Source organism: Seriola aureovittata, chromosome 23 (genome assembly GCF_021018895.1).
Source record: "Seriola aureovittata isolate HTS-2021-v1 ecotype China chromosome 23, ASM2101889v1, whole genome shotgun sequence".
In the NCBI taxonomy this organism is placed as follows: domain Eukaryota; kingdom Metazoa; phylum Chordata; class Actinopteri; order Carangiformes; family Carangidae; genus Seriola; species Seriola aureovittata.
In genome coordinates this window covers 18,153,164-18,437,161 of record NC_079386.1, presented here as the reverse complement: position 1 = coordinate 18,437,161, position 283,998 = coordinate 18,153,164, and the positions used below count along the sequence as shown (strand labels likewise).

At 39.7% G+C, this 283,998-nt stretch overlaps 20 protein-coding genes, 2 long non-coding RNA genes and 5 other non-coding genes across 41 annotated transcripts; 8 read left to right on the top strand and 19 right to left on the bottom strand.

Annotated features, from left to right (window-relative positions):
* Nucleotides 1–53,193: 53,193 nt before the first annotated feature.
* On the top strand, nt 53,194–74,044 carry npy2rl (neuropeptide Y receptor Y2, like). Its single transcript, XM_056368334.1, has 5 exons — nt 53,194–53,483; nt 54,161–54,293; nt 63,645–63,810; nt 69,247–69,400; nt 70,778–74,044. The coding sequence occupies exons 1-5, from the start codon at nt 53,301–53,303 to the stop codon at nt 71,351–71,353; spliced, it is 1,212 nt and encodes a 403-aa protein (XP_056224309.1). The 5' UTR covers nt 53,194–53,300; the 3' UTR covers nt 71,354–74,044.
* A 39,592-nt stretch (nt 74,045–113,636) lies between these two features.
* LOC130164622 (zinc finger protein 883-like) lies at nt 113,637–118,566 on the top strand. 3 transcript variants are annotated; one of them, XM_056369474.1, is made up of 4 exons: nt 113,637–113,866; nt 114,138–114,300; nt 115,123–115,725; nt 115,891–118,566. In XM_056369474.1, the coding sequence occupies exons 2-4, from the start codon at nt 114,183–114,185 to the stop codon at nt 117,249–117,251; spliced, it is 2,082 nt and encodes a 693-aa protein (XP_056225449.1). In that variant the 5' UTR covers nt 113,637–113,866; nt 114,138–114,182; the 3' UTR covers nt 117,252–118,566. The 3 variants fall into 3 exon arrangements, with proteins under 3 accessions (XP_056225449.1, XP_056225450.1, XP_056225451.1); XM_056369475.1 differs by having other exon boundaries at nt 115,927–117,889; XM_056369476.1 differs by lacking the exon at nt 113,637–113,866 and having other exon boundaries at nt 114,248–114,378; nt 115,891–117,889.
* A 1,025-nt stretch (nt 118,567–119,591) lies between these two features.
* Nucleotides 119,592–125,991, top strand: fga (fibrinogen alpha chain). The gene is made up of 8 exons (XM_056369478.1): nt 119,592–119,747; nt 120,910–121,011; nt 121,158–121,341; nt 121,708–121,853; nt 122,312–122,410; nt 122,574–122,732; nt 123,621–124,290; nt 124,927–125,991. The coding sequence occupies exons 1-8, from the start codon at nt 119,691–119,693 to the stop codon at nt 125,634–125,636; spliced, it is 2,127 nt and encodes a 708-aa protein (XP_056225453.1). The 5' UTR covers nt 119,592–119,690; the 3' UTR covers nt 125,637–125,991.
* Nucleotides 125,992–126,136: 145 nt separating this feature from the next.
* LOC130164623 (fibrinogen alpha chain) lies at nt 126,137–129,735 on the top strand. The gene is made up of 4 exons (XM_056369477.1): nt 126,137–127,268; nt 127,558–127,741; nt 127,842–127,987; nt 128,757–129,735. The coding sequence occupies exons 2-4, from the start codon at nt 127,606–127,608 to the stop codon at nt 129,102–129,104; spliced, it is 630 nt and encodes a 209-aa protein (XP_056225452.1). The 5' UTR covers nt 126,137–127,268; nt 127,558–127,605; the 3' UTR covers nt 129,105–129,735.
* Nucleotides 129,736–148,518: 18,783 nt separating this feature from the next.
* On the bottom strand, nt 148,519–154,711 carry fgb (fibrinogen beta chain). The gene is made up of 13 exons (XM_056369980.1): nt 154,558–154,711; nt 153,849–153,878; nt 153,656–153,756; nt 153,284–153,383; nt 152,642–152,710; nt 152,335–152,449; nt 151,731–151,837; nt 151,422–151,536; nt 151,083–151,202; nt 150,856–150,978; nt 150,582–150,676; nt 149,950–150,140; nt 148,519–149,315 (listed from the first exon to the last, which is right to left on the bottom strand). Exons 1-13 carry the CDS (start codon nt 154,633–154,635, stop codon nt 149,084–149,086), a joined length of 1,476 nt encoding a protein of 491 aa, XP_056225955.1. The 5' UTR covers nt 154,636–154,711; the 3' UTR covers nt 148,519–149,083.
* A 1,105-nt stretch (nt 154,712–155,816) lies between these two features.
* Nucleotides 155,817–159,377, bottom strand: si:dkeyp-75b4.10 (ladderlectin). Its single transcript, XM_056369981.1, has 6 exons — nt 158,485–159,377; nt 157,952–158,289; nt 156,963–157,054; nt 156,741–156,875; nt 156,410–156,518; nt 155,817–156,143 (listed from the first exon to the last, which is right to left on the bottom strand). The coding sequence occupies exons 2-6, from the start codon at nt 158,238–158,240 to the stop codon at nt 156,076–156,078; spliced, it is 693 nt and encodes a 230-aa protein (XP_056225956.1). The 5' UTR covers nt 158,241–158,289; nt 158,485–159,377; the 3' UTR covers nt 155,817–156,075.
* A 907-nt stretch (nt 159,378–160,284) lies between these two features.
* On the top strand, nt 160,285–168,463 carry LOC130164952 (toll-like receptor 2 type-2). Of its 2 annotated transcripts, XM_056369968.1 has the most exons (12): nt 160,285–160,612; nt 162,772–163,081; nt 163,854–164,010; nt 164,100–164,249; nt 164,373–164,579; nt 164,704–164,826; nt 165,320–165,470; nt 165,697–165,861; nt 165,990–166,169; nt 166,265–166,405; nt 166,487–166,992; nt 167,535–168,463. In XM_056369968.1, exons 2-12 carry the CDS (start codon nt 162,796–162,798, stop codon nt 167,947–167,949), a joined length of 2,481 nt encoding a protein of 826 aa, XP_056225943.1. In that variant the 5' UTR covers nt 160,285–160,612; nt 162,772–162,795; the 3' UTR covers nt 167,950–168,463. The 2 variants fall into 2 exon arrangements, with proteins under 2 accessions (XP_056225943.1, XP_056225942.1); XM_056369967.1 differs by lacking the exon at nt 160,285–160,612 and having other exon boundaries at nt 160,643–163,081.
* LOC130164953 (uncharacterized) lies at nt 162,983–167,647 on the bottom strand. Of its 3 annotated transcripts, XR_008826677.1 has the most exons (4): nt 167,509–167,640; nt 164,785–164,843; nt 163,502–163,639; nt 162,983–163,121 (listed from the first exon to the last, which is right to left on the bottom strand). It is a non-coding gene; the product is annotated as an uncharacterized LOC130164953 (long non-coding RNA). The 3 variants fall into 3 exon arrangements; XR_008826679.1 differs by lacking the exon at nt 164,785–164,843 and having other exon boundaries at nt 167,509–167,647; XR_008826678.1 differs by lacking the exon at nt 164,785–164,843 and having other exon boundaries at nt 167,486–167,608.
* A 3,345-nt stretch (nt 168,464–171,808) lies between the features above and the next one.
* On the bottom strand, nt 171,809–176,984 carry LOC130164921 (serine protease FAM111A-like). The gene is made up of 4 exons (XM_056369918.1): nt 176,949–176,984; nt 174,600–174,659; nt 173,978–174,025; nt 171,809–173,891 (listed from the first exon to the last, which is right to left on the bottom strand). Exons 1-4 carry the CDS (start codon nt 176,982–176,984, stop codon nt 172,350–172,352), a joined length of 1,686 nt encoding a protein of 561 aa, XP_056225893.1. The 3' UTR covers nt 171,809–172,349.
* A 52-nt stretch (nt 176,985–177,036) lies between these two features.
* LOC130164527 (serine protease FAM111A-like) lies at nt 177,037–181,486 on the bottom strand. Its single transcript, XM_056369318.1, has 5 exons — nt 181,370–181,486; nt 180,147–180,224; nt 179,908–179,967; nt 179,297–179,344; nt 177,037–179,210 (listed from the first exon to the last, which is right to left on the bottom strand). Exons 2-5 carry the CDS (start codon nt 180,216–180,218, stop codon nt 177,432–177,434), a joined length of 1,959 nt encoding a protein of 652 aa, XP_056225293.1. The 5' UTR covers nt 180,219–180,224; nt 181,370–181,486; the 3' UTR covers nt 177,037–177,431.
* A 1,420-nt stretch (nt 181,487–182,906) lies between these two features.
* On the bottom strand, nt 182,907–188,347 carry rnf175 (ring finger protein 175). Its single transcript, XM_056369763.1, has 9 exons — nt 188,232–188,347; nt 187,797–187,834; nt 187,464–187,605; nt 186,732–186,886; nt 185,988–186,095; nt 185,457–185,577; nt 184,645–184,778; nt 184,348–184,449; nt 182,907–184,090 (listed from the first exon to the last, which is right to left on the bottom strand). Exons 1-9 carry the CDS (start codon nt 188,250–188,252, stop codon nt 183,970–183,972), a joined length of 942 nt encoding a protein of 313 aa, XP_056225738.1. The 5' UTR covers nt 188,253–188,347; the 3' UTR covers nt 182,907–183,969.
* A 445-nt stretch (nt 188,348–188,792) lies between these two features.
* On the bottom strand, nt 188,793–192,268 carry LOC130164796 (uncharacterized). Of its 2 annotated transcripts, none has more exons than XR_008826662.1 (6): nt 192,138–192,268; nt 190,697–190,814; nt 190,061–190,151; nt 189,744–189,852; nt 189,314–189,385; nt 188,793–189,111 (listed from the first exon to the last, which is right to left on the bottom strand). It is a non-coding gene; the product is annotated as an uncharacterized LOC130164796 (long non-coding RNA). The 2 variants fall into 2 exon arrangements; XR_008826661.1 differs by having other exon boundaries at nt 188,793–189,108.
* Nucleotides 189,179–189,272, bottom strand: LOC130165007 (small nucleolar RNA SNORD14). The gene has a single exon (XR_008826699.1). It is a non-coding gene; the product is annotated as a small nucleolar RNA SNORD14 (small nucleolar RNA).
* LOC130165005 (small nucleolar RNA SNORD14) lies at nt 189,464–189,556 on the bottom strand. Its single transcript, XR_008826697.1, has one exon. It is a non-coding gene; the product is annotated as a small nucleolar RNA SNORD14 (small nucleolar RNA).
* On the bottom strand, nt 189,922–190,014 carry LOC130164990 (small nucleolar RNA SNORD14). Its single transcript, XR_008826682.1, has one exon. It is a non-coding gene; the product is annotated as a small nucleolar RNA SNORD14 (small nucleolar RNA).
* LOC130165006 (small nucleolar RNA SNORD14) lies at nt 190,230–190,322 on the bottom strand. The gene has a single exon (XR_008826698.1). It is a non-coding gene; the product is annotated as a small nucleolar RNA SNORD14 (small nucleolar RNA).
* LOC130164991 (small nucleolar RNA SNORD14) lies at nt 191,161–191,253 on the bottom strand. Its single transcript, XR_008826683.1, has one exon. It is a non-coding gene; the product is annotated as a small nucleolar RNA SNORD14 (small nucleolar RNA).
* Nucleotides 192,269–193,048: 780 nt separating the features above from the next.
* Nucleotides 193,049–207,902, top strand: LOC130164774 (tripartite motif-containing protein 2-like). Of its 2 annotated transcripts, none has more exons than XM_056369733.1 (14): nt 193,049–193,213; nt 199,211–200,042; nt 200,281–200,429; nt 200,810–200,990; nt 201,079–201,338; nt 201,434–201,572; nt 201,655–201,840; nt 201,951–202,146; nt 202,723–202,826; nt 202,932–203,099; nt 203,314–203,482; nt 203,814–203,884; nt 204,031–204,171; nt 204,281–207,902. In XM_056369733.1, exons 2-14 carry the CDS (start codon nt 199,944–199,946, stop codon nt 204,431–204,433), a joined length of 2,016 nt encoding a protein of 671 aa, XP_056225708.1. In that variant the 5' UTR covers nt 193,049–193,213; nt 199,211–199,943; the 3' UTR covers nt 204,434–207,902. The 2 variants fall into 2 exon arrangements, with proteins under 2 accessions (XP_056225708.1, XP_056225707.1); XM_056369732.1 differs by having other exon boundaries at nt 201,936–202,146.
* A 2,410-nt stretch (nt 207,903–210,312) lies between these two features.
* On the bottom strand, nt 210,313–224,031 carry LOC130164519 (butyrophilin-like protein 2). Of its 4 annotated transcripts, none has more exons than XM_056369301.1 (10): nt 223,874–224,031; nt 222,077–222,418; nt 220,442–220,783; nt 215,155–215,496; nt 214,898–215,005; nt 214,444–214,779; nt 213,878–213,965; nt 212,339–212,703; nt 212,111–212,158; nt 210,313–211,635 (listed from the first exon to the last, which is right to left on the bottom strand). In XM_056369301.1, the coding sequence occupies exons 1-10, from the start codon at nt 223,908–223,910 to the stop codon at nt 211,604–211,606; spliced, it is 2,040 nt and encodes a 679-aa protein (XP_056225276.1). In that variant the 5' UTR covers nt 223,911–224,031; the 3' UTR covers nt 210,313–211,603. The 4 variants fall into 4 exon arrangements, with proteins under 4 accessions (XP_056225276.1, XP_056225277.1, XP_056225279.1 ...); XM_056369302.1 differs by having other exon boundaries at nt 212,111–212,155; XM_056369304.1 differs by lacking the exon at nt 213,878–213,965 and having other exon boundaries at nt 212,339–212,680.
* A 970-nt stretch (nt 224,032–225,001) lies between these two features.
* LOC130164920 (uncharacterized) lies at nt 225,002–230,672 on the top strand. Its single transcript, XM_056369917.1, has 8 exons — nt 225,002–225,263; nt 227,943–227,984; nt 228,063–228,338; nt 228,742–228,978; nt 229,072–229,365; nt 230,088–230,129; nt 230,254–230,370; nt 230,575–230,672. Exons 1-8 carry the CDS (start codon nt 225,233–225,235, stop codon nt 230,670–230,672), a joined length of 1,137 nt encoding a protein of 378 aa, XP_056225892.1. The 5' UTR covers nt 225,002–225,232.
* Nucleotides 230,673–242,513: 11,841 nt separating this feature from the next.
* Nucleotides 242,514–243,497, bottom strand: LOC130164919 (uncharacterized). Its single transcript, XM_056369916.1, has 2 exons — nt 243,436–243,497; nt 242,514–243,310 (listed from the first exon to the last, which is right to left on the bottom strand). The coding sequence occupies exons 1-2, from the start codon at nt 243,495–243,497 to the stop codon at nt 242,596–242,598; spliced, it is 777 nt and encodes a 258-aa protein (XP_056225891.1). The 3' UTR covers nt 242,514–242,595.
* A 1,888-nt stretch (nt 243,498–245,385) lies between these two features.
* Nucleotides 245,386–252,892, bottom strand: LOC130164083 (L-amino-acid oxidase-like). Its single transcript, XM_056368511.1, has 8 exons — nt 252,871–252,892; nt 252,484–252,525; nt 251,605–251,828; nt 250,529–250,641; nt 249,944–250,145; nt 249,476–249,544; nt 249,179–249,315; nt 245,386–248,484 (listed from the first exon to the last, which is right to left on the bottom strand). The coding sequence occupies exons 2-8, from the start codon at nt 252,512–252,514 to the stop codon at nt 247,677–247,679; spliced, it is 1,584 nt and encodes a 527-aa protein (XP_056224486.1). The 5' UTR covers nt 252,515–252,525; nt 252,871–252,892; the 3' UTR covers nt 245,386–247,676.
* Nucleotides 252,893–253,812: 920 nt separating this feature from the next.
* LOC130164621 (L-amino-acid oxidase-like) lies at nt 253,813–259,238 on the bottom strand. The gene is made up of 8 exons (XM_056369473.1): nt 258,898–259,238; nt 258,535–258,585; nt 257,363–257,586; nt 256,943–257,055; nt 256,664–256,865; nt 255,960–256,028; nt 255,361–255,497; nt 253,813–254,891 (listed from the first exon to the last, which is right to left on the bottom strand). The coding sequence occupies exons 2-8, from the start codon at nt 258,554–258,556 to the stop codon at nt 254,084–254,086; spliced, it is 1,575 nt and encodes a 524-aa protein (XP_056225448.1). The 5' UTR covers nt 258,557–258,585; nt 258,898–259,238; the 3' UTR covers nt 253,813–254,083.
* A 290-nt stretch (nt 259,239–259,528) lies between these two features.
* LOC130164669 (low affinity immunoglobulin gamma Fc region receptor II-b-like) lies at nt 259,529–263,886 on the bottom strand. 2 transcript variants are annotated; one of them, XM_056369551.1, is made up of 10 exons: nt 263,807–263,886; nt 263,575–263,619; nt 263,240–263,467; nt 262,911–263,156; nt 262,583–262,714; nt 262,149–262,205; nt 261,720–261,794; nt 260,835–260,900; nt 260,644–260,741; nt 259,529–260,286 (listed from the first exon to the last, which is right to left on the bottom strand). In XM_056369551.1, exons 1-10 carry the CDS (start codon nt 263,835–263,837, stop codon nt 260,269–260,271), a joined length of 996 nt encoding a protein of 331 aa, XP_056225526.1. In that variant the 5' UTR covers nt 263,838–263,886; the 3' UTR covers nt 259,529–260,268. The 2 variants fall into 2 exon arrangements, with proteins under 2 accessions (XP_056225526.1, XP_056225527.1); XM_056369552.1 differs by having other exon boundaries at nt 260,644–260,738.
* Nucleotides 263,887–266,645: 2,759 nt separating this feature from the next.
* Nucleotides 266,646–273,339, bottom strand: LOC130164664 (low affinity immunoglobulin gamma Fc region receptor II-like). Of its 4 annotated transcripts, XR_008826639.1 has the most exons (9): nt 271,035–271,155; nt 270,803–270,847; nt 270,468–270,695; nt 270,139–270,384; nt 269,811–269,942; nt 268,810–268,875; nt 268,583–268,680; nt 267,996–268,111; nt 266,646–267,786 (listed from the first exon to the last, which is right to left on the bottom strand). XR_008826639.1 is itself a non-coding variant. In XM_056369545.1 (8 exons), the coding sequence occupies exons 2-8, from the start codon at nt 270,843–270,845 to the stop codon at nt 268,094–268,096; spliced, it is 831 nt and encodes a 276-aa protein (XP_056225520.1). In that variant the 5' UTR covers nt 270,846–270,847; nt 273,080–273,339; the 3' UTR covers nt 267,925–268,093. The 4 variants fall into 4 exon arrangements, 3 of the variants coding, with proteins under 3 accessions (XP_056225520.1, XP_056225518.1, XP_056225519.1); XM_056369545.1 differs by lacking the exons at nt 266,646–267,786; nt 271,035–271,155 and adding an exon at nt 273,080–273,339 and having other exon boundaries at nt 267,925–268,111; XM_056369543.1 differs by lacking the exon at nt 266,646–267,786 and having other exon boundaries at nt 267,925–268,111.
* Nucleotides 273,340–273,937: 598 nt separating this feature from the next.
* Nucleotides 273,938–278,052, top strand: LOC130164636 (butyrophilin subfamily 3 member A2-like). The gene is made up of 5 exons (XM_056369493.1): nt 273,938–274,877; nt 275,073–275,414; nt 275,657–275,938; nt 276,252–276,371; nt 276,624–278,052. The coding sequence occupies exons 1-5, from the start codon at nt 274,790–274,792 to the stop codon at nt 277,166–277,168; spliced, it is 1,377 nt and encodes a 458-aa protein (XP_056225468.1). The 5' UTR covers nt 273,938–274,789; the 3' UTR covers nt 277,169–278,052.
* Nucleotides 278,053–278,115: 63 nt separating this feature from the next.
* LOC130164918 (uncharacterized) lies at nt 278,116–283,098 on the bottom strand. The gene is made up of 7 exons (XM_056369915.1): nt 282,856–283,098; nt 282,508–282,762; nt 281,661–281,798; nt 281,467–281,514; nt 281,110–281,184; nt 280,488–280,562; nt 278,116–278,123 (listed from the first exon to the last, which is right to left on the bottom strand). Exons 1-7 carry the CDS (start codon nt 282,899–282,901, stop codon nt 278,116–278,118), a joined length of 645 nt encoding a protein of 214 aa, XP_056225890.1. The 5' UTR covers nt 282,902–283,098.
* Between the last annotated feature and the right edge of the window lie 900 nt (nt 283,099–283,998).

The window sequence follows — 283,998 nt, the reverse complement described above, 5'->3', positions numbered from 1 at the left end:
CTGCTCCACACAGATATAGATTATTTCCTCTCATGAATCGGAGCTTTTCCCCTCCGGGATTCTCCGAACAGCGAATCTAACAGGATAAGAACTTTTATCTCCTTTGCTATTAACTTTACATATCAAAAAAAAAAAAAAGAAATCCAAACCTTAACACCTCAACACAGTGTCTCGTTGAGTTGGACGACAGCCCGAGCGAACTGTCGATCATTAGCAGTGTATTTTTAGTCCTGGTCAAACTTTTAGCCAGCTTTCTGGCTCTGGCCTCCTGCTATCACCACCACCTCCATCCCTCTCTCTCCGCCCACACTCGCAGCTCACAGACGAATACGAGTTCAAGCCCATCGGGACGCCGAAAGGCACTCTGGGTATCCTCGGAAAACAACTCATGAGAAGCAGAAAGTTGAAAAAGTAAACTGTGGAAGTAAATTACAATATATTATCAATTTAAGACAATTGAGTGGCAGGTTCTTCAAACAGAGATTTTCTTTTTAATTAAATTTACAGTATTGAATCTACTGAAGGATACTCTCTAGCCATTTATTCATCTGACTGCCAAGAAAATTTCCCCTCAGGTTCCATTGTGTTGAATTGAAGAGCTTACTGAATGTTAAATGTATAGAGAGCACTTGCAATAACGAGTAATAGAGTATCACGAGGGTCAAAGGTCACACAGCTCGTTTCATAATTATGATGTTAACAAATATTCAAGGCTTGGACTTGGTCACACATGCTAGAAAAGAGCGTATAAAGACAAATGTTTTGTGAGAAACATCCAATCAGAGAGCTTCAGATCCTGTTGCCGTGCAGCCGATGGTGGGGTGAACGATCAGTTCAGTTATTTGAATCAATCAGTCGAACAGCTCCTAAACTCTCCATTGCAACAGTCAGTTACTGCTGTACTCATGGACACACAAACATTGATGTGTAGTGTTGTTAAATTATTCAGGAGGCTTTAGAGTTTCTGCTTAAGTGGGAATTTGAGAACAAGTAGTTCTGTCTGCTGCTCCACTATATTTCAACAAAACATGAATTTTCCATGATAAAAATATTAGATATTAATATAATATTAGCAGTTTCTGGCAAGCAGTGATGAGACTCAGCAGAAAGCCGCATAAAGAGCCTCATCTGTTGCCATTGCAACTGAGGGGCTTGTTAGCGATAGTTCTTGTCCTGTGTTGTTGTTAGTACGTACACATGCCACAACACCCTAGAGGACGTCTTTGAGCTTTCATTGTCGGTGCTGTAGAGGAGCATTTGGCTGCACCTTCTGTTCATCATCAGTCACAGCGGGACTGTTAGCTTGTTAGCTTGCGTCGTACAGTATGTTCCACCTGCTGTCCCGCCGCACACACTGTACGGTGGATTCCTGCAGGAGAAACCAAAGGGAAAAATGCCAAACTGACCCAGACGTTGTATCCATTCTGTGGAAATAAGGAGTCACAAAACGTCCCCACAGTGCTGCGCTTTTACAGGTGTTTTTATCCTTGTGAGGACCTTTGCTGTTCATCGGCAGGTTATCAATGAACGGTCATCAGTTCGCTGTTTGACGTCGTTTAAAGTGCCGTAACTTGGGTTTTATAGACTTTATTGTTATTGTTTTTAAGTGTTAAGTCACTGTGAACATGGACTACAAGCTGGGAAGACTCTAACTCTGAGGTTCTTCTTTGAAAATAAAAGTAGTAAACCCTAAAAATATATGCATATATATGAATATATATTTCCTGCATTTATATATTTATGCCAATGTAGCAAATACATTATCATGAATTATTATCAACAAAATGGAAACGCTACAAATTATAATATTTTATTATAGAGCAATTATATGTGCAACTTTACTAAGCATATTCTTTTATCAGAATATAGACTGTAAATAAAAACAGCAGTTTTTCTAATGGCTGCAGTCTCCACCAATCAGAGAGGAAGACAACCCTTAACGTATTGTCTTCTGACGTACTGTTTCTGTTTTGTTTTCATCAACTTATTGTGCTTTATCTTTGGTCTTTGTGTTGTATTTATGTGCCCTGTGTTTTTATGTTTTTATTTTTGCTGAATGCAATATATCCCACTGCTGCATACCCAACTGCCCCACTAGGGTCAAATAAAGACAAAATGAAGAAAGCCTGCTAATCTGCTTCTAGCAAAACTTCATCGCTCAGCAACTGAAAATGATTTAGGTAATTGGTTTATTTGAATGATTTGTAGTTATCTAAAGATGTAGCATTTTCCATTAATTCGTGTAAAATAAAAATGAGGGAAAAGGCCAAAAAACATCTTCGAACCCCTGCTGTTTCAAAAACTATTTCTTGTTGTCAGATTAGTTAAACTCTCAAATGCTGTTATTGGATTCTTGAAAGTTTCAATTATAAACTCGCAAATATAATTTCTTTTAATTCTCTCAAATTTAAATATCATTTTTTTTTAAACTCAAATATCATTAGTGCCCTTTAAAATCCAGTAAGGCTCCATTTTGTAGATACATGATTAAATTAAACCACAGTGTACATGTACAAACGCAAATGAACGTACAACATCTCCTAGTTATGGTCGTACTACTTGTTTTCTCCGCAGCTCAAGGCCAGATCGGAAGTTGTTTTCTCTCACAGCCACAAAAGCCATTATGTAAGTGAACCAAGTGTGCCAATATGTACAAGTAGGACACACAACAGCGCTTTCAAATGGAAATTAAAGCCCCCACACATGTATAAACACACACACACACACACAGAAAATAAACAGCATACGCAGCATTAAAAACAAGCCAGTGGCATTTTACCAGCTTATTTATTATAATGGAGAAAACTTGCCCACAACACACCGACGTGCTGTGACACTGACTGATGCAGAACGTGACAGGAAATAAAGTGAAATGAATGTGTTGCATTATAAAGTATAAATACATGCTCCAGTGTACGTCTGACAGCTCTGCCTCTTCACTGTGAGATATCAGCAGAAAATACACAAATACACACACACACACTTGTTTCTCAGTGATGGATGTTTGTGCAGCGATCGTGTGTCTTGGCCATTACTTTAGCTTGATGAAGACGCTCTCCTCTTCCTCTCTTCTTTATAATTCTCAGCACCGAGTTTCTCCAGATATTGTGTTGAACCGTCTTTTTTCTTTTTTCGGCCTCCTGCAATCACTCTTCATCTCAGTCGTCTTCGTCTCGTTCTCTTTGTTCTGCTGCCTCTTGTTTAGTCTGATCGAGAGAGCGAGAGTCCAGCAGAACAATATAGTCCTAGAAAAGCTCCTTTTAAACTCTAATTTATTATAACGTCGACGTGTTCGACCCCGAACGCACAAAAGAGAGAAAACAAAGATGGAAAAAAAAGGAGCTGCTGTTTTATAAATGTCAATAGTGAAAATACTGAACTTCTTTTCCTGCGTTTGAAACTGAGAGCCAAATAAATTTTCCATTTCACTTCACACTGTAAACTGTTTTGTCTTGTGTGTTTTTTCCTCTGGGGATTGACTGAGCTGCCCTCAAGTTGCCCTTTTTATTTAGGGTAAGTAGATATATGGTGGTGACATATGTATAAATGATGTAGTGAAGACTTTGAGGGAATCTGACAACAGGTTGAGAATGAATTCTTGAGTGATGGCCAGCAATAAGTCTCGTGAGGTCACAGTGAACTTTGACCTTTGACCGCCAAATTCTAATCAGTTCTTCTTTGAGTCCAGGTGAACATTTGTGCCAAATTTGAAGAAATCCCCTCAAGGCGTTACGGAGCTTTCACGTTCACGAGAAGCGAACAGACGGACAAGCTGAAAACATCATTTGAAAAAGCGGCGTTGTGTGTGATGTTTCAGTTGGCAGAGCTAAAGAGACGACAGGACGGCGTTTCAAATAGGCTCTTTGAAAAAGTCCTTCTGAAAGAATCACAAAATGAAGTGGTAACAGATCAGTTCTCCTCCAGTCTCTTACCGACTTTCTTGTGTTTCCAGAAGCTTTAATCAAATTAAAGGAGGCTTTGGTTTTGAATCTGTTCACAGATTTTTCCTTTTACTCACAGTCAGTTTTTTCTCCAGGAAATGGAACACACTCAACTGACGTGTAATATTGTTTTATATGACTGTAGATGCTTTAGCTCTCCTTTTCTTTAAGTAAGCTTCGATATGAAGTATCACAACTTTATGGAATAGCAGTATTGGAGGATTGGTGGGTCGGTGGGTCGGTTGGTGGGTTGGTGGGTTGGTGGGTTGGTGGGTTGCTTGGTTGGTTGGTTGGTGGGTCGGTGGGTCGTTGGGTCGGTTGGTGGGTGGTTGGTGGGTTGGTGGGTTGGTTGGTTGGTGGGTTGGTGGGTTGGTGGGTTGGTTGGTTGCTTGGTTTTAAATGTGCAAAATGTTCGGTCCAGCTTTTACTGAAAGAACAGTATTTTCCTGTTTTCCTTTCTCGTCTTTATTCCTTTAATTGCCTTCTCCAGAGAAGACTCTCTTAAAGCTGTAAGCTTTGCAGACCATCCTCCATCACTGAATCCTAACCGAGCCGCTTTGAGTCATCAGAGCATAAATCCAGCTGTGCGCTCAACCATATGTTCACATTTAATCTACATTTTCAGATGACGCACTCACTCAGAAGAAGAATAACCTTAACCTCCTTCATCAGGATTGTTAGCATTACTCCAGAGTGACGACAACTTCCATCACATTTCACAATTTTTTTTATTTGCAAGTCGTCGTAGAGAAATGTTTGACTCAGCCGTCGTATAACAGTCAAATGAAATGAGCTGCTCGGGCTGAAATATGCCAGGTATTCATCTCAGCACCTCGTCAGCTACAGCGGCTCAGAAATATGTCACTTATTTCCATCATGCCACCTTCAGAGTGATGAACAAAAAGCCTCAAGCAGCACAAGCTTACTAAATCATCTGACGGCGAGGCCCTGAGCTGCAGACTCATCCATCCGTGCAATCGTTCATCAACAGACGCTCGTGAGCAGCTGAAGAGTGAGCTGACAAACATGCATCATGTATTCAGGAGGCAGATCAGGTGAAAAGCCCGTACAACCCTGCGCCATATGGTCGGATTGGTGCAGGGAGGGAAAAGCAAATGTGCACCGTCTCACATATACATGCACATGTCATCAATCTGTTACACTCAACGATAGCTGCACAGGTGTCCCAGTGTTCGCCAGGGAAGTTGTTTACTGTGTATTTTGTGAGCGGCTTGCAGGAAATTTCTAGTATTTTTTTTTTTAATCTGGCGTGTTTCCCATAAATCTGCTCTATGGATCTACGCTAACGTGGAACTTGTCACTTATGTGACATTTACATTTACTCATTTAACAGACACTTCAGTGCAGCAGGAGACCCCAACTGAACCGAGAGTAATTTCAACTTTACATGACCCCAAATCTTCACAGTAATCATCCCAATAATCATATATTACCGTCATTATTATTATTAGTAGTAGTTATAGCAGTAATAATATCCATCCATCTGACCCTCACCACAGAACATTCAGGATCCCAAGACTCATTCAGACCCCTTGACTCTCCCGTACAAAGAGTTGAAAAAGAAAAACGCTGTGACTCTGTTAATCCGCTGGAACAATCGGTTTCCCAACACACTCAGCAGGCAGCTGGAGACGGAGAGCTGCAGCTCGCCTGATCGCAGCTGACGGGTGAGAAGTCAAAATGCAAACCTCACTTCACAAGAGGAACAGTCAGCTTCCCGCCGATTAAGGGGAAAATGCCTTTTGTGTCGGAGTTGATGCCCACGCATCAAAATTACCCTCGACTGGATCTGAGGAGATGAAAGGTCCTCCGGGTTAATGCAGGTTACTCAGCGTGAAGAAGAACATGAGAGAGTGAGGGAAAGAAAAAAGAAGAGAGAAAAGGGAAGAAAGACAGAAAGAGTGAGGGGGAAGATTTTTAAACTGACCCCAGCAGTTGGGAAGTCAACACCATCATGAAATACAACCAAGCTTGTTGGCTTGAGTAGATAGATAGATAGATAGATAGATAGATAGATAGATAGATAGATAGATGATAGATAGATAGATAGATAGATAGATAGATAGATTGATAGATAGATAGATAGATAGATAGATGATAGATAGATAGATGATAGATAGATAGATAGATAGATAGATGATAGATAGATAGATAGATAGATAGATAGATAGATAGATAGATAGATGATAGATAGATAGATGATAGATAGATAGATGATAGATAGATAGATAGATGATAGATAGATAGATAGATAGATAGATAGATAGATAGATAGATAGATGATAGATTAGATAGATAGATAGATAGATAGATAGATAGATGATAGATAGATAGATAGATAGATAGATAGATGATAGATAGATAGATAGATAGATAGATAGATGATAGATAGATAGATAGATAGATAGATAGATAGATAGATAGATAGATAGATAGATAGATAGATGATAGATAGATAGATGATAGATAGATAGATGATAGATAGATAGATAGATAGATAGATAGATAGATAGATGATAGATAGATAGATAGATAGATAGATAGATAGATAGATAGATAGATGATAGATAGATAGATAGATAGATAGATAGATAGATGATAGATAGATAGATAGATAGATAGATAGATAGATAGATAGATAGATAGATAGATAGATGATAGATAGATAGATAGATAGATAGATGATAGATTAGATAGATAGATAGATATAGATAGATAGATAGATGATAGATAGATAGATAGATAGATAGATAGATAGATGATAGATAGATAGATAGATAGATGATAGATAGATAGATAGATAGATAGATAGATAGATAGATGATAGATAGATAGATAGATAGATAGATAGATAGATAGATAGATGATAGATAGATAGATAGATAGATGATAGATAGATAGATAGATAGATAGATAGATAGATAGATAGATAGATAGATAGATGATAGATAGATAGATAGATAGATAGATAGATAGATAGATAGATAGATAGATGATAGATAGATAGATAGATAGATAGATAGATAGATGATAGATAGATAGATAGATAGATAGATAGATAGATGATAGATTAGATAGATAGATAGATAGATAGATAGATAGATAGATAGATAGATGATAGATAGATAGATAGATAGATAGATAGATAGATAGATAGATAGATAGATAGATAGATGATAGATAGTAAGATAGATAGATGATAGATAGATAGATAGATAGATAGATAGATAGGCCGGCTCGTCTCTCCTGCTGCCCGGTGACAACCTGTAAAGACCACAGAGCGTGTTATCCACCATCACTCCTTCAACAGGTAAACAACATCGTCTTTATCTACCTATCCTGTGTGGAAGAGTTGGATCTGTCACAGACCTGAACACATCTCCATTCCCCGCCATCGGTGCCTCTTCTCTGGCGCCTGCTGATCTACTGTGAGTCCAAATATAAATCCCAAAGCTGTTGCCGCTGAAACATGAAGCATCAGGACTGAAGAACCAGAAGCTGCAGTTCCTCTAACGACCACTAGAGTCTGGCTGCGACAGTGAGTCAGTCCCCATAGACTCCCATGTTAAAACGTCCAACATAACTCACCTGTTTACGTTTTAGTCAGACACTAGCCAATGATGGTGTGGCAGCTCACTCTGAGCTTCAAAACCGCTCTTCAGAAAAACAGTGGCTGACGCCACGGAGGCTACGACCATCTTTATTTACAGCCTGTGGTCAAAAGAAGGAACGTGGATATAAATATATAATAATGTAATGACTTTATTGTAAAATACTAAATTATACGGTAACAGTATTGACTTTATTCTCATGGTTTAAATGTGTGAAAATCCCACTAACAGGTTCAAACACCACTGGAAAGAAACAGAGGGATAGAGTGAAAGAAATGAAATGACACACACACACAAACACACACACACACACACACACACACACACACACACACACACACTTTAATGTGACATATTAGCCGTGAGTCACAGTTTTGCTTTTTCCCAGGAACGGCGTCCACGCCTGCTATTTCCACAAACATGACATGTCTACTACATTTCTGACACACACACACACACACACACACACACACACACACCTTCGCTGACAGCCGTGTGATTGAGGTAATGTATAATTTTATATGTCGGTTGTGGTTTCAGTGGCAAACAACCATGAAGGGAGCATGGGGTGGATCCATGGATGGAAAGAGTGAAAATATTAACATATTGATGGAGGGAAAGAATGGAGGGGGGGGGGGTGAGGATGGATGGAGGTGTGTCTCTTCATGAAGACAACAAGGGCAGAGGTGGGAAAATGACACAAAATGACAGCTGAAGGAGACATGACAGTAATCAAAAGCAAATCTGAAAAAGCAGAGGGAAGGGAGAGTGATATACGTTGGGGGGAGGGTTGCTCAGAGGGGGTGGGGGGGTGGGTGGGGTCGGGGGGGCGCTTGATAGACAGGAGGATAATAAAAGAAGCAGCCGTGGTCCTTCATATTATCCCTATGATTATTAGATGAGAGAAAGAGCGGAAGAAAGGTGAGGGGAATTGTAATTACGAGAGATATAATAATTCTCAGGCGACACACTCTTGACTTTGGAAAAAAATCAATCTAATATATATATATATGTATGTAAGCTGCAAAATCCCCCATAATGCTCAGCTGTAATGCAGCGACCAGAGACGGAGATGAAACTTTGATGCTCCCACTGGTAACTCAGCTCCCTCGACATACACCTCCACTTCCATGCATTCGCCCCGGCATCAGTGTAATCTCTTCTTTCAGTGCAACAGAAAACAGCACAACATTAAACTTTGCTTTTATTGTACGATTCTTCTTTCCCTTAACCTTTGCAACCCGGAGAGCGCCAAATTAACAAACTGAAACGCTCTTCTTGGACAAGGAATTAAAGGAAGAAAGCATTATATAAAGATATGAAAAAAGGAGATTCGGCATTATGTAACATTTATTCTTAACTTTTATTTCTTGACGGTTGTGAAAGGTCACGCCTTCCAAGACAAATGGGCTCACTCTGTTTGCTGATCAAGACGGTGAGGTGCAGTCTAACGCTCCGGGAAAAGGCAGTAAATAGGGGGCAGGAAAGGAAATATATTGGAATCACATTAACCAAGAAAGTATTCTGTTATTCTCCGAGAATCAAAATTTAACACAATCAATGCTAACAAGGTGTTTTTTTATTTATTCATGTCGTCTTATTTCTTCAAAGTGCAGCACAAGGAGAAACTGATTCATTTAGTATTTATTCATTCATTCATTCATTCATTCAATCTTTTGCATTTTTGGCTCCTGATGTTTTTTAACGACTGAGAGAACCATGTTCATCTTTCAGCTAAATGTACGCATGGTAACTCCGGCAAAGTTAATGCGATTGAACGATCATGTTCCAATGAAAAACTGGAAAACTACATAAAAGATTACAAACAAAGACACAAATTAAATTTCAAGCAGTTGATTTGAACATTTTTACATGACATGACAGCCACAGAAAGGTGCTGAATTTCAATTAAAGGCGAGGAGTTTTACTTTGGGTACGTGCGACATGAACAATAGTCATAATTATTTATTCCACTTCACAGAAGAGCTGACCTTGACTGCTGATAACGGAGCGAATGACTGACATTAGTTGAGTATTGTATAGAAAGTATTTCCACTGTTTGGGGACTTGGGTATAAAAATTTGATTTCGTTTTTGCTTTATTGGTTTAGATAGGAAAATCTTGGTGGCGCAACTCGTTTATATTCATACACTCGTTTGTAGCATGTGACAGAAATCTGTTTACCTGCATAGTATGTTTTCTGTTATCTGTATCTGATCTATCTCATTATCTTAATACCTGAAAATAATCTTAGAAGTCAAATTTCCCAGAACGGGTAAAACTGACAAATGAGAAATTGCTATTAAATTTTAAAAAACCCAGTATGTGTGTGTGTGTGTGTGTGTTCCCATCTGCTGCTTTAAACACCCATAAGTCCTCAGTACGACTCATGCAAGATGGCTCTATTTCAGATCACAGACAGACGCTGTGATGATCACACTTGTAAACAGCACAACTGCGAAGCATCCTCACCTATAATTAATTGTTGTGTAACTGTCCTAGAGTGAACCACAGCTCGTAAGACATCAGCAGAGGCATTTGTAATGTATGCAAATCCGTTTAAACCGGAGTCAAACCAGGCAAATATTTGATTAGTCTGAAGTGTCTGAGGACATGATTGGTTTTCCTCACTGAGCGTCAAGGGGATGAAGATGATTACATTCCACTAACGCTGCCAGGAAACCCGCTTTAACAAAAAAAGAAATCATATATTTATATATACATACACGTATTGAATGAGACTTGTATGTAATTTTAGTCCGTAATAGTTGACGAAATGATTGATTAGAAGCCATTTTCTCTTATATTACAATATATATTCTTTTTTACTTTTTGATTATCATACCTTCAGAAACCAGCTGCTGTTGGTGGGTAATTTATGAAACCTAATATTCACATATTAGTAATATGAAAGCATGACCTTGCCTTTTGTTTCCGGAAGAATTCGTCAATGATTGATTCGTCAATTGTCCCCTCCCCCGCCCTGCTAGATTTCACACTTTCCCGATCAAGTTTTCATGGGCGCTGTTCTGAGTTCTGTAGCTGTAGACAGTTGGCGAGTGTCAACCTCATTGATTGGCTCATAATGTGGCTGTAACGCAGCTGTTTGATACTGTCACTGTGATTAATGGCTCCACAAATAAAGATTGACGTCGAGAAACGAGACGAGAACACAACCCCAAGGACAGTAAGAAAAATACTGAATCCTCATTCCTAAATGCATTTCCAACACAATCAGACTTTGGGGAAGGAAAATTACTACGTGATTGGCTGACAGGTGACGAATCTGTGTCAGAGAATGTGAATTCAAATATTGATCAAACACCATGTTGATGCTGTGATTGTTTTGTTTTCTCATTGTGAATAGGTCTAGCAGTTAATTCTAACTTAGCAAATTAAAAGCCTCATGATTTTTTGTGAATATGTCCCTACACATATAACTTACTCAGTTTCACATTTAGCAGTCTAAATATTCACCACAAGGTGGAGCTGTAGCTGTCGAATAGTTTTTTTTTTTTATCGAAAGATTTGGGGTGTTGTATGTTGTTGGGGTTAGAATAATTGGTTTTATACAAACAGTTTGTGTTTTACCGAGACATTGGGAAATAAAATCTCTATTAAAGGTCAGAACTGGTGCTATTCTATAATTAATTTAATGTAAATAAACCTCATGAAAATGGAAAAGCAAAACAATGTTTTATTCATTAGGCTACTGCTTAACTATAAGTAAAAAAAGTATTAAGCTAACTTGTATGTTCTAGTAGGGTATATTACAGTGTTTATGTAATTTCCATAATATAAATACTGTATAGAGATAATATAGAAAATATATTGGAACAGTGTTTTACCATTTATATTGTTGTTGTCATGTCAGTAACATCTTTGAAATCTGAAACTGTAGCGTCCTGCTGTTCAATCATGAAGTGAGAGGGAGGTTGTTACAGATGTACTGCTGCCTCCGAAAAAAACAAAGCCAGTGACCTTGCAGCATCAGAAAGAAAATAATCTTTTCATTTCAAAGTGCCATCAGTTGTGTCCTTTGTTTCCTCCTCATTTCATTTCTCAACAGGTCAGAGTTGACATGTCGCAGCCGAACACAAGATGTGTCGGGATCAGACTCAATAGCCTTCTGCTTGAGAAAAACAGCGATTACTACGTCGTGACCTTCTCTCTTCACAATACAAAGCTAATGTTTTCATCAGTGAGCTTTTCGAGGTGCTGGTAGGTGGATTTCGTCACCTTTGCCAGGTTGGTTGTTTCCCCCCTGTTTCCAGTGTTTATGCAAAGCTAACTTAGCTAGCAGCTGGTTGCAGCTTCATATTTAGCATAGTATCAATCTGACTATTGCATTACTTGGTCAGTAGCAGCACGGAGTTAGCTAACTTAACACATAAAGATGTTCTTATTTACTCAGTTTTCCAGTTCCATGAGCAACCATTTGATCTTTTGTTACCTTATGTACCTTTCAAAATAAGGCAGTGTTTTTGTCATCTGCACACAGCATTTGCTGAGTAATTTTAGCTTATGGTGACCAGATGTCCTTGTTTGTCCCGAGTCCTAACAAATAAGTGTAAAAGTTTTGGATCTGCTAACATGGCTAATGCTACAGAATGGAAAAACAAAGGTATTAAAAAAGCAGGTGAAAAACCTGACTGGTGAAATATAAATCATTGAATTATTTATTAAGATAGGAGATCTTATATCTTTTCTCCGTATTTCATACATCATTTATCATAGTTTAAGAGCCACTGACAAGTTAGTTGATGACTTTAAAGGTGATTTGTTTTAAAACCTGTATTTCATTCATCATTGGAGCTACAAAAGAAAAAAACCCTCTGATGTATTTTTTTTATCATTTAATGTGATTTACTACGATCCCTCACAGAGACTCTCCCCTCGTTCCTTCACATCTACATTATAAACCGAGCCACGTCTTCTCCCAGCTGTCCTCTGTGGTTATTATCCACACGGATCCTGCACAACCTTCAACATTCACTGCCACGCCTACGACAGACTGTATTCCCTCTCAGTATCCCTCCTGAATCCTCCTGTGACAAATGGAGACTAGAAAACAAATGATCCACCTGAGCCAGGAACATAATTTCTCTTTGAATATGACATGTAATGAGAAAACCATCACCAAACATTTGGAGAGCTACCATTATACTCTACATTTATATTGCTTCTCATCATCTATTTCTCTTTCTTTCGTGTTGGAACAAGTTAAAAGGCTTTACTGAAGTGTTAAGAAACCAACAGATTGAATAAAACTGGAACATTTGATTGAATTAAATCTTAATCACATTGAAGTGAAATACAGAATATTGCTTGAAAATGTTCAGTTTGTCTTTGGGTTAAAATTTGCCTTTTAAATGAGGTTAGAAATACCTGCCACATCTAATCTGAAAGTTGAAACTGTTTCAGGATTTTACAAAGTAAAAGGTGGGCTGCCAAATCAGGGTATTAATATAGAGGTGAAGCCTGGCAGCCAAGAACACTTAGCTCACTCTAAAGGTGTCACTACTGGGAGGCAGTAATGTTGTTGGCAGACATGTTAGCAGCTGTCATTTAATAAAAAAGTACTAGTCTAAAAGTTGATGATATGGAGCTTTTATAAGGTTTGATGACATCTGCAGGTGTTCTGCAGAGGTTATACGGGGAGAAATGAGCAGGATACAGTCAAATCAGCTCTGAGAGTCTATGGCTACATCCACACCGATATGTTTTATTTTCAAAATGGATCACTCTACTTTGGAGATTTCGGGCATGTAAAACTGAGTTTTTGAAAGAGGAAGAACTCAAAATACTTTCACATTGCAAAAACTCTCCATATCCATTTGTTTAAAGGATTTTAAGTGTAATTTTTCTTGTTTCCAAAGCAGTGAGCTGCTTCAGTTTTGCTGCCTGCTCAATCAGATCCAGCTCTGCCTTTCTAAGGTCCTGTTTGTTTGTTTTTAGTCTTTTCAGTTGTTTCCTGTTTTGTTTTGAAAGGATTTCCCTCTTGTCTCCCTTCAGATAACTTCACTTCCTGCCCTCATGTGTTTCATGCTTGTTTACCTGATGTGATTCACCTGTGTCTCAGAATACCATGTCTGTTCATTTTCTCCTCCTGTTTTCTTTGTGGTAATGATTTCTTGTATTTTTTAACCCTCATCTAGTTTTTGAGACGTCTGCCTGATCTTTTTGGACTGATTATCCCTACAGGACCCTTATTTGTGAAGTAAATATAGAGTCTCCCAGTTTACAACAAGTTGGACGAGCATGCAGCTTAGACAGGTAAGTTCCCAAAACTAACAAGATAAAGTGAAAACAATGAAATTAGAGGCAAACACTTTAAATTTCATTTTAAAATGCACTTGTTTACAAAAGTTATTGAAACAAGTTGGCTTTTATTGGAAAAAAAGTTAATATTTTTCTTTTTTGTCAGCTATCGCATTTTTGTCTCTTGTGATGAAGACATTGTATTGATTTTCATTCATTCCCTTGAGGCTTAACCAGACTTCAGTCATACCCATCACATGTGTAACCACAACACTTTCCCTAAATTCATCATGAGCATAATTTTGATTTTAAAAGGAAGTTTGGCAAACGCACTTTGTGTTGGAGAGTTAGATGAGAGAATGCATATCAACCTCATGTCTGAGGTTCAGAGCTGGGGGTGGGAACCGTTCACATATGGGATCTTGTTTGTTTCATCTGCTCACAAACATTGTGTAAATGTGTTGGAAATATTTATTTAGTCTTGTCATTCCTGTCAGACGCTGACCTACATTATAGCCTGATACTGTGTACAGGAAGTACTGGGTGGGCAGAGAACTGCTTCGCCATGTGACTTCCCTGAACAACAAATTAGGAACAGTCATGCTGCTAGTCTTCACCTTAAGCTAAGCTAAGCTAACATATACTTAACACAGTAACACGTTTGAACAGTTTGAACCATAAAACAAAGTTTTTATCCTAAAATAAATATCTAACCTTGTGGGCACTTGCATTACATCCTGTGATCAGAGTCCCCATAAACCACCATCTGTAAAAACCGAGTTGTGATTTTCTGTAATATTGATTGACAAAGCTGCTTGGAAGTCAGTTCTACTCGCCTCTGCCATCATTAGGACGGTGATTTGCTGTCACTGAACACAACACACACAATGTGAAACGCACCACTTTTTTTTCACTTTGAGGCTTTGTGGTGAAGCGAAGGCTTCGCTATCAGCGAGCTAATCCTCAGTCGACAGCAGCCGTAGCGGAGACGGAGAAGCTCTGGCGTTCAGTTGTATGTAGATTTCTCATGTTTTAAGTATGTGTATAATCTCACCAACATAAGCGCTTTAATTCCATGATGCATAGATCTGCTTCACTTTGTTTATTGCTATAGAAAACATGAGTGTGGGCTGCCTCACGCTCATTGATGCTGTTGGGAGGCAACACATTGGACATCAGTATTAACTTACTGCCTTGTGATTTTGATTGTTAAGGGAGAGTGTGTGTGTGTGTGTTTGTGTGTGTGTGTGTGTGTGGTGTGTGTGTGTATATGTGTGTGTGTGTGTGTGTGTGTGTGTGTGTGTATATGTGTGTGTGTGTGTGTGTGTGTCCAACCCTGGGAAGGTGTTTGATCTTAAACTCTTCCATCAGCTGTGATTGAACACCAACACAAAACAGCCAGGGTTTCAGCTTTCACTAATTTCCAAAGGAAACATCTTGTTTAAAGGCTCAGAGACTGAGCGGAGCTTTGAAGCTTAATGACAGCACCGGTGATGAGTGGGATGTTTGTCAGTTTCAACTGTGCAGTTATTTTATTATTTAAAATCTCACTTTTAAAGGAAAGACTGAGGAAGTTCATTTGCACCACACTGTTTAACTTCCAGATACCGCAGCGTTATTACGTAACCTGAAGGAAATGGCATTTTAAATGACAAATAATTACTTGCATACATTATAGGAACTGTTCATCTTTCACTGTAAAGATGCTTCTACTGCTGAAATATCAACTTTAACCTCGAGCCACATTTTTGTTTCTTTTGTATTATGCACATTTATCTGCATCAGTGGAAATGTGCCATTGTTAGTCAAACATCTAATTTTCCTCTGTTCCCCCAGGGCCACATGTTAAATTAGCCGTTAAAACAACACTGCACACTGCTGGATATGCACAGGTTAACACGTGTAGATTTTTATACAGTAATATGGAGGACCAGAGCTAGAACCCAAGCAGCTTCATAAAGGACATAAGAGATACAGAGAAACACAATGGGTGTCCAAACAATATTTAGCTACTGCTAGCACCTTTTTACTTTTCACAGACTTTGGTGTGTTGATATGCAGAATAAGTCGGTCATTAATAATATTCCGGTGGTGTTCTTTCCTCTTCACCACCTGGATGCTACTGGCCAAGCATTTAAAGACCTCCGATTGCTTTTAATCCCAATCGTGACAACCAGGGAAACCCTGTTAACGGTTGTGTGACAACAGTAAAGACAGTGGTTTCGCTGTGCAGCAGCGACAAGGACGAACTGTGTAAAAATAGAAAATGCGAAGCGGTGGAACATTTTCATATCTCGGGAACATACAACTCCGCTTATTTTCAGCTTTATGTAAATGAAAGCATCTGTTTCACAGGCGTCTTTATGATGGTAAATTTACAGCTGACAAGCATTGGTTTGGTTCTGCTCAGCTCTGACACGTCCTCCTCTGCTTGTTCTCAAGGAGAGAAAAAATGCTGCACATTGTGAAAGAGCAAAAACTCTCAGCAAAACAGCTGCTGGATGAATGAAAGTCAAACTGCCTCAGGCTGGTGTGTTTGTGAAATAACATCCATCTTAGGCTGAATTAGGAAGTAGGTGTTGCAGGTGAACTCACTGAAGGTCTTAAGAAGCTCAGTGATGCTGGAGCAGCTCATGGGGAAGTGTAGCACAGAAACAGCATTTATTGATACAGCTGTCAGTCCACAAAACTCAGACTTGCTAATAAATAATGAAAACAGCAATTTCTTAGATGCATTGATCGAACGGATCGAGTCTGGCTGCCGTTCAAACCCGAACGTGGTTCAAACGTAGATGGATAGATGATATAAGATACTTGTACGGGGCAGCAATGAATTATTTTCATTATCCACTTGTGGATGTTCTGATTATTTGTATTGATTAAGTGATTCGTTGATTTTTTTGTTGTGAAATGTGAGAAAATAGTGGAAATGTAAGTTGCATACAGTTTATACTTTCACATACGACAAAGAAAACATAAAAATCATCATTTGGGAAGCTGAACTTTTCCTGCACTTTGAAAATAGTTGCTTATTTTCTGTCAGTCCACTAATTGATTGATGGAGCATTTCACCATTTCAAATTTACCTGATTTGTCTGCTGATTGTCAAAACAGTCAGAGAAGCGATTTCTTTCAGAGTTACCTCCGAATGTTTCACCTGTGTCTGTCGGTTTGTCAGCAGAATTAAACAAAGACTAGTGAACCCATTAGATTTTTGGGGCAGATCTGGATCGTTTACTATGAATTAAAATGTAATTTGACATTGACCTTGTACATTGAAATGTACAGGAGGGGAAGAAGTAAGTGAAAATGTTAAATCCTACATGTTTGAATGTTAGCATTCTTACAGTTAGCATGTGATGATGCTAAAAGTAAATGTATGGTGTCCATGGTTGGATGAAATGCAGGAAGTATAGTCGTTAATGTAGCGAGGTGAAATGGTGGATACGGTAGTTTCAGTCGCTGATCTGTCTCTCTCCCACCTAAACCACACCGGAGCCGCCAGATACTGAACATAATCCTGGCTTTTCCAAACGTAGCCACATTTTTCCCAGGCGGGTCTTGAATGCAAAGTGCTTGATCTTCGCAGGTGGTGGCGTTCCCTGCATCAACTTATTGGAGGTAAGATACAGTTTATTTTATTTGGCTTCATCAATATTAATGACACATGCAAATGAGTTGCATGTTGAGTTTGACATGAAGCGTTTTAACCCTTTGATCACACGTACAACGATTTGTTTTGCCTTTAAGTTGTTTTGCATGATTTCCACAACTTAAACTAAAGTGTGGTGATTTGTAGCAGGCTATAAGATATATTTTTTCTCTTTTTTGGATTTGCCAACACTCACTTTGACAAGGAACATGTTTAACATTAAGCTCAAAGCACAGGTAAAGTTGACGAAGTCCAGCTTTGATGAAAGTTGATTAAAGTCTGACGAGTGTAAAGTAAAGTCCGACCAGCTGAGTGTCATTAGAAACCAGAGCTGAAGTGAACTTAAGTCTATCCTGTGGTTCGTGTGCTACAGGAAGGAGGATGCTCTCACAGCTGAGTGGGAGTCAGGACTCACCGCCTGCAGGCAAGAAGTTTCATATTGTCGCCCTTGAAAAAGAAAAGAGTCTTTTCCTCTTTCTCCCCGCGTCTTTCTTCCCTCTCCGCTCTCTGATGCAGCTGTCATCATCGTGTGCAGTGCGTCTTGTGTGTGTGTTTTTTAATCCCAGACTCAGTGACTGGCAGACTCATTACAGCGAGGCTTCACACGCTGACGAGAAAAGAGAATCAGCCGCGTTGCTGCGGTGACAAATTTAGACAGTGGACACATTACAGAGTTTCAGCAGCGCTACCAGAGAGGGTTTTCTGTTAAGATGTGTGTGTGTGTGTGTGTGTGTGTGTGTGTGTGTGGACACAGAGGAGTGTGTTTGAGACAGGGTGTTAGTGTGTGTGAGTGTGTCTAAGGCAGAGTTTTGTGACAACCGTGGGAAATGAAATTCCCTCGGACTGACTGGTGGATTTTAAAGCATCCAAAAAACTCTCAGTTTGATGGAAAGTGAGCCCGAACATGACCTGTTACATAACTGTGTGTGAGTGAGTGTGTGTTGGATAGATGAGGCATTAAATCTGCTATTTACACTCTGCTGGTGGTCCTGCCAAATGTAATCTGTCTCCTGACAGGATGATGCAGTCCGCCGGAAAGGCCTGCAACTTTCTGCAGCATCAGGAACCAAACTCGAACCAAAAGCAGCAGCAGTGATTTGAAGGTGAAGATGTCTACGACTTTTAAATGTCTAGTTGCAACAAATTTTTGAAGCTCCGTATTTTCCTCTTCTCGTGTGTTTTTATTTGAAGTGTTGATCCATAAGATACATTCAAAGCATCTCAGTGTAGTTTCACATCTCCTCTCTCAGGCTTCTCTCTGGAGCTCCAGTAACAACAGGTCGGTGAGCCAATCAGAAGAGAGGAGGCTCTGAGCCGTGGATAATGCCCCACCCAGGTGTGTGACAAGATAGACACAAATCACATGATGGAAAGACACTCGCATGAGAGAATAACTGTCACACACCTGGGCACGAGACGGGTCGAGCGTTACCTATTTAAGATCACGGCTGTTTAAACCCGAGAGAGACCGAAACGTCTTTTCATCTACTGAGACGAAGAGGCGCAGCCGGGTTGAACCAGGAAGTAGCACAGATCAGTTCATCCACACGTCCCGGCGAAGCGGTCGGTGTTGGAGGCCTGGTGGCGACTCTCAGGGCTCGTCCACTAACGACTGTTGTTTGCATGAACGTGCTGCACAGCACCATCATTAATGAAACTCAGCGGCTGCGCTCGTCTCTCTAACGGCAGAGTCGAGTGCTCTTTATAGGCTGCTTAATGAGGTTAACACACAAGCTTTTTAAATAATCTATTACACCGCAATGAACATGACAGACGTCTTGTGCGACCATGCTGGAGGAACGAAGACGAGGAAGGACGTTGAAGATGAATAATGTATTTTTGTGGTCCGTCTCATTGTGGAGGTCCGCTGGTGGGTTGTTGACGATTGTGCAGTGGATGGAAGTTCGAAACTAATTTGAAAGATTAATGACGCCACATCAATCCACTGTGCCGGGACATTTTATATATATTATATTTTCTATCTATAATATTATCTGATCATGTTAAACGTGAACAGCATGTACTGACGGATTAAATTGTGCATGCTGATAATAGTTTATTACATATTGTTATCATTATCATGAGATCACAGAACACGACATATTAAAAAGCAAAGATAATTACACCAGCGTGGATCTGCGGCCGCCGTACGTCAGCTACACTAACCTCTGCAGATCTGCGTGGTGTTGCAGTCTGGGAAATGAAGATGCAGGAGATAAAGCTGGTTCAAATAATTAATCATTTGCATTTCTGTCGAATGATACACGAAATTCATTATCCTTCCTTCATCGATAAGTTTAAGTTTCATTCCCATCCCGAGCCTGCAGTGATCGTTTCTAAGAAACCGTGTCGCCATTGTTTTTCTGCTTCACTTTCCACTGAACATAAGAAAGTAGAAATAAGTCAGCAATTCATGTAATACGTCACAGCGTGGGTTTGGTTTTCTTTTGGAGCCGCCAGGCGCCGCTGACGGGAGTCTGAGTCCGTGACGTGATGCTCTGGAGCTGCAGCGCGGCTGAACGCTCCGCTGACTCCATCCTCACAGCAACTCTTCAAATGGATAGTCACACACAACTCTGGCATGCCAACACCACCCTGCACACTTCATTTCACTTTGAATTAGTGCCCTGCGAACACACACACACACACACACACACACACACACACACACATTCTACACCCAACCCAACTCCTCAAATCATCCTCGTCCCAACACGCAATATACAGTATTTAGTCTCCTGCAAACACACTCTCTCTCTCTCTCTCTCTCTCTCTCTCTCTCTCTCTCTCTCTCTCTCTCTCTCTCTCCTCTCTCTCTCTCTCTCTCTCACTCTCTCTCTCTCTCTCACACACACTCACACACACACACACACACACACACACACACACACACACACACACACACACACAGAGCAGTGGAGATGAACCAGGCTTCCTGACGACACTCACACATGACTGGTTGATGTAAATTGTGACCCACAGCTGCTGGTGGACTCCAGATTCTTCAAATTCCTCTTCAAGTGTTGCTGTGACTTTCATCGCGGCTCTTCAGGGCACTTGTATTGTGAAAGTGCAGGATTGACTCACCGTAAACCAGTTTGACTTTATAGACAGTTTTCTTTTAAACCAGGTACTTTATTCATCCACTGTGTTTTTATTGGTTTTTTACTGAACCTCTTTTTCTCGTATCGCAATCTTCTTTTTTTTTTTATCAATTTTTTATTGTTCTTTTGTCACAGGCAGATATTTACCTACCACAAAAGATAACACAACCCGCGGCGACCCCTCCCTCCCCACCCCACAGGTCTCCAGTCACAGTAATACGTGCAGGATAAAAGGATCTAGAGTTTAGCAGAGAGTGTAAACGGTGATTACAGCAGTTCCTTTATTTTATCTGCCATCGTCTGCAACAGTCCCAGCTCCATTAGAGGCAGAGATAGCTTAAAGTTTGAGGCTCATTTTCAGACCTAACATCAGGAAGATGGATACAAGACAAAAATCGGGCCTCAATGTGGAACCCATTGTCCATTCCCATTTTTTTTTTTCTATGCAGAATCGATTTTCATCATAGAGAAGAGAAACCGCAGAAATCATTCTGTTCCCATCTTCCAACAACAGTGTGACGTTAACTGGCTGTGGTTACAATGATGAAAAGAGGAGCATGTTCTGGAGTTATTCACATACATGTGGTGAAGTAATCAACGGAGAATGGAAAAAAGAAATCATGAAAACATACTCAGTCCATCGATGAAGCATTTGCCTCATAAATCACGACACACTGCTGCTTTTAAATCATAAAAAGTTTCTTGGTGAGCAAAAGGAACTGTGGTATGTTACTTTAAATTCTGTCTTAAAGCTGCTCCAGTGTAAAGGTCTGTGTCCATGTGTAGTGTGATTATAGATCAGCTCTAGCTTCTATATTAATACTGTGAAAGTATCAAAGCCTCAGTCCACAGAGAAATGCACACAGCCTGTATTCAGAAACTGAGCCTTAAAACCAGCCGTCAGGACTTCTGGAACTTTGTGATGTCACAACAAAGCAGTCACCAAGCCCCGCCCACCTGGACCCACCATCCAAACCTTGCAGGATTTGGTTTCTCTGAGTATTTTTACCTGAAATCTGCTATATTTTTATTGGATCACTCAGAAAACAGTCAGCCAATCAGCAGAGAGGCTCAGAGCCTCCTCTCTTCTGATTGGCTGACTGACCTGTTGTTACTAGAGCTGCAGAGAGAAGCCTGAGAGAGGAGATGTAAAACTACACTGAGATGGTTTTTATATCTTCTTGGATCAACACTTCAAATAAAACACAGAAGAAGAAGAACATATGGAGCTTTAAGAGTTTAGAGAAGCAGCTCATGGCTTCTGCTTGATGTGGTGAAAAAAACTGCTGTTCTGTACAATGCAAATTGTTTAACCTGCACTTGAGTTTGGCCATGGCTGACAGGACTGCTGGGAATCTCCATGGGTGAATGTGTGGAATAAAAATGTGAAAAGGAAGTCTTGCTGAAAAACAGCACTGCAGTTCCTTTAAAACAACATGTTTCCTGTGCAGTTCCTCCTGCTGTTGGAGCTCTGGAGCGTGGACCTGCAGACTTATTAAACATGATTGACAGCTCGTCGTTAGTTGACTTGATACTCAGCGCTTCATCCTGTCTGTCTGTCTGTCAGGGAAATGACTTTGTTCACTGCAGCTTCCAAATCCTCCGTTTTCTGTGTGACGAGTGAAGATGTCTTACCTTTATGCACGACTGGCAGTTGTTTTACTGCACAGAATAATTTAACCGGTCGGGCAGAAAATGTTTTTATTTTGTCTCCATGAGCTGTATCAACAGGAGTGTACTGTCCTGTCCTGCTGCCGAGGTCAACAACCGGGGCATAAATCACAGCGTAAATGCCCTTCTGCTATTATATTAGTTTTATTTCGCTTCGATTATTTACTCAAAAACATGTATTAAGCAGACTCCAGTGATCCCAACTCTCTCATTTACATTGTTGGCTGTGGGGTCGGTCATGCAGAAACAACAGATTTCAGTCAGTCAGTTCAAAGCTTCGGTCCAACCTGAACTGAAAATGAAATCTGCTGCAGACGTTCATTGTTTCCAGAGGATGAATCCAAATGCCCTCGATGATCCTCGGACTTCTCATGTGGCGCCACCTGCAGGTAAAAATGTCCACTAAAACTGATGACTGATCTCCTCTCAGCATCAGCTTTCCGTCGATTTCACCTAAACACAATGTGAAAATCTTGTTTCTGCTGCCCCCTAGTGGTTTAAATTCTCACCTCGCTCCAGTGAGGGCACAGGTGTACTCCAGGACACTGTGACATCACCACTGGGTGTGGTTACAGGTTCAATAGACCACACCAAGAGGTGAAACAGGCCTGATGCTTTCAACCACAGGGGGCAGCAAACTACTGCTTTCAAGATGGTATTAAATTATGCTATTATGCTAAAGTGAGTATGCTAACATGCTAAAAGAAGTGCAATACATTTGAAAGTCTCATCATGTCTCACTATGACCTCCTAGCATCATTACCATGCATTAGCATTAGCATGTCCAGTGATGACAAACTTCAACTTTGATCCAATCTGTCCCAGGTAATTTTCTCTATCTCCCGTAAGCAACATGTCAGAAGGACGTGCACCTGCTCAGGTGTAAATTTAAAGTTGTATTTTAACTCTGCTCTGCTCTTGTTTGTCAGCAGGATTACGCGAAAAAGTCCTAAACTGATTTGCACTAAACTTGGTGGAGGGGTGGGGGAGGGGCTACAGACAAACCAATTCAATTTTGGTGCTGATCCGGTTAAAGGGGCCTTTCCTAAACATTGCGAGACAGACAAATTGATGATGTTGAAATCTATTAGTTTGTACAATTTGGTGCAGATCCCGATAATAATCTGGGTCTGACAGACATGTTGGATTGTTTGGCCTTGGCAGGAGTATGTGCTCTACTGAATGTCATTCTGTTGATTTATTTATTGCACTCAGCCACAGAAAAAACTCTAAGTGCAAACCATCAGTCCAACAGTTTCTATGTGCGTTTTCACTCTTTGCGTTAAAAAAAAACTCAAGGATGTCACAAATAAGGTTTTACACTTGACTCGGGTGGAAGAGTTGGAGAATCAATAAATGCAGAAAGCAACAAAGTAAATTGGAAAACAAGCTTGGGAAATAAACATGAGACCTGTAACCTTCCTCAAATAAACATAAATATCACATTTCAAACACATTTCTACAGGTTTCTGTTTGTTTGTTTTTTTTTACCTTTGAGTTTAGACTGTTGCTCTTTTAATTACACCATCCTGTTGCAGGCTCTTCTTCTGCGGTGGTTTCATATCACTGACTGGAGAATTTGTTTATCTACCGCTTATCTAATATCTGAATAAATACTGGATGGATATATATATATATATATATATATTTTGTTTCTGTAAATTGTGTGTAAAATGTGTGAGACATTTGGATGGAAACCTGGTCATCCTGAGGACGGGCTTTACAAGCTTTTTCCCCGCTAGTGCTAAAGATCTAAGAATAGAAAAGTTTTTTTGCTCGTGTGTAATCTGCATCACAGTGTCACACGGCGGCTTGCGTGGCTGCAGACTACTAGCATGTTTACAAGGCAGCAGGCAGGCAATGAGTGCAAATCCCTGTTTTTTTACATGAAAATTGCTCTGCACTGTTTGATGGTGGCAGAAACACTTCCTTCCTCGCTGTCCTGAAAGCAGCCGAGTCATTACTTATCATATTTTATCATATGTTCACATTTACTGGACCTGAAAAAACAGCTGCTGAAGTGAAGAACAGGAGAGAAGAGACGTCACAAAAGGGCGTCTTTAGCTGCTAACACACAAACACATTTGTCTTCGTATGCTTGTGAGGACCGTCATTGACTTGATGCCTTCCCTAGCCCCTCATCCTAACCTCAACCATCACAGTTAATCCCCCCAGTTACTCATTTAAGGTGCTATTTGTACATTTTCTTTGCCGCCAAATGTGGTCGCTTGCCAAGAGCTTCAGCCATTGTTGCGTTTACAACACAAGAGGTTACGATACATCCCCTGAGCAGCAGACTGGACACTACAGTGACTCGGTATCGGAAAGTGATGAGACAAAGTTAGAATGCTAACTTCAGCGTAACAACATAAAAGATGGGAAAATAGCAAAGCAAGAGTTAACTTGGTAAAGGAATGAAGCTTGATGCTGAACTCATGTTTCTTTTAGCTGTTAATGCTAACTTTAGGTGTAAGTGGCTAGCTGGTTAGCATGCTAACTTCATGATAGACAATAGAACAAAAACAAGAGGGTTGCTTTCCACCTCTGGCGACGGCTGTCAGTGAGTAAAAGAATTAAGTTTGATGCTGAACTCGCAACGTTTCTTCTGGACTGTTGATGCTAACATTAGCTATGTAGCATTAGCAAAACTTACAACCGTCTCCTTCAATTCAACTGAATACCTTTAGGTATCTGTCCGAGACCTCATTTGGAAACAACCAATCAAATATTATGTAAAACCACCCCCCTTTAATATCTGTGACTTGCTCTGAAGGATTTTGGCGCTACATGGAGCTAACCTCTCACAGGTGAGTGTGACATGAGGTGTTGATTTGTTTTTTTGGCAACAAGTAAAGACTGAATGTGACTTCAGTGGTGACATAAGTCCTCACAAGAAGCTATATACACACACACACACACACACACAGTCACAGACTCATTAAAAAGTTGATGCTAAGCTCGTGTTTGCAGGTGAGGAGGAGGTGTGTGTGTGTGTGTGTGTGTGTGAGTGTGTGTGTGTGTGTGTGTGTGAGTGTGTGTGTGTGTGTGTGTGTGAGAGTGTGTGTGTGTGTGTGTGTGTGTGTGTGGTGTGTGTGTGTGTGTGTGTGTGTGTGTGTGTGAGAGTGTGTGTGTGTGTGTGTGTGTGAGAGTGTGTGTGTGTGTGTGTGTGAGTGTGTAAAAATGAAGAAAAGTGTGTGATGCTCATGTATTGAATCCACGTCTCTCTCTCTCTCTCTCAGGAGGATTTACAGCAGCTTTACTTTCGGAGGACTTTATGGTGAGAAGTGAGGACGCCAACATTTGAATAAACATTTTCCCTCCTTCCCCTCGTCCGCTGCTCGGATTTATCACATTTTTCTCCCCCTCCTCTCTTATCCCTTCATCCCTCACTTTCATTTCTCCTTCCTCCTTTTTTTCCTCCTTTTCCTCCTTCATCCTCTTCCCTCATTCCTTTCCTTCTCACATGCTCAGCTGCTGCATTTTAACCCGTTCTTCCTCCCTTCCTCTTTACCTCCTTTTCTCCTTCTTTCTTCTTTCTCACCACTCCTTTTTCCACCTTCTGTCCTCCTCTCTCTTCCCTTTTGACTTCCTTTCTCTCTTTCTTCCTTCTCTTATTTCCTCCCCTTTTCTCCTACTGTATACATCTACTCCTCCTTTTCCTCCTATTCATCTGCCTCTCTTTTCCTTTTATGACTTTCTCCCTTGCTTCCGTATTGCGCTCCTTTTCCTCCTCCTTTCTCTCTTCCTCTCTCAACAACCACTTACTCCCTTTTTCCTCATCTCTCATCTTTCTCCCCGTTTTGTTTTTCCACCTTCTCTTTTCTTCCTCCTCCTATAACCCACCACCATCAGCAGCTCCTCTTCTTCCCTTCCTCCTCCTCCTCATCCTCCTCCTCCCTCAGTTCGCCTCCACCCCTGATCCTCCACTAGGCTTTTACGCGCCGTGCGTAAAACGCCTCACTCCTGTGTCCATGTCCAGAGCGCACGGACGGAGACACCGACAACAGAGAGAGAGCAGAGAGAGAGAGAGAGCAGAGAGGAGGAGAAGAAGAGGAGAGGAACTAAACCTCCGCGTTCTGTCTGTCCCGCGCAGAGGACGGTTTGTCTGTCTTTAAAGCTTCGGACATTCTCGGTTCCTCGGCGCGCTTCGTTCGCAGGACACATGCCCGAATTCACCGGCGCGTTCCGCTGATCCGCAGTGACAGCGGCTCCGAAGCGGAACTCTTTGATTTGTTTCCTAAAACCGTGAAAACGCAAAGGAAGAACCGGCACCGCGCGCAGGTCTGAGAGACAGAGGAGGCTCCGGCGGGACGGACGCGCAGAGGATTCAGAGGATGGGGATGTAAACTCGCAACCATCTCCTGACACACGGCTTGTTTTTTGAATTTTTATTTTTTTTATGAATTCTTTCTTCAAATGGCACGCGAGAGCCGCGTGACTGTCCCCGTGGTTTCCGTCCGGTCCGAGGGGGAGACGGAGAGCGAGGAGTCGGGATCAGTGAGCGCCTCCGGGACCCGAGCTCCGTGCTAACCAGGACCCGGACCACTCCGAGACAGACGGTCAGAGAGGTCAGTGTGTCAGTCACACACACACACACACACGCGCGCACACACACACACACACACACACACACAACTGCACAGACACGCGCGAGCACACAGGCAGACTACACGTGCGCAAACAGACCTATACGGGCACGTGGAGGAAAAAGTGTCAGAGTCATCACTCACACGCGCGCGCTTATATCTGCCTGTATCAAACGTGCATGTGTGGACGCGTGCACACGCATAGTAGAGGACATGTAATCATCATATGATGGATAGATAGACGGCTCTATGCTGCACGAGCGTGCACATGTACACACAAGCACCTGCGACGTCAGTGTCCGATGAAAACCACGTATCTCAAAGATTGGTTCATTTAAAATGTTTTCTCATTTAGTTTTACTTTTCCAGAGAAGTTTATGATTGATTGATTGATTGATTGATTGATTGATAGAGCATAAAGCATAAAGGCTCAAAGAGACAGAAAATAAAATAATGAAATGTTTTTATTTTAATCGCTTTGTTATTGTCTCCGTTTTTAATTGGGTTTCTTTTTACTGTTGAATTTGTGAACATGAGGTTTAATGTGTGAATGACTGTGAAGCTGCTGGTGGTGTGAGTGGAGATGAATCCTCTCTGATGATGATGATGATGATGATGATGAGCCCAAGAAAAAGTTTCTCCAAGATGAAAAGTTAATTACTATATATGTTAATGACTATATTCAGACTGTCTGTACACAGCTGTGGTGCATGCTGGAATTCTGTAGTGTTATAAACCACACGATCATTTCAGATTTGATGGAAATGATGGTGGAACATTATTTTAAATGCAATATTGTCAACAAGCTCAGGATACGGACATGTCGGAGATACGTGGTTTCTACGTGCAGTGCTAATATGCTGTTTAATGAGGGCTGGAGTGCCACAGACACAAACACACTTCTCCTCTGCAAGATAAGCAGAGGACGCTGTTTGAATATAAAACCATCATCTCCAGCAGAAACACTCGTTCTGCAAACTTCTCCTGACACTCGCAGCAGCAGCAGCAGCAGCAGCAGCGTTAACGTGGGTCTGATGTTACAGATGAGCAAATGAGTTTTACCTGCGGAGGTTTGTCTGAATCACTGATCAGAGGCAAACTTTCCAGATTTTATCCTGCACTGTGGAACAAAGAGAAAATATCCAACAGGAAATGTCCTGAATTCAATTTCATTGCAGATTTCTTATCTTGTAAAAAAAGAAATATTAAAAAAATCATATCGGAGGCTTAATGAGGCGCAGCGTTTTCCCTCCGAGCTGACAGCTGGTGACCCACTTCTAATAATTTATCACTCTGGCCAAATTTTAATATCAGCACTCGTCAAATGCTGCAGTGTTCTTTGTTCCCAGAAATTGAGAACCATGACTCAGAGGTTTTGGAAGATGATTTGTCGGATGATGTTCCAGTAAATCGTCGTGTCATACTTTCCCTGATCTTCTCTGGTTTGAGTTTGATTTCAGAAACTTCATGTACAAAAACAGTCGATTTCATGCAGGGAGTTTGGTGCAAAAACAGCTTTTTAATGAGGCTTTCATATGGAAAAAATACATGTTTACTGCTGAGTATTGATCACAAATTCCTGTGAGTGTCAGTTCTTGTTCAATTTGTTGTTCCCCAGCAACCCACATGACCTTTATCCTCAGTCTGTTCATCTCCTCGCACAGTGTGTTTACCAACAACTAACCTATACACACATTGCTCTTCTATTACCTCCAGAATAAACACATTAGATGGAAGAGAACTACATTTAGTTGAAGAGTCCTGATTGAAAGCTCTGGAAAACCATGAACTTTGGCACTCAGTCCTGGCTCTGTTTTCCACACTGGTGTGTGTGTGTGTTTGTGTGTGTGTGTGTGTGTGTGGATGGATATATGTAGGTATCGAAGCTGAGGTCGGCTGAACGTGTTAACTGAGTGTTCGCAGTAATAAGTCCGATGTCAGAGGTGGGAGCAGTACTCAGAACCTTTACTGTGGTTCCATACAACAATGTAAAAGTTGAAGTCCTGCATTGAAAATCCTGCTTAAGTAGAAGGATTATCAGCTAAATATTGGTTCTTAAAACCACAAATATATCTTCTTATGGATCAACACTTCAAATAAAACACAAGAGAAGAGGAAAATATGGAGCCTTAAATGATTTTCTTACCACCTACAATGTGGAGTTTCTGAGAGCGAGCTTTGTTTCTTAATCGTCGCAGCCTCACTGTTTGTGGACGTGGCTCTGCAAAAGCATTTGACATGTACATTTCCTCATTTGTCAGTCGCTTTGGATAAAAGCGTCCGACAAATGAGGGAAAACACTAAAGCTTAAGTGCAGCAGTAAGAACTGAGTACTGCATCTTTTTTTTGAAGTTCTCCTGTTCAAACTGTGAAACCTGGCGTCTGCTGTGTTGTTGTTTTCCGTCAGGAAGGTCGCATCGCTCCCATTAAAGCTGGGTCAAGGCGTCGGTCAAACCGTCGCCTTAGGTAAACGAGGATACTCTCCAACTAAAAAGAGAATGTAGAAGAGCAGGACGTATATGTTAGAGGAAAACAAACCTACAAGTCCACCTCCTTCATATGAAAGTTATTATCTGCTTGTAATTTATTCATCAAAAAAGTGAGACTTAAATATTTTACAAACCTGAGAAGTCGAGAGTTCTGTTTGATACCCTGCTACTTCAAACGGTTCGGCCTCCTCTGTTGAAGCTTGTGAGAAGTTTTTAACTTACTTTGTTGAACAGTTTGAGGACATCAAAGCCTCTACAACTCCTCCTATCTCCTTTAAACCCTCTTCCTTACATTACTGAGTGAATTTACTTCCATCTACCTGCTGGATATCGTCACGTGACCTTATCTGAGGTATTAGAAGTAACTTCCCCTTTTCTTCTCTCCATTGTAAATGAGTCTCAGACCTCTGACCTGGTTTCTGCCCCTTTTTTTTGTTTCAAAAATCATTGAAAAAGTTGATGAAATTAATTGATGAATTAAAGTAGTGGAAGCTTATAACATTCTTGATCCATTTCACCGATGATATTCTGATGAAAGCAGACTCTTTCAATCATTTTATTTCAGTGTTGTTAGACGCCTTTGATACCATCGATCGTACCTTCGTACTGAACAGACTGAAGCACTGGGTCGGCATAGATGGAACTTCCTACAGTTGGTTTTCTTCGTATCTTACAGGGAGATCTTTCAGGGGGACCATTTATGATTTTGTCTCATATCTTGTGTGGGGTTCCACAGGGCTCTATCCTTGGTCCCATATTGTTTAGCTTGTATATTTATGCTCCCCCTCTGTAACATTTCTCCTGCCATTATTAAGATTGTTGCCTACATCGTTACGCAGACGACACCCAGCTCTATGTGTCGATTCAATCTGGATACGCTGCACTGCTATCAAAGACCAGATGTCACTACATTTATTACAGTTGAATTCGCACAAAACAGAAATCATCATCATTGGCCCAGACAACAAACAACATGAGTCCGTACTTCAGTCACTTGGCAGGGAATATAAAACCATCTCTGAGCAAAGTGAGGCTGTATAATAGTTTTATTTTCTTACATTTTCATGCAGTATTTTTGTGTATAAACAGCGAAATAATAATCTTACAACTTTGAACCCTATCCTTGAATTCTATGATAATATTTTGAGTGATTAGCAGATTGGTACATTGGTAAATCTTTAGACTCCTGTTTCATTATTCTTGTTCTTCCTGGTGGCTTTGAACTTAAATACATACTTAAATACTACGCTATAACCCAACAGCGATCGTTAAAAAAAAGACCAGAAATAATAATAATAAAGAAATAATAATTAGAAATAAATACAAATGAATCAAACCAAATGGAGTCTACCCTGACGGTTTGTATATCTCCTGCTTGTGTAGCGACTGCCTGCCCCCCTCCCCCTCGCCCTGACACCGAAATGCTGCTCTGATTGTGTAATTGATTACAGTGAAGTGGACTTCATCAGTCCGATCGATGTGTCGGTCACTGTCAGCCGCTGAGCTCAGTCTGACAGACCCTGATGGCGGCTCGTCTTCTGTCAGCTGAAGCTTCAGCTGCTCTGCTGTGTGACACTTCTGTTAGCTTTGGTCTTTGGTCTGATTTCATCAACACTCTCTCTTAGTTATTAAACTGGATTATAAGAAACTTTTATAACTTTTATAATTTTATATTTTTCAGCAGTTATAATGGTGCATTGTCGCTGGTCTATTTTTCTTCCTGTCCTAGGAATTATGTTTATATACAACTAATTTGTTTTACTAATTATCTTTTGAGGGAAATGTAATTACTGCCTGGATTATGTTCAGAGGCAACGTTTTCTTTCTAGTGAAGGCATTACTACATTTTCGAACCACATGCAAGTCGCACAAAGAACAGGAGCCCGGGCTCCTCATGATCGTGGCTTTGGTTAAATATTAATAAAGTAAACACGTCCCGTCTCATGCTGGAGGTCATTGTTGACTTTTATAAATGTATTTAAGACAACAGTCTGTGCTGTAAGTGCCTTCGGTACAGTAGGGATATTGTAGGGAAAAATAAATATGGTGACACTGAACGTTCAGTATGAATATTTTATGTCATGAAAACCAAAAAATCCCACACACTATTCCATCACCTGAACTAAACATTTTAGTCCTCAGGCTATAATCAGACAGAATCCATACAGACAAAACCTTCATTATGATCTATTATATAGATAAAACTAAATAAACGTTGGTGGCATTTTGTTTCTCTGAAAACATATTTGCTGTTTAAATTAGTTGTTTACAAACATGAAGTGACTGTTCAACCTGCCTGTGTTTTTACAAACAGAAGAAAACATCAAAGCTGCTCCAGTGTAAAGGTCTGTGTCCATGTGTTGTTTGATTATAGATCAGCTCTAGGTTCCATATTAATACTGTGAAAGTATCAAAGCCTCCTCTCTTCTGATTGGCTCACCGACCTGTTGTTACTAGATCTCCAGGGAGAAGAGATGTGAAACTTCACTGAGATGAACCAAAAATATATATCTTCTTATTGATCAACACTTCAAAATAAATGAGTCTAATTTATCACTAATATTATCATCAAACTAAATTGCCTGAATATTTAATCTGTAAAAAGATTTAATGACTCCAAAATGTGACCAATCAGAAAGCAGCACAGAGTGTGACCAGTTTAGCGGACGGCGTCCCTCACTCAGCAGACGCCTGAGAGCGACAAGTGTATCTATTTACATGCTCGCACATGATCACATGATCAGAAGCCTGAAGCTCCCCCCGCTGTGCTGGAGTGTCGCCGCCAATCGCCGTTTAATGGCCCCCCACTGCGGAGTGTGTGTCCTCTAATACCCGCACAAACCCACATCTGCATACATGGAAACACACACACACACACGCACACGCACACACACACACACACACGCACACACACACACACACACACACACACACACACACACACACACACACACACACACACACACAGCAGCACAGAGGACGAGAAAACAACATCAGGAGAAGAATCGCCTATTCTTTCTCTTTTCTCCATTCTATCTCTACCTCTCTCTCCCTTCTAATGAGTGTACAGATGTTGGGCAATTAAAGTCACAGGACGCAGTGTGAGCGTTTTATCTCCAGCCACACACACACACACACACACACACACACACACACACACACACACACACACACACACACACACACACATACACACACACACACACACACACACAGGGTGATCTAATGGCTGCTGGCAGCTGAGCTACATCACGCAACTTTTTCGCCTTGAGGCAATAAGCGTTCTGTTTCATGCACATCCTTCATCATATTTCATCACTTGTCAATCAACTTTAAGGCCCGCCCCCTTTCCTCCCATTGTTTCATGTCACATGTATGTTAAAGAGACAGGCGGTGAAACGAGGCTGACGCTCCTCATGTTTCCTCAGTCGCCTCCTTTATAAATCAAATCATCATAAATATGGAAAGGGAGATGATTCAAGCAGCATTTTTAGGTTTTCATGGTGTTCATGGCGCCAAAATAAGACGGGGAGGAAGGAAAAGAAAGGAGCATTTAGGGAAGGAGATATGGGGAAGAAAGGGGAGAGGAGGGAAAAGGTAGGGACACAGAAAAAGGAAACTAAGGAGAGGAGAGGAGAGGAGGAGGTTAGAGGAGGTAGGGAAGGAGAAGAGGGGGCACGGAAGGAAATGAAGATGTAGGTAAAATATAGGAGGGATGAAAGCAGAGGAGGAAGTAGGACAGGAGGAGGTAGGGAAGGAAATGAGGATGAGGGGAAAAAGCAAACAGGGGTATGATGAGTAGGAAGGGAGGAAACGAGGAGATAAGGAAAGGAAAAGAGGAAGTCATCTTTCACTGCTTCATCAGTTCAGTTTCAATTATGAATCTGCATCTTTTCTTTCTCCATCTGTCTCTGCTCCCTCTCTCCATCTTTCTGTCTTATATCTGTCCATCACTACGCCTCTCTCTCTCTCTCTCTCTCTGTCGGCCTGCCAGTCTGTTGTCATGTCTCTCGCCCGCCTCCCCATCCTCCACCACCATCTCTCTCTTTTCCTCTCTCTGTTTTACTGCCCTCCAACTGTCGACAACACGTGTCCTCCATGTCCCTGTTTCCTCTGTTTCCTGTGAGCGCACACACACGCACACACACACGCACACACACACACACACACACACACACACACACACACACACACACGCACACACACACACACACACACACTGGCAGGCATGTACGACTGATTTCCATTCTGGTTTGGATCTTCTGGGGACTGCAAAGGTTTCATGGGAGGAAGTGCGAGTCCTGCTGTCATCTAAGGGAAAATGTTACGGACAAAACTCAGGGAAACACGATTTCAAAAAGATGCTGAATGTTGCATTTTTAAACACTAATAATAGGAAATACTAATACGCTATGAAATACCATGAAAGTGTAAATCACTTTCATGTAAATCACTTTCATGGGGGGGGGGGGGGGGTCGCCAGAGACACAAAATGATATAAAACATTCACTAAGACACACGAAGCTGAGCTAAATGCTAATGCAACATGCTCACAGTGACAATGCTAACATGCTAATCCTAAGCAGGTAGACTGATACCGTCTTAGTTCAACGTGTTAGCATGCTAACCTTTGTTGATTAGCACTAAACACAAAGTACAGCTGAGAGCTGTTAACAGCTTGACCCTGATGATGGCGCCAGGTTTTTCAGACTCTGAGGATCCTTAAATCCTGACCAACAGACTTTGGTTCATTTGTTTTAGATTTACATACTCGCTTGTCCCTCCGTTTTATTTACGATTTGCTTTCTGCACGTTGTGTTAGCTTACACTGACAATACGCTGACGACGTGTCGGACCACGCTGACAGAGAACAGGAGAGTCCGTCTGTTTACACTGTGCGTCTTTATGTGTACTATTTAAAACCTATATCCAGTGTGTAGTAGATGTGAATGTGCTGCTCTTTGTACATTATGAGACAAAGCAGCAGTAGAATCAGAGAGTAAACATGTAAGTGCTGCTGCTTATAGAATCAAGCTCCCGACGACTGACGGTTATTCATGCTAACAATGAACAGACGAAGAAGAAAGGTCGTTCTGATCTCTTTGGCTTCAAGCTGCCGTAAATATCAGACTCTTCCTCTGAAGTTTGTTTCTATTTGAATCCTATTTTCACTTGTCACTTTTGTTTTTTTGTTGGTTTCGTTTTTCATCAGGTAACAAGTTGAATTTTTCTCTGATGCACCAGTTCTGTGGTGGATGTTTTGTGTCGCCTTCATAGGCAGGACGAGGTCGTCAGGTGGTACAGCCGAGTGTTTGTGATGTCACAGGACGATCTTAGCCAACACCGTGACAGAGGGGACGTTTCTTAAACTGCAGACCTTTTTAGGACATGAGACAGAATCTGCATGAGCAAAAAACAGTGAAGATATTTTGGAAAGTGAGAACATTTAGTGTTGAGTGTTGACCCTGGAGACAGGAAATGGAGACAGGAAATGAGGACATTTGAGAGAAAGAGAGGACATTGGAAAAGTTGGGACATTTGAGAAAAGTCAGGACAAAATTATGATGTCGGGATAATAAGACAATTTTTTGAAAAGTCAAGACATCTGTGAAAAAGTGAGGACACGTTTGGAAAGTGAGGACATTTTAGGATTGAGAGGACAACCGTGAAAATGTGTTGACCTTTAGAAAAGTTTTATGATGTTGAGGACATTTCATGTGAGGACCTCTTTTTCCGGGAGGATGGGGACATTTGAAAACTGAGGACAAGCTTAGAAAGTGAGGACATAATCGGATAATAAGTACATTTTGGGATTGTGAGGACCACCTTGGAAAAGTTTTGACCTTTTAAAAAGTTGGTTTATTTTTGGAAAATGAGGATATTTTGTGATATTTGGGACATTTTCATGGAGCTGGGGGAGTGAGGACATTTGTGAGGACAGTGGACACACTGATGAAAAGTGTGAATGTATTTGAATAAAAAGGACAATTGTCACCAGATAAACGTATTTCCTGTGTTGTATAATCCGTTTTACATAACGCCGCGTTTTATTCATCGTCCAGTTCTATTTATTCATATTTCCTTCATTACGCCGTGTACAGTTTAATTCATGTTGTCTGCGTGTTGCTCTGTGGCGTTTGACATGATGTAACGCCGCGCTCGCCGCGACAGCGAGGATGAAACGAGGTTTGCAGTTTAATTAAGAGGTCAGTTTCATACTGTACGACTTGTCAGCTCGTTATCACAGCGCACACCTTTCACTCGCTCGCCAGCTTCTGTCCTCCCTCTCTCCACTTCTCTTCCTCCTCTCTGCTTTTGTTCCATTTCTGATTCTCCTCTTCTTCTTACTTCTTTACTTTCCTTTCCTCCCGCGCTGCACTTCATGGCCAAAAGTATGTGGACACCTGGTTAGAGTAATTCTAAGGCACTGTAAAACAATGATATGCCGTTATAACAGCCTCCACTCGCCTGGTGTTTTCAACCCGCTGCAGGGAGGGGGTGGGGGTGGCGGAGGGGTGGGGTGGGGGGGTGGGGGGGAAACGCACATTAACTCCAGTTACTCAATCGCTGCTACTTTCTGTGTTGCCCTTTAATTAACTCTTGAACACAGTACAACGCAAAGTCCCCAATTCATTTTTAATCCATATCACATATTCATCACTGTGGCTTTGGAAGGAGAGCGTCTGCTACATGAATGTAATGTGACACGTCATGTTATCGTTCTGCGTTTATTCATGACATTTACTTGCACTTGAACTTAACGATGAAGTAAGTGGCAGCCTCGTCTCTTCCCGCTGCTTCACGTCCATGTTGGACCTGTGGACGCACAGTGACCCTCTCCACAGGGATCCAGCTGCAGCGCTCACACCTGGCTTCCTTTCAGCTCAGCACCACAGGTAGACTAAAGCATGTGCACAGGGTTGTCCACATACTTTTGGCCATTTCATGTATGTTTTCTCTCTCTCTCTCTCTCTCTCTATCAGGGGAATTAATTAAAGCTGACATTATTGTTGAAGTTGCAAACGACTTGGTCAGAACATTCAGCCGTAACATAATGTGTTCATCTGCCTAACACACGCACGCACGCACGCACACACACACACACACACACACACACACACACACACACAGGCTGCTATCAGTGCTCTATTAGCCATATGGCCACTGGCTCTGCTTCAGTGTTTAATAAGTCCAAATATATCGACTCATTATGGAGAGAAAGCAAACACACACACACACACACACACACACACACACACACACACACACACACACACACACACACACATGTAAATACACACTCGTCATTATTTTTTCATAACACGACATACATTCTAACAGGCAGAGGTCAGAGGTGAAGGTTTAATGAGTTCTGGAGATGAGAGGTGTGTGTGTGTGTGTGTGTGTGTGTGTGTGTGTGTGTGTGTGTTTACTCTCTCGCTGTTTGCGCTCCTGCATCATAACCCCCCCCCGCTCTCTCTCCCTCTCAGCAGTTGCACTTGTCGAGCTCTTCCTCTCTAAACTGCTGCTTGTAAAACATCCGTCTTCTCTTGTTCGTTTTCCCTCCTTCTCTTTCTTGTCGTCTCTTTTTCTGTCCCCCTCTTTGATCCCTCTCTCTTTCCCTGACGCTCCTCCATTTCTTCCTGCTGCTTCATCCAAATTCATTTTCCCCAGAAAACCTTCTTTATTTTTACAATGTTGCTTTTTTGTCTCGTTCTCTTTTAGTTTTATTTGTAGTTTGAACGTTTTCCCTCCGGGCTGCTGTTTTCTCTTTTCTTTTGTTTATTTATTTGTTTTGTACAAAGATTTGAAGTCCAGAATTAGCATCTGTAGTATATTAACATTTCATGCAACGCTGAGCAGAAGACAGAGACCACGTTCACCTGATTGTTATCACAGTCCACCCACACAGGTGTTCTCCGCTCACCTGATCACAGCTCTCCTGCCCCACTTTTGACTGACGTTTGATTTGCTGTCCATGTGTAGTGTGATTATAGATCAGCTCTAGCTTCTATATTAATACTGTGAAAGTATCAAAGCCTCAGTCCACAGAGAAATGCACACAGCCTGTATTCAGAAACTGAGCCTTAAAACCAGCCGTGCTTTTAAAACACGTACACTGAGTTTCCTGAGAGGACAAAACTGTCTGCATCAAAAAACTGCAGTAAAAATATCACATATTAATATTATTTTCCACTTTCACAGAGTTACATCTTTTAACCAACATCAGTCCTGATCATAACGACCAAATATTCGATCCTTTTCAGGATTTTAACCCTTTAAATGCCAGTTTGTTTACCCAGTGTATGTATGAGCCTCCTCTCTTCTGATTGGCTCACAGACCTGCTGTTACTAGAGCTCCAGAGAGAAGCCTGAGAGAGGAGATGTAAAACTACACTGATCAAAACTTCAAATAAAACACAGAAGAAGAAGAAAATATGGAACTTTTAATCAAATTTTGAGAAAATCTGCAGAAGAAAATGTGAATTACTTCGTCTTCTCATCCACTTTATGCACATGTGGTGAGACTGATCAGACACAGCAGCTGATGTGAACTTGTAGTTTTGTTCTTCATGTTTGAGCTCAGTTTGTGGGAGTTTAGTTTGTGAGTTTATTTGACGGCTCCGTCTCCCAGAGGGATCGCGGCGCCCTCACATCGAGCATCTCTCCGCCTGTTTTCTCTCTCTGCACATTAGACCTTCAGTTGTGTGTCGGAGTGTGTGTGGATTCACTCACTGGAAAGCAAAGTTATACTTGAGCCTATTAGTCACTGAGGGAAGACTCATCAAGTCGAGCCCAAAACATCCCAAACTTCATCCCGGAGGGCTCAATCTGCACAACACAACAGTATCCCAGAATGCATTTCACAACAATCGATGCTGAGCCAAACGCTCAGCTGTTAACGTTTCAGGTCAGGCGTTTCTGTAGACTTTTGATTTTCAACAATTAACGAATCAAACATATTGTTTATATTTATCAAAATGAATTAGAAAATTAGCTGTGAAGTTTTGGGAGACGTGAGAACCGCCTCTTCTGCTTCTGCTCTAAAGTGTTTCTCAGACCTTAACCAAAGACCACTGATCCACTAAACTACAACTGACGGACCACTAAACTCTGCATTCCCAAAGCCAATAGGACGTACCACTTCAGTCGTATTGTGGCGAGCTTGAACGGAGGAACGTCAGCTGGGACGGATAGTGACGAGGGACAGGAAACAAAGAGGGAACATGTTCCATACAGGCCAAATATAGATGATTTCATGTAGTTCTAAAGTATTGTATGTAGTCGACATGTAGTTTTGATCTTCTAATGAATCCCAAAATGTCAGATTATTATAATTCCATTAAAATAACTGCAGCTCTTGGGTTTTTATTGCCTGTATCTCGTGTTCAGGAGCATTCGAGGTCGTCGACCTGTTCTGCACAACAGTAACTCTACCTGACAACACAGGACGACACTGCTGTGTTTATTTTTTTAGCCAAAAAAAAAAAAAGAAAAAACCCCAAAGGTCCTCGTCGGTTTGACTCAGTGTCGAGTAAATCCCAGAGATGTAAGACATGCTCGTGTATTTACAGGAATCCACAGATCCTCCGTCACTCTTTCTCTGCAGCTCTCTCTCTCTCTCTCTCTCTCTCTCTCTGTCTCCCTTTAGCCTCACATCACCATCATCTGATTTATTCAGAACTCCATTATCTCACGTCCCCGTCAGTTGCGGCACCTCTATTTTCGTCCTCGTCCCGCGGAGCGCGAGCAGAAGGAGGCCGAGCCCGTTTCTCTGAATGTTCTGCATCAGACGCCACTTTTCAGTTCTTGTTCATATGCGTCATTTCATTCACAGTCTGTCACTGAGACTCTTCAAGGACTGAATGAGAAACTAAAACTGGAGCTGTTTCTCTCCTCGTATCAATGGAAATAATCGTCTTTACGAGCTGCAGATATCCGAGGCGACAGGAAGCCAAAGAGTCCGACAGAAAGGACGCTGTTAAATGAAACGAGAGAGACGCAGAATGTGAAGACAGGAGCTGATGCTACAAATACAAAGCTCATGAACGTTTTGTCCAGTTTGAAGTAACAGACAGAGCTAGCTTAGCGTGTGCACAAACTAGCCTCGTCTGTTAGTGGACTTTTGACTTGAGGTTATTTTGACAGGAAGTTGTGTTGAAGTGTTGAAGCTGAGCTGGTGGCGTCAGCAGGAGAGCTGCTGTCCCGCCTCGTCCCAGAGTCGCAGTGCACCCACCTGACCTCTGGAGTTTAAAAGCCATTGTTTGAACTTGTATTGCCACGATCACCCGACTGAGACAGAGGCCCACTGTGTCTGTCTAACAACATCCTGCAAAATAACTGCTCAGATTTTTTGTTGCTAGTTTTTTATCTTATCAAAAACCAGGAAGTCCAGTTTGAAGGATCAAATAGAAATGTGTGCGGTCATGTGATAACGATCCTTCTATAACATTCGATGCCTTCAGGGTGGCGACGGGTGGATTTATGCTCTCTGCGTTATATCTGTATGTACTTCTGAACGGGATCTTGATGTGTCTTGATGATCTTTCTTAAAAAAGTTGCTGTATAAATAAATGTTTCACATGCAATGATTTTATCCTTTAAACTGACAGTCAGAGGTAAATTATAGAATTAGCACAATGCCACGAGCTGCTGTAGCTGGCGCTCATTGTGGTTCCCGATGCTCCGGGTCTGTCGGGCCGTTTTCAGGCTGGTATCACGTAGTCTGCTTCCTGCTCTTATTGAGCATTGATTTTCAATGCATGCTTAAGACCTAGAGAGGTTTTGGCTGTTAATCCTAAAAATCAGATGAACGGAGATGAGCTGTTTGATAAGCAGCTGTTTGAATGAAAGTGTCAAACCACCTGGAATCACCTCACAGGGAGATTCTTTTGTTTGTCTCCGTCGAGCCCAGTTTTCACAGTTGATGCTTGTTAAAATGAATTTCGGTGCTTGGAGAGAGACAGGACAGATCAAAGAGGCTCTGGGTTGCCAGACAGCAGCTTGTCTGTCCATCTGTAATCATCAGTCTGACACTAATCCTCACACTGTGAGCCTCAGAGTGTCGAGCAGAGATTTGCGGTCCCACAACCTGAAGAGCCAAAGCTGCCGCCTTTCATTCGCTCCGTCTCATCAGGAAGTGATGTACACCTGGACGAAAAGGTGAACGCGGTTGAACTGAAGATAGTGTTCAGAGCTGCGTCTCACAAAAGCCATTTAAAGCGATAATCTGCGGTGTTTAGGTTTGTTGTCGTCGTGTTTCTGCATCATTTCCTCAGATGAGCAGCCGTCAGTCAAACAACATGGATGCGACTGACGCCTGTTCTTTCTTAGGTTTCTCTTTTCAGCCAGTTTGTGCGTCATTCAATGATTCATAAACAGTCATGTCAAAATACAATCTGTAATAAGATAAGACGCCTTCCGTGACCTGAAGGAGCAAAGAAAGGCAAAACCCGTATCATCTGACCCTTTCTCACAATAATAAGAAGACGTTAACGAACACGTCTTCGTAAGGTTTGGGTTAAAATAAATCCTCAGTTAAGGTCATTAAAAACATCTCAGTTTTTGAGGAAGAGTTATTATTTCATAGAGGTTTAGAGACCCTTGTTGTCACGGTTACAATACGAACAATCACATGTTGACCGTCTCCCTCATTAAAAGTGCAATGTTTTGTTTTCGGGCGATTTGCTGAAACCACTGACGCTGTGCTTTTCTCTTGGGAGGACGCTCCTGATCCAACATGTTCTTTACTTTATTCAGAGCTGTGACACTTCAGAACGACTTTTGTCTTAATTAAGGTTTCAGGCTTTTTTCTTTTTTTTTTACTGAAAAACACAGTTATTTACTGAAATTTAATGAGCTATTAGAAATGAACTTCATCCAAGTATTTTAAAAATCTTCTCGAGCAGAAAATAGTGTCGATGTTCAAAGAGGACTTCAAACTTATATGACCTTTGTGAGACTCTTAACCAGGTAACTAGTTAACAGTATGTTGACTATTCCTCTAATACCACCTACCTCTAACCTACCACCTAATCTAATCTGAGTATTGTCATGATCTATGTTATCACCTGCTTTTTACCTGTTTACGCAACAAGTACTGATACGATTTGCACCAAACATGGCGGCCGGATGGTTCACGGGCCAATGACGAACCCGTTACACGTTGGTGCAGATCCACTTAAAGGGGCAGATGCAAGAGGTTTTCTTGTGAGAAGGTATTTTTTCGCCACTTTCGTCAATTAGACATATTTATGGTGTTGAGGTCGTTCCACAGTTTGGTGCAGATCCAGGTAATAATCTGGATCTGGTGGGATCAAAATGTGTTGGTGTTGTCGGAGGTAGGCGCTCTGCTGAAAGCCGTTCTAGTTTAAATCTGTAAATCCTCCTGCTCAGTACTTCTTATCTATCGCTGCAGTGATTTCCTCCATCCTAAAATAAAACAATCCAAACAGTTCTTCTTCCTCTGTGGTTTATCCTGAACAAACCCCCGTAAATAAATTGTCACATTCTTTTTTGGGAAAGAGCTGCCAGGCGCCGAGTGTTAAAATCTTTCAGTCTCGAGGGAAAAATATGTTATTTATGAATCGACGTGAAAATGTCACAGATAATTACTTTAATTTCACTGTTAGCTGATTAGATTTTTTCTCACCAACCCGCAGCTTCTCTCTGACATTTAAATAATTTGTGTTTTGAAACCATTGATACTCTGAAGATGAAATAAAAATCCATTAATCCGGAGCTGCGTCCACAGGTTGTCAAGCAACAGAAATCCTTTTAGTCACAAATCAGAAATTAGTTTTTCAGCCGCACAGTGTTTTTGGAATTAAATCATCCCTTTGCCTTTTGCTTGTTATGGCAGAAGGTTTCCAGCGAGGCGATGTGACTCCTGCTGACAAGGTAATGAATAATGTGACGTCTCGTTCGCGATCAATTCTTAATCAGCAGAGTTATGTCTCTTCTCAAAGTTTAATGAGCTGCTGGGATTTGCTGGGAAAGCTGCTGCTCCACTTCCCTCTACTCTCCTCTCTCTGTTTCTTTGTCTCTTGCTTCCCTGCTGTTCTCTGTTTAACTGGAGCAGAACAGTTGTGAAGAATGTGACTCGACATGTTTAGTAATCATTCATCTGACCATAGGTTTCTCTCTCTCTCTCTCTCTCTCTCTCTCTCATCCACACAGAGCTCAGAGTTTCAGCAACAATACGCCGTGTGCTTTACACTGGCAGTCAACAGGTTAACTGACTTTTGTATGTTCAGTCCTGAAACAGGAAGCTGTGAATTCAGACTCAACGCAAACTGAAACTCTGCGTGTTTTTCCCTTGAATTGAACAGTTTTTGAAGTGATTTTAATCTTAAAACTCAGTTATTTTCTTCCTCTTGTCTCGGCACGTTCATGAGTCACAGTTAAAGAGTCTCAGTTGATACCAGTCCTCTTCTTCGTGGCTTTTGTTTTGACCATTGATCAGTGGAACAGTGTGAAAACAACAGCGAGATGTGATTGGCGCCGACTGCACTCGACAACACAACGGAGACTCAGAACCTCAGCAATGATGTTTTAGCTGCTTATACTAAAACAGACCTGGTTTGGTTCGGTTGTAAAGAAATCCAGAAACCTTATCGTCCAATCATGTCAGTATTTCCTCTCCTTCTGCCCAGCAGGTTGCGGACAGTCGGTTCATCAGAGCTTGTTGTCTGAACCAGCCAATAAGAGTGCAGGAAACTGAAACAAACCTATGAGCTAAAAGAGGCTGTTGCTGTTGAGGTGTGTGGATTTGACGAGATCTCCTGGAGGTTTTTCTGGCGCTCCCAACACCGACGTGGAGGCGCTGCTGTTCCACCGTGTTGCTGTGGAGCTGCAGACTTCAGCGTCTCGACTGACAGGACGATGATTAAAAGGAGCCACGGTGTTGGTGAATTTCACAGTGGATCGTCCGGCCCCAGAGGATGAACTCCTCACAGAGTTGTAAATATTTAATCTGTTTTATTCTCTCCACACTCTGATTTGTCTTAATAATTGAAGCACTGAAGGTGAGTGAGCTGCTTACAAAAGGAGTTTTTTTTTGCTTCTTTGTCATATTTTTGTTTTGTTTACCAAAATAACAGAATCGATCAAATTAAATAATTCATATTTTTCTTCGAATCTTGAGGTCAGAGGTCAGTTTTTCTCACATTTAGAACCAATGTCTCCATCAGTTATTCGGGTAGAAATGTAATTCAGACTCTTGGCGTGCTGCATTCAGGGCCCCTGCTTCCCCGTCTGATTAAATTTGCAGCACCTCTTCCCCCTTTAGTTCTCATGTACTGTAGGTCATAAAAAAGACTTAACAACATTAATCCTGAGACGGCGCCGTGGATGTTGACTCGCTCTGTGTTCTGTCGTGTCGCTCCGAGACTGAGGGGTCAGAGGTCAGCTTCTTCCTCAAGGTGATGGAGTGATGTGGTTACATCATCACACATGTAAGAGTAGATTTACACAGGATTTACACTTCCACAAGGACACAATGTTCCAGATCTTTAAAGCAACAGAAATCATCAGAAATTGAACATTTTTGCCAAATCACAAGATTTTTCTGCAAAGTCTGGAAAATATTATAAATGTCTTTAAACTTTAGTTGATGAAATCTGCCTCTGAACATCAGCGTCAAAACCCACACGGAGATGGACAGTCACCATGTTGACTTGTATCAACATCTTCTTTAAACATGTCCATGTAAAAACTTCTTGTGCATCATCAAGTCTTCGTCATCATTAGTCTCGCTCATAATTGAACAAAGACAAAATACAAGCGACCGATTGGGCGCAGGATTTCTATTTGCGTTTAAGACCCTGACGTGTTACACCTGTGTCTTGTTTCCTGCTGCCCTTGTGTTAAAGTCAGAAAGAAAAACACAAAATGACTGAAGCAGTAGCTTTTCATGGCAAAATCCTGCAACATTCACAAGAAGTTTTCATGTGGTTTACAGCTTTGTACGGTTCGTCCTTTATATTCTGACCATGTGATCGTCACCTGTTATTGTCTGGTGACGGTGATGAGGAGAGTCTGGAGCATGAACTCTGTTGGTACAGTCAGTGTGAAATAGTTAACCCCGGTCACACAGAGATCATGATCATTCTTTCAGGAGACAACATAAAAGAAAACAGAGAAATGTATAAAGTTGAATATATTCATATTTTCAAATGTAATATGAAAATAGTCCAAGTGATGAAACGGCTTGTATCTCTGTCATCTCTACGTTCTCTGCTCCTTTCATCTCTTCCTCCTGTGAACTTCGCGTCTGAACTAAAGTGCAGTGAAGTGGACATGTGGCCTCGGGTCGAGCGCAGTGAAGCGTTAGCAAAGCCACGTTTAACGAGCTAAAGGCTCAGCTGTCACTCGTGGTGCAGCAGTGATTGATTGCCATTTGCAGATTGGGGACGACTAAACGTGAATCGGAGACACTCGCTCGACCCTGGACGAGCTGCTCTGGCCCTGATTGGTCCGCTGAGACGTCTCGGTGTTAAACAGCAGAGGTGTGCGGTGTCACCAGGCGGATCCCTGCTGTCTTTTTTACCACATCAAGTTCAAACAGCTGCTCTGTCATCTTTCCCCCCGGACACATTACTTTAAAAAAACAAAAAAAAAAAACTGACCTTTAATGTGATGTTGACCTGGATTTCCGTTCGGCTTGGGCAGTTTCATTTTCCGCTCCACAGTAGAAGTAAATGGCTCTTCGCGGCGTGGTGCGACTCGTTGTGTTAAAGCGCCGCAGGCCGCAGGTTGACAGAGCTGTTGTCGCCTCTGTCTGACTCTTTTCTCCTTGCTCCACTTCCTGTTGCACCAGGCTGCAAACAGGTCAGGCATGTCGGATGCCAACGCTTCCTGCTGACGTGCACAGCTGAGATAGACCATGACTGGAAACCTAACCGTAGAAAACCAAGCAGGTGCTCTACAAGATAAAGGAAAGTAAAATTACACAGGAACCCCCGGGATAAACAACCTCACAGCATTTATCACTTTTTTATTTGCTGAATTTACAGAACGTTTTTCCAAATGAATCCCATCCACTTAAAATCAGTGAAAAAAGAACGTCATCACTCATATTGAGAACCTGACTGAGAAAAATAAGGTTTTCAGGGTTTTAATGTCTTTGTCTAAAGCTTATTAAAGTATTAAAACGTTTTTTTTTTTTGCATAGAACTTGTAGCAGCCTCAGCTTTTCATGAAACATTTAAGTTTCAGAAGCTTTTGATGCTCTGCACTTTAACCAGGGAGAAACCACTTTCACACTGCTGTTTCTTTAGACGGCGTTCCAGCAATCGCTCCATGTGTCTGCCCATATGTTTTGTGTTTAAGTGACAAATATCTGTGGCTTACTCACAAAACTCTGATTAATTACCTCAATGAGATACAATGAGTATGATGCAATCGATTCGATGATTATGATGCAATAATCATGTAATGTTGCATCACTTGAATCCATCATCGGGTCGTTTGTTATTGACTTTCTCAGTTAGACGATGCTGATTCAGGAGTCTGTGCAGAAACAGTTTACTACGACCATTTCAGCAGAAATCAATAGAAATCTTGCTCTTGGCTCCATTAGCTTGAACTGTGGTTGTTGAAACCACGTCAGGTTCAAGTGAGTTAGCTGTGTGTGAACCTGTGTGGACGTACTTCCCTCTTTAATTGCAACAGCTTGAGTCAATAAGGCGGTTAATTAGACAATCAATTATGCATTGAATTAGCGAGTTGGACGCTTAATTTGTTGTCAAACCACGGCCTTGTCATGTTTCCACAGTAGAGCGGAGGTTTGCGAGCTGTGACGGCGGCTGAAGGGCGGGGGGATGAAATGAGCAGGTGCATGTTTGGCTGCTGATATGAACGCAGCTCACAGATGTAGTTAAGGCAACTTAAAACCTTGGCAATCAATCGCTGCAGGTTGCATCAAAAACCAAACTCCTCGTCATAGCTGTGTCAAATCTGAACACGCAGATACGATGCACGTTTATACTTTCAAAGGATGATGAAACCTCTGATGTCCGTCTTGAATAAACGTCCGTAAATCCTCTTAGAAAATCATAAAAACCGAAGCCAGATCCTGTCTGAGGATCCTCACTTTTTTAAGTTGTCTTCAGTATCACAGTAATCCAGTGATAACTATCCTTACATCCATGGGTACAACGCAGACAGGAACTGCTAATAGCAACTAGCATACTTGTAAAATATGAACAGATATAATGTACAAAGCACAAGTTGCATCCCTGAGCTAGCTGACTCCATGATAGTGTGGGCCAAGTGTTAGACTTCAGAAACCCTTGCATTAGTGGTTGAATGAGGAAAGTTGACATTACTATTAAACCTACAGGATTAACCAGAGTAGAGAAGGATTCCTGACTCGCCTCAGCTCCTCTTATCGCCGCCGCACTCGGCTCCGCGGCGCCGCTTTGTTCTGAAAAACACTCCAAAGTGCAGCGCGGCTTGATCCCGGAGAGCAGGGTTTCTGCTGCTCAGAGGGAAACTGAGAATAATGGCCGCTGAGCCAGGAGAGCGTTATTAACCTTGGTTTATGTTTGGGTCACTCAGTTTTATGCAAACACCTTTGAGACCACTGTGTGATTTCAAAAAAAGAGAGTGGATGCATCATCCTGTGTGTGTTTCCGTCGCGGGCCTCTTGATGTTTCCTAACGACTGCGTCTCTTTGATTCGTCCCAGCTAATCACTGGGGCCAGCTTGTACAAATAAATAATGAACGGTCGTCCTCTGAGGGAGATTCAGTAAGATTTGAGTCGTCCGCTGAATTCCAATGAAGCCACTCGGCAAGAATGATGTGAAATCAATGTGTTCCTGCAGAAGAGTTGCTGGGTGTGTGTTTGCTTAGTTGGAATTAGCAAATGAGTCCTTAAACTCAGAGAAAACACATCCACCATTAAATTTAGACAAGTTTGAGTGTGCGTTTGGTGAGACCTGATTTTCATATAATGTAAAAATACTGCACAGCGTGTGAGCAGAAGATTAGAGGGAAGTAAATTAAGAGGATTTGTTCTGTTTCTGTCAGGAAAGTCAGAATAGGAAAAGAAAACAAAAGATTAAAGTCACAAAAGCTCGTTAACAGCTGTTCTGATTCATTTTCAGTCTGTAGCGTGTGAATATGCTCTATCTTCCAAACAGGAACTCTTTCTACTGGCTTAAAATCAAACCACACTGGCATGAAAACAACTGTGTAGACACTCAAAGCCAAAGCAGCCTGTGTTAGCTAGCTACAGTCGCCTGTTGATGCCCCATGGCTGATTCCAGGCCTGTGAAAATCGTACCCACACCTCTGATTTGTTCAGGAAACTGAAATACGTCTGGTGCTGTGATGGCAGTTTTCCCGGTCAGACACACAACAGAACCTGTCAGAGCTTTGTAGGCAGGACGACAAGTGGTGCCATCATCTTCCTACGTAGCTGGCTAGCACCATACACCACCACGACTCGGGATGGATCTTCATCACTGTGGAAAAACAAGAGTCTTTCCCTGTGTGTGCAGTATTTCCCGCTCCAGAACTACGCCGATTGACAAGTGTGCAGGCTGGTTATCGTACAGCTCTGGAAAATCAGAAGCACAAGTAGGTTCATTTGTTGTGTTTCACTCTGCTAAATTATTATTTTTATTAACACATGTACAAGAAGTGATGAATTATAAACTGATTGCTACTGTGTAATCTGATTTACAGTCAGATGCTGGTTCTTGTGGCGAGGTGTTAATTGGGGAGTGTTTCTTTAAAAAGTAGTGGATGTGTATTTTTAGGTCAGCAGTCTTTATGTGCAGCGAGGAGCAGGTGTCAGCTTTTTACAAATGATGCCGATCATCAAAACATTTAGTGAGAGAAGCTGGAGGTCTGGCAGCAGTTTGAAGGTACACTTCTCTTTGCTCTTCTGTCTCTGCGCTTTAACGATTCATTTGTCACTTTAAACCAGGAACTTAAACATCTGCCCAGATGCTTGTTTGATGGAAACCAGGCAGCCATGATGCCTCTGACAGATAATACTTTCTAAATGTCTTATATTTGCTGCACCTAATTTATGATATGTGTTTTTCTGAACGTCAAATGTGGAGACCATTGATTAATATCAGCTAATGCTAACCGATGTGTGATCGATTGGTAGATTCATAAGGATTTTACTGAAGTAAAGTGATAAGCTTTGGAGTTTTCATCTCTTCCTGTCTCACTCATCCAATCAGTGCTCTTACTTCTCCGTCGTCCAACTCATAAACTTGAGTTAACCCCTTTGTTTTCATTGTTGTTACATGAAATATCGCAGTTTGACTCAGCTACGTTGCCGTTAGCTTTAAACAAAGATCAGCATTTGTTTGGCCCGGCGACAGACATGGAGCAAAGTTCGCCCGTATTCGCTCAGCGTGACTTTTATGACCTCTGTCGAGAAGGTCATGTTTGTCAGCAGGATTTCACAAAAAAGAGCTGAACCAATTTGCGCCGACGCTGGTGGAGGGATGGGGGATGGGCCAGGGACGAATCCATTTAATCTGGGGTCGGATCCGGATCATATACTATGAATTTCAGTTTACTCCAAATGTAACATAGGTACATACATGTATATTGATTTTCCATATATGAAAGATATATAAATATATAATAGTCGTATATGTCGTATATATACAAACTTATTAAATATTTATTCTTAACAAATATGGTTCAGCCTGCAGCCGTCTTCAAGTGGCAGAGAAGTAGTCGAGGAAAAATTATTACGACTGCCACTAATAATTTCCCCCAATTTTCCGTTATATTTCTTATTCATTGTTTAATCTGTGAAATGTCAGGTAATAGTGAAAAATGCCCCCCTGCAATTTCCCAGAGCGCAAAGTGATTCCTTCAAATGTCAGACAAACTACTTGACAACATGTTTTAATGTCATGTTGAAGAGGTTTTTTCTCTTTGAGTGAAAAATTGTTGGTGATGTAAATTGAAAACATAAAATGACGAGCAGAACGAGTCTGAGACCGTCCTCTTCCTCACCCGTCACCTCTCTGTTTATAGAGAGGTGACGGTGGGAAAGATGGTGCGGTGTTAAAACCTCAGACCTTTTTTGGAAGGTGGGTTTGCAACACACCGTCTCGCTGTGTCGGTTTCTCTTGGCGAGCTCGAGTTGGCACCATCACTGATCCTGTCAGCGCCGAGCGGGAGGGAGCTGAACGCCCTCAGGCAACTTGCTCAGTGAATCAGCGCACTGGAGTGTGTTCGTGTGTGTGTGAGTGTGTGTTCATTCCTACGTGAGTTTATGGTACTGAAAGGTTGCAGTTGTGTTTGGATTGTTTGTGAGAGTGTGTGTGGGAGAGAGTGTGTTTCTGTGTCAGTATTCCTGTGCTAATATCTTAGTGTGTTAGTGTTGAAATATCCCCTGAGGCCGGATGACTGGCTTACATCGCAGAGCTGTGAAACGGAGAGGCCACAGCTGTGTGTGTGTGTGTGTGTGTGTGTGTGTGTGTGTGTGTGTGAAGAAGCTATGACACAGCTGGTGTGACGTTCTCCCACCTGTGAATCACAGAGTTCAAGTGCGAGTGTCGACGATCAGCTGGAACTATGGACGTACTGTGAAAACTGGACACTGTGTTCACACTGACTTCAGTCACTACGACATTTTACATTCCTATAAGATCTTACGTGGATTTAGCTGAGGCTTTTATTGTGAAGGGTGTAGGATTTAGCTAAGGCTTTTATTGTGAAGGGTGCAGGTTTATACCTTTTTAATGTAATATTTCCTACTTTCTTACTTTCTTTCCTATCTGCTTTTAAAATTGTTGTTATGTTTTGTGTTTTAAGAGGAAGTAAAGCAATTGTTTTATTTGATGCACAGTTGCACTCTCGCTAGTCACTAGTTCACTTATTTTCGGGCTTCACTTTTCCCTTCATCTAAACATGTGATGTGTGAATATTTGTATGTTTTGGAGCTTTTTGAGAAGCTGCTGGTTAGAAGAGAAGTTTGAAGAGCTGTGTTTGTGGCATCAGACATGTTTGGCTTGAGTGCACTTTTGTGAGACCGTGTTCTTGGTTTTATATTAAGCTTTGTATTTTGATGGTAGCAGCTGTGTGGGCTTACACATGCCTCTTTGTACATGGTCATTTTTTCCTTGAAGAAAATATTTCATGAGAAGTGTATTGTATGTAATATTTTTGCATTATTACTGTGTTATGTGGGAGCGATGCGTTGTTCCTGCATGAAGGTTATGTTGTTGCCTCGCAATGAATTGTTGAAGGACATAACACAAAGTTTGATCCTTGTCCACAACACAACACGAGGCAGGGGAAGTTTTACAAACACAAATACAGAAAAGGCATAATACTGAGAGTTTGCAGTTAGATGTGTATTTTAAAATTCACCACAAAAGTAACATCAAAGCATTGTTATCACAAGTAAGAATAAATGAATAAAAAATACATGTGCATAAAATAAAGGAAAAAATGAAGAAAAATAGCAACAAAGAAAAACCCCCCTTTGTTTATAGTCAAAAGCAAAATCAGGGCAACTGTTCTGGAAAAACTAAAAGTAAATTCACATTAACGCTGTCAAGATATTGTTCATATTTCCATGTCGACAGAAATCAGTTCTTATAACCATCTTTGGAAACAAGGTGGGATTGATGGCAGCTGATCTCTCTGCAGGGAAGGATAGTTTGTTGATTCATAGCAGAAACGGGTTTTCCAATATTACAGAAATCTCATTCATAATGTCAGTCTTTGCTTTTGTGGCCACAGAGGATTTTAGTTGTAGTACCACAGTTGGCCACTGGGGGAAAATAAGCTGTATGACTGACTCTGCCGGTCACTGTCGGGTCACTTTCAGGTGTCGAGTCACCACGAGGTAGTTACATCACACTTCCTGTTGTCGCTTCCCATCAAGATATAAAAACCTGGTCCCAAACTGAATGTGTATAAAACTGATCTGGTGTAAATGTTCTGTCAAGAGCAAAGTTTACTCAGACTGAGTAGTTTCAGATTCCTTGGTAAAAACTCGGAAGCAAAACTACAAAAACAAAAAAAACAAGAAACTAATAGGTCATTTTGTTCTGGAAGAAAATGTACTTTCAGTGTCACTTTTTTTTTTAAATGAACCTTGATGATGAACGACTACTTCTGTATTAGACCGTTCCTGAAACTACTTTATCTATTTGTTGTTGTTTTGGGTTTTTCTTCTTGATTAGATGAAAGTTTCTTTCTGCTGGTGTGGTGAACAGTTTATGGTCACAATGATTAAAAAGACAGAAAGTACAGGAATCGTTTTGGCAGCTGAGAAACTCTTAATTCTGCTCAATCTCAGACTTTCACTTCGCCCGGGGAAACTTGCAAACTTCTTTTTCTGAGTTTCTTTCTTTCTGAGTATTTGCAGCCCTGAAGGAATGAGGCCACTGGGAGCTGCCCAGTACAACCACCATCTGCTGCTCTGCTTCACCAGGCTCAACCATATACTGCGCACCTTCAGGGCACCTTGATAAAACACCGTTTTTTAAGATGGTGACTAGAGTTTTCTGAGTCTCCTGGTAAACTATAGAGCAGATCACATCATCACGTCGAGGTCATTACCTTAAAGACTTTTAATGACATGGGAAACTGGACAGATTTAATTAGACATCGATCAGCTGCAATGTCTTTTTATATACATATGTATACAGTATATATTTATATATTGTAAACCGTAATCACAAACTCTGTTAAGCAGAGAACGAATACAAGACTGGAATTTACATTATATAAGTTAAATAATAATAATAATAATAATAATAATAATAATAATAATAAAGAGGAAAACCAGGAAAAATTCCTCAAATCGCTAAACCTTGAAAATAATAGCTCCTTTATTTGCCAGAGACATGTTGTCCAGTGTTATTTGGCGTGTTTACATGTACTACAGATTATCTGATGATTTTCTTTTGGAAATAATCTGATCTGTCTTCTTTTTAAACTCATAATCCAGGTTACTTTCCAGGTTAAGGGATTTAAGGATAACCCAGTAAAACGAGTAGATTTCTATTTCTGATGGAGTGACCTGATTACTGCAACAAAAACCCTCTGCCGTTAAACATAAAGTGTTTTAGGTGGTTCTGAAAAAGACCAATGAAAGAGGAAGTAAAGACATGCTGAGGAGAAGGTTATAGTATATAATGACATCAGTCAGCTCCCACTTCTCATTGGTTATTATTTAGTAGGAGTTGTGTGTCCTTGTGAGTTGAAGTGCAGCAGCGGAGCCTGGAGGCTCCACCAGTGTCTGACCCCGCTCATTATGCTTCGTTTCACACATTTATTGTGTTTAGCCACTTCTTTGTATTTCTTTCTCTTCAGTAAAACAGCTGGAACATACAACATGGACCACAGGGTTTTTGTTGTATACGTCGACCTCGTGCTCGCCAGCTCAGAGCGTAGCATCAGGAACACGCTGCTGCTGTGGGTGAAAGAATCGTAGAGAGAATAACAACTTCACCACATGTTGTGCATCTTCACAGCCGTATGGACGTGCTTTAGTCCCATAACTTCTATTTGCCTGCTGTTTGTCCCAGACAGGTTTAATAAAGTTCTGAAACAAGTGACATGGTTCATAGTTTTTTAAATCTTCTCCTGTGTGGGAAAATAAAACAAATTTAGTTATAGCCGGCCGGAGAAGAGAGCGCAACGTTTCATCAGCTAAAGCTAAGCTAAGCTAAAAGGAGCATGTATGTTAGACAGCACATGAACGACTGTTAGCTAATATTAAACACAAAAACTCAAGGTGTTCAACTGTCTGTTATTCTGCCCCCTGGTGGCAAAGAAATGGGGCAATGTTTCTCTATGTCTCACCTGTTATTTACCTTTGTCTATCTGTTCCTCTGTCATCCCGCAGGCTGTGTGTGTGTGTGTGTGTGTGTGTGTGTGTGTGTGTGTGTGTGTGTGTGTGTGTGTGTGTGTGTGAGAGTGTTTGTAAAATGCCGCTGCCAGCTGAACACGTGTGATCGAACATGGAGGCCGTTAGCGCAGTCAACGACACACAGGACCAGCTCCGCCTCCTGCCCCCGCCTGGCGACGACCTCAGCTACCATGACTACGACCCGAATGGCGGCGCTGTCCCCCCAGCGCTGCCGACGCTGGTGTTCGAGGGAGTGAATTTTCCAGAGGACCCCATCAGACTGCTGAGTGTACAGGTAGAGTTATATATATATATATATATATATATATATATATATATATATTAGACTCTCTTTTATAATAAAAGTGTGATACCTTCAATGTCTGGCACTTCAGCAAAGTAATAAAAACTCATGTCAATATCTCAAATTGATTGCACAGGTCTAAGAAGGAAAAGTTAATTAAGTCTCCTTGACTGTACCTTCTCAGTGATAATCAATATTTCCCTCACACTCTTTCACAATAAAAGTCTTTTCAAAACTACGACTAGGACCCGTGCCCGACCCAATCCTGAATAAATCACAGCTGTCATTGATTAAAACCAAACTTATCCACTTACTTGTCCATCTCTATATACAGTCAATCGTTGTCTGAGGCTGATGGGAATGTCATTATTTTTATAGGTTTTTGTTCACAAACAAAAGAATTGAAATTTTGACCTGATTCTGTCACTTGATGAAAAGTCACCCGGCAACAGCTGTACAGGTGGAGACAGAGAGGAAACATACAGGTGCACACATGACCTTCAGTGGCCGTGATCAGAGCTTCTGCATCATCAATACTTGTGTCAGTATTTCCTGGAGAGTCAGCTCATACATCCTGCAAGGCAGCTCCTCTGAGCTTCTAGTGGAGGCAGCTGCAGATAACAGTGTCTGCCAGATGTTTACAGCTGCTGCTGTTTGTTTGTTCGCAGGTGGTGTTGATCCTGGCCTACAGCACCATCATTGTGCTGGGGGTTCTGGGTAATTCGCTGGTTATCTACGTCATCTACCGCTTCAAGACGCTCCGCACCGTCACCAACTTCTTCATCGCTAACCTGGCTGTGGGTATGTTTACACACACACACACACACACACACACACACACACACACACACACACACACATGCTGTGCTGTTTCTAATTCAATGCTCTCAGAGTCATTACAGCAGGGAAATGCCCCCGACATCCCAAGACAGCCTGTTTGTGTATCTATTTGTTTCTGTGTGTGTGTGTGTGTGTGTGTGTGTGTGTGTGTGTGTGTGTGTGCCCTCTGTAGGTCGTCAGCACTGATGACTCAAACATCTGTCAGCTGTTATATGCTGCTCTCTGTGTGATGTGTGCGGTTTGTCTGCTGCTGTGTGGGAGAGCGACAGACATGTTCATGAGTTTGACATTCACACGTCTTAAAGGAGAAACCAAACGTGAAACTCGTGATCGTATAAATAGATTTGTGACTGAGGACAGAGAAGAAACACAAAAGAAGAATTCCCAGAGGCATGTTGGTGTCTGTATGATGTGCACACATTAACCCCTTCTTTTCCATCTTTATCTGATAACAATGATAAACGCTCTGTTGCTGTTCACTCAGGTCATTCCCAGGGTGAATTTGTACGGAGGACCAGGAGTTTCACAAGAAAAGTAATAAAGAATTCCCTTAATTTCATATTTTAATAAGCATTAAAAATAGGAATTATAAAATAATTTAAAAGTAAAGGATAATTCCATCATTAAATACTTTAATAATTTAACTATGCATTTATAAAAACAGCATAAAACACTCATTAAATAAACCATTTACAATACATTTATTAATTCATGAATAGATAATAGAATTTTAACTATTTGAAAAGAGAACACATACCTGGCCTGAGTGTCACGTAAAGGTGAAATGGAGAGGCTAAATGACTAAGCTAATTGATTAGCCAATAGGAAAAGGAAAAGCAGCTGGAGAGAGGAAATTGAAGAGGGAATCCAGGTATGTGTTCCCATTTTATAAAATGTAATCAAACGATTAAACCATCAATAAACACTTCAGATTTAAAAATGGATTTACAAAATCAGTTTTAAACCATTTAGAAATAGATCGATTAATGTTGTCATTTAGTCTCTCTGCGACACTTAGTGCTGGTAAAACCTGACTCATCAATCCCAATTGGCCATGGGACGTAACAAGCTCTCTGATTGGCTGGAGAGCTAACCAGTCGTATCGTATGGGTTTTGTCATGGAGAGGTAATAAATGGTTTATTTAATGAGTGTTTCATGCTGTTTTTGTAAATCCAGTTTTAAATCTTAGGTATTTATTGATGGATTAATCATTGATTTATTAAATTCTTTTCACAATTCCTATTTTCAATGCCTATGAAAATATTTATTATATTTAAAATTGTTTTCCTGGTCCTCCATAAGTTTGTACCATTGACTCAAGCTACAGTAGCGTCCTGTGTTTCCGCGGTGCAGTAACAGATCCACTGACTGTGACGATTCTGATGGAGTGAATTGATTTTGCTGCAGAGTTTTGAAATAAAACGCAGCTGTGACTGAACATTAAGGCTGAAACTCGTTACCTGAACTCATCCAGGGCATTAACGTGTCACAGCTCGGGCTCAGCGAGGAAGACGAAGAGGGTGAGCTCGTAGGATTTACAGTTTGGTTCTGTGGAGGCAAAACAAAGGAAAACCAAACCTGAGGGGTCGATTCCACCCGTTCCAACCTGCAGAGGGAAAAGCAGCTGGAGGAAAGCTTCAAGTGATATATGAACTTACATTGACCTTTACAACTGTGAATCCTGGGTTTGCTTTTTGCTCCAGGTTGTGTGAGGATGTAAAACCATGACGCTCTGCACAGAGACAGCTGTTGGTGGCGAATCAGAGGGCGGAATAACAAAAGGATAAAGAAGAATCCAGTAACTTCACATATATTGTAATAACATCAAAATTGATTGATTTAAGATCCTGTCTTTATTTGATAGAAAGCACCATTTCCATCCCATCGCATCATCGCCTGAAAGAACCACATTCTTATTGCGCTTGTTGTGTTTATATGTATGAGGTGACCACCTGGGTTTATTCAAATGCAAATCACATGCAGTTACTACAGCTTGTTCCTCTATGAGCATCTAAAATGTTTTATTCAGTGACATAAAGAAAACCTACAGAATCCAACTCAGAAAAAACAAAACCTTGAGAAACCAAGATACTGACAAACCCAGTTCAGCCTTTGAATCCCTGAAGACCTTCGCAAACCTTGTCGACCATGAAGAACAAACTGAAACAAGATGTTTTGGTCTACGAAGGATTTCTTATTTATTCTGCCACTGATTTATTTGCAGAGTCCGACATATTCTCATAGACTCCCATGTTAAAATGTCCAACTTTACAGCAGAAATAAACATGTTTACAGCCTGGTACAAAAACAGTTTTGGTGTCTAGAGCTAATTTCCTCCTTCATGACACCTGTTTATATAACTCACCGGTTTACATTTTATTGAGGACTAAAGTTATATGTAATTGAGGCCCACCTGTTTGCCCACTTTTGGATTAGCTGGGAGTTAGGGGCAGAGTCAGGCACTGCCAAGATAGCAATGGTGGAGCAGCTCACTCTGAGCTTCAAAACCGCTCCTCAGAAACCTGTGGGTGACGTCTCGGAGCTTGTCCTCAGTCCCATTGTCCTCTACTGCTGGATGTAATTTTGAAATTTGTAAAATTCCATATATCCAGTTTTTTGTTGTAAACTCTTACGAAGTATGTGTGGCGGGATGACCCACGGAGAACAGGTTCCAGTGCACATCATGATAGGACAAAATGAGTTCATCATATCTGATCCAGCTAACAGCCACGAGGCCTGAGCAGCAACGTGTTTTTTTCTCTGCACTTTCAGCAGAGAGGATTAAACTGTACCAAGTTTTTAATGAGCTGGAGCCCATCTCAACTTTGACCTCAAATATCACACAGGATTCCAATAATAACAGAAGCCACGACCGACACTTCACCAGTCATCTGTTTGGTGCGGAGGCCTGAAGAAGGTTTTCTCAGACTAACAGCATGGAACGCACAGCGGGCGTTGTCACCTCAGCTCTGTTCATTTCTAACGAGACGAGGGCGAAGAGGCGAGATTCACAAGTGCCTCTGTGAAGTGGCACGCGATGGTCGATTGTTTAAAATTCACACTAGTGCAAGATTATTGCTACCTTTAGTGCCTGGATCATCTTTGCTTTAGAGACACTGTAGGCGTTCAAACAAAGTCAAGTGTAAACTCAAAGCACTGAAAGCACAAGAGTGAAAAGCTCAATTAAAACATGCAGAACACAGCGATGTAGAATAAATACATAAATGAGTAAACACATTATAATAAATGCATGAATTAACATGAAAACAACTAAACAAATAAATCGGGGAATTATTAAACAGCACTTCAGCAGACAAGCTAATAACTAAGACACATAAACAGTGAGAAGTAATGGGGTGTGAAGTGGTGCAGGGCTGTGTGGGAGGAGGGGGAAATTACCTCTGCTGTCTGAGAGCTTTTCAGGCCTGAAGAAGCACAGTGATACATTTTCTTCTCAATACACACTCCAGAGAAAGCAAATGGAACAGTAAAGCTGTGTAAACAAGCATGGGTGGATGGGTAAAATGTGTCTCCACATGCAGCAGCAAGAGGTTTCAGCACCACGGACAGCGATGATCTCAGAGAGGACCACGGACAGCGATGAGCTCAGCGACAGACTCAAGGACCATGGACTGAGACAACCTCAGCGAGAGAGACTCCAGGACCACGGACAGAGACGAGCTCAGAGAGAGACTCCAGGACCACGGACAGAGACGAGCTCAGCACATAGCCAACAATAGCATTAGCAGCTGTTTCCTTACCAGACAGGAAGGAGTTGTCTCCAGTCATGCCTTAACTCTTGTTTCTATCATGTCTTTTCTTTTACTGTTAGCATGCTAACCAGTTAGCTCGGGTCCCAAAAACAAAACTGGGAACACAACGCTGGCTCTCAACAAGAAACCACATTTGGCGGCGGAGAAAACGTACATATCGCTCCTTTAATTCACAGCTATAAATCAAAATTACTGTTTAAAATTTACTTTTTCCTCTGTCCATAACTTCTGGCACATGACCCCTTAAAGTAAAGTAGGCTGAATATGCCCGTGAGCTGTGAGTCATACCCCTAAAGAAATGAACCTTTAAGACCATTAATCATCTTGCAACATGTGAGATTCATCTTCTGACCCTTGGAGAAATCTTGACCTAGACTCCTTTAATCCTTCTCTACATATATTTCTACCAGGCTGTAAGACCCTTTAATATCAGGGAATCAATTGATCAAATGACCCTTTAATAAAAGTGGACTCCACTGTGCCAATCACCTATTTAGTACAGTTCTGTTAATATTCTCTGGCAGTTTATTCTCCACTTTTCTTCTTCAACAACAACTGAATCTAAGATGAATTTGTGTTTTTGTTGTCTGCATGTATTGACTAAAATATGAAGAGAAACTATCCCCTGTACTAAAATCTCTTTAACCGTGACTCACTGACCTACATGTCCTCCAGTGTAATCTGAGCGGCGGAGTGTGAGGAGTGCCAATCGCTCCGTCCAGGAGGAATTTCAAATTAAAACTTCACCCTCCTGGTTAATTTGTTCCCTCGCGTCTACCTCTCCAGCTGTTAGGAAATAAGAAAACACGAGGAAAGAGTGTAAAGCGGCGATCCCCCCGGTGTGTGTTTAAGTAGTATAGTGTGTGTTCAGCTGTGTGTGATATGCACTGTGAACGTCTTGGTGTAGCCCCGAGTGTCGGTTGTTCTGAAAAGTATGAAGAAAAAAAAAGCTGGATGCAGCGTAAAACTTAACCGCTGGCTATCATTAATAAATACACACACACACACACACACACACACACACACACACACACTTGTATATACATAGAGATTGCCTGTGTCCTAGAAAAATATTATTAACTTCTTTTTTGCCTTTTGAGTTTTACAAGTTTTGTACGTTAAATTCAGAGAGCTTCATTAATTATAATGTGTGTGTGTGTGTGTTCACATCCACCTGCATTAAAACTGTGTGTGTTAATTGTACTAAGTCACATGCAGTGTACTGCAGTAATAACGTCCTTGGCTCTGCTGCCAATACTTTGATGAGAATATCACCGGAACGACACTCCATAACTTTTTTTTCTCCAAGTGATGAAATAAAACATCAATAGTTCCTCAATTATTTATATTCCTTTAGTTCATAAGGGTCCACAGATATCAAAAGCATTTCTCATAAACGGTTGTGAATATTCGACAAGGACAGGACGGCTCCAGACGGGACTGTCCCGTAGCCAGATCACAACATCTGCAAAACACCAGACCGCCTTCATCATTATTTATCTATCTATGGTTTTCTTTGATGTGGACAGATACAATACACAAAGACAAACTCTGATGCATACATCTGAGTTTTTACACAGAGAGACATGACATGGACAGACGCCACAGTTTCCATTTAAATTCTAGTTCATCTCCTGCTGGAGGTCGTCACTTTGAAGTCGCTTTCCTCTGTCTCTGCTCTTTGTTCTGCATTTTCCTTTTTCAGAGTCGTCTGAAGAAGCCGGGCGGCCATGTTTTCCTGCTGAATAAACACACAGTAATGGAGAAAGTGGCAGACGTCCACATTTTATATTGAAACAAGAATCTGAATCATTTTAACCCGAGAAGAGACGCTGAATAATGTGGACTTGGTCGAAGGAGAACACCACACTGGGAACTATCAATGTGTGAAATGACATGTAATATCGATCAGTAAAATTTCATGGCCAGTCAACCTGCTCCTGTTGAGACAAATGTTTAACTGTTTTATATTCATGAAAGAAAAACACAGTCCAGAGAAAATGAACAGTGATGGAGGGGGGTGGGGGGGTGTATTTAGACTGAAGAAGACGAGAGGAAAGAAATAAAAAACTGAACTAAACCCAGAGAAATTCATTCATCTGCCATGAAACTGCTTTTCTTTACTTGTGCAGTGTAACTTAAATAAGTCACTAAATCAAACAGGGGAAGTGACAAAGTCAAATGAAGACAAAAAGACGACACTGAAAGTAATAAAAGAATATAGTTTAGTAGTACAATCCTCCTCCCTTTAGCAGCCGACAGAGGAGAGAGCGCAAAGTGCAGACTCATGTTCACGCCATTTTAATGACCGTCTTTTGTTGTTGTCTCTAGGCAGAGAAAAGGTTGGCTGGCTCACTCATCGGTTAGGAGTTCATAACAAGGCAGTAAACCAACGGAAACAAACATACCCAAAGCCCCCTGGCTGGAACTTGAAAAATATGTCAGAGGAAGTGAAGCAGAAGTTTCCCGACTTCTTCTTCACAACAGTTGGGAAACGCTTTTGATTCTTTTGTCTTTTGATCTATGGACCCTTATGAACTAAAGGAATATAAATAATTGAGGAATAGATAGACAGTAGGACTTCACGACTGCTTTAAAGGTAGGGAGTCATCATTTTATCGGCCTTCACCATAGCTTATTACAGTACAACAGCTACCGTGGTCAAAATGCATGAAACCAGGATTGTAGGTGAAAACATTGGATATTTTAATGATATATTGATCGTCACCTGGTCATCTTCATTTATCTAGTCCTGATGCGATGAATATTCTCCTTGACATTTGTCAGGAGCATGTGTGTTTAAATACCAGGTTTCCTGCATATTTGAAGTTTTGCCTGCGTCATGGAAACGACTCTCCCGCCGGTGACGCTGCGATTGAATTAAAAGATGGAGAGGAGCAGCCGAGCGACGCTGAGAGAGGAAGAGAGAGAGGAGTGATTGATGTGATGTGAAATGTGCAGAACGGTAGAACGACGGGGGGCCAGAGAGTTGTCGGTTCAATTCCCCCCGAATTCAAACAGGAGTGAGCCGACAAGCAGACAGTTGGTGATAAACAAACAGAAGAAGTCAGCGCTCCGCTGCCTCGCCAACGGGCTCCACGCTCCCTCACTCTTTTATTATTTCTTTCACTCTCTTTTTGTCTGTGGCTGCAACCACTGAGGTTTCTTTACTTCTGAAACCCAGAGGTTCCAGTCTCACGTCGCGTCTCCACAGATGACCCACAATGACCTTTGATGCCACAATTTTTCATGCCATTTATTCGTGACTCTGAAAAACAACCTTATCTCTCAGTATTACTCTCCCAGTTTATCTTCCTCATTTTCTCCCTCCTTGTTTGTTCCGTTCTCTCTCTCTCTCTCTCTCTCTGTCTCTCTCTCTCTGCCCTGAAGCATCACAGGAAGCCAAAATTTGGGAAACCAAAAGAGAGGAGGAGGAGGGTTGGAGGAGGGCGGAGGGGGTCGTCGGGCTCGATGAGACTCCTGCACGGCTTTTTATTTTTGTCTAACATGATTTGGCACGCTGCCTTCTCACAGATCCACATGACAAACTGATGTGGTGCAGACGGTTACAGACTGGCCCCCATCCTCCCCCATCCTCCCGCCCCCAGGGACACCGGTTCAGTCCCAACCGGGTCGATTAAAACGCTCACAGCTGCTGTGCAACATTCACTGACAGCTGATCGTCCAATCAGAGCAGGAGTAAGAACCCTGACGTCGTCAAACCATGACTCGGCACCTTCTCCACCTCTGAACTCATCCGTCCACAGGAATTTACATTTACTGATTCCTCACAGACCTGAAATACAGAACACCATGAAAAATGAACCATTTCTGAAAAGGGAAAGAGAAGAAATCCATTTATATTGTATATTGTGTGGCACATGTTCGGGTTTCTTTTTTCAAACATCATTTGCATAAAAATTTGAGTTTTTTTTCTGCTGTAATCTGAACGTACTCTTTAAAATACACAGCAGCAGCAGCGGTGTTGTTGACACCAGACCACAGGCGCAGATATTGCCGCTCACACTTACAGATGTGGATGTGATTGTGCTGATCATGTGACCCGCCGTCTCTCTCGGAGCAGATGTTGTCTCTCTCTCTGTGACGCTCACCAGTTGTTTTCTCTGACTGTGTGTCAGTCCTCAGACGACTCGGCCGATCCCCGGCAGCTCAGTCACTCATCACTTGTAAATACTTTTCATTTTGCCTGAGCAGATTAAGGAAAATTGAAAAAGGAGGAGTTATGAATAGTGAAACATCAACAGACAATAATTCTGCTTCGTGAATCCATTTAAAAAAACGTCTTTTTGTCATTCAGACACAGAAAAAGCTCCGATGCTCGTGTGATATTGCGCTCATGGCGGGATCACTGAACAGGTCTGCGGCGCTGCAGGTTCAGGGAGACAGAGACAGAGACGGATGTGTGACCAGAGTGGTTCATTACAAAGAGACAAAACGACCAGGAAGAGACGGGGAACAGCTCCAGAAATGCAAATGAGTACAGAGGTAAAAAAAACTAACTACAAAGGGATACAAAACTAGAGAGGGACACAGAATGAGACATAAAATCACCTCAAAGAGTCAAACTGACCATAAAAAGACAAAAAAAAACAACTGAGAGATTCAAAGCAACTACAAATAAATATAAAACAGCTGCACAGGTGTGGGGGGCGTTTTACATGTGAGAATGTCAGCAGGTGAATTTAACCCTCTGACTGCTGGTGTGTGACCAGGCTGATTTACAGAGTGTGACGTGAGTTGGGGGGTTGATGTAGTTGCAGGTTTGTTGTTATCAGTCTGTATCATCTGCAGCAGAAAACAGACTGAGCTGTGTGACCTCCGGGGTTTCCATCTTCCCCGGCGAGATTTCCATCACCAAGAACTTTGATACCGTTTATCTGAAGGTTCAATATTTTGCCGTCTCTGTTTGGATGCGGCGGCGGCGGCGGCTGCAGATATGTTTCCCCTGACATAATCAATTGGATCAGGGAGACGCTCAAACTCTGAGCGCTGTCACTTTTCTTCAGTTTGTCACTTGAGCACTTGTTAACAGCAGCATGAAAGTGACTCCCGCTGAACATCACACAAACAGCTGACACAGTCACGACCGGTTGCCTGTTCAATTATCTGTGATAGAGGAGAAGAGGAAAAGGGTTTGAAACACTATTGATGTTAATGTTGATAATTCATGTTGAGCTTCATTTCGGGTAGAAAACTTTTCTCTGGAAGAACACAACAGAAATACTAAGAGGAGAGTGAAGCAGCTGGTCGGCAGGTGAGACCGCCGGTGTGAGTGAGGTTTTTTTGTGTGGGAAAGTGGATGTGGTGATAAAGAGGAGATATGATGAAAAGCTCCTGGTCCTTCCTCCCTCTGACTGTGTGGAAACGCCTCAGCGGAGCAGGCCGTGCGCTCTGTGCTTCCAGAGGAGGGAAGTCGATTCATAAAGTTGGATTTGGTGGGAAACAGCGATGCTAAACACCATCTGAGCGAGCAGCTGTTAAGATCTGTTGTTTGAACCTGTCTCCTCTCGTCTGCAGCCGACCTCCTGGTCAACACGCTGTGCCTCCCCTTCACCCTCGTCTACACGCTGCAGGGAGAGTGGAAGTTCGGCAGCACCCTCTGTTTCCTGCTGCCCTACGCCCAGGGGCTCGCCGTGCACGTCTCCACGGTGACGCTCAACGTCATCGCACTGGACCGCCACAGGTGAGCGGGGTGTCATGGCGGGGGGGTGGTAGGGGCTGTTCGGTGCTTTTTAAAGTCCAACACACAGCGGCTGGTTAATTTACTGTTCACTAAGACACATTCATGAACATTCAGGAAGTTTTTCTGTCAAATGAAAAGAGGAAAAACAAGAACCTGAAAATGGTCCAATTTTGGTGTTTGCAAATTCCTTCTTTTATTTTTCATTTTTCCTTGCTGAATTGAAGAATGAAGAAAGGTAGTCAGGTGGCATGGAAGTAAAGGTAAATATTTCACAATAAAAGCCAAGAGGATAGGGTTGGTGTAGTTGTTTAAAAGTACATGGACCAACTCTCTAAAATCTCACAGTCGGCTTCAAAATATCACACACAATCGTTTGTCTCTGTCTTCTAGGTTTTATTTTCCACAATGTAACTTGTCAAGACAACGATGGTCACCAGCTGACTCTTTAAACCTTTATTTATAGTTTTTATGTTCACAACAGTAAACAACATATTGGACAACATACATAAAACAGGAAAACATATTGGAACATCACAATCGATATAGCTTGAACAAAACCATGAGCACATCCCAAGCAGCAACATCCGGGGCTGAAACATTAATCCAACACTGATGAACTGAAAACTGCAGTTCCTCTAACGACCACTAGAGTCTTGCTCTGACAGTGAGTCAATCCCCATAGACTCCCATGTTAAAATGTCCATATGTATGTATGCAATAACTCACCTGTTTACATTTCATTAAGGCTTAAAGTTATGTATCATTTAGGGCGTGGCCTCTTTCACCTTTTTTGGATTAGGCTGAAGTTAGGGGTGGAGTCAGCTACTGCCAAGATGGCAACGGTGGAGAAACTCACTCTGAGCTTCAAAACAGCTCTTCAGAAACCTGTGGGTGACGTCACAGAGGCTACGTCCATCTTTATTTACAGTCATAACACTCACTTTCCACACTCATGACTGTTTCTGTCCCTTACGTCAAAGTATCCTCTCGATACGTCCATCATCTGTTTGTAATTAGCTCCGGAAGCCAGCATCAGCTAGCTCGGCTAAAATGTGTCGTGTCAATGTCAAATTTTAGCTAAACTTTTTAGTGCATCCAGTTTTGACAGAAGTTGAACAGTGAGACATGCAAATACAGCAGCAGAACTCTGAACCTCTGCCTGCTCACTCACCATGTGCTGCTGTCCTGTAAATGACAGAAATGTAGAATCGAAAAGTAATTTTGACCTAGATACGGCTGCTTTCAGGACAAGAGAATTACTGTGGAGATTCACATGCAAATGAAGCCCACTCTGATGGCCCCCTGCATCACTAATGGCACAAATTAGGCGTTGGAAGGCCGCTGTTACGGCGGTTGGAACGTAGGTGTTAAGAGTAGAAGTGCAATGACGTTTCGGATGAACATGTGCCTCATTTGAATAATTCCAACCTGTGTGACCCTGTGGAGATGATTTCTTTTTCAAAAGCTGCTGGACGTGTGCAGCGCCACAGGAAACTCAAACTCACCAGCTCATCAGTGTGGAATTCAAACGACTTCCAAACACAGAACTTTAATGAGCCACACCGAGAGTTTGTGCTCGTACATGAAAAGTTTACTTCCGAGATGAAATATTCACCATTTATATAAAGTTCTTACAAAGTGCAGACCTTTAAACACATTTTTTTTAAAAAACATATTTGGTCCTTTGAGACGTTCCTGGCGCTCTCACCAGCTCTTACAATCTGTTATCATTATTTCCGTCTTTTGTCTCCACCACCTGTCCAGGGACTTCAGATGGAAACCAAAGAGTTTCCTTTCAGTGTTTGAAATGTTTTTGTTTTTTGTTTTTTTGGCAGATGGTTAAATAAATTCAAAAATGAAAACATTTAACCCGAGCATCTGCGTTCTGTGTCTCACTGTGGGACAACGGAGCCCATTAGACACTCAATCAATTAAGCTAATTATAGCTAAAAATAGTTCAGCATTACTGACTTTCTTACAGTACTGGTTAGCTTTAATATGTATTTGTATTAATGGCTCTGTGACCCAACTACTGGGTGAGTTTAAATTGGAATGAAAATAAAAAATTTGCCAAAACAATGGGTTGAAAGATGCTAACATGCCAACTGAGGAGATAAGCATGGTTGATATTAATTCTCTGTGGCTTCATCACTATGGGAAACAGCTTTTTATATCACACACAGTCATTTAAATGATATTTAATACGAAAACGTTAATTGTGCAGCTTTAAAAATACATGATAATACATTAACAAGAGCATAATTGGATGTACTTTCATTAGTGTTGAGTTTGGTGAGTAGTTTGGTGAAGACGAACTGCTGTTACTTAATCAGCAGCTGACATTAACATAACGAGCTTCATTAAGGCAATTTTTCCTCCTCTGGCTTTGTCTGTTCATGCAGCATGATGACTAACTGCACAGCCACCAGCAGAATAATCACCCACTGTATGAAAAGCAGAATAAACATACAAGTAAATTGGCTGAAATGTAAATGAGTCTGGTGGGCTTTTGCAAATCAAACAGAAACACCATGTAGATCAAGGCATGTACATACATACAGACATGCACCCAAACACATAAACAACACAAAGTGAGTCAAAGAAACTTTTTCCCAAGACTCGGGAGGAAAGAAAAGTGACAATCCTTTCTTTTAAAGAGGTTACACTCTGGGCACAGCAAAGGTTTTCTCTCAGGTTTCTGTATCAGCAGGGACGGTGGGAGCTAAAAGCAGCTTTGCCAGCTTCTGATCCTATCTGCACAACAACCAACAGACGGCTGCCAGAAGACCACAGAGACCCACTTGGCTCGTATCTGAGCAGGCAAAGCCAGAGCCGACGTGCTGCCAGGCCATTTACAGCGCCGCAGCTGAATCTTACAGTCGCCTTTAATGCTTACTGGAGACCACAACAAGAAACCCGAGAACCAGTGTAATGAGTTCTCTTTTTCTTCTGCTTGTCACCACTGTTGTTGTGCTGAATAAGACTGTTGTTGTTGTACTTTGGGAAGGCGGAGTAGGTGATTACTGAAGTTTGGTTCTAGTTGTAATGAATACTTTTTCTTTCAGTTAGAAAACTTGAGCGTAAATTTTGTTTTTATTAGTAGCAGTGTGCAACCAGGGGCAGCCATGTTGGTCTGTTGGTCAGTCAGTCCAGATTGAAGATAAAAGATAACATATGGTTTAAATTACTTCTAATCTTCAGTGGTTTCACCCTTTGTCCAGCTCACTGAGGCCAGGCTTCGACATGACGGGGGCTCATATTGCTTTTGGACTGGAAGGCTCAATACTTGGTAGTAGTTATACCAGTACCTCTGTGATGGTTTAACTGGGACCTTGGGTTGGTAGTCAGATTCCCTCTCTGACTTGTCACTGGTGCAGTTCTTTGGGAGATTCAGAAAGATGCTTTCTTGTTTGGGAGAGTTTTGGTGATTTGTTTTAGGGAGTTCTACTTTGACTTGTTTGTTAAGTAATTTTTAGATATATCACTGAGTAAACTGGGAGGGAGAGTGTGTAGTTATTGTTGTGTGGAATCCTGTTGAGCTTGTTTGCTGGTGGTGAACGTTAGCTCAGCATATGCGGTGGTGGCTGTGGCTCAGGAAGTAGAGCGGGTCGTTCACTAATCGAAAAGATCTGTGGTTCGATCCCCAGCTCCTCCAGTCGTACATTTCCTACATATGTAAATATGTAAATTTTTTCAGGTCTGAGGTTTTGATGACGGCTTCTGTGGTGGAGCTTCTTCACTCTTCTTACCATCACTTCGTGTCATCAGCGCACTCTTGAAAACAGCCGAACATTATGATAATTGAGGTCAAGTTTGAAACAAGACTTTAAAGCCAATTTGGAAGAAAACTTGTTGGAAGCTGTTGGAGTCTTTAAAAAGGTGAAGGGATTCAGCCTGGTTCTGTTGATTGGGGAAAATGAAAAAACCAAACTGGGAACAGTACAAATTGCACCTGATTAAGGAGGGAGGCTTGTCTGAAGTAGGGAAAGTGTGGGCTCCAGTGAATTTTATTCCAAATCTGACGAACAAATTTAAGGTTATTGCCAAAATCAAATGAGAAAGAGCTCGACCTGAGGCAGATACATGTAATTGGCCGAACACTGAGTGCACTCTGATGTCTCCGTGCTTTTTCTTTTTATACTGGTAAAGCTCATGAAGCGTGTTCTGCTTTAAGCCCATTGGAGGGTAAAGACTATGGCAGAGTAAAAGAAGCTGTGAGCTGAAGCCTTTCAGAAAACTAATCGTCAAACCTGGGTTGAGTTTATGAGCAAGCTCAACTGTCATTTTAATAGCTGGTGTTTTACTTTTGACAAGCTGTGTAACCTTTCAACTGAAAACTTCTTTGTTCCCTTGCTTTGTATAGAAGCATCAGGTTAAAAGTCCCAGTAAAGTGGCAGAGTGCAGTTTGTTTTGAAACACAAAAATGATTTTGCTGAGAGGTTTTGAGATGGATGCAGGCTTTGTGTCAGGATTGGTGGATTCGACCTGTAACAACCTGCTGTCCTCAGAAAACTCCAGCTCCGAGGAAAGTGGGGCTTAAGCAGCTTTCACTTTAATGGGTCTGGTCTCTCCTTTAACAAGAAGAAAATTCAAGTGAATGATTCAGATAGTGGGGAAACAGTCCTTGTAACCTTGCACAGAGTGGAGTTTGTTTCAGACTTGGTTCAAGGGGAAGTCTGTGAATGGGCTGGATGGCTGATGGGAAACCCTCCTGGTCTTCTTCCCCAGTTGCCGTCTGTCTTGCAGGGTGTCCGGAAGTGGTTCTGGTCTGTCCTAACATGAGTGTAATGAGTCTTCCTGACTTTCCCAGACCTCTCAGAAAGATGCTGTGGGTCACCTCATGAGGAGGGGGATGAGGATGATGATGATGACGTTGCTACGTTGAGGGTTTGTCTATAAAATGCTGCATGTTGTCTCGATACACACCTGTACAGCAGCGACTTCATAAGGCTCTTTGTGCAGAAGCTCAACTTGCACCGACTTGTTATTGAGGAAGAAGAGCTGGTTCCCAGTTGGACCTGACAATAAAATCTAGGTAATGTGAGCAGTTTCTTGTTTCGTCGCTTTTCTTTTGACGTCAATTTACAGAAAAATATTTAAACGACCTTAAGTCCTGTGTGGCCTCCCTCTCTGTGGAGCTCACTGAGCCTGAGCTGTGACATCATCAGCACCCACACCTCCACCTCCCTCTCCTCTGGATGATACATCCAGAAAAAACACACACACCTACAGGTTCAACACATTCATTTGTTGGAGCTTCAATCCAGGAAAAAAAGCACCTGTTAGTCATGGATTGAATGTTTCCCACCACTGCAGACCGGTGCAGTTCATCAGTTCATGTTTGCCCTGCTGGACTATGAGCGTTGTGTAACAGCGATGTGGTGTGTGTGTGTGTGTGTGTGTGTGTGTGTGTGTGTGTGTGTGTGTGTGTTGCAGGTGCATCGTGTACCACCTGGAGACCAGGATGCGTAAGGACGTGTGTTTTGGGGTGATCGCGTTGACCTGGGTGCTGAGCGCCGTGCTGGCCAGCCCCCTGGCCATCTTCAGAGAGTACGGTTCCTTCACTCTGGAGCCTGGACACTCCATACAGGTACACACACACACACACACACACACACACACACACACACACACACACACACACACACACACACACACACACACACACACACACACACACACGCACACACACACACACGCACACACTTGTAGCACCATGTCCCAGAATCAAACACTTGTGAACGTCAGTCCCCTCGCCTCCGTCCTCATCCATCCCTTTGATCTTCATCTCGCTCCCCGCTGCCTCACTTTCCCTCCTCTTCATCTCTTTCATCTTTCTTTCTCTCCTTCCATCCCTTTCTCCACTCACTCCTTTCATCACTCACTTCCTCTTCCTCCCCTAGTCTTCCTCTCTTTCTTCACCCCCATGTATCCTCGCCTCGCTCGTCTTTCCTTAAACTTCTTTCTCCTCCCTCCTTTTACCGCTGGTAAATATTTCAACACCATTGTCTTATTTTACTCATTTGTTGCATATTTCACTCACATTTTTGCACATTCTGCTTTCATTTCCTCCTAAGCGCTGCTCACGTCATACTTTTTTTCACATTTCCTTGTTGCATTTTCTTATTGAGAATGCTGTTGGAATTAATGGTTTATTATATTTGGTTAATTTGCCCTTTTCTTCTTCAGGTCCTTTTATTCAGTTAATCCTCTGTTGCAGAAATCACTTCCTCCACAGAAATCTCTCACTCAATCTAATCTACTGTCATCCAAATCAAATATAAATAAATCCAATAGAATAATGAACATGAAATAATCCTATAAAACTAAATGAGACTTATATCCTAATGTAATTTGTTCTCTAGTTTAAGATTGTATGTAAAATCTAAGAAAAAACAAATCTAATACAACTAATGTAAAAACTAAGAAAAAGAAAGTAAAAGAAACTAAATCAAACTAAAATAAAAGCTAAACTATTCTAATTTCATCTACAAATGATATAAAATACACTGAGACAAACTAAACTCATCAATCCAAATGAAAATAATTTACTTATTAAATTTATTGAACTAATTAATGCAAATAATTCTGATCTAGTCGACAAAACTATCTCATCTCAAGGTCCATTTAGTTGATGTTCATCAGAAACTTTCACTGATATCATGTGACCTTCATCACCCGATGGTTTGACCAGTTCCTGCGGAAATGAAATGTCCGTTGTTCTCTTCTAATCTGATCTAATCTAAATGCAAAAAGAGGAATCTGCCGCAAACTGACCACATCCTGGATCAGCTGCATATCCTGCAGAAACAACATCAGCGTTCATTTAAAGAAACCTGAAGAAATCTAATTTAATCCCATATAAACCAAATTAAGACGAAGTAATCTCGTTTGATTTAATCCAATCAAACATATTCTGTAAAGTTTTCCAAACTGAACCGTCCTCTGCTTCCCTGTGGTGTCCCAGGTCTGTACGGAGAAGTGGCCCGGTAAAAGCACGGACGGCACCGTCTACAGCATCTCCATGTTGATCCTGCAGTACTTCCTGCCGCTGTCCATCATCTCCTTCGCCTACGCCCGCATCTGGTCCAAACTGCGCGGCCACGTCAGCCCGGCGGAGAGCAGCGGCAACAGCAGCGCCGGCTCCGAGCGCCACCGCCGGCGCCGCAAGACCACCAAGATGCTGGTGACCATGGTGGTGGTGTTCGCCGTCAGCTGGCTGCCCTTCCACGCCTTCCAGCTGGCCACCGACATCGACAGCACGGTGCTGGACATGCGCGACTTCCGCCTGCTCTACACCGTCTTCCACGTGGTCGCCATGTGCTCCACCTTCGCCAACCCGCTGCTGTACGGCTGGATGAACCGCAACTACCGCGCCGCCTTCCTCGCCGTCTTCAAGTGTCGCAGGGGCGGGGAGAGGGGGAGGGGCGGCCGGCTGGACAGCATTCACCCCGTCGGGGGAGGAGGCGGAGGGAGGGCGAAGAAGATAGTTCTTGAAACCCAGGATGTGGTGTCCACGCGCCTGAACGCCACCGACGTGTGAGAGCCTGAGGGAGGGGGGGGGAGGAAGAGGGCGACGGAGGAGAGGAAGGGGGAGGTGACAAAACAATGATGGAGAGACGACAGATGCAGAGGCAGGAACGAAAAGAAAATCATTGTCAGGGAATCGTTTGTTCCCCTGAAGACAAGAGGCGCAGGAAGAGAAACGAGATTCAACATGGAGAGAGAGAAACAGAGGGGAGATAAAAGATGTGAGAAAAAATAGAAACGACAGAGTGAGAGGAAGCCGACGGGGGATTAAAGAGTTTTGGAAGCCCAAAAATAGAGGAGAAGGCGTAGATGAGCAGGGATTAGAAGAAGAAGAAGAATGACAGGAGAAGAGAAGCAGAAGAGCTGCTTAACGACTGAATGATGGCGAGTTCTCCGCGACCAATCAAAGCGAGGTCGCTTTGAGGATGTGACCTCATCGAGACAGACGACTCACGCACTTACAGGACGAAAAAAAGGGAAATGGTTTGTTTTTGAACGTCTCACTTCGATTGTTTTAGGAAAACGATTCGTTTCCTCGACGATGACGATAAAGACTGATTCTAAACAACCTTGGACTTTGATGCAAATCTTGTCAACATAGGGCTTTACTCCATCTTCATTCAACTTGTGAAGCATTTAGCTCGTACATTTAACCCAGAGTGGCTTACAAAGGCGGTGGGGGGGGTACAGAGGTTTGAACATGCGACTGTCCTGCGAGGATTTAAGGAGCAGCATGGATCAGAGCTGATTGTCCACGATTTTAAAAGCGAACAAAACTAGAGGCCAGGAAATGAAAAAAGATCACATATTCGGATGGAGCCGAGGAAGACGAGGACGCATGATGCAAGCGTTGTGAATCTCAGACACTGTTACATAATGAAAATGTGTGTTTAATGTGGATTATCCTCCAAAGAAAGCCGGATGTAGGAGTGTAAATTAAAAACGACTGAGGTGGACAAACGGGAGATGTGAGACATGATGAATGAAAGGGAGATGAAGGGAAGAGAGAGAGAGAAAGACAAAGTGATCAAAATACAACTGATTGAGATCAAAGGGAGCTGCTTTGTTTTTCTTTTTTTTGTTTTAGTAGATGAAGGACGGAGAGCGAAGGAAGAAGACCAGGCAGGGTGGAAAAGGCAACGAGAGGCTCAGTGGGAGGCGGGAAAAGAGAGAAATGTGGGATAATGAGGCAAAAGAAAAAGATCTTCAATCTAGTGTGAAAGAACAGAGGAACGATATGCTACAGACGAATGTTTGAAAAAAAACAAAGGCTTGTGATTTATTTCATCACTTTTTTTTGTATTATTCTGGCAGGTGTAATTTTCCCAGCTGTCAGTCAGGCTCACAGCAGAACCAAATGAAATCTTGCAGATGAGATTTCACACTCCTTCACTGACTTCAGATCAGCTCGTCTGAGCCGGGGCGACGACACCGGACGTCATTTTAAACTTCTGGTTCTAATCTGGTGTTTCGTCACGGAGGGATGACTGTTCGCATTTCGTGCCACATTTTAAGATTCATTACACAAGTTAATCAGCAAAAAAAAAGACACAAAAGAGATTATAGGAAGAGATCATTAACATATAATTGCTCATATTGAAATAAAGCTCATTTAAGAGATTAATTTTTCAAGGTATTTCAATGTTTTTCAATTATATTCATTTCAAATTTGCACTTCAAATAGTCAGTATTATTATTTATGAGCAAAGGGCTTGAACTAAGCCTTTCAGGCAGCTCTTAATTTCTCATCAGATAGAAGGAAAGGCTGAAGCAGATTCAATAAATGATCAATTTATTCACCATGATCAGCACTTAAAAGACGCTACACTGATTTATATTTGCTCTCCCATAACATGGAGAGCAAATACATCATTATGATGTCACAGTTGACCTTTGACCTTTTGGATATGAACTGTCATCACTTCATCACTGAAACACATTTCAGTTAAATTGTATCATAATTGGTGTATGAATTTGTGAGTTATGGCCAAAAAAGTTTGTTGTGAGGTCATAGTGATCTTTGAGCTTTTGACCTTCCACCACTAAATTCTAATCAGTTCATCCTTGAGTCCAAATGAATGTTTTTGCCAAAATTCCCTCAAGTTCGTCATTGAGATATGACGTTCACGAGAATGGCATGAAAATCTTCTACCCCGTGAGAATCTGATGCCTACGTTACCCACAATGCAACTTCTGCACCAACAGTTGGATAGGATATTGAGGTGCTAATAGCAGCTAATGTAGCCTTGAGTCTCTCAGAGCTGAGGAGGTTGCAGAGGTAAGAGGTAAGCTAATTTATTTGTATATTTTCAAACTTGTACTCTTCAGCCGACGCTGACTCAAGTGACATCACTTGAGGTTAATTATCAGACTCCATGCAGCTTTACTCGACAGCTTCTGTGTTGCATCAGTGGATTTCCTCTTGAGATGGTTGAATCAAAGCTGTGAATTCCTTCGTGTCTGTGTACGACACCAGAAAACCTCCGATATTTTTAAAAGGCTGACTGGAGGTGACGGGTTCAGGTGTGTCAGTGAAGGAGGTGAGATCCGTGAGCAGCCGAGAGCAGGAACACACGAAAAACCTGGCTGAGAACCAGATGGACTGCATTTCTACTGGCGCTTGTATCCAACACACTTTTTCAATTTGCTTTCGCAGGCGATGTCAGTGAGCTAAATGCACTGCACTGTCAGCATGCCCACCCCCCACCCCTTAGTCCACTGTTGTCTTGGCTCATTCACATCGGGGGAGGGGATGAAAGTGTGACATAACGACCCAAGGTTGTTCTTATTAATGTATCAGAAATGATTTATTAACCGTTATAAAAGCCATTAGCTACAGCTGATACGGGGAGTTAGAGTTCCTCAGCCTCTGCTCAGGAGGTGATACTACATCCACGACCTTGGTGCTCTCGGGCGAAAACTCATTCCCAGAGATGCAGTACAGTCTGGAGTCGGTTTCGTTCACTGTCTTCCCCCCCTCGCTGATGGGCCGTAAAAATGTTTGTCCCAGTTTCATTAATGTAACAACAAATTGTTCTGAACATCCAGGTCTCAGGTCATTAAGTTCCCATTGATTAAAACAGCTAATTATTAAGAAGTGGTTCCCTGATAACATTTATTCACAATTATATGCACAATGTCTACCGTTTCCAGGTCACATTCATTTACCTGAACTTTGTCTTCGACCCTACCTGCAACATCATTTCCCATCATGCTCTGTGCAAGCTTCTGGTAGAAAACGAAAGGTGTGTTCGGTGTGTCTCCACCTGGGCTTTTAAATTGAACTCACCACCCTGTAGGTGTATTTCCAGGCAGTGACGGTATCAACACTCCACCATCAGCTAATGTGAAGGAAAACTGTCTCCATTAGCTCCACGTTTCTCTCTCAGATGATTGAGTTTTCATACATACACAGAAAAAAAAAAATCCTGCAGCAAGCTTTTCACTTTGCAAATGAAATTCATTGTTCAAAATGCCATTACCAAAGGTCGTTTTTTTTATGTGTTTACAATTTAATTGCCATATCGTAATTGCAACTCTGTGTCTCTCTGGCAGGAGCTTTGTCAACAAATTAATTTAGTGTAAACACAGTGTCACAATGTGAACCAGCAGTAGAGCGGGAATTAGTTTCAACTGGTAAATAAACTGAGGATGAAAGAGGAAATCCGTCATTTTTCTGGACTTAGCCTGTGTCCCTGTCTTGTCATCTTTAAATCCTTCGATCAGTGTACCCTCTCCCTCTCTGTCTCTCTCTCTCTGAGCTGCGTCACCGCCTCGCCCAACCTGCAATCCCACAATCCCCGTGTTCCCTCCCACCAAACCTTACCAGCTGTTTATCTCCGTCCTCGTTTCAGCTCCTCGTCTGTCTCCTCTCCGCTCTCTTTCCTTATTAATGCATGCCTCAAAAAAGCTAGAAATGGTGTCTCTCTCTCTCCAAGGACAAACATAAAATAACTATGAGAAGTTTCTGCTTTGTTTTGGTATGACTAGGTGCAGAGTCACAAACATTCCCCACAAAAACTACAGTTTCCTATGAAGGATTTTGATCCAGAACAGCTGAGAACAGTTGTTCTCACTTTATATTTTAAACATGCACTCGACTGCATCCACCTGAAACATCACCATGTTAAAGGCCAGTCATTTTACAAGTAAACCATAATGTGCTTTAGTTCAATGACAGAGTTAAAATCCCTGGATTTAAGTTGGATGTTTTAACAGTTCAGTTTTGAACAGCATTACACTCACATGGAAGCAGGTCAAAGGTTCAGAAAAGACACTTTGACGTCATCTGGTTTTGCTCTGAATCCCCAAAGCTATCCCACAATGCAGTGCATGGACAGGTCATTGTCCACTCTTGTCAGGAGAGTTGGGAATTGGGAGTTATTTTGGGGCGTACAAGGTCTTGAAAGTAAAAGTCCAATTCACTGAAGCGCTTCAAGGTTTGGATGGACATAAAACTCTCCTGTTTGAATAGAAAAGATGAACTGTGCTAGAAAAGATCACAAAGGGTAATGCCACTTCAGGTGTTAGAGTAATTACCGGTTTCAAACTTGCAGTTACCCAACATAATTAAATGGCACTTTCTTTTACATCTGGAACAATGAACACCTAAAATAAATTCTCCTGATTTCCCATCTCTTTGGAGGCAACTCAACAAACCACCTTGAAAAAAGCGAATAAACGAGTTGCACTACAGAAAGGAGAAGTCATGACGTCGCCTCCACTTTTGTGAACAAAACTACACATCGCTAGAAAATTTAACAGCGTGGCAGCTCTCGTCATTGTAACTTTGTTTCATCCACAATCAAAAATTTCAAAGCTCATTTTTTACGTATTTTTTTATTTTTATTTTTCAGCTGTAATCTCTGCTGTCTAAGAGCATCTAAACCCTTTTATCAAACTATGATGTTTAACCTCTGCATTGGTCAAGGACTTATGGCAAATGGTCGCAAAAAAAAAACAAAACATGTTGAATAAACATTAAATAATTTTTCAAAAAAAGACTTTTCATATATAAGCACATGAAGCGATTCAATTTTCTTACTTTCCTACCTCACTAACTTGCTAATAGGCTCCTTAGTGACTACTAGCAAGTTACTTAGCTTCAAACCAACCAAGTAGTAACCAACAAGCTAACCCAATGATAAATGTCAATGGGTTAGGTTACTATTTCATCAATGTCAACTTTTCTTACATCTGGAAGCTTTGGTTTCACTTTGGATCTCTACAGAAAGGGGGGGGGTGCAAGCTAACTAACTTGCTAATCTGCTTACTAACCTGCAAATAAGCTCATTACTATCTATACTAGCAGGTTACCCAGCTTCAAACCAACCTAATTAGATCACAAGTTAAGGAAGCTAATCCAGCAAACTAGCAAGCTAACCAGCTAGCAAACTAGTGAGGTACAGTGTGACCATGCTTACCTGTGCTGAAGCATTGGTGATAATCAAATTAGTCACATTGACAAATTAATAAACATGGTTTATGTTACATGGGCCAAGTTTGTGGCACAAGCTAGCAACGCTAATTTTTTAATTAACATTCACTAACTGTGCACGGGTTATAGCACTCTGGGATAAATTTCAAGGACAGAAAGTAAACAAGATGGCGTCAAACATTTTATGAACCTCTCCTTTATAAATGCTCCTTGTCTGATTTTTTTGTTTGTTTTCATTTATTTGAGGAAAAGGTTTTAACAAATATTTAGTTCATCACTGATAATGTTCTGATGTGTTTCTGCTGACGTTTGTGACGAGAGGACACAGATGCTGCTCAACCTTTATTAAACATGAATGTAAACTGCTTTGTAACATGGCTGTAATGTTCTACATTGTGTAAGTCTGTGTAAATATTGACCATGTGAACGACTGTAACCAAGCACAAACTGTTGGCCTTTACCTGTGTCCAACAACCGATGTACTATTCTCAAGCACAAATATGCCTCTGGGCTCTTTCTTATACTGTATATGTGTGTGTGTGTGTGTGTGTGTGTATATTTGTGTGTGTGTGGCCTTGTTTTACTATATTCACTTATATATCACACTTCTGGTGTCCGACTGCTGTTTGAAAGTTACGACTTTGGCATTAAGTTGTAATGGTTGAGGTTTGGGTAAGGGTCCAGGGAATGCATTATCTACGTGATGGTCCCCATAAATATAGCAAAAGAAGTACGTGTGTGTGTACGTGTATGTGTGTGTGCGTATGTGAGAGCATTTCGGGGGTTTATTTGCATGTCCGCTGTTCAGATCTCATTTCACTCTCAGCAGATCCTAATTAGCTGTAAGTATGAGTACGCAGGTCTCCATGGCGACCAGAAGTTGGAGAACTTTCCATCTTGATATGCATTGTGCAAACTGCTCAAGTTTAGCTTGTTATCCAATTGCAGCGCAACATGAATACAGATTCAGCATATATGTCTTTGGATTTAAAACTCAAATTCTGTTCCATTATAATTTGATTTTCTTATACACAAAATGAAAATCCCGTAGGAGCTTCTGCAGCTGTGACAATTCTTTTTACTAAACCAACAGCAATTATGAGCCCTGCTGTTTATAATTGATGATCTACTTTATGTTTGTAATGTATCACGCAGTTTGGTTCAGCACTAGGTGGGTGTATGTATAATGATTTTGCATTGCATAGAGATCCTCCATAAAGTACAATTTCCCATGGGTTTTTGCAAGAAATTTAGCAAACTATACTTCAATTTAAAATTATTTCGACACCAAACCCTCCAAAAAACGTTTGTTTTATAATTATGTATAGATATATATTGTGTATGTATGTAATATGAAGTCAAATAGGGACTACAATGTGGTGTTTACCAGTGTAAAAAAGCTTCCATTCATCTCCAATATCAACTGTAAGCCGGGTCACAGCTGCAGGACCGTTCTTCAGTATCTAGTCTTTTTTTGTTGTTGTGTTTTTCTTCTTTTTACCACACATGGTAAAGCACCTCTGACTTCAATGAACAGCTCTTTACAATTTAACACACACTGTCCAGAAACAACCGTATAACATGTGTACTGGATCCCATCTGCTAGCTCCAGGTGTGATGCACTTCAGCAGAAATATCATCAGCGTTGTTTTCTCTTTAGAGGTGACTGATGTTCAGTCACAATTAGTTTGCCTCACTGTGCAGTAAAGGACAATACAACCCCCCCCCCCACAGTTTATAAATGTGAGAGCAGGGAGTTCTAATTTTGTCATTCATTCCCAGAAAGGGAATCAGCTCTCAGAGCAGTCATTACCATCAGGAGACTATTGACATGAGGGAGATAACACTCATCTCCCCTAGTATCTATTACCAATAATTATTACCAATGAGAGAATTGACTTTAAATTATTAAATGCCCCCTTTTCATATGTAAGTATGTATGTTCATTTTAGTTTTCATGCTTGAAATTTAATAATCAGCTGTTCAAATTCAAATTGAATGGAAACTTAAAATATCCTTCAGAAAAGAAACCGATTTATACAACACCTAATTTGAGCTTATCGTAGATATATACCAGTATCAGGATACATGCCAGCTTAATGGCCCGTTGACTTTCCCTTCATTTCCCTATTATCTTAAATCCGTTCCGCTAAATACATAATCTTGTTTATCTGTGAAATTCTAAAGTGTTGTGTAACAGTAGCATAAGTAGAAAAAAAAAGTCATAACTCACTCATTAATGTGACTTACACACTATTTAACTTAAATTTGCTAACAATAGTTAATTAGTATTCAGTATAGGCTAGCAGAAGAGCAGTAAAAACCCTTCAGTGTGTTGAGCTGGTTTCTATTCTGCCACTAAATTCAGCTTTTAATTGTGTTTTTCTTCACATACTCGTGTTTTAAAGTATATTTGTAACCTTTTTTTTTTTTAGCCTTTATTTTGACAGAGGTCAAAATAGTCCACTTCTTTAATCCCAGTTCCACCACAACACCAATTTGTTTTTTTTCACCTCGACTCAGGTTCTGAAATCTGTAAGTCATCCATGAAATGTTGCAGTGAGTACAACACGTCATTGATAGCTGATGTCCCGTCCCCAGATTGAATTAAATTTGAATAAGATTAATTAGTCAAGAGTTTAATATCATCACTTCGGGACCTTTGTATGTCAAATAGTTATTAATTGACATTCATGGAAAAATGATCAGGGAAAGTGAATGAGCAACTACACAGTTAGTCAGAAACTGCTTTGCCCTTCAGCAAGTTGCTTTCCCTGCTCTGATGGAGCCTCTGAAGGCTGACGGTGCAAAACACGTTCCACTAGCAGTTTAACTGATGAGTCTGCGAGTGAGGTAAGGCCGCTCAGTGCTCAGGAAGACGTCATCCAGATACTTAAAGGTCACTCTAAAAGTCTACAAAGCTAAAAGAGCAAATTAAATAGTGGGAATTCAGCCGTCATGCCTGCAGATTATTTCTGATGAAGCAGCTTGATTTGCAACATCAGGATGAACATCTGTAGAACAAATGCAGACTCATTCTTCAATTTAATAAACACTAAAAGAGCCTGCAAATGACTCACCAGATCAGCCTTTAACCAGCCGGATGACTCACTTACATGCCTATATGCACAAACACACACGAGGTGACTCATCCACCAACACTTTTTCTTCACCCAGACAAAACACCTGATCGAACCTGAATGTGTCCTCGTCTCCACAGAGGAACTCAGATCTCCATCGGAGCGAAGAATTAAGCCAGGGAGCATTCAGGCGAGACAGGAAATTACATCACGTAGGATTTGTAATAAGAAATATTACAAATCCTGCATAGGACATATCCTGCAGAGGATATTTAAAACTAGAAATGTATGAGCTTTCATGCACAAAAAAAATCTTTATCAACAGTTGTAAAACCAAATTTTCAGAAAAAATGTGAAAAGAGAAGAAAAGAAAATGTGAATTATAATCTATTAATGTTTCCACGCACTACTGTTATGTGAATATCAGGAGTTGGGTGCATCAAGATGAACAGTTAGTGCTTCGAAATATCCAGTCGCTGCCATTAAACCACTGAAGAAGAGGACACAATGAGATGAGACCATTAAAAGAGCTCCAGTCAAAGCTCGAACGATGGACGCCGATGAACTGAAGTCAGGCTAAAGAGGAGTGAGTTGTTTTGTGGGTGTATCATAAGTAGATTTCAAGTAGCTGCAATTAATATGTTTTAGATATTTTACAGTAGTAAGTTTAACCACCAGCATAACACACCTGAAACAAAGGTGTTTCTATTCAAATGTGCATGATCAGGATCCCAATGATGTTGGATCAGTTGATCGTTATGTCAGCATGAGCCTGGAAACTCTGACCAGGGTGTAATTGTCACATCAGTGGTTATTGACGGATGTAAGAGATAAAGAAAGACAGAAGATTGCAGGGACAGAGTTTAATGAGCGATAGAACCAAATAGAGAAAGACGGGCACATCAGGGAAGAGGAAAATAAAGACATAGGGAGCAAGTTATTGACGGAAAAAACACTGGGAGTAAACAGGGGAGACAGATAGTAATAGCTTATTTCAGTCCATATATTCCCAGTTGACGTGAGTTGATGGGATAATGGTGTGTATTAGGGGACAGAATCAATGGCTTTGACCTTTACGACAGAACACTGGATTCCAATTTTATTTTAAACCGTAATGACTCAGCCCGGCAGCTGGTGAGAGTGAATTACAGGCTACAGAGATGGATTGGTTTGACTCAGACGTATAAAAGGTGTACATAACGATAATGTAGAATGATTTCCCATGAGTGCATCTTCAACTTGGCGAGAGAAGAAATGAAAGAATCGATGGATTGAGAGAACTGGTCTTTACGTTGTGGCAAAGGGTATGAAAAAGAAATCTAATCAGATCTTTTGTCTGTGGAAAAGCATGTCTGGTTTCTTGTTTCTATTGTGGCAGAGAGAAGATAGCTCTGTAAGCACATATATTCAAGAAGAAGTGATTATCAAATCTGAGGATGCACTTTTGTTCTTCGCAAGTTCCTCATGAAGACAAATTAAAAACTGAAGAACAGAAGAAGGAGTAGGCATCTCCTTACATCTGGATCTCTCTCCATATTGAGTTTACTATCCAAGGAAGCTAAAATCTTTGTTTCTAAGACTTAGACGAGAACGTTCTCCAAAACTTAAGGAGCAAATCCTGTTAAAACATCTACAAAGTTCATCTAGTGCTTGGAGGTTCAAGTGTTGTATTACCTCCTTATACCAATATCTTGTCTTCCAAATGCATCAAGGATTTTGAGTTTTAAAGTATTGGTTGATGCGCATCTTTCTGGCCTCTAAAGCAGAAGACAAATCTAGATGATATGCGGATATGTAGGCTACATGAAGTTCATAACTTAAGAAACCAAGAAGTGTTTTTCAAGAAGAAGAAATGACATGGAGACAATGAAATATTTCAATCAAAATACAAACTGCTATGGGAACTGAAAGTTTTCCAACTACTGCCGGCATCACCTGAGTGAACAGTCCCATAGAAGGTGACATTGGGCCAATTAGAGCACCTTCATGACCCCATGATATGTTTTCAATTGCGTTGACGGTCTGTTGGACAATGAGTCCTCAACTTTGGCAGAACTGAAATATATATGTCTCTGGATGATCTCCACTTTTTATTTTCATTAAATTCTACGGCCTTCTTTATCTTCATTGCAACTTTTCCCTCCACAATGAAATTATGTATAAAATATTCTAATACAGCAAGTTCTATGTGAGTTCAAGCTTGAATCAGTACGAGTAAAGTTGAGAGTATTGAAGTCTATCTGTAAAAATTGAGTAAAGAAAAGGTCTAGATGCTTTGCCAACGTACTACACACTGTAATAATGTCGACTTCAAAAAACCCATTTACATTCCTGGCACAAGAACACTCCAGTGCTCAGAGTGGTTTATTACTGTTCTCCAGCTGCAGCGTAAGCTCCCGACTTCAGAGATTTGTCCTGCAATTCTGTTCATGTCACATCTGGTTTAAAGAAAGAAGAAATCTTGAGAACTATATATATATAAAAGAATGTGATAAGCCGCCTGCACAGGAGAGAAGGTCCTTGGATTGAGTGATTCACTGGACATTTTCCGAAGCTTTTAGACACATCTCTTGTTCTTCATTAGCACATGGAGCTTGCTCAGTTTTTATAGAGATAATTCAACTGTCATCACTTGTGATGAGTGAAAAAATTTCAGTCATGTGAAGACAACTTGACCATCTCTAAACCATACCTCACTTTTCAAGATTTACCATTGCAAGGTGAACAGAAATTGTAAAGACTCGATTTGTTAAGGACAGTTATACAATACACAGAAATGTCACTTAAGGTGGCAGTGTGCATTAAAAGGACACACCTTATATACAGGGACAAATTTTTCTACATAACACGCAGTACAATGCCGCTGTGCTTTGCAAAGACATACGGGATCTGTGAGGACATATATTAGCCCACAGTGCAGGGTGAATGAAGGGCCCCAGCCTTTTGAGGACGTGGGCTCGATCCTTGTTAGGCTCACTGAATTTTGCTTCAATGCCCCTCTTGACCTATTTTAAAGAAAATTACAAAAGCAGTTGTGCACTAATGAAAAAAGTATTTGGATTTTTTTTGTTTTTTCTTTGTTCACTAGAGGTAGTGGTCCCCTTTATCAGAAAATTTCTCTATTGTATAAATATATCCAAATATTTCCAAAATTTCTCCTATGAATAACGTCCCCACTTTCTACAATTGTCTTCACTTCCCAAAATGTGAAATGTGAAAATTATTTTTCCGCAGATTTATCACTTTCCAAAAAAAAACTGTCTTTCAATATGTCCCCTTAAGGTTTCCATTGGTCTTCACAAAGATAGAAATACAGGAACACACTAACAAAACCAAATAACTGTCCGCGCTTTGGCAGTACTTCAAAACAAATGGCTTTCATAATTACTGAATGTTGACAGCACAGAAATAACAGCATCAGTTGGCTGCCTGAGCCACAGCCAAGACCAAAACCTGAGTCAATACCTGGAATAAAAAAAAAGGACAAACACAGAAAAACTGGCAAACAAAAGAGTCGAGGGAACAAATCAGTGACAGAGACAAAAGTCAATCAGACCTAAAAATCATGTAAAACACTACGAGTCAAAGCATTAAAACTAAGTGGTTACAATAACACGGTGAAGCTCATAATCTATTAATGTGAAACCTGGTTATGATGCTCGGTTTAATGCCATGGCAAACAGGAAACATCTCCTCGCTCAGTGGGAGTTTATTCACAGCCCAGAACCTGATATCACATATGTAGTTTTACCGGTTAAATTTGATCTCTGGACGTCAAGGTCACGGACGCCTTTCGTTGTAAACCACTTTTTTATTGTATTTAGATTATATGGAATATCCCTTGTCTGTAAAACAGATCATACTGCGTTGGCGGGGGTCTTTGTCTGCAGATGTGAAATGAGAACATTGCCTGGAGAAGAGCGATGTACATGTTTGAGTAAATATCTTAAAAAGACCACATCATTTTAAAATCGAGGTTTACTGTGTAAAAACAAATGCCCCAAAAATGTATTTAATTATTACATTTTGGAAATTTGTCTTTTTAACAAACTAAAAATTATCTTTTAAAATTTTCAACCTTATTTATCAGAAGTCTTTTCGTTAATTTTCTATTTTCAAAATTTTCTTTCCAGTGTCTTTTCAGTGACTGAAATATCAATCATTACTCGACTTTACAGAAAAATGTAAACAGCATACACAAGGCCATCTACTAGCAACTATCATCATCTTGAAACATGCTATATGCTGTAGTTAAAATACATTACTTGCTTTTTTGTTCCTTTATAATGTAAATCAAGAGTCTCAGACTTGTTTACAAGACCTTTAGAGACGGTAATGTTTGAATTACCTTTCACCAACAAAGCAATAAGATACTATTCAGAGTCTTCTCACTGAAATATAGAGTATATTCAGTGTACTATTTAATCACAGCTGCTGCAGCATTTCAAAATGTCCTACGTTCACCCAGACAGGAAATTATTGTTGGCACTCCCTAATCCCTGCTCTGATGAGTTTGGTGTTTATTTGTGGGGAGTAACGAAGTCAGAGCTAAATATTAATACTCAACATATTCTACATTCAGGTGGTAACAACAGCTTAAATGCTGGGGTCAGACTACACGTTATCAGCCTGATAATGGCCTGACCAGACGGAACAGAATGAGCATCAGGCACAACAGTAGCTCATTTTCAGACTTTTTTTTTTACCAGGCTACAACTCCAAACCCTGCTCATGCAAGGAGGTGGAACAAAGGAAGTTTGATGATAACACAGTTAAATAAAAGCGTTCAACTGAACCCATCCAGTTGTACAGTACAGTAGATGTGAGGAGCTGTCCGTGGTGCTGAAACGTCTTGAGGAGTTGGACCTCTGCTCAGTGGCGCTGCTGTAAAAACAGTTTTTCTTCTGGTTCCCGTTTTGTTTATCGTGTGTGTGCAGGTGGACACACAATGGTTTCCCACAATTCCACTGATCTACAAGCGACTGCAAGCTAGTAAACACGCATTCAACACTTTAAGGACACACACATTGCATTTTGATGAGTGTCACTGAAGGTAAACAGAACCTGTGTTTGTTCACTAGAAAACTCTACAGGTGGCGACGCTTTAAAGTACTGGAGTGTTGCTTTATTGGGTGATAAAACAATATGTAATTGATTGTTTTTTGACCAAGAAGAAGCAATAGATGCAGCTTCAAAATGCTAAAGTCATTTCAGAAACAACAAACTTGTCTTTCTAGAAACAGTTGCAGTTGTTATTGTTATTTTAGAAAAATGTGATTGAGAGATCAAAGAAATTAGTTGTTTTTTTGTGGCTGCAGTGTTGAACAGCAGGCTGCTTCTGCTGAACTCCAAACTGACCCATAATGGTTGCAGTTACATATTGATTTATTTAATGGTGTTTGGAGATGTAGGTCACACACTCTCACCGCTACATCTCTCTTTTGCTCATTTGGCTGCCGTCATATAAAAAGAATGGATGGTCGAAACTTCAGATAATTCACTTTTCAGTGTCCCAGTTGGAATTAATGGAGGGCAGAAGCAGGACGGATGATTTCTAGCTCTCACCTCCCCCAGCACCGATGGACCACAGTAACAACCCCGTCCCTGCTTGTTGGTTTTCCATGTTTTAGCCTTCAGCTGTCACTCATCTGTTCCCTGCGATCCATCACCACGCTGGAACATGTAACGCTTGTCTCCCGCGGCTGCACATGGATGGATGCCACTTCTATCCAACGCTGCTGAGCACAGACACGTCCGACCTCTATGACCTCGACTTCTCTGCAGTCCGCCTTCACTTCCACTGTGCAGTGTATAAACTGGAACAAATACTATTTACACCAATCCATTCTACCCATAATGCTATTATGTCGTCGGGTACTGCCGGTATTTTTACGGCAACACGTGATTTTGCCTGTTTTCAAAAATGAACAAGATAAACTGGCAGTTACATGAAAACAAAGGGGGAGAGGAGGTGTTGTAGGATTTAGGAAACTGTTTATATAAAACCTGAAACAAATTAACCCTTGAAAACATTCCTGAAGTCAAACTGTGAAGTTATGTCCGCCTCAGATAGAAATAATCCAGCATTTTTTCTCGTTGTCAAAAAGCTCCTATAATTTTTCCTCTTTTTTCTTTTTTCCTTCATTTTCTTTTTTCCCTCTTCTCTTAGATTTTTCCATTGTCTTCTTTTTTCTGTTTTCCCTTTTCTACCTTGTTTTCCCTCTTCACCAAAAAAAACAAAAAAACAGCTGCTATCATTTATCATTTAGAATTTACTTTGCCTCACTACAACTACTACTCCTGTTACTCCTGTTACTGCTGCTACTGCCGTTACTACAGCTGCCCCCCCCCCCCCCCCCCCTCCCCCCCCAATGCTGCTGCTGCTGTTCGCACCAGAGTCCCGTCAGTTTCCTCCGGCAAGTGTTTTTCTGCTGGTGTGAGTCTGTCAGATCTGAGGCCTAACGACTGTCCCCTCCGGCTCAGCTCTGTGTGAAACTTGTCAGACAGTCCCACACTGGGGCAGCCAAGAAAACATCAATAATTTGTCACCCCACACACACACACACACACACACACACACACACACACACACACACACACACACACACACACACATAAACACAGAAATATGCAGAAGCATGCACATTCTGTCAGTCTCCACATAATAGGGGCAGAAAGCACATTTCACCAGCTCTCTACAAACACCAATCAGCACTCTGTGAACCGTGTCCTGATCAGTTTAACAGTGACCGACCCGAACACAGTGTGTGTTTGTGTGTCACATGGCGAACACTCAGCTTCCCTTAGAAAAACAAGTTCCCATAATGTAGATTATTCAATTTTAGGTGGAAGATTGGTTTGAGGTTCGGGCAAAGCTGGACAGACACTGAGATTCTTTGGGGGACAAAAGTCGTCAATTCTGGTAGTTTATTAAAGTTTATTCAAACAAGATGGCTGTCATCAGTTTTGACCAGTAGACAGAAAGGCAGCAGCTTGTCCTTTAGTGGTTATAGATTTTCTACGCTGAACACAGCATCATTTATGTATTTAATTCTAGTTTATCATTTCAAAATATTCTAACCCTCTTTCTGCTGTTTTTTTTTCTTTCTGCTGACATATGGGAAAAACGCAGTCGAGAGTACGAGCCGTGACAAACAACTAATTGATATTAAATCTCTGACACGACGCATCTTGTCACAGGCGTCTTCCCGCAGTTTAAGCTGCTCACCACGAGTCCTTCATGCAGAAAATATACAAGTTTCATCTGTCGGATTCACAAGCTGGAAGCTTGAAGGAATCCCCGACATGTTTAGATCAGGAGGCTTTTCCCCGGTGCTGCGTGTGAACACTGTGCAGTCTGTACTGACAGGACTCCACCGGTCAGTTCCCTTCATACATCTGCGTCCAGATCCTCGTGCTGTTCTGAGTCGTGGAGAAGGAGTAAAAAAAAGAAATGAAAGAATGATAGAAATAATGAACTACAACCGTAAAGGATATAAACCACAACAGATCATTGCAGATCCAGGTCTGTGGAGGACTTGATTAATACTGATCCAGTTTCAGATTCAGCTGCAGTTTCATCAATCTGAGTGTAATATAGTTTTCTCTCTTTCTCTGCTCAGGAACCAGCTGACCTTGAGATCCTTTAAAAGTGTTTACTTCCTGTTCTGTGGATGTGATGTAAGATACGTTACTGTATATAGGTTGTTTTGCTTTATAAATATATAAAGTGAAGAATGAAACAGAAAGGACTCAGACAGCGACAGTCGTCGTACACAAAGGTACACGACTCAGCGACGTGCTCTCAAACTGTCAGCAGCTACGACTCTCCGAGCGCCTGAGAGAAATGATGTGACTGTTGTACAGCACTGATGACGCTTCACACACAACCACACTGAACAGGTAGATTTGCATTTTGCTTTCATTTATAATGTGTGTGAGCGGAAGCTTAAAAAAATAAATAAATGAATAAAATATTGGCTCTAATTTCTAGTTTTAATGACATATTTTCTTTGTCTTACTAAAAAACTAATTACATTATTAATATTCCATCTTTACACAAAACGTTTCTTGTCATAATAACAGATCACAAAACGTATTATTTCAGAAAATATTATAACATTAAAGATTTGTTAAAAAAAATGAGGAAAGTTTGTTGTTATAACATGAAACATGAATGTAACAATAAACTCTAACCATGTGTCTTGTAATCTGCATGTGTGAAACTTAAGATTCCTCCTTTATTCATTTTGACAAATTTCACTTGGTAAAACAAACGTGACGGTTCCATCGTTTCCAACCCGGATGTAATCAGCGTCTGCTAATCTCCTGAATGTGGCCCCCAGACTCACAGATCATCTCTCCCAGGTTTCCTCCAGCATCCTGAGTTAGTAATAACCATTTCTTTCAGCCTGTCTTTAATTGGTCAAGGACACTCTCCAGCTGTGCCGATAATAGCCATAAAGCTCAGCTGCCGGCACTTTATTAGAAATATAATTGCTTGTTATGCTAAATAATATGGAAGCCACAGGGGGTGAAGTGCCGCATTTCTTCTTTTCTCCTGTTCCATTTCCTCCATATATTCCCAGGGTTAAAGAAAACTTACAGCTGTGACATTAAAGACTTTCTTAACAGCAAATATTCCACATTTACATTATTTCCATATTCAGATTAAAACAGAAAACACTGCGTCCTCATTGTCTTTTAAAATGAACCAGTCACACGTTGGATGTCTTGTCTGTTTATCATTATTATTCATGAATAGTTCTTTTGAAGGCAGAACGTCTCCCTCCAGGGTTCTTATCCATTAGGACTTTTATTAATAAACATGTTGGTGAGATCTATCCAGTCTGTTCCTCTCCTCTGATTGTTTCCCATCACCGTGAAATTCCCTCCAGTTACACACACACCACCGATTGGCTGGGAAGTGCAGGCACAGTACGGCATATATTTACCTTCTGTCGAGATCCTGTGCCGTTCACACACATTCAAAACATCAGGAATGTTAGATCCCAGAGGGCCGACCTGAAGCCAACGTCTTCTTTCAGCTCGGTGTGAAGGAGTTTGTGCAGCGAGAGTCGTGTTTCACGATGCCAATAAAGTCTATCTGCCAACATGAAGGTGGAAGACACACGTGTAAAAACAGCTGCCACTGAAACAGGGTCAGGAGAGTGAGAATAGACACGGTTCAGTTCTCCACTGTCACGTTTTATCGGCTTAGTTTTTCTTCTTTAACTGTAACTGTACGTTTCCTCGCCTGCAGCAGCACTGACCCGCAGTGTGGAGAGTAGAGCAAGTTAATATCATATTAAGCTGTGGCAATAAGAGTCGAGCGTAGACCCAGACCTGGAAAAACAGACCCGGACGACAAGTCCACCAAAGGATGAGGAGCGTCCACATAAAACCAGTATATTTAACATGTGTTTAAACATGAGTCTTGATTTTGCCTCTAAGATTTACAGCTGAATAATTTGTATCTGCATCTGTGCAGGAAAGTCTAATTGATTTGCAAGTTACCATGGAAACAACTTCCTCTCACTATCTTGCTCAAATCTTTTGTCTTTGAGATGGGTGTGTGTGTGTGTGTGTGCGTGTGTGTGTGTGTGTGTGTGTGTGTGTGTGTGTGTGTGTGTTTCCTGCTGATGTCTGTCGACGACTTCCTCATCAGAAGTGTGCGTCTGATCTTGTCTGAGAAGCGGTGGGAGGCTGAGGCAGCTGATTGTAGACATCAACATTTTCAACCAATTTAGCAAAGTGCAGGAAATTATGCAAATTACACGGGCAATGATCACACTGATCGGTTAATTACTGGTGACTGCCTGTAATTATGTTCAATCATTTCTCAAGAGAATCTAATGAAATGTTAATTTTTTCTCCATAAAAAGAACTTCAGATTGTTTCCTCTTTGAGAGGCTGTTGGCTGCTGCAGACTTGTTGCTGGGAGGTCGCTGCTTATATTAGTTCATCCAGTTGGAAATACTGACGAATACGGACAGGTAGAGGTTTGACCGTGAACAGTTCAGCGTTTGTCTCATTAGTGTGAAGTTATCTTCGGTTTGTGACGTCGTTATTGAAGCAACTTCTTTGAAACAAGTGCAGCAGCGTGAAAGTGCTACGGAAGGTTGTATTTTGTTTTCAAAAGGTTTTTCCATCACATAGTACCGATTCAACTTCAACCAGCTAGTATCCACAACCTATGCCCGACGGAAACCCCCCCAAAAAATGTGTCTGGAGTCAAGTGGAGTTGAGCAGCTGTTTCCAGAAGCTGAACTCTCTGCAGGTCGAGAAGGTATAAAACTTTTTGGTAAAAGATCAGTGCAACAAAAGTTTGTTTTCATTGTTAGATACTGTACGACACCTTAGTTTAGTTTAGATCTATTGATTTCAGGAAGTGGTCCTATATAATAATCCCATCTGCACAATGTTGTTTAAATATCATTAAATAGCTCCTGCTAGCATAGCAATTAGCGTGACTTCTAGGTGCTAGTTCTGTTAGTTTCACAGTAGCAATGTAGAAATCCCATAGGGAAACTGTCAATTTAAGGCAATTAGCGATATAATTAGAGTTGGATGTTGGATGATGTGATGTATCCATGTATTGAAACTTACATAAGACTTTTAGCCTTGTATGTGTTTCTGTTTCTGTTTTTGTGGCTGAATGATTAGTTCTATCATCTGTTGTTGTGTAAACCTTGACTACAGATCATGTTATACTTACACTTAGAAGCTTATAAACACATACAACGAAGAGACAAACTGACAGCATTCATTATTGAGTCATCTAATAACAAACCAATGTGTCACGTCTTCAGAATATTTTGTCAGAACAACAGTTATCGACTCATGAAGTGAGCAGGTTTTATGTTTGAGCTTTTGAGGGTTTTGTGTATCGGTCCTCAGCTCGCTGAACATTACACCATGAGTCAGGCCTGGACTCTCTTGTATTTTGTTGTTTAATGCGTTTGAACCGTGGAGAAGTTGCAATTTGACAAAGTATTAAAGTCCATCATCCTCAGTTGAAGCGCCTGGAACTGCTGGTGTTCTGTTTTCACTCTAACAAAAGGAGACGGCGTCCCAGTGTTGTTGGTTTGAGGCTTCATGTGTCTCTGAGATCTGCCAAGTCCCACTCAGTCCCCAGCTCCAGCCCCCTGCTGTTCGGCTGATTACTTAATTAGAGGATTTCGTTGGCCGTCGCTTTGTTGGGGACGTTCTCTCCCCCCACAAGGCCCAGGCGACATTTGGCACTGACGTCACTTGGACTCGCTTTTACCCATTTACTCTGTAAGTGCTGTCAACACCATGATACACACTCTTCTCTCTGCAGCTTTCAGACGCACATTCAGGCTTCACTTTCCCTCCTGTGCAGTTTGCTGACTTCAACCTTTTCACCACGCTGGAAAAACAGTGCTCGAGGAAATCGTTTCCTACAAATCAAATCTGACTTTCAGAAAATATTGCCAGTTTTAGCTCATGAACCACAAATGATGTTATTTGCTGACCATTTCCACAAAGCATTTCTCATGTTTGTGGATTCCAGGCTGCCACTGGTTTCACCTCAATTCAGTTCGAAATGAAAATCAAGGCTCGATCCAAGACAGAAAATGGTTTTGCAGTGATAAAAAGAGAAAGAAAGAGAGCATTTTTAGAGTCGCAGCACAAGCATGTCGATGCTTTTCCGGGTTGATTTGACAGAGATCCAGTTGAAACAGGATGCTGGCGCAGGACAACAGTTCTGTGGTGGGTGTTTAGGATTAGAAGAAAATGAAAAATGCTCAGTGTTCACTGTGAAGGCTTTGTTCATCTGCTCGAGCTGCCAGAAACTGGGTTTTAAAAACAGGCTGCAGACAGAGGAATGTAACCTCTGCAAATGTTTTTACACGAGTTTCTTGATGTCACTGGTGTCACCTGGACATCGTTAAAATACCATGTTTTAAATGGCAGCATGTGTATGTGTGGTGGTGGGCGGTTAGAGATCTGTGTTGGTTAACTCAACAACAGTTTGGGGGGTTGGAACATTTATATATCCTACTTACCTGTAATTGTAAATATAGGAATATATTTCCCATATTCATGCCTGGAAGAATCCAGACACTGCAGCTAAATGTGAGTTGCAATAGCTACATTAGCTTGTTTAATGCACTTTACTTTCTTACTTTCAGAGTTTCTATTAGAGTGTGTCAAGTGTCTACGGATTTATGCTATTTTTATTGGTTAGCTAGTTTCAAACTTTTGCCTTAAGTTTCAGTTTAGCTAATAATGTAAGCTAGCTGATAGCGCACCCTTGCATTTCATTACCAATATAAAATGTCATATATGATCAGTCATGAGCAGTGAGACAATGGAGGATTAGATGTTGTAGAGAAACGTTTTCACATCAGTGTAGAGTTTATTATTTCATGTTCATAGTCTTTGTGTGTCTGTGGTGGTTTAGTTGGTCTTTTACCTTTTTGATATTAACTTCTATAACACACACCTTCTTTGTTTTCACTCAGGAATTCAGGGGTTTTAAGTGGCTGGGTATTTGAACAATATTAAAGATCCATGTGTGCTGAAGTAATTGTATCAGCAGTGTTTAGTCTTAAGTAATGTCCTTCAGGATTCACCTTGTCTAAGTGCAGCGAGCCGTGTGTCGGGATATTGCTGCCAAATAAAAAATCAAACCAGCTGCTGAATGAGATTTTTGGGTTTAGTTTATAGCTGATTTGTCACTGTGTGTGTGTGTGTGTTTGTGTGTGTGTGTGTGTGTGTGTGTGAGAAGGAGAAATTAAATATTAGTTACTGAGTGAAATATTCTCTGCAATAGTAATGGACGGAGCGGATACTCCGCTTTACTCACAGGCGCTGCTGCACTGAATGTGCTGACAGGTGGAGCGCTCCATCGCCAACAATGCACAGACACTCATTGAAAATCTGTCACTGCAGCCAATCACCATAATTACACATGGGCAGACAAAACAAAACATGAAGCAGAGCCACGACACATAAAAATCAGCCACACCGACTGGGACGGCTCTACACACACACACACACACACACACACACACACACATTTAAAATAACCAATGACAGGACATTAGGTTTTCACACCTCGCTTCATGCTGCATTAGAAACGCTGATGGTTATTCATGAGTTCGGTGAGATCCCCTCAGTTTGAAGTTGTGATGTTTTGGGAGGAGCTCGGGTCACTTGTGGGGGCTCCCTATGTCTCCTCCTCCTCCTCACATTGATTCATGGTTTTGCGCAGAAGGAGTGACAGGAGTAGATGTGTGAAGAATTAAAAACACTTCTCTTCAGCTGAAAGGAGGTTTCAGAAGCACCTTAAACATCAGCATTCCCACTTTCCTTGTGAGCATGACAAACTTTTATGTTTGCTAGTGATAAAAACCTTGAAACTCACTTTTATTTGTCAAGAAATCTTATCAAAAAAATGTAATTCAAATGACATCAACAGTCAAAAAGAAGTAGTATATGATTTCTATAGAGCATTACAGTCAGTCACTCTTATATCATCTGTTATTGCCAAGCAGGACTCCTTGTCTTGTTGTGCATTTATTCACAGCCAATGAAGTGAGAGTATTTTCATTTTTCATTTCAGTGGTTTTAATGAAAGAAAATAAAACTTTTGTTTAACTGACTCTTGAGTTCCACTCTGCGTCTTCACACTTCAGCAATACAGTTTCAAAGAACACTCTTTTCCTTTCCATTTAGACCGAGCCGCTGTGTCTTGAGTGCTCCCTAATTTATCTGCTCATTATCTGCATCCGCACATTCTCATAAAGAAGGAAACTTGTTGAAGCGAAACGCTGTTTTCTGTGTTTGGCATCTCAAGTGGAGGAAGTCTTTGTGTCACCAGGTGGTTCTGAGCCACAGACGAATCATTCCTCAGGCTCAACGCTGCTGCTTTTGTCACACAAACAATACTTCAGCGAATTTCTGCTGAATGTCAACAGGACAAAGTTTCTACAAGTGTCCTGAGTTCATCCAGTTCTCAAGTTTTAATATTAATTCTATATAAGAATGTTAGTATTATCTGACTGATGCACAGAAATGTCAGCTCAAAGTCTTTTGATTATAGATCAGCTCTAGCTTCTATATTAATACTGTGAAAGTATCAAAGCCTCAGTCCACAGAGAAATGCACACAGCCTGTATTCAGAAACTGAGCCTTAAAACCAGCCGTCAGGACTTCTGGAACTTTGTGATGTCACAACGAAGCAGCCACCAAGCCCCGCCCACCTGGACCCACCATCCAAACCTTGCAGGATTTGGTTTCTCTGAGTGTTTTTACCTGAAATCTGCTTTATTTTTATTGGATCACTCAGAAAACAGTCAGCCAATCAGAAGAGAGGCTCAGAGCCTCCTCTCTTTTGTTGTCATTTTTCTCGTGGCTCACATCTCTGACAAAAATAAAACATCTACACAGAAGGATTGTGTTCCCAAGCTTACTCTTGTTTCCTTCGCCACTCAGCTGTGGAGTCGAGTGAACCAAGAGGAAAAAGTAAAAAACAAACCAGATTTCATCCGTCACATCTTTGCCTCTGTTTGACTTTAAAGTTTCCCTCTGCGCTGGAAGTTTGTGGACAGTCGGATGTGAGTCACCCTGAGAGTTTCTGGCTCCTCATTCAGCCACAAACTAAACCCCCCCGACATTGACTGATTAGAGTTTAATGTTTGTTAGCTTGGGTTAAAACCAAGCATGGAGCAGCTAATGAAACCTCAGCGGGCTCGTTGTTAACTGTTGTATGAATGTATGAACATGCTGTGCTGTACTGGTGAAATGTATTCTGGGAAGCAGAGGGGTGCAGCTTCAATGTCAGTACATGTCAAACACACACCACCCGAGCCTTTCTGCGTGTGTGTGCGCTAAATAAAAACTTGCGGTGACCTCCGTACTTGGACTTTGAAGGGTCATTTTGAGCTTTTTAAAACTTAAATGGATTTTCAATCTGCAAATCAATTTCCTGAACTTAATGGCTTGTCAACGTCAGCGAGTGTTTCAGAGATGATTGTTAAAGGCCTGTGGTCTCATCTGACGACTGCACATGCTGCTTATAGAGCGGCTGTCAGTGATGGCGCTGGGTGAGGGTGGAGAGGAGAGATGGAGCGAGCGAAGGCAGAAATGTTAGAAAACAAATGAGATCCGAGTGATTGAGTTTCAGGGGAGTTAACTCAGGACAGTTTACCGGGAAATGTTTTGGCATCTTATATGTTTTACTGGAGGGCAGATGAAACGCACTGATAAACAAAATAACAAGCATAGAAGATGATGGACTCTGTGTGTGTGTGTGTGTGTGTGTGTGTGTGTGTGTGTGTGTGTGTGTGTGTGTGCTGCTGGAGTAATATATACATGCTGTGTGATGCATCTGAGATTCATGGTCCTCCATCATTCAGTTCATTTCAAACAGCTGCAGCAGTGAGTCCAAGCAAAGCAACACAGACAGTCTGATAACAACAAATCAAACGCTCAGTTTACCTTCCAGTGGGGGAAAAAAGTCATTTATATTCTCATTTTCTTTTCTTCTCTTTTTGTTTTTGTTGAAATACAACGCAGAGAGTGAAACAGATATTCCAACAGAAAATGAGGAAGAGGAAGAGAAATATGATGAATGAAAAAAAACGTCAGCATTAGTGACGGGAAAACATTAGGTCCAAAACCTCTTCATTCCACTTGACTCACAGGGATCAATGGATCCCTGATAGAAGAATTGTTTACATCAGTCTCTCTCTCTCTCTCTCTCTCTCTCTCTCTTTTCACTCAGTTCCCTTCAAAACGACCCCAAACTCTTTCATCACTTTCTCTATTTCCTTTCTTGCCCTCATCTCTTCTCTTCTCTCCTCTCGTCTTTCATGTTTAACTCATTCCTCCCTTCCTCTCCGCCCTCAGTGTGCGAGTTGAAAAGTTCAGACATATTTCTTTCTCAGCGAGCAATCTGCAGTTTAAAGTGAGGAAGGAACCCACGGACCCACAGAGACGCCGCTCGCAGCACTTTATCATAATCAACGTTAACAAATTAATTAATCTTAATTTCACACTTGCTAATCGAGTGTGACTGTTTTGTGTCTCTGTGTTTTTCTCTTGCTGGTGACTCACTGCTGCTTATCGCGTCACCATTATTAAAACAGGAGAACTCATTGTTTGTTTATTGAGGCTCATTATTTTCAGATAAAAGTGGAAGTTTCATTTCTTCCACTGTTGAGAACCGATGCACTAAACTGCTCGTAAAAGATACGAGAACACGTTATGACGTTAACAACAGAGTCACAGCAACAGTTTTAACACATGCAGCTGTTAAATTTATATCATCCTTTACATCTCGATGGCTTTGTTATCATATTGTCATTCCATAACTTGTTCCACCAGACGATTAATACGCCACAAAATTCAAACTTTTTTCTCTTGAGTGATGTTCACATCTTTGCAAATTGATTTTCATGTTGTCGCCTCTGAAAGAAAACTCTTCAGAAAACAGCTTCATAAAACGTTCTGCAGTAATGAATTAGTCTTTCCATTTTCAGAGTTTACTTTTTAATATTCACCAGTTGTTTTGTTTTGTTTTTTTAATTTGTTGAAACACAAAAAACTGAAAATATTGAATGTTACGTACGAGCTCCTGTTTGTCTTCTTACTGATTACATTCATTCAGCAAATGTTTTTGTTCAAAGCGAATTGCAAAAGGTGCATTCGATCTGTGTTTATGTACGTCTCAGGCTGAAGGTTAGAACTAGGTTTAAACTAAGGTCAGGGTTTAGGACTTGGGGATGTGTAGGAATCATGAATTTGAACGAACAAGTTACAATGTTAGATTCTGATTTTCTACACACTCAAGATGCAAGAGTTTTTTTGTTCAAAGACTTCCAATCAGCCGCCACAGGAACATGATGAAACCGGCGAGAGAGAGAGAGAGAGAGAGAGAGAGAGAGAGAGAGAAAACAAAACAGGATACAGTGCAGTCGACTCACTTCAGATTCTCTCTGTTACTCTGACTGTTGTTCTCCATCTCCTCCCCCTCTCCTCCCTTTTCTATTTTTCCATTGGACATCGTTCTGTCAGCTGTCTGTAAACACTAATCATCTTTTCCTCTCCCCCGTCCTCATTTCTCTTTTCGCCGTCTGACATTTATCTCCGTCAGTCTGTCCGCCTTCTGATGTGACTCATTGTTCCGCCTCGGCCCTGAAACGAATACATGTAAACTTTTCTCGTGCTTTCATTCTAACTGTTGATCCCTTGAGCAGCAACTTTCATTGAATAATTGAATGACTTAACATCCTGTGCTGCTGTCGGACATTCAGACTGTGAGTTCAGGTGAAACTTAAAGGACTGACTTTAGCTACAGACACAGTCAGTTGGTGAAAGAAGCTTTTTGAGGAACTCTTAAACTGAACCAACATGACATCTGTGGGGGAGGAGCTCTTGTGGGACTTGGCCTTCCTCTTCTCCCTGGCAGAGGTCACTGAGGCTGTCAAAAAGCTCTGCACTCGGGGCAGATAAGTGGGCTTGAGCTGCTTGCTTGAAGGCTCTGAATGTCTTGGATGATACACCTTCTCAGTGTTGTATGTCGGTATGGGGACAGTGCCTGGGGAGCGGTGGAAGAGGAAAGGAACAATACTTCATTCAGACACGCAAACCTGTTTGAATGACGCCCACAGGAATCCAGATTGTGTAACGATCCTATAGCTTTTTGTTATGACTACCAGTTTTAATTATTTCATCTTCTTTTCTGACAAATCAAGGAACCTTTGATGTTGATTCTGTGTAGAAGAAGATGACGTTACTGAATTCATCCAAAATTGACGCAAATTTAAAAGTAGTTTGATTTAAGACGTATCTTTTCTTGTCTGGTTTCTAAAGATTATAATCTTTAGCTTCCAACCACCGTTTGAGGAGATGTAAAACTACTTTGAGATGGTTTTTGGTTCTTAAAACCTTCTTGTCAAATAAAACACAGGAGGAGAGGAAAATATGGAGCTTTAAAGGTTAGTAATTGGATGTTTCTTGCCAAAATGCGCCATGGGAGCCACGATTAACCTTTCCATCAAAGGTTTCTCTGTTCACAGAATTAAGAATTTCACCTGTTATCAAAGAAGACATCACATATTCATCTTGTCTGGACGTTTGTTGTAGAAGTACTCCAAAGGTGAGTTACTTCTTACTTGTCTATGGGACTTTACTTCCTATGTGGGAAGCAGGGGTGTCCCACAGAGCTCCCCCCAATTTGCAAGACTGCTAATAAATTTAAACTCAAGGATTACATCACTAATGAATTTAACTGTGATGTATTAAACACAAGTGTCACAGGAGCAGTTGCAGTTAATCCTTAATAAGGTGACCTTATGTCACAGCGGGAAGCTAAACTCTTCTGCTCAGTTAATCTCACAGACTCACACATCATTATCAGTGTTTGGTTGATTTCTCATATAATATACATGCTGACCTTCTGGTCTTATTGTGGAACTAATTACCTCCCAGCGGAAGAAGCAATCTTCACACCTTCAAAGGCCAAGACGAAGACAATGACCGGACACGCGCGTTCTCCCGGCCAATTAGAAACCTCACAGCCGGCCCGTCGGCCTCCGCGGGTCACAGCTTTCTTAACAGGCAGCAAACAGACATTTAGGAAGTTTTCCAAGATGAAAAATGTCGTCGTTGTTTTCTGAATCTCAGTATGTCGCCTAATATAATATTACCAATACTCATTCAAATGGTCCATTCTCATTATCTACATGACCTTAATGAAGGATATTCAAAACCAATATGAACTGGCAGCTGTGACGATGAAACACAAACATATGCAAACAAAGAAAACACACACACGTCTCTGGCTTTTCTCCAGCGCGTTTCAGTTCCAGTTTGAGACGTCGTTCTGACTGAAATGAGGCGTCTCAGCGAATGAGCCACTAAAGGAGTCGCCAAAGAAATTCTCCCTTGAGCGAGCGCGGTGAGATTTACATATTAGAAAGTCAGATTTAGCTGCACGCCAGATTTTATCACATAAATTCATGTAAATGTTCGGCTCTTCACAAAACATCAGATCAGTGTAAAGTTGTTTTTTTTTTGTTTAGGGTTTTTATCTGCAGTGTGAAGAGTTCACTCTGCAGGTGAGAGCAGGGCGTCGCCCAGCTCCGGGCTGCAGCGGGTTGTTTACAGCAAAACACACAACAACAACAACAACAACGCAATTATTTGCTAACAGTGATGAAAAATTCAGTATTTGCCAAACACACTCAGGCAGGAGGCAGCAGACACACACACACTCCCTTTTTCCTGGTATTTCCACATGAATTATTAACAGCACATTTTCATTCTTTCCTCCTCATTTGGCACATTATCTCCCCCTACACACACACACACACACACACACACACACACACACGCATTAATGCTTAAAGTTTATAACCAGGTTGTGAGCTGCAACATTTTCCCGTTCCGTGGTTCATGCAAAACATTTTAATGCTGCTTTCACGGCGGCGGTGAGGTTCATTAGTCCAGACAGACGACAGTTTTGTTTCCACTGGGGGCTCACACCTGCGCTCTCAGCTGATTTTCAGGTGCGGCCGTCCATTAAAGGATAAGACTGATGGACTCTGTGTTTGTCTCGTTGTTAAAATCCCACGAAAAGAGCGAAAACAACGTGTTTTAGTCCGTCTCTGAATACTGTCTCACTTCCCTAATCTACCTGTGGCTCTCAGCTCCAAGACCACATGCTTCGTTTTTCATGGTAGAGGTGAAAGCCAGAAGCAGACGACACAGGGCAAAAAAACTCCCTAACATCTGCTAACATGAAAGGATCCAATCTGCATATACTCCCCGGTAAAATGTATCAGCTCCAGCTCATACCTGTTCATTTTGGTGTAGAAACGGTGTAACTCTGGCTTTCTTTCCTCCGGTGGCCGTCCCAGCATGACCTGGAGGCCTGAGAGGGGATTTGGTATGGGACAGGCTTAGAGGGACCTAAGGCATGAATGACCTTCAGTGGGTTCAGTGATAAGAAAATCAAAACCAAATCATTCTCAACAGCTGAAAGAAAACCGACTCACATCGTCTCTCAGTCTTCTTCAGGACAGCGAGGCTGATTCAACACAGTTTTAATGAAAGAATCCTTGAGTTTGTTTGTGCTTCATTCTCGACTTAATACAAACTTTTGTCCGACGTAAATCTCGTCTAAAGGCAAAAACAACCTGAGGTCAGACGGCAGAGCAAAAGAAGAGAAGTTTAAACTGCATCTTAAATGACATTAGCTTAGTTTAGCATGAAGACTGGAAGCACTAGCAGACAGCTACATCTCTGTCCAGAGTCAATTTCCCTCTACTTCCATTTTCTATGCTAGGATAAGCTAATTAGCTGCTAGTTTTACTTGAGATCTAGCAGAACCAGGACACAAACAAGTAGCTTGAACAGATCCAGGCTAGTTGTTTCCATCTATTTACACTCTTTATGCTAATTGCCTGCATGAGGACAGCAGTAGTGATCTAGACAGATATATAAAACCTGAACCTTCTGCATGGATAGATACTCCATGATGTCAGTGATAAAATATGTTGTTTAAACGGGGGTGAACTGATCCATTATTCAGACTGAAACGATCAAATATTAAAAGCAAAGCATCAGAAATGTTCTTAACACCAAACACCAAACTCCAGAAGCAGCAGTCCCCCTGCTGCGCTGCACGCTGGGTTCTGTAAACCATGAAGGCACCAGGCTGGAAATACAAAGTAACCAGAAGCTTAATGCTTACAGTGGCATCAGTTATTCAAATACAGTTTAACAGCAAGACGAGGAAGCTTTGCTTTGTGAACTTTTTAGCTTCAGGCGGGAGGTGGGGGGTGGAGGGTGGAGGGTGGGGGGTTGTCAAAACGTCAGCACCGTTTGATTTCTGTCCAATTAATCAAGAAAACTGCAAATTACATCACATTTACTACATTCATCAGTTGACACATATTCCACTCAACATCTTAAAAAGCAAAACATACATCTTCACTTCAAATTGTGCCGCCTTGAGCGACTTTGCATCTGCTCGCATCCACTCATGACTTTCTAGTTTCCTGAACTGGGAAAAACACCAGAACTATTTGGATCACTGAACACACTGGAGATGTGGGTGATGAGGTCTGAATACAAAGTTAATACAATCACAATGCCACTAAATTGCCTTGCGTTCAATCTGAGACCAAATACAAAAGACTGCTTTATCTGTTATATTTGATTCAACAGGTTTAATAAAAAGGTTGAGTCTGGTCACATTTTACTGTAGAGTTTAATTTGTTTTATCCATCTGAAGTTTGGTTCACAGTTACAGTCGATCTGCAGACGTCCCGCAGATCATGAGATCATTAACATTCTCCTTTCATCCTGCCTTTATCTCCCTGCAGCTACTGCTGATTCTTTCTCTAAATTACTTTGAGATGTTGGGAGAGACAACATTGTGTGTGTATGTGTCTGCTGAGTTGTTTTGATTAGCGAGTATTTAGAGCTACTTCAAGTGGGTGAGACACATTTCCTGTCCCAATATTATCTGGTCTGTCAAGTAACTGCAAGAATCATTAAAAGTTTCTTTATTCTGTTGCTTTATTCAACTCAAGACACTCCACACTAAAAAGAACAGTTATGATAAAGTACGTTTGTACCTGATAATAATCAGAGGAAACAAGGTCCTGGTGAGCATCCGACCTTCTGAGGTGTCCTTGAAAACTACAGGTGTTCCTGCTGACTCGGGGAAAACTTTAAAGGTCTGCTGACATGGTGTAACTCCCTTAAAGTGATGTATTACCTGTTGAAACCAGATACTTGGGAAGGACGCAACACGGCGAGGGTTCAATCTTCAGTCTAGAAGAAACTTTGCGAGTTCAGCATCAAACTTAATTCTTTTACTTGCCAAGAGCTCTGTCTATTTCTATCACTTTCTACTGAAGTTAACATGCTAACCAGCTAGCTTCAGTAAAGCCAGCTTGTCTTGTCACTGTCCGATACTGAGTCACTGTTGTATCGTCCGTCTAGCTGCTCGCAGGGCGTATTTCAACCTCTTGTCCTATAAAGGTTGACTGAATCTTTTTGCAAGACTGGTAAGTAGCTGTTAATGCTAACACTGGCTATGAACCATTAGCAAAACTTACAAATAGCTCCTTTAATTGGTTGGACTTTTCAGTAAAATTTACTAACGCAGTGCATGATTATATTGAACTGTCAATTCCTTTGTGTGTTTGGTTGTTTGCTTATATAGATCCCTATTAGCTCCCATAGCAACAGCACTACCTAATCATAGTAAAGGTGAGGGGAGCTGTAGATTTAACTTATAATAATCATCACTATGAGCCTGTTCTTTCACATTGCCACATTGTTTTTGCATTATCATAAAAATATCAATCATAACTGTTTTAAAGGGCGACTTAATACCTCTTTGCTGGTCTCTGGGGGTTCCATTTCTCACATAGCTGCAGTGTCGTAGGCTAAAGTTCCTACGTTATGTTGTTGTAATTGCAGGAAACTGCACCCAATCACATCCATCGACAACGCTGTAGTCAGAGGGGAAACAGAGCTTGTAGGTTAACAGCATAGAATTTTATTTATCAAATTTGAAACTCTCTCTCTTTTTAACCTGTTTATGTCTCAGCGATGATGTCCTTAGAGTCAAAGGGCAGCACATTTCCACAGGCCATGCTTGTGAGACAGAAGCTTGTCAAGGCAGAATATTAGCTGAGGAAAGCAGGGGGACGTTCCAGACGGAGCTGAGGCCGTGGCCTGGTGAAACCTCACGACTCTGGGATAATGTAAAGAGACAGGCTGTGTTGTTCCCGCTGAACTCAGGACCTCTGTTCTCCTTGGGGACGCTGTTCTAGTTATTAAATACACAACAACAGAACAAGTGAGGCATGATGTTCAGACATTTAGAGGCCCCATGAAATGAAAAATGTATTTTTCATGTCGTAGTCTTGTATATGAGCTAGATAAAAGTGACAACTTCCCTCCATTTCCATTTTATAGTTGGAAATAATAGTTGGTCGACCAATCCGCTGCTTTAGTCCAGACAAAAATATCTCAACAATTTGTTGGATCGATTGCTATGAAATTCATGACATTCTTGGTCCCCAGAGGATGACTCCTCATGACTTTTGTGATCCCTGGACTTTTACTCTATTGGTACCTTGAGACTGAAGGCAACATTTGTGATTGTGAGTGAAATGTCTAAAGCACTTGTCGGATGGATTGAACCATGAAATTTGGTTCAGACATTCATGGTCCCAGAGGGCAAAGCCTAATAACTTTGGTGATCTTCAGCCTCAGCTCTACTTTGTGTTTCATGCTAAATGTTAGCACGTTGACGAGTTTGTTGTGGGTGTTGTCCTACTTTAAAATACTGTAAAATAGTCGTAAAATGGTGTATCATTGTTGCTGTGTTTTTTTCTCCTTATTGAAACGTTTGACTGATATCGAACTCCATCGCAGCCACCAACCCCTAAAAATACCTGAAACTCGTACTTAGTATCACCTTCGAAGCCACGCCCAGATTCTTTTGCACAAACTTAGTTCCCGACACTGGTGCAGAACAGTGGAAATAGACGCACAACATGTAGCGATGGTTATATTTTGCCGAGCTCTTGCAGTGGAGAAAGTTTTAAAAATGAAGAACGGGAACAAATTGAATTTTCTCTTTTTTTTCAGGCTGACGAGCTTCAAAGATCTTCAATAATGCAAAGATTTTATTGAGCTTGTTTGAAGCTTTTGGGATTTTATTGAACCTGTTTGATCAAAGCTTTTGGGATTTCTCACTCTGCCCGGTTTCAGGTTGTGGTTTCTGTTCATACGACCTTCATGAAAAGTAGCGTCACGCTTTGAATCTAATGTTTTTGAGTCAATAAATGGTGAAACGCTGAAAAGATGTGATGTCAAAAGATTATATTTTTCGTCTGCCGAGCTCTTCCCTTCAGGCCATTCATAATTGATGAGCTCAAGCAAATTCTGAGTCTGTATCCAAATCCCACAGTACCCTGTGAAATCATTAAATCTTCCAGAGACTGTAACCACCACCTGTGTCATAATGATGTAGGATGCAGCATACTTTTTAAAAATGTTTCTTTTTATTGGCACTGGACTTTCAACCTTGGCGCCGCTCTGTGGGGAATTAACCCGTCTCCCTGGACGAATGTTCAGGCCCAAATCTCGCTCAGCATATTACAGCACAGTAGGTTTCATGTGAATAAAAGAAAGGCTCATAGATTATTCAGGAGAAGTCTTTGAACTTTGACCATGCTCGCTGTCTTCCTGGAACCTTTTTGAGTTTAGAATTTCTATTATTTATTCATTTCTTCATCGGAGCTTCATTTTTTCTGTCAGCTTGGCTCCACTTTTTCACAACATTACCCAAGATACTTCACACAAAGCTGCTTTAATACAATTTCAAGTATTATATGTTATAGATGCCAAGGTGAGAAAATAGTTTTTTTTTTTACAGTTGGTGTGAACTGATCCTTTAAATTGTCTTGCCTTTTAATAGTGACATCAAATAAAACTAATGGCTAAAAGAACAGCCACAGTAATGTAAGATCCCACTTTTAGTTAATGTTTCCAGCATAAAGAAACACTGGTGTGGTTCTGTTATTTTAAGGTCTCCCTACTTTATGAGAGGGAGGACTTTTTTCAAAAGCAAGGACATTTTGGAAAGTGAAAATATTTTTAAATAGTTGGGGACATTTTTTTAGAAAGTGAAGACACTTCTTGAAAATTGAATTTAAGAGAAAGTGTGGAGGGTTTTGGAAATCAGGGACATTTTCTTTTCTAATTGAAAGTCATTTGTGAAAAATGAGAACGTTTTGGAAAGTGAAAAAACATTTCTATAAAGTGTGGATGTTTTTATTGGTAAGAAGCATTTTGGAGAATGAGAATTTTAAAAGGTGAGAACATGTTTTGATAATTAAGACATTTCTACAGAGTAAGAGCACTGAGGACAGTTGGGAGGTAAGATTTAGTCAGTTATAGACAGTGACTGTTTAAAAGTGGGAAGATTTTTGAAAGAAAAATTCATGATGGTGCAAATATTTTAAAGATGTAAGAGGTTTTATTAAACGTGGACATTTTTTAAAAAAGGAAGGAAATTGAGGAGAATTGGGAAATTAGGGCGTTTTTCCTGGAACACGTAGACAATAGTAGATTTGTGTAACATTTGTTTGTAGTGTGGAAAGTTGTTAAATGTGAGACAGTTTATGGAACATGAGAGTATTTTTTTGTACAATGGGGATATTTTTATACAGGTTGAATATTTTGGAGATTGAGGACATTTTGTCGGACTGAGGTCTGTTAAGACTTAGTTTTAGCTAAAGGTTAGCATTAATGGCTAGCGAATGCATTGTGTCAGTGAGGGTCCTCACAAGTACAGAAGTGCAGATGTGTGTGTGTGTGTGTGTGTGTGTGTGTGTGTGTGTGTGTATGAGCCGTCTCATCTCTGCCTGCTGCTTCACATCAAGCGAAGCCATGTGTGAAATCAGGGAACGTTACCTTATACCTGAAATATAAAAACCTGCTCGATCAGCACGGTTATCTCAGAAATCCCTGATCTCATTACACGCACACTTAGACACACACACGCACACTTAGACACACACACACACACACACACACACACACACACACACATATTTAAATACAAACACACCCATGTGTATAGAGAAAGGATTAAAAATGGTAGTCGTGAAAAAACAAATGGTAAAACTATTTCTGAAAGGCCTCCAGGTAACAAAAGTGTCTCTCTCTCTCTCTCGCACACACACACACACACACACACAATGTAGGAAACTAAAACCATTTTACTATTAATACTGTAATTAACTGTGCAATGTACCTGTCTATCTCTTTTCTTGTTCCACTCGCACCAATCATTACACACACACACACACAGACACACACACACACACACACACACACACACACACACACACACACACACACACACACACTCCAGACACCTGTTTTGTTCTGAGTGTGCAGTTCGGTTGTGTGTGACCAGCAGAAGTCAGATTCATATTCACACACAACAGTTTCCTTCTGAACTTCATCCATTTCTTTCTTTAACGAGCCTGTAATTTATTTATTTTACTTTATTTCTTTATTTTTCTAGGGCTGAAAAGTTGCTGTAAATTTTTCTGCATATATCCTGTAAGTGTAAGCTTGAATATGTGGGAGGATCTGCAGCTGGTTAATGAACTGTGTGTGTGTGTGTGTGTGTGTGTGTGTGTGTGTGTGTGTGTGTGTGTGTGTGTGTGTGTGTGTGTGTGTGTGTGTGTGTGTGTGTGGCATCAGATGTATAAAACCTTTTGAAAGCAGGGCGGTTTGTACGTACAGTTCCAAAAAGAAGGAAATTAATTAGTCTTGCAAACTGTGTATGTGACAGAGGGAAGATGAATGAGGCAGGAAGATGCTCCCATTAATTATTCTTGAATATTTCTCACACTGATTTTTATGATATTAATGTGTGTGTGTGTGTGTGTGTGTGTGTGTGTGTGTGTGTGTGTGTGTGTGTGTGTGAGAAATCTTACATTGAGGCTTTATTGTGTTGCTCTTACATATTTTTTACACTTGAACAACTCTTGTGTTTAATATTAAAAATTGCTTTTCTCTGTTTAATTTCCTGGGAAACAAAAACCTGTACAGCATAATCATCAGAACCATTATCCAGTGAGCAGCCTTTTAATCATCATTAATAAATTCAATAGTTGATATAAAAGTTATTATTCTTGCCTGGGACATGAATGTACTTTCCTTCTACCTATATTCTGTTTTCTTCCTGATTATGTCCAATCCTGTGTCTCTAAACAAACAGTGACGATTGGCCAATGGCCATGCCTTTACTTTTATTTGATTGGTAGCAGAAATATGAATCTTAACCTTATTACCTAGCAACTGCCATGTGCATCCACATCCATGACCACACTTTGAATTCAGGCAGAGAGGAATGAGACAGTAAATGAAGATGGACGTAGCCTTCATGACATCACCCACGGGTTTCTGAAGAGCGGTGTTGAAGCTCACAGCGAGCTGCTCCACCGTCGCCATCTTGGCAGTGCCAGACTCCGCCCCTCACTCTCACGAAGAGGTGGGACATGTGTAGAGCTGAGACTTTGTGGAGAGCATATGCTCACCCACCTTTAACTCAAAGAGGCCACACCCACAATCCTCCATAACTTTAGTCCTTAATAAAATGTAAACAGGTGAGTTATATAAACAGGTGTCATGAAGGAGGAAATCAGCTGTAGAGACCAAAACTGTTTTTGTACCAGGCTGTAAACATGTTTATTTCTGCTGTAAAGTTGAATATTTTATTCTAATGCTAACGTTAACGATGTAGCAATAGGAAAACTCACATATAGCTCCTTTAAAGTTGAACATTTTTCGGACCCGTCCATCCACACGGACCTCGACGACATCAGCTGACTTCGCTTCTTCTTGTCATTTTGTGCACTGTCACACAAACATTGTAATTTTTAGAGACTGATTCTGACTATGGAGGATTTACTTCATGTTTCTCCCCCTTTAAGGACAATTTGGTATGAAAACACACACACACACACACACACACAAACACACACACACACACACACACACGAGTGACCCAGTTTGCTGGCAGCAACAGGAACGCTGCGAGTTGATTTTAATGAAGCTCAAGCTAAAATCAAACAGTTTGGGGAAAAGCTGCTCGCCACAAAAATATCAACTGTGGACAAGAAACTCTCCTGTCTCACTTCCTGTTAGCCAGCTCGCTCGGTTTGCCATTAAGGCGTCCTCCGGGAGCGTGGAACGACGCAAGAAAGGAAGAGTACAAATTGACTTCCTGTGACAAAATTACGCATGAAAACATGCAAACAGCCGCACAGACGCACATCCACCTGCGTGCTCACACAGCGGTACAAATACAAACACAAAAACATGATTATTGCACATTTGACATTGTACAAACAGTGACACAAGCGATTCACAAATTCAATTTATCTGCCACACACACATTGGCAGGCAGGCCGCGGGCTCAGTGGCTGGACATTAAAAATGCATCAGAAGCCAATTAGCATCCGAGGGGCGGAGGAAATGGAGGGGGGAAGGGAGGGGGGGGGGGGCAAGTCGGCGAAGAAAGATAGAAACAGATGGAGTGAGGAGGAAATGAAAAAGAGGAAAGGGAGGAGGGAACAGAGATAAAGGGAGGGGATACTGAGATGGAGGGAGGACTAACATAAGAAATATGAATTTTAAATAAGAATTTCAGTTCGGAAATCTGGCAGTTTTGGGGCCCCTGGGTGACTGGCGGGCTTTTCTGGCCCCTCCTTCTCTAACTTGATCATTTTTTAAACAGTCTTTTACTTAAAAATTGTAAATACTTAATGAGATTCCCGAAGAGATTTGACAAGATTCGGCTTTGATAAGATACTTTCCTCCCCGATTCATATTAGATAAAATGCTGTCGGACCCAAACCTGCAGGATGACATCACCAAACCGACCAATCACTGAGTTACCTTTCAGTCCACATAAGCTCATGTTCACTCCTCCTTGCTTGTAATAATAAATACTGAATATTACTGCAGGAAACTGAAAACAATGAATACTGAAGTATTGATCGACCTGCTCGACGCTGCACGCCTCTACCTTCCTCTACTTCCTCTCTACAGCGACAGAACCGCGACAGAAGGTGAGAACGACGGGGATTGAAGAGGACAACCTGAGACTCTCTCAAGTGTGTTCTTCACATGATCGGGAGGCAGAAGAGATTTCCCCGTTGCGACTTTCTCTCCCTGCAAACATGTCGCCGTTCCTCCAAATGAAACCTCGGCCGACCGGAATCCTCCTGGGCTTCACCAAACCACACAAATCGACCAGGCAATTTGTGTGCAAATGCTGACCTGCCAGTTGTGTGTGTTTGTGCATGTGTGTTGAAGCTTGTGTGCACCTGAGGTATTAACTTGTAAAAGGGTTTTGATGGTGGAGGATGGGGATGTAAACCTCTGTAATCTTGCATTGCACCGGGGGCGAGGAAGGCCTGTGTGTATTTGTGTGTGTGCGCTCTAAACGTTCGCTGGGGAATATGTGAAATTGAGGTCAAAATGTTGAGCCACTGCAGACGCAGCTTACAGAGTGAATACTAAAAAGTGAGTTCAAACATTTCTATTTTAAAAGGAAGAATATCTCTTCTCTTGGTGGTTTGTGTGATCGAGTCGGACGACAATAATGAACTGTTTTCATCGAAAACTCTCCCATCTCCAGGGACCACACACTGATTTAATCAGATTACTCATTTGTTTTCTTGATTTTCACATCATACTGTTTATTTTACCTCCAGCTTTCTGATAGAGAGCATCAAATGCCTTTGGAGTTAGCCTGAAGTTTGAGAAGGACGACGAAGACGACCTTTACGAGGCTCCCGACCCTGAGGCACATAACAGCCAAAACCAAAGGATATGCACATACCTGAGTCTGTGAACCAATCAATAATAAGCATGGGGAGCAAACATGCTGAGACTAACGGCACAAAAAGTTATCAAAACTCAAGGGCACTAATTATTATTTATAGTGCATGAAATTAAAAAAATCTATGACACCTCCTGGGCTCCAAAGTATCACAGACTGCAAGTAAATGAAAGAAAACTTTTCGTACATCTCAAAGTAAAAGTTAAGGAAAAGTACATGAGACAACTTTTATTGAGTGACCTTTAAGTTTTCAAGCGTATCCTCTAGAGAAAATATGTTTATATTCTGGCCAGTTTATAGTTTTATCATTTTGGTTCTGAAACGTTAGTATCAGAAAATTAGATAAAAAATATTCATAATTTGAAGTTTGGAAGTCAGAACGCAACAATGAGCTGAACTGGAGCTTCCTTGTGTTTTACATCAACGTGTTCCAAGAGTTTTCTATAAAAGTTTTCTCAGCAGCTGGGGCTGCGACTAAAACATCATCCTCTCTAATTGAGACGCAGGAGAGCCGCTCTGTTTGCCAAAGAGATTTAGGTGTGTGGTGTTTACGCCGATGGGAAATCTGCTCCACGCAGGAAGTGATGAATGCAGATTTTAGAGTGAAATGCAGAACTGGATCAGCGTCCCAGGGAGAGTCTTACAGAAAGTTTTACCCCTGTCCTTTACACGTGCTCCCAAACTCGCCCAGTGGTGTTTGTTTGATGACTGTGGAGAAAAAGGCAACGAGCTTAGCTTAGCTGCTGCTAACAACCAGCTCTTCTTCAGCTATGCTAGCAACATAGCTCTACGGATGGAAAGGCCATTGATGAGTCACTTTGGTCCATATTGAATTGGAAGGATTGTCATGAATTCTGGCTCAGACATTCATGGTCCCCAGAGGTTGAATCCCGGTGAGTTTGGTGATGCCCTGGCCTTTTCCTCTTGCGCCACATCACCAGGCTCAGACTGAAATATCTTGACAATCACTGGAAGAATTGTCATGAAATTTGCTCCTGACATTCACGGCCCCTAGAAGATAAATTATGGATGGATGTACACAAACTTTGGCATAAGCATTCACTGTTCCAAGAGGATGAATACTACCGACTTTGTTGATTCCCTGACTGTTTCTCTAGCGCCATCATGAGGTTGACGTTTTGGGTTCTGAGTGAAAACAACTATCGGATGATTTGGTTCATTTGTTCATGTCCTTATAAGATGAATAATAAAGTGCCACCATCAGCACAAAATCTTATCTCTGTCCAATACTGCTGCATTAATTTTGCTCCGCTGCCTGTCAAAGAAATGAATCAGAAACTCTACAAAGCAAATAAAGGCGTTGTGTTTACTGTGATTGATTGTGGTAGCTTAAAGAAAATGAAAGAGTGCAGTGCACTGATACCACAAGGCAGGATTCTCTATGTCCCATAACAGAAATCTGCTCCAGAGGACAGGACTGAAATGAAAAATAAAAATTAGATGTAGATATGAATCATTTGAAGAAGATGTTTTCTTTTCTCAGAAGCCATAAATGCAGCAGAACTATATATAAGGTGAATTGATTTACCTCAGTGTTCAGGAGAAACTATCAACGCAACATCAAGTCCTTCATCAAACCTTTCAAAAACACGAGGAAGCTGTCGCAGTCATTTGGGCGACTTCAATCATTTCATTTTCAGGTTTTCTTTTTTAGCCCTGCTGCTGCTTTGGTGACACGTTCTGAATACGGCGCGCTGCGTTCATGTCATGTGGGAGTTACAATAATTACTAGTTTTCTGAAGTGTAAATACCGTCCACATCAACATCAAAAACATCATAATTTCTAAAGGGCCTGATGAGGAAAATAAATATGGAACGCTTCACATCTCCAACATTCAACAATCTTAAAGCCAGATTTAAAGCAAATGGTGCTACAGTATATTTTAACCCTTACACAACCAGCTCTCCAGCCCGACCAGTGGTTTCACAACAGGGACGACCCACGACCACAGCTGCCACCGAGGAAACCACGCTCATATCCTCAATAGTATTTCTGAGAATTTGGGGGTTTAAAGACACAAGGACATGTTTATGTTTCAGACAAATGGTTAATGTTTTATATGACTCTTGGTAAACAGGGATGTAACCTGAAACTAGTGGCGGAGGGATACAAGCACAAGGAGATAATTTTAGTTTTAATGATGATTCAGATCGTTTTAGACAAATTATGCATTCTCCTGTGGAAGAATAGTTCCACAGGTGTAGCCTGTAGTGTATGACAAAAAAATTGGCGTTTCTGTAAAAGTAGATCTGAGAATATGCATCAATTTTTTGTAATGTAATGTTTTTAATGTAATTTAATATTTGACTGCTTCAAGCAAAAAACCAAAATAATTCAAAAGAAAAGATAATGAACCTCCCCCACCTGGATTACATACTGTACTGTGATTACGATTGGACCAGGTCTTAGGAGCTTTTCTGCACCAACACACTCATTTGAAATGTGACTTGATGTGTTGTTGAAGTGCAAACCAACCGGAAAACAGGAAGTGAGCACTCAAGCTGCCTCGGAGGTCGTTGTAACTGTAACAGCAGCTCAGAGGATTAAAGACACACTGATATGGCTCTTCACTCGCCGTGCCCGGGCCGATTCCACATTTCTACATCATGTGTTCATCTGTTATATACAAAGAAAAGGGGGAAACTTTGAATTTGAAATAACTGAGTCGATTAACTGAGGCTCACAAACCAACAACATCAGGAAAACTCACTTCAAAGGCATTTGAAAAAATGTCCATCTTCAAAAGAGCAAATTATCCAGTCTGTGGATTTGTGTGTTCGTGGGCGTATGTATCTATAGGTATATGTGTGTGTGTGTGTTTGTGCTCAAGTGTGTGTGTCATTGGTCTTGCAGTTTTATAACGATTGTTTGAGTCTTTATCCGCTATCAGCCTGAGGACATCAGGATGTCTTTTCTCTTTGAGGCTCAGAATCTATTTCAGGCTTCTTCTTTTTTTTTTCTTTTTTTATCTCAGCAGAGAAATATTTGTGTCACGCTGAGCTGTTAACACTGATGGACAGATGCTTTGTTTCCGTGTGAACACTGACATGTACGTTGTGTTAATGCTTCACCACAGGCAGTTCCTGTGCATTTACAAATCCAAACACGCAGCTTTTCTCATTGTATTTTTTTAAACAGTATGTCCTGAAGCTAAACTTTCCTTTTTTTAACGATCACATCAGTTCAATGAAACCAAGTGTGAAGATGACGACAGCCGCAGAGGACACAAACTTATCATGTGGCTCCATCTAGTGGCGAATACAGACAAGATACACAGAGGACAGAGATGTATAGTACATAAGTTTAAATAACTTTTACTTTGTTTTTTTCACTGTATAATTTTATGCACATCTTTCTTGCAGTTTGTTTTATTTTCTTTCATTTCTTATTTTTGTCTTTGCACATCCAAGTTGTATTGAATCTGTTTTTGTTCTTCTCAGTTTCCTGTGTGTCTATTTTTCTACAGGTTTAATATTTTTCTACACTTTATGCTACATATAGTAGTTGTACATGTATATAATATTCTGGTTATTTATGGTGTCTGACATTCATATACAATACTTCGGTTATTGTTTTACTTTTCCTGCTGTGTCATAAAATTCCAGCGTGATATCAATATGAAGTTTCTCTTATCTCATTTTACTCTAAACAAGTAGACTATACCAATTGTAGGTCAATTTTCAAAATCATAAATCTTCTTTACATAAAACTGAGGAAGAGCAGAAGAAGAATTAAGACTTTTTTGACACTGAAGTAAAAGTACCAAATGTATATAGTGTTGGGCAATTTGAATTATAACAAAACCTCTTACTATATAAATGTATCGTATGTTTTGTGTGTAAAATCTTAATGTAAAATGTAACTATAAATGTAGTGGAATTAAAAAGTACAATATTCTCTTCTCAAATGTTGTAGATGTAAATTATAGAATGAATACATAAATAGAATACACAGAAAAAAGTACCATGGAATTAGGATAATCAAATAAAGTTCAAGTAGCTAAGAAATTTACTTGTACATGAGGAAAAGAACAAAAAACATCACACTACTCAAAAGTTATCATAGAAAAAACATAAAATTAATGATAGACAAGTTAATAAATGTAATTTTAAGCGGACATTAATAAACGTGAAATTAAACAAATAAAACCGGGAGGTTTTAGGAAAACGCGGTTTCTTATGTTTTTGTCCTACATGGGCTGCCGTCTACTTGCGATCAGGCGGCAACATGATTGGCGCTAAATCTTCAAATCATCCCGCCTCTTCTCCTTTCTCTCGTTTGCCCATTGGTTAACCGGAACACGTCCGTCAACGAAACCCGGAAAGAAAAACAAACAAATCAGGAGTTTTCTCTCCTCTCGTACAATTAACTATTCGTAGCTTCGCTTTCAAATGTACCGCCATGAAAGGAAAAGAAGCTGGTTTTATAACTAAAAAAAACACGAAACAAACAAGTGGAATTTATTTATTACGTTTAAACGAGCCGGGGTTCGTCTTCAGCAGCAGCTTAGCTCAAACGTTAGCCCGGGAACAGACATGATTGGACTCCGTTTGGTAAGTAATGGAGATATTTCACTTAAGCGTTGCTACAATTTGCTTTAACCCCAAAAGATAAGAGATTAAAGTGGGGCAGGAGCTGGGTGGAGCTAATGTTAGCATCTAGGACACACCGAAGGCATGTTATCAAAACACAGAGCTTCACAAAATAGCGTATTCATAACAGAAATCACATTATTTCGATGTGGGAAAACTCGCCACAGTCTGTCACTCTGTGATTTTTTTATTGTTATTTATACGTTTCAATGTTAAATCTGATGTGTTTCAGTTTCGTTGGTTTGTCCATTGACCGACTGAAGCGACTGAGAGCATCATGGCGGCGTCCACCAGCAGCCTGTCTCTGCTGGGCTCCAAGCAGCCGTCGGTCCACCTGATGGACTTTATGAAGACACTGGCTGACCCGAGACCAGCCGTGAAGGAAGATCCAGAAGGTGAGCAGCTGCCAAGACCGAACCGTCTCAAACTAAACATCACATGTTCCCTTTCTGCAGCTGACGGAGGCAGATGAGGTTTGTTTGTTTTTTTTCTGGCCTTCATTGCTCTGGATGGATGATCAGGTTGCGTTTCTGAAAAGCAGCAAATTAGAGTCTTTTCTTTAACTTTACCTGGTGTCTGCAATGTCAGCAATTTCTACCAGCATCAGAAACCTGTAGGAGAAAACAGAAGTGGCCTAAACTGACCAATCACTGTTGTTGTTGTTGAATATAGTTTACCAACATGTTGAATATATGTTGGTGCAGTGCACTACAACATGTTTGATCTCATTTATCTTGGTCTCATTTATTATTTTTATATACTGAATATATGTTGAGTACTTTTCAGTAGGTTGTGGAAGTACACTAATGTTACAACATAGTTCATCTTCTTTATTTTGATCTAATTTATTGTTATATTATACATTTAATTGTATAAATTAAGTTATTATATTTTATTTTTTATTTATCTAATTTTTAAAATAAATTTTTTTACTAATTTCCCCATTGAATTGTATTTAAATTTGAAGAAAGACCACTGTTAAAAAGACCAAGTTTTTTTCAGTTCAATAAATCTGTGGTGTCAATGAGAAATCATGTTATAATAAAAATAATAATCATGATCTCAATATTGATCAAAAATAACCTCGATTATGATTTTTGCAACAACTGAGCAGCCCTAGTGCTTCCATTTTACGTAAGCTGTGAAACTCTTTGAAACTGCGACAGTGTGTGAATTGTGTTTTGCAAATGAACACGTTTTGCCTCCTGTGTCCTCAGACGAGCCATCGGTCCTCGCTCTGAGGGAGGTCTCTGTCCGCCTGGTGGACTGTATGAAAACTCCAGGACCAAACGGTCACATCGTCCGTCAGGCAGCAGAGCAGAGTTACACCAGCATCGAGGTCGTGTTAAAAGAGGAGGATGAGCCGCCGGAGGCAGACAGCGACTCTGATGATTCGTGGCAGATAAACTCGGAGCTGGATCAGCACCAGGAGTGGCGCCACACTGACCTCGGAGCAGATATCAATTTATATAAAGAAGAAAAAGTGCCGGAGTGTGACGACAGCGACCTCAGCTCTGAGGAAGCTAAAGGTAAAGAACTTCAGCCAAGTCACGCAGGGGCTGATGGGACACTGTTAGAGTTTCAGGAGGATGGCGGCAGCTCAGATGGAGTGACGTGGCTCATACAGGACTACAAACTACCAGAATCCCTCAAATCAGCCATGCTGAGTGATGCCAGCAGTGATTCAGAGGTGTGTCAGGAGGAAGGAGAGGGCACCAACGCAAAGTCACAACGTAGACGGAAACGCATCTCCACACCGGAGCAACGTGGCACTGAGGCAGAGGAAGAGACTGAAGATGGAGGAATGACTGAACCTAGAGGTAAATGTTTCTGTAAAATTAAAGATCTAAACTCAAAACTACTTGTTCTAACTAAAAACTATAAATATTCAAGCTATTTCTTTCCACTTTCTCTTTCCATCTGTCCTCCCTGGGGGAAAAAAAGTATTTTAACTGTGTGTTTCCCCCTTTTCTCTTTTTTTAAAGCTACCATCCCTTCTCCTGTGTCTGTGACAAATGAAGGTGGAGCAGAGAACCTGCAGGAAAGTGTGTCCGAGCCCCGATCTCTCCACTGCGAGCACTGTGGGAAATCCTTCGTGAGGAGGAGCAACTTGGTCAGACACCAGCGGCATCACTGCAGCATGACGGGAGGTAAACTTAGCCAGACGGAGTCCGAACAGACAGAGCAGGAGACCTTTTCATGCAGGAGATGCAGCCTGACGTTTCGCACTAAACGGCACTTGAAGCTGCATGTACGCGTTCACAAGGAGAACACAGAGAACAGCGAGGGCAAAGAAACAGTTGACGAGGCTCCACGGAAAAGATGTCACACCTGCACACAGTGCAATAAGAGCTTCTACTTGTTGCACACCCTCCGACAGCACATACTCACCCACACTGGGGAGAAAGCTTTCAGCTGCAAGGTGTGTGGAAAGCAGTTTGGGAGGGAAGGAACTCTGAAGGAGCACCAGCTGATCCACACCAAGGAGAAACAGTTTACATGTGAGAAATGTGGCAAGACCTGCGCCAGGAGGGGAGACCTCAAAATCCACATGATCAGTCACTCTGAGGAGAGACCGCACAGCTGCAGCCACTGCGCCAAAAGCTTCAAGCAGCTGGTGAAGCTGAAGCAGCACGAACGCATCCACACGGGGGAGAAACCGTACCAGTGCACGCTGTGCTCGAAGCGGTTTCGAATCCGGGTGTCGCTGGCGGCGCACCAGTACACCCACACCGGAGAGAAGCCCTTCAAATGCACGCTGTGCCACAAGGCCTTCAGTGACAAGAACAACCTGAAGAAGCACCAGATCATACACACCGGGGAGAAACCGTACAGCTGCTCTTACTGCGGCAAGGGCTGCCGCCTCCTGCAGCATCTCGTCATCCACGAGCGCGGCCACACGGGGGAGAAACCGTACACCTGCGACTTGTGCGGGAAAGGCTACTCCCACCTGTCCACGCTGAAAGCTCACCAGGTCAGCCACAAGGTGAAACCGCCGCGCTGCTCCCTGTGCGGGCAGGAGTTCGCCGAGCTGGCGGAGCTGACCAATCACGACTGCGAAGAGACGTCGGAGAAACCGCACCGCTGCTCCCAGTGCGGCAAGTGCTTCTCCCAGGCGTCGAACTTGAAGAAGCACCAGCTGATCCACTCCGGGGAGAAACCCTTTCACTGTAAAGACTGCGGGAAGCAATTTAACCACAAGAGCAACCTCACCAAACACACGCGCATCCACACAGACGAGAGGCCGTTTGCGTGTGAACACTGCCAGAGGAGCTTCAGGCTCCTGCAGCACCTCACAAACCACCGACTAACACACAAGAAAGACTCTGTGGATCAGAGCTGTTGAAGCTGCCACTAACGGCAGGGCTGCCAGTTCAATTCCCGGCTCTTTTGCCCTTGGGCAAGACACTGAACCCCACATCTATCTTATATTAGAGTGACCAGACGTTTAACTTATGCTTGTTTTGGCCAACAGGGGGGGCTAGCTGCTAGCTATAGCAGTTTCAGAAGTGAAGCTAAAACCATCAAAACAGAGCTATCCAGATTTTTCTTTTATTTATTTTGTTGTCTCTACAGGCAGAGAAGAGGTTAGCTGGCTCATTGGTGAGGAGTTCATAACCGGGCAGTGAGCAAACAGAAACAAACATACCTAACGTAAATTAGTTTTAATGTTGGAAATGAAGAAGAAGTTGTCCAGCAGTTTGCAATGGACTCCACATGTTCCTGTTTATCATTGCTCCATTTCTGCTCACAAACACAAACCATGTTAAATGGCTCCTCAGTAATATTATGTGTGAAGCAAGTGCCTTTGATTTACATATTATTGCCAATTAGTGTGTGAATTTAATTAATGTGACGATATTTAGAAAGTCTAACAAACGTCAAAATGAAATAACAAACAATATATTTAATATTACTCGATTGTAACTAGTTTTGAGTGTAAACTGAATAACAGATTAAACTGGTTCTTTTTGTCATAAAAGGTTAATCAGAGTCCATTTAATCTTTTCATAAATTCTTGTTTTAAGTGTGACTGTTGCTTAATTGTGATAAATAGAAGTTTGCTACTGGTAAGTGAACGATTACTCATCTGCCAATAGAAATGATTGTTATAATATTCACTGATTATAAACAACTGTATGGTAAATGTTTAACATACAAGCTGCTAATGGAAATGTAGTCGTTTGGATTTCACATCAAGTAAATTAACACTGACAGACTGCAGCTTTATACTGAAGATGACTCACATGTGATCAGTTATTTTACCACCAGGTGGCGCTGCTGCTTCCTCCCCAGCCGCCTCCACCTCCTCACATGTGACCCATCCACAGCCTTCAATGTTGGGGGTGGGAAAAAAAACCCAGAGTCCACAAATCCCGACCGGAAGTCCTCACAAGGTTGGTGTGATTACCTGGAAATTACATTTTGTCCCAAACCCACCAGAAAAAACTAGAATTGCTTCACAGCTTGGCTTAAAGTTGCTGTTGGATTAATGTCAAGATCAAATTTGAAATGTAAGAAATAAGACTGGATATCTGTCACACTGTTTTTACGATTCACCTTAATTTACATTTATATCGATTCACTGCTGCTCCTCAGCCACGTTTACAACCTACAAGTTTTATTAGTAGAGACCTAATACATGTTTGTATTGATGATAACTGCTGTATTGGATTTATGCTTTTTCATTAGAGTATTTTTAATGTTTTTATTTGAATGATTCATGTGTAAGTGTAAACAGAAAAACACAAGCTAGCAAATTGTGGGTGGAAGATAAACCTGTTTATATTAAATAGCATTTAGGGAAATATGTTGTTTCTTGTAGAGAGTCTAATAATTATGAAGCTACAGCCATAAACCGCTTCATAAAACCACAACTATTATTATTATTATTGTTATTATTATTAATGTTATCATCATTAACAATTTGGCTTTTGTAAGGATTAAACAAACAGTACAACATGTTCATTTTTGAGCTGTAGTTTCTCTGTAATGTTAAGTAAACTCCCCGTACCTTTTCCAGTTTAAACAGCAATAAAGAATATTTCATTTAATGGCAAAATGTACAAAAATAAAAAAGTTGTTGATTTTACAGTAGTAAGATATAATGTGTAAATTAATGAGACTTTGTTCAGACAAAACCAGGCTGGTTCATCTGATTTCCAGTCTTTGTGCTCAGCATCTCCTGTTTTGTTATTGTTTTGATTATTGTTATTTTATCAATTTATTTGCCATTTTTCCTTTAAATGACAGTCGGCAGGTGAGAGAGAGAGAGACAGGAAATAAGGGCAAAGAGGGATATCACATGAAAATTAAAACAGTTCCATCTGTTTTCATACAAATGTTTTTACATTTTCTGAGTTAAAACATCACAAATAGTGACTAAGAATAATTGAGTCATTATTATTTACTATTGCATTGATTCATTTGAGTAATTACTCAATTACTCATAATAATTTTTACTGTCAGCGTCACTGTTTAACCTGAGAAAACATTCTGTAGCAAATGCCAGTAAATCCTGCAGCAACTGAACTGATCTGACAGTCGGAGTTCAGTGAGTGTGTTTACTCTGTCACACACAGTACGACAAACAGCCTCCACATCGATCGGCTGTCCGCAGCAGAAGTTACTCAACTCTGATTTGACCCGACGGATGTTGTTACCAAACGCTGATGAGTCACCGGTTTGTCAGACTGAACCAGGAGCCTTCAAATGATCCGACAGCAGCGTCGGAGAAGCATTCGAAAAGCAGCGTTCACTCAGAGGAAGGACAGCAGAGACAAAGATGGAACGACTCAACGCCCTCGTCTGTCTGGGTTTCATTTGTGTGGCTTCAATTCAGGTGAGTTTCACATCAGATCACAGTTACATTTTTTATCCATTAAAACATTTTATATTCCATTTTATTTCAACGATATCCGACCTAACTTGTGGAAACAATGGAAACTTTATTCACAGAACTATGTTTCCAAATTTATTTTAACGATTCATTTTTTGTAAGCAAGGATTGGAAGGAAAGTCTTTTATGGACGTTTTTATGCTAAAACATAAAAAATTTTCCATTTTTATTCTAAAACTAAAGAAATTTTATGCTAAAACATAGAAATTAGCCAATAAAAATGGCCATTAAGTAATCTAATCTAATCATTATCTGCCCTGTTTAGCTGCTTTTATTAATAACAACGATTATTATAATAAAGAATTATAATAATAAAATTTTTAGTAGTTTGATACAGCATCATACTTTCATAATTTTGGTTATTCTTACTATAAGCCATGCTTACTTCTCTCACAACACAATATGGAGTAGACTTAATTCCAATAGAGTGACTGTACGAAATAAAAATACAAATGAAAATTTAAAAATTTAGAAAAATATAGTAACCAATAGACTTTACCATATTCTCAGAGAACACACCAGCAAATATGGCTTGTCTGAAAAGGAGCGGGGAGAAGTTAATCTTTATAATCTCCTCCCTCTCTTCTTTTATCTTACAGCTTTTATGAATGTTTGATATGTTGTGTTTTATTCTCCCATTATATAAATATGATGTTTGTTTTTCTTTTGTTTTAATTGCTGTTTGTTAATTCCCCCTTTTCTGTGCTTTATAAGTGCTATACAAATAAACTTTATTATTATAATAATAATTATTATTATTAATGATCAGTTTATAAACTTAAATAATACACAGCCTTCTAATAACATTTGTCTAAATTTATGTCAAAATAGTACTTATTTTATAGAATTCACCCAAACTCACATGGTCTTAGAAAATGGAATTGTTTCAGTCCAGCTTATATGTGTTTGAATCACAATTTCCACTTATGAAAAACAATTTTTTTTAAATTACATTAATTATTTTAATTATTAATTATTTAATTATTAATTAAAGGTGTCAATGTTTTTGCATTTGGCCCATAAGAACTGCACTTTTGCAGCGACCCATGTTCAACAAGGCCCTGGACCTCTGCACCGGCACTGATTTCTGTCCCTCTCACTTTAGGCCGCAATTGACCCCAGAGGAGCTCGTCCGGTGGAGCACGGCACCAGGTCCGAGAAATGTGCCTCTCAGAGGGAGTGGCCTTTCTGCACGACCGATGAATGGGTAAACAGCTTCTTTTTCTTATCTTGTCCTGCGTCTTCTACAAATCAACAAAGTTCCCCACATTTTACCAGAGCTCCAATCTTAATGATTTAAAAGTCCGGCCTCTAAACGCAGCCTCTCCCTCTCTCTCTTCTGTCCTCCATCAGGGCTCTAAATGCCCGTCAGGCTGCAGGATCCAGGGTCTGATGGATAAATACGACCACAACATGCTCAAGAGGATCGAGAAGATCCGTAACCTCCTGGATCAGTACAAGGCCAAGCACCGCTCTGCCGACACGGTGTCCAAACAGACCTACGACTACCTGAAGGACAAACTCACCATTGAGTCTGGTCAGTGTGTGCGAGCGGGAGGTTCAACTTAAACCCGAATACAATACCTGAAGTCTAAAAAACATTTTCATGAGTCATTTATGCAATGTTGTTGATTTATACTGAAATACATAGTATTTTAAAAGGATGTTTACATTTAGTGTTTCTCTTAAAAACACAGTTTGTGTATGGTCCATCGTATACAATAATAGTAATGATGAAAACAACAACAATCATAATAATAATTATATTTTAATAGCGTTCATGTGAGAAACTTTGTTTTTTATAATAAAACAAAATATATATTTACATATTTACATGTATTTACACAGACAGTACCATAATAATAATCAATATTATAATATATATATATATATATTCCACCAGGTGGCGACAACAGCTACTACGACCTGGCCCAGAATCTGCGTCAGAGAATCACTGACTTGAAAATCAAGATCGACAGACAGCTGAGGATCCTGGCCGCCCTGAAGGATCGAGTCAAAGACCAGGTCGTGGAGATGCAGAGGCTGGAGGTACGGACACGCAACTGTGACGAAAACCAACATTTACACGTTCACATTTACAAGTTGAGATTGTAAAAAAAAAAAAATGTTGATTATTTAAAGGAAGGCAGATTATACAAATTAATTGTATCTTTGTAAACCAAGAAATAATGATTTCTTTTACAATTTAATGCATTTAATATGTAATTTAATAGTAGTTTTTTACTGTTGATCTGCTCAGCTAGTTAGCTTAGCTTTAGCAGGGGTTTAGCTGGGTTTTTTATGGTCCATCATCATAGCATTTTATTACACTCACATGTGAAATAAACCGAATTTATTTATATTACATTTAAATATAATTAGCTTTAGCTAAAGTTAGCCATTGCTATATCACCAACTAGCTTCCACCTCGTCTCGCTGTGATTTGGTTTACTCCTGAGTGTAAACACACAGGAAGCACATGTCTGACTCTGTGTCTCCTCCGTCAGGTGGACATCGACATTAAGCTCCGTTCCTGCAAAGGATCCTGCAGCACTTACACCGAGTACCAGGTGGACCAGGAGAGCTACGTGACATTGGAGAAACAGGTAAAGACCTAACGCTGTGGTTCCACCGCACTGGAGGAACCAGGAGTCAGAGTCCAGATTTAAGAAATCTTTTTGTTACACCAGCTCCTGATCCTTACTGAAGGTTTTGAATTATTTTGTAAGAAGCCACTCCATCCACTTCCTCTTTCCGTCCATTTCCCAGGTCAGCCAGCTGGACTCCCACTCACCTCAGCGCATCGAGTCCGTGGGGACGCTGTACGTGATGAAGAGCCGCCCGCTAAAGGAAGCCATCGTGGACAGCATCTACAAGTCCAGCCACGGCTCTGTGGCAGCGCAGAAGAGAGAAGACGTGTTCCCTGAGGTGAGCAACACGTTCACGTTTCGACAGCATTCATGAATTTTCCCAAGTGAAGGTCGGTCATTGTTTAAGGATGAGCCCAATGTTTTCACACTGTTCACATGTTTTTAAGGCCAAACATATTCCTGCACCTCAGTGTCTCTCTGACTTGACTTTTTAGCTGCGCTTCCTAATAGTCTGGTTTTATTGTCAGCTTGTCTTATTTTCTGAAAGTTTTAATTCACATATTTTATAATTTTTTACTGATTACTTAATTAATCAATTTCCTTTATTGTTTTTAATTCATACAAATCACTTATGTGTTTATACGGAAGCCAAGAAAGGCCATACTCGCAAATATTTTCTTTATCCCGCTATCTCGGGATTACAAGCTTCTTTATTTTGCGATATCGGATATATTGTACGTTATGGGTGTGACTTCCAGTCTGACATCTGTAGGAGTTGACTGTGTTTTCCTTTTCTAAAGATGTTTTAGGAACAATTTGAAAAGCTTGAAGGCTTATTAATACTTCCAGAGTCATAAAGCTGGACATGTTTCATGTTAAAGAACGTGGGAACGAACCATGTCTACCTTAAAGCAGACACACAGCCAAGCCAGGGCCTCAAACTCTAGTTTGTTACTGCTATCCAGGCCACTTCTCCGGGTCGTCCTCCTGTACCTCAGTTGTAGAGGGCAGAAGTACGATCACGTTAGAAGAACCTCTAAGAACAGCATAAACCAATACAGTGTGAACTCAGACAAAGGAATGAGCGGGAAATGCACCCGTAATTCATGCAAGGTATCCTGGGGCAAGGACTGACGAAGACGTCATCACTTCTTTTTATTTCCTTAATTATTCCACCTTTTCTAGAGCCACGCAAACTAATACTAAAGTTTTTCGTGTTTCTCAGGTGGAGACCGTCCAGCTGATCCTGGAGCAGGAAGGATCTGTGACATCCCCAGCAACCATCTCCAAGGACCCAGGTACTTCCTATTCTGCAGCTACATCTTCAACATCATCATCCGCCTTTGGTGGTTCCTCCTCCTCTTCCACTTCCTCCTCCACGTCATCAAAATCCATCACTGAGCTTGGAGGACGCGGCGATGGTGATTTGTTTAGCGGAGGATTTGATGGCTTCGGCCAGCCCAGTACACACCACGTGTCCTCCAAAACCCTCACCTGCACCAAAAGCACCAGAAGAGTCATTGTCCACACAAAGGAAGGGCCAGTGGAGCGGACGGAGGAAGTGATGGAGGGAGGCCCCGAGTGCCAGGCTATGGCAGACAACAGCAGGGGAGGGATGAGCTCCCTCTTCCCTAGCCTTGGCCACGCATCCTCCTCCTCCTCCACCTCCTCTTCCTCCTCTTCAACTTTGACCAGCAAGACGGTCCACACTGGCGGCACCAAGGGAAGCATCACGGGAGTTTCCAAAGGAGGATTCGGGGATCCATTTGGCGCTGGTTTTGGGTTCGACCTCGGTCCATTCCACACAGCCGCTGCAGAGGACGACATTCCTGATTTCCACGCCCGGAGTGTGAAGAGCACACGCTTCGAGCGGCAGGCCGATTATGTAGGAAAAGGTACCGAAACATCAGACCGGGAGTAAAATCTACAAGCTCTTCATTTAGACAGCATGCTTAAGCATCAGCTAGCTTGCTAGTCAGCCCTAATGCTAAAAGTATGAGGTGAACACAGTATTTATTGTTTGTGGCTAGAGCATAAAGATTTTTACATTCATAGTCAGTGCGATGTGTTTAATGGTTAAGATCTACAATTATTGCGATGTTTTTGCTCAATGTGTAATCAGACAAACTGTGTGGGAACTGAAGACAAAAGGGTTTTTGTATGCAGATAGACAGACATCTTCTGTTTTATCTGTATGTCCAGACTCTTGAGGATTTTTGGTTGATTAAAAAAACATTTAATGGGTTCTTTTAACCAAAGTAAAGTTTTCTTTATCTCGTTAACCCCCCAAATTCCCAGAAATATCAGAGGACCTGACTTCAGTGTCCTCATTAGTAGCTTTGGCCTTGTTTGTAACAAAAAACGGAAAATGCTGGAGACTGACAAAAACAGATTAGAGAAAGAGCAGATGTTAATCATTTTGTCGGAAAAATTTCGGTTTTACCACTGCAGTGAGTTTCAGCTAGCCCAACCAAAGAACCAGCCGGTCCAAGCTAACTCGCGGTCTGCGGTGTGCCCCTCTCTGTTCGCAGATTGTGTTGAAGCCCACCAGAACCACCTCAAAGGGGAAACGAATGGACTGTTTAAGATCAAACCCGGCGGCACCGATTCCAAGAGGGTAGTGGAGGTTTACTGCCAGCAGGAGGGGCTAATGGGCGGGTGGTTATTAGTCCAGCAGAGAGAGAGTGGCGCGCTCAGCTTCAACCGCACCTGGGCCGAATACCGCAATGGGTTCGGCTCAGTTAACGCGCAGGGCAAGGGGGACTTTTGGCTAGGCAACCAGAATCTCCACCTGTTGACTAATCAGAGTGACATCATGCTGAAGGTAGAGCTTGAGGATTGGGAAGGAGGTGTAGCAAGTGCTGAGTACACAATCAGGGTTGGTTCCGAGGAGGAGGGCTACGCGCTGCATGTGTCCGGGTACATTGGCGATGCCGGCGACGCTCTGGTGATGCCTAAGTCTGACATGGCGTCTTTTTTGTCCCACAACGGTATGAAATTCAGCACCTTTGACAAAGACAACGATAAGTGGGAGGAGAATTGCGCAGAGATGTACGGGGGCGGGTGGTGGTACAACAACTGCCAGTCAGCTAACTTAAATGGGATTTATTACAAAGGCTCCTACGACCCGGAGAAAAACACACCGTATGAGATTGAAAATGGAGTTGTCTGGGTGACGTTCAAACCGGCCAATTACAGCCTCAAAACTGTTAGGATGTTTATCCGACCAAATACTTTTTAATGGGATACGGAGCAGGGGAACGTAAAGGAAACTCGTCGAATAACACCGAATATACACTTTTATACGCATTTAGAATATGGTCGCAAAATATGAAAGCAAAGGATGCAAACCAGGAGAGGTAACGGTAAAGAGGGTAAATAAATATTTGAGGACAAAAAGCAAAGGGGGTTTCAGACACTGTAAATCATTCTGGGATTTCAAAATCAAGTCAAACAGTGTTGGTGTATATTTGTGTAAACGGCATTGACCTGTGTGTTAGGATTACCAAACCAGTGTTCTTGGAATAACCTGATGTTCTCCCCTTTTTTTTTTTGTTGAACTCTGCTCGATCAATAAAGATTCAATGTTCACTTCAGCTTCAGTGGCTTGTGGCGTTATTTCAGCCAACATTACAAATCACAAAAACACAGATAATGTGTTTTGTTTTTTCATTTTGTTGTAAAGTAGTAATCCATTGGGATACAAAAAAAACTTAGGAAAAATGTAAATTATCTTAAAACCTGTGCCTACAAGTGTGTGGAAGGTCTCATTTATTGTTTTACAACAGTGAAAAAATAATTAATGTAAAAAAAAAAAAATAGACACTGCAAAGGTACCTAATTAAAAGAGAGATCACCTGTGTGTAGTTACAGGGCTTCAAATGACAATGTATTTTGTCCCGTGTTTATTTTTTGTTGTGAAACAGTTTAAATCATCTGCTCTAAAAATAATTACATATACAGTTTTAAATAATTTAGATAATAATAAAATAAAGGTAAAGTTTGACCCTTTAAGCCAATTATAGCTAAAGGTTTACATTATGTTGCTACATAAATTCTACTGTATGCTGTGTCACATATATTTACCAAATACCTGTTACTTTCTGAAAAGTAAATTATAAATTAGGACAGTATTACAATTTGATTTGTATTTACTCTTAGGGAATTTAACAATGTGGTTCAACCAGTGACTGAAATCTTCCTGTGAAGAAGTAAAAAAACATCACATAAAAATAAAAACATTTAATGACCATTAACTGTGAGTTATCATAAGACTCTTGTGTACATGTTTGTCTGTCACTGTAGAATCATTTACATTATGTTAAGACACATTTTCCACATTTATGTTTTTTATTATTTTCACTGTTGCACCAAATGCAGTATTTGTATTATTCTGACAGATATTGCAAAAATATTTATGGTACACTGTAATAAATGGTGGGTTTTATTCAGGTAAATTAACCAACTTAAAGTGACAATGTCCCTTATGTAATGTGTCATTAAATAACAAATAATGAAAAGAAATCAAAACCAAAGGAAAGATGCATCAAACTCTGATGAAAGCAAGTTTTTTAAAAATGGTTTGTCAGTAATGGTGTAACGCTTTTAAAGTCTATGTCAACTTTTACAAAAAAATAAATAAAAGAAGATTAAAGTCCAACGACACAAAACAAATATGTGCACAAAAATCCCATTTCATGTTTGTGTAGAGGTCGGTTGAAGGTGAACTGACTTGTTTTGTTTTTTCTCTGCAGTGTGTGTGAGGCTGAAGCAGCAACATCAGGATGGCCGACAGTCCCTCAGTCACACCCGGACACACAGAAAGCAGTGTCGAGCGAAATCAGACGTCCCTCTGTGTTCAGATGATGACTGGGTAAGAAATATTATCAGCAGCTATTGATTAGCTTATAATCCTGTTCCCTCAGGTTAGGAAAGTAATTTTAGAATATGTGTAAGGGACATTTTCAACCTACAATATGGAGTTTTCAGTTTTCCCATTCATTACATTTCTGTGTGCTTTTCAACAGCTGGGACCAACTTATCACAAATGGCAAACATTTAATACATATATTATTTAATACGATATCTCTGCAAATGCAGATTGTTCTCCAACTGTGGTAACAGCCTCTCAGGAACATCTGATCACCTGGTGTCCTCCATAGGTTTCGAAATGCCCCTCTGGCTGCAGACTCCAAGGTCTGATCTCGCAGATGGAGAGCGAAGTGGAGGGAAAACTGTGGAAGGTGTGTAAGACGGCAAAGATATATGAAGATGCAGCTGACAAGTCCATGACAGTGATGACACACATCTACAACTCCAACCGGAGAGTCATAGTCAACAGATACAGTAAGACTCACTGACTGTGTTTGTTTTCGGTGTTTTGGACAAAATAAAGACAGACTTACTAAACTAACACCGACTAAATAATGCCGTATTTTGTCTCAAGTGTCAGAGCTGAAGTTTGTGGAACGCGCAGAAGGATTGGCCGGGAATCTCACCTCGCTACGGAAACGATCGTCCAGTCTGTCGCAGCGACTTAAGGAGCTGCACGGCAACATCCAGGAACAGATTGATGACTTGTATCGAGCTGAGGTGAGGCATATTAGGAAGTTGTTTCAATTAAATGCAGTAAGTAAATATAAGTGCCCTCATTTTATCATCATCATGACATAGGTATTGAAAATGATCAAAATCCAAACCGGAGCGTAAGAGGACTTAAACAAGGTTTCACAAATGAGATACAAAGAAAGATTTATTGCTCAATCCATGCACTGTTTGACATCACATATGACAATATTCTGATGCATTGTTTTGAGAATAATGTTGGCATCATTGTTATTGCAATTGTTTAAATGGTTTTGTTAATCCTTTCATTGAAGCAAAACGAAAAACAAACATGAACACTGCTTTTTTCTTGTACATGCTTGGCAACATTCACCATGAACAGAATTTAACATAAGGGTCAATGTTTATGCTGATGACATCAAGCTTTATATTCCCTTCCTGCCTGACTGTAATTTTGTCCTCAAATGTAATCATTATTTATCTAAAATCTTCCTGAATCTAAATAAGGTTTGATCCTGATCCTTGTGTGAAAGATATTCAGCTAATTTGTCAAATACCACAAATTCAACAAGTCAAAAATAAGAAGCTATAGAAGCATTTAAAGAAACACATCAATTCTTGGCTCTGGTTTACTTCTCTACTGGTTATTCAGTAAAACTGCTTCATATCTTAGCTGGTACATTGCAGTTCTTTGTACTATTTTGTTTTGGGGTTCCTGATTCTTTACGGATAGTTTGTATTTTTGTTATATTTGTTGTGGCATTACCAGTCCTCACGATATTGCTTATGTTACCAGGTGGACATTGACATGAAGCTGCGAGCCTGCCATGGGTCCTGCCGGTCAGCGCTACCATTCACTGTCAATCATCCCAGTTATGAGATGCTTCAAATTGACATGGACAAGATAAATAACAATCTCAACCAGAGAAGCAAGGGTACTACGCATCCTAAAGACATCCCCCGTGTCACGCTGCAGCCTGTAGATGTAGGCCCGGCACCATCTGCTGAATATAAGACCATCCCAACAGTCCAGCGAGAGCTGTTGACCCAGTTTGAGGACATTGGACAGAATCAGCTAGTTCTGGAGGAACTGCTGGAGGACTCTGCAGATGTGGACGTAGATAATTACGTAGATCTGGAATGAAACGATTTGACTAGGGGTTGACAGTTTACAGAGGAAGTAAGAGAAGATTGGCACTTTGAAACTTGGCAATTTCACAATGTATAACACTTTACTCTTTACGCTATGCAACACATTTCAATATCTTCTGTTTTTTTGCTGTACTGGAAACTAGTACTGTAATGTTTTCAAGGTAAAATATGAAATGTTGACTGTTTATGTAAGAAACAAACCTCAAACACCATTGTTCCAGTGTTTTAATGACTTTTTGGTGATGTGAACATAATGTTAGATTTAACATAGTAACCATGTACTTTCCTGCATGTTGGTAAAGGCTCTTATTACCTCTGTTCAATAGCTACACACTTTTGAATACTAAAACACACTCCTCATTATTCCTCTGTTATTTATTTGTGTCTCCCATAATAAGGCACTTAAAAATACCTTTCAGCACATTATACAGTAATTTCTGTATATCCAACCAACTGCAGGCTTTTCTTCACGCATTGTGTAGATCGGGCAATTGTTGCACACAATTTTGCACAATTCTGTTACTTGTGTAAATTCTAATCCCATTTGGTTGTGACTACTGGAATGAAATATTTTCTTATCACCAGGTTAATAAATGAAAATTGATGCATCCAAAACCTTACAACTGACAATTTCATTGTGTTAAAGTTAATAATTTATTTTATTGACACACAACACCATCGCGAGCTCCAGAGCTCAAGACTAAGCAAGACTATGATGTTTTTTTGACATTTTATGCCAAGCTGTACTATGACGTTTTTATGCCTTACTACACTATGACTTTTTATGCGTTACTATACTATGACTTTTTATGACATTTTATTCCTCGTTATACTATGACTTTTTATGCTTTTTCTATGCTATAACTATTTATGACTTTTTATACCTTACTATACAATGACTTTTTATGCCATACTATACTATGACTTTTTTATGACTATTTTTTTGCCATGCTATACATGACTTTTTTTTGCCATGCTATACTATGACTTTTTATGCCATGCTATACTATGACTTTTTTATGACTTTTTTTGCCATGCTATACATGACTTTTTTTTGCCATGCTATACTATGACTTTTTATGCCATGCTATACTATGACTTTTTTTTGCCATGCTATACTATAACTTTTTTATGACTTTTTATGCCATGTTATACTATGACTTTTTTATGACTTTTTATGCCATGCTATACTATGACTTTTTTTGCCATGCTATTCTGACTTTTTTTTGCCATGCTATACTATGACTTTTTTATGACTTTTTATGCCATGCTATACTATGACTTTTTTATGACTTTTTATGCCATGCTATACTATGACTTTTTTATGACTTTTTATGCCATGCTATACTGACTTTTTTATGACTTTTTATGCCATGCTATACTATGACTTTTTTATGACTTTTTATGCCATGCTATAGTATGACTTTTTATGCCGTGCTATACTATGACTTTTTTTATGACTTTTTATGCCATGCTATACTATGACTTTTTTATGACTATTTATGCCAAGCTATACTATGACTTTTTTATGACTTTTTATGCCATGCTATACTATGACTTTTTTTTGCCATACTATACTATGACTTTTTCATGACTTTTTATGCCATGCTATACTATGACTTTTTTTGCCATGCTATACTATGACTTTTTTTGCCATACTATACTATGACTTTTTCATGACTTTTTATGCCATGCTATACTATGACTTTTTTTGCCATGCTATACTATGACTTTTTTTGCCATGCTATACTATGACTTTTTTTGCCATGCTATACTATGACTTTTTTATGACTTTTTATGCCATGCTATACTATGACTTTTTTTGCCATGCTATACTATGACTTTTTTTTGCCATGCTATACTATTACTTTTTTATTGCTTTTTATGCCATGCTATACTATGACTTTTTTTGCCATGCTATACTATGACTTTTTTTTGCCATGCTATACTATGACTTTTTTTGCCATGCTATACTATGACTTTTTTATGACTTTTTATGCCATGCTATACTATGACTTTTTATGCCATGCTATACTATGACTTTTTTTTGCCATACTATACTATGACTTTTTCATGACTTTTTATGCCATGCTATACTATGACTTTTTTTGCCATGCTATACTATGACTTTTTTTGCCATACTATACTATGACTTTTTCATGACTTTTTATGCCATGCTATACTATGACTTTTTTTGCCATGCTATACTATGACTTTTTTTGCCATGCTATACTATGACATTTTTTTGCCTTTTTATGCCATGCTATACTATGACTTTTTTATGACTTTTTATGCCATGCTATACTATGACTTTTTTTGCCATGCTATACTATTACTTTTTTATTGCTTTTTATGCCATGCTATACTATGACTTTTTTTGCCATGCTATACTATGACTTTTTTATGACTTTTTATGCCATGCTATACTATGACTTTTTTATGACTTTTTATGCCATGCTATACTATGACTTTTTTATGACTTTTTATGCCATGCTATACTATGACTTTTTTATGACTTTTTATGCCATGCTATACTATGACTTTTTTTGCCATGCTATACTATGACTTTTTTATGACTTTTTATGCCATGCTATACTATGACTTTTTTTGCCATGCTATACTATTACTTTTTTATTGCTTTTTATGCCATGCTATACTATGACTTTTTAATGATTTTTTATGCCTTGCTATACTATGACTTTTTTTGCCATGCTATACTATGACTTTTTTATGACTTTTTATGCCATGCTATACTATGACTTTTTTTGCCATGCTATACTATGACTTTTTTTGCCATGCTATACTATGACTTTTTATGCCATGCTATACTATGACTTTTTTTTGCCATGCTATACTATGACTTTTTTATGACTTTTTTTGCCATGCTATACTATGACTTTTTTATGACTTTTTATGCCATGCTATACTATGACTTTTTTTGCCATACTATACTATGACTTTTTCATGACTTTTTTTGCCATGCTATACTATGACTTTTTTATGACTTTTTATGCCATGCTATACTATGACTTTTTTATGATTTTTTATGCCATGCTATACTATGACTTTTTTATGACTTTTTTTGCCATGCTATACTATGACTTTTTATGCCATGCTATACTATGACTTTTTATGCCATGCTATACTATGACATTTTTATGACTTTTTATGCCATGCTACACTATGACTTTTTTTGCCATGCTATACTATGACTTTTTTTGCCATGCTATACTATGACTTTTTTATGACTTTTTATGCCATGCTATACTATGACTTTTTTATGACTTTTTATGCCATGCTATACTATGACTTTTTTATGACTTTTTATGCCATGCTATACTATGACTTTTTTATGACTTTTTATGCCATGCTATACTATGACTTTTTTATGACTTTTTATGCCATGCTATACTATGACTTTTTTTGCCATGCTATACTATGACTTTTTTATGACTTTTTATGCCATGCTATACTATGACTTTTTTATGACTTTTTATGCCATGCTATACTATGACTTTTTTTTGCCATGCTATACTATGACTTTTTATGCCATTCTATACTATGACTTTTTTGTGACTTTTTATGCCATGCTATACTATGACTTTTTTTGCCATGCTATACTATGACTTTTTTTGCCATGCTATACTATGACTTTTTTATGACTTTTTATGCCATGCTATACTATGACTTTTTTATGACTTTTTATGCCATGCTATACTATGACTTTTTTATGACTTTTTATGCCATGCTATACTATGACTTTTTTATGACTTTTTATGCCATGCTATACTATGACTTTTTATGCCATGCTATACTATGACTTTTTTTGCCATGCTATACTATGACTTTTTTATGACTTTTTATGCCATGCTATACTATGACTTTTTATGCCATGCTATACTATGACTTTTTTATGACTTTTTTTTGCCATGCTATACTATGACTTTTTATGCCATGCTATACTATGACTTTTTTATGACTTTTTTTGCCATGCTATACTATGACTTTTTTATGACTTTTTATGCCATGCTATACTATGACTTTTTTTTGCCATGCTATACTATGACTTTTTTTGCCATGCTATACTATGACTTTTTTATGACTTTTTATGCCATGCTATACTATGACTTTTTTATGACTTTTTATGCCATGCTATACTATGACTTTTTTATGACTTTTTATGCCATGCTATACTATGACTTTTTATGCCATGCTATACTATGACTTTTTATGCCATGCTATACTATGACTTTTTTATGACTTTTTATGCCATGCTATACTATGACTTTTTTATGACTTTTTATGCCATGCTATACTATGACTTTTTTTTGCCATGCTATACTATGACTTTTTTATGACTTTTTTTGCCATGCTATACTATGACTTTTTTATGACTTTTTTTGCCATGCTATACTATGACTTTTTTATGACTTTTTATGCCATGCTATACTATGACTTTTTTTGCCATGCTATACTATGACTTTTTAATGACTTTTTTATGACTTTTTATGACTTTTTTATGACTTTTTTTGCCATGCTATATACTATGACTTTTTTATGACTTTTTATGCCATGCTATACTATGACTTTTTTTGCCATGCTATACTATGACTTTTTTATGACTTTTTATGCCATGCTATACTATGACTTTTTTTGCCATGCTATACTATGACTTTTTTTGCCATGCTATACTATGACTTTTTTATGACTTTTTATGCCATGCTATACTATGACTTTTTTATGACTTTTTATGCCATGCTATACTATGACTTTTTTATGACTTTTTATGCCATGCTATACTATGACTTTTTTTGCCATGCTATACTATGACTTTTTTATGACTTTTTATGCCATGCTATACTATGACTTTTTTATGATTTTTTATGCCATGCTATACTATGACTTTTTTATGACTTTTTTTGCCATGCTATACTATGACTTTTTTTGCCATGCTATACTATGACTTTTTTTGCCATGCTATACTATGACTTTTTTGTGACTTTTTATGCCATGCTATACTATGACTTTTTATGCCATGCTATACTATGACATTTTTATGACTTTTTATGCCATGCTACACTATGACTTTTTTATGACTATTTATGCCATGCTATACTATGACTTTTTTTGCCATGCTATACTATGACTTTTTTTGCCATGCTATACTATGACTTTTTTATGACTTTTTATGCCATGCTATACTATGACTTTTTTTGCCATGCTATACTATGACTTTTTTTGCCATGCTATACTATGACTTTTTTTGCCATGCTATACTATGACTTTTTTTTGCCTTTTTATGCCATGCTATACTATGACTTTTTTTGCCATGCTATACTATGACTTTTTTTGCCATGCTATACTATGACTTTTTTATGACTTTTTATGCCATGCTATACTATGACTTTTTTATGACTTTTTATGCCATGCTATACTATGACTTTTTTTGCCATGCTATACTATGACTTTTTTATGACTTTTTATGCCATGCTATACTATGACTTTTTTATGACTTTTTATGCCATGCTATACTATGACTTTTTTTGCCATGCTATACTATGACTTTTTTTGCCATGCTATACTATGACTTTTTTATGACTTTTTATGCCATGCTATACTATGACTTTTTTATGACTTTTTATGCCATGCTATACTATGACTTTTTTGTGACTTTTTATGCCATGCTATACTATGACTTTTTTTTGCCATGCTATACTATGACTTTTTTATGACTTTTTATGCCATGCTATACTATGACTTTTTTATGACTTTTTATGCCATGCTATACTATGACTTTTTTTGCCATGCTATACTATGACTTTTTTATGACTTTTTATGCCATGCTATACTATGACTTTTTATGCCATGCTATACTATGACTTTTTATGCCATTCTATACTATGACTTTTTTTGACTTTTTATGCATGCTATACTATGACTTTTTTTGCCATGCTATACTATGACTTTTTTTGCCATGCTATACTATGACTTTTTTATGACTTTTTATGCCATGCTATACTATGACTTTTTAATGACTTTTTATGCCATGCTATACTATGACTTTTTTATGACTTTTTATGCCATGCTATACTATGACTTTTTTTGACTTTTTATGCCATGCTATACTATGACTTTTTTATGACTTTTTATGCCATGCTATACTATGACTTTTTTTGCCATGCTATACTATGACTTTTTTTGCCATGCTATACTATGACTTTTTTATGACTTTTTATGCCATGCTATACTATGACTTTTTTATGACTTTTTATGCCATGCTTACTATGACTTTTTTTGCCATGCTATACTATGACTTTTTTTGCCATGCTATACTATGACTTTTTTATGACTTTTTATGCCATGCTATACTATGACTTTTTTTGCCATACTATACTATGACTTTTTCATGACTTTTTTTGCCATGCTATACTATGACTTTTTTATGACTTTTTATGCCATGCTATACTATGACTTTTTTATGACTTTTTATGCCATGCTATACTATGACTTTTTTTGCCATGCTATACTATGACTTTTTTATGACTTTTTATGCCATGCTATACTATGACTTTTTATGCCATGCTATACTATGACTTTTTTATGACTTTTTTATGACTTTTTATGCCATGCTATACTATGACTTTTTTATGACTTTTTATGCCATGCTATACTATGACTTTTTTTGCCATGCTATACTATGACTTTTTTGTGACTTTTTATGCCATGCTATACTATGACTTTTTTTGCCATACTATACTATGACTTTTTTATGACTTTTTATGCCATGCTATACTATGACTTTTTTTGCCATGCTATACTATGACTTTTTTATGACTTTTTATGCCATGCTATACTATGACTTTTTTTGCCATGCTATACTATGACTTTTTTATGACTTTTTATGCCATGCTACACTATGACTTTTTATGCCATGCTATACTATGACTTTTTTTGCCATGCTATACTATGACTTTTTTTGCCATGCTATACTATGACTTTTTTATGACTTTTTATGCCATGCTATACTATGACTTTTTTATGACTTTTTATGCCATGCTATACTATGACTTTTTATGCCATGCTATACTATGACTTTTTTTGCCATGCTATACTATGACTTTTTTTGCCATGCTATACTATGACTTTTTTATGACTTTTTATGCCATGCTATACTATGACTTTTTTATGACTTTTTATGCCATGCTATACTATGACTTTTTTATGACTTTTTATGCCATGCTATACTATGACTTTTTTATGACTTTTTATGCCATGCTATACTATGACTTTTTTTGCCATGCTATACTATGACTTTTTTTGCCATGCTATACTATGACTTTTTTATGACTTTTTATGCCATGCTATACTATGACTTTTTTATGACTTTTTATGCCATGCTATACTATGACTTTTTTTGCCATGCTATACTATGACTTTTTTTGCCATGCTATACTATGACTTTTTTATGACTTTTTATGCCATGCTATACTATGACTTTTTTTGCCATACTATACTATGACTTTTTCATGACTTTTTTTGCCATGCTATACTATGACTTTTTTATGACTTTTTATGCCATGCTATACTATGACTTTTTTATGACTTTTTATGCCATGCTATACTATGACTTTTTTTGCCATGCTATACTATGACTTTTTTATGACTTTTTATGCCATGCTATACTATGACTTTTTTTGCCATGCTATACTATGACTTTTTTATGACTTTTTATGCCATGCTATACTATGACTTTTTATGCCATGCTATACTATGACTTTTTTATGACTTTTTATGCCATGCTATACTATGACTTTTTTATGACTTTTTATGCCATGCTATACTATGACTTTTTTTGCCATGCTATACTATGACTTTTTTGTGACTTTTTATGCCATGCTATACTATGACTTTTTTATGACTTTTTATGCCATGCTATACTATGACTTTTTTTGCCATGCTATACTATGACTTTTTTATGACTTTTTATGCCATGCTATACTATGACTATTTATGCCATGCTATACTATGACTTTTTATGCCATTCTATACTATGACTTTTTTGTGACTTTTTATGCCATGCTATACTATGACTTTTTTTGCCATGCTATACTATGACTTTTTTTGCCATGCTATACTATGACTTTTTTATGACTTTTTATGCCATGCTATACTATGACTTTTTTATGACTTTTTATGCCATGCTATACTATGACTTTTTTATGACTTTTTATGCCATGCTATACTATGACTTTTTTATGACTTTTTATGCCATGCTATACTATGACTTTTTTATGACTTTTTATGCCATGCTATACTATGACTTTTTTTGCCATGCTATACTATGACTTTTTTTGCCATGCTATACTATGACTTTTTATGACTTTTTTATGACTTTTTATGCCATGCTATACTATGACTTTTTTTGACTTTTTATGCCATGCTATACTATGACTTTTTTTGCCATGCTATACTATGACTTTTTTTGCCATGCTATACTATGACTTTTTTATGACTTTTTATGCCATGCTATACTATGACTTTTTTTGCCATGCTATACTATGACTTTTTCATGACTTTTTTTGCCATGCTATACTATGACTTTTTTATGACTTTTTATGCCATGCTATACTATGACTTTTTTATGACTTTTTATGCCATGCTATACTATGACTTTTTTTGCCATGCTATACTATGACTTTTTTTGACTTTTTATGCCATGCTATACTATGACTTTTTATGCCATGCTATACTATGACTTTTTTATGACTTTTTATGCCATGCTATACTATGACTTTTTTATGACTTTTTATGCCATGCTATACTATGACTTTTTTTGCCATGCTATACTATGACTTTTTTGTGACTTTTTATGCCATGCTATACTATGACTTTTTTTGCCATGCTATACTATGACTTTTTTATGACTTTTTATGCCATGCTATACTATGACTTTTTTTGCCATGCTATACTATGACTTTTTTATGACTTTTTATGCCATGCTATACTATGACTTTTTTTGCCATGCTATACTATGACTTTTTTATGACTTTCTATGCCATGCTACACTATGACTTTTTATGCCATGCTATACTATGACTTTTTTTGCCATGCTATACTATGACTTTTTTTGCCATGCTATACTATGACTTTTTTATGACTTTTTATGCCATGCTATACTATGACTTTTTTATGACTTTTTATGCCATGCTATACTATGACTTTTTATGCCATGCTATACTATGACTTTTTTTGCCATGCTATACTATGACTTTTTTTGCCATGCTATACTATGACTTTTTTATGACTTTTTATGCCATGCTATACTATGACTTTTTTATGACTTTTTATGCCATGCTATACTATGACTTTTTTATGACTTTTTATGCCATGCTATACTATGACTTTTTTATGACTTTTTATGCCATGCTATACTATGACTTTTTTTGCCATGCTATACTATGACTTTTTTTGCCATGCTATACTATGACTTTTTTATGACTTTTTATGCCATGCTATACTATGACTTTTTTATGACTTTTTATGCCATGCTATACTATGACTTTTTTTGCCATGCTATACTATGACTTTTTTTGCCATGCTATACTATGACTTTTTTATGACTTTTTATGCCATGCTATACTATGACTTTTTTTGCCATACTATACTATGACTTTTTCATGACTTTTTTTGCCATGCTATACTATGACTTTTTTATGACTTTTTATGCCATGCTATACTATGACTTTTTTATGACTTTTTATGCCATGCTATACTATGACTTTTTTTGCCATGCTATACTATGACTTTTTTATGACTTTTTATGCCATGCTATACTATGACTTTTTTTGCCATGCTATACTATGACTTTTTTATGACTTTTTATGCCATGCTATACTATGACTTTTTATGCCATGCTATACTATGACTTTTTTATGACTTTTTATGCCATGCTATACTATGACTTTTTTATGACTTTTTATGCCATGCTATACTATGACTTTTTTTGCCATGCTATACTATGACTTTTTTGTGACTTTTTATGCCATGCTATACTATGACTTTTTTATGACTTTTTATGCCATGCTATACTATGACTTTTTTTGCCATGCTATACTATGACTTTTTTATGACTTTTTATGCCATGCTATACTATGACTTTTTATGCCATGCTATACTATGACTTTTTATGCCATTCTATACTATGACTTTTTTGTGACTTTTTATGCCATGCTATACTATGACTTTTTTTGCCATGCTATACTATGACTTTTTTTGCCATGCTATACTATGACTTTTTTATGACTTTTTATGCCATGCTATACTATGACTTTTTTATGACTTTTTATGCCATGCTATACTATGACTTTTTTATGACTTTTTATGCCATGCTATACTATGACTTTTTTATGACTTTTTATGCCATGCTATACTATGACTTTTTTATGACTTTTTATGCCATGCTATACTATGACTTTTTTATGACTTTTTATGCCATGCTATACTATGACTTTTTTTGCCATGCTATACTATGACTTTTTTTGCCATGCTATACTATGACTTTTTTATGACTTTTTATGCCATGCTATACTATGACTTTTTTATGACTTTTTATGCCATGCTATACTATGACTTTTTTTGCCATGCTATACTATGACTTTTTTTGCCATGCTATACTATGACTTTTTTTGCCATGCTATACTATGACTTTTTTATGACTTTTTTTGCCATGCTATACTATGACTATTTATGACTTTTTTTGCCATACTATACTATGACTTTTTCATGACTTTTTTTGCCATGCTATACTATGACTATTTATGACTTTTTATGCCATGCTATACTATGACTTTTTTATGACTTTTTATGCCATGCTATACTATGACTTTTTTTGCCATGCTATACTATGACTTTATGACTTTTTATGCCATGCTATACTATGACTTTTTATGCCATGCTATACTATGACTTTTTTATGACTTTTTATGCCATGCTATACTATGACTTTTTTATGACTTTTTATGCCATGCTATACTATGACTTTTTTTTGCCATGCTATACTATGACTTTTTTGTGACTTTTTATGCCATGCTATACTATGACTTTTTTTGCCATGCTATACTATGACTTTTTTATGACTTTTTATGCCATGCTATACTATGACTTTTTTTGCCATGCTATACTATGACTTTTTTATGACTTTTTATGCCATGCTATACTATGACTTTTTTATGACTTTTTATGCCATGCTATACTATGACTTTTTTTGCCATGCTATACTATGACTTTTTTGTGACTTTTTATGCCATGCTATACTATGACTTTTTTTGCCATGCTATACTATGACTTTTTTATGACTTTTTATGCCATGCTATACTATGACTTTTTTTGCCATGCTATACTATGACTTTTTTTGACTTTTTATGCATGCTATACTATGACTTTTTATGCCATGCTATACTATGACTTTTTTATGACTTTTTATGCCATGCTATACTATGACTTTTTTTGCCATGCTATACTATGACTTTTTTATGACTTTTTATGCCATGCTATACTATGACTTTTTTATGACTTTTTATGCCATGCTATACTATGACTTTTTTTGCCATGCTATACTATGACTTTTTTATGACTTTTTATGCCATGCTATACTATGACTTTTTATGCCATGCTATACTATGACTTTTTTTGCCATGCTATACTATGACTTTTTTTGCCACGCTATACTATGACTTTTTTATGACTTTTTATGCCATGCTATACTATGACTTTTTTATGACTTTTTATGCCATGCTATACTATGACTTTTTTATGACTTTTTATGCCATGCTATACTATGACTTTTTTCTGACTTTTTATGCCATGCTATACTATGACTTTTTATGCCATGCTATACTATGACTTTTTTTGCCATGCTATACTATGACTTTTTTATGACTTTTTATGCCATGCTATACTATGACTTTTTTATGACTTTTTATGCCATGCTATACTATGACTTTTTTATGACTTTTTATGCCATGCTATACTATGACTTTTTTTGCCATGCTATACTATGACTTTTTTATGACTTTTTATGCCATGCTATACTATGACTTTTTTTGCCATGCTATACTATGACTTTTTTTGCCATGCTATACTATGACTTTTTTTGCCATGCTATACTATGACTTTTTTTGCCACGCTATACTATGACTTTTTTATGACTTTTTATGCCATGCTATACTATGACTTTTTTATGACTTTTTATGCCATGCTATACTATGACTTTTTTATGACTTTTTATGCCATGCTATACTATGACTTTTTTTGCCATGCTATACTATGACTTTTTTATGACTTTTTATGCCATGCTATACTATGACTTTTTTTGCCATGCTATACTATGACTTTTTTATGACTTTTTTTGCCATGCTATACTATGACTTTTTTATGACTTTTTATGCCATGCTATACTATGACTTTTTTTGCCATGCTATACTATGACTTTTTTTGCCACGCTATACTATGACTTTTTTATGACTTTTTATGCCATGCTATACTATGACTTTTTTATGACTTTTTATGCCATGCTATACTATGACTTTTTTTGCCATGCTATACTATGACTTCTTTTGCCATGCTATACTATGACTTTTTTTGCCATGCTATACTATGACTTTTTTTGCCACGCTATACTATGACTTTTTTATGACTTTTTATGCCATGCTATACTATGACTTTTTTCTGACTTTTTATGCCATGCTATACTATGACTTTTTTGTGACTTTTTATGCCATGCTATACTATGACTTTTTTTGCCATGCTATACTATGACTTTTTTATGACTTTTTTTGCCATGCTATACTATGACTTTTTTCTGACTTTTTATGCCATGCTATACTATGACTTTTTTATGACTTTTTATGCCATGCTATACTATGACTTTTTTTGCCATGCTATACTATGACTTTTTTATGACTTTTTATGCCATGCTATACTATGACTTTTTTTTGCCATACTATACTATGACTTTTTCATGACTTTTTTTGCCATGCTATACTATGACTTTTTTATGACTTTTTATGCCATGCTATACTATGACTTTTTTTGCCATGCTATACTATGACTTTTTTATGACTTTTTATACCATGCTATACTATGACTTTTTTTGCCATGCTATACTATGACTTTTTTATGACTTTTCATGCCATGCTATACTATGACTTTTTTTGCCATGCTATACTATGACTTTTTTATGACTTTTTTTGCCATGCTATACTATGACTTTTTTATGACTTTTTATGCCATGCTATACTATGACTTTTTATGCCATGCTATACTATGACTTTTTTATGACTTTTTTGCCATGCTATACTATGACTTTTTTATGACTTTTTATGCCATGCTATACTATGACTTTTTTATGACTTTTTTTGCCATGCTATACTATGACTTTTTTATGACTTTTTATGCCATGCTATACTATGACTTTTTTTGCCATGCTATACTATGACTTTTTTATGACTTTTTTTGCCATGCTATACTATGACTTTTTTATGACTTTTTATTGCCATGCTATACTATGACTTTTTTTGCCATGCTATACTATGACTTTTTTTGCCATGCTATACTATGACTTTTGTATGACTTTTCATGCCATGCTATACTATGACTTTTTTTGCCATGCTATACTATGACTTTTTTTGCCATGCTATACTATGACTTTTTTTGCCATGCTATACTATGACTTTTGTATGACTTTTCATGCCATGCTATACTATGACTTTTTTTGCCATGCTATACTATGACTTTTTTATGACTTTTTTTGCCATGCTATACTATGACTTTTTTATGACTTTTTATGCCATGCTATACTAAGACTTTTTTTGCCATGCTATACTATGACTTTTTTTGCCATGCTATACTATGACTTTTTTATGACTTTTTATGCCATGCTATACTATGACTTTTTTATGACTTTTTATGCCATGCTATACTATGACTTTTTTTGCCATGCTATACTATGACTTTTTTTGCCATGCTATACTATGACTTTTTTTGCCATGCTATACTATGACTTTTTTTGCCATGCTATACTATGACTTTTTTATGACTTTTTATGCCATGCTATACTATGACTTTTTTATGACTTTTTATGCCATGCTATACTATGACTTTTTTGTGACTTTTTATGCCATGCTATACTATGACTTTTTTTGCCATGCTATACTATGACTTTTTTATGACTTTTTTTGCCATGCTATACTATGACTTTTTTCTGACTTTTTATGCCATGCTATACTATGACTTTTTTATGACTTTTTATGCCATGCTATACTATGACTTTTTTTGCCATGCTATACTATGACTTTTTTATGACTTTTTATGCCATGCTATACTATGACTTTTTTATGACTTTTTATGCCATGCTATACTAAGACTTTTTTTGCCATGCTATACTATGACTTTTTTTGCCATGCTATACTATGACTTTTTTATGACTTTTTATGCCATGCTATACTATGACTTTTTTATGACTTTTTATGCCATGCTATACTATGACTTTTTTATGACTTTTTATGCCATGCTATACTATGACTTTTTTTGCCATGCTATACTATGACTTTTTTATGACTTTTTATGCCATGCTATACTATGACTTTTTTTGCCATGCTATACTATGACTTTTTTTGCCATGCTATACTATGACTTTTTTATGACTTTTTATGCCATGCTATACTATGACTTTTTATGCCATGCTATACTATGACTTTTTATGCCATTCTATACTATGACTTTTTTGTGACTTTTTATGCCATGCTATACTATGACTTTTTTTGCCATGCTATACTATGACTTTTTTTGCCATGCTATACTATGACTTTTTTATGACTTTTTATGCCATGCTATACTATGACTTTTTTTGCCATGCTATACTATGACTTTTTTATGACTTTTTATGCCATGCTATACTATGACTATTTATGCCATGCTATACTATGACTTTTTATGCCATTCTATACTATGACTTTTTTATGACTTTTTATGCCATGCTATACTATGACTTTTTTTGCCATGCTATACTATGACTTTTTTTGCCATGCTATACTATGACTTTTTTATGACTTTTTTTGCCATGCTATATTATGACTTTTTTATGACTTTTTATGCCATGCTATACTATGACTTTTTTATGACTTTTTTTGCCATGCTATACTATGACTTTTTTATGACTTTTTATGCCATGCTATACTATGACTTTTTTATGACTTTTTATGCCATGCTATACTATGACTTTTTTATGACTTTTTATGCTATGCTATACTATGACTGTTTTTGCCATGCTATACTATGACTTTTTTATGACTTTTTTGCCATGCTATACTATGACTTTTTCATGACTTTTTTTGCCATGCTATACTATGACTTTTTTATGACTTTTTATGCCATGCTATACTATGACTTTTTTTTGCCATACTATACTATGACTTTTTCATGACTTTTTTTGCCATGCTATACTATGACTTTTTTATGACTTTTTATGCCATGCAATACTATGACTTTTTTTGCCATGCTATACTATGACTTTTTTATGACTTTTTATGCCATGCTATACTATGACTTTTTTTGCCATGCTATACTATGACTTTTTTTGCCATGCTATACTATGACTTTTTTATGACTTTTTATGCCATGCTATACTATGACTTTTTTTGCCATGCTATACTATGACTTTTTTATGACTTTTTTTGCCATGCTATACTATGACTTTTTTATGACTTTTTATGCCATGCTATACTATGACTTTTTTATGACTTTTTTTGCCATGCTATACTATGACTTTTTTATGACTTTTTATGCCATGCTATACTATGACTTTTTTATGACTTTTGATGCCATGCTGTACGATGACTTTTTTATTACTTTTTATGCCATGCTATACTATGACTTTTTTATGACTTTTTATGCCATGCTATACTATGACTTTTTTATGACTTTTTATTCCATGCTATACTATGACTTTTTTTGCCATGCTATACTATAACTTTTTTTGCCATGCTATACTATGACTTTTTTTGCCATGCTATACTGTGACTTTTTTATGACTTTTTATGCCATGCTATACTATGACTTTTTTTGCCATGCTATACTATGACTTTTTTATGACTTTTTTTGCCATGCTATACTATGACTTTTTTATGACTTTTTATGCCATGCTATACTATGACTTTTTTTGCCATGCTATACTATGACTTTTTTATGACTTTTTATGCCATGCTATACTATGACTTTTTATGCCATGCTATACTATGACTTTTTTATGACTTTTTATGCCATGCTATACTATGACTTTTTTATGACTTTTTATGCCATGCTATACTATGACTTTTTTATGACTTTTTATGCCAAGTTATACTATGACTTTTTTATGACTTTTTATGCCATGCTATACTGAATTTTTTACGACTTTTTATGACATGCTATACTATGACTTTTTATACCTTACTATACAATGACTTTTTATGCCATGACATACTATGACTTTTTTATAACTTTTTCTGCCATGCTATACTATGATTTTTTTTGCCTTGCTATACTGTGATTTTTTTTTGCCATGCTATACTGTAACTTTTTTTGCCATGCTATACTATGACCTTTTTATGATTTTTTTTACAATGCTATACTATGACTTTTTTATGACTTTTTTTGCCATGCTATTCTATGACTTTTTTTGCCATGCTATAATATGACTGTTTTATGACTTTTTATGTCATGCTATACTATGACTTTTTATGCCTTACTATACTATGATATTTTCATGACTTTTTATGCCATGCTATACTATGACTTTTTTATGACTTTTTTTGCTATGCCATACTATGACTTTTTATGTTTTACTATACTATGACTTTTTTATGACTTTTTTTGCCTTGCTATACTATGACTTTTTCATGACTTTTTATGCCATGCTATACTATGACTTTTTCATGACTTTTTATGCCTTACTATACCATGACTTTTTATGCCTAACTACACTGACTTTTTTATGACATTTTTTTGCAATGTTATACTATGACTTTTTTAATGACTTTTTATGCCTTACTATACTATAACTTTTTTATGACTTTTTTGCCATGCTATACTATAACTTTTTTATGCCATGCTATACTATGACTTTTTTATGACTTTTTTTGCCATGCTATACTATGACTTTTTTTGCCATGCCATACTATGACTTTTTATGTTTTACTATACTATGACTTTTTCATGAGTTTTTATGCCTTACTATACTATGACTTTTTTTGCTATGCTATACTATGACTTTTTTTTTGCCATGCTATACTATGACTTTTTTATGACTTTTTTTGCCATGCTATACTATGACTTTTTTATGACATTTTATGCCATGCTATACTATGACTTTTTTTATAACTTTTTTAGCCATACTATACTATGACTTTTTTAGCCATACTATACTATGACTTCTTTAGCAATACTATATTATGATTTTCTTGCAGTTTTTTGCCATACTATACTATTACTTTTTTATGACTTTTTTTGCCATGCTATACTGACTTTTTTATGACTTTTTATGCCATGCTATACTATGACTTTTTATGCCATGCTATACGATGACTTTTTTTGACTTTTTTTGCCATGCTATACTATGACTTTTTATGCCATGCTATACGATGATTTTTTTTTGACTTTTTTTGCCATGCTATACTATGACTTTTTTTTTACTATTTATGCATTACTATACTATGAGTTTTTATGACTTTTCATGCCTTACTATACTATGACTTTTTATGTCATACTATGTTATGTATTTGTATGACTTACTGTATTATTATTTTCTATGCCTCACTATACTATGACTTTTTTTGCTTTTTCTATACCAAGCCTTTTTAATATTTTATGACTTACTCTCTTATGACTTTTTATGCCTTACAATACTATGACTTTTTATGACTTTTTATGCATTACTATATAATGTCTTTTTATGACTACTTATCCTTACTATACTAACTTTTTGTGACGTTTTGTGCCTCACTATACTACGACTTTTTATGCCTTACAATACTATGACATACTATACTATGAATTATTATGACCTTTTATGCCTTACAATACTATGACTTTTCATGCCTAACTATACCATGACTTTTTATGCCTTGCTATACTATGACATTTTACGCCTTATGTCGTTCTTTCCTTACTATACTATTAGTTTTCTTATACTTCTTACACCTTATTATCATATGACTTATTTTCCTTACTATTATGTTTTCACAACATTTTCTGCCTTAATATATATAACTACACTATCAATTTGCCCTTTATTCAAATGTCATTGGATTTACTTTGATGTTTCTTTTTCTGCCAGATCACTGTCTGTTATGTGTTGACATCCTACTTTTTGTTTTCATGCTGATGGCCTTGAGCGAATACCATCTACCCTTCCAGTTCATCCACATCACACCATCATTTGTGCATTGCCTGGCCATTTGGCGCGTGTATGCTCCACCGATGTAGTATCTCCCATTGGGAATGGCCGAGTGGTAGTGGTTGTACCATCAGCCACGTCTATCCTCCCTGGACCACTTTTTGCAGGGATCACTGGTGATCCTGGTTCAAGAAAACAATGAAAAAAGTTGTGAGTGTGCTGTGCTGCACTTCAAACTTATATTTACAAACGAGTGGGCTCCAAAAAACAAAAAACGTCTCTAAATCATTTTGTTTATATACTCAAAAGAAGATTGTTTTTTTTAAATTTTTTACTTACCACGCTTATTTAAACTGGAAGACTTGAGTTAGGAATTTCACAAAATGTATTTCTTAACATACTATGACATTTTTATAAGTTACAATAGAATGACATTTTTTTATAACTTATTTAACTATGTAAAATAGGTTTAATGTGTTAAGCATGTAAAATAGTTTGACATTACTTTGTGTAGTATTACGTTTTTTAAATGACTATATCGTGACATTTTGAGTTTTATTTTTATACTATGACATTTTTCAATGACTTACTATATATTAACATTTTTTCTTTCTATTCTATGACATTTTTTCATGAATCACTATACTACAACAACCCCTATAATTTACTATAATATGATATTTTTATAACAGACTTTAGTTCGACCTATAATCTACTAAACTGTTCTATAATTTTAACTGTTATACAATGTAAATATACATTTTATACACTTTTATACTAATTAACATAGTATACTATGCTAATTTTGACTTCTCATAGTATGGCATTTTATGAATAAGTATACTGTGGCATTTTTTCATGACTTAATGTACTTTCCATTATTATAATGTCCTATTACATTGTTTTTATCTCTTTACACAATGATACTCATGGCTTCCTGAAGTTCAGTAAAACAACAAGCAGACCAGACAGAAAGTATGTTCCTCAGTGTATTTATTGAGTAGCAGAGGACAGTTGGGATCAACTCATCCTAGTAGTGCACTCTGAAAACGTCACACATAACAAGAAAGGACAGATCACAGCACGTTCACTTACAACCCATCAGGTTATCGTATCAGAGTTTATCTGACAATTTTTTTTCTTCTCTTCTTTTATTTTTTAATTTTATGAGCTTAATGCTGCAAGTAACTTTTTAAAGTAGATTTTCTTCATCTTCATTTCTTTCACACACACTATCCAGACTGAGTCGTGTTAAATGTGCATGTCCCTAACCAACAGGCTACAGCCAAAATAAAGAAACACATCAGTATGAGTTCAACATTACAAAGTTTTTGATGTTCTGGTGGTTCATTAAACCCAAAGCCCTATTGGGACATTTTGTTTTTTTGGTTTGGTTCTTTCAGAGCTGAAGACGCCTCTTGGAAGAGAGGAAATCTATAACCAAGTCCAGTTGCCCTGGATTCAACTCTTGTTGGATTTACTTTGGTGTTTCTTTTTTTGCCAGTTCACTGTGTGTTATGTGTTGACATTCTCCATCTTGTTTATCTGGAGGCAAAGTAAGGCCTGATCTTCATGCTGATGGCCTTGAGTGAATACCAGCTCCCCTTCCAGTTCATCCAGACCATGCCATCATCTGTGCCGTGCTTGGCCATTTGGCGCGTGTATGCTCCACCGATGTAATATCTCCCATTGGGATTGGCCGAGTGGCAGCGGTTGTACCACCAGCCACCTCCGTCCTCCTTGGAGCACTGTTTGGAGGGATCACCGGGGAGCCTGGTTCAAGCAAACAAGGACAAAAAGGTGTGAGTGTGATGTGCTGCACCTGAAACTTTTATTTAACAACTTCTTCTGGAGAAGAACCGGCTTAAATTGGATCATTTCTTTCCTTGAAAGAAAATGTTTTGGAATATTTGGGCCAGGACATTTTTATGTCTTACATTATAGAAGATATACAAATATAGATTTTATTTTTATAATTTACCATACTATAAAATTTTTATGACTTACTATATTATGGCATTTTGTTAATCCTTTCTATTCTATGACATTTTTTAACTTAACATACTATACTAATTTCCATGAATTACTATTACATGTTTATAACTTTCTATACTATGACATTGTTTATGACGTAGTATACTGCAACATTTCTTTTAATATTTTCATCACACTATGAAATGTTTTATGTTACTATGCTATTTTTTATGAATTCCTATATTATGATGTTTTTTCACCCTGAAGAGTTGGAGACTATATATGGTACATTGTTCATAAAGTTAGCATAATGTCTCATACAGGACTTACTCATTGGTATGTAGTTAGGGAAATGACAAATTACATATTTTGATCTTCATATACTGCATTACTAGATGTACTGTTTTTTATCACACACAGAGAGAACACCTACCAGTTGTCGTTGTCTCTGTCATAGGTGCTGAACATCATGCCATTGTGTATGGTCATGGTGCGGTTTTCACCAAAGAGCTGCAGGGATCCGTCCAGGAAACAGTTGCCAGCTGTACCGGAGTAACCATCAACCGCCAGCACGTAGTTGGATGTCTCTGATTGGATAGTGAACTGGCGGTACTGGGCGTGGACCTAAATGATAACAGATACCATTTGACACTGAGTTTCATCCCAAAGTGAAACATCCACAATTTGACACTTTTTTTTTTTAAATTCACCGGTTGGAATTAAATTATTCAAATGATGCAAAGTGTGTGAATTTGTTATTAACACATTTAGACTCATTTTTATTTTCATTTCTATTTAGGGCTGTCACTAAACTACAAACTTTTTGGTCTAAAAAATGTAAGAAAATAGTGAAAATTCATCATAATTTTCCTCACGCCCAAAATTACGTCATTAGTTTAATGAACAGGCTAAAAAATTAATGATATTCACTTTGCTACTGCATCAGACAAGGAAAAGTCTCAAAGCTCTACATTTGAGAACCATAAACAAGATCATGTTTGGCAACAGCTGCTGATGAATTTTCTGTTAATCAATGTATCATTTAAATGAAACCTTAGGACTCACCTTGGCTCCTGTCCAGTCCTCCATCTCAATCAGAACTTCAGTGGGGCCCATCTTGGTCAGCTGACTAATGCGGTCATTTCCTAGCCAGTATTCACCTGTCACATGACCAAGGAGAAACACGTGACAGTCAGCCACAAATTACCGTAATAATAATGAATATGAGTATACATGTCACAGCTGAAATTAAGGAAATGCTAAATCAAGATGTCTTAGATCATGTAATGGTTTCCACTCATTGTGCCAGTGGTAAGATTCTTGTTTCGGATTGTCTTACCGGGAGTCTCACAGTGACCCTTGCCAACATCAAAGGCGATGTTGCCGAATCCACGACGATAATTGTCCCAGCGTCGGCCAAAGTCAACACTGCCATCAAGCCTGCTCTGGATGAGAAGCCATCCTGGGAAAATAAGACAAGTTCTCTTGAAAACACTGAAATGTCTCCTGACAACTTCCAAGGTATTTCAGAAAGTAAAGCAAACTAAAACTGAATTATCCTCTCACCTCCATTTTGGCTGGACTGATCACAGAAGACCTTGTATGGCGGGTAGAAGGCGTCAGGCTGGATCAGGTACATCTGGGAGTCTTTTCCTCCACGACGGAAGATATCCTCACACTCCTTACCTGAGTCACACAAGAGAAGAGGTGGTGTGAGGTAAGAGCTTTATTGATTTCTATTCTAAACCTGCTACTAATGGGCCCCAAAGATGGCGATATTGGTTATTTTTTCCATTCTTAAGACCAATGGCCAATACTTTGGTCCAAAACAAGGTTATGATGGACCAGATGTCCATGAAATAGCTTATAGATATTGAATATCCACAAAGGATGAACAACACTTACCAGACACCACAGGTATGGGACATTTGGTCTTGCAGGGCTCTGTGCACCCCTCCCTCTGGACCTGGATTGCCTTCTCCAGCTTCTGGATTTTCAGCCTGATCTTGTCCAGGACTCCCTGCAGTCACAACAGATCAGACATTACATTCAGGATGGATGTTTGTCGTCTTTAAGATTGGATACACCAGCTTCTTTGATCAGGTGATTACTTTCAAGTGATGTCATTTGTTTTGACAAGGAATACTACTACTCCTAATAATCATGTTTGGATGTGGCTGTGATTAGGGATAACTGCCACTTTCAAATATTTACCTGCAGGACTCTGATGTTGGAAGGGAAGACAGTGTCCACCGTCTCCTTGATGTAGGCATGTTGTTCCTCCACACTGTCAGTGTACTGACCCACCACCCTGCTGTTGTCTGACGGGGAAATTATGGGGGAGAGAGATAACACTGATATTAGGTACATGACTTTTAAGAGTTTTTATTTTTTTTAAAACATGTTTTTACAGACTAGATTTAACTTCCTTTTATCCACAGACATATGGATCTTTAGGAAGAGCAGGTCCATCAAAAAATAACGCATTCTACTCTTCTATGCATTCAATAACCACTTATGTTGTCATAGATTAACTCTTACCTAAACCTCAGGTTAACAAAGCAGATTAACAACCTTTACAAAAAGCACTACCTCAAAGAGAGTTACACCTAATCTTGGAACAAAATAATCTTTTTTTTTTGCACATAATTAATATACATATATATATATATTTGTTACCCAATAAATCTGTAGATTTTAGAGGTACGATTTAAAGAATTTAAAAGTGCCGGTCTGATTTTCCAGTTTAACTTGAAACAACTATCTACCATCATCATGTATCTAACAAAACAAACATGAGCTCTTTCATTGGTCTCACCGGTGATGATTCTCTGCCTCTCCCTCAGAGAGCTGGACATGCTGTTGACGTAGTTGAAGATGTTGTTGGAGGATCTGGACAAATCGTCCACCTGAGGCTTGAGTTCATTAACGATCTGTGAAAGACAGATGCAAATAAGTAAAAGTATAACAGGTCGACCCCATTGTTTTTTCTCAATGACAACAGCAATTATATTCAGCCAATTGATTATATAAACTGATTTGTGGTCCCTACAGATCCACTAGTGACAAGCATTGAAGACAAATCAACCGTCTCTAAAATCATTCAGTGGCTCAGTTTAATTTACCGTCCTGACATTCCTCTCTTGCTTCTGCAGTGTGGTCTTCAGCTCACAGCCAGTTGGACACAAAACACCCTGGTGGACATGAAAATCTCTGGTTAGTCTCCTGCCCTTCACTGACTGAAATACATTAGTACATCACTTGTGTTTTTGTTTTCATTGTAAACTACTGTTATTTACTGTTTTACAGGTAGAGTTATTTTCTCTGTTTTTTTCCTGTTTTATTGATATAGTGTGACATTAATAATTGTTGGTTTTATTTGTTGTTTTTGTGTGTGGACTCCAGGAAGAGTAGCGAGCACTGTGTGGAAGCTGATGGGAATCCAAATAAAGACATAAAGAAATAAATCAAACCTCTACCAATGGAGAGTCCAGATTTTGTGAACTGGGTTGTTTCATCAAATTAAAAGGGTTGGTGTCTGGTCTCAGTCAAAAGGACAAAAAATCTCTATATATAAACATATAAATAATTGAAACCAAAGCGTCCTTGAATGAAGGCGTCTAGAAAACTATATGCTTTTGAAAATGGTCAGCAGAAATTTAACAACCATGCAGTTTGCAGTTACTGAGCTGAAACATGTAAAAGCTGAAAGCAGAGGTCGGGTGTTCGGGTGTTCGGGTGTTCGGGTGTTCGGGTGACCCTCCTACCATCTCATCTGAGGCGTGCGTGCATCCTCCGGCCTCCGGCTGCTCCTCCCTCTCCTGCACCTGTTGTCCGGTCGGAGCGGCGGTGGGACGGCCACGATACCTGGACACAAACCGGGACACCCATAAGAGACACTGCCATGTCTTCATTTTTAAACCAGCCTCGCACTGCTGCAGCTACATTTAGTCAAATCAATGAGCTACTTGCACATTTATCTGACAGCTGTAGTTTTTGATTTTACAATCAAATCGAATGATCAGCTACATAACATTAGTATGTTAACGATATTAGCACCACCTCAAGAAGAGGTGCATCAGAAATAATAACAGAAGCATCTTCCCGCCCTTTGAGAACAAGGAATCTAGGGAATGTACCTGCCGCGGCCGCTGACGGGCGGCGGGGAATAGCGGTTGGCGTTGTAGCTGTCTCTGCCCCTCTGTAGTGGACGATGACCACGAGCATCTACCGACGCTCCCTGGGCAGAGACATGAATAACAAAAAACTTAATCAAATGAAATAAGATATATCACATAAATCTAATCATTTAAGTAAAGTTGTTACACGTACTGTTTTATTCCGTGGTAAGCCCGTGGCGTCCTGCGTGAGATGATAGAAAAGTGTTGTGAATATATTTGAAGATACAAATCCAAATGTATAATTACTGTACATGTAAACACTGACATGTTAAAAAAAAAAAAGGTGAATGATAAAGATAGTGGCCAAAATCAAAATCACTATATCAAAGTATTTTTCTTTAAAAAACACCTTTTTGATTTTTTTTTCTTAACGGATAAATAAATAAAACTTTTACTATATGAAAATAAAATGAATTTAGTGAATGAAATAAAATATGTTACTGTCATTAAAACTTGTATGCATCCGTGAATTCAAACATAATTTTTTTAAAACAAAAATGCGTTATAATCGTAATATCAAATTATGGTTTAAATTTAAATAATGAATTAATTCAGACTTTGAATTTAGCGGGTAGAAAAAAAAAACCAATATAATCTGACATTTCATGTTTATTTAACGACCAGTGTCATTTATATTGTAAGTTCACAAATTTACACTTTCCGCATTAAATTTTTTTAATTTAGGCAAATAAAAAGACTTTTATGTTTCCACCTGTTTAATGATGCAATAAAAATATTTACTCTAAAATATTCAAGTGGAATATTCTGGAGGTTTTACGGGTAATAGGGTCTGTACATTTCTTTGATGATCAGTCTGATAGAATTATTAAAGTTTAGAAAACTCATGTGAACACACTCACGTCATAGTCGTCATAGTCCAGATTATCCTGCGCCCAGGCGACGTACACGCACAGATACAGCAACAGCAGCGTCCTCATGGTCCAAGCTCAGTGATGTTGCTCTTGTCAAACTCTGGTCTTCACTTTGCCTTCACTCCTCTTTCTGCCCCTGATGCTGATTTGAGCAGGTATTTATCCTTCGCCTCCCTGGGTCAGTGACTGTCCTCCCCCGCTTTTATTGATCTGCTACAACTGGCCAGTAACTGCTGGGGCAGTTTACCCGCCCTGAGTCACACGGTCGATACGAAGTTTGTGAAGGAACAAAAGGGCAAAAGGACTGAGTTTCCTGATAAGTCACAATGTGCTGAACATATGTGCAAAAGAAGTTTCCACTTTGACCATTTTTGGTTTTCAATCTGTGCTGTCACGAATCCAGTGGCTGCAGAAACTGTTTGTGTAGGATGAATTTCAAAAGAGTTATCCTGGCTAGACGAGTGGCTTAACATAATTTAAATTTATATTAGATCTTTCTTCACACGGTCTTGGCTTAAGGCCACTGAGATCGTGTCTTCTGTACTTTATCAGAAAATTGTCTTTTTTTGACAAGCTGGGGAACTTTACATTCAGTTTTTCAAATATTTAACATTTTTAGTCAGATTCTAGATTTAGATTAAGTAAAATGAAAAATCTAAATAAACAAAGGATTCATTATTTCTCAATCACAATTTAATCCGTGGCCGTATGAAATGACCCGGAGCTTCCTGACTCATGATTCCAGTATTTCTAAAGTCCTGGTTCGGGGAATGTGCTGTCCTTGATTTACTTAATGATGGTCATATCCACCACCTGTGATAGTTTTTATTTAGTCAGAGCATGTGAACATGTTTGATGCTGCTCACACTAAAATGAATTGATCGTTAAATTGTTCCCATATCTGAGGAGAAAAACAGCAGTGATGATGATGTAACGATGGGATTCAGTGACTTCAGTGCTCACTGTAATATTCCCTTGAACATGTTGTTATTATGAGTAATAATTTGTCTCTGAGGACACGGTGAGTATTGTTTTTCAGAGAACATTTCAGTGGGTCACAATTGGGAATTTAGGACGATGAAGCAACTGAAATTAGTTTGAGTCCAAAGGGGAACGTTGTGAAATCACAGGCCTCAACACACAAACTACTATTAATGTACTTTACCATTCATATTTCATGTTTACAACACACATGTAGAAACTTGTAATTTCATTTTTTTGTGACACAAACTTTCACTATATCCCAGTTAAAGTTTTGTGCAATTATTTATTGATATAATAATGTATTTCTTACAATTCTTGCAGGATTGTTTATATGTTATACAAAAGCAGGTCAAGCTGACCCAGATATTCACACTCACCCGCTAAAAGCTGTGTGTATAAAACCTATCGATCATATTCAACAAAAACAAGCAAGAGAAGAAACATTTTAGAGAGGAATATAACTCAAACTGTTAGGTAGAGCACCTGTGACCTGAACTGGATGTTTGATCGTCACGTCTGAGTTCATATCTTCTTGGAACAAACAAAAGGGAGAGACTCGGTACAGGATTCGTAGTACCACTTCAAGTCATCTGCAAAACAAAAGACAGACATTCACTATTTGTTCTAATCCATCTGACTCTGATGCACATTGGTGTGATTTCTGCAACGTTAGCCCCGCCCATAAAGGATGTGACTGAATCCTTGTTCCTTTAGGTCAGACAACTGTTTACCCCTATAATATACTAGTATGTGTTTTCAACACTTGAAGCTGAGGTTAAGATGAGATTAAAGTATATTAAGAGTTTGGATGTAACTGTGTGTGTGTGTGTGTGTGTGTGTGTGTGCAGTTAATTACATTTATAATTAATCTTCAGGCAGGCCTTGTCCGGACCATCAGAGCTGTGGTCATGGTGCCAGTTTTCATAGTGAAACTTGGAGCCGTCACTCCACATCCAAAAACCGGACTGTGGATGATACACACAGAGAATCATACATCAATACATTGCACAGCTGACAGTTTATTTAACAAATTAAGATAAATATTTGCAGGATTTAGTTAATTACATTACATAAAATGTATTGGTCAACTGTAAAATATCTCTCGGAGATCCCGAAAAAGTCAATACCATAATATCCAAGTGTAATGGTATAGGTAATTATATCAATTAGACCAAAGGATTTCATACATGTACGGCACTGAAGCCACCGATCCAGGTTTGGGGGAAGCTGTTGGTGTCTCCTCTGGTCAAAGACATGACAAAGTGACTCTCCTCGTAGCAGTGGATTGACGCCAGGTTGGCTCCTTCAAACAGACAGTAAATCTGGAGGCAACAAGAGAAGAAAGAGTTTTCCCATCACAACATGACTGAATGTATGAAAAGTGTGAAGTCGTCAGTGTGTGACCTCACCTCGGCTTCGGTCCACGTCTTCGGGCTGTCGATGAAGGTGAAACACTTTTTTCCAAAGTAGGTCCAGCCTTTGGGGCAGTAGTATTCACTGCCTGCAAGAACATATTTTACACAGTTTACTCAGCTGCACAATTAATATTTTAATACCTGCAATCACCATTTTGATTCTGCATTATTTCAATTCACTTAAGTTTGAGAAAGTTTTAGAAAATGTTATTTCTTATGTTGATTTAAAGGTTTATACATTTGAATCAACTTGTTTTTATGTGGTAGTTTTCTTATTTTTTTTTAATCATTTGTAGAAACATTAAACAATGCATTTGAAATTGCCATCATGCTTTGCTCTGTCGACTCTGCCACCAGATGGCGCCAGACTCCATTTAAAACTTGCTCCTGTGTTGATAAACTCTGAGTTAATGATGAGACCACTGAGCAAAATAAAGGATTGTGATGATTGTGCAGCTCTACCTAAAGTCAGTGAACTTTAAATGATTAAAATTCAAATATTTCCCACAATGCAAACGAACTATTTTTACTTAAGTAAAAGTAGCAATACCACACTATAAAATATACTCCAGTAGAAGTAAAAGTTCTGCCTTCATAGTGACCTAAGCACAAACGTGTTAGCAGAAAAATATAGGCAACAGAATGAGTTATATTGCAATAGTTGATTATTACTGATGCATTAAGATGTAAGTAGCATTTTATATCTAGTTTAAATACTTTATGTAGTTAGAGAGTTTAATCTATTCATATTTCATAAGTTGCTCATTTGTTCTTTTGGCAAAGTCTTGATCTTCACAGTAACTACCAACCGAGGTAAATGAGGTAAAAAGTCCAACATCTGCCTCTGAAAGTTAAGTATTTATATGAAAGGACATATTCCTCCAACCTGTACACTACTTGATTAAATGTATGTAGGTGCATTCCTCCACTTCCCACGAGCTCAGTCCTGCAAATAAAGCTTTTTATGTTGAGATTAAACTCACCGCAGTGATGTCCGCTTCCCAGCGGGCTGTGCGTGCTCGGTATCTCCTCTCCGCTCAGGACGTCCACGCACCAGCAGTACCCGCTCGACGGCCAGCACTGCTGCGGGAGGAAATTCCCGTCGGTGTCGCACGTGGGGCAGAAAGCTCCGACGCCGTCGTGGTAACACTGCAGCCGGACGTACTCGCAGAGGCCCGCGTGCTTGGGGCGCAGGTCGGTGGAGTTGAGCGGGACGGCTCGACTCAGGGTCAGGAGGCTGCAGAGTGTGAGACACACACCGAGCACCTTCATGGTGACGATGATGGTGATGGTGATGATGATGATGATGAGGTAGTTGGACCTGCCGTTACACAGGAGCAAAAAGGTTTAAAAACTATCTGACACATTAACCTCCTCATTACTAGGAGTCAAAAGCAATTAAGAAGTTAATCAAAATAAAATCTACAATTCCACACACACAGCTCTTGATAATACTGAAATTGAATAAGTAATATTAATAATTATAATTTGAATGAAAGCTCTTTAGTACACTGACCTTTTTCAGGATCAGCTGGTGTGATGAGACGCTGCCTCTCTGCCTTTTATCCTGCTGATCACTTGATGCTTCTTCTGTCATTACTTCATTCACCCACAATGCACCACAGCTTTGTGATCAAATGTTACATTAACAATCCCTCTTTTCAGCACAGAGTGTAATACAGCAGAGATGGATATTCCTTTACCATTACCTTATTTACTGTATACTGTATCAGCAGCCAAGCCCTCACCTATAGTTATTCTTTCTCAGACTGTTGTAGTCGCCATGGGTTTTTGGTTACATCACTTTTATAATCGACTTTTCCTTTATTCATTTCATTGTTCGCTGCGTTTCATTGTGCCACACTTTCCCAGACTATCTTGTAACTTTAGAATCAAAGGAAAGTCGCTTTATTTTACAAGCTTGTTTTGTGCATATCTGGGTTACAGACTATTGAGACTCGCAGGATTATATCATATTATATTATAATATCCAGCACATACAATTTAAGATATAAACTCCAATGACTAGTATCACACTTACTGCATTTAAAATACTCCACCTATTTCCCATAATGCCTGCTATTGTGCTGCTGTTGCATTGTCACCTTTTAACTACATAAGTGTCATTACCAGTGAGTAACTGATGCCACTTCATGTCAAAAAAACAAATAACTGGTGGTGGCGCCCTGGCCTGTAGGCTTATCTTTCCCTTGTCTTGTGTTTCAGGGATCATCCATGTTGACCGGTTGCTAATACAGTTTCAGCTGCACTTCACTGGCCAGTGAAATTTAGATTTTGAGATCGTATTGTTAACTTTTAAAGCTCTCCCTGGCATTTCGCTATCTGCCTGAATCCTACTCCTGTATGTACCAGGTCGCAACCTGAGGTCCTCTGACATGGATCCTCTGGTTGTTTCTAAGTCTAGGTCGGTGACCAAGAGTGATTGTGCCCTTGCTATCAAAGCCCAGAGACTTTGGAACAGCCTGCCTGTGGATTCTGCTTCTTCTTCTTATTATTATTATTATTATTATCACCCCTGAACAGATATTGTCCAATAATATCTTTGTGACGAGTAAGAACGTACTAGGTCTCCATTAAAAAACCAAAACCACAGGAGCGTTGTGTAAGGAATGGATTGACCCGTGTGTCAGTAACCTGCTAATGCTAATTTCTTTTGACATGAAGTGGCATCAGCTGATTCGATCCTTACTAACTGGAAACCATCAAAATATCATAGAAGTTCATTATCACTATATTTTTGCAAACCAGATGTGATGAGGCGTGATACCTGCAGCAGCTCTGGACTACCTCCAATTCCTCACAGATGTGGCAGCTAGTTTTCGACTACTCTTAGTTTCTCCAGACTCTACCACTTAAGGCCAATTCATGGTTTCCATGGTTGCAACAGTCTGCGTTACATAAATGTCATCATCTTCCTGAGTCCAAGAAGGTCTGCATGGACTGTACGCACAACAATCTTATTATGTAAAAAAGATAACCGAAACCTCATGATTACAATAATCTGAGAGAGAAGAACTCTAGATACACAATCTCTGTCATCTCATATCTGAGGTTACTTTTTTATTTTTTAATTATTATTGCTGAGGTTTGTTTAATTTTGTCTGATTTGATTAAATTTCTAGGTAATTGGCTGTAATTGACAGTGACTGATAATCATTCACTATGCTCAACAATGACATCACAATTATTTGTCCAGTCTATAACAACAATGGTTTAACTGCAACTTGAGCACATTTTAAAGTGGAGTCTGGCTCCATCTGGTGGCAGGGTTGTGAATTACACCGGAATAGACGTGTTTTGTGTGAATAAACGCAATAAAACACGGAGGCAATTACACTTTAAAACTCTTTGCGACACCATTTGCGTCAAACAAACAAAAAAGATGCTCCTCGTCACATTTTTCTGGCCACTTGAAGGATGTTTTTCACTCAAACTCCCAAATTAACTGGGTGTGATAAAAAAAAGAGGAACTGTGCGTGCACCAAGATGATTCATTTGCTGATATTTGCTTTCATGTTTTACTTCAGTGTCCAAGCTGACACCCTGATCAGCACAACACACACAACACAATCAGATTTTAGTGACATTGTGAGTTACTGTGCGGATTAATTAAAGGGTTAAAGGTAAGAACTTTTCTTCTTTTCCTTTATCGCTGTAGGTATAAACTTGTCCTTTATTTGTGCTTATGTTTAAGGTTTGCCTCAATGCTTTCCTCACTTCCTCCAACATTGTTTGGCTCATTCAGGCACCATCTAGTTTAACTGAGTTCAGATCTGTCAGTGTAAAAGTAACTGGAAAGACAAAACCGTCAGTTAAAGGTAAATAAGAAATCGATCAATCATTCAGATGCCAGTTTATAAATTACGCCTGTTTGGTCTGACGGGATTTATATCTCTAGAGGAGGAGGGATGATTTTAACATTAACATTTAATTCCATCTGGAAAACTTTTCTTTTTAACCTTTTTTAATATTTTCAGCTGCAGTTACCAACAGTTTCTCAGCAAACTTATTGATTCTACTGTGATTTCTATCTCATCCCGTGTGAAGCACTTTTATTTTGGAGTGGATCTCTGAGCGTTTTTTTCCTCCACACAAAGAACTGCTCATCCTTGTACATTTATTTTATTAGCTAAATTTGAATTTTGACTTTTGTGAGAAATCCAGTAAGAGGACCTTTTGACGACCATACTTTTGAGTTATAATGATACTGGTCAGATCTTCTAATATTTCTACCATTCTGTATTGTGATTTTTAAATATCTTGCATATCAGCGTTGTGGCAGTAAATGATCAAACCAAAGGGCAAAGGGGAAGTGTTGGTTTGAGTCTGAAAGCCAGAAAGTCAGAGCGGAAGTCATTTTGGTCACAGCCCTGTTCATACATTGGTTACAGCGTATTATGTAACAGATACTAATTACAGGATAATACTTCATTGTGCTGCTTCACTTCAGCTTGTTTTATGGGTCATTATCATCAGATCAAATTCAACAAGACATGCACAAAAGAAGAATCTACTGTAGTTATTTTTTTTAAATGTTGTTACACTTTTACAGACACACACTCTTGCAGGTTTCCTCCTGAGAGTTCATTTTCATGCTCACTACCTCTTTTCACACTTGGTTAGAAGCCGTCAAGTGCCCTGGGATCTTTACTTCCTCTCCACGTAGTCATAAAAAACTAATCTTTAACTTGTTCGCATCTTTTACAAATTGAATCATTATCAAATTGTTTTTATCTCGTCATCAGGAATCATCTCGGAAAATAAATAAATAAATAAATAAATAAGGTAAGGCAAAAACAAAGTTAGTATAGTTAAATCCTAGAACAAGAAAATGAAATGGTTTTACAGTAAGTTTGAGTGATCACTGTCTCAGTTATCATCTCTCCATTTAACAACAGAGGTTATGACACCTGGAACCGTCCGCTCTGTTGAAGATAAGAAAATAAGGGAAGCACTTGACCGAATGAAGGCTGTATAACACACTGACAACAGTTTGGCTTCCAGTAGGCGATAGGGACTTTCCAGCAAACGCTAAATATTTGGAAAATAGCATCATCTTACAAAATCTTACAAACATGTATATGATCCTTTTTTTTTGGTCAATACTGTGCAGCTAAATTTTATTTGAGATTGGGGTCGTAACTTTATCTTCTCTGTACAAGTCAGATCATTTCTCATGGATATGAAGATAGCAAATACAATTGTTTAAATGCCACAACAAACAACCAAAGTAAAATCTGATGTTGAGTGAATAAGTTGGACAAAAGTATGTGGACACCCAGCTTTGGGGAAACAAAAACAGTTCAACATAAATTTGATCAACAAATATTTAATAAAGATGAGTGTCATAAGTACATACTGATCTATATGAATAACACCTCAATTAAGCATATATTAATACAATCAAAATAACTAAATGAAATATTTGGTATAAACTTTCCTACTGCATGTTGCAAAATACTGAAGCATTTGAGATGTTTTAATATTAATCCGGTTTTTATCACGTTTTATCACATGTTCAATCAGAAAAATCACAGGATTGGTGCACGTACAACTTGACGAATATAGTGCACAGGATGTGCGACAGGAAATCACACATTGAAATCCTCTGGGGGTTTTCACTCACTGGGAAAGTGGTTTTTGTGTGTAAAGGCTTTGTGAAAGTTATAATCAAGTGTTAAAGACTTCCTCTTTGATCAAATTCCACTTCCTCCCTGGATTTGTTCTGCGTTTCCCTGCTACTGCTCAATGATTCTGACTCATCCACTGTGTCTCACTCCAGATTTTTAGTTTTTTTTCCTACAGTATGGGACGAGAGACCAACCTTCATTTCACCCTCTTCCTCCGCCTCCGCCTCCTCCTCCTCCTCCTCGGCCTGTGCTGGGGTCAGAGGTCAAACCCAGACCCTGAGAGGCCATCCTGCCACAGCTGTGACCTACGGCTCTCCTGTAACTGCTCCCATTACGGATTCACCCGTGTTCCCATGGTAACGGACCGTGCTCTTACTCTGGATCTCTCCTTCAACAACATCACCGTAGTGACCGATGACGACCTGACCGGCCACATGCAACTGAGGGCTCTGAATCTCCATGGTAACGCTGATGGGTGTTTATTGGGATATAGCGAGTCAGTCTGTAATAAAATGAAGTTGTGACTCACTCATAATGGCAGCTTTATTTTTTTTATCAGTAACAAAGTTAATAACAATTTGAACGACAGGATTTTTTATTTTCTACAGATATTAGATAATTTAAGTTAATGTTATTTTGAATTATTATGGCCACGATTATCGCATAGTAAAAATGAGATATTGTGACAGCCCTAAGTAGAATAATATATAGTATAAAGTATGATATGATATAATAACACACTATATTAAATATGTAGATATTAACTTACACTATTATTCATGATAACATAATGAATAAAATTTTTCATAATTATAAATAATTAATTAACTATTTTGTAACTTAATTTTAAATGTAATAAAAAACTGACAAAAACAAACTCACCTCTAAGCTATGAGTAGGTGCTGTTCTGGAGCTTTTGATCACATCACATGGACTTCATTAGCAGATGGAGTTTTCCAAATTGATGTGCAAACATCCATTTTTTTCCGAGCACTTTAAGGTCCTCTCGTCCGTGCAGTGCTGTGAAATAAGATCAAGAATTAAATTTGAACCTCAGACTTTAAGCCAATAATGATAATTTTATCAATGATAATAACAATAACAAGAATAACAGCAACAACAATAATGAGTGAGATAATAATCAGTGGCCCAAATGTTGACCCCTGTGAAACCCCTGATAAATTTTTATCAGTATGTAGATTATTTCTGATACAAAGATATTACTGTACTCCAGGTAATAGACTAGCTGTGATCCAACCATCAGCGTTTGACTCTCTGTGGAACTTGGAGGGACTAGATCTGTCTGACAATCAGCTGACTGCTCTCAACCCCACATGGTTCAGCAAGCTAGGAGCTCTGCAACAGCTCAACCTGCTCAACAACCCATACAGGTAAAAGAGCTCAGGTTACAGTACAAAGACCGAGGAGAAACCTCTACATGGCATACATGTGTCCACATCCATCTTCCTCTCTCCTCCAGTTGCATAGGTTCTGCTCCAGTGTTTCAGGGGCTGGTCAGGCTGAGGAGGCTGGCGTTCGGAGGTCCGGCTCTGGAGGAGCTAAAGAGAGGAGCCCTGGCTGGAGTCACTCAGCTGGAGGAGCTCACCGTGCACGGCAACAACCTGTTGAGGTTTGGAACTGACGCTGTTTTTTTTTTAGTGACCAGCTAGAAACAGCAACATCCTCTTAATCACCTCTCAAAACTTTCTTTAATTCTCTGCTTTCACTCTCCTGTCTCCTCCCTTCTCTGCAGGTATGAGCCTGGTGCTCTGGCGTATGTTTGGCCCTTGGGTCATGTCACTTTGAGACTCCATGGACCTTTTTTTACGAACATAACTTTAACGTCGGCTGTGCTCGCTGACGTGTCGTATCCTGAGACGCCGATCATTCTGGAAGACCTTCATATGATTGAGAATCGGTCTGTTCAGCCCCTCAGAGAAGCAGCCAGGCGGAGGGTCAGGTGGGGTCCCAATCTGTTTTAGCGGTTGTGCAGAACGCTAAATACAAACAATGTAATAAACCACAGGGCAAAAATATTGCTTTTGGCTGAAAAACCAACCAATCACTCTTTTCTCTCTCCCCAGGCACGTAACCTTTCGTAACCTTTCCATCTCTGATGAGGCCACTGTCAACCTCCTGGAGGTTTTCAATGGAGTGCCACTCACCTCCTTATCAGTTGATGGCGTCACGCTGACGGGCGAGGGCAGGTAGGCAATCAGTGCATCTGCATGATATAAAAAAAGTTGTTGACAGTGTTGCGGTCAAGTCACTATACCTTGAGTTTGAGTTGGGTGTCAAGTCCTTAGTCTTCGAGTCTGAGGTACAGCTAAAGAGCTGACATACAAATAAAAAAGGTCTCCATCAAATGACACAGCTTTTTCCATTTCACCACTGAATAATTTTACGGTATTAATATGACTATCAAAATCTTATGCCAAATTATTATGGCCTATTACAAAAAACTAACAAAAAAGGGCTGAGTCTTTGTCTCCAACTTTTAAGACCGAATGCAGACAATGCTTGAGTCTGAGTTCAATCCGAGTCATCTGTACCTAAGTCCAAGTCGAGTTAAAAATCCTGAAAATAACCAGCTGGACTTGAGTCTGAATTCTGGACTCAAGTGCTGGAACACTTGGTTGTTCGTATACACTTCACAGAGAGATATTTGACTGCATGAATACTGTTATTGTTTGTTGTTAGGTGGGAGAAAGCCAACTGGACCGATCAAAAAAGCATCGATGAGTTCTTCGTACGAAACGTCGTGGTGCTGGATATTTATAAGTTTGTCTCGTTTCTCGAGCTGGGGTTCCTGCTGCAGTACCCCAGGAGGGTGTCCGTCATAAACGCCGGGGTAATCGACCATCGACCATCAATGAGATTTGACAAATTATCAGAGGGTTTTGGGTAGTGTGGATGTGACGTTGGCTCTCTACTGTGACTGGCTTGTGCAACAGTATAATCAGTTAGCAAGGAGGTTACCAGTTAGCCACAGTAGCATGTCAATTTTCCCTGTAGTAGTCACTACACCACTAAGCTGCCAATAATGAATCACTGAGTAGTGTGATTTTTACCCTCAGGTGTTTGTGATGCCTTGTATCACGTCCGGCCTTCTGGTGAACCTTCAGTACCTGGACATGTCTGACAACCTGCTGACCGACATGACTCTGATCGAGACACTGTGCAAAGGAAACGGCACACTGAAGGACATCCGAGTTTTAAACATCAGTGGAAATGCTCTGAAGGTGGCTTCATGAAACTTCACTGTTTAACTTTAACCCGTCATACTCTGAAAATACCTTAAAAATAAGATGCCAGGTTTGAAAAGTAAACTACCTGAAGACTTATTTGCCATTGTCCAACTTGTGCCCAGAGTTTGTCCACACTGAGCCAACTGGTAGCAAAGCTCTACAAACTGACCCACCTGGACATCAGCAGGACCAACTACAACTCCATGCCTCCAAGCTGCTCCTGGCCCTCCACATTGCGATACCTCAACATCTCCGGGGCTAAACTTGACAACATTACTCTATGTCTACCTGCAACTCTGGAGGTACTGAGGCTGGACCACTCGGCAGTAATCCTGATACCATCGCAACAAAAACACTCACTGATAAAACCCTTTACCTCATATTCTATCATGTCCAGGTGTTGGATCTGAGCAACAATAATCTCAAAGACTTCACTGTGGCCCTGCCTGCCTTGAGGGAGCTCCACCTCTCTGGGAATAAGTTTCTGAGGCTGCCTTCAGGATATTTGTTCCCCAATCTGCAAACACTGACCATACAGGTAAAAAACCATCACATATCATTTTCCTGCTTCAAGTCCTCTTTGTATTCTGCAGGGTGACCCCTCTTTGTTCTTCCACAGTCAAACACCTTAAACATGTTCAGCCGTTCAGATCTTCAGTCATTCACACGACTCCAGAATCTCCAGGCGGGTCAGAACAAGTTTGTTTGCTCCTGTGACTTTGTCGCCTTCCTCCAGTCCGACATTAAGGAAGGTGATGTGCATTTAACAGATGACGAGGAGAGCTACGTCTGCGACTCTCCCTTCTACCTGCAGGGGAAATCAGTGGGTCAAGTCCGCCTCTCGGTTGTTGTGTGCCACCAGGTTTTGTTCGTGTCCGTGAGTTGCGGGGTGGCGCTGTTTGTTGGGGTTCTGGTGAGCGTCATACTATGGCGCCTCCATGCCTTCTGGTACCTCAAGATGACATGGGCGTGGCTGAAGGCCAAGCATAGTTCCCGGCACCGGCGGCGACTCAGAGATGGGGCAGATTCGGAAACATTGCTATCCTTTGATGCCTTTGTTTCCTACAGTGAAAGAGACACTGGCTGGGTGGAAACCTACCTGGTACCTGAGCTGGAGGAGCCAACGTAAGTTCAACATTTTTTGTGCAATCTTTTATTTTTAACACTACTAACTATGCCAATATTTTTCCAGTACTACTTTTATGTTAGTAAAAAAAAAAAAAAAAAAAAGATTGGAACATCTGTAGCTCAAGATGACTCCATCAGTATCACACTCATTTTGTATCTTTTGGCAATTTATTTTTTCTACCGTTCCCCTCAACAAATGTCGTTTAATCTTCACTGAACATGATATTTAAAATGTTTGGATGAGCCCGAAAGGAATTATCCATTTGTTTGCCAGATTCTTATTCTTCTTATTTCTAACATCCACCACTTGAGCAACATGATGAATTAAAATGATATCTCAGTGCCAGGAGTCTGATGAGTGAAAATATTGAAACACTTTGCAAAATCTGCGTTCATGTTCAGCTGTACAAATTGGAAAAATTACTTACTTATTAGAAGTAAGGAAGTTGTCAGTGTTATGTACTTTTGCAGCTGAATGAATCCCACCTACCACAACTTAAGTCGAAACATCACCTGTTTTCTTGTGCACACTTCTACAGGGAGATCGATGGAGACGCTGCGAATTACAGAACTGCCCGGCCATTGACCCTGTGTCTCCACAAGCGGGACTTCCTCCCTGGACAGTGGATTGTGGACAACATCATGAGCGCCATGGAGCGCAGCCGGCGGACTGTCTTCATCCTCTCTGAAAATTTTGTCCAGTCTGATTGGTGTCGCTACGAGCTGGACTTCTCCCACTTCTGGCTGTTCGATGGGGAAGCCGGCGGAGAACCGGCCATCTTGATCCTGCTGGAGCCGCTGTCCAAGGACGACATCCCCAAACGCTTCTGCAAACTGCGCAAACTCATGAGCTCCACCACGTACCTGGAGTGGCCTCAGGAGGAGGAGCGGAGGGGGGAGTTCTGGAGGAGTCTCCGCGATGCTTTGGGAGGAGAAGGAGACTGGGATGAATGAGAAAGTGATCTGGATTAACGGTGAGCAGGAAAGGCAGCACAAGGATAAGGAACTAAGCAGTTAGAGAAATGGGAAGAAGAGAAGAGGACACGAGAGGAGTGAACAGTCAACGGAAAGAGGTTTTTTGTTGTTGTTTGTATTCATCACTTAATTTTACCGGAAAAATCTACAGTAATCAGACCAAGCTATTCTATAAATTACTATAAATTAAGATGTCAGTTATTTTGCTGGTAGTGAGGTGAAATGGCCACTTGATGGAGCTGTTGCTTTGTCATCTATGCTACAACATGTGGTAATTGTGGTTGTGAGACCAATTCTGGCAACAGGAAAGAGCCTCAGCCTTGAGACAACATCAGGAAAACAAACAGCAGCTGAGGACAGACATGTTTTCTGTGTGCTCTGTTTACACTTTTATTCTATTTGTTTTTATCCCATTTTCTTCTGTTCTGCACCCAAGCGTGTGAAGAAATAATATTCATGTGTCAGTTTTAATAAAAGCTTAAAATAAGTTTAATTAATTAATTTTGAATTGGTTAATCTATCCATCAGTTTTCTGTGGTTTGAAATCATTATTTACGACTCAGAAGTGCTGACAAACATGTGATATAAATGCCAATAAATTAATGTACTGAGTAAAGGATCATAGAGTATATTGTCCCACTGGGCTTCCAGTATCACTGTGGAAAAGGGTATAAGATGTCATTATATGTGCTGTTAAAACAATCAGTCAGGTGAACACTATAGAAACACTCTAGGCTTTAATTTCACTTTACATAATAAGTAATTAATAAGTAATAAGCTTTGCCCTTTTTCACCACACAATAAAGCTTTAAGACTATCTGATCTCAGCTATGACTATATTTGCACCGTCCTCCTTTTTACATTAGCAGGTAAGATTGTCTCGTCTTAACATCTGATGTTCCCCGCACCAAAGACAAGACAGTGTCTCAGCCTTCTCTTTAGAGTCAACGCAGGAAATGGTGTAACAGTAACACAAAGCCTAGAAGAAGAAAAAAACATAAATCACAGGAAATTGAGAACCAAGGAGAACCAAAAAAGTTTTAACATCATGCAAAGATAATACAACAGGAAACAGAGACAAAAAATAAACAGGTAACAAATCCTTAAACACTTATGAGTATCACACTGAAGCTTTTACAAACAAGTTAACAGTAAATGGTTCAAAGTACACCAAACAGCTTCCCAGAATTAAAATCTGTGCTATAACAGCAACAGAAATCATTTACAAATGGATATAAAAAACATGTTAGCATCCAGCTCATTCTCCCCCCAAAATACAAAGTTGGTTTGTTGAGTCTATAAAAAACAGGAGGCACAGTTGTGAACAAATGTGTTTTGCTACTTTCCTGAGGAGCCTCTCAATTGAATGCCTGACCACCACTGGCTCAACAGGATTGGCCTCGAGTAGCTCTTTTAAATAGTCTCTCCAACAGCTCCTCTTTTCCTTCAGATTACTCACAGACTTTTTATAGTAAGCAGAGGATGAGCGTACTCTATCACACTCTCTGTATGCTTTGGAAACCCGTAGGTAAATCCTGCGGTGCGCAAACCAACAACTCGGCCGAGAGCATCAAACACTGTGGAGCCTATCGACCATTATGTTTTCAATGCCTTTACCTGTGATCACTTGAACAATTGACTGGACGATGAACAGATTGCCTTTGTAAGGACGTAAATGATCATTGACTGCCTGTACTCTCTTCTCTTTCTCAATGATACGTCGGATCCATTTCTTTTCACTCTTCTTGCTAGGTGACCAATAATATAGGCTTTAACTTGACTGTTGGTCAGATTATTATTGTCAGAGCAGTTATCAGCAGTTCCTTTGCACTGCAAGGAGAAAAACAGTTAATGTGAGTAGCTCGACCTCATCGGCTTCATGAAATGGACTCTTTCACAGTTTGTTAAACAGATTTTGTACATAAGAGATGAGGATTGAGATAATACATTTATCACAGTGATCTTAGAAGTCGGTGCAAAACGTGAGTTATCAGATTATGATTGTTTCAGTGGCTTTCAACGTCTCTCAATGTGCTTTTAGCGAGCACATAACGTTCTCTGAATCAGTCATCGGTCACAAGCTCCACTGCTCAAAGATACTGATTCGATTCAGTGACAATGGTGACTCAGTGCACTGCACTCAACACCTCTAAATGGAACCAGTTCTACTTCATAAGAATCCAGAGCATTTCTAAAACCTAGAGTCTTTCAAAGAAAAGGGGAAAAGCATTGAATGAGATTAGTGAATCAGAAACTCGTTTTGGTTTCGTGTTGATTTACTGAGAGCCTCCACCCTTAACCAGCATCACTTACTGACAATGTTTGTTTTCTCATCAGCAGTATGATGGAGGACCATGAGCAGTTATTATGGTTTAACACTTGAAATATATACAGAGATTGTTAATATCAAAGCATTTTATTTTTTACCTCTTATGCTTCAGTTGCACTGCAAAGAGAAAAACAGTTAACAACAATTCTGAAAATCAATAACTCATCTGGGTGATTTATTATACTAAAAACAAAACAAACAAAAAACTATCTCACTCAAAGCTGTTGTGTGTAAGGATGTGATGTATGTCTCTGTCTTTTGATATCTTTAGGTTTTAGGTGGGTAAGTAGACAAAAAAACAATTTGAAATTAATTAATCAAAAGTTATCAGGTTATAACAATGACAAACTATCTTTTTTCTTGGTTACCTCACGTAAACAGTAGAATATAGGCCCCAGTCTGGGTTTTATAGAGCATGCATGTATGTCAGGTGCTACATCCGCATTTAGTATAAATGCCAGACTCGGGCTGAGGACCCAGGCCAGAAGTTTTCATAAGTTTTCACTACAATACTTTTGCTATCTGCAAATAGTGATAACCCCCAATCACGAATCAGTTTTCTCATTCTAATCACTTCCCGCACTTCAGTATGTACCTAGCTTACACACGTAGTGCACATTACGTTAGCTCAGTAGCTCATTAATTATGTCTGAGTGATCGGATCATGGTTGTTTCTGTGGGTTTCATTTTCAACATACTGTCAATCATAGCTCAGCTGAAAATGACACTTGGATGCCCGCCAGGCGCTCCACTGCGCTAAGACATTGATTTGATTCAGTGACAATGGTGATTCATTGTTATGCACTGAAGACCTCTACATGGAACCGGCTCTACATTTTTAAGAATCTGGAGCATTTTTAAAATCTAGGTGTGGGCCTTTCAAAAGGAACCATGTAGTAAATGAGATACAGGGATTAGAAAATAGTTTCGGTTTCTTTTTCACTTACCGAAACCCTCCGCCCTTAACCAGCCTTACCCGCCAGGCAGTGAATGATGGAGGACCATGAGCAGGATGTTTAATGCCTGGAATATTATTTGTTTTATTTATATTTGTTTCAGTTGAGGGTCCCATCTATAAAGGGTTGGGTTGGTCACGGCTAGTGATGTTCATTTTCAATTTTCTGTCAGACAAATAGCCCCAGGATATTTTAACTGATAGTATTAATCGCTCAAAAATCTTATCATTGGTTATGAATAAGCAATTAATTCTGGACCCTACTCAGACAGCATGTACCCTTCAAGTTCAAGCTGGTACCAATTCAGGTGACTGACACAATCCTACCGCAGAGCAGACTGTCCTCAGCCGACTGTTTCATTGATCATATTGATTCTGGGTACGTTGGGATTGAGCTTGAATGCTCGCCATCCACTGGGAGAACCAGACCGTCTCCACAATGGTTCTCATTCAAACATAAAACCTGACCAGCATTTACAAACAAGCTTAAAGTGTCACATGGTAGCAACACAGGCAGGTTGGACCCAAGCGCAAATACACACAGGCAGGCTGGATGATAGTGAAGAAGCTTTAATATATAAAAACAACCTTACTGGCAGACAGACGAACAGGCAGGCAAACAAGCACAACAGGTAACAAAACTCAGGTGTCTGACAACAACTTGACAACAAGTACTGGCCTGGGTGATGAGGGAACTGGGATGGGGTTTGTGAGTGAGCAGGGAAACAGATAAATGTCTGGGGGCATCTTGTGGACAGAAGGAGAACATGGGGAGAACATGAAGTTGGAGTTAAGTGAAACCTAGAACACAGACTGACATTAGTCTCTGTTCTGTCTTCTTAAATCTTGTGCAACGTCATAGAACATAACGGTTAAATTAAGGACTTATGAACTGCAAATACTAACACACTGACAATTATTTGTTACTCTCTTGATTAATTCCCAAATTCTCCAATTAACAATAGAATTATTTGATTGAAACATCAAAACGCTTATTTTAAAATCAAGGGGGAAAATAATACAAATATTAGATATGAAAATAAGATTTTAAGGTATTGCTTAAATGTATTCTCCTCATCTCTCTTCAACAGTTCCTCAACAGTCCTCTTTTCCTTCAGATTTCTCACAAACTTTGGAAGAGTACCGGACAACTCTAAAATATTCACTGTATGGAGTTGGAGGAGATATCATTTCTAGGAATTTGTTTCCTTTTGCTTCTTCCTCAACTCTGCTCAACAGTTCATAATTTCCACTTTCTTTCAGCTTGATTACAAACTGTTTAAATATAATATGCAGAGGATAGGCACATCCCATGACAATGTGTGGCTGGTCTCCAAAGTTATAAGCAAATATAAGACTATGCAAACCAAACACTCGGCCAAAAGCATCAAACACTGGGGAACCAGAGGAGCCGCGATACATAAAGGTTTTGTAGGTCACTACTTTTTCTGCTAGAACTCCACCGGACAATATGTGTTCAGTACCTTGAGCTTTGAGCACTTGAATGATTGACTGGATGATGAACTTACTGTCTGTGTAAGGCTGTAAATGATCATTGATAGCCTTTAGCCTTTTCTCTTTCTCAATGATACATGTAGAATCCATTTTTTTCACTCCTCCCTCTGGGTGACCAATGATACAGGCTTCACCATTCAGAGGCAAAGGACCAAATTTCTTCAGGAGCCCTGGTGGTACTTTTATTTTGGTTGTGTTTCTTCTTTGTTTGTTGCTTCGGCCCTCAGGGTTGAGCTTCAGTATGGCATAATCTAGCTCAACATCAAAGTCAATGAATGTTTTCTCACAACTGAATTGGTAGAAGTTTGTGTCAGGCTCAGGATCATCATAGTTAAATAGAACCCACACATCTACACCCAGCTGCAACTTTTTGACATCAACGTAATCTTTAAATAAATGTGCATTAGTCAGAATAAAGTTATCAAACAGCACAAAGCCTGTTCCGTCACAAACATCCTTAACAATGAGTTTACAAACTGACTCGCCCAGTTTCAGCAGATTCCTGACTCTGTGAACTTCGCTAAAAGACTGTTGGATCTGGATCAGTGGAAGACATATCTTGAGTAATTTCTGATCAAGGTTGTCAACTGTTACTGTACAGTCAGTGAGAATATTTGGATTCTCATTGTCAGACAGACTAAATTTGCCGAGGTCATCAATGAAGCGACCGTCTCTTTTCAGAGCTGCTTCCACAGTCATACCCTTCTCTCCATAAACACAGAGAGTCTTGTACTGTTTGACAACACTGCTTCTAAAAAGCTCCTTTGATTTGGCGTTCACACCTCCTATGGTATCTATGAAGAAGACTATATAACTGTCTCTTGGATAAATTATTTTGTTCTGTTGGTCTTGGGCCTCTTCGATCGTTTCTTTTTTACATGATATGATCAGACACTCATCATCACTGATACAAGAACAAGGGAAATGTGTTGGAACAATAGATTCCTTATCCTCTTTACCCAGCTGAATTATAATGTTTGCATCTGCACTTTTAACCTTCTCCTTGTATTTTTCAGTTGATTTTATTGCCTCGAGCACCGTGCAAGGTTGATGACAGTTCACGGTGTATTCCTTAGGGCCATGTCGACTGAATTTCACAGTGAAATGATGTGAATGTTCGCCCTGCAGGAAATCAGCAGCAAAGCAAAGGTTAGATGCCCTTGTTCTGATAAAAATGCTGCTTATTCTGTGCATCACAGTCTACTCACGTCAAAGCCATTCTCTTCCTTCACTTTCCATTGAGAGCCTGTGGCATTCTGCAAAATGAGAAAAAGATTTAGAGTTAATGTTGAAACATCATGAACCTCATTCATGAAATGTTCAAAGTAGTAGCACCAGTAGCAAAATGGCACAATGATTTCAAGAGCGGCTTCTTATTGCATTTTGTGCTCATGCACGAGGAGCAACTAATTGATTTTAAATTACTCAAATACTTCTTTGTCTTCATTTTAAACTGTAATGTCTTATCATTTAAAACCTACCAAACTTCTTTTTGTGGATGGCTATCTCTCTTTAATATAAGAGCCATTTGCTTCGACATTTTGTTTTCTAATGTTTCTGCCATTTTGCTTGGTGTTTTGTATGAATGTGATTGCATTAAAAGGAGAACTTGTATACTTACATGTAGTCTACTTTCGCTGACACCGTCAAAAAGGTGACAATTCTACTTTATGTTATCATTGAGGTCACAGTGGATGGTGGTGTCGTGCTGGACTGTGTTATATATTGAATCGTGTTTCTAATATTTTGTTCCCACCATCTATGTAAAAACTCCAAGTTATTCAATCACCTCATAAACCTAAAACCATTTCTCAATGCCAGAGAGCTCACCTGAGAGGCTGTAGCTCCACCTTGCTGTGTTTTCTCTGTACTGCTGCTGCCAGGATCGTCCTAATAAAAACATGCATACACAAACAAATCAGTTAGACATGTTGTGGCTACTTCTGAATAGAAATGATACCCACGTAAGAGGTATGGCTTAACTCTAACCAAAATTAAGGCTACACAAGTCACAAATATTAAAGATGATAAATGTCTGTTAAGCCTTCTTCACTTTCTTTTTCGTTCCTGTCTTGTGCTTTTTGGGAGGCATTTTCACCTAACATCACAAAAATAAAATTAGTTGATGTTAAAACGACATGTTTAAGCAATGAACAGGTTTTGGCTAACTCACATCTTACACCTAATTTTCAAATTAAAAAATTGACTGATGTTCATTTTATCAAACAAAGACAATTCAGTGGCACCTTGACATTGATAAGGACATGTTGCTACCAGCCCACTGAGTAAGTTATACACAGTTTATTCCAGAGAGATCCTGGTTGGGGAGAGTTGAGTCACCTTGGCATCCAGTACACAAACAGACTGTGATGGTTAATTCACCCAAACTCGTAGGGAGTGGTTACAGAGCAGTACTAGGCTCTGGGGACTAAAGGAGCACAGATTTTCACTCTCTACAACAGATAGACAATAAAGATCCAAGTCAGGACATAGTCAAATTTGCTAAATGTGTAATAAATGAGGAAATGACTCACTGTCAGCACACATTATGGGCTGGTAACAAACAAGTGTCAAGGGCATTGGGCAGTGCAGTCAGATCCTTTTTACCGCACACCAAATCAGACAACTAATCTATGTCGCAATTTCCAACCTTTTGCTTCCCGCTCTTTATGTTTAACCCATTCACACTACTGCGATGTGCCTGTGCTTTTACTTTCCTTCACACATTTTGTCCTTCCTTGTTTCTTCTGCCTGTCACCACTTTGTCCCATTTTTAATATCCTTATCCTAATATCCTTTCCCCTCCCTCTCAAAAACACAATGATAATACAGATCAGTTAAGTTTCTCTTTCCTAGGAACCACCAAACAGGAAGCTGACTTCAGACCACATTTCCTTACTGAACTCGAGTGGCGCCAAGCTATTCAGTTGTGGTTTTATTTGCCAGAGTTTTGACAAATGCCACTAAATTGAGATTATTGCAAGATGTGATATATAAATAAATAAAATGAAATGCCTCACTGCAGTGCTGTTCAAAGGGGGTTCAATTAAAGTAGATAAGTGATGGTAAAATAAAAATAAAAGATCAATCCTTTACTTTTATGGAAAAATCACTTGTTTCAGAAGTTCACCACACAAAATGGCGTGAATTTCAATCACTATGTACTTATAAATGTAGCTGCTAACAACTGGCAAGCTAATACAAAATTTAAGCTTAAATTCTTGGTGACTTTACCTGTTAGTTGTGGATGTACTTTGTTCTGGTCACAATGGCGCCAGAGTCCAGAAAAAACGACCAAAATTCCTCCTCTCAGGTTCAGAGTAAACACCTTCAGTTTTATAAACCAGCAGATTACGTGGACGAAGAGTGGATTTGAAGATTCCCGCCGTATGACAGGGGCACTAAAAAAATATTATAATGAATCAATGTGTGCAGTATGCAGTAAAAGTAGTTTTACTGCATATCTGTGGTTTCTCAAGGTACTGTGTTTGTTATCACTACATAAAAGATAACTCACCGTGGAATCCAGACAAACAGGCTCAGGCTACAACAGGTCGAACTCTCAGGTAGGGGCTGAAGCACTCACTGCTGTAGGTTTATAAGCATAATGGATGGAGACAACTTTCTTCGAAACTTGAGCAAGAGAAAGAAAATATAATTACATTTGTTATTCGATTAATCAAAATGAACTAAGTAGTTAACATTTTTAAGGGTGTTTTGCTTGAAAACATGGAAACATCATCTTAAATTTTATTCTATTCATTATAGACAACACCATAATTATAAAACCTGTAAATTAAAAAAATGAACTTGGGTGTCTTACCTTGGATTTGGTTGAAGAGGTATAACCCAACTTTCAGTTCAGCAGTTTATAAAGCAGTTGTTCCTCCCACACAAGTACTGCGTTTCTATTGGCACTGCCAGGCTTTACAATGACGTTAGTGCCTCCTTGTTTAGCTGTTTTACCTTGGAGATATAACTCTGTGATCACCTTGTTACATCCAACCTCGTATTCCCCAACAAGTCTATCAAAATTTTAACAATTTGTACCAAAACATACCCTACAGTAGTAAAGCTTACAGTCTTTCGTTAGCATTAACCATAAAAGTAGTAGCGTATTTACCTTTTTACTTTAGTGGCAAAAAAGGAAGTAACGCATCTTACATACGGACACCTTACTGTCTTTACATTGGCTCGCTGACCGGGGGTCTCCATGTTAGTTGGCCACTCTTGCAGTGGTCTCATTTAAATGAATGAGGGATCTGCATTTTTTCCATGCAAAGGCAAGTTTATTAACAAAAAAACATTCAGACACAAGGCAATTCAAAATGGTTTACAGAGGCAAAGAATTATATAAAAAAGACCTTAAGTACATGATATATAGTTCTTACTTTTATTTAACCCTTATTTTACACCAGGCAAGACATTAAGAACAAATATGTTTATGGCCTGGAATTTCATTTAAAACACAAAAACAAAGCATTTCAAAAGAGGTTTACAGAGGCATAGAATAAGTAAAAACATTTAAAATAAGATAGATAAAATAAAATAGAAAACAAGCAAAGGCTGGCTGGCCTCAGCTGCTTTCTCAGGTGTGTCTCAGCACAGGAAGAAAGTCAAGCCAGATGTGTTTAGCGACTTCCTGGAGAAGCTAATTTATACCTAATTTGTCTCCATTGGCTCCTCATGATTTGCTCTCTCAGCCTTGAGTACCTCTTTTAGGTGCTTGTTTTCCTCCGCTTCCTTCTCAATTCTCGTCAACAGCTGCTCTTTCTCCTTTTCCATCAGATTACCCACAAACTTTTTAAATATAGTAAGCAGAGGATGGGCGAACTCTATCGCACTCTCTTTACGCTTTGGGTCGAACATACTGGTATCGTAGGTAAATCCTGCAGTGTGCAAACCAACAACTCGGCCAAGAGCATCAAACACTGGGGAGCCAGAGGAGCCGTGATACATGAAAGTGTTATAGGTCACTACTTTTTCTGCATCCCTTCCACCCATCATTATGTTTTCAATGCCTTGAGCTTTGAGCACTTGATTGATTGACTGGATGATGAACTTACTGTCTGTGTAAGGCTGTAAATGATCATTGATAGCCTTTAGCCTTTTCTCTTTCTCAATGATACATGTAGAATCCATTTCTTTCAGTCTTCCCTCTGGGTGACCAATGATACAGGCTTCACCCTTCAGAGGCAATGGACCAAATTTCTTCAGGAGCCCTGGTGGTACTTTTATTTTCTTTGGCTTTCTTCTTTGTTTGTTGCTTCGGCCCTCAGGGTTGAGCTCCAGTATGGCATAATCTAGCTCAACATCAAAGTCAATTAATGTTTTCTCACAACTGAAGTGGTAGAAGTTTGTGTCAGGCTCAGGATCATCATAGTTAAATAGAGCCCACACATCTACATCCAGCTGCAACTTTTTGACATCAACCTTATCTTCAAATAAATGTGCATTAGTCAGGATAAAGTTATCAAACAGCACAAAGCCTGTTCCCTGACAAACATCCTTAACAACGACTTTACAAACTGACTCGCCCAGTTTCAGCAGATTCCTGACTCTGTGAACTTCGCTAAAAGACTGTTGGATCTTTCCAAAGTCTTCCTTCCTCAGGGTCAATTCTTCCTCATACGAATTACCAGAGAATCTTTCCTCCATCCATTTTTTCAGATCTGGAAACTGCTGGCACAGTATCTCATAAATCTCGTCTGTGTTGTTGCTGCCCGACTTTTCTACTGCTCTTTTTACACTGACTCCACTCTGCTTCACTACATCTTCGACTGACCTTGTCTCATGCTCGTTTTGTAAATTATTTGATGCACCTTCCTTTTCCTGTTGTTTTTCATCACTTTTTCTCTTGTTCAGTGGAAGACATATCTTGAGTAATTTCTGATCAAGGTTGTCAACTGTTACTGTACAGTCAGTGAGAATATTTGGATTCTCATTGTCAGACAGACTAAATTTGCCGAGGTCATCAATGAAGCGACCGTCTCTTTTCAGAGCTGCTTCCACAGTCATACCCTTCTCTCCATAAACACAGAGAGTCTTGTACTGTTTGACAACACTGCTTCTAAAAAGCTCCTTTGATTTGGCGTTCACGCCTCCTATGGTATCTATGAAGAAGACTATATATCTGTCTCTTGGATATATTATTTTGTTCTGTTGGTCTTGGGCCTCTTCGATCGTTTCTTTTTTACATGATATGATCAGACACTCATCATCACTGATACAAGAACAAGGGAAATGTGTTGGAACAATAGATTCCTTATCCTCTTTACCCAGCTGAATTATAATGTTTGCATCTGCACATTTAACCTTCTCCTTGTATTTTTCAGTTGATTTTATTGCCTCGAGCACCGTGCAAGGTTGATGACAGTTCACGTTGTATTCCTTAGGGCCATGTCGACTGAATTTCACAGTGAAATGATGTGAATGTTCGCCCTGCAGGAAATCAGCAGCAAAGCAAAGGTTAGATGCCCTTGTTCTGATAAAAATGCTGCTTATTCTGTGCATCACAGTCTACTCACGTCAAAGCCATTCTCTTCCTTCACTTTCCATTGAAAGCCTGTGGCATTCTGCAAAATGAGAAAAAGATTTAGAGTTAATGTTAAAAAATCATGAACCTCATTCATGAAAGTAGTAGCACCAGTAGCAAAATGGCACAATGGTTTTAAGAGCGGGTTCTTATTGCATTTTGTGCTCATGCACGAGGAGCAACTAATTGATTTTAAATTACTCAAATACTTCTTTGTCTTCATTTTAAACTGTAATGTCTTATCCTTTAAAACCTACCAAACTTCTTTTTGTGGATGGCTATCTCTCTTTAATATAAGAGCCATTTGCTTCGACATTTTGTCTTCTAATGTCTCTGCCATTTTGCCTGGTGTTTTGTATGAATGTGATTGCATTAAAAGGACTTGTATACTTACATGTAGTCTACTTTCGCTGACACTGTCAAAAAGGTGACGATTCTACTTTATGTTATCATTGAGGTCACAGTGGATGGTGGTGTCGTGCTGGACTGTGTTGTATATTGAATCGTGTTTCTAATATTTTGTTCCCACCATCTATGTAAAAACTCCAAATTATTCAATCACCTCATAAACCTGAAACCATTTCTCAATGCCAGAGAGCTCACCTGAGAGGCTGTAGCTCCACCTAGCTGTGTTTTCTCTGTACTGCTGCTGCCAGGATCGTCCTAATAAAAACATGCATACACAAACAAATCAGTTAGACATGCTGTGGCTACTTCTGAATAGAAATGATACCCGCATAAGAAGTATGGCTTAACTTTAACCAAAATTAAGGCTACACAAGTCACAAATATTAAAGATGATAAATGTCTGTTAAGCCTTGATTACAGAAATGGTTACTTACACTTTTCTTCGGAAAAAAGGAACTGATATCCTTTTGCCCTTTATGCTTTTTGGGAGGCATTTTGGGAGGCATTTACACCTAACATCACAAAAATAAAATTAGTTGATGTTAAAACATGTTTAAGCAATGAACAGGTTTTGGCTAACTCACATCTTACACCTGATTTTCAAATTAAAAAATTGACTGATGTTCATTTTATCAAACAAAGACAATTCAGTGGCACCTTGACATTGATAAGGACATGTTGCTACCAGCCCACTGAGTAAGTTATACACAGTTTATTCCAGAGAGATCCTGGTTGGAGAGAGTTGAGTCACCTTGGCATCCAGTACACAAACAGGCTGTGATGGTTAATTCACCCAAACTCGTAGGGAGTGGTTACAGAGCAGTACTAGGCTCTGGGGACTAAAGGAGCACAGAGTTTCACTCCCTACCACAGATAAACAATAAAGATCCAAGTTCAGGACATAGTCAAATTTGCTAAATGTGTAATAAACGAGGAAATGACTCACTCTCAGCACACATTATGGGCTGGCAACAAACAAGTGTCAAGGGCATTGGGCAGTGCAGTCAGATCCTTTTTACCGCACACCAAATCAGACAACTAATCTATGTCGCAATTTCCAACCTTCTGCTTCCCGCTCTTTATGTTTAACCCATTCACACTACTGCGATGTGCCTGTGCTTTTCCTTTACTTTCCTTCACACATTTTCACCACTTTGTCCCATTTTAATATCCTTATCCTAATATCCTTTCCCCTCCCTCTCAAAAACACAATGATAATACAGATCAGTTAAGTTTCTCTTTCCTAGGAATCACCAAACAGGAAGCTGACTTCAGCATTGCTCCTTCCAAAAAAACATTTCCTTACTGAACTCAAGTGGCGCCAAGCTATTCAGTTGTGGTTTTATTTGCCAGAGTTTTGACAAATGCCACTAAATTGAGATTATTGCAAGATGTGCCTACTTGTTCACAGGTCATATATAAATAAATAAAATTAAATGCCTCACTGCAGTGCTGTTCAAAGGGGGTTCAATTAAAGTAGATAAGTGAAGGTAAAATAAAAATAAAAGATCAACCCTTTACTTTTATGGAAAAATCACTTGTTTCAGAAGTTAACCAACAAAATGGCGTGAATTTCAATCACTATGCGCATATGAATGTAGCTGCTAACAACTGGCAAGCTAATACAAATTGAAATAAAATTTCTTGGTCACTTTACCTGTTAGTTGTGGATATACTTTCGTTGTTCTGGTCACAATGGCGCCAGAGTCCAGGAAAAACGCCCGAAATTCCTCCTCTCAGGTTCAGAGCAAACACCTTACACCTTGCAGTCCAGCAGATTACGTGGACGATGAATGGATTTGAAGATTCCCGCCGTATGAAAAGAACAGGAAGGTTTGGACGATCCTAATAGTCCGTGACTGACAGGGGCACTAAAACAATATTAGAGCATTAGTTAATTTTCATCAGTATTAAATTATTAATCAATCGTCATACATTTAATATTGTATTTGTTAAATACTCATAAAAGTAACGGTTTCATTTTCTTTTCTTGTTCTTGGCAAACAGTAAATATTCAGAGAGCCTCCGTATCCCCCCTCTACTTACATGAGATGGTTCGGTCCTGCTCCCACAGAAGGCACGGGCGGTACTTCTAGAAAAATCTAGAAAGACCATGGGCTGCACAGGGAGACTGTAAATAGTGAAACATGGTACTTCTGCTCCCCTAACACCAGTTACATTCACAGAAAATAATGAGTGTATATTTTACATTAAATCAATGCAGGATTTTTTTTTTTTTAGCAGGCTTATCAGTTGACTGTTCCTGATTCAGCAGATTTATACTGAGTGCCTAATATTTTGCCAACCCTTAATTCGTGTAAATGTGATGGACAAAGTATTAGGAACACCTGTCAGTATAACCTAGTACAGTTCAACAGCTTCACATATTACACCCTCCAAAATGACTACTAAAACAAACATCATTTTTGACCGATTCAATAAAAAATTGAACAAAATAATCCTCATTAAGATAAGATTTATTGCAAAGCGGTTGAATTACACTGCTTTAGTTTCATCTAGATGTACCTAATAAATTGGCAGGTGAATGTAAATTTATTTAATCGCTGTGTTGCACTGTAATCCTATCCCCTGAAGTGGAGAATCAGTATTTCAAAACCTAAGATGAGGTTGACATGGATTTATTTCATCACTGGAACAAAAAAACAAATAATAATAATAACAATGAATTAATAATAATGATTTATGCATCAACAAGGAAAATATTAGAAACAATATACAAACTGCAACAAGAATCACAAGCCATTTTCTCACTGATAGGTGGCTGTTAAAATAAACTAGTATGCTTGGGTGGGGATCCAAAGTAAACAATATGGTGCTATCTTGCTGAGTCTTAAACAGAGCATTCTGATATGCTTTTGCTTCAAGTGACCGTGCAAAGTTGTTGCACTGCTGTGTTAAGCCATTTCCAGTTTGCAGATCTTAGGTCTGTCTAAAACTTCTACACTTTAGATGATCCTGTGCTAGGTTTTGTAGCTGCTGCTTGTTTTCCAGGGAATCCATGCTTAAACTAGCCCAGTCATATTTCCTACTCGCCATTGTCGTTATCGATGACATTAGTTTCATGGATGCGCCGCTCCGGCCCTAACCGACTTGTTGTTTAGCGTTTCACTTTTGGTTCCTCCAGAATTGCTCATCTGAAAACCTTCACAGAAAGAAATAAAGATAGACTGACAGACATTTATAGTTAGATTTATTCAGTACAAAGTTAATAGCAGCAGTCTGGATAAGAAAGCAACATCTACTTGATTTGGCAAAGGAAAGATTTCCTCCTGTTGAACCAGAAAACATTTCAAGGATCTGATAAAAACCCATTAAAACTCCTATTATTGAATGTTTGTGTGGCTACTGTAGTTATGGGGCACACGTAAGCCAAGAGTACACTCTACCTCTCTTCTCTGATCTTTATCCCCCATTTTGTAACACGATACTTAAAACTGATCCCTGAAGGGAAGTTTCACTCTCTTCTACACTGGTTTACATTACGGAGGTTCATCTGCACTGTCTTTGTTTGGAACCGCCAATAACGTACTAACTGCTATATACTCAACGGCTACAAGCTGACCACTGACCATCAACTTTAGCTCCATACAAATGAGAAGATACTGAAATAAAACTTAAGTAAAAAAAAAAAAAAAAAACTAATTTACATGAAATGTAAACAGGTTTTATGTGTACCACAAACATTTGGACTGAATTGTCCTTTTCCATAATCAAAGTGCAAAGAGCTGCAGCTTTCAAAATGCAGATCAAGTTTCATAAAAGAAGAGTTTGAGTAGAAACTTGTTAGTGGTGTCAACAGACCCAGCAGTGAGGAGTGCAAAAAAAAAAAAAAAAAAGGCATTTTTATGACAGTACAAAGTAAAGCAACAGTTTATCTCAACAAAATCAACATGCATGAGACAGTGTTTCCATAAGTTCCAAACTAGACACATCTTCCTCTCGCGTCAAACATTTCAAAAAGATCAAATACTTGATCTGTGCTTAAATATTTCTGTTCGAGTTGGCAGCAGTTTCAGGATCAAGGTGTCCTCTGCACACAGAGACCCAAGGCCACCTGGGGTCGCTCTGCAGGGAAGTTTGCAAGCGTTCAGTCCAAGAACAAGTAGTGAAGAAACAAAAGACTACAGAAGCAGCCCGAGTCAGTTCCTCGTCGCGCTGACTTTGACAGTTCGCTGCCAAACGTTTCTCGCACTTTACTCCACTCCAGACGTACTTACGGAGGCGCTCCTCTGGGCTCTATTCAAGGCCCAGTGTGAAGTTAATCCCATGAACGATACCGATGATGATGGGTTGCCAGGCAACCAGGTATCTGAGCCAGTCAAGCAACTGCCCATAGAGGACATGTGTCTTCTCCCAGCTGGGAAAAGGAATTAAGGAGTGTGTTCAGATAGATGAGCGGTGATCTATGAACAAGTTTAAGGGTATAAAGTATAGTTATACCTTATATAAAAATTAATTAGGGTGCACATTATGTTTTATTTTTGTTTAGTTTTTGTGTTTATTATAATAATAAATGAATACATGAAGTGAAATAAGTTATTAACAAACTCTGACCCACAGAGCAAATCAGTTCCCCATCACTGAGCCTACCACACAGGGACAACGGAAGGATACGGGTTGTTCATCATCCTCTTCAAGTCAACCTTCTCGTTGCAGTACGGACAGGTCTGCTTCTTACCCACGATGCACCAGCCACGGATGCAGAACTCATGGAACCTGAAGGGGCGGGGCAAGTTAAGGCAGAAAGACTAAAAATAAAAGTGTATTTGGCTATTGCCATATAGTTTGGAGTGTTTTTACAGTGGAAGAGAAAAGTATTTGTCTGTTTTTGGAGAAGTAGCTCACAGTACTTCAGCAGACAAAAGATAGCAGCAGATAAAAAGTGTTTTTTTTCCTGCAGCTTTAGGATACAAGTGTCCACAGGACAGCTGGTAGGTGTCTTCTATAAATCCTTCCTCCTCCACGTCCACCAGGATCTTCTGACCACACACCGCGCAGATGTCGTTGGTCAGGCTCCTGCTGGGCATGCCTCCCTTGTTGTAGTACTGGAAACACACACATACAAGGACAACAGTGTATTTATTTAATACAGTTAGAGGAATGTCCACAGATTTTAAACACAGGGGGAAATATCTGTAATGCAATCTGTAATAATAATAATGTTGAAAAACATGAAAAAGTCAAACGCATGCATTTTGTCATTCCTATTATGATTCATCTTTGTCATACTTTTACTTAGGGGAAAATCTTGCTCTAATTTGGGGGCTGTAAACAGGAAGTATGATCTTGGCGTGGATGCAGTGAGTTACAACAGTGGACTACAACTTATATTAGTTTTCATTTTGGCAATTTGACACCATTAAAAGTGTGCCGAATTAGTTATTAGCAGTTCCTGTTTACAGTGTAGCCATGGACGTACAGACAGCTATGACCGGTTTACTGTGATACTGAAGAAAACTTAAAAACAAGATGATTCTCAGGCAAGTTCTGGGGTTATAATGATCGCATTTTTTTCCAGATTTTATCATATTTCTTAATAGACATCAGAGATATATCTTCTGGAGGTGTAAGTCGCACTGAAGCCAAAAATGTTTGTTTCATGTGTTATGACCCAGAGATGGAGAGCCAATCTTGGGTGCTAAAGTCACATTTGCCATATATTATTTTGTAATATACTAGCACGGAAATGTTGAGTCATTTTTCATGAGGAATCAGTGTTTTACCCCGATTGTAGAAGCCATGTAGTCAGAACAGATTTCAGCAAAGTCTCTGCCCATGACGCCGTAGTAAAGACCATAAAACAGCATGATTACTCCTACGTCCATAGAGTCCTCTGCCTTGATCCTACACAGAAAAAAGAGAAGTCGTCTCTTAGTACGCGTAAATAATTAATGTCTCGCAAATAAAGCTCATATAAATTGCGCTTAATTGAAACATTTAATTGACACAAGTGACTTCCACTGGGTATCTTTAAAGACTCTGCTTGGCCATACATATCCAGCAACTGAAGAGAGATCTACTGTTTAACTGCTGAGCCAGCCAAAGAGCTGTTAAAGTGCCGACACCAAAGTGTAATGACCACATACTTGAATTTAAAGCACGTTTTATTGCAGGTTTCAGTTGTGAATCTGCACCAAACAGTCACAGACAAATCTGTTTGTCTTTGGTTTTGTGCCAGTACTTTAACACCCCTCCCCCCTAAAACAGAGTTAAAATATATTCTAGGCTTATTATGTGTGTCAGTAGCTGCTGACCTGAAGAAGACGTTGAAGCCAAACATGGTGAACATGATGGCCAAGTAGCCCAGGACGCCCACTGCATAGCTCAGCTTGTAGATCAACAGGAACCACTTGTACACCATCCTAAATAGCAGTACAGTGAGAATACAATCAATACATATAATACTGTAACAAACAAATACCAATGGAGTTGCAGTAATTGATGGAGCTAATTTACCAAGAACTAGTTCTGAATTGCTTGCAGCTCCAAATATGTAAGAACTAGGGACACAAGTAACAGTTATTTCCATTATCCATTAATCTGCAGATTATTTTCTCAGTTGATTATTTGGTCTAAAAAGTAATCTAATGTCCAATCAACAGTTCAAAATCCATATATAATAAGTGTACAATAAAGCTAAGACATGGAAACGTCTGGCTAATTCACGAAAGCAACAATCAACTAATTGTTGCAGTTCTATTTCAAATTTGGAAAGCACTATGGCTGCAACTCAATTCTTTTTTATCATTGTTTAATCTTCCAATTATTTTCTTGATAAATCGTTTGGTGAGAAATGTGAGAAAATTATTTTTCAGTTGATCAATTTCAGCTCTATAACGAACCCAGTGTTTATTAAGAAAAGGTGCTTTTCATTTCTGCTTAAATCTTGAAGATATTCAAATTAAAAGACAAAAACACATGTGGCGGCAGCACAAACAAAGGGAAGAACGTCAGCGGCGTTTCAGGAAGCTTGTGGTGTCAAGAATCACTCCTCCTACCTCGGCGTCCTGCAGGACAGGGGCTTGCGAGTGGCTCTGAAAATGACGTAGCTGGTGACGACGGAGAACATTCCCCACATGGACAGAAACCTCCACCAGTACAGTTTGATGGTGAAGTAAAGAGGGACCACCCACATCTGGACCAGAGTCACCAGCTGTGGAGGAGACAGATGGTTTAATATGCTCAATATTTACTTAAAACTATACTTTTTTATTTACATTATATTCTTTTACTTTAATCATAAAGTAATAACACTACTGTTACTTTAGGCCGCTACAAAAACTGTTATAGCCCTCATGAAAGGAGGATTTATTGCAGCACTGTTGTATTAGATTGTATTAGTTTTAGCTTAGTGTACCTAATAAACTGACAGATGCTGTGGATACAAAAATCTGAATTATTTAACCACAGTATAAAGTCACAGTGTATAACCATACTGACATTAATCTGTTTGTTTGTTGTCATCATGGAATAAAACTACTTCCTAAGTATTTTCAGTACATGTGGGGGTTTAAACTCTGGAAATGTTTTAACTTATTAAAGGACGTTTTAAGTATCTAAAATGTTGGAAACTGAGCTCCTAACAGCTTCAGTTTAGGTTAATGAAACGTGTGCGACAGGATGTTCTTATTTAAGGGAACAAAACACAGTTAGAGGGAGTGAATAGTTAAAGTTAATACAAATCTCTTCCCTAATGTCACAGTTTCCTCTCCTGCACCGTCACCACTCACATTGTAAGACCGGTGGTGCCGCTGCTTCCACTGCACCAGGACGATCTGAGCCACCACCAAGGTGGCGATGAGGATCAGCACCATCTCTGCATGCATGGCCTCGTGCCCCCTGTGCTTCACATGCAGCCGCTCATGCTGCACCCTGCCAAGAGGCAAACAAGGGGAGTGGGGTGGAGAAAGAAAAGAGATGCAGAAAAACACACAAAAAAAAGGGAGTCAGGGTTGAAGATGAACTGAGAGGAAAATACTGCATTTAATTTTAATATTCCAGTGTGTGTATTTATGCTTTTTATTATTATTATTTTAGGTGTGAAAAAAAGAAACAGTGCTCACTTCCAGTTTTCTCTGTGTGTCATCTTCAGCAGGTCGTCCTATAATAAAGAGGGGTGAGGACAGAAATAGCAGCTCTCAGTGGACAGTTACATGTGGGTTAACACAGCTGTGTGCGTAACGGCAAGATACGCATCATCTCGTTAATAATATAAAGCAAATATTATTATATTATATTATAATGTATAAAGAAAACACGCGGTTCATATCTTTGATAAAGTGCCTGTGTTGCCACGTTGAAACAGGAACAGCCAGAGTACCGACGGCTCGCTCACAGCTGAGCTGGACCTGGCAGCTAGTTAGCTAGCTAGCTAGCTAACTAAGGAACCGTTAGTTACCGTTAACCGCCGTTTTTAAGTTCATTTATAGGATATAAAAAAAATAAACCGTGACAGTTCACTGTGTGAAGAGCTTAATTATTAACTCGTGTTCACTTACTTGGGGGTGCACGCCCGCCATTGTTTGTTTTTATATCCTCTCCCGGTGCCAGCTAGCCGACAGCTAGGTTAGCACCGCGGTGACAGCAGCCTCTTACCAGCTGCTCCGAGACGCAGCGTGTACGGGAGGCGCAGAGGGTCAAACTTCACACCTACAATATGCTGCTCCATTCATACATGTTAGATACTTAAGATTAGGGCCACTCGTGACAATGTATAACTAATGTATATAATGTATAACTAGTATATGTATAAATCCACATTCCTCATCTTACAGCTCTTCTGATATTTCCCCTCTAAAACACGTAACCTAAAATTACCACTTTCTCTTATAAAATGATGTTTATTATTTTAATACAAGTTGTCTCGTAGAATTAGGACTTCATCCTTTTAATGACTCAAAAATTGATTTCTCAATTTCAGACCCCTCCCCTCAATGTGGCCCTTATACATACTTGCATAGAAGAAATGTATTAGTAACACCACACTAACACTGGGTAGTTCCCTTTTTGCTCTGAAAGTGATTAAATGAGATTTACTTCAAGGCACTGATGAGACAGGATTAAGTTCATTCACAAATTTATTATTTTTTTTAAAAAGTTTGTTGAAACCAAATGCGAGTTCATTACATTTATAGTCAGTGTTGAGAAAAAAAAAAAATCCAGAACAATCCCATTATCTCAAGGAAACAATTTATACCTCGTCTATTCCAGACAAAATACGATTGAAATACAATAAAATAAAAGTATAATTCAACATCAGTTAACAGTTGGATCTTTAGAAATTAAAAAAAAAAAAAAAAAAACTTTAATACTGCAATGTGGAAAAAATCCTCTCGAGTTGAGAAACGGATGCACTGCAGCTCCTCGTCTCTCCACCTGCTGGAAGAAATAAACATGAGCAAGAAGCGACAAAACTTGAAGCCAGTGAACACAACTAGATCAGAATTCGCTCAGACATCCAAGGAAGGATTGAGCCGTCTTTGGTCTTTACGACCTCTGGTGGAAACTACGAATGGCAGGAAAAGGCATCATCACAGCGAACTGGGCATACAAACTCAAAACATACTGTAAAAATACACACCTGACTATTACCATCATCACGGATGATGCTTTCTTCGACCCAACAGGAGCACGCCCAGTGGAGACCGTCACCCTGAAAGTGACATGAAATGACAAGTTAGTTGTGAAGCTAAAAAAACAACACACAGAACAGATTATAGTCACTTTTAATTCGCTCAGACATCCAAGGAAGGATTGGACCATCTTTGGTCTGTCGACCTCTGGTGGAAACTACGAATGGCAGGAAATAATGTCATCACAGCGAATTGTGGGAAGCAGGAAAACTGATCACGGCCGACTTATTTTTACTGATGAGTAGTGGCAGAAGATGTTTTGTCACTTAGGTCTGCAACTAATTATTATTGGCATTCGTTTTCAAATTGTATAGTCCATAACATCTCAGAAAATAGTGAAACATTTCCGAATTTTTAATACTCTTCAGATATACACACCTATATGACGTCTTCAAAAGTCATCAGGGTTTCTGTGGACTTGGCCATGATGAAAGAAAAAGCCCCACCAGAACCAGATCAGACCCCCAGATGTTTTTTCACAGCCAGCCTGAGAGTGAGAATTGGGATTCGTTTAGTTATGGAGGTTAACAGACACATTAATCTTTATTCCCTTCAGTCGCTCAGACATCCAAGGAAGGATTGGACCGTCTTTGGTCTTACGACCTCTGGTGGAAACTACGAATGGCAGGAAAAGGCATCATCACAGCGACCAGGACTTCAGAGAACAGATGTATATTATCATAAAATACACGTACCAGGTTCACAGGCTTTGACCGTCACGAGCGATCACGATCCTGTTGATTCATCTCTGATGGACACGACAGCGCCGCCACAGAGACGTTCACCCTGAAAGTGAAATGGAGTCAGAGTTAGTTCTGAAAGCAAAGAGGCGTTAAAAAGGGACAAGTAGGACTTTTTATCATTTCGCTCAGACATCCAAGGAAGGATTGGACCGTCATTGGTCTGTCGACCTCTGGTGGAAACTACGAATGGCAGGAAATAATGTCATCACAGCGAAAACAGCTTTGGAATTAGAGCTGAAAAAAGACCTGGTTGATAAAACAAAAACAGCCAACTGGCAACTATTTTGATGATGAATGAAATGACTGAAATGTGAAGGTTTAGCTGCTTCTCTACTTGAATATTTTAGGATTTTGGACTGCTAGTCACACAAAACAAGACATTTCTGTTCACTTTCAATGGAGCAAACAAAACATCAATTGATCCATAAAAGATTAGCAGACTAACTGAGCAGAAAAGCAGCTTTGAAACTTATTAAAAACACACTATTATCCACAATAACCCACTCATCGTTTGTTGTGCTGCCCCAGAAATATCCAGATCGAGTACTTGTCTCTAACAGAAACAACTCAGTAAACAGAACTTCTCACCTCTCCCCAGGTTCGGTGGAGCCGACGCATTTCTGCTTCTCGCTCTTGAGGACTCAGTCCTGTCATCCATCTTGTCTGCGCTGGTCATTCTCTGCGGTGTTCGATGTACAGTGTAAACCTGTTGACAGATATACAGCATTAGAAATTCAGTGCACAACAAAGGTCATGGAGGTACCTGTACATCATGTGGCTTATTTCATATGTTTAGATAAGGATGGCAGTTTCCTTCTCTAATTGTTATTATCAATACTTTTAGCAGCAGGGGGGGGGGTGGGGGCGCTTAAGTAAAAAATAAAATAAACCAAGTTACCATTATTCATTTTATTTTTTTCCCCAAACTAACTTTGCTCAAATCAGGAAGGTTTTAATTTCTCGATTTGTCCTAGAAGAACATGCTTCACTTAAGCGATATAGAAATTGACCTGGACATTACAAACTGAAGAGCCGTTTTGAGAGGGTGACACACGCTCAGACATCCAAGGAAGGATTGGACCATCTTTGGTCTTTAGACCTCTGGTGGAAACTACGAATGGCAGGAAAAGTCGTCATCACAGCGCGGGAAACCACCAATCGGCAATTCTTTTAGTCCATCACCCATTATTCTTGAAAAAATAAACCCGGGTTCACAGCTTCTAAAATGTAAGGACAAGCATTTTTGTGTGTGTTTTATATTACTAACTAAGTATCTTTATATTTTGACAAAACAATTTAAAGATGTCTGACTTCTTAAATAATGTGATAGATTTTCCTAGTTATTGATAAATTACCAAATTCAAGTGAATGAAAATAATTTAATTAAAGAAGCAAATAGAAAAGTTCAAAACAGTCAAAAAGCTGAATGATGAACTGACAGACACAAGATGAAATATTAGTATTTAAAATATATTCTCAAGCCTTCAGTAAGATACTAGATATAAGTTTAATAATCATGATCCTATATTCCTGTTTAGTATATCTTTGTATTACCTGAGCTGAACACCTTCAGGTGGCTGCCACCTTCACCACGTGCTCAGCTAATGAAACCCACTGTTGAATTTCATTACTTTACTGTTACTCATTTTCTTTTTCTTCTTATTAACCCTAAACTCGGTTCTGTTGAACAGCTTCACTGCTTCAGTCACAAGGTACAGCAACTGAAGCAAACCGTAAACATGTTAACACCGTCGCTTTGTTTAAATTCATTTACAGTAACTACGTTGACTGTAATTTAACTTTTACCCGGGAGATAAATGTTAAGAAGATTATAAACTCGACGACACGAGTATTTCTGTGGGGAAACTACAACGTGGAGAAAAACTTCGGCGCTATATCAATCCTCAACCATCCGCTAAATAAACTCATCATCTGTGGTAAATATCGGCAGCTAACACTTCCACACACTGTGAACGATAAGTACAACTTTAAATTTGAGGATTAAAATGAACATTAAATCCATATTTACCGTTAAAATCAGCAGCGGATTTTTGGCGCCAACAAACCTCCAGCTCCTTCAGCTACAAATGATTCGAAGGCGAGTTCGACCTGCGTTTTGTTCCATCATGGCGGAAGCTGAAGTGGTTTCTGGCGCGCTGCCGCCACCTGCTGGTCCGGAGGGTGAACCCATATAAATTCTGTTTATTAAACCTGAGTTCACTTACAATTTAATTATGTTTTTTTTTTTTTTAGATGAACTTTAATAGACTAGTTATGACTATAGATAATCCTGTAAAATGTATAGTATATTACTATAAATATTATATAAATTTTTATTTGTATTTGTAATTGTAATTAATCTTTACATATTTGTTTATACAACATAATTCATGACACTTACACAAAAAACAACAACATAATATTAAATGTAAATATAGTGATATTAACCAATTGAGGGAGAAATAACAATGAGTTAGAAGTTACTGAACATAAACACAAGTTGTGGCAAGAAAACTCTGAAAGAAAGGATGTGAAAAAAAAAAGAATTGACAAAGAGACAAAATACATGCTATTCATTTATTAAATCAACAATAAAGAATTATAAAGGCATCATTTTAAAATCAAGCTATTATGTATCTTACTCCATGTATATATTAATCATGTGTTTGTTAATTATATTTAATGTAGAATTGTTTTGATGCAATATTAACTCACTACATACTGAGCTGATTCAAGTGACATCAGACGGGAGAGAGACATTGGGATAAATAGAGAGAGAGAGAGAGAGAGAGAATAAAACGCCCACACCATTGGATAACTGACAGTCAGATGAGCGAATCACCTCTCTCCTTTTCTAAACTCTCTTGCTCGTCATTGGTGGATGATGTAGCAAGGCCCGATGGATGCCCCCCCCTGCGCTCCCTTCCCCTCAGTCTGGTGGTGCTGCTGCTGCAAGCTGCTGGTGTTGCCGTGACGATGATATCCTCCCCCCTCCCACACATACACAGGAGAGGAGAGGGAGCAAACAAGACGCTATCATGACGCGGTGGCTTCAGGCTGGAAAACAGAAACTCACACTCATCCCCTGCGTCTTAGGAAAACATGGTGAGTGCTGGCTTTCCTTTTTTTGGGGACGAGAGGATAGAGGGACGGATATAGATGGGTGGATCGATCGATAGCTGGATGGATGGATGGATGATGGAGGGATGGAGGGCTGGAGGAATGTTTGGGGATGACAGCAGCATCTGTAGCATGGTGGGAGGGAGGGAAGAGTGGAGAGATTGAGGAAGGATGGAGGAAACGAGGATGGCTCGACTGCAGGATGAACAAGGGTGGATGGGAGGATGAATGAATGAAGGCACAAACTCATCCACCTCAGCTTTAGAGCAAATACAAATGTGTGTGTGCATGTGTGTGTGTGTGTGTGTGTGCGTGCTATCAGGCCTGCATGTACTGCACGTTAGCATCCTGAGTGCTAACAGTGACAAGAGGTACGTCACGTCTGTGAACAGAAACTGGGCTGATCCTGTCTGAATTTTACAAATACATACATGTATATTTGTATATATATGGATGGAAAACTGAACAGGGAGCGATACGAGGGAGGAGGGGCCTCTGTGACACTTAATATTTCTTGTAGGAAAGTCAATCAAACAACTGCAAAGAAACACAAAATGACTACGAAGAGACATAAAACTACAACAACGCATTGCAAAATGGCTACAAAAAGAAACAAAGGGAAAGATACAAAATGACGACAAAGAGACACAAAACGTAGACGACACGATGCAAAATGACCACAGACAGACACAAAGCAACACCAAAGGGCTGTAAAATAAGCACAAAGAGACACAAAACCACCACAATTTAGATGTAAAACAACTACAAAGGAACAAAAGTTACAGATTGGTACTTGAAATTTAAAAAAAAAAAAATTCAAATAAGCTTAAGAGGTTCCCATACAGTACTTTTAAATAATCTTTAATTGTGCAAAATCCAGAATTTTACCTGAAATTTTACTAACCAATTTTTCAAATATATTTTTCTGAGCACACCATTGACAGGTCGTCACTTTTTAAGTTAATATGGCAGCTAGTCAACAGTTGGTTTTAGCTTTTCATTCATGTAGTGTTGTGTTCGTGTCCACCTGAGGAATTTAACAACAGCCTCTCTTTTAGCTCTGTGTTTGGTCTCCACCAGCTCCGGAGGGAAACCTCTGGCTCTTTAGCTGCTAAATTCACCAGCTGCAGCGACGGTTGAAGTGACGTCTACAGCGCCCGTTTACATTCAAACGTGTTGCCGTAGTAATGGAAATCAAAGATGGCTACTTCACTACTTCAGGAAGCCGAGGTCGCTCTGAACATTGCAACAATATGTGTCTTAAAACGTACTGAGAGCTCTTGATATTTTCTTTAGAGACTTCAGCACCACGGACAGCGTCATGGTTTCATCAATACACAGCACAGCTGATGACAGGCTAACAACAGTTTCTGCACGTATGTCTATGAATAAACTGTAGAAATTAGCATGTATCTTTAACAAATACAGTCATAATCCATAAAACTACTGATGTATAAGTGAATATAAATGAAATGACATTGTGAAATATGACAAAACATAATTAAATGTTACACTTTAGTGACTTTGCATAACAAAAACAAGTGTGACGCGAAGGGTACACGTAATGGACAGACATGTAAATGACAACAAAAACAACACTTGTAAAATGTATTTTGTAATGTGACTCCGGTAATATCTTTCCATGAAGATCCACCATGAGGACAATACTAAAATACAGTGTGAGTGTGAAAACCTTTTTCAAAATCAAATCTTTCATTTGTCACATCAACAAATGAAAGTAAAAAAACTGGAAGCTCGGCTACAAAGGGCAGAGAGATGCAAGAGAGTGGATTACAACAGAAAGAAAAACAGAAACAGAGATGAACTTTCCTGTGGGAATATATGAAGAGGGAGATCAGATTACGGGTGTAATCTGTGTGTCACCTGTATTTTCCCCTCGCTGTGACGTCGTGTCAGATTTACCGACACAGAAACCGGTTTCACTCTGTCTCGACCTGCAGCCACTGCTGAACTGAAATTAACTTAAGTAGAGAATCGATTTCAGTTTTTATTTAGTTTTTAATGGAGTCTGGTCTGGAGCCAAGATGAGGTACATGTAAGTAGGTTTCCAATCAACTAAGTATGTTTCAAATGTTTTAAAGCAGTTTGTTTCCGACAGAGTAATCAAATGAATAATGTACCACAGTGAGATTCCACCAATTCATGAGAGTGCTACAACATTAAATAGACAAAAAATTGCTCCTCCATAATGTGATTTTGTGGCTGTTGACCAGTCGATAAATCACTTTTTGGTCTGTCTGCCTTGTGGTTGTATGCCTCTGTCAACCAATCAAGATGTAGGAAATACGGGCACTAAAGACTGTCCCGTTTCGAAGACTCATTCAAATGTGGCCGAGAAATGCGTCCTGTGACTGACTGCAGCAGAAAGAAATGTTGGGTTAGCATTAGCAGCTCTGATAAAGCTGTAAACAGTGAGGCTGATAACAATCACATGCAATTTCCTGTTGATCCCATTGGAGTACGAGAACGTGGACTCTGCTGCTAACACTGAGAACCAATGGCTCGTTCCCACATCGCTGTGTGTACATGTACGAGTCAACCACCGTCCATTCATTCCTCTGAAAACCTCAGTGATCTCTAATGTGTTTTCAAAAAACCTCCTTCCATTTTTTTTCAGTCTGCAATTTGCCTCGAGTGCGTTGAAAATTTTGAACTTTTGTGGCGGACTTTGGGCAGAGCGTATGCACAGGAAGTTCATAAAATATCGAATTAGCTAACAAGCTATTTCATTCAGTTCAGTTACTTATATGTTTTACAAACTGTGTCATTTTAAAAATCAATAAGAATCTAGTTCAGTTAGTTTAATGCAGTGAATTTGAGTAAATGTCATTTTGCTAATATGGTTAGCAGCTACAGCACTTAAAATTGAATTTAAATAAAAAAAAAGCAGCATTGGTTGCATTTCAATCTGTTTCTATTCATCTGTAAAAAAAAAAAAAAAAAAAAAAGTATTTTCTTGTGTTAAACTCTAGGGTGCTGTGTATATTAAACAGAATTACAGACACAAAACAAAACCTTCAATAAAACCTAAAGGATGATCATTTATAACGTCTAACTTATAAAGTCAAACTGGCAAATATCTATGTACGAATCCACATAAGATACGTTCAAAATATACTGAGATGAATTGATGAATTTATTCTGTGTGTCTTTGAAATGTTCCAGAAGAAAAGAAAGAAAGAAAGAAAGAAAGAAAGGGTTCAATTGTCTCTCCCTCTTTAAGTGACAGTTACAAACAGTCACCACAGTCACAAGACACAATCACACAAACACACACACACACACACACCCTGCAAAGAGAGCCTCACTGTCGTCCCATAATCCTTTGCAGCATTGTACTGCAGAGCATCCTTGAATGAAAATGTGGGAGTGTAGCTGTGTGTGTGTGTGTGTGTGTGTGTGTGTGTGTGAAATATATTTGCCTGCATTCGGAAAAAAGACAGAAAATTATAAATGTGTCTTTACAGTAAAGAACAAAACAAAAACAAACAAAAAAAAATTTCATAAATGAAGAGAAATCAACTCTTCACTTCTGCCTTGTGCATGTGTGAGTGTTGTTGAGGTGTGTGTGTTAGTGTGAGTGTGTGTGAGACAGACATAAAGTGAGTATTTGAATTCATGTCAGGCAGGTTGAACAGAATATTTGGGGGAGGAGGTTTTAAAAAACAGGATTATGTACAAGATCACAGGGAACTCATATCCATAATCCCTCCCCTTTATAAATTATTCAGAAGAACGTTTTTACACACAGATATGAGATGGTAAAAATATTTTTTTTAATCTTTAAACATTTTCAAGATTTTCTTTTCTTGTTGTTTTTAGATTTAGGAATTTTTCCGCATTAATATTTTTAAGATCTATAATCATGTAATAGCAACTAAAAACATTTCAGGAAATTTTTTTGAAAATATGTAGAAAACATAATTAAAAATTAAAACATTTTTTAAACCTGTATAAGAAAATATAGAAAATCATACAACTGTACATTATTTTGAAATGTTTATTTATCTGTTTGTATTTTATTATTATTATTCATTATTATTCTATTAAAATTGTTAATCTATATAGTAAGAAATAATAAGAAATTTGATAAATCATTTTGTTTATTAGGTTTAAACCTAAACAGTGTGTGTTTCCGCCTCACTTAAAAAAGCCAAATTCAAAAACTGACTTTAGCCACAAAATTGTCCAAAAAATGTAAAAACATTTCACTCTGCAGTGTAAATTTTAAACTGTTGTATCTTTACATTTTGATTGATTGGGTTTAACTGTTTCTTCAAGGGCTCTGGATCCATGTGGCCCCACTCAGATTTTAAATGAATCAAATTCCAGCCAGGTTTCTGGTGTTCAGAGTGATCCTACATCTTCATCATCCTCATCATCCTACATCTTCATCATCCTCATCATCATGTCTGCGTCAGTCCTGTGAACTGGGACACTTCATCTCACCAGTGTGAATGGAGCTGTGATTGATTTCTGCTCTGTGAAAAAACACACAAGCCTATATTTAGGATTTTAGGATTAAAGGGCCCGTGATTGCTTCACTTTTTTGTTGCACCCCCACCACCCCCTCTCTGTGCAGTCTGTTACCATAGAAACCACAGCCTCACTCCCTGTCTCTCCCCTCTGTCTCTTTCTCCATCACTTTGAAGACATTTCGGTGACCTACATTTCTGCTCCTAGAAGCTCTTTATTAGTATCGTACTCCTCATTCACTTCGGTGCTTCACCTCCGTCCTCCCGTCGTCTGTCCTGGGTCCTGCTGTGGATCGTACCATCTGGGAGTTAATTGGGGTGTGTAGTGAGCTGATACGCCATCTGGAAGGAACATATGGGCATTCCTATAGTGGGGAAGACAGACTGGGAATGTTTGTGTGTATTTATTCAGCATGATTTTTCACCTGCAGCTGGTGTTTTATTATCATTTTGTGGCATTTTGTTAGAGAGACTCTGGCTGATGCTAATTAAGAGAAACCTACTGTCGTCAGAACAAAAACATTACATCTGATCAGCCTTTCATTAAACATTGACTATGCGGTATCATCATCATAGAAACATTAAAAGGAGGGTATGTTATTTTTGTTAACAGCAGCCACAGAGAGGGGAATGTTTTATCTTCCATGATGTGTTCAGTGACATTTACAAATAGGACAAAATAACTCTCTTAATGTGCAGACGAGAAAGATTATTTATTTATTAATTTCACAGCAGTGATTCTGTGAAGTGACCATGAAGGTTCCATCTCTTCCATTCAGACAATCCTGAGGAAAATCACAAATATGATCATTATTATTTATTGTTGACGGAATTGCAGTCGGTCGCAGGTAGAGTTATGACTATTTTCAACTATTGACAACTGTTTCATTTTTCTGGGGAATGTTTCAAGCATAAATCCCAAACATTCACTGATGATTTGATGCTTTTTTTTTGTTGTATCTGATTGTAAACTGAAGAGTTTTGGCTCTTGGCACTTAAAATACATCTTCTCTCGGAAACTTTAGCGGAAACTTTTCACTATTTTTGACATTTTATGGACAAATTGATAAATCAAGTTTGAGGTTTTCCTAGTTGCTTCAATGCAGTCAGATGGAGCGTCATCTAGTGGTGATTAAAGGAACTGCAGGTTAAGACACTGACATTCAACCATTGCTTTTGACCCTATAGGGACTACAGCTATGAATAAGACTGTTTAGGTTAGACATCTAAGCCAGAGGTTCTCAAAGTGTGGTCTGGGGACCCCTGTGGGTCTTCGAGGAGGTTCCAGGGGGTCTGTGGTCTAATTTGTGGGAACCACTGATATAACCTACCTAATTGCACATATAGAAAATATTCACTAGCTAACAACACATGACAAAGTATGAAAGCACGCACTCAAGGGTTGAGAGTAAAGTGTTAATTTTTTTTCTCTATCCATGTTTATCTGCTTTCCCACCTAATCCTCATCCCTCTCTCTTCTCCCCAGGACACACACAGTCTGTCCTCAATTTGAACCCTCTGTGAATTAAACCAACACCGAGGGCCGTCGCTTTCCCCAAAATCAGAACTAAAGAGGATTGTACGACTGCTTTTTTTTCCGGGTGATTTTCGACAGATGTATATATTAACAGAGGAATAGACGAGACATGGAATCAGAAGGATGTTTGCCGATTTCTGGATACCTGGACCTTCCTTTTTAACCCAACGGGAATGTAATGGATTAATGTTTCAGTGACTACAGGCTCAAACAAAGGGCATGTCTGAAATTTTAGTCCCTCCTTTTAGCAGCAGAGAGATCAACAAAATAAAGCTTTGACTAAAGTGGATGATTGTACACTTGACTTTCCAGCACTCTTCTCTGGATGCTGTGCGGGAAAGTCCTGCAGTAAGGGGGGGTGTGTGGATGTCTAATCCCTCAGATGTGACTGCAGGCTCCAGAAAAGGGCTGTGACTGAATGTTTAGCCTCTTCTTCAACACGGCATGCCTCTCCAAAGATCTAACAAGTGCCAACAGCTTTCACAAGGAGTTTAATTAATATTCTGGCTCTCCGTCTCGGCCACACGATGGAGTAAAGTGCGAGTAAAGAAGTTTACCAAGGCAAACAATACAAACCCACAGTAGGAATACTTGTATCTGAACATCCAGCCCCTCCCCCTGGCCGCCGTGTGGAATAAGGGGTGTGTTCGGAGGTTCACCCCCACCAGGCTGCCACTCGCAGATGGAGGCTCACCAACACTCCCCAGATAGCAGCAGTGAGGAGTGCACCGTCCTGGAGGCTCCACCTGGAAAAAACACCTGCCCACAACATGCAGGGAAGGTGGGAACACAACACACATGTTGTTTTTTACTTTTTCTCTTCAACAACTTGTTTAGTGACGTTGATGACGCCCCAAAATCCTGTAGAGATTCTTTGATTTCTGGCAACTTTATTTTGCACCTGAGTTTTGCGAGGCTGTAAATTACTAATACTAAAATACAAATACATCTTGTATTTCAACAAAAATTAGCCCGCCCCCCCACACACCCCCTCTTTCTTTCTTCCCTTTCATCTCCAGGTGGCTGACCTGTACTGTTTGGCCTGCGAGTTGGCGCTGTGTGAGGATTGTCTGTCGGACCATGGAGAGCACCCTAAGGTGCCCCTCAGCCAGGCCCTGGAGCAGAACCGCAGCAGCCTGCAGGAGAGGCTGGGGATTGTCCAGAACAGGTGGGGACTGCAAATACACCTGCACTGTGTCCTTATGTACTTAGTTACATTCCCCCACAGCATGAGGAAACACAGGGAATTCACAGGCATGAGTAACTACTGAGAGACAGTTAATGGGGAGAAGAAGGGGGACATCTGGTGGACAGGGAGAGAAATGCAGGACTACGGACCAACAACAACAAAATGACAGAAATGAGGAAATGTGTTCTCGGACTTGTGAATGACTGTTCATCAATACAATGATCATACAAACAGAAGCACAGCGTGTCTTGCATTAATGTTGTAACAGAGAATTAACAAAGGATAACCTCGTGTGTTGATGCAGATTTTTTACGGCTTCACCTTCTAATTCCTGTTTCCCTTCATATGTGTCCCTCCAGACTCCCTCAGCTTTCAGATGCCTTGTCCTTTGTTAAGGAGATCCTCCAGCAGCTGACCAATCAGAGAACTTCCATCGAAGAGGACATCCAGTCGAGCTTCGAGGACCTGCACAAGCAGCTGGATGTCCGGAAGAGCGTTCTGCTCATGGAGCTCGAGGTCACATATGGACTCAAGCAGAAGGTGCAGAGCAGCAAAACAAGACATTGGTTGTTATTAATGAATGAATGAATGAATTGTGAAGTATAAGGTCGTCTCTCTCTGTGCCCAGGTTCTCCAGGCCCAGGTAGACAGCCTCGTTCGGGGGGAGGGGGATATCAATGCCACCTGTACCCAGACGGAGGAGGCTCTGGCTGGGGAGGCATGCGTGGCGAGCCTGCAGGTGGAGCGGGAGCTGGGGGAGAGGCTGGCAGAGCTAGCTAGCCTCGGCCTGCCGTGTCAGCCAGAGGAGAACGACCAGCTGGATCTGGTGATGGAGACGGACGGGCTGAGGAAGTCCATACACAACCTGGGCACCATCGTTACGACCAGGTGAGACCATGCTGACGCCAAATGTTCTGGCCCCCGGGCACAAGAAGCATTTTTGCATTTAACACCATTTGACTCATGTTCCCCTTCTTCCTCAGTGCGGTGGCGAGCCAGAGCGAAGCCATGGGCATTGGCCTGGAGCAGTGCATCGTGGGGCATCCTGCCTCGGTTACCATAGTAACGAGGGACAAGTCAGGGGGAGCCTGCAAGAGTGGCAATGCGATCCTGTCAGCTGAGGTTCATTTTACGCCCACAGTCAAGTAAAATAGTGGACACATTCACAAAAAACTTACAAAAGGTTACCTGTGTGTTACTCCAGGTGTTCACCCCAGACGGCAGCATAGTGGACGGTGAAATCGTGGACCACAAGAATGGGACTTATGAGTTTGTGTACACGGTGCCGAAGGAGGGCAACTTCTCATTGGCCCTGCGTCTGTACGACCAGCACATCAAAGGAAGCCCCTTCAAACTGACCGTCACCAGGGCTTATGAGACAGAAGTAGAGGTGGGTGGAGGGAGATTGTGTGTGTGGAACTACATCTTAATTTGTCAGACAAAAGGGAGAGTGTCTAATTTTATCCAAACACTGTACCCTTACAGTCGCTGTCTCTCCAGGTCTCTCCGTCCACCACCACGGCGACCAACTCCGCAGCCAACGCCACACCATCCACAGGCTCCTCTGAGGGGGCCAAGAGACGAGGGAAGTCCCCTGGGCAGAAGAAGAAGGGCTCCAAAAGGGCCAGCAGCGCCCTGGGCACCCCACGACGTAAAACCCAGAACCCCATTGAGGATGACCTCATCTTCAGGATCGGTGAGACATTTGTCCGGACAGAAAAAGGCAGATCTGAGTACTTGTTGAAGAACCTAAATTTGGGGGACAAGGTGTAGCCTCCAGCTCCAGTTGTTGCTCTCTGTTTCCATTGTTACAGTGCACACTGAAATAGCTAATCCAGTTCAAGTATTTGCATCACCCAAAGCATGATGGGACCTGAATTGCCATTACCCCAATAATAAATAAGAAAACATTTGGATTGACGAAATGCATGAATATATTTTCAATCATACTCATAACTTAGTCACAGAACGTCCCAGTGTCTCTCATGAAAATCAAGTAGTCCACGATATCTTGAGAATAACAACATATGAATCACAATGCATGACTAAAAGGGAGCAAAAAGTCCAGATTTTATATGGTCAAACCCAAAAATGGTCTGAGCGGTGGGTCTAGTCCGAACTTTAGCAGTCGAACTGTGACTCGGTCAAAAGGTTGATGCTACAAATTAAACAAATCTGTCTGTGTTGCCAGAATAAACAGGTTTAACAGAAAGATTACAGGCAGAGCAGATGCTTGAAATCAGTTTCATCTGATTTTTCTTGCTCTCTTCAGGAACAAAGGGGAGGAATAAAGGAGAGTTCACCAACCTTCAAGGAGTGGCTGCCTCCTCCACCGGCAGGATACTGATCGCCGACAGCAACAATCAGTGCGTCCAGGTAAAACACATTATGCCCAGCCCTGGAGGCTGTTTGACGGTTCAGGTTAGAGGTTAAGGAATATGTTATGTCTATGAGGGTCCTCACAAGTTGTCCCCACTCCAGATTTTCTCCAATGAGGGGGAATTCAAGAGTCGTTTTGGGGTGCGGGGACGGTCACCAGGGCAACTGCAGCGACCCACGGGCGTGGCTGTTCACCCCAGCGGTGACATCATCATTGCTGACTATGACAACAAGTGGGTCAGCATCTTCTCAAGCGATGGCAAGTACAAGGTAGGTGTTTCGTTGTGCACTTTAGCTGTTGGAGGATGAAGTGTTGATTGATTCTTTATAACTTTTTAATTTGAGCAACAGTTCATAAATATAAATTGTATTTATCTCTCAAGGACATTTTAATGTATTTCTGAATTCAATCAATTCAAACTTACATTGTTATGTTTTCTTGAATGGCTCTTTGTTCTCATTGGTTTTATTTGTGGTCCATCAGGCGAAGCTTGGCTCTGGCAGACTTATGGGGCCAAAGGGGGTGTCCGTGGACCAGAACGGTCATGTGATCGTGGTTGACAACAAGGCGTGTACCGTCTTCATCTTCCAGCTGACCGGCAAACTCATCACCAAGTTTGGTAGTCGAGGCAACGGTGACAAGCAGTTTGCAGGTAGTGCAAAGGGTAATATGAAGGGTAATAACTTAAAGCTGTTGAACTGTCAGTTCAAGTGCAAATTTAAGTGGTTGAAGTGTTTTTAATTTTAGTAACACATCAAAACACTCCAAGTGTTATATGAAAAACAATAACTAAAAGCTGGTAAAGTGCAACCTGAAAGCAATTGAAGTGTAAACAGTCAGGGCACATGAAGTGTAAGTTCTGAAAGCAGTTAAAACTTTAGTTCCACTGAAGTGCAAGTGGTGACAGCAACTGAAGCGTCAGTACAAGTGTAATCGCTGAAAGCCCAACCTGTTCTTGTTGTTTCCGTGTTTCTGTCCTGAAGGTCCACACTTTGCAGCGGTGAATAACAACAATGAGATCATTGTGACCGACTTCCATAACCACTCTGTCAAGGTACTGACTAAACATCACATAAATGAAAGAAAACCTTTGGTCTAGCATTACCCACGTGAACAATTACAAATTTAACGTTTTGCTCAAGAAAACTTGAACAGGAGATGTAAATATGGATTCTGATATTCTTTCTCTGTCCGGGTCAGGTTTTCACCCCTGAGGGAGAGTTGGTGTTGAAATTTGGCTCAAACGGTGAGGGAAACGGCCAGTTCAATGCTCCCACTGGTGTAGCTGTGGACGTTAATGGGAACATCATCGTAGCTGACTGGGGAAATAGCAGAATTCAGGTACAACAGCGCTGTGCAGTGCTTGCAAACATGTAATGGTAAGACCCCGCTTCTGGGAAAATTAGTGCAATTATCAAAACATTTTCTGTCCCTGTTCCAACATTTCCAGGTGTTTGATGGCAGTGGTTCCTTCCTCTCCTACATCAACACTTCGGCCGACCCTCTCTATGGTCCCCAAGGTCTGGCTCTGACCTCAGACGGACATGTGGTGGTGGCAGACTCTGGCAACCACTGCTTCAAAGTCTACCGCTACCTACAATGATGGAGGCTTGGATGGAGAAGTGAAGCGGAGGCAGGAGAGATGATCCGGGGGGAGCAGTTGTTGAAGACGGGAGATACAATGCACGATGTCAAATTATTGCATGAACCTCCATTGCCGACTGTAATGATGGAAGGAGGTCTAAAAGTGAGGAAGAAACAAAGAAAAAGGATTAGCTGAGCCATTATTACATCACAAGACTATGAAAGTAAAAGCTTGTATTGGCATCTTTGATGATTCTGATAAAATAAGATAATCAAAAAATGAACCTGGATAGCAGGAGATGGTGGCTGTAACACTGGTCTTTGAGCTTTATCCATTCAAAAGTCTGAAGAACGTTAAGTGCCAGATAAGGGGCAATGTAAAGATTCAAATTTTCTGCCTTCATGCAAGTTTGACATACATTGCAAAATGGGATGCATGAAGGATGCAAGATTAGAGTAAAAAACAGCGATGCCAAGACGGATTAATGATGTCAAATTCTCCCAGGTTGGCATGAGCATAACAACGGAGGACTGAATGAAAACAGGCTTAAAAAAGAAAGGAAGGATAAATAAAGGCTGCAAGCGGGGAGGACGAAAACATTGTTGGAAACCACTGCTTCCAAAATCTACATTGGAGTGAATGATGGATCAAGAAATCGAAGAGGCATTAAAGGCATGAATGAATAGATAAAAGTTGGTGATTCGAAATGGAATGGAAGGTCGAAAGATTTCTATTGCTCCGCCTTCTCGTATTGTGTCTAACAGGTAAAATAATGGCCAGTGAGCTAAAAGAGGTCTGTGTCTTGGTTTGACATAATTTGCTACTCCACGCAACTACCACAGGTTACACCCACAGTAGTTTACATTTGCACGCCAACTTCTGCACTAATATTTGGAGGCTAACTTTAGCTACCAATGCTTAGTGGTTGTCAGTGTGCACTTGAGCAAAGCACTTAAGGAACTTTAAACTGGTCCATCAATAGTAAATCTGTAAATATGAAGCAAAGAATGGGTTAAAAATTAAAGGGCATTCTCACCCAACCAAATTTCCTTTAACTGTATCATAAAAAGAGATGTGTTAAGAACCTTTCACTCTGGGATGATCATAGAGAAATGATTCGGAGACTAAGACATTGGCCACTTTTAGCCTCTAGTCCATTGTTTGTACATTAGGATTGTTTGAATATGGAATGTTTATTTTCTTTCTTGCCATACGCTAGTATTCTTTACAAGTCTTAGGCAATAGATTCATCATTAGATATGACTGCTTGACTCTGATTCTGATTGTTTGAATGACTGATTCATTGGGTTGATTGCATTGAAGCAGCATTGTCTATCTATGCTTGGTTTGAGTGTTCATATATTTTTCCTCGGACATCTGGAGCAAGGAGGAAGAAAAAAGATCTATAAATCTATCCTATATATTTGTGAAAATACCTTTAATATCATGTAAAATGTTCGAAATAATCAACATATTTGGAATCAGCAACATTTTTACACACTCCTTTCTGCTCATCTCAGTAACAAAGTAACAAGAGGCTGGGGTGGGGTGGGGTGGGGGTGGGGTGGGGTGGGGTGGGGATTCCGGAATGTATCGATTCTTTCCACCATGACTAAGGATTCTAGAATGCATTAAGAATTCCGAGAAGTGCTGTCGCTTGCTTGTACAATTCCACATGGTCCGCCATCTCCCATAAAAAGAATACCTCAGTGTTCTAGAAGCATGCCTCTGTATTATGTGATTGTTGAACATACCTGATTTCCCAAACCCAAAAACATGCCTGATTTCAACTGTAAGCTCCCATTTTAGAAACAGTTCACCAACACCTAAACATATTTACAGTAATGTTAGGTACAGTAAAGGTCAATTGCAAAGCATTTACAAATTACTTTTGGAAAAGTGCTATATGATAGTAATAATCATAACAATATGAAGCATTTACATCAATTATTGAATAGGCAAGAAAAGCATTTAAGTTACACGCATCAACCCACAGTTGAACAGTTTCATCAGCATCATTACTATACAGAATAACTAACAGAAGCTTGTGGTCAGCTGTTTACACTATGTCGTCTATCAGTCTTTATTGAAGCAGGAATTAAAAAACAATAATCAAAAACATTAATATGTTCACAATAGATAAAAGGTTTTTCAAATTTATGTAAGTTATTACTTCTATTTATTAATTAATTAATTAATTAATTTATTTATTTATTATTTATCTTTATTAGGTATTTTAATATTTATATCTTGCCATTTGATTGTGTTCCACCATGTGCATTGAAACTCTTAAGTGCCCATTATATTTCTTCTTTTTATACATTTCATCTGTTAAGTTGAATCAAAATATGATTGTTGGCATTTGCTACATTTTATATTGGTTATTGTGAGTGGACAAATCAGCGTTAAAAGTTTTATTCTATAATTTTTTCTAAACAAATGAAAGTTGTCATGCTGGGTGGGGGGTGGGGATACTCAAGCTAGCCAGTTAGCAAAAAGAGCTTGTTAGCATTGCATTTCTGATTGAAACCAACGGACACCTTTACTGCTGGTTAGATCAGGAGGTTCCTTTTGAAATGCTAACACTGTCTATTTTGTAAGAAAGTGTGCAACTAAGCTGACACAATAGTTATTGATTGTTTGTAGACATTTGTTTCAATGTTGAATGCTAACAAGGCAAGTCTGAAACTAGCAATAGTTTAAAAACTGTGAGATAAGTGCATGTACAATAAAAAAATATAGACTAAAATTAAATTAAAATGTCAGTCCAAAAACATGAGCTCATGTTGTTTCCCTAATTGTTCAGATTGTGTGTCTGTTCAAGAGTCTGTTAAAAGTAAATTTTCTGACTGTGTTTCAGCACGTAGTAGTGCTGCTACAGGAGAAGATTTTAGGATTTGAAGGCTCTATTGATTGTTTCAACAAAATCAGACTGTTTTTTTTTTTTTTTTTTTTAAGTAAACTGGGCCTTGTCTGCTGGATATTCAGCCTTAACGTCAGTAATATGAATGTTGTTTCAAAGTTGATATGATAGAATTGCCTTCTGAGTAATGATTTGAAATTTATTGCAAACATAAGTTATGAGTTAGCTTAAAACTGTTTCAGACATTAATAGCTAATTTGCAGATGCATTTGAGGAATTTTCACCATTGAGTGAAAAAAATCTTAAAAGAAATTCCTTAACCAACACAACAGATGCTAAATTTGTCATTACAAGTGTTTACACGTGGCTTGGGTGTGTCAGTGTCGGTTTGCTCCATGACATGAACAACATTGTACATCGCTTTTATTTCTTTTTTTCCTCAAATGGATATGTAGTATTTTGGAGTACAGCTCTTAAAGTACCGACCAGTTTCTTACACTTTCACTTGCCTGCTCTTTCTCTCTCTGTATTTACTATCTGTCATGTCTGTTCACTGTTATGGACTCTCTCTTTAATATTCACACACACTCAACACTGAAATAAAGCATTGATTCCTAAATGGCAGCCATTCGTTGTGGTTTGGTTTTGTGAAAACTCATGCATGGTATATTTTAATCAGTTATGATGTTTCATTGTTTTTGTTTCATTCTACCTGATAGCCCAAAATCTGTGTCAGTGAATCACTGATCAGGTGTTCATTAGTGGTTTGCTAATATGCAAAGGCCCAAGTCCTGTTTATTTTCCACACGTACACAAGGCACACCTGTATCTACAACATACTGAAACAGGACACCTGTGTTTGGGAGTCTGTGGACAAAGCTTCACCAGTTTAGAGGAAATAATTTATAAGGACTATTGACGAGGTTTGTTTATTTTAATGTACTCAAATATATTTATATGTTCTTCTACTACTCTAAATATAGAATTATAATCACTCGAGAGTCAGTGACAACAAAACGTGTGCTACTCGTTTGTGCATTTTATTTTTAGTGTTAAAATACCGTATTTATTTTTACCTGTTACAATTGTGATTGCGAATATCCATGGACAGTTCTGTTTCTTGTTGGAAAGATTGTCATACTCAGCAAAAGATATATATGACATAGTGTTGTAAATATTGGCTCAAGCTTCTTTTTTCTCTGCCCCATTTCAATTTTTGTCATGATGAGTATAAAACATTTCCAGTAATGCTTTCCTCTCTCCACACCTCCACTTCCCATCCTCTTCCACAGGCCAGGTCCTTCTCTTCCCTCAACGCTACCTTTGGCCCCCCTCCCCTCTCCTCTTCCAACTCTTCCCTCCATCCTCTCCTCGTCAACTGCCTCTGGACCACTGCTGGGACGCTCATCTTCGTGTCCTTCACCATCACCACCATCCTCCTCTTCCTCCCTCTCTACATCCTCGTTCTCTACCTGGGCATCCAACGATGGAGGCGTCAGCATTCTGTTCATGGAGGGAGATTAATGAGCGACCACGACGTCATCACCTACCACATGGTCATGGTGGAGCTTATGCTGTTTTGGGATTAGTCTTCTACAGTTATGGCATCTCGTGTGACCTCTGATCAGATAAGAGCCGGCTACATTTAACTTGAAAAGACTTAAGGTTTGGATGTTAACAATGTTAATAGATTATCAAACGTCATGAGGTAATTACTCATGATTACATTTTTGGAGTTGTTTCGTTCCTAAGTGTGAAACTTAAAGAGGTGGTTGCTAGCTTTAGAAGCTGGTTATTTTGTGATCATTAAGGGTTTTAGGTTGGTTTCAAGTAGTTACTGGGATGTTATATGTGGCTGCTGGGGTATTTTGGAGTGGATGGTAGGGTGTTACCCAGTGGTTGCTAGGTTGTTTGGAGTGGTTACTAGGGAGTTGCTGGAGCCTTCAGAGAGGTTAGTACAATGGCTGGTTTGGAGGGAGTTTTGTCAGTTGCTGAGGTGTAATAATGTGATGTAATGACATTTAATGTATTCTGTATGTTTTATTGTATTTTTAATGGGTGTTTTTCTTCTTCTTCTTCTTCTTCTTATAGACTTAATTCTACCCACGAGGGTATATGACATACTGTATACTGGTCTGGGGCTGTTTTCGCAGTTTGGGACTCCTAGTTCCAATGAAGGGAAATATTAATGATACAACACACAATAATATTTGAGACACCAATGTACTCCCGTTTCCTGTTTTCAACATCACACTGACAAAGCCAGGTCCATAAAGAAATGTTTTTTTCCAGTTTTGGTGTGGAAGAACCAGACCTCAGCCTCTTCCACTGATGGTGAACCCTGACCGTTATCACCTGACATCATCAATCTTCCCTGCAGCCAGGTTTAAAATCTGGTGAAAAGCCCGACACCAGAAGAGGGGAGGCTGTTGTAGCAGCAGACTGACGCTCATGGTGAAATGACATATTCAACATGTCACATCATGTATGGGTGTAAAATGTTAAATGTTTATAAAAATATCCGTCCTTCTTGAAGCAGATTTATCCTGTTGTCTGTAGAGCACCAGGAGAGGGAGGTTATTCAAAAGATCCAAATTATGAGAAGTGACAACATGATAAAACACATGTGCAGTGAAGTTGATCTGTTGTGGTATTTGCATGGCCAGCAGCTGTACTACATGTCACCCTACGCGCCTCTGGGAAACACTACATTACTTCTGTTTTGCATTTCCCCTCTGGCCACACACACGGCAGATGAACCTGTTATTTTGATTATAATAATGACGAGGATTGATCACATCGTCACTTATCACACTGGGCTAACGACTAGATGGACCTGAGTAATCTTACCACACGCAGTCTCTCTCCCTCCGTGTGCATCTGATAAGTGGGCATTTCATGTTCTTGTGCCACAGTTGTCACTAACGAGAAGCCAGGTGCAGCAGCCATTTGTTTAAAGCCCTCACATCCGTCACGGCCTCTCAAAACAAAACAGGCTCAAGTGGAAAACATATAAAGGACGCAGAGACTCTGCTAAAGAAGAGGAAGCAGGTTTATTTGAAACATAATAAACTATACTCATGCTAAAGAAACACAGTCATGCAATTAATCTTCTAACAGCAGTTTGTTTCTCTGAGACACAATTCTGATTTCTTCCAGTAGACAACATGTAGCTACCGCTACCAAACTCTCCCAAAACTCATTCATTCCCTTTGACCCAGACTCAACCTTCACACCTTCATAATTTACTCAAAATATAACACACACACATTCTCTTCACATTTGAATTCATTCATTCAGCATAAAATACTGACAGTATTGAAATACTGCGATATCAGTATGTGGCTGGAGACAAAAGCAGTCCAGCTCAGACATGAGCTCAGACAGCTAAGACTCCGCTGCTAAAGCTGAACACGTGTGCAACATCTCACAGTAATAATAAAAAAAAACCACTGAGAAATAAACAAATACAAACGAAATAATATTGGATAAGTTGCTGTTTACAAAAGTAGTGCAATCTCCAAAATGCATCTGTATGATGAGGTTTGTGTCGACACGGGAGAATTTCATTCTTACTTATGTTCAAATCTCTCAACAGAAAAATAAAAAAAACGAACCTGTCCTAGACGAGCTAACTTAAGCTAACCTGCAGGCTATTAGCCACAGCCTGTTGTAGCGGTACCTGCTGTAATGTAGCTGTGGTCCCGGGTGTGTTGAGGTGTGTTAAGATTATTTCTCTGTAGTAGTTGAACATCTAAAAGAAATCGTATGAATTTTCCTATGACGTCGGGTCAGAGCGCATTTATTGTTTGGTGGATACATCTCGGCTTTTCTCTGTTGCCAAGTAAAGCAGCGTTGCCAAACACTTAATTCCCTCACTGATCGGGTTGTTTCAGTTGGAGATGTTATTTAATCCTTCACAAACTCCACAACGTGGCGCGGTCGGAGTCCTCTCCACTACTTCTAACTTCTCCCAGATATAGGAGCTAATTTTAGCGCTAAGTGGCTCAATGAATTACTCTTAGTCAGAAAAATGAGGAGTCCTAAAGTTAGGACTGACACGCCTAAATCTACTAAATCAGCAAGTTAGGAGCTACTTTTACTCTTGAGAATACTGGCCCTGATGTTCTAATGCTAAATGTTTTCTAAAAAGCAGCAGTTAATACCCTTGTTCTAATTAAATTTTAAGTGTTTTAAGGCTAATGAGTTAATATTGCAACAGAAAACTGAGCACAGTGAAAAAAAATAAGAATAAAACAGACATCTCTTGGTCGGCAGTGAGCTATCGTTCTTCTGTCAATCCATCCTGTCGCTGCAGAGGTATGTCATGTCAACTGCCATGTATGATGTCTGTCACCTGTAAGGGGATATAAAATTCACTGGATAAATTAAGATACAAGTTTACAAAATATATGAAATACCCACAGTAAAATCTGTCTACAATATAGGTATACATACATATATACATACATACATACAGGTATATATTTATATAGGCTAGATATATACTGTATGTCAGTACATGGAAATTGTTCCCATTTGTAATAGGTCTCAGGTATAATTTTTTACATAAATATGTACATATAAAATAAAATATACTTTTCATATATGGAAATTCAATATGTGTACATATATTACATTTGCGTATGGGATTACCACCTCGTGGTTGTGCGCCTCTGCCAACCAATCAAGTTGCAGGTCTGTCTGTCCAGACTCATATAACATATACAGCCAAGTGTTTATATATAAATGTAAATAATAATAATAATAATAATAATAATAATAATAATAACAATAATAATAATGATAATAATAATAATAATAATACTGACCATAGGACTGCGGACGTCTACCCCTCCTTCTGAACCAGGGTGTCTCTGCTGATGGAACACGTGGATATATAAAATTGGTTCATTTGCATTTATTTCTCAAAATATTCAATATTCAGAATTATGTATTCACACACACACACACACACACACACACGCACACACACACACACACACACACACACACACACACACAAAGTAATGCCAGTGATGTGTAGCAGGAGCACTGACCTCTGATCTGTGCACAGTACTGACGTTGGACCTGGAGCTCCACCACTTTCTGAGCCAGGATGACCCCCCCTCTGTGGACGGTGCAGATGAAGATGCCGCTGTCCTCACGGCGGGGGTCTTCCAGGACAAGATCGAGGGACAGCGGGCCTGACATCTTTGAGCGCAAATGGTAAAACTCGTGCTGGTCCACAGGCTGGTCACTGCCGATCACACACCGATGGACCACCTTGTGTTCAGGGCCAGACAAGCTCCACTCCACTGTGACGCCCTCAAAGACCTCAAGGGGGATTTTGAACGGCAGCTTTACGGACTCCTCCCCCTCCCTAGCCATCACCAGGAAGACTGAGGAAGAAAAGAGTTTGGGGCTGTATTGTCACATTAGGGGGGTCACATTAGTGTTAGTCTGTTAGCAGGTTCATGAATCATATATTTTTTGAATTCAGGCGTGTTCTCACACGACTTCTTAATGTGATTTTAATGGGGTTTTATTCGTTAAGAACTTGAATCAGCTTTATTGGCCAAGTACATATGAACACCCAAGACCCACTTTCTGCTGGCTGACAGATGTTCAGGGAGGTACAAAGAAACAAGCACAGCAAACAGATGGAGGTGTAGAAAAGTTGAAAAGAGAAAGAAAAGTGACAACTCAGCAGCCAATCGATTGTCAGATTGAGCTTGGAGGACCAATCAAGCTCCACTGCTCAGTTTTGCCTTATTTTACATTGGTAGAAAGTCTTTAGCTGGACATGGTTAATTACACATCTCATGCTAACATGTCTTAGCAAAAATATTTTTAGTAACTACAGTAATCACTATAACCTGAGAGATGGCAGCAGTGAAGCTCAAAATGTTAAGATGTAGGAATATGAGACAAGTTGCAGTATCTAGCTGCTACTTACTAAATCTACCATGTTTTGCTAACTGGGTTTGAAGGACAATAAATGACATAAATATAAATAAATAAATGCAGAATGAAATGATTAAATACATGATTAAATGCAAAATAAACACATTTTGAAAAATGCTATTTCAGCATTTTTACATTGATTTATTTTTCAATTCATAATTATTTATTAACTTCTGTAATTCTGCATTTATTTATTCACACATTTCAAAATGTATTCATGTATTTCTACATTTATTTGTGTCTGTATTTCTGCATTTATTTATTTATACAATTGTTTATGTATTTCAAAATCTATTTATTTCTTTATTTTTACATCCATTTTTTTTATTTCTGCATTTATAGATTTATCTATTTGTTTCTTATGTTTTTATGTATTTCCACATTTAAAATATTTTTTTTTTAATTTGTTTCTACATTTATTTATTTCTGTATTTTTAAATTCATTTCTGTGTCCATATGCTAATTAGGTAGACGGCCCTCCCTCTGGATTGGTTGACGCTTGGATGGATCGACTATTACTACCGTTGACTTGACTAGACACTATTTATTTATTTATTTACTTCATTGTCATTTTCTTTTGTCCTTCATATGAGTGAACTACAGAAGACACAGTAATGACGGTGACAACTCACAGGAATGACCCGAGCTTGTCCTGGTAAAAGAGTGAGAGCAAGAAAAAGACCAGAAGAGCAGCAACAAGAAGAACAGCAGAGATAGGATCTGTAGGAAAAAGAAAGGAAAGTAGAACATGGAGGAAAGGTTGAGCTCACACTTATTGGGAAACCGTGATTGGCAGCCGTTTGATAGATTCGATTCAGATCAAAACAAACCCAGAATGAACAACACTCACCTGTGCTTAAGTTTCAGTGCTCACATGACCTGAATTAACCAATGAATGTTAATTTCCAGTTTCCATTTCACAATGGTGCAGACCAGAGAGCTGCCTGAGAGCATCAGAAATACTTTATTTGAATAAAACATGACAATTCCAAAGGTTAAAAGGATCCTGACAGAAACTGAAATCCCCGTTTTCAAAAGTTATCAAGAAGTTTCACTTTCATAAAACTGTTGCGACACTTCCAGGACGTGGAGCTGAGAAGAAGCTCAATGAGAGAAGTTTCTTTTTTTCACGTAATTGCTAGTCTTTTTGCGAATGTAATTAATGATCACTGACCTCTGATCTGTGCTCAGTACTGACCTTGGACCAGGACCTCCACCACTTTCTGAGCCAGGATGACTCCATCTCTGCGGACGTTGCAGATGTAAATGCCGCTGTCCTCACAGCAGGGGTCACTCAGGGTCAGACTGAGGTCTCCAGTCTCCAGGTTTGTCATCTCTGTGCGCTCGTAGTAAACCTCAGGCTGTTTCTCAGGCTGGTCACAACCGATCACTTGCCGGTGGACCACCTTGGGTTTAGGGCCAGACAAGATCCACTCCACTATGGTGCCTGCATGAAGGTCGACTGTGGCTTGGTAGGGCAGCTTTACTAACCCCGCCCCCTCCCTCACGATCACCCGACAGACTGAGGCGACAGCTGAACGAAGAAAAAGGACAATTCTGTAAGCGTCAATGAGAAGGTTGTATCTATTCGGGTCTTAAAGGTGTCAACTTGTGAAGGTCAGAAAGGTCAAAACAGTACATGTGCAACATACCTGCCCTGGTGTTTCTCCGCCAACAACATGCTCCAAAAAAACAGATGAAAGTACCAAGTAGTGCGGCACAAAAACCCCAGCAAAGTGAGAACTTTTGTACAATCGTTTCTGTGGAAACAAGATAAAACTACATGATACACTTTGATGACATTTACTTTGACCCCTGACCTGCTTCTAAGCTGTGACCTCTGTATCTACAGCAGTGACCTGACCTCTGACCTGCAGCAACAGTTGAGGTGTTAGGTTTTGCTCCTTACCGTTGACTAGCAGCGGTACTTCTTCCCGGTGCAGATCCCCTCCCTCCCTGCGGATGATGCAGGTGTAGGTGCCGCTGTCGTTGAGACGTGGTTCAGACAGAGTGAGGCTGGCGAGTCCGTTCTCCTGCAGTGGATCGCTCACTGATGTACGGCCTCTGTAATTCTGGTTCTGATTGTCCAGGTCATCGCGTCCCTGCTCCTTAAAGTGGATGATTGAGGGATTGAGATCTTCACGGCGCCACACCACCGACAAATCCTTCCGATCCTCCAGATTGACAGAGCAGGGCAGCACGACGGACTTTGCCCCTGCATCGACCTCCACAGCCGCGGCATGTTGGCAAACTGAAAAACAAACTGGTTTTATTATTGACAACATGTCTGTCTGAATGCAGAAAGAAGATTCAGTGGGACCTCAGCAGCAGAGGTGCCTTGCTCTTTGTTTGCAAAATGTGAACACAGCTTTATGCGCCAGGTCTTTTAAATATGATATGATATGATACCACAGTAATGTATTTAGTTCCAACAATGAGTCCCATTAAGAGATAGTTCTAATAATAATATGAATATTTAAGCTGTAGCCTTAGCCTGTGCAACTTACTTCCTATTTTCAGTAGGTGGTGCTATGACTTCATATTAGCAGGCAGATATCTTAAGTATGGGACTGTCATCAAACGTATGAAGGTTGTGCAGAGTGGACAATGAAATGTATTTGAGTTATTTATTTAACAACTTCCTGTTTAATGGCGAAACATCAAAATTTGCAGCGCTGCAATGGGCACGTCCCCTGACAAAAAGCTTTACAACAAATCTGATGAATTCTCTAGGGAGGAGATTATTAAAGTATGATGTCCATATTTCGCAAAAACGGCGCCAATTAAATTTAAAATGGTTGACTTCCTGTTGGGGTTAGAGTATGGGTGCAAGAGGCTTTTTTGTAGGTCTTGGCATGTGGCATGTACCTACTGAATTTCACACATTTAGATGAAACACAGCGCAAGGGCTACTTTGTTGAAATTTTCTAAGTGGCGCTATCAAGCCATTTTGCAACAACCATGTGCGAGACTCATGAAATATGTCTGATGCATGTGCACAGTTTGAGTTTTTGAGCATGTTTAGGCCTCAAATGGGAGATTTTCATTACAGAATAGTAAGAAAGGACCAGTCGCTGGTTGGGCCCTTATAATATGAATATGAGCCAGATGAGTTGGATCTCAAAAGACTGAAATACAGCCCAAGAGTATCTTTTCCCACAATTCCTCCATGGATAATGGAACAACCCATCATGGATATGTCACTTCTGAGTACCACTACACTACTACTACTAATCATAATAATAATAATAAAATAAATCAGTTTCATCAGCAGCATCATTTGTAAATACCGGGATCTAAAAGGGTTTCAGACCATATAGCAGCATATGCAGCAGAGGTGATACCCCAGTAGGTGTAGGTAATAGACTTGAATGTTGGATGTCAACCTCCTTACAAAAGAACAGGAAGTAGAAGAAGAAGAAGTGAATCGTCACTTCCCCCGCGCACAGCCCCGACTCCCCCCAAGAGTGAAGGTCAGAAAGGGACAAAGCGCAGCACACTGCCTGAGCGAGTCCGTACTGGTGCTCTGACCTCCGGGAAACTCGCTTAGGAAAGTGGAAAAATGTTTTCAAACCGGAGAAAACACTTAAAACGTGATGTTGGGTGAAATTCTGCTCGAGTTAACGTCCCTGGTAGAGCTAACCTTCCGCTGCTCTGTCTGACAATGCTAACAGCTAGCTAGCAGCTAACTGGCTAACCGACTAACCTTCCTCTGCTCTGATGGACACGGCTGACAGCTACCTAGCTAGCAGCTAACTTTATAACCTTTCTATGCTCTGATGACCAAGGCTAACGGCTAGCTAGCATCTAACTTGATAACCTTTCTCTGCTCTGATGGACTCGGCCGGGCGCTCCCACTGGACAACGGGATGCAGCGCTAACACTAGCCTGGGGCTCTAGATTAGCTGCGACCTCACTGTTAGCACACTGAAAACTGTTGCGGTCTGGCTGAAAACACTTGCGGTAAAGCAGAGAGGCGATGTCTGCTTTATTTTAAGCGTTTTCAGACAGTGGTTTTAATTTATACACGTACTAAGTATAGTTATCATGACAAAAGTGCGTGTGGTTAAAAGTCAAAACGCTTCTAAAAAGCAGCGCGTCACCGCTTCCCAAAGTTGTCACCATGGGGACGAGTGTTACTATTCCCTGCCTCCTCGTGCCCTATGCCCAGGTCAGTATTGGCACCGGGTCCCCGCTGTCCACCTGGAGAGGCAGACCTAGTCAAACAGAGCAGAGAAAGGTGGTCGCTTACCTGTCACAGCGGTCAGGAGAAGAACCGAAGTCTTCATCTTGGAAAATGATCCCGTGTACCCTCGGCCACTCATTCAGGAGTGAGTATTGTGATGAGGGGGACATGTGGGGCGTGATCAAGTCTATTAAGTACCACCCTGTGTATGATTCAACCTCCTTCAAATCACGTGTTATACTGTATATTATGTAATAAATTAATCTTTTATTTATTTTTATACTTTTTTTTTTTTTTTACCTGAGAATCATAGTTTGTTTTGTAACTTTTTTCTGTTTATTACATTATTATCTTTATGTATTTTCTTTACAATAATTTGCAACTATGGTTTCGTAAGAACATAATTGTTTAAGTCGACATGATTTATGAAGTTACATTGTCAGTTACTTAATTTCTTCAACAGCGACGTTTACATTGTCACTGCACTGTTTAATAAAATAAAGATTTGATCAAATAAATGCAGTACGTTGTTGTTTTGCGGTGGTGGTGGTCGGGCACGGTCTAATTCCCGGAGCACGAGTGGCCTCGGTTAAACTTTACCACAGCAGCACGTTCTAGGTCACAAAAGTGTGAGTGTTGTCCTCAATGTGTCACACTGTTTAGTAAAACACATACACACACACAGTTCATTCGAGTTTATTAGACCTTTTATTAAATATAGGTAGTGTTGAATGAAAACATGGAGGGCGATGGGTTGAGGTGGATTGGGGGGGAAACCGCTGTCACTAGTGGTAAGACCCTTCACCCAAACACCGCAATTATGGCTGGGATGTGAAACAGAACTTTTCAGAATAAAAGCTCACAATAACTTGAACTCAAGCCTTTTTAGCGCCAGATTGCTGGACAGTTCACTACAAGTCCTCATTGTTTTGTGTCATTCACTGTCAACATGGACATAAGTGTAATGAAATATAATAAACAATCTGCATCTGTATAGATCTGTGAGAAACCATAATAGTTCAATATTAGTTTCCCCCCATTTCCAATTCTTTCTCATTCAAGGACGCTAAGATAAACCTGTGGTTGTGGAAATAACCAAAGAGGTATAGACAACAAGTAATTCCATTTCATTAGCCTTCATGCTTCCAGTCAGACAATAAACTTTAATCTTAAAATTGAGAAAAACAAATATAAAACAACAACATATCAAACATTCATAAAAAGTTTCTGATGAAAGAATGTGCTAAGAGGAGTTTTAAAAAACACAAATGCTTCCTGTCGGATCTCAGCTGGTAGACTGTTCCACAGTTTGAAGGCCGGGTCACGTGCAGTCACCGGCCGAGACCCAGGAAGAACCAGCAGAGCTCCCTCCATTGATAAGTAGACGCCCAGGCACATATGGGGTTAAAAAGTCCTTGATATCGTTTGGAGCGAGGCCGTTTAATGCTTTGAAAGTGATGAGTAGAATTTTAATCTGGAATATAACAGGTAAATTTGGAAGTATTGGAGTGATGTGTTCATATGGCTTGGTGCCGGCGTTCTGTCCCAGTTGTAATCGGTGGAGGGAGCTCTGACTGATTCCAGCATATAGTACATTGCAATAGTCAAGGTGCGAGAAAAAAAAAAGCGTGTGACTGGCATGGCGATTCTTTGAGTTAAAAATGATTTGAAAACATTTTTCACTTGGCTAGACATGATCATTAAGAGATTGGTCGATAATTATTCAGGGCATTTGATTGTCCGATGTTATGTAAAGGCAGTATGTAGGCTGTTTTTCCAAATGTCAGGGATGCTTTCTGTTTGCTACAGGCAGATTAAAATATAAGAATTTAAAATATTTGGTAAACCGCAGTATTTTTAATCCTTGCTCGAATTAAATTTGAAGTAAACAAAGTGAGGGGTGGCTCGCCTGGTGGAGCGTGTGCCACATGGGCTTAATCCTCACTGCTCTCTCCCTGACTATCTCTCACTGTCCTATCAAAATAAAGGCAAAAATACCCCCCCCAAAAAAAGAACTGAGTGTGAATCTGCTCATGGGTCGTTTTCATCGTCTTGGCTGACCGTCACCAGTCAGGGCGTCGTCTTCCCTCTGTGAAACCAGTGTGCTTAGTGTTGTCAGCTGTGGCATCATCATGCTTCTCACGTTTTCAATCCACCCTGGTGCTGCAGAGGAGACAGAGGTCAGTCAGAAACAAAAGACATGCACTGTTTTTGTGTCAGTGTGTGTGTGTGTGTGTTTTCTTGTCAGTGCCCCCAAACGACTGCTCAGTACTGACCTTGGACCAGGACCTCCACCACTCTCTGAGCCAGGATGACTCCATCTCTGCGGACGTTGCAGACGTAAATGCCGCTGTCCTCACAGCAGGGGTCACTCAGGGTCAGACTGAGGTCTCCAGTCTCCAGGTTTGTCATCTTTGTGCGCTCGTAGTAAACCTCAGGCTGTTTCTCAGGCTGGTCACAACCGATCACTTGCCGGTGGACCACCTTGGGTTCAGGGTCTGACAAGCTCCACTCCACTCCTGCGCCTCCAGGAAGCTCGACTGCGGTTTGGTAGGGCAGCTTTACGACCTGCGCCCCCTCCCTCACCATCACCCGGCAGACTGAGGCGACAGCTGAACAAAGACAAAGACAATTCTGTAAGCATCAATGAGAAGGTTGTATATATCCGGGTCTTCGGATGTAGTCAATCTTAATCTTTTTCAAACAAGAGCTTCGAGACCGAACCAAACAGTACATGTGTGACGTACCTGCCCTGGTCTTCTTCCTCCAAAAATATGCTACAAAAGACCCCTCAGAGAGACCAGTGAGTATGGCACCCAGCAAAAGACCCAGGAGAAGGGAGGAAATTTGTGGAAATGGTTCTATGGAAACAAGATAAAACTACATGATACACTTTGATGACATTTACTTTGACCCCTGACCTGCTTCTAAGCTGTGACCTCTGTATCTACAGCAGTGACCTGACCTCTGACCTGCAGCAACAGTTGAGGTGTTAGGTTTTGCTGCTTACCGTTGACTAGCAGCGGTACTTCTGTCCGGTGCAGATCCTTTCCCTCCCTGCGGATGATGCAGGTGTAGGTGCCGCTGTCGTTGAGACGTGGTTCAGACAGAGTGAGGCTGGCGAGTCCGTTCTCCTGCAGTGAATCGCTCACTGATGTGCGGCCTCTGTAATTCTGGTTCTGCGTGTCCAGGTCATCGCGTCCCTGCTCCTTAAAGTGGATGACTGAGGGATTGAGATCTTTACGGCGCCACACCACCGACAAATCCTTCCGATCCTCCAGAGTGACAGAGCAGGGCAGCACGACAGACTTTGCTAATGTATTGACCTCCACAGCCGCGGCATGTTGGCAAACTGAAAAACAAACAGGAGAGCGTGGTCAGAGAGCTGCTGTTGTACAGGTACTATATCAAACATGTTAATAAAAACAAGTGGGGATCATAAGGAGTTTTTTTTTACCGATGCAATGTTAAAAAAGTTGAAATAATAAGCAATATATAATAATATACATGCTAACATGCGTTCCTGGCGAATGCTGCATTAATGCCTTTAATCTTTAGATCATCAGGATGAAGGCTAGAACAGTTCCCTGTGTTTAAACACATAAACCAGTTCCTCAGCTGGACTTCCCCAACCGTGCATCATGGTCTCACAGGTGCATGAAACAACACGCTCCCACCAACACAACCCCTGGTGGTGTTTTCACCGCTGGGCAAATGTCTACGTCAGCGAGGAATCGGCTCCTTTGGTTTCGCTTGAGAGTTTTCCACCTCTGGCTCTCATGAAAACACATATGGAAATTATACACAGATAATTTGGATTATCTGTGTTCTTTGCCTAACAAGAACTTTCACTGCTGAGGAACCTGAACCAGGACTCCGCCCACCACACACCTGTTCACCTGTCGCTACTTATGAGGAGTTTTCACAGCATGAGAAAAAATGTTGCATATTCAACCTGACTCATTGGCTTGTGTGAAAACAAAGCAAAATGCCACGTGTACTATATGTATCAGCTGAAGTTTAACATCTCACCTGCATGCCTGAATTCCACTTAATCATGTCGCCCGGCCTCATGCAACCATAAGGTTGCTGCTTCTGTACAGAGCACAACCTGTGACATGTTGAGGCTTTTTAAAAGGAAGTGGTGATCGAGGCTCAGGACATCACACCGCTATTCAGACCGTTTGACAGTTAGTCAACATCCCGACGACATGACGGTTTCATCTGCCCCTCTGCTCCTAGGTGAGTTAAACCCAGAGCTTTTGAAATTGTTCCAAACAGTCAGAGATTTTGTTGATGTTTTTGGTGATTACTGACCAAACAGAATAAATGACGTCACCATTTCAGCTGTAAACACTAAACCAGGAGGAGAAAATTGTGATTCTTTGCTCGTTCGAGGATTTTACTCTGTTGAAGTGTTAAGTGTGTTTTAAATGGATATGAAGTGATTAGTTAAAACACTTTTTTTTTTTTTACTAATTTAGTAACTTGACCTGTAGTTTTTTAAGGCACCTATTCAGTTGTTGTGTTTGATGGCATTTACTTTGACCCCTGACCTGCTTCTAAGCTGTGACCTCTGTATCTACAGCAGTGACCTGACCTCTGACCTGCAGCAACAGTTGAGGTGTTAGGTTTTGCTCCTTACCGTTGACTAGCAGCGGTACTTCTGTCCGGTGCAGATCCTTTCCCTCCCTGCGGATGATGCAGGTGTAGTTGCCGGTGTCGTTGAGACGTGGTTCAGACAGAGTGAGGCTGGCGAGTCCGTTCTCCTGCAGTGGATCGCTCACTGATGTACGGCCTCTGTAATTCTGGTTCTGATTGTCCAGGTCATCGCGTCCCTGCTCCTTAAAGTGGATGACTGAGGGATTGAGATCTTTACGGCGCCACACCACCGACAAATCCTTCCGATCCTCCAGAGTGACAGAGCAGGGCAGCACGACGGACTTTGCCTCTGCATCGACCTCCACGGTTGCAGCATGTTGGAAAACTGAAAAACAAACAGGAGAGCGTGGTCAGAGAGCTGCTGTTGTACAGGTACTTTATCAAACATGTTAATAAAAACAAGTGGGGATCATAAGGAGTTATTTTTTACTGATGCAATATTAAAAAAGTTGAAATAATAAGCAATATATAATAATATACATGCTAACATGCGTTCCTGGCGAATGCTGCATTAATGCCTTTAATCTTTAGATCATCAGGATGAAGGCTAGAACAGTTCCCTGTGTTTAAACACATAAACCAGTTCCTCAGCTGGACTTCCCCAACCGTGCATCATGGTCTCACAGGTGCATGAAACAACACGCTCCCACCAACACAACCCCTGGTGGTGTTTTCACCGCTGGGCAAATGTCTACGTCAGCGAGGAATCGGCTCCTTTGGTTTCGCTTGAGAGTTTTCCATCTCTGGCTCTCATGAAAACACATATGGAAATTATACACAGATAATTTGGATTATCTGTGTTCTTTGCCTTACAACCAACACAAGAAACACAACTGTATAGATTTTTAATAGACTAACATACCCGTGTTTTTGTTAGAATACATAGAAACAAGATCTGCCACCTTACTTGGCTTCTGTCTGAGCTGTTTTTCCCTGCAGGTATTTGGCACCTCCCAAAAAAATCACAATGGTGATGATATCACCATTGTGATGACGTCAGCAGAAGTGCCTTGTTTTTTGCTGTTGACATGTGAACACAGCTTTACACAAGCACCTTAACATTTAAAGGCGACATAACAAAACAACATAAACTCTAGCTGCTGAAACTACTGCAGCATATGACTGATAATTACTAATATAGTCTCAGTGTTCAGTTTATTAGGAACATGTAGGTAAGACTGGTGCAGTGTAATACAACAGTCCTGCAGTAAATCCTCCTGTATGAAGGTTATAGTCAGTTTGTATTAAAACAGTTGTAGATTCAACTGTATTTTCTATAATTTAGCCTACATTCATTGACATAAATGGGGTAGAAACCCCTGGCACCGGGGCGGCTGCTGGCTGTCTACTGAATGAGTCATGTAGGCAAGCAAGCAGGATCTGCTCTGGACCGTCGACGGACCGTTTACCCAGAACCACATAAGCCCAAAGTCACTAGTTAGTCTTTGCGCTTCATTAAAACCTAGAAATTCAGTTTCAAAACATTTCCAATAAAGCCTTTTAAGATAAAGTTTGTAGTTTACGAGCATACTCGAACGCACCACACGAACCCGCCGTTTATGGTTTATTTGAAGCTTTTTCAAACAGTATTTTTGATTAACACAAGAGAAAAGACTTAAAGCGTGAGGAGAGAGAGTGTAAATCGGACAAATGCACGGCTGGTTAAGAGCTTGAAGTCCTGGGAAAAAAAACGGCGCTTTCCTTGACAGTGAATGGCGCTACAGAGATTTCATCACATGCTGCAGCTGCAGACACATCTGTCACGAAGGTTATAATTTACCGAACAAAAGGGCCAGGAGACATCCGAACACTTTCATCTTCCTGGAAAAAAAGAATAATAACCACGAAATCCAATTTAATTTTCTTTCCGAGTGAAAACGCCGACGATGTAACGTTCAATGAGGGATCCTACAGGAACGTTCTGGACGAGTCCGTCTACTTCCGTGTTCATACGATAGTGACATCACAGAATTTAATCTCTGTGATTGGATATTTCTTTATTTGGGAACGACGATTGCACCAGCTTGTTGCCATGCTGATCCAAGCAATAAAAATAGCGCCAACTACAAATCACTAACATTGACTTCGGGGAACTTTGACTTTTAACAAAGCCTTTCTAATAATGTTCTATTTAATATCATATGTGAACTTCTACAAGAGACAGGAAGTAAGATGTTGCCATGGACACCAAAATACTTCTGGCGTGTTCTGACTAAAAGCGGAAGTTGGCGGGTACTTCAGGAGCGTAGGTGTTAGCAGCACCTCAAGAGCCTCAAGTGAATTTTCAAGACCGCTGAGAAAATTTAGCAAGAAAATACACGTTTTAGACATTTTTGAAAAACACCCACCGGAACAATCCAATATCCATTTAAATGTACGCTTCATGTAGAGTATTTTCAGCAGTTTATCTCCCTGTGAAAACAGCACTGTCCTGTGGCACTGTATAATACCAACTATATATGACTACCTCACACAACCCCATGTCAATATACCTGAACTATACCTTTAACATTCTGTATTCTTGGCTACCCAGGCAGCACAATTTTTCTGGCAAATACTTTTGGCCAAATATTTGTGTTTCTACTGTGTCAATATACACCCCTAATCCTAACCCAGGTCCGGCCCATTGTCATGGCACTGTCAGATTCAACTTCCAGATCTGGGCCAATTCTGGTGCACACACAGGAAGTTTTACTGTCGGTCAACAGTGGAGGGTAACAGCCAGAATCAGGCCAAATATGGAAGTGTATGGGCCAGACTAGGGCCGAAGACCCAGCGTATACTGGGCTAGAAGCGTTCACCAGAACATGTTGCTAACTGGGTAACCATTAGCTAAATATGAGGAGTTTTCACAGCATGAGAAAAAATGTTGCATATTCAACCTGACTCATTGGCTTGTGTGAAAACAAAGCAAAATGCCACGTGTACTATATGTATCAGCTGAAGTTTAACATCTCACCTGCATGCCTGAATTCCACTTAATCATGTCACCCGGCCTCATGCAACCATAAGGTTGCTGCTTCTGTACAGAGCACAACCTGTGACATGTTGAGGCTTTTTAAAAAGGAAGTGGTGATCGAGGCTCAGGACATCACACCGCTATTCAGACCGTTTGACAGTTAGTCAACATCCCGACGACATGAAGGTTTCATCTGCCTCTCTGCTCCTCGGTGAGTGAAACCCAGAGCTTTTGAAATTGTTCCAAACAGTCAGAGATTTTGTTGATGTTTTTGGTGATTACTGACCAAACAGAATAAATGACACTTTTTTTTTTTTTTTTACTAATTTAGTAACTTGACCTGTAGTTTTTTAAGGCATCTATTCAGTTGTTGTGTTGTTTTGAACATTAAATGAGCTTTAAAATTTTAATGTTAAAATTATATCAGTTAGAATGAACCAGAAAATTGTGGAGTTGTTGGGTTTTGGACATTTGATTAACCAGAGGTGTGAATGATTGATATTCACAGTCATTTAGTTGATGGGTCACTGAGGCTCAGAATGGACTGCCATAAAATGTGGTTCGGTCATTCATGCTTATCCTCTGACTTTTCATCCGGCGCCATCATCGGGTCAAAGTTTTCATTTTCATTATTAAATATTGATTAATTCCTATTAGATATATTAATAAAACGCAGTTGGCAGTGATGAAGGTTAGTGTGCAGTTACCTCTGAACACCGGGAGCAGCCTCTCATGCTGTTGGTACATTAGGTCCAGTGAAGGTGGGTTTGGCCATGGTGACAAATAAAGAAGTGAATCTTCAAACTGTGAAAATGGGACTGAAAAGTAAATTTAACTCTAACGCTTGTAAGACTGTATACCTTCAGTTTATTGACTCCGTGAACTTAATTATTTTTTTAAAATGTTTATGACTCATAAGATGCGTTTTATTTGTTGAGTGTTCATCCTTTTGATTTTTCATAGCCAGTGCTTAAAAAATGTGTTTAATATTTCTTTTTCTGAAAAACAGAAGTTAACTGAGCTTGTTTTAGCCCCATGAAAAGGTCCTTTCACACAGGAAACCTCAGCACCATGACGCTATCCACCTGTCACACTTCCTGTACTGAGTGCTATGTTTATGATCATCATGAATGTTTTAACTCAGTCAAACTCTGATGAACGTATCATCTCAAAAACTCCTCCGAATTTTAGACAGAGTGAGACTCATTTAGGATCATACAGGAACTAGAATTACCACGTTGTGGTTGTAGTTACAGCATTGAATAATGACCAGAAGTGGTTTTGCAGAACACTTTGATGTCACAGTGAAGTTGACCTCTGACCTTTTGGATAAAAAATGTCATCATCCTGTCATTATCTAATATCCTCATAGACATTTGAGTTAAATTGTCATAATTAGTGCATGAATTTCTGAGTTCCTGATACTGTATATTGCATTCACAAGAGCGTGAGCTCACCATGACCTTTGACCCTTAAGCCAACAAAATCTTATAAGTTCACCCCTGAGTCCAAGTGAATGTTTGTGCCAAATTTAAGTGCGGAGGACGGAGGGTCAACCCGAAAACACTCTGCCTCTGGCTCTGGTTAGTGGCGGCATAAAAAACAAAACAATTAAATAATAAACCCTTTTATACTTTAACCTTGGTCACTGAGAATTCTCGATACTGATTGGCTATCAGGCGTCCAGTAGTTTCAGAAAACAGAATCTTGTTTCTCTTGATCTCAGAGTCCTTCGAAGGCTGTTAAATGGCCTTGTACTCAAAGTGTTTTCGTCCAACCGCTCTACCATAAAGGTGTGATTGATGGAGAGCTGCCGGGACTGATGTCTGACTGTTGGGCTCTTGGCCCTTCTTGCCTGGTAACTCAGGAAGAGTCCTTGTGGTTGTAATTATTTTCCATTTCACATTGAGGCCACTGTTCTCCTGGGAACACTTGTCACCCTTGCTCTAATCCATGTCTCACCACAGTTTTATCATGGAGGTCTTACAGAGAGTTCCTTCGACTTGATGGCTTAGTTTCTGTCCTGACATCCAGTTTTTGATTTTTAATTAATGTGCAAAAATGTCTAAAAATGTGAGTGTAGATGAATGGGTAAAAATGTAAAATGAAAAGACACATTAAAGTGTGCACAAAGTGAAGGGGTCTGAATACTTTCTAACACCACTGTAGATGTTGTTAGCTCAGCGTGGTCACAAACCACAGATTATAAGGAAGTGCAGAGACCTGTGTGTGACTGATGTGTGTGAGTGGTGTGTGTGAGTGATGTGTGTGAGTGGTGTGTGTGACTGATGTGTGTGGGTTTTGTCAAATGGTGGTAGATAACAGAAAAAAAAACAAAGCAGGAAATCAGTGGTTTGGTTTTTAGTTGCGTTTTGACAATAGCAACATAAGCAGCAGAATTGCGAGGTACAGGAAATATACTTCAGGAGTAACGCAACAACCTCAACACAAGGTCCACTCAGTAACTGTTAAACAGGACTAACTAACTGAACTACCATCGAACAGCTGTCTCCTGTTTGAAAGTCCTCGTGTTTCACGACTTTGTTGCTCTAACGTCACCAACGTCGCCTGATTATAAAACCTAACTAATGTTGATGATAATTGCTCCTTCTGAAGCATAAGTGTTGCAGTGATGACGACTGATGACGGCCCTTTAATGGGGTGATAACAGTCAAAGTGGGTGGTGGAGCTCAGACGAGAACCGCTGCTCCTTAATGTTGAGAGGAAGCAGTTGAGGTGGTCTCCCTGGGGAAGCCCATGAGACCAGGGGAGGGATTCGGTATCCCATCAGGCCTGTGGATGCCTCTGGAGCTTATTGACCGAGCTGACTGATGGTCTTTAAGGCGGCAGACCTTCGCTCTTCTTTAGTAACCGTGTGCTCCTATTGCAGACCTCGCTGTTCTGCTGCTGTCCGGACCGACAGTTTGTGCAGGTGAGCTGATGGAAGTGAAAAACGCTTGTGAACACATTTCACCTTCACTGCAGGTCTGATTGTCCGTTTCTCCTCCAGTCTTTCTGGATGCGAGTCCGAACCGTCTGCAGTTCCTGACAGAGGAGTCCGTCTCTCTGCGCTGTGAGGAGGGACAGCAGAGCTTTGCTGGATGGACAGTGAGGAGGACAGTGAAGGGGAGGACACAGAGGTGTGGTGACGGTGCAGGAGATTTTGGGCGTCTTCACAAATCCTCCTGCATCATCTCAGTCCTCTCCTCATCAACGGACAGCGGAGTTTACTGGTGTGAAAACAACGACGGGCAGAAGAGTCCCGAGCTCAGCATCACTGTGTCTGGTACAGAAACGAAATACTTGAGTCTTTTAGAAATATCAGTAAATGCTTTTATATACACAGCATTTATCTGAGGAGTTGCAAACAGGAAGTATAACGTGGCCGTAGAATCAGTGAGTTAAGCTGTGGGCTGCAACAAAGTAAGCATGCTGAATAATCTATCAGCACATCCTCTTTGCGATGTCCCCGTGGATGTACCGACAACTATCACTGGATTACTGTGATACTGATGACAACATTAACTCATTAACTCAACATAAACACCTGGATGCACCTGTCCCTTGACCTCAGGCAGTGTCTTTACCTCATGTGTCTCCATCTGCGCCCCCATTTCCTGTTTGAGAACTTCCTGAAAGTAGCTGAACTGTTGACGGAATAACTCTGTTTGTGTCGCCTTGTTGTTCAGATGTGATCCTGGAGATTCCTCTGCGTCCCGTGATGACAGGAAGTGACGTCACACTGCGCTGCAGAGCCAGAGACGGGTCCGTAGGCAAAGCTTATTTCTTCATGAATGGTGTCAAGCGTGGGTCGGGACATAAAGGAGAATTCACCATCAGCAAAGTCAAACAGAGTGATGACGGGTTCTACTCTTGTTCCACCGATCTGAGCGGATCGTCTTCGCAGAGCCGGCTGGCGGTCAGAGGTCAGGAAACTAACATTCACTTCCTGGATTTTATTATATGACACACTTAATCGTCACTTTACTGAAGGAGTTTTCTTCTGCTTCCTCCTGCAGATCTTTCTCCTCCCACCACTCCCCGCCACTCTACACTTTCTCCTGATACTCTTTCTCCTCCTCATCCTCCTCCCACCCCTCCCCACCACTCTACACTTTCTCCTGATACTCTTCCTCCTCCTCCTCCTCCTCCTCCTCCTCCTCCGCCCTCCCCTCTCGCCTCCCTCCTCCTCCAGGTTGTGGCGGCTCTGGTCTCGCTGATGGTTGTGGTTTTGTTCCTGGCTGGAGTTCTGCTGCTCTGTAGGAAACAAACGGGTATGAAGGTTGTCGCCACCAGGGTAACGGTTCCTCAAAGTCTGTTGGGTCACATTTAGAGCAGAGACAGGCAGGAAGAAGCGCAGCCAGTGAGTAAATGTTACTTAAAAGGTTTTAAAAATGTAAATTCAATTAAATAAAACACTAAAAAAAGATCAGATGAGCACCGTACTGGTGCCTCATCAGGGGGAATCTGGACTTTAGGAAGGTATCATCACTGCACATCCTCCTGTGCTCCTTACATATCAGGAGAGAGAGGGTTTGACCTTTGACCTTTAGTAACGTCGTCCTCCTTGCAGGCCTGCCTGTGCAGCTGCTGTCTGGACTGGCATTTTCAGCAGGTGAGCCGATGTAATACTCTACCTTCATCCTTCGGCCTTCGTTAACCACGCTGACCTCTGCTTTACCGTGTCTCTTTGTAGCTGTTCTGTGAGTCTTTTTAGTGGTTTGGAATCTGTGTTTACTCATTTTGCATCTCCTTGTAGTTGTTACATGTCTATTTTTACTTGTGTTTTTGTTTCTTTGTGGTCGGTTCGCCTGTCTTTATAGTCCTTTTTTTATTTAATCAAATTCATTTTCTCTCTTTTTAATGTTTTTGCGTCACGTCATTTCTGTGCTGTGTCTCTTTTATTTGTTATGTGTCTGTTTTTACTCGCGTTGTGTCTCTTTCTACTCGTTTGATCGCCTTTCCGACAAGAAACATTCACAGTCACTTGACTCATATATACTTGCTCTTGAGTAACCATGTTGTCCTGCTGCAGGCCTGGCTGTTCTGCTGCTGTCTGGACTGACCGTTTCTGCAGGTGAGCTGATGGAAGCAAAACCTCGTCCTAAAGAAACGAATAATAAAAATACATTTCCTCTGTTCAGCCTGTCTGTCTGTCTGACTGTCTGTCTGTCTGTCCAACTGCTCTTCCTCTCCTTTAGGCGTCTTCCCTCCCCCCTCTGTGTCGCTGCAGACACTGCTCTGCCATCTAGTGGTCTTCTGTCCGTACTGCGTGTCCACTGTCCTAATGATATCCATCTACTGCAGCAGGAGGACAGGTAGCAACCACACACACACACACACACACACACACCCACTGAGTATCAGACAGTGAAGTTTTAATTCACCACACCTGACGGATCTTTTACTTCTGCAACCTTTGCGTCTCTGGTTGTCTCGCTAATATATCTGTAACAAATGTTTTGTTTACTGTTCCTATTAAACAAACAATAAATGAATAAATAAATACACTCCACCCACAGGAAACAAACGACCTGTCTCCATTGAGATGGCCAAGCGCATCGCTAGTGAAGATTATGTCAACGTCACAGCTGATGACGCCACTGAGCACGACTTCTGAGCTGAAGAAGCTGAACGTTATGTGTGTTAAAGCAGCAATCACAGTAATTACTGATCATTCTACTCCGGTTTTTTATCTGAATATCACAAACTGACACATCAACCCAACAGATTTTCATGATTTTGGTGGTTTTCATGTTTTTTCACAGACTGACTAAAAATCTCAAATTTATATCTCTAAAATAAAATACACAGTATCACATTAAACTAGAGAAGATGTCACAATAAAAGTCCTGTTCTGGATCTGTCACATAAACAAATCCATCCTTAACAAAGTCAATGTTTTGCAGAGTCAAGCTTTTTTTTTTTGTGTGTGCATGTGTTGTGAAGGAGAAAAACAGAACAAATTAATAAATTAATTCTCAAAGTGATCTAACAGGTCACAGGTTTTATTATATCCTGGCATTTCAAGTATCCAGATATTTCTTTATCATAGAAGGATGCCTCCTTACAAATATCCAAATACATTTCAATGCAAGTGCACAAAGTTTCAGAAGGCAACATGGATCCTTTTACATTTCTACATTTTCAAAATGAAGCATGAATAAAGGTCTTTTCCCCCAACAATGTTTTAATTATACGTAAATTATTTAGCTAAATAACTCAACGCTTTGAACAGTGGAGTCGAGTCTGAGAAGGAAATGATGAACATCGAACATTGAAACTAATTTTAACACACACATTTACAAATGAAAGTGTTGTTATGATATTTATTCTATCATTTGAATACATTGATCCTACAATACATATACAATGAATATGATTAACCCATTTAAAACAATGTTGTCTACACTCGGCTACCTTCCTTCCTGATCGGCCATTACGACCAGACACATTAGATTATGTGTCTCTAGTGCTACTGCTGCCTAACATTACTGATGCCACAACTGTGAACTGCTACTGCGCCCTAGTAACCATGAAGTATGCACTAAGGCAAATACACAATACACCACAGCAAATGTAAATATCCTAGAAATTCTATGGAAACGTGAATATCAGAATTAAAATCAGTTTCTTAAACCCTTTTTCACTTTTTTTTTTAAAGAACAATTGTATAAATCTTTTTCTGACACAGTTGTTAATAATTTGAACTGATGAATTAACTGAGTGAATAATTTCCAGCTGTAGAAATATGTATTGTCAGGCAACTTTACAACTGTATTACTGTAGGTGATATAAAAATCCTACTATATACAATATACCTTACCACATCTTAACCTTGGCAGAAAGTCTAAGTATTAAAGCTCATTTTAACGCTTCAGTGGTCGCCACAGACTCATTTTGGAATTTCTGCCAAATCAGATGTAAGATTATGTTCAACGTTCATTGATTGCCTATTCTCCAGATTTCTTATATATATCAGTTACGTCTTGAGGGAATTTCTTCCAATTTGGGATAAGCATTCACTTGGACTCAAGGATGAATCGATTCGACTTTAGTAACATTATTTCTTATTAGGATTTTAAACAAAGGACTCAAAAACTTCTGCAGATACAGCCATTCAATTAAATTAGACTTGAATCCTGGTCTTTACTCACTTTGATAAGAGCGGCATGACCGTTTTCCTGCCCTGTGCAGATACAGCAGAGGTAACACCACACAGGTGGGCAGGTTAAACCAGCCTGTACACGACACCAACACACAACCAACACTTTCGCCGAGCAGCGGTGAAGCGTCTAGAGCAACAAAGACAAGGAGCCCTCCCAACCACAAGGTCAACACTCCCATTATGGCTATGATGGTGTGGAAAGCCCTCTGCTTTGATTGGTCAATCTGCTCCTTGTCCCCGCCTCTTTCCCCTGGCCCTGGGCGAATCAGAACGTAGAGAACAGAAAGGCTGCAGAAAATTATGGCTATTAAGGAGACAACCAAAATGCAGAAAAACGGGACGGTGGCATCGGTAGGCATGCACAGAAATGCTAAACCTAAAAATCCAAAGCTCAGCAGCCACACACACTCAACACTGATGTTTCTGATCTTCAACCCACGAGCGTTTCTCTGCCGCAGATACATGATGGGATGAACAACAGCCAGGTAGCGGTCCACACAGGTCAGGAGGTGGAACAAGACCTCTCCATAGAGAATTACTGCAGAGGTGTACATTCCTACTATTGTCATCTCTGTGAAATCAGATACGCTGCAGAATAAGCAGAGGTTTGCCAAAACCCAGACCAGCTCCATGGCAGCCATGTGGTAGGTGAGGAAGTCAGAGTTGCTGGTTGTTTTAAAGGGGCGCTGCTGCCGCCATCGTTGTTGACCCAGGTAGAGGACGAGGGTGGAGAGAGGGAGGAGGATGATGGTTCTCACAGCAGTGACTGCAAAGATTATGTGAGTGGTGGTAACTGTGGAGTTGGAGCAATGGGACAACATGTGGTGGAAAGAGTTGGAGGCGGAAGAGGAGTTAACTGACATGTTTACTGAAGGTAGGTGCAAAAAGAAATCAGAAGACAGGAGGTGCAGGGAAAGAGAGGGGCAAGAGAGAGAGAGAGAGTTTAGGTCCCATATTATATAAAGGTAAGTCCATGTTTTTATTCGTCCGTGCCGGCGACATATTGTCTTCAGGTTTTCTGTCCGTTCGTTCTATTCTCATGGACAAGATAATTCAGTAACGCCTTGATGGAACTTCTTCAAATTTAGCAGAAACATTCACTTGGTCTCAGGGATGACCTGGTTAGACTTTGGTGGTCAAAGGTCAAAGTCGTGGAGACAAAACACGGTTATGGCCTCGTGAATGCGATATCTGGGGCGTTCCTGTGCATTTACAAGTATGTGATATCAGTCTGACCTTGAACTACGACCTTTGTCCACCAAAATATAATCGATTTGACCTTGTACTAAATGTTAAAGGTCAAAGGTCAAGGTCATGGTGACCTCACAAAACATTGTATAGCCATGACTCAAGACTTCACACAGCAATTATGACAAAATTTCACTCAAATGGTTCATATTTTATATGACTCTGGATAAAAAGGGATGTGACCTGAAACTAATCCTGGAGGAACATATCTGCAAACCCAGCACTTGTTGAACTTGAGATTAATTCAGGCCACAAGCTGCTGTTCAGTGTGTAGAAATATATTTTTCCCCAGTGACACCTACCAAGCTAGGTAGTATTTTAAAGGTATAGACCACTGAGGTTAAGATAATATCAACATGCTACGCTATGCTAATACAGCATGCCAAAAAACAAATGCATTCGTATTTACAGGAACATGGTGATTTGCATCTTAAAACATTTCAAACCTTTTTTCAAGGAAATATCACAAGGTACTGATGGTTAAATCAACCAATGGACACTTCCTGAATAATATTTTAAAATGATAAGAACACAGGTTATTACATCAGATTGTACAGGTATTGAATACTATGTCTACTTTCTGTGCACTTGCTATTCTGTATCTTGTGTGGTGACGTTCAAAAGCACAAAATATGAACATTATTTAAGGCTGTTCACTGGACTTGAACCTAATTGTGAAACTTCAATAAAAACATGAAAACTGGGGGAGTTTTAAAACTTTTGACCAGTAAACAGTTGGAGAATTGATGAGTTTCTATGAGCCAATGACAACAGTGAAAAAAACAAGGACCAACTATTAGCGGAAGAAGAGGCATTAAATCAGTTTGATACGTTTTTAAAGAACACCCACCTCGTCAATAGAGTTTGTCCTTCTCCAGTGTCTCCGAACTGCCCATACACAACGACGCTGATGTGTCCGAGTGACAGACGGCGGCAGGACTGTGGCCTGTTTTGCATGACGCAACACAAATACAGGATTTTGTGAGACTCTGTAGCGTCACTGTGACATAATTCTTTAGTTTATGAAACGCAAAAGCAACATTTATCAGATCTACAGTTGATCCAAACAAGTAGCACCAGGATGACTGATACTATTTTAGCTATTTATTGTATCTATTTATTATTAGTACTATTTTTGTTTTTCTGACTTTGTTGCTCGTGGAGTTGCTTCGCTGTCTTTTTTTTAACAATGAAAATAAAAATGACTTTACTCAAAGCAAAATAATCAGAGAAACAGTTGGGAAATTGAGTAATTGTTTTAAAAATGACATCAGGCTGCAGTTTTATTTCAAGATTGAGCATTTTATTCAAACAGAGCATTGATTTTTACAGACGCAGTATTTACATATTTCCATAACCATTAGCTGTGCCTCATTTCATCAGTGCACAATGTTTGACAGGATTCAAATGATCTGTAAACACAGACAGGTGTTTATTCAAATAGTATCATGACGACTGTGTGTACAGAACATAGAGCGCTTCATAATGATCTTAGTGTGTATGTTATTAGAGGGTTAGTGTCATGTTTGATTCATTAAATTAAATCAAACACGACCAAATAAAAACAGAGTTCTGACTTAAGCACACTGCAACACACAAAAATACATACTGATGTTAAGCAGGTATAATGTTTACCATGTTCACGTTGACCTGATGAAAGTGCTACATAAAAAGTATCACCAAGGTTATTACGATTCATCCAGAGGGGAACATGAACGTCTGTACTAAATTTCATGGCAATCCTTCCAATAGTTGTTGAGACATTTCACTCAAAATAAAACTCATGGTGATGATAGAGGAAAAGTAATTCATTACGATTCATCCTCTGGTGAGGAATTTCATGAGGATACATTATCTGGGAACCATGAATGTCCACACAAAAACAGGTGCCAATCCAATGACAAGATGTTGAGATATTGGAGGATAAACGACTTGCTAGTGGCTGCTATTGTAAATGTCTGAGGATCACCAAAGCCTTTAGGGTTCATCCTCTGGGCGCCATGAATATTTAAACCATACTAGTTCTAGAATCATTTCAATAATAACCAGAGGTATCAACCTCACAGACGTGCTGGAGTTTAAATCGGGGAACCGCCAAACTTTGTAGGATTCATCCTCTGGGACCATGAATGTCTGTACAAAATGTCACAGCAATCCATCTATAAGCTTTTTAGAGCTTTTAGTCTAGACAAGCGTTGGAATGACCAACAGAATTGCTATATGCTAATATATTTTTAGAATAGCTGTGTGTGATGAACCTGACATTTATTTTGAGTATATGTATTATACCACAACAATGGGATCCATTGGGGTTTCACCAGTTCTGAGAAGAAACAAGTGAAAACACAATAAAATATAAATCAGATGAGTTGAAATCTACTTCAGTGAAAGAGTTATAGGCTGTAATCTGAAATTAACTCATGCAGTTTGATTTAATCTAGTTGCGTTGTGTCTGCAGCCTGGCAGTTTTCCTGCTCTGTGGAGAAACAGCAGAGGTAACGTCAGACTGCTGGGCAGAGTCAACCAGACTGCTAACGACTCCATCAGACAAGTGGTGCGGGTCAGCACCAAGACATCGATCGTATTGCTAATCAGAATTCCTATAAACCTCAACACCAGTGCCCCCATTATGGCTGTGATGGTGTAGAAAGCCCTCTGCTTTGTTTGGTCAACATGCTCCCTGTCCCCGCCCACATCCCCGGGCCCTGGGCCAATCAAAACACAGAGAACAGACAGGCTGCAGAAAGAGACGACAATTAAGGAGAAAACCAAGAGGCAGGAAGCTGCGACGCCGGGGAAAAACTTTCCTGAGCACTTTTGTTCCACTTAGCAATCCAAAGCAAATCAGCCAAACACACCCAATGCTGATGTTTCTGATCCTGACCCCGCCCGACTGTCTCAGGCCCAGGTAGGTGACGGGGTGAACAACAGCCAGGTAGCGCTCCACACAGGTGAGGACGTGAAACAGATTCTGTCCAGGTGACGTGATGGAGAACATGTCCCTCGCCATCTGAATCAGCATCTGACTAGCTGTTAAGGCGCCAACGCAATAAATGCAAGACCCCAGGATGCTGAGCGTCTCCAAGGCAACCACGTTATAGGTGAAGATGTCCGAGTGACTTGACTTGGAAAGCGAGCGTTGGTAGCCCATGTAGAGGACGAAGGTGAAGAGAGGCAGAAGGAGAACGTTGGCCGCGCTGAAGGCTACGAAGTTGAACGTGCTGGGTCTGAATTCTGAGCAATGCTTGAGTAAAAGATGGAGGGAGGAATCAGAGGAGTTGAAGGAAGAGTTGACTGACATATCTGTTCGTCTGGAAGAAAAGGAAGGAGAAGCTGTAGAGAGATATAAAGTGAAACTTCATAAAAACCACACATCTTTCTCCCAAGCTGCATTTTGTATGTTTTAGGTTTATAGCAGTTGTTAAATCCCACTCACCTCGTCAGCAGCTGCTCGTCACTGATATCTGCTTCGTACTCGCTCGGTGAGGGCGTGCTCATCCTTTGACAGAGTGACAGGTGTCATGACAAGTTTTTTTTGACATATTGCAAAATGAATAATCAGACTGGGAAACACATCAGGCAAATTTAATTTTTGCATTATTCCATCTCCTATACACACAGGGCACTTTGGCAGGTTTAGCTGGAGCACACCTGATACACCACCAGTTGGGATTGTTTGAGTAGAAAACAATCCACTGCATGTTAATATATAGTTATGTATTGGTTATTATTTATTATCAATCTTATGGTTGTCTTAAGAATTGCTGCATCAGATATCTGAGTGAGAAACAGTAAAAACACCTGCTCCAGTTACTTCCACAGTCTCTCTGTTTAGGCCACATCAGTAGCTATAAACCAGCTGGGCTGCGGTGTGACCGGGTTCTTTCTCATGTACCACTCACAGGATATAGTGACAGGTTCAGCAAACATCACAAAAAGTTATTCTCATATAAGTTACTTCCTGAACCTTTAAGTCAAAAACCTGCTTTGATTACACATTACATGTTATTGTTTTTGTGGAAAAAGCATAGCATAGCCTTTCAGTATAAGACATATACCTGCACCTTTGCCCTGGTGCATTATAAAGACCCTGCTTGTATGCTAATGAAGATGCACAGTAATGGCGTTACAAGCTTTACAAAAGGGAACAGTTGACATGATGACTCATGTAAATACTACAAGAAAAAAATCACACACACACACACACACACATGCTCACAGTATATGTTTGGACCACAAACCTCCACACAGCAGGCAGCGACTGGTGAAAGAAGATCAGGAATCAGTGCGTTTGGTGAGGAGGCATTTTTTAATCACCTCACAATGGATTTAGTCATTAATGTTTTATCAGTTTGTGTATTAGAAAATGAACTATTGATATGTGAAGTGGTGGAAAAAACATAACCATAGATTAAAAAGGCAGCAAAATGTCTGAATTTCAGAATATGTAAAAGGTGTTTTTGTCATTGTTAACAGAAGCAAAGTCTTTATCAGTCTTCTTATTAGTTTTGAATAATCTCTAATATTTTAATGACAATTTCAGTTTCAGAGTTTTTATCACCTACATGTTTAAATAAATAACACTTTAAAAGCATAGAAGCATAGGTTCGTTATTTGGTGCCGTTACTGCAAATGGAAGAGCATTAAGTCAACAATTTCATTAATTACACTTAAGGGATGAAATGCTGTGGTTCTCTACAATAGTATATATTTAAATGTTTAAACAGAAATTTGTAAAGGCAAGTGACATTTATTGAAAAGTGTTTAATTTTGTTTTCATTCCAACTTACATGAAGTTTTAACACAAATAGTTCAATTTCAAGCTGAGTAATTAGTTAACATCTGGTTGGACATGTTATTTTTCAGATTCTTCCATCATTTGGTGGAAGCGTCGGCTGCTGCAAGTTTCATAGAAACAGTCAAATCATAAAACAAGTTATAAGCAACAGGAGTTAGAAGTAGTTTTAAATTAAAAGAAAAAAAAACTTGTTAAAGTTTGTTAAGATGTATTTTTTACGGTTTTCATCATTTGTTCCTATAAAATGTTCCGACCGCAACATTTACTTTTATATTTACATAAAATGATCATACATTTAAATTAACTTCCATTAAACCTTTGAGCATCATTTTAAATATTTATATAAATCATATAAAAGAGTAACAAAAAAAAACTTTTAATATTGTGCAAAGTATTATCATAACATTATTATTGAGTTAGCTCTTTTTTATGTATCTGAACAGAGACTCCAGTTATGGGACATGGACAATTTGAGTCACATTTTTTTGTAATTATTTTTGGTCAAGATTTTCACCATGTGATCACACAGTTGAAAAATCTTTTTCTATTTTTTGTTCCACCAATGAAACCTATTCATCGTTTTCTTTCCGTCTGTGTAAATCCAACTTTTCCCACATCTCTGTCTCTCACCTTCTCTTCAGGCTTCTGCTGTTTGAAGATGTCAGACAGCAATTCCTCCTCCACCAATGACTCCCTTCCTCATCAGCTCCCCTCCTCCAACTCCTCCCTGTACGTCTATCCGTGCACTGACTTCACGTTCTTGCACACCACCAAATCCTTTACCAGCATCGTCATCCTCCTCCCTCTGTCCGTCTTCGTCCTCTACCTGGGGTTCCAGCGATGGAAACAGCAGCGTGCCACAGCAGCCATCATAAGTCACTCTGACTTCTTCACCTACAACATGGCCGCCATGGAGCTGATTGGGGTACTAGGGTATACCATCATGATTTGCGGTACCTATACCAAGCACCAAGCCAAGGAGATAATGAACATGGGGATATACATTGAGGTTTACCGCTGGTTTGGGCAGATGGTCTTTCCAATCCTGACCTGTGTGGACCGCTACCTGGCTGTTGTTCACCCCATCACCTACCTGAGACTGAGACAAGGCGGCGGTGTCTGTATCAGAAATATCAGCACAGCTTACATTTGGTTGCAGGGCTTTGCAGGACCTGGTTTCTTAATCTGGGTCCAAAAATACCCTCAGTACATCTATATACCAAGTGTCTTCCAACTGGTCTTATTTTTATTCATCATGTTATTCTGCAGTCTCTCTGTTCTCTGTGTTCTGATTCGCCCACGGCCGGGGGAGCTGGGCGGCGAGAGGGTGCGCATTCACCGATCGAAGCAGACGGCGTTCCGCACCATCATGATCATAATGGGAGTGCTGTTGTTGAAGTTTGGGGGGAACCTGGTTTGCAATGTGTTGGATTCCACCTCAAAAGTGAGTGAAGGTGTTAAGTGCTGGGTGATTATAGTTAGAGAGTGGTTGAATATGCCCAGCAGTCTGACGTTGTCTCTGCTGTTTCTACACCGAGCAGGAAAACTAACAGGCTGTAAAAACAAGGCTGAATCTGGATGAGGATTTGGATCAGATGAAAATGTAAGGTCTGTGTCGACTAATGGGGAGACTGTAATGTTCCTTAAAGTAACAGCTATGTTTAATTGGGTTAAATTTGAAAGTATTTCCTCAAGAGATATTCCTCAGATATTGTGTTCACAAGGCCCAAAAGTCACTACTACCTTGACCTTTGACCACCAAAAGCTAATCAGTTCATCCTTGTGCCAAATTTGAAGAAGTTCCCTCAAGGCGTTACTGAGATATCGCGTCCAAAAGAATCGGATGGACGGACGGATGAGCTAAAGACAAGATAAGTTAGCTTCACTATATGATGTTCAGTATATATATGTGGCTATGTGTTAGAGATTTGGGCTGTAATTGTTTATTCTAAATGAGACAGAATTAAGTAATAACACCCATTTCTTTACTGGTTGTTTGGTAAGTTGTTTCATTTATTTATAGATGGCATTTTTTGATGTAGCTCAAATAATCCAAACCATCCCTTTAAAGAGTCGCTGATGCTTCAACTCTTTGACGTGGTGTGTTCACAGGTCTGCAGTGACCGATTTAACTAATTGAACAGGGCTGAAAAGTCACACCTGATTGGGGTCACACTTATTAAAATGACAACAGTTTTATTTGCAGGAGACAATTGTTTGGACACACAGTCATTATGAAGCAGACAGAGATGATTGAATTTGAATTATTCGTAGTCTCTGTCTGCAGGTCATTTGAATCCTTTCAAACAGACTGAATTAATGATACAGGCATGGAAATATCTTCACAGCACGACTGACTCAAAGGCTACATGTTTGGAGGTTAATCTAAAAGAAACATACACTGATTTTAAATGTATGATTCGTGGTATAATCCCTCCTGTGTTACGACTGATTCAAACACAAAAACCAATATCCTCAAGCATCATCACCACCAGAGCTGACCCTGTGCTCTGACTCCTGATGGAAGGATAACGTGAGGAGAGCTGCACAAAATATAGGCAACGCTGTTTGTCCGATGTCCCAATGATAAAATAAAAGATGAGATGTAATAAGATAGTGAGACGTTGATTCAGTTTGTCATTTTAAATTGAACTGTAAATGCTGAAAGTAATTTTCTTGAACTTTAATCTCGAGAATGGACTTGGTTCAATAAGATCTTTTCCTTAAAGAATGTGTATAAATGTTTTTCCATGACATTATTATAACGTTTTATGGAAACCCACCCCTACCAAATAAAAAACTGATTTTCTGCCACACTTTTACAAGATGAATCCCATTACATCTACTTATCATAAAAAAAGTAAGTACTGAAATACTGTTGTTCTCTTTGTTTTGTTTTTTTTCTCTCTCTGTATTTACCATTAGTCAATGCCGGTCATTGTTAGTGACTGTCTATTACTACAATCACTTAACATGAAGTAGAAGATTTTGAAATGGGAGCCGTGTGTTGTGGTTCTGTGAAGATTACACTTTTCTGTAATAAATCACTGTGTTTCCACAATGTTCGTATCCTGACAGATGCAAAACATAAAGCTGTAGATCACTGAGTAGTTGTTGCTCTTTACTGATGTGCAGTTATACTGGACATGCTTTTATTTATTGTTGTGTTTATTTCAGTTTCAGTCACTTATAGAAACATATTCATTTATTAATGTTCTTATCTATATCTACAATAAATAATATGTATGAACCTAAAAAAAAAAACCAAACAAACAAAAAGCAAAAACCTTTGCTTTGGTTTCAAGTATCACCTGAAGAAGTACAGATTGGAATAACAAAGGTAATAATGCAAAAAGAAACAGACACAGACACAACAAGCAGCATTCACATATTTCCATAACCAGCAGCTGTCCGTCATTTTATCAGTCCATGATGTTTGACTGGATTCAAATGATCTGTAAACACAGACAGGTGTTTATTCAAATAGTATCGTAAAGCAAAAGTCAAGGGATTAGTACCAAAGTCATTATGATTCGTCCTCCAGGCACCATGAATATCTTGAGGAATTTCATGAGGATACGTGATCTGGGAACCATGAACGCCCATGCTAAAATTTGATTGAGCCCATTGAGTATATGTTGAGGTATTTCACAGATGACCTGCTAGTCAGAGGATCACCAAAGCCTTTAGGGGTCATCCCCTGGGCACCATGAATATTTATACCATATTTTATGGAAATAGGTCTGAAATCATTTTGATAAACAACGGTGTCAACCTCAATCAATCAATGAACTCTATAGGATTCATCCTCTGGGGACCAAGAATGTCTGTACAAAATGTCACAGCAATCCATCTTTAAGCTGTTCAGATGTTTTATTCCAATTATTCCATTGGAATCTTTAAAAGAAGAATAATAGTTGGATGTGGGAACCTGGGGTTTATGGGTACTGAACTATACCACATCAATGATCCATAGTGCACTGGGGTTTCCATCAATTCTAAGAAGAAATCAGCTGAAACACAATAAACTATCAAACAAGTTTCAGTATCAGGTAAAACTGAGGGATAATGGAAACATCGGAGCTTTACAGTCTAATTTTAAAATGTTATACTACAATTTAATTTAATCGGATGAGATGATATGTGAGTAATATGCTGTAATTTGATATTACATTGTGCTCTTTTTTTTTAATTTAGTTTTTGCAAATCAGATTCATGATGCTCTAATCAAATCTTTCTGCGTTGAGTCTGCAGCTTGGCAGTTTTCCTGCTCTGTGGAGAAACAGCTGGGCAGAGTGACCCAGAGCGCAGATGACTCAGCACTGTGACTTACATCATGCTGCCAATCTGGAATCCCATAAACCTCAACACCAGTGCCCCCATTATCACTGTGATGGTGTAGAAAGCCCTCCGCTTTGTTTGGTCAACACGCTCCCTGTCCCCGCCCACATCCCCGGGCCCTGGGCCAATCAGAACACAGAGAACTGACAGGCTGCAGAAAGAGACGACAATTAAGGAGAAAACCAAGAGGCAGGAAGCTGCGACGCCGGTGAAAGATCTGTCTAACAAGATGAATCCACTTAGTGTTCCAAAGCAAATCAGCCAAACACACCCAATGCTGATGTTTCTGATCCTGACCCCGCCCGACTGTCTCAGGCCCAGGTAGGTGACGGGGTGAACAACAGCCAGGTAGCGCTCCACACAGGTGAGGACGTGAAACAGATTCTGTCCAGCTGACGTGATGGAGAACATGCATGACCCCACCAATACTGCAATCATACTATCTGCCAAGGCGCCACCGCAATAACAGAAAAACCCCAGGATGCTGAGCGTCTCCAAGGCAACCACGTTATAGGTGAAGACGTCCGAGTGACTTGACTTGGAAAGCGAGCGTTGGTAGCCCATGTAGAGGACGAAGGTGAAGAGAGGCAGAAGGAGAACGAAGTTGAACGTGCTGGGTCTGAATTCTGAGCAATGCTTGAGTAAAAGATGGAGGGAGGAATCAGAGGAGTTGAAGGAAGAGTTGACTGACATATCTGTTCCTCTGGAAGAAAAGGAAGGAGAAGCTGTAGAGAGATATAAAGTGAAACTTCATAAAAACCACACATCTTTCTCCCAAGCTGCATTTTGTATGTTTTAGGTTTATAGCAGTTGTTAAATCCCACTCACCTCGTCAGCAGCTGCTCGTCACTGATATCTGCTTCGTACTCGCTCGGTGAGGGCGTGCTCATCCTTTGACAGAGTGACAGGTGTCAGGACGAGTTTGTTTTCTTTTCACATATCGCAAAATAAATAATCAGACTGGGAAACACATCAGGCAAATTTAATTTTTGCATTATTCCATCTCCTATACACACAGGGCACTTGGGCAGGTTTAGCTGGAGCACACCTGATAAACCACCAGTGTGGATTGTTTCAGTAGAAAACAATCCGCTGCATCTGTAATACTAAAGGTTAATTATTATCTGCTGTTTCTACGCCGAGCAGGAAAACTACCAGGCCGTAAACACCACACTGAGTCTGGATGAGGACTTGGATCAGATCAGAGTTCATGAAATTAGATCTTCTTCAGGGAACCTTAAAATATTTTTGTGAATCCTACGAATGAGAAGTTATGTGTTAGATTTTTACTTTTCTGTTGAGATGAGAGAGGAGTAAACATTCAGGCCCTAAGAACACTTTGGTTAAGGAAAAATAATAATAATGAATAATTGATTTAGATCAATTAGTCAGGAAGAAGAATATAAACATATTAATAATAGCAGTCTATATGATGTCCTCAAATATTAAACCTTTTTATTGCACAATATCTGAATCTTGTTAGCAGATAAAAACAAATCCTTCCAGGACTCTGTAGATACTGTGTCTCCCAGCAAGCACAACACAAACTACTCAATCAGGGTGCAGATTGTTACGATACGTACATAATGAAAAAGGTATGAAATATATGAGTTTTATACAGTCTGTTAACATCTTAACAGTGTTTAATACACTTATGTAATTGAGCATGTAATTAATAGATCAGAATTAGGATATTATAGAATTCGATCCAAAAACCTCACTTATCATTGTGATCTACAGTATGTACGTGTTTTATTTAAATATTCTTTCACTGGTGGAAAAACTGCTGAACGATGGACAAACATGGCAGCAGTCAGTACTTGCTTTGAAAAGAATAAAATAAAAAATGATGTCCACACTTTGTATTGTTCCACAGTTCATTTACAGAACCTGCCGACTCTGAAACAACTGAACGCACTGAAGTACAGTACTCGAGTGGATGTACTTGATTCTTAATGATGACAACAGCTTTATTTGTGGAACGGCCACGATCATTATGAAGACGGCTTCCTGCACACACCGACACGCCCTGTGTGCATTACACTCTCTAATTTGAATAAACAGCAGTCTTCGTTTGCGGGTCATTTGAATCCTGTCAAACAGGTTAAATGGATGACAAATAGATGACACTGGTGTGGGAATATCTTCACACCACGACAGATTCAAAGGCTCAATGTTTGTACGTTAATTTAAAAGACAAATACAGAGATTTTAAATGTATGATTCATGGTATAATCCCTCCTGTGTTAAAGATTTAAACACAAATATATCGAAATATCCTCAAGCATCGTCGCCACCAGTGCTGACCCTGTGCTCTGAACTCCTGATGGAAGGATAATTTGCCTGCCACGGTTTACAATACATAAGTGTCCTTCATTTGTTTAACAGCAGGCAAAACTGCACCACCCACAGTCCTGCTGCAGCTGGTCACTTTGACAAATGGGCGCCATTAATACGCTCACACAGAGAAGCATTAATGTATATCAGGATCAGATACTTGTGAACAGCCACAGTCAGTGAGTTCGAAGATACAGGAGCCAGAAGATCAGACACAAACGCTGCTGACCAGGTGCGTGTCCGTCAATCCGGTTCTCACTTCATATTTCATGTATTTTAATGTAGGCAACTTTTTACAACGCTTTCCTCACAGCATTAACTTTATGTCCACTTTTTGTTTAAATGAGCATTACTCATATTTTGGCCTTTTGAGGGTCACTACACAAAATATCAATACTGTTTGAACTTTAATCTCAAGAACAGACTTAGTTCAATAAGATCTTTTCTTTAAAAATGTATTTAAATGCTTTTCAACGACATTATGAACATTTTACAGAGGCTGATATCCGACAGAAAAGAATGACTTACAATGTCTGACTTTGCATGAAAATGGGAAGAGATGAAAATTAAGCAATGATGAAATAAAATAAAAAACTCTTCGCATTTACACGGAAAAGGGAAGAGACTAAATTAATTCCAGTTAATTTATATACAATAAATAAACAGCAATATTATGCTCATTTGAATTGTGATTGATAAGACATTGCAAAAATACACATTGACGAACTGAAACATGAAGAATAATTACATCACAATGCTGAGGCAGATGTAACTGCTGCTGTTGTAGACAAACACTGTGAAACGGCTAAAGACAAATAAAAAAAGGCTTGTGTTGTAGCTGGAAATCAGGTGAACATTTTTCAGTACTGAAACGTTGTTGTACCATTTCATTTATTTTTGTTCATTCTTTTCTCCCAACTGCTCAAGCCAATATGTCAGTCAACTCCTCTTCCTCCGTCAGTGCTGTGGTCCACTGCATAGACTCTGAAACTGCAAATTTAATGTTCATTGCCTTCAACATCACCAGAATCTTCCTCCTCCTCCCTCTCTCCACCCTCGTCCTCTACCTGGGTCACCGGCGATGGCGGCAGCAGCACTCCTTTGCAACAACGAGCCACTCTGACATCTTCACCTACCACATGGTCGTTGTGGAGCTGGTCTTTACGTTGGGGACCAACTTTTACTTTTGTGGCATAGCTGTTGGTCTCTCCGAGCTGATTATGGTGGGCGTTTATGCAGCTGCCGTTGGTTACCCCGGACAGATATGCTTTCAGATCCTGACCTGTGTGGAGCGATACCTGGCTGTCGTCCACCCCATCACCTACCTGGAGCTGAGACAGTCGAGCGGGGTCAGGCTCAGAAACATCAGCATTGGCTGTGCCTGGCTGCTGGGCTTCGGATGGGTTGGTCTAACAGCTCTCTACCTCCCTGAGCTTCCCTACATCCCATTTTTCTGCATGTTGGGCTTCTCCTTAGTTGTCGTCTGTTTCTGCAGCCTTTGTGTTCTCCGTGTTCTGATTCGTCCAGGCCCAGGGGATGGGGGTGGGGACAGGGTGAGGGTTGACCAATCAAAGCAGAGGGCTTTCTTCACCATCACAGCCATTATGGCAGTGCTGGGGTTGTGGCTTGCAGGGTTGATTTTAGGTCTTGCTCTGGACAGATCAGAACTGCTGAGTTACAGTGATGGGTGTCTTCTGCTGGTGACTGCAAACTGGTTCTCTCTGCCCAGCAGTCTGCTGTTGCCTCTGCTGTTTCTGCACAGAGCGGGAAAACTGCTCTGTGCATGTTTGTAGGTTATTAACTTGTGCAGATAGCAATTTTTGTTTTCAAGTAATTCAAGTTACATAATAATTTTCTTAGCATGTTAATTATACATACAGGATGTGAAAGTTAAAACAATGTCGCTTAACATGCAAAATATTGAGTATGTCCATGAGGTTTATTTAGAACACGACATATCTCGCTGTATACTGTATATATGCTACTAATTTGTGCCCAGTAATTCAAAAGCATAAACTAAGAATTTCAGTTTACAAATGTGTGTATACACATGAATGAACTGGTATGAGAGGAAAAATCAAGAGCACGAAGTTCAAATGAGCTGAGGGCGTAAATTAAGACCTTCAGAGCATCAACTACACATTTGGGCCTGAAAGAGTACAAGAGTAATTGTAGAGCACAAACTGCTCATTTGTTCCCTGTAACACATGCTGGGCTTTCTTTCTTATTGTCACTGGCTCTTTCTCTCTTTGTATTTATCAGTGCTGTTGTTATTGAATGCCTATTGCTGTATACAATCACCAATCATGAAGTCAAATGTAAAGTAAAAATCATGCTTTTTGGAATAACTCAATGTGTTTTGCCAATCTTCGTATCCTGCCTGAGTGCATTAAAAGACCGATCTGAAAATAAGCATAATTGTGTAATAAGTCATGAAGGTCAGGTGATGTATTTAAGGGTCCCATATTTTCCACTTTTCCTGTGATTAATTTGATAGAACAATAATAGGCTAATGATAATAAGGTCAGCCATATATAATATAATCAATACTAAAAAATAATTGTTGGGTGCAGCCCTTAAAGCAGTGTATCAACAATTTTTCTACTAATCAAATTCTGATTGTATCTGAAGCGACCATTTCATTGCTACTATAATACTGATTTCCCTACAAAGCGGATCGAACAGCCCAGAGCTCGTGGTATTCTTTTATTAATACCATAATACCCCAGACTCTAGAGCTCATCTTGCACTGCATGTTGGGGTGACTCTGAACTCAATAGCGCCTCTTTGTTAATGTTTGTAGCAGCTCTGATTGCAGATTTCATAGATGTCTCGATCCAAGCGTGAGGGAAGGCTGTGTGTTCGCCTGCAAAGTGCACCCTGCCTTCACGTCTAAAGAGCTCCTTAGAGTTCTCTAAATGTTGGTACGGTGTGAACAGAGCGAAGGCGCCCAGGCTGTAAGGATCCAAACTCCACTTCTTCACCACCACCCCTGTGCAGAGAGACCTGACACGCTCGCCGTGGATCTTCACCAAATCTCTCAGAGCCAGCTCTTTCAGGTCGTCATCACTCGCTCCTTGGAAGAGGAGGGAGTCGTCGGACCAAGTGTAGGAAGCCAGGAGGACGCCGATATTCTTGTTCTCTGGGAAATTGTGGCTGGGGTAGTAGATGTAACGAGAGGGTCCGTCCGTGATGCTCTTTCCTCCTCGGATGCCATCGTCCTCCCAGAATGTTTCGTTGAAGGTGAGGATGATTTTAGTGGAGCTTTCGTAATGGACCCCTCTCATGGCCTCCATTTTTCTGATGGAGAGAGGTGGTTCAAAGTCCATGAAAAGGGCTGCTTTGGCTGTGGTTGTTACCAGGACAACGTCAGCGTGAATGTCCATCAATGAGGACTGCTTATCTCTCTGATACCATACAGTAACACCATTAGCTGATTGGCTGATACGCTTGACCTTGGAGTTGAGGTGAACGGGGACATCGAGGACGGTGAGAAAAGCTTTGGGGAGAAGATCTGACCCACCAGTCACTTCATAGTACCTTCAAAAGAAACAAGACAAATCTTTATTGGCACTGAACCGAGCACAGACATGGTCATATTCACTCGGCCTGAGCCAACCACAGCATGTAATCTGTCGAGTTATCGCTGGCAAACATAGTAAGGGTGCAATTAAAAGTAGAAAAAATGACAATAAATGCAGTACTTCCTGATATATGGAGGTTAGCTAAAGATTGACCTGCCTCCCATTGCCTACCTTTGCCCCAATAAAGCCGAATAACAAAAGAAACTAGTCGTGCTCAAGAGCCAAAACTGGCTACGAACCACCAATTATCTCCCAAAACAGAAGCAGCTGATGATCCTCCACGTCTTCAAGGTGCAAAGTCTACGCAGTCATGCCAACAAGCATAACTTTAACCCATATGCCAAAGCAGTTTAACTGGAAGAAAGGAAGAGTTGCTAAGATTTAGCAACTACAAGCTGTTTCAGAATCTATCTTGACAAAAACCTTGTGGCTGTTCAGGTGTGCAGAAGCGAGAATTTCGGTAAGATTTGAAAAACTGCCAGTTGTCTCCAAATGAGTGAAACTATCTGAAAGTACACGTCGTTACCCTGATATTGATTGACTTATTGGATCTTGCCCCTCTCTATAATAGTTAGTATTAGTAATAGTATAGATTAGTATTCACTGGCTAAAAGACTGATGCAAAAATGCTTTAAATCCCCTGATCTTACTTGGTCTTGTCGCTGACGTCGCTGTTGATGTAGATCATCTCAGTGAGAGCCAGGTGCATGAGGCTCTGTTCATTGAGCAAGTCTCCGATCATCCTCACTGCTTCTTTACTCAGGCCACCTTCTTCCTCCAGATATTCCTGTAAAATCAAACACCAATATTTTCTACATTTAGTGTCCACTCCTTAAAATTCAACTGTAATCTTAAACTCAAACTGTACCAATCTTTTTTTCTTTTTGGCAGCACACGGTCTTGTTTTTTAGACTTTGTACATTTGATGAAATCACATTTTGCTTCACCTTCACAGAGTAGTGGTCGTATTTCCTAAGCGCAGCTCTGCAGCCATGTGCCTCCACTTCATCTTTCACCTTCAGAAAAGATCAACTACAGTTACAAGTTACAATCACAGTTACACACTCAACCTGTATCATCATAATCTAAACTCTAATATGCAACCTTTCTAAAATAAATCATATTCATTATTCAGCAAAACTTGGTGTGTTTTAACCTTAATGTCTTTTGACCCAGATCAGTGGTTTTAAATTTGAAAAAACATCAACTTTCTGAGCTTTATTTTAATAATCAAATAAGATGCAACCACACAAAACTGCTTTCAGCCTCCAAGGTAAGGTAACAGTCGATATGATTTACATTTAGAGGAATGCATTAATTTACTCAAATCTGACATACAGGGCATAATCTGCCAGCTGGTTCTGGTATCAGATACTCTTTGTATATACTGTATATAAAAGACCACAAATTCCCACCTTTTGTAAAGCTCGCTGTAGCAGCTCTTCGGCCAACTTCCCCCTCTCACTTTTGTTCAGATTATACTTCAGGATGTCGGGGTTTGCTTTCACTGCGTAGGTCCGTTTCCGCAGACCATGGACCAGGTAAAAAGTGTTGAGGTCTTCCATGATGAATTCGTTTAGCTTGACCCCCAGTTCTTTTGCAAACCATCGGACGATGCTGTTGAGACACAAGCCCATGAGAGCTAAGACAGTGAATGCCTTCTTCTCTTGAGCAATTTTAGTTAAGTAAAGCAAATATGTTAAAACTGAGTAGATTGGAAGTTTGTACTTGACCTATCTACATGTTACTCAATCATATTTAGCCAATGCTAACAGGAGCTTATTAGTGTGTCTGTCCATTCCCAAAACATTACCTGTCAACGAGTATTGGAATTTTCTGTTAATGATCCATGAGTTTCTTTGACTATTGCTTTTTCTGCTCATGCTAACTACCCAACAAGGAACATTTTGGACTTGCTAAAGGTTGTGTGAAATGTAGGTAATGTAGCAAAATGAAAATGAAACATGAAACTTGCAAATTTGAGACAAATTTTGACTCACTGGTGAAAATTTGGGATCCTCATTGCTCCCATTTCAGCGTACCAGCCCTCTTTTTCATTCCTGTGGGTCTCCACACGTCCTCCCACACGCCCACTAGACTCTAACATGGTGACCTTGATCAAACAGAAAAATAAAAAGGTTAGCCAGAGGTGTCTGATTCCTGATTTTTTAAATTAAATTTTCTTTCAAAAAATACATCAATAAAAGAAGAAATTTGTGATAATTTGTTTACGAATTGATTTATAACAGACTAAATTATTCATTGCTTTATATTTTAATATGCAATAAATAAAGGAATTGTAAAAAATAATTTACAAATTAAATATTAATCCATCAATACATGGTTCTAATTTTTAGGGGGTTTACAAAAACAACATAAAATTGTAATTGCCAATTTAAATGCATGATTAATATCTGTATTTTTATATCAATTTGTGAATCCAGTTATTTATTTGTTTGCCTTAATGGCCTTTTCAAATAGATTTTTAAATTCTTTTATCTTTTATGGATTCATTTGTGTATCTTTATATGATGTTATCGATGACTCTTATGTTGTTTTTGTAAACTCCTTTATAATTTGAAACACTTAATGATGGATTAATATTTAATTTGTTATTTAAATAACTCCTTTTTATATTACCAATCACAATATAAAGATAATGAATTACTTATAGATAAACAGATTAATTTGCCACCTCATTTATTAATACCTATTTTTATTTTACAATTCATTGTTGATTGAAAAAATACTTTATTTCTATTTCTGTGACGCTTCTCCAAAATTCTGTAAAGGGAATTACAGTATATCTGTGTCTCATCACGGTGGAACAATTTGAGCTTGGACTTAGAAAGAAATTTATGTAATACAGGAATCATTATCATGCAATGTATAATTTTATTTAAACAAACATCTATGCTAAATACATTTGTTTGCAGAGACATTAACCTGGAATAGATTAAAGACCTCTAGGAATTATACAGTGCCAGTGGTATCAGCTTGTTTTAATGTGTCATTGCCCCCTAGTGGCCAACATAAAAATGATTATGGCTTTAAAGTATCAACTTGTTGCATGTACCTTGTGTCCTGCGTCTTGCAGTAGCTTTGCAGCCGTCAGTCCGGCCATGCCGGCTCCAACAATAACAACATGATGAGACGTGTTTATGTGTGGGAGGCCGGTCTTCACAGTGTTCAGCAGCACTTTGTAGTCTTTGTCCTCCAGACAATCAGCCAGATGCTCCTTCAGGCTGAGAGCAGCAGCGTGGCCGTGGCACAGCATGAACAGCAACATGCTAAAAGCAACTGGAGACACAGCGGCATAAAAACACTCAAACTCATTTTCATTGAGATATTTCACTTTGTCATTATGGGGTATTGGGTCTGGATTGATGATGAAAAAAATTAATTTCATGATTTTAGCATAAAGCTACAAACAAATAAAATGTGAAAAGTTTAAAGGGGTCTGAATACTTGCGAATATACTGTATAGCTTTTGATGTACTCAAAGTAACAGCAGTGTGCATTATTTAAAATGAGATGGGTTTTCAATTCTGTAAACTACACACAGTCAAAAGTGAATTCAAAAATCCCCCTTATTCTAGTCACTATGTGACTGATATAGCTGTAAATTCCAATAAAAACTGGACACTCCCTATTTTATCATGTAGTGATGAAACTGAAACTGATTAAAACTGAACTCATGACTGCTCAGAAACAGAACTACAGTAACTCTAAAGTGGATCAGAACTGCAGACAGGGAAAAGGATCAAAGAAATGATGACAGCAACATTTGCACGTACAGCACAGAATAATTACACAAGAATCCAAACCTTGTGCACACTGCACCCCCCAAGCTTTCAAAAACATTACAGAGGGGGCAGCCTGATAGTCCAGATGTTCAAGGCTTTGTCTGAATAATAATAATAAAAAAACTAAAATATTGCTGCAAAATACTCACATAATTTCCACTTCGCCAGACATGGTTCCATGTTGGTTGAATCTTTGGTGACACGAGGAGGAGGAAGAGAGACAGAAACACAAGGGAGGAAAAATATTTAGTGTTCCGGAGGAGCGAGAGAAAAATAACTAAATAATAATATAATGAATAAATATAGTAAGTTTTTTGTAAAATTTAATTTATTTGCCCATTCCATTGAATAGGAAAGTTTTTGGTGTGTGTGTGTAATATATGTATGCTATATATCCTTCTAGTCTATGAGTATTTGCTTTTTATAAATTCTCATTTCAGAAGGAGAGGAGAAAAGTAAAAGATAATTTCTCACACTGATGTTTTCTTAGTGAGATTTGAATAATAGGATAATCAGATGAAATGACAGATTCCTACCTTTGAGGAGCTTAACCTTCAAAATCTGATGTTATAGTGACCTGATGTGAAATCATACTCTCTTATATACAGCACTGCCTTGTTCTCCCCTGATTGGCATGACCTCAAAATGCATGACTTCATTCCTTCCTTCCTTTTTTTTTTACCATTGGTTTGCTTTTGGTTTCATTATTAACTATCTATTGCAATCAGGAGATCATAACCAGATCTCGTGATCAGAAATAAAATGTACTATTACTCAACATCATCAACAAGGTGAATGTGTTTTATCTTATGGGAACCTCGCCCAAAGTGCAACTGACTTGAGGAAATGGGAATTTTTTTAAATTATTTGTTCGTCTTACATTTCATTTGCTAACCACATGTTCGTCATTCCCACAGTCCTTCAGTTTCAGTATGCACCACATGGAGGAAAGTTCCCAGCTCTACCACACAACCTTTTTCAATGGAAATTTCTTTGACAGATCCTGGAGAACAATGTGTTCATGTGTCAAATGCTTCAAACACAGGCTGTAGTCAACATCACTAAATAAATGATTTTATGATTCTCTGGAAGAATGTTGTTTCATATTATTGCTTGGAATGTTATTATTATTACCGCGAGGACTGCCCGACAGCAAACTTTATATTTTAACATCTAACAATTCAGGATGGCAGCCAGAAAAAAGAAAGGTGAACATTGACTTGTTGTAAAGTAGCTCCACTTCAAGAAAATATTTTCTCAATTGCTGAAGTGATGAACGCATGAGGAACATGACAGTTGCAGTCAGTGAAGAGGTACTTGAGCTCGTCTGATAGGGATAAGGGAATGTCAGACAGCAAAGGTGGGAAACCACTTTCTTTGCCAGATTTAGGCAGAAGGTTCATCTTTAGGAATCACACACATCTGAAAACACTTCTACTACTAAGTTTTATTTCTTCTTTATTTAGCAGAGTTATCACATTGATTTATTATGCATCATACAGAGGTGCTGGGGTAGGAATATAATCAAGGCAAGAAGAAAAAAATTGTCACTTTGGCGACTTGGCGACCTGAAAATATGAGCTAGGTATAGACAAGCGATGGGTGGGACAAAAATGTATATCGTAAATGTACATATCTCCAAATATATGTTGAAATAGAGTCGGGATACATTATCTTTTTTTGTTAAATCATTGCGAAACACTCATATAGGTTGCACATTGATATTCAATGAAAGTGGTATTTCAGACTCTAGAGCTCATCTTGCACTGCATGTTGGGGTGACTCTGAACTCAATAGCGCCTCTTTGTTTATGTTTGTAGCAGCTCTGATTGCAGATTTCATAGATGTCTCGATCCAAGCGTGAGGGAAGGCTGTGTGTTCGCCTGCAAAGTGCACCCTGCCTTCACGTCTAAAGAGCTCCTTAGAGTTCTCTAAATGTTGGTACGGTGTGAACAGAGCGAAGGCGCCCAGGCTGTAAGGATCCAAACTCCACTTCTTCACCACCACCCCTGTACAGAGTGACCTGACACGCTCGCCGTGGATCTTCACCAAATCTCTCAGAGCCAGCTCTTTCAGGTCGTCATCACTCGCTCCTTGGAAGAGGAGGGAGTCGTCGGACCAAGTGTAGGAAGCCAGGAGGACGCCAATATTCTTGTTCTCTGGGAAACTGTGGCTGGGGTAGTAGATGTAACGAGAGGGTCCGTCCGTGATGCTCTTTCCTCCGCGGATGCCATCGTCCTCCCAGAACGTTTCGTTGAAGGTGAGGATGATTTTAGTGGAGCTGTCATAGTGGACAGACCTAAGAGCCTCCATCTTACTGATGGAGAGAGGTGGATTAAAGTCCATGAAAAGGGCTGCTTTGGCTGTGGTTGTTACCAGGACAACATCAGCATGAATGTCCATCAATGAGGACTGATTGTCTCTCTGATACCATACAGTAACACCATTAGCTGATTGGCTGATACGCTTGACCTTGGAGTTGAGGTGAACGGGAACATCGAGGTCGGTGAGAAAAGCTTTGGGGAGAAGATCTGACCCACCAGTCACTTCATAGTACCTTCAAAACAGAAAGCCAAATAGATTGTATGATATTGTTGATAGATATATGAATTTTTGTAGCAAGCAATTAAAAGTGAAGCTGTTAGAAGCTGTTATAGGTATTTCCTAACACCTAATGTAGCCAATAAATCTAATCAATACTTATTTACGTGTATGTGTTCTTATGTTACAGAATTTTGCAACATGATTTAAGCTAAGCTAAGCAAAGGGTAGCCTCACCAACAAGTGCATGTTAATGGTTGACAATGTCTTCTCATGAAGTCAATGGAAACAACATATACATATATGCGTGTGAATAAAAAGATGTATAAAATTGTGTCATCTGCAAAGAAGTGAACAATCATTGAACTGTCATGAAGATTTTTTGATTTCAACATTTTTTCTGCCAAAGAGTTTTTATAATTTTTAACACCACTGTGAAGGAAACATTTTGCCCATTTTAAATAGTTGTCATTGTGAGGCCTTACTTGTTGTTGTCACTGATGTCAGCCTGGTCATAGAGCATCTCAGTCAGCGCTGTGTACATAAGGCTCTGTGCATTAAGCAGGTCTCCAATCATTCTCACCGCTTCTGAGCTCAAACCTCCTTCTTCTTTCAGATACTCCTATTAAACAAAGATCATATATTGACGGATGTTTACGGGGCTGGTGGAGCAACAGTGTATTATCCTTGGTTTCTCCGATGGAACAGATTCCAGTTCTAATAGTTTCAGGTTGTGTATATATTTTACAAAACTATAAAGAGCTTGGGAAAGAGTCAAATATGGACATTTTATGTGACAGGACACGGGACATTTTTCTGTTTGAGGTGTATTATTTGATATTATTTTTAATACTGACTTTATGTAAGACAAGACTGTTCTGCAAACAAAGCCTTAAGTCAAAGGTGTTGCCTTTCATGTTTATCAAATGAAACATTAGTTGACTGTTTCTAAGGAACATTTGGAAATGGTACACCCAACTTATGTTATTTGAAATGCTCTAATATACCATTAGAGAATTCACACAGTATTTATTTAACAGTGTTCTCACTTGTCAACCTTCCATTAGATCACATTGTGCTTTACCTTTACAGAGTAACGGTCATATTTTTCGAACAGAGCCTTACAGCCTTTAGCCTCCACTTCATCTTTCACCTACAACAAAGAAAATAAAAGTCTCTTCCATGGGTAAAGTCACAAACTGAGCTCTGACATCTGTCCACAGTAAATTGGGAATGTGTAACTCTAGTATAAACCCAAGCCTGACATGAAACACAAACCAGTGGGAGCACTCGTAGGATGACGTTTGGAGCACATGACCAAACAATGAAGAGAACACTGAATCGCCATAACAGCAATACCAGTTGGTCTGTTATATTCTAAAATTTGGTCAACAGTGAAGTATTAAATTGACTTTTAGGAAATTTGAAGCAGAATTATTATCACTATAAGGTAAAATATTAACTTGCCACATATGAGACATCACTTAATAAAGAGTTAACATGTTAATATGCACACACAATATGTTGCACCACCCAATTTTAGAAAATCATGCTGATGATACACTGCTCTATGAAAGAGACGAATACATTTGCTTGAATTGTGCTAACTAATTGTTTGGTTAGTGACTCTGAGCAATAGCTTCCTGCACAACCTACTTTCCAAGGACATAGGAAGTTGTGCAACTTTCTTCTTTCTTAATGTGAAGCTTTGCTAAAGAAGTAGGTTTCTTGTTTTCAGTCAAGTGTTGTTTGATGCCATCCCTCCTTCCTTTCCTCTTTCTTACATACCTTCTTCAAAGCTTGCTGTAGCAGCTGGTCGGCCGACTTCCCTTTCTCGCTTTGGTTTACCTTGTACTTGAGGATGTCAGGGTCTGTTTTCACCGTGTATGTCCGTGCCCGCTGCCTATTAACTAGGTAAAAGGTCTGGGAGCAATCCATGATGAATTCATTCAACTTGACCCCAAGCTTTTTAGCAAACCAATGGACAATTCTGTAAGGAGGTCAATCATGTTAATCTGAGAGGGGGAAGATTGCATATACATGTTTATATGAGACTCTTGAACTTACTTGTGAAAGCTTGGGATCCTCATGGCCCCGAGTTCAGCATACCAGCCCTCTTCTTCATTCCTGTAGGTCTCCACGCGTCCTCCAACACGAGTACTAGCCTCTACGATGGTTACCTTATTAAAACACATAAGTACATGTACAATGTGTTACTTGTGTTGGTCCAGAACTACTGCTGCTAGCATTAATACCAAACAAAGTATGAAACTTCCTCAGGACCAAAGACCATCAGGGACCCAAGAGGTCCCAGGATCACTCTGTGGTAATTATGTTATGGTAATTTGATTAATTAATGCTGTTTGTGATGAACTGAAGTGGTTAACGGTTGGTGTGGCTCCTGCATTCTTTACCTGGTCTTGAGGCTATATATTGTAAGGGCCCCTTTGTTAAAACCGCTACCTCTCCTATGCCCCACCCATGTACCTCATGTCCTGCTTCTCGCAGAAGCTTGGCGGCCGTCAGCCCGGCCATCCCGGCTCCGACAATAACAACACGATGATTTGTTTTTATGTGTGGGAGGCCGGTCTCCACTGTCTGCAGCAGCACATCGTAGTCTTTGTCTTCCAGACAATCAGCCAGCTGCTTCTTCATGCTGAAAGCTGCAGCGTGGCCGTGGTACAGCGTGAGCAGCAGCACATTGACGGCAACTGGAGGCACAGTGAAAGGAAAACACACTTTAAGACTTTTAACTGTTGTGCACAGATATTTGGTTGTGTTTGATGGAGTGAAAGTCTGGTGGAGCAAGTGGAGACACTTGATCGTATTTGACCTTGTCTGCATCACATTTACAGACATTCAAGTGATGCTGAGAATATGAATGAGAATCAGTTATTGAGTTGTTCCTCCAGACAGTTTCACATAAATTCCTGTAACATACAGCTAAAAAAAATTGACCTCTCCTCATTTCATCATACAGTCATTAAATCCAAAGTGCACCAGCGAAAATCTCGAGATGAAAAAGCAGAACTAGAAACAGCATTCAGTGGGTGTTAACCGCAGACTGGGAATAGATTAAGGAACTGATGAGAGGAGAGCCTTCAGCCAATGTGCCATTACACCATCAGATGCGACTCTGCTTCATACTGATATGCAACCAGAGGTGGACAGTAACAAAGTACAGGTAACTTAAGTATATTTTTCGAGTAACTGTACTTTACTTCAGTATTACAAAAACCAAAAACATTGGCAGTGTCCTAATGATGGCTCATTGCCCTATCTTAAGTCCATGTTTGAAACATTTAGAAATAAATAAAGATTCTTTTTGTTTTAATATTTAAAACTGCTGTCTTAACCATGACAATGGAAATTTATTGATTGTTGATGCAATTGTGTTTTTATGGCAATTTCTACAGTCTTTGTCATATTCCTCTACAGTCAGTCATTAGGTTGATTAGGTTCTGTAAATGTGGAACAATACAATGTGTTAATCTAAAAAATGTACTGTTGAACACTTAAGTATTTTTAAAATCAAGTACTTCACGGCTGCTTAGAAAAATCATTATCCAGACAGTTCCAAAAAAGGGTTCTCATGATAACAAAATAAATGGAAATATATTAAAAAATATTGAATAATAATTCTGTTAGAAAATACCCACATAATTTCCATTTCACCTCCATCTCAGTTATTATTTGTGCCTTCCCTCCCTCTTTGGTGTCGTGAGGAGGATGAAGAGGAAGAGAAAAAAATACATTAGACATGTTTCAGTCCTGGAAAGTCCTCACTTCTCTTTCTGACAAAACAATATCTCAGTGTGTTACTCAGGTTTACTAATACACTTGCATTTGATGCAATTTGCTGATGAAATTCAAACAAATACAAAAGGGATTCAACAACAGAGAAGCTGATTCAAGGAATTCAGAAAAAAATGAATGTCATTTTAAATGTAAATCACAAATTCTTTAATAAAATGTTGTATTATAGTCTTTTCTGTAAAGTGTCAAGTAAATGAGATTCTTACCGTTTCAGAAGCTCAAATGTCAGAATGTGCAGTAACAGCAATGTGAAATGGCATGGCATCCTGTCCTGTGCTTTTATAACAGGGTTGGGTCATAATTGGTACTGTTTACCAGTTACTGATGTTCAAATGATCTAGAATAACAGGTTAAGTCTCTTGATCAGAAAAGGAACTATAAGGAGACATCAGAATCATTATCGACAAGGCTGCGCGTCGTCTCATTTCAGGGGAATCTTTGGAAAAATCAACAAGAGGGAGGAAGTAGTGACTTATTTCTGTTACTGAATCTTGGATTACATTTGACATTTTCTTACCATGTCATATGTCATATGTCTTACTATGTCATTCACTCAGTTTGCCAGACATAGGTGTGGCTCCTCCAAACTTTCACTGTGACCACTAATTAAAGTTAAGTGTTAGCAATCATTTCAATTCATGAAATGATCTTTAAAAACTCCTATCACTGTGATAAACCAATGATGAAGCAAGTCAAACAAAACAGAACCAGAATTAGCACCTCGTGGTCGTATCCTTCCTCCACTCAGAGTAGTTTCATTACATCCTTGTTTATCCAGAAATACTAATTATTAACCATTTGTGGGAAATGTTGTCATAATTGCTGTGTGAAGTCTTGAGTAATGGCTAAAAAATGTTTTGTGAGGTCACCGTGACCAAATAGTTGCAATTATCTAATTGTACTAGTTTATTTATGTACCTCTCATTCGTGACCTTTAGCCTTTCATGAAACATGTACCGCTCCATCCTGCTGACGAGAATCTGACAGAGACAACCACAAACCCAGCGCGTCTGTTTCACGACCGTGATGCAACCGCAGGGAGTGAGTGTGTGAACGCTGCAGCAGCCGCTCTCTCGTGAACACATGCACAGAGCTGATGGAACAAAGTGGTTCAACCGTGAGACCGAAAGAAACTGACACCTCTTAAATATAGACGCAGAGCTCAGATGAACGCTGTATGATGATGAGCCACATTAGTCCATTTTAAAATGCTGAGAATTTCTCATGTATTCACAACCGTGTTAGTCAAGCTCATTGGTGAAATATGAACACACTCACTGTTTATTGTCCTCATGAATGTACAGACAGTTGTACTTGTACTACACTAACACTTTATCAACATGCTAGTCAAAGTAATGACATATGAAGTACATTCATTCTTCCATTATTAGTACAGTTTTGTGCAGAAATAATGACATATTTGTAACACACTAAACACATATGGGGCTGAAACAGCTTGTACAATTACAAAAATAATACCCAGCATGCCTGTTCTGCTCGCCGCTTGCACTCACGTCACAACGTTGCTAATTTAGGTTGAGTGAGTGAAACTGTGAATGTGTCTTCTCCTCCTCCAGTCATTCTCTCTCAGTGACCTGTAACACACACAGGATATAAATTAAAGACACAATACAGAGAAAGTGTTGACAAATTCTATGTGAAAAATGGCTTTCATGAAAGTATGAGCGGTCGACTGCTTAATTTACTGAGTTAACACATTTTAACATATGGTTTATTTCAAATAACATGTGGACCATTTAAAAAAAAAAAAAAAGAAGTGATGATTACATCTAGAAATAGACTTCATACGACAATTTCCAAATTAGTCTGAACATTTTATATTTCCATTACAGTATATTTCAGCTTTCATGTATAGGTATCTTTCCAATCACTACCGTCCATCGCATATGGTGTGAATGTGGCATGAAAGCCAGTGCTGTCCTCAGTCTTACCTTCTTGACTACAGAGTAGAAGACCTTTCCTTCTACAGGTGGGTCGGTACCTGCTGAGGGAACTGATGAGGCTGTGATACTGGACGCTCCTGGTTCTGCTATGAAAAAACATGGGATTATGTCAGTGTGTTGATTACTGATCCCATCAACTATTATCATTCAAACCGGTTGTTATTCACAGTGAGTCTCACCCGGCTCTTGAGCGTCATCCTGGCCCAGGACGTAGTAACAGTGTGTAGACATAAATTCATTCTCATCTGACGGAGACAGACAGATTGTTTGTCAGGTGATAGCTAAACAGATCAGGTGAGGATGCTCAGTTGGAATATCTTAAAACCTCAACTTCTATTTTAATTTGTTATTCATTAGCTTAGCTTTATGCAAGGCTTGGCTAGACTAAGCTTTATGCTAGGCTAATCACCACTTGGCTCCAGCTCCAGAAAAAGTTGTATTTCATTATTACGCAGATGACACAAATGTATATTTGTAAATTACGTAAATTTATATGACACTACTTTATTGACCAAATATAAATGACATCAACCTGACCTTATCTGATCTTATATGTTGACCATTTTTATGTTTGTGATACCACATTTAAACCGTAAACATCCCTAAATTTGTTCAAAACAAAGTGAGAGATCAGTGCGTAAGGAAAAATAGGATTCCTTTTTAATATAAAAAAGGAGATTGAAGAATGATATAAAAAGTGATTTGCTATAAAGTGAACTCATAAACTCATCTATCGGGTCTGAACCTTGTTTTCTCATTGTTTTTTTCTGTGGTTTGAGGCCAGGAAGCTCAAATGATCACCACAACATCAGCAGATGCATATCTAACACAAGGCAACAACAACCTGTTCTATAGACATCTAATCTGATCGTAATACAGTAGTAATATCTTATTACTATCATTAATATACAAGGTGAAGGAAATTATACATTAAAAATTACTTTAAGCCAGTTACATGCATGACGTAGTGTTGCATTGTGTTAGTTGCATCTTGACGTCTGTACTTATACATATATGTGACATAAAGTAAGAAAAAAAAGCATGTCAGGACTTGGGTGAAGTACCTCTCTTCTTCCTGTTTACTGTTACAACAGCATATGCCTCATTGTCTGCAGCCTCAGCACTGGCCCCTGCAGATACTTTATAAAAATACACAATGCAGAAGATATCTCAATTTACAGAGCGGATACTGTAGACAGATAGACAAACAGACAAATATTTAGATATAAGTATCTACATTTAGCTATCTTTTCACAAGTAAGGCCAAACTTTTACTAACTCACTTTGTAGTTCAGAAGGTCACAGACATGATTTGATACTTTATACTTGATTGTATAAGTATTTATTTTCATTTCCTGCCTTGTGTGAAACACTTTCTAAATGTACTCTATGAATGAAGATGCAAACATACAAAGGTAGGGTAATTCATTTTCTTTATGTCCCTGTGTAACACATTAATGTAGCAGAGTCCTAGTTATGTTTTGTGCTCTCACCTGTTTGATCCTGAGTGGAGCCTGATCCAGGTGTCCCTGTGGACAGGTAGAAACCTGCTGCATTACAAGGAAGGAAGAATAACAGCATAAATAGACACCCAGAACAGTAGATCAATGTTGGCAAAAAAAAGCAACTTCCTGATGTCTAGTGTTTGTGTTTTTGTAATGCAAAATAATAATAATAAGAATAGTGATTTCCTAAACATGCTGTTGCATTCAAGGTCAACTATGTTAAATTAGCTTTGGAAGCAAGAAGAAAATGCACATTGCCCAACAGCTCAAAGCTAATGTTGAGCATGCTTTTCTACAAATGATTTCAGCCACTATAACTGTCATGAAGGTTATAGGTCATGGAGGTGTGTAGCTGCTTTGCACATGACGAACACACAAGTAAAATTTTGAGTGAAATATAACATTTATGTCATGTTCTTTACCTGTGTTCCAGTAATCTTTGTGAAAGTGATACAGTCCGAACACCAACAGCAGAACCACCGAAACAACAGCAACTATGATCCATGGTGTGGAATTGGAGGAAAGCGGATGTTTGACGGGGAAATGTGCTGAAACTTCATGAGACATGAAATGGCTGAAAGTTTAAACTATGGTTTAAAAGATTGGTCAGTGCACTTCTTTCAGATACACAACTTCAGCTTTCTGACAATAATTTAACAACCAACATATTCAATGACTTTTCTAGCAGAAAGAAAAAGGCTTCAACAGTCATATGTATCAATTTGATTTTGAAACACTGCTAGTTCTCACCTCTGACAGTCAGCCAGCTCTCTGCTGACTCTCCAGCTCCAGAGATGCTGCACTTGTAGAGTCCTTCGTTAGACTTGGAAACATTGTGGATGGTCATGTTTCCTGTAGTGCTGTTCCTGATGAAGACGCCATCTTTATAGAAACCAGCTGTGAGGTCTGAGGCGGGCGTCTTGTTTCTGCAGCGCAGAGTCACATTGTCTCCCTCCGTCACAGGAAGAGCGGGACTCTCCAGGATCACAGAACCCGCTGAACATGTGTTTGATATTTATATTCATGTTACATTAATGTTAAGCTAATGACAAAATCTTACTGTCTTGTTGTAAACATACCAGTGACAGTGATGTTTATACTGTAGCTTCTATTCCCAAATCCAGCCTCACACCAGTACTCCCCACTGTCGTCTGAATATACAGATGTTATGTTGCAGGATGATGGTGGTATGTTGCTTTTGGATCTATGTCCAATTTTACAATCAAAGAGCCCCTCGCAGGTAAAAGTTACACGCTCATATTCGAAGAACTGCAGTCTGTTTGGATCGATACGAAGAGAAACTGCAACTGAGACAAAGAAAAATAATATTCAGTTAAAACAGCCACCAGTCAAACTGTGTTCTTGAAAAATGGTGAATACTTTTCATATCAGGGAGGAAAGAACTGGTACTCACCAACTTTCTGATCATGTTCACGCAGCAGGATCGTCACAGTCATCACTGAAGAGACAAAGAAAAGAGCTAAAGATCAAACAGCTGCTATAGCTACTCTCATAGGCCAGAGTATCGTCTAGAAATATCACAACTGATGCAGAATAATACAACATTAGGCTTTTAAACGGCCTCATTAACTTCAATTGACCTTTATAACAACGTCAGATGAAGCAGAGACAGACTCAGTACTCACACAGTCTGCAGCAGAGAGCTGTGACCTCCATGTTGTCTTGCTGTTGTCTGTCTGAGCAGCAGCACTAATTTTGTGTTTAAATCTGAAAACTGCTTCAACGCGACAGAGCTGCTGCAGCGGTAGAAATAGCCTCAGTGGTTAAGTTAGATATCAGTGGGTGGAACCATAGAACAAATGCGGACGTGCGCAGACAAAGGACCTCAGGTCAGTATATGAATAAATGTAGTCAGGTGGTAAACCTATAGTAAGTTAGATAAAGTTTCCCACTGATGTTTATAAAGAATATCCCTACATGAGTGAGTTCTTTGTTAATTTTATTTTTGAATGTTCATTTTACGGTTGTACATTTATAATGTGATGTACAGTTCAAGTGGGCTGCCGGCCTTTTGCCTGATGTCACGAGCCATGGTCAAGAGGTGGCAGTGTTGTGTTATTCCACCGAGACTATCGTTCTGTTTGCGTTTGTCCTGTGTGGGCCACAGAAAGATATAAACTTAAATGACTAGTGTTATGTTTATCAGGAGTCTGTGATGCTGAAACAAGACTAACAGTCTACAGACATGCTCGCAGCTCTGTGAGACTGTAGAGTGAATATCTGTGTTTATTGTGTTAGCATGCTAACATTTCCCAATTAGCACTAAACCAATGTCCAGCTGGGGCTAATGGGAATGTCATTGGTTTTGTAGGTATTTGGTGATAAATGAAAGTATCAGACAAACTTAAATGTTGACCTGATGATGGCGCTAGATGAATATAGAGATATTTCAATAAAAAAAAACAAAAACAAACATGTCAACCTCAGGGTGGAGTTATAGGAACAGTGTTTATCAAAGTCATTAAGATTCAGTATGAGGTGAGGACATACCATTGCATTACAGTTTTACTAGTATGAGTGCAAACAACAAAGGTGCCATCGAGCTACAGCTAACAACAGTTTGAGTTTATGGCTTTAAAACATCTGCTGCTAACAAACAATGTTCACACCGAATTCCTCAGCATGAAACAACCACAAACAATGACTGTAAGGTGTTATTGGAATCTGCTGCCGCAATAAAAGTGAGTCCCTATCTCACCCTATAAGAAATGCTAATTGCTAACATTAGCCTAATGATAATTTGAACTTTTATTAGCAGCAAATACGACCGCATTACAATAGTTAATTTAGCTAAACATTAACAACATTACGTAAACTGTGTTGACAGCAAGACAATGGCACTGGTTCAAATTAACAAGAAAAACAAACATCTGCAAGTACCATTGTTAGCACTCGCTAACGGCCAGTACATTGCTAAAGAAATTCTGGTCTGCCGATTTGCAGCTACAAGTTTATGTAGTATTTTCGTCATTTAAAAGATTATGACTTACCTCCTTCTCCACAGGCTGGTGAGAGTTGATGAGAACATGCTTCACCTCTTCCCTCTCTGTGGGGTTTCCCTCCAAAAGTGACTTTTTGTCATTTCACAAAAATTGTTAGATTTAGAAAAAAATTGAATGTCATTTTAAATGTAAACCACACTTTTTTTAATAAAATGTTTTATTATAGTCTTTTCTGTAAAGTGTCAAGTAAATGAGATTCTTACAGTTTCAGAAGCTCAAATGTCAGAATGTGCAGTAACAGCAATGTGAAATGGCATGGCATCCTGTCCTGTGCTTTTATATCAGGGTTGGGTCATCATAGTGTGACAACCCTCTCCACCTGTGTACCTGTTGCTTCCTGTGTGTGACTGCTTCCTTTTACAGGTATTAGAGGTGGGTGTGGCCAAGGGTTGTCAGTACCTGGGCTCATCAGCAAACCTGGCACACCTGGGCCCTGTGTGTCACTTTGACCACTAATAAAAGATTTTTTCATGAAATGACCTTTAAAAACTCCTATCACTGTGATAAACCAATGATAGGAGCTGTTATGTTGTCACCGGCCGAACCACATTGTGCACATGTTTGCTATCTAAGTGTGAATGTGAGCTTAAAGATTACATCTATGGCAAAAACTGGATTATCAAAATGGGTAGCTAGTTCACGACAGGAAGAATTAAAAGAAAAGCAAGTCAAACAAAACAGAACCAGAATTAGCACCTCGTGGTTGTATCCTTCCTCCACTCAGACTAGTTTCATTACATCCCTGTTTATCCAGAAATACTAATTATTAACCATTTGTGGGAAATATTGTCATAATTGCTGTGTGAAGTCTTGAGTAATGGCTAAAAAATGTTTTGTGAGGTCACCGTGACCAAATAGTTGCATTTATCTAATTGTACTAGTTTATTTATGTACCTCTCATTCGTGACCTTTAGCCTTTCATGAAACATGTACCACTCCATCCTGCTGACGAGAATCTGACAGAGACAACCACAAACCCAGCGCGTCTGTTTCACGATAGTGATGCAACCGCAGGGAGTGAGTGTGTGAACGCTGCAGCAGACGCTCTCTTGTGAACACATGCACAGAGCTGATGGAACAAAGTGGTTCAACCGTGAGACCGAAAGAAACTGACACCTCTTAAATATAGACGCAGAGCTCAGATGAACGCTGTATGATGATGAGCTACATTAGTCCATTTTAAAATGCTGAGAGTTTCTCATGTATTCACAACCGTGTTAGTCAAGCTCATTGGTGAAATATGAACACACTCAGTGTTTATTGTCCTCATGAATGTACAGACAGTTGTACTTGTACTAAACTAACACTTTATCAACATGCTAGACAAAGTAATGATGTTAACACTGCTGCTCAACAGTAGTTTGCCTCACATGGGGCACCACTATGTTGAGTCTGAGCTCTACCTCATGAGCTGGACACTAAATATGTTGGATTTTCGGTTGTCTATCAATGTTTTGGCTATCATAAATTAACTAAAAATATTAATGTTAAATAATAACTTTAAAATTAATTAAAGTCCTCGGGGCACCAGCCTAAGCTAATAGGCAAAATAGCCAATATTGTTTCAGTCTCAATTTAATACCATTAATCTGGAACTTTGATGAACAAGTAGCTTATTAACTATAACCAAATTACCATATCAACAGTAAGTTAAAGTTGAAGGATTGGAATTCTACAAAATAGAGGTTGGCAATATTCACGCTTGTGCAATACACCAGTAGTTATACTTAAAGACATTTATTTACAATAGAGCAGAGTAAAACACAATATCTAATCTAGTATATACAGGTGACTGTATGTGTGTGTGTGTAGGTGTATGTGTGTGTGTCTGTGGGGACACAAACAAAGGCAAGCTGGCCGATTCAAAGTGGTCACTGTGAACACATGACCTGAACAAAGAAACTACTCAAAATGGCTGCTGAGACCACCTGGTGTGTGTGTGGGAGGGAAGGTGTGAGTTTCTTTGTTAGCCTAGCTCATGTAATCTAAATGTACCAGGTTAGAGGGGGAAGGTTAGCTTCATGCAGGTTCTAGAACTGAGACTTACTACTATGTGTGTGAACATACGAGTACCCGATTAACTGTATGACTGACCACAACCTAAGCAAACATTACAACAACAAGACATCAATCAACAAGTACATTACCAAAGTTAAGACTTCTGCTGCTTAGCTATGCTGTGCTGGGAAAGGTTAGGCCCAGTCAGTTAACGTTACCCAGTCCTTGGAACAAGCAAATAGGTCCTTTCCACTGTTGTTGTAAAGTCCAGTGAGTTGGGAGGTTTCCTGGTGGAGTAAAGTCCTGTCTGGCTGTGTTGCTTGCTGGTATCTCTTTTGTTCTCCTCACAGAGTTAGCTGTTCCACGCTAACTCTGCTAGGACTCCTGTTGCTTTGAAAATCAGCTGGCCTTGTGTTGTAGCTGCTGATTCTGAAGAGAACTTGGTTCACTCACAGTTAATCCGAAGCAGGTCGCTGCTGTTGAGGAGAAGAGTGTTTGCAGGCTGCTGGTAGCAGGCCGGCGAGAGAGCTGGTTTCTCAGGTAGCAAAGCTGACCTGGGCTGGGGCCTTGTTGCCCTTTGAAGAACCGAGAGGAGAGAGCAGGAGCTGCTCTCCAGAGCAAGCCAAGAAGAGAGGAGAGAGAAGAGAGGCAAGAAAATTTATACATATACATATATATATGAAGTACATTCATTCTTCCATTATTATTATTATTATACATTATTAGTACAGATTTGTGCAGAAATAATGACATATTTGTAACACACTAAACACATATGGGGCTGAAACAGCTTGTACAATTACAAAAATAATACCCAGCATGCCTGTTCTGCTCGCCGCTTGCACTCACGTCACAACGTTGCTAATTTAGGTTGAGTGAGTGAAACTGTGAATGTGTCTTCTCCTCCTCCAGTCATTCTCTCTCAGTGACCTGTAACATACACAGGATATAAATTAAAGACACAATACAGAGAAAGTGTTGAAAAAATTCTATGTGAAAAATGGCCTGAAAATATTTTTCACCAAGACTGCTTTTGTTTTCCAAAACTTCAACTTGTCGTAAAAAAAAGTAGAATTACTATCTCCAAACTGCTTCATGAAACCATGAAAGTATGAGTGGTCGACTGCTTGATTTACTGAGTTAACAAATTTTGACATACGGTGGACCATTTAAAAAAAAAAAAAGGGATGATTACATCTAGAAATAGAACTTTATACGACAATTTCCAAATTAGTATGAACATTTTCTATTTCTATTACAGTAAATTTTTGCCCTCACAATCACACAACCATCCTGAATTATACAATGACTCTGATATGCAAAGGTATAGGTATCTTTCCAATCATTACATCGCATATGGTGTGAATGTGGCATGAAAGCCAGTGCTGTCCTCAGTCTTACCTTCTTGACTACAGAGTAGAAGACCTTTCCTTCTACAGGTGGGTTGGTACCTGCTGAGGGAACTGATGAGGCTGTGATACTGGACGCTCCTGGTTCTGCTATGAAAAAACATGGGATTATGTCAGTGTGTTGCCAAAATGTTCACTTGTGAGAATGCTTCTCATATTGATTACTGATCCCATCAACTATTATCATTCAAACCGGTTGTTATTCACAGTGAGTCTCACCCGGCTCTTGAGCGTCATCCTGGCCCAGGACGTAGTAACAGTGTGTAGACATAAATTCATTCTCATCTGACGGAGACAGACAGATTGTTTGTCAGGTGATAGCTAAATAGATCAGGTGAGGATGCTCAGTTGGAATATCTGTTTCTTTGAATGCTTACACCTGTTCACTTTGTCTCTGTAAATGTTTTTTCAGTGAGGATTTGACCTAGCTGGGTACAATACACAATTAGAAATGTCAAACTTCAGCTGGTTGCCTGCCAACCTCACAGTGGCAACATGAATCAAGGGCGTCACTATGTCCGGCCACTATTTCCTGAAAAATGGATGCGACTCCTCTTAAAACCTCAACTTCTAATTTGATTTCTTATGCATTAGCTTACATTAGCTTAGCTTTATGAAAGGCTTGGCTAGACTAAGCTTTATGCTAGGCTAATCAATTTTCAGCTCCAGAAAAAGTTTTATTTTATTTTATTCATTATTATGCAGATGACACACAAATGTATATTTGTAAATTACGTAAATGTATATGAGACTACTTTCACCATTCAATGACCAGATATAAATGACACCGACCTGACAGAATAACAGCATAAATAGACACCCAGCACAGGAGATCAATGTTGGCAAACATGATGCAAAAAAATCAAGCAAATTCCTGATGTCTAGTGTTTGTGTTTTTGTAGCCACAAATATTGCATCATAAAGGGGTAGGGAGAGTCTAATTTTCACAAAAAAAAAATAAATAAAAAATAATAATAATAATAATGATTTCCTAAACATGCTGTTGCTTTCAAGGTCAACTATGTTAAATTAGCTTTGAAAGCAAGAAGAAAATGCACATTGCCTAACAGCTCAAAGTTAATGTTGAGCATGCTTTTCTACAAATGATTTCAGCCACTATAACTGTCATGAAGGTTATAGGTCATGGAGGTGTGTAGCTGCTTTGTACATGCACAAGTAAAATTGTGAGTGAAATATAACATTTATTTTATGTTCTTTACCTCTGTCCCAGTAATTTTTGTGAGAGTGACACAGTCCAAACACCAACAGCTGAACCACCAAAACAACAGCAACTATGATCCATGGTGTGGAATTGGAGGAAAGCGGATGTTTGACGGGGAAATGCTCTGAAACTTCATGAGACATGAAATGGCTGAAAGTTTAAACTATGGTTTAAAAGATTGGTCAGTGCACTTCTTTCAGATACACAACTTCAGCTTTCTGACAATAATTTAACAACCAACATATTCAACGACTTTTCTAGCAGAAAGAAATGAGCTTCAACAGTCATATATATCAATTTTATTTTGAAACACTGCTGGTTCTCACCTCTGACAGTCAGCCAGCTCTCTGCTGACTCTCCAGCTCCAGAGATGTTGCACTTGTAGAGTCCTTCGTTAGACTTGGAAACATTGTGGATGGTCATTTTTCCTGTAGTGCTGTTCCTAATGAAGACGCCATCTTTATAGAAACCAGCTGTGAGGTCTGAGGCGGGCGTCTTGTTTCTGCAGCGCAGAGTCACATTGTCTCCCTCCGTCACAGGAAGAGCGGGACTCTCCAGGATCACAGAACCCGCTGAACATGTGTTTGATATTTATACTCATGTTACATTAATGTTAAGCTAATGACAAAATCTTACTGTCTTGTTGTAAACATACCAGTGACAGTGATGTTTATACTGTTGCTTCTATTCCCAAATCCAGCCTCACACCAGTACTCCCCACTGTCGTCTGAATATACAGATGTAAAGTTGCAGGATGATGTTGATATGTTGCTTTTGGGTCTACGTCCAACTTTACAATCAAAGAGCCCCTCGCAGGTAAAAGTTACACGCTCATATTCGAAGAACTGCAGTCTGTTTGGATCGATACGAAGAGAAACTGCAACTGAGACAAAGAAAAATAATATTCAGTTAAAACAGCCACCAGTCAAACTGTGTTCTTGAAAAATGGTGAATACTTTTCATATCAGGGAGGAAAGAACTGGTACTCACCAACTTTCTGATCATGTTCACAAAGCAGGATCGTCACAGTCATCACTGAAGAGACAAAGAAAAGAGCTAAAGATCAAACAGCCGCTATAGCTACTCTCATAGGCCAGAGTATCGTCTAGAAATATCACAACTGATGCAGAAAAATACAACATTAGGCTTTTAAACGGCCTCATTAACTTCAATTGACCTTTATAACAACGTCAGATGAAGCAGAGACAGACTCAGTACTCACACAGTCTGCAGCAGAGAGCTGTGACCTCCATGTTGTCTTGCTGTTGTCTGTCTGAGCAGCAGCACTAATTTTGTGTTTAAATCTGAAAACTGCTTCAACGCGACAGAGCTGCTGCAGCGGTAGAAATAGCCTCAGTGGTTAAGTTAGATATCAGTGGGTGGAACCATAGAACAAATGCGGACGTGCGCAGACAAAGGACCTCAGGTCAGTATATGAATAAATGTAGTCAGGTGGTAAACCTATAGTAAGTTAGATAAAGTTTCCCACTGATGTTTATAAAGAATATCCCTACATGAGTGAGTTCTTTGTTAATTTTATTTTTGAATGTTCATTTTACAGTTGTACATTTATAATGTGATGTACAGTTCAAGTGGGCTGCCGGCCTTTTGCCTGATGTCACGAGCCATGGTCAAGAGGTGGCAGTGTTGTGTTATTCCACCGAGACTATCGTTCTGTTTGCGTTTGTCCTGTGTGGGCCACAGAAAGATATAAACTTAAATGACTAGTGTTATGTTTATCAGGAGTCGGTGATGCTGAAACAAGGCTAACAGTCTACAGACATGCTCGCAGCTCTGTGAGACTGTAGAGTGAATATCTGTGTTTATTGTGTTAGCATGCTAACATTTCCCAATTAGCACTAAACCAATGTCCAGCTGAGGCTAATGGGAATGTCATTGGTTTTGTAGGTATTTGGTGATAAATGAAAGTATCAGACAAACTTAAATGTTGACCTGATGATGGCGCTAGATGAATATAGAGATATTTCAATAAAAAAAAACAAAAACAAACATGTCAACCTCAGGGTTGAGTTATAGGAACAGTGTTTATCAAAGTCATTAAGATTCAGTATGAGGTGAGGACATACCATTGCATTACAGTTTTACTAGTATGAGTGCAAACAACAAAGGTGCCATCGAGCTACAGCTAACAACAGTTTGAGTTTATGGCTTTAAAACATCTGCTGCTAACAAACAATGTTCACACCGAATTCCTCAGCATGAAACAACCGCAAACAATGACTGTAAGGTGTTATTGGAATCTGCTGCCGCAATAAAAGTGAGTCCCTATCTCACCCTATAAGAAATGCTAATTGCTAACATTAGCGTAATGATAATTTGAACTTTTATTAGCAGCAAATACGACCGCATTACAATAGTTAATTTAGCTAAACATTAACAACATTACGTAAACTGTGTTGACAGCAAGACGATGGCACTGGTTCAAATTAACAAGAAAAACAAACATCTGCAAGTACCATTGTTAGCACTAGCTAACGGCCAGTACATTGCTAAAGAAATTCTGGTCTGCCGATTTGCAGCTACAAGTTTATGTAGCATTTTCGTCATTTAAAAGATTATAACTTACCTCCTTCTCCACAGGCTGGTGAGAGTCGATGAGAACATGCTTCACCTCTTCCTCTCTGTGGGGTTTCCCTCCAAAAGTGACTTAGATGTTTCCCGTCATTTCACGAAAGTTTTTAGATTTTGACGTTGAATGTGTCACCGTAGAAACGTGCTTTATGTAAAATACATGGGTTCCACGCCCCCTTGTTATTCCTCAGTTGGCATATTCAGATAATATTGATTAAGTGTCAATATTTCAGTGCTGAAAACATGATCCTTAACTCAACGGTAGTTTTTTCAACAGTGCAACAGGGAAATGTTGAGGTAAAATTTTAGACCACGTAGCAACATGTTGCACCGACCTCCACGGTCTGGATGCTGAGTGGAGGAGATCATTAAACCCAACCTATCAGGAATTGCTGGGTTTTGAATTGAATCGTTCAACTCAATGATCCCTCGATTTGCAATCATAAGAAATTTGCTGTTTAATAAAAATCGGAAATGTTTGAACAGGCAGGAGATATGTGGGGTGGTGGCACCTCAGCCACACAGGAAATACGTAAGCTCAAAGTTTTGCATTTCAAATTAAAAATACTGTTCCTCTACATGAAATCTGTATAACATCACAGAATATTTCACAGCCTTACAACTATATATATATGTATCAGTGCCACAGGAAATAGATAGAGACTCCGTACTCACACAGTCTGAAGCAGAGAGCTGTGACCTGGACGTTGGGTTGCTGGTGTTTGTCTGAACACCAGGCTAAAGTGCAAAGTAGGTCAGGAGAGGTTTCTTCCTGTGTGGCTTCTTTCTGCTGCTCATGCAACACTACGAGACATCATCTGGGAGCCATGAATGTTTTGTGCCACATCGTCAATTACATGTCGTGTATATGTACGAGCTGGAGGAGAAGTCATCACCTAGGTCATTTGAAATGATACTGCAGGGACTTTGAATCAAACTCAATTAACCTCATGGTGGCGCTATAAGAATAGTCAGAGATTCACCAAAGTCAGAGAAATTCATCCTCTGGGAACCCTGAATGTATGTTTTCCATGACAGTAACTGAGTAACAGTGCCTGTATTGGAAAGACAGTTTTTCCAATATGCTACAGTATTATATTCTAATAGGTGGAGTATGCTTGAGATTTAAGAGCCATCAGCCAGTGTGATATCTAGGTCAACAAGTGAGTGCCACCGTCGCCTTCTGCCTACAACCAAGGTTCATCTATCGCTGACAGTCAGATTCACATGTGTTCCCACACTCCCCACACAGAGACATGGAGATGCTGTGGTTAGTCTGCAGACGGCTTCTCAGAGATGTGGTCGAAGTGGAAAGTGAAAGAGAAAAAACACAATATTTGTAGACACTGCAGATGTCTATTTTTCTAATATGTTCATTCCTTGATACAGCAAATGACACACCTGCTCCGGGACTCAAAGAGAACAGGCAAAATGAATGAATAATACATCTTATGAAATATGCTTTATCTTTCATTTACTCCATTTTCTTCTCTATTATGACAGTTGCATTTACATGTGAGTGGACATGAAACAAGCAACAAACACGTACAGACACAACTCAAGACAAAAAGAAAACACAATAAAAACATACTAAAAATAGAAACACAAAATTAATTAAATGGTTCAATATAATTGTCATATAAGCCGCGCTCTACAAAGATACAGAGTGGTGTTAATTAAAGATTAACAGAGCAGGATATGTGACGTTGTGTGATTTCACTGGACTTTGACAGTGAGTCACTTCAGTGTCTGAGACGAGGCGACTGAACCACCTGACAGGTAGGCTGAAACTGTCTTTAAATGTATTATTAGAATTATTATTATTATTTACTTCCAATTTACTGAAACAGTGTTTTACAAATAAAGTAACAGAAACGAAAGTGGCAGATTTACAACTCATTTTAAATGTATTCTGTTGAAGTGACATCTCTGCCCTCCACATACGTGAGTAAACATATTTTAAGAATATACAACACCTGTGTCACATGATCATGTGACTAAACACCAAGGGAGTCTTAGTCCTAAAGATGGAAGGTGGTAAAACTTTAAGCTTCTTTGTTTCCAGAAATAATGTCAGTCAAAAATAGCTCAACAAAGAAAACACAGGATGTTAACTCACATGAGCAAAGTTAGACAGGTGACAGGTGTTTCACATGTGACTCTACGTGCTGTTTTATAAGATACGAAAGTTTCATCGGCAACTGTTTCTTATTGTTTGTGTTTCCATAGTTACAATAAATAAACAAAATGAAAAATGGTAATTTCACCACTTATTGTTTTGCATTAAACTGAAATGGATAACAGATTATTTTTTGCATAAACTCAATTAAATTGTATTTGTCCTTTCTGGGGATCAACATTTTCCTTAAAGTTCAAAACTCCAAGATGCTTCACCTGAAAGGACTCGGTGCCATCGGCGCTTTGGTTTTCCATCACACCCTCGTCTTGGTTCTCCTAACACGTCGCTGCGAAGGTAACTCCTTAATGCTGCTGGGTGTGAGACATTCAAGAGTCACAACGACTACAAAGTGATGCAAAATGACACAGAGACATAAAGTGACCTTAAAAGATGTAGGACGTGTGCGTGGTCTTCTGAACTTGATTCATCATGCACATGTTTTTGACGGTCTCAAATGCAGACCGCTTGCACTCTAACATTTCTTTCCAGGTGAGTCTCAGGTGATTGGTCCATCTCAGCCAATAGTGGCAGCTGTTGGTGATGACGTCGTGTTGCCATGCCACCTGGAACCTGCCGTGGACGCTTCAAGCATGACAGTGGAGTGGACGAGACCTGACCTGAGTCCCAGATTTGTGCATGTGTGGCGTGACGGTGTGGAACTGGAGAATAAAAAACACCCGTCCTACGTGGGGAGAACGTCAGTGTCCGTCAACAAACTGAAGCTCGGAGACGTTTCACTGAAACTGTCCAGAGTGAAACTGTCTGATGAGGGAACGTACAGATGCTTCGTTCCAACTCTGAACAGAGAGTCTAGTGTAAAGCTTGTTGTTGGTGAGTGGAGACATGACACCGACTTCACAGGGCAGAACCTCAAAGTGACAGTTGATCTGTGGAACCACATTCAACATTTTTTTATTCCCTTTTATTCATTTATTCCTTTTCCCAATTCAACAAATCAGAACATTGCCCCAGTTTAAATGGCTGGTCAGTGGCAGCTGTTAATTCTGACTGGATTATACAAACTGGTCCATTTGTTTTAATCTAGACTACGTCTTTATTCCCTTCATCATTAGGTGCAGTCTCCTCACTTATCATCAGCTTGATGAGGACTGAGAATGATGGGGTGGTGTTGCAGTGTGAGTCTAAAGGCTGGTATCCAGAGCCTGAGCTGTTGTGGCTGGACGGTGAGGGAAAGCTGCTCTCTGCTGGACCTACAGAGACGGTCAGAGGTCCTGATGACCTCTATACTGTCAGCAGCAGAGTGACTGTGGAGAAGAGACACAGCAACAGCTTCACCTGTAGAGTCCAACAGAAGATCATCAACCAGACCAGAGAGACACAGATTCATGTTCCAGGTAGAAAATAAAGTCTTCGTATTGTGATGTCGTGTGAGCTTTTCTTCTCACTTGAGGCGCGGGTGCAGGAAACTTGAATTCAGTATATTTATTAAATATAAAGAAATCAGCTCATTAGATTCAGCTGGGCAGCGCCCACTGTCCTGGCTGCACCGCTGACTATGGGCTTTGTAGTCTTTTGCTGGAAACAATGACGGGTTGTAGTCCTTGCTGCAGCCAGCGGGAGGGAATGTATGACGTCACAATATGAACACTTGTTTTAACCTAAAATAATAGCTGAGATCTAACTAACTTCTGTGTTTAATCATGTCAGGTGATTTCTTCAACACCTCGTCTGGATCTGCTGTTCACATCACCATCGGCTTGACGGTGGTCGTCATGGTCATTATTGCACTTGTTTTTGTTGTGTGGAAAAGGAGACGGCAACACAGAAGTAAGTCTGTCTTTCATTTTGCTTCTTTCTAAATGTCAAGGAGAGTTTCACAGCTTCCTGTTAGAGACAGTGATAAAACATAAAGAAATGTTCATGGATCAATGATTAGAAGTTGTTAGTGGTGCATGATCTGAGAACCTGGACATGTTGGTTTGAACATGGTAGAGACTGTATTCCTGTTCTGATCTGAATGCACTTGCATCACAAGCATACTCATCTCTGAATCCTTAATTTTATACTGTTTCTTTACAGCAGGAAACAGATGTACGACTTCAACAACCACAGGAACTTCAAGTAACTGCAAAGAAAGCCACGCTCTGTTTGATGAAAAAAGAGAAACAGTACATGTCTCGGCAGAGAGCATGAAAATCAAGGATTTGGAAGAGAGAGAAGCAAACCTCAATGCACAGTTAAAGGAACTTGAAGATGAACACAAAGATGTGGTGGGGGTGGTTAATTTATTAATGGAGCACAAGAAGAATCTGGAGAACCAGATCCTGGAATTTGAATTTCAACTGGATGAGGCTGAGAAACAGAGCGATGAGAAGCAGAGTCAGCTGCTAACACCAACAGAGGAAACTCTGGATGAAAACAAGTGTCTTGACACCAAAACAAATCCTGACACAGTGAAGAAAATGCAGCAGGAAACAGACGCATTGTTAAATTCAGTAATCTGTGGGGTCACTATATTGACAGAGAAGAAGAAAGTGTTAGTCGACCTTGAGGAAAACATTGATAAACAACTGGAGGAGATAAAGGAGCAGAGACAGAAGACACTCGGAGGCAGTCTGTCATAAGGATCAATACAAACTCAATCATTTCAGCTGCCAGAAAAGAAAGCTGAAGCAGAGACGGGATGACACATTTGAGGACTAATAAAAAGTCCTCAAATGCTTCAGATTGATAAAACTAAAGATCATTTCATACAGATCTATGAAACATTCCATCACAACCATCTCAATAATCATACAAAACAGTATTAACTGTTTTATTACTGGACAGTTTCATAATTTGTTCGGCCACTGGGTGGCAGTGTTGTGCTTGAAATGTTTCTCAGTTAATTCAATAGTTCTGAAAGTTTTTATCTCATTGTTCACTAATGTTTTGTTAAGGAAAATGTTACATGATAAATATTATGTAACACACTTTATTCACATGATAGTAATCAATTTTCACATGGTCCATTATAGTACGTGCTTTATGTGATACATTGTCTTGAAACATATTCAAATACAACTGTATTTATCCTCCTCCTTCACTAGTTCACATGGGGAAGGTGTATTTGACAGTGTGATTCTTTTCTTACCATAGTCTGACATGATGTTGTTGGTTTGCCATTTTAGGTCCTTATTACATTAACAGGTGTCACACAGTGCGGCCACTTTAACCACTTTTCAACCTCCACCTCTTCAAATAGACACTGATGCTTCGAGTTACCTGAAACTCTTCAGGTCTTTTCTGCTGCATAATAAATCACACGTTGTCATTAATTAAGAATCAACACCTTTATTCTTTACAAATTTACATAACCTCCAATATCATTAAATGTTTCTCAATCTATTTCTTATGAACACAGAAATGTGCCATTGTTTTTCCTTCTGCAATGGAAACGATTAAAACTGTAACAGATCAGAATATTTTGGAGAGCCTGCGTTCATTAAAGAGTCCTGCATTAATGTAACAGCTCTGTGGTCGTCCTCCTCCTTTGCACACATGACAGAACTTCAGTCAGATGTCTCTGCTCTCAGCAACCTGCAAGACACACAAGACACTCAGATTATAGCTGTAAAGATGGTTGTATTTTAACTTAAACTTATAAAATCTGGATCTTATTAAGATCAATTAAGACTCCTCATAAATATAAAAAGTTTTCCGTTTCCCACTAGTTCTCTCTATAGCAAAGCAGAGATGGCGTTAACATAGAGCAAAGAGGCGCTGGAGACCAGAATTACCCTCAGTCGTGACTAATCGATTGAATAATAGAAGGGATCCTCTTCTGTACCTGCAGACCAAAGTGCTGTTGCTGAGCAGCTGGACACTCCTGGCTCTGTTTTGGAGAGAAATCTCAAAATTGTGGATTTTTCATTTACAGTAAAAGCTGAATTCTATATGATCATTAATAAATGATAAGTTTCTTGATTGCACTGTAACAAGATGAATGGGTGAGAGATTCTGGTGGAAGCCAGGATTTTATTCATTCATCTATTTTTTCCAATTTAAGTGGAAATGCTGTTTCAAACTATTCTACATGATATAAGAATAACATTCTGTGGAATTCAGAGGAATTGATCATTTTTTAAATTTAATGACCTAAAAATTCACAAATTAAAATTGAGTAAAAATCCTGGAATCAGGCTATAAAATATCCATTCACTATAAAATCTAAACTCCCCCCCAAGTGAACGTGGTGTCCTCAATGGTAAAGCTATGGACTTGAAAAGGTCAAATATTGTTAGCAAAGCAGGAGTGAAAACAGAGTGCAGCCCAGCTCAGTGTTATTAGCCTACCTTTTCATGGTGGGCGTAATTATTAAGGCCTAGCCAGGCTTAAGGTGTGGTAAACAGGTAAATGCAAGGAGTCGTCCTTATCTGACAGAGAGACGCTTAGAGAGCCTGAGACAGACATAAATACATGATTAAACAAGCATTTAAATACTGACTAGTTTTGTCTGATTGCCTCCTGCTTCTTGTATCTGGGGTACCACACGGCTTAATTATTGTCCCATTTGTTTTTCTATTAAATACAGAGCCAGTCAAAAGTTTGGATACACTTAATAAGAAACTGTATCTGAACTTTTGACTTGTACTCAATTTGTTCCCTGAGACTCAGCGTGCTTAATTGTGTTTTTAAATCGTCATTATGCAGATGATACCCTAATTAATATTCGATTTGAACTTAAGCAATTCAACGACTTTGTGCAGTGAAGTAGGGGAATACTTTTCATTCTTAAAAAGGTTTACTCTTCTTTAGTCATTTGATCTTGTCACAACAACTTGATATCTACCATTTCTTGTGATTATAATACACTCACCCTCTCTTTTTTAAATTTGAAATATTTTTCAAATTTAATTTTTCAAATTGTTGCTGTATTCCATCTGTTCACAATTTGGGCAGATAAATTTAATCTCGTCCTGCAGCCTGGTATCACCAAATGGTGTGTGAATAATTTACAGAATTTCCCGATAACCCCGACCTCTAAACCTTCCCCTAAAATTAACCCTGACCACAATGGTTGTAAATGACGTGAAAAGCTCAAAATGACATTACATAGACATGACGAAATGCACTTGGATGTGCATGCTATTTTTACATAATTTCATGAGTTCACATTACTTCCTTTCTTATTTATTGTTACAAAGGTGCATCTAGAATAAAATCTATCTGTGAGAAATTAAGGGTCAAACTTTAGTACATGAGTTACCTGATTATGAGACTGGCCCCATTGTTCATTTATAAAATCCGGTGCACCTGCTCACTTACCGCACAACTAACGAGGCTGCTACATGGTTTAGAGTACGTGGTAAAAATAAATGTGATAGATGGCTGCATTGTTGCTTCACAGCCAACATAAGAGTTTCTGAACTGTGGGACTCATCTACGAGTTTCCATCTGTGGGTTCCTCACGTGGTTTTTGTCTGAGACTAAAAAAGAAGCTGAATTCATGAACGCGTCTGTAGCTTCTGAAACTGACACAGTCTAAAGTCATTTCAAGAATGTTCTATAAATATCAGTTGAGTAGTTCTCACCATTTTCTGTTTGTGACACCAAAGCAACAACCGTTTAAAAGCTACAAGCTTCAACTGAAGGGAGGTCAACTTTAACACTGGGTCATATATTTTTCATTTAATAGCTTTTCCAGATAGCGAAACAAATCCGGCCCTTCCTTGGGCCACATGCTTGTTTTCTACTGGCCCATTTACAGTACAGCATGATTGTCTGATGCTATTTCCAAATCTGAACCAATTAAAGTAAATGTTGAAGGATAACAGCCGGATTCCACCCAGATGTGGAAGTATATGGGTCAAACTCGGGCCTATGTTGGGCCAGAAGTTTCACTTTGTTATCTGTTTTTTTTTTTTATAATCATTTGGTTTTTCTAAGTGACAACCAAATTACCTTTCACTTTCATGGGTCTTGTGATGACAGTATATGTTGCCTGACATTGTTCAGCCACACTGTCCCCTGCAGATACTGAAACATAATAAAATACAATTTACACAAGCATCAGGTTTATATCTATAGGCAATGAGAAAGTGCAAGATAATGTCAAACTACGGAGAGTATGAGTTACTAAAAGGCTGAGACAGACACTAAATACATCACTGCACATTAAAATATCGAGCTGGTTGTGTCCTGCACCAGTTCTTCTTGTGTCCTTGTTATACTTTATTATAATGTCATGTTTCTATGGGAGATGTAGAGTATACGGTATAGCCATTGTGTGGTGCTCAGACATGTGGGTTCACCTATGTAACATTATTAAAAAATGTGACTTTTCATCCAGAGATGATTATTGTAAAGCCTTGTTTTCAGGTCTACATGCAGTGGTTTTCACCATTTTCTGGTTGCAACACTAAAGCAATGACTGTTCATGTGCACTGCTACGAGCTTCAACTGAAGGGAGGTCACCTTTAATACTGGCAATATATATACATATATATATATATATCTATATTTTTTTTTACCTAATTGAAGGTGTTCCACATTGCATTCTGCTTTTCTGTGTCACGTCAATTACCTTTCTCTTTCCTGGGTTTTGTGATGGCAGCATATGTTGTCTGACTTACTTCAGCCATGCTGGCTGCTGCAGACACTGAAACATAAAGGTTTATACTGTGTGATGAAAGAGACTCACTGAAATGTGGCGATATAAAGTTTGGTGTCAAGAATTTGGGAGATAGTGATTTAAAAATGTCCCTCTTTCTTTTTTCCCTCCTGATTCTCTCAGTTGACATTTTAGTTAATGGGCCTTGTGCAGCAAACTCATCAATTACATCTACAACAGAGTGAAGTGTGCAAAATGTGAAGGCATCTGAAAACTTTCTGAAGACTCTGTATACAGTCAAATTGAAAGAAGGTGGTTGATGTTCCTCACCTGTCTGTGGGAAAGAGCAGGACTGGGAGGAAGGAGAGGTTGAGGCACCTGTCCGAAAAGTACATCAAACAAGATAAGTTCAAAGGTTAATGGCCATCAGGAACATGTACATCACACATGTTGAACAATCTGTTTTTGTCACAATTATCACATTCTACAATTTGAAGTGGTTTCTTTATTCTTAGTCTCCGCACCTCTGGTGGCCGTTTCATGTTTCTGACATTGAAGTACTCCCAGGAACAGCAGCAGAGACAACAATGAAACACTGATACCGATGCTGACCAGCAGATACAGCTGGGAGAGAAGGGACGCAGGCTGAGGATCTTCATGAGCTGTTGGAAAGATAACAGTATATGTACATGATCCTAATGCTGTAAAATACATGCTTTTTATACTTAATATGTACAACAAAACATTTGATAAAATTGCTGTTTCAATTTCTGAAAGCTCCTCCAGTGTAAAGGTGTGTGTCCATGTGTAGTGTGATTATAGATCAGCTCTAGCTTCTATATTAATACTGTGAAAGTATCAAAGCCTCAGTCCACAGAGAAATGCACACAGCCTGTATTCAGAAACTGAGCCTTAAAACCAGCCGTCAGGACTTCTGGAACTTTGTGATGTCACAACAAAGCAGTCACCAAGCCCCGCCCACCTGGACCCACCATCCAAACCTTGCAGGATTTGGTTTCTCTGAGTGTTTTTACCTGAAATCTGCTTAATTTTTATTGGATCACTCATAAAACAGTCAGCAAGTCAGAAGAGAGGTTCAGAGCCTCCTCTCTTCTGATTGGCTCACTGACCTGTTGTTACTAGAGCTGCAGAGAGAAGCCTGAGAGAGGAGATGTAAAACTACACTGAGATGGTTTTTGGACTTTAATGAACATGTGATATTTCTGTGACTTAGGTCAATCGTAAGTCCGTACCAAGCTACAACCTGAAGTAGGTTTAATGCATTTACAGGTTAGTGTTTGCTTTAAATTTGCAATAGCAAGGTACAAAGCATCATGATTTATTCATGTTTGAACCATCAGTGTCTCTCACCTGTGACAATCAGCCAGCTCTCGGCTGAGTCTCCAGCTCCAGAGCTGCTGCACTTGTAGAGTCCTTCATCAGACCTGGAGACGCTGTGGAGGGTCAGGTTTCCTGTGGAGCTGCCCCCCAGCAACACACCATCCTTATAGAATGAAGTCGTGAGTTCGTTGTTGTCGTCGTCAGAGTGTTTCTTTGTACATCGCAGCGTCACATTATCTCCCTTCATCACGGGAAGAACAGGACTCTCCAGGATCAAAGAACCAGCTGAACAACACAGGTTATGAAACATTTCTTGTGTTTTACGTTGAAAAAGATGTTTACATTTACAAACTTTTTATTGTTTTAATATTTGCATACCAGTGACAGTGATGTTGACAGTGTTGCTCCTCTTCACTCTTTCCATCTCACACCAGTATTCTCCACTGTCTGATCTATAGAGAGTTTTGATTTCACACGGTCCTGATGATATCTCCAAGGTAGAAGCACATGGTCTAACAACTCCTTTGGTTTTCCTCAACACTCTCCATCCAGTCAGTTCCTCCAGTCCCTCACAGCTGACAACAATGGACTCATGTTCAAAGTGCTGCTGTCTGTTTGGAACAACCTGAGGAAATGCTTCACCGGAGACAATCAGACAATAAAATGGATTAACTGCACTATAAGAAAAAAGAAAAAAATTCATACCGACATAAAACTATTGAGTGTACCTGCTCTGATGCATATTAGTCTTAGAAAACATATTATTTTTAGGTTAAACTTTTGCCTACACCAGTGGTCCCCAACCTGTGGGCCACAAAAATATTGTAAGTGGTCCGAGAAATGATTTGCTAAACAGCACAATTTTGACGAAAAGATGCAAAATAAATACATAAATAATAAAAATCTAAATGTTTTTAAATGTTTAAAAGGATTTTTAAAAATTGTCGTAAAACTCGTTTCATTGTTTTCTTTTTTTCTCATTTTAGGCCATCACTTCAATAAACAAGTGATAGGATCTTTTATGTTTTTTTTATGAGTATTAAAATGGAGAGTTGGTCAGCAACAGGAAGAATTAAGAGGAAAGAGAATCAAATCAGAAATTAAAATCAAGCTTCCCCTGTTTTCCGTTCAATGCTGATCGTTATCATTCAAATTCAAAGTGCTGAGGCATTAATTTCCTCATTGTTACAGGGTCAGATGGGGGTTGTGTGGGCCACGTGTTGGAAACAGAAAAAGTGAGGCTTTTTACCTTTTGCACTGTTTTCTAATGACTTGTTATTAAAATTATGGCTCATTTTTAATGTAATTAACATTAAACACTCAATGGTTCAAGTACAAGTTACAGTATTCTGGAGAGAAGAGCAGATCGAAACTACTCAACCTTTTTGGTCCATGCCTCTTTTTGTTGGTCCGAAATTTTCTTGACTCCAGCAGTTTTGTATTTTGGTCCAGATTTTTTTTGCTATTAAAACTGAATCAAACTATATATAAAATGGTAACAGAAACCTAAAAGCTTTTTCA

What these genes read in the sequence shown, in the direction of transcription:
- LOC130164083 (XM_056368511.1), bottom strand. Translation starts at nt 252,514, where the DNA reads ATGGAACCATGTCTGGCGAAGTGGAAATTAT. An exon ending in TGCAAGACGCAGGACACAAG is followed by an intron (nt 250,642 to 251,604) that starts GTACATGCAACA and finishes TGTTTGATCAAG; the next exon opens with GTCACCATGTTAGAGTCTAG. An exon ending in AGGATCCCAAATTTTCACCA is followed by an intron (nt 250,146 to 250,528) that starts GTGAGTCAAAAT and finishes GTGTCTCAACAG; the next exon opens with CATCGTCCGATGGTTTGCAA.
- LOC130164920 (XM_056369917.1), top strand. Translation starts at nt 225,233, where the DNA reads ATGAAGGTTTCATCTGCCTCTCTGCTCCTCG. An exon ending in CGGACCGACAGTTTGTGCAG is followed by an intron (nt 227,985 to 228,062) that starts GTGAGCTGATGG and finishes TTTCTCCTCCAG; the next exon opens with TCTTTCTGGATGCGAGTCCG. An exon ending in GCTCAGCATCACTGTGTCTG is followed by an intron (nt 228,339 to 228,741) that starts GTACAGAAACGA and finishes CTTGTTGTTCAG; the next exon opens with ATGTGATCCTGGAGATTCCT.
- LOC130164919 (XM_056369916.1), bottom strand. Translation starts at nt 243,497, where the DNA reads ATGAGCACGCCCTCACCGAGCGAGTACGAAGCAGATATCAGTGACGAG. An exon ending in GACGAGCAGCTGCTGACGAG is followed by an intron (nt 243,311 to 243,435) that starts GTGAGTGGGATT and finishes CTTTTCTTCCAG; the next exon opens with AGGAACAGATATGTCAGTCA.
- LOC130164527 (XM_056369318.1), bottom strand. Translation starts at nt 180,218, where the DNA reads ATGCCTCCCAAAATGCCTCCCAAAAAGCATAAAGGGCAAAAGGATATC. An exon ending in GTGGAGCTACAGCCTCTCAG is followed by an intron (nt 179,345 to 179,907) that starts GTGAGCTCTCTG and finishes CTCATTTTGCAG; the next exon opens with AATGCCACAGGCTTTCAATG. An exon ending in AGGAAGAGAATGGCTTTGAC is followed by an intron (nt 179,211 to 179,296) that starts GTGAGTAGACTG and finishes GATTTCCTGCAG; the next exon opens with GGCGAACATTCACATCATTT.
- LOC130164621 (XM_056369473.1), bottom strand. Translation starts at nt 258,556, where the DNA reads ATGGAGGTGAAATGGAAATTAT. An exon ending in GGAGGTGAAATGGAAATTAT is followed by an intron (nt 257,587 to 258,534) that starts GTGGGTATTTTC and finishes CTGTGCCTCCAG; the next exon opens with TTGCCGTCAATGTGCTGCTG. An exon ending in TGCGAGAAGCAGGACATGAG is followed by an intron (nt 257,056 to 257,362) that starts GTACATGGGTGG and finishes TGTTTTAATAAG; the next exon opens with GTAACCATCGTAGAGGCTAG.
- LOC130164918 (XM_056369915.1), bottom strand. Translation starts at nt 282,901, where the DNA reads ATGGAAAGAGTGAAGAGGAGCAACACTGTCAACATCACTGTCACTG. An exon ending in GAGCTGGCTGATTGTCACAG is followed by an intron (nt 281,799 to 282,507) that starts GTGAGAGACACT and finishes TCTTTCCAACAG; the next exon opens with CTCATGAAGATCCTCAGCCT. An exon ending in ACATGAAACGGCCACCAGAG is followed by an intron (nt 281,515 to 281,660) that starts GTGCGGAGACTA and finishes CTTTTCGGACAG; the next exon opens with GTGCCTCAACCTCTCCTTCC.
- LOC130164519 (XM_056369301.1), bottom strand. Translation starts at nt 223,910, where the DNA reads ATGAAAGTGTTCGGATGTCTCCTGGCCCTTTTGTTCG. An exon ending in TCTCCTGGCCCTTTTGTTCG is followed by an intron (nt 222,419 to 223,873) that starts GTAAATTATAAC and finishes TTTGTTTTTCAG; the next exon opens with TTTTCCAACATGCTGCAACC. An exon ending in GTACTGTGCACAGATCAGAG is followed by an intron (nt 212,159 to 212,338) that starts GTCAGTGCTCCT and finishes GTGTTCCATCAG; the next exon opens with CAGAGACACCCTGGTTCAGA.
- LOC130164921 (XM_056369918.1), bottom strand. Translation starts at nt 176,984, where the DNA reads ATGGAGACCCCCGGTCAGCGAGCCAATGTAAAGACA. An exon ending in GTGGAGCTACAGCCTCTCAG is followed by an intron (nt 174,026 to 174,599) that starts GTGAGCTCTCTG and finishes CTCATTTTGCAG; the next exon opens with AATGCCACAGGCTCTCAATG. An exon ending in AGGAAGAGAATGGCTTTGAC is followed by an intron (nt 173,892 to 173,977) that starts GTGAGTAGACTG and finishes GATTTCCTGCAG; the next exon opens with GGCGAACATTCACATCATTT.
- si:dkeyp-75b4.10 (XM_056369981.1), bottom strand. Translation starts at nt 158,240, where the DNA reads ATGAAGGTGCTCGGTGTGTGTCTCACACTCTGCAGCCTCCTGACCCTG. An exon ending in GGGAAGCGGACATCACTGCG is followed by an intron (nt 157,055 to 157,951) that starts GTGAGTTTAATC and finishes ATGTTCTTGCAG; the next exon opens with GCAGTGAATACTACTGCCCC. An exon ending in AGACGTGGACCGAAGCCGAG is followed by an intron (nt 156,876 to 156,962) that starts GTGAGGTCACAC and finishes TGTTGCCTCCAG; the next exon opens with ATTTACTGTCTGTTTGAAGG.
- LOC130164636 (XM_056369493.1), top strand. Translation starts at nt 274,790, where the DNA reads ATGCTTCACCTGAAAGGACTCGGTGCCATCGGCGCTTTGGTTTTCCAT. An exon ending in CCTAACACGTCGCTGCGAAG is followed by an intron (nt 274,878 to 275,072) that starts GTAACTCCTTAA and finishes ATTTCTTTCCAG; the next exon opens with GTGAGTCTCAGGTGATTGGT. An exon ending in GACACAGATTCATGTTCCAG is followed by an intron (nt 275,939 to 276,251) that starts GTAGAAAATAAA and finishes TAATCATGTCAG; the next exon opens with GTGATTTCTTCAACACCTCG.
- rnf175 (XM_056369763.1), bottom strand. Translation starts at nt 188,252, where the DNA reads ATGGCGGGCGTGCACCCCCAA. An exon ending in CTGTCCTGCAGGACGCCGAG is followed by an intron (nt 186,096 to 186,731) that starts GTAGGAGGAGTG and finishes ACTGCTATTTAG; the next exon opens with GATGGTGTACAAGTGGTTCC. An exon ending in AAGAGGATGATGAACAACCC is followed by an intron (nt 184,091 to 184,347) that starts GTATCCTTCCGT and finishes TCCTTTTCCCAG; the next exon opens with CTGGGAGAAGACACATGTCC.
- LOC130164774 (XM_056369732.1), top strand. Translation starts at nt 199,944, where the DNA reads ATGGAGGCTCACCAACACTCCCCAGATAGCAGCAGTGAGGAGTGCACC. An exon ending in GCAACAATCAGTGCGTCCAG is followed by an intron (nt 202,827 to 202,931) that starts GTAAAACACATT and finishes TCCCCACTCCAG; the next exon opens with ATTTTCTCCAATGAGGGGGA. An exon ending in CAAGCGATGGCAAGTACAAG is followed by an intron (nt 203,100 to 203,313) that starts GTAGGTGTTTCG and finishes GTGGTCCATCAG; the next exon opens with GCGAAGCTTGGCTCTGGCAG.
- LOC130164623 (XM_056369477.1), top strand. Translation starts at nt 127,606, where the DNA reads ATGGAGAGCGAAGTGGAGGGAAAACTGTGGAAGGTGTGTAAGACGGCA. An exon ending in AGTCATAGTCAACAGATACA is followed by an intron (nt 127,742 to 127,841) that starts GTAAGACTCACT and finishes TTTTGTCTCAAG; the next exon opens with TGTCAGAGCTGAAGTTTGTG. An exon ending in ATGACTTGTATCGAGCTGAG is followed by an intron (nt 127,988 to 128,756) that starts GTGAGGCATATT and finishes TTATGTTACCAG; the next exon opens with GTGGACATTGACATGAAGCT.
- fgb (XM_056369980.1), bottom strand. Translation starts at nt 154,635, where the DNA reads ATGAGGACGCTGCTGTTGCTGTATCTGTGCGTGTACGTCGCCTGGGCG. An exon ending in TCCCATACCTGTGGTGTCTG is followed by an intron (nt 151,203 to 151,421) that starts GTAAGTGTTGTT and finishes TGTGTGACTCAG; the next exon opens with GTAAGGAGTGTGAGGATATC. An exon ending in AGGACTGGACAGGAGCCAAG is followed by an intron (nt 150,141 to 150,581) that starts GTGAGTCCTAAG and finishes GTTATCATTTAG; the next exon opens with GTCCACGCCCAGTACCGCCA.
- LOC130164952 (XM_056369968.1), top strand. Translation starts at nt 162,796, where the DNA reads ATGGGACGAGAGACCAACCTTCATTTCACCCTCTTCCTCCGCCTCCGC. An exon ending in GAGGGCTCTGAATCTCCATG is followed by an intron (nt 163,082 to 163,853) that starts GTAACGCTGATG and finishes ACTGTACTCCAG; the next exon opens with GTAATAGACTAGCTGTGATC. An exon ending in CTGCTCAACAACCCATACAG is followed by an intron (nt 164,011 to 164,099) that starts GTAAAAGAGCTC and finishes TCTCTCCTCCAG; the next exon opens with TTGCATAGGTTCTGCTCCAG.
- LOC130164622 (XM_056369474.1), top strand. Translation starts at nt 114,183, where the DNA reads ATGGCGGCGTCCACCAGCAGCCTGTCTCTGCTGGGCTCCAAGCAGCCG. An exon ending in CGTGAAGGAAGATCCAGAAG is followed by an intron (nt 114,301 to 115,122) that starts GTGAGCAGCTGC and finishes CTGTGTCCTCAG; the next exon opens with ACGAGCCATCGGTCCTCGCT. An exon ending in AGGAATGACTGAACCTAGAG is followed by an intron (nt 115,726 to 115,890) that starts GTAAATGTTTCT and finishes CTTTTTTTAAAG; the next exon opens with CTACCATCCCTTCTCCTGTG.
- LOC130164664 (XM_056369543.1), bottom strand. Translation starts at nt 271,065, where the DNA reads ATGGAGGTCACAGCTCTCTGCTGCAGACTGT. An exon ending in AGCTCTCTGCTGCAGACTGT is followed by an intron (nt 270,848 to 271,034) that starts GTGAGTACTGAG and finishes TTGTCTCTTCAG; the next exon opens with TGATGACTGTGACGATCCTG. An exon ending in GGATGACGCTCAAGAGCCGG is followed by an intron (nt 268,681 to 268,809) that starts GTGAGACTCACT and finishes GTTTTTTCATAG; the next exon opens with CAGAACCAGGAGCGTCCAGT.
- fga (XM_056369478.1), top strand. Translation starts at nt 119,691, where the DNA reads ATGGAACGACTCAACGCCCTCGTCTGTCTGGGTTTCATTTGTGTGGCT. An exon ending in TCTGCACGACCGATGAATGG is followed by an intron (nt 121,012 to 121,157) that starts GTAAACAGCTTC and finishes GTCCTCCATCAG; the next exon opens with GGCTCTAAATGCCCGTCAGG. An exon ending in GAGAAGACGTGTTCCCTGAG is followed by an intron (nt 122,733 to 123,620) that starts GTGAGCAACACG and finishes CGTGTTTCTCAG; the next exon opens with GTGGAGACCGTCCAGCTGAT.
- LOC130164669 (XM_056369551.1), bottom strand. Translation starts at nt 263,837, where the DNA reads ATGGAGGTCACAGCTCTCTGCTGCAGACTGT. An exon ending in CAAAGATTACTGGAACACAG is followed by an intron (nt 262,206 to 262,582) that starts GTAAAGAACATG and finishes CTTGTAATGCAG; the next exon opens with CAGGTTTCTACCTGTCCACA. An exon ending in AGTAAACAGGAAGAAGAGAG is followed by an intron (nt 260,901 to 261,719) that starts GTACTTCACCCA and finishes TGTCTCCGTCAG; the next exon opens with ATGAGAATGAATTTATGTCT.
- npy2rl (XM_056368334.1), top strand. Translation starts at nt 53,301, where the DNA reads ATGGAGGCCGTTAGCGCAGTCAACGACACACAGGACCAGCTCCGCCTC. An exon ending in CATCGCTAACCTGGCTGTGG is followed by an intron (nt 54,294 to 63,644) that starts GTATGTTTACAC and finishes TCTCGTCTGCAG; the next exon opens with CCGACCTCCTGGTCAACACG. An exon ending in ATCGCACTGGACCGCCACAG is followed by an intron (nt 63,811 to 69,246) that starts GTGAGCGGGGTG and finishes TGTGTGTTGCAG; the next exon opens with GTGCATCGTGTACCACCTGG.